The sequence below is a fragment of the Grampus griseus genome, assembly GCF_964374135.1.
Source record: "Grampus griseus genome assembly, chromosome: 14".
Lineage (NCBI taxonomy): Eukaryota > Metazoa > Chordata > Mammalia > Artiodactyla > Delphinidae > Grampus > Grampus griseus.
The window spans coordinates 26,632,894-26,921,251 of record NC_139008.1 but is presented as its reverse complement, the minus strand read 5'-3'; the positions used below and the strand labels follow the sequence as shown (position 1 = coordinate 26,921,251).

The 288,358-nt window shown below is 42.5% G+C and overlaps 5 protein-coding genes and 1 long non-coding RNA gene across 16 annotated transcripts; 4 read left to right on the top strand and 2 right to left on the bottom strand.

Moving 5' to 3' along the window:
• Positions 1-6,665: 6,665 nt before the first annotated feature.
• LOC309832821 lies at positions 6,666-23,165 on the bottom strand. 3 transcript variants are annotated; one of them, XR_014297715.1, is made up of 4 exons: positions 22,768-23,165; positions 9,985-10,066; positions 8,581-8,666; positions 6,666-6,931 (listed from the first exon to the last, which is right to left on the bottom strand). It is a non-coding gene; the product is annotated as an uncharacterized lncRNA (long non-coding RNA). The 3 variants fall into 3 exon arrangements; XR_014297716.1 differs by having other exon boundaries at positions 22,851-23,165; XR_014297717.1 differs by having other exon boundaries at positions 22,946-23,165.
• A 106-nt stretch (positions 23,166-23,271) lies between these two features.
• Positions 23,272-51,622, top strand: RRN3 (RRN3 homolog, RNA polymerase I transcription factor). 2 transcript variants are annotated; one of them, XM_082670412.1, is made up of 18 exons: positions 23,272-23,379; positions 24,929-24,983; positions 26,132-26,188; positions 31,393-31,482; positions 31,595-31,724; positions 32,118-32,177; positions 32,529-32,592; positions 33,349-33,418; positions 35,905-36,003; positions 37,995-38,087; positions 39,090-39,228; positions 40,431-40,561; positions 42,349-42,479; positions 43,434-43,618; positions 44,760-44,868; positions 47,414-47,566; positions 48,546-48,633; positions 49,531-51,622. In XM_082670412.1, exons 1-18 carry the CDS (start codon positions 23,291-23,293, stop codon positions 49,690-49,692), a joined length of 1,905 nt encoding a protein of 634 aa, XP_082526538.1. In that variant the 5' UTR covers positions 23,272-23,290; the 3' UTR covers positions 49,693-51,622. The 2 variants fall into 2 exon arrangements, with proteins under 2 accessions (XP_082526538.1, XP_082526537.1); XM_082670411.1 differs by having other exon boundaries at positions 24,878-24,983.
• A 1,520-nt stretch (positions 51,623-53,142) lies between these two features.
• NTAN1 (N-terminal asparagine amidase) lies at positions 53,143-67,033 on the top strand. 4 transcript variants are annotated; one of them, XM_082669759.1, is made up of 10 exons: positions 53,143-53,347; positions 58,850-58,871; positions 59,029-59,094; positions 59,379-59,487; positions 61,367-61,440; positions 63,033-63,086; positions 63,633-63,686; positions 64,731-64,828; positions 66,159-66,272; positions 66,690-67,033. In XM_082669759.1, exons 1-10 carry the CDS (start codon positions 53,267-53,269, stop codon positions 66,867-66,869), a joined length of 852 nt encoding a protein of 283 aa, XP_082525885.1. In that variant the 5' UTR covers positions 53,143-53,266; the 3' UTR covers positions 66,870-67,033. The 4 variants fall into 4 exon arrangements, with proteins under 4 accessions (XP_082525885.1, XP_082525884.1, XP_082525887.1 ...); XM_082669758.1 differs by having other exon boundaries at positions 58,850-58,952; XM_082669761.1 differs by lacking the exon at positions 58,850-58,871.
• PDXDC1 (pyridoxal dependent decarboxylase domain containing 1) lies at positions 66,267-116,280 on the bottom strand (the record flags this gene model as incomplete). 5 transcript variants are annotated; one of them, XM_082669757.1, is made up of 24 exons in its annotated part: positions 116,107-116,280; positions 102,569-102,642; positions 101,545-101,610; positions 98,891-98,971; positions 97,019-97,165; positions 95,662-95,851; positions 93,932-94,000; positions 92,809-92,887; positions 89,850-89,934; positions 88,918-88,966; positions 88,664-88,765; positions 87,666-87,791; positions 83,360-83,410; positions 78,116-78,179; positions 76,306-76,394; positions 74,738-74,843; positions 73,099-73,270; positions 72,379-72,497; positions 71,988-72,109; positions 70,917-71,009; positions 70,732-70,828; positions 69,747-69,851; positions 69,003-69,229; positions 66,267-66,326 (listed from the first exon to the last, which is right to left on the bottom strand). In XM_082669757.1, exons 1-24 carry the CDS (start codon positions 116,125-116,127, stop codon positions 66,267-66,269), a joined length of 2,394 nt encoding a protein of 797 aa, XP_082525883.1. In that variant the 5' UTR covers positions 116,128-116,280. The 5 variants fall into 5 exon arrangements, with proteins under 5 accessions (XP_082525883.1, XP_082525879.1, XP_082525880.1 ...); XM_082669753.1 differs by lacking the exon at positions 66,267-66,326 and having other exon boundaries at positions 67,290-69,229; positions 89,850-89,961; XM_082669754.1 differs by lacking the exon at positions 66,267-66,326 and having other exon boundaries at positions 67,290-69,229.
• An 18,455-nt stretch (positions 116,281-134,735) lies between these two features.
• On the top strand, positions 134,736-142,489 carry MPV17L (MPV17 mitochondrial inner membrane protein like; the record flags this gene model as incomplete). Its single annotated transcript, XM_082669718.1, has 4 exons — positions 134,736-135,045; positions 137,675-137,745; positions 142,198-142,227; positions 142,310-142,489. The coding sequence occupies 4 exons, from the start codon at positions 134,736-134,738 to the stop codon at positions 142,487-142,489; spliced, it is 591 nt and encodes a 196-aa protein (XP_082525844.1).
• A 27,357-nt stretch (positions 142,490-169,846) lies between these two features.
• BMERB1 (bMERB domain containing 1) lies at positions 169,847-288,056 on the top strand (the record flags this gene model as incomplete). The annotated part of the gene is made up of 6 exons (XM_082669717.1): positions 169,847-169,952; positions 242,948-243,071; positions 278,185-278,258; positions 284,002-284,116; positions 285,405-285,487; positions 287,944-288,056. 6 exons carry the CDS (start codon positions 169,847-169,849, stop codon positions 288,054-288,056), a joined length of 615 nt encoding a protein of 204 aa, XP_082525843.1.
• Positions 288,057-288,358: the final 302 nt, after the last annotated feature.

The following is a 288,358-nucleotide window of genomic DNA, read 5'->3' as shown; positions in this document are numbered from 1 at the left end:
ATCATGTTGGTTACTGGACAAGTAATTGCTCATGTTTCCTCTGGTTAATGAATTCCTTCTTAGCCAATAAATGAATAATTAAGTTCATTAAGTTATTGACTTAAGAAAAAATACTAATCTGAGGTGTGAAAACATCTTCCTCTGAGAAACTATATTCTTATAATGACCCAGTCAAGACCCTACCTCATATCAAAGAGCAGCCACACTTGCTGGTTGTGCTGAAAGGCTTTGATCTGTGTTCCTGTATAAGAACTACTTTTTACTATCAGGTAAGTAAAGCAAACATTCCTTTCATAAAAAGAATAACTTTTAAAAAATTATATACTCAGAAACATCCTGTGGTTTGGGAATTCCCTGGTTGTCCAGTGGTTAGGACTCGGCGCTTTCACTGTTGGGGCCGGTTTGATACCTGGTGGGGGAACTAAGATCCCACAAGCCCTGAGGTGCAGCCAAAAAAAAAAAAAAAAAAGTTAAAGACAATTACTGGCTCATGAAAAATTGTAAAAAAAGACAATCTCCATTGAAAATGAGATATACTAATAAGTATATTTTAATAGTATTATTGATGTTTGCTTCCATTAAGACCAGGAATATAAAATTGTAATAAATTCTGGTTTTGGTATAAATACTTAAAATACTGTTGTGAAGTTTTTTTTTAAAAATAGAATGTAATAACTGAGCATGACTTTTTAATATTAATATTTATTTGATTGCACTGGGTCTTAGCTGCAGCATGCAGGCTCCTCAATTGTGGCATACAGACCCTTAGTTGCAGCATGCACGTGGGATCTAGTTCCCTGACCAGGGAGTGAAACTGTGCCCCTTGCAGTGGGAGCCTGGAGTCTTAACCACTGCACCATCAGAGAAGTCCCAATATTCTGAGTTTTGTGGGGGGTTTTAAAGTAATTTTTATTTAATTAATTTATTTATTTATGTCTCTGTTGGGTCTTCCTTGTTGCTTGTGGGCTTTCTCTCTAGTTGCAGCGAGCAGGGACTACTCTTCCTTGCGGTGCGCAGGCTTCTCATTGGGGTGGCATCTCTTGCTGCAGAGCACAGGCTCTAGGCGCCAGGGCTTCAGTAGTTGTGGCTCACAGGCTCTAGAGTGCAGGCTCAGTAGCTGTGGTGCAGGGGTTTAGTTGCTCCGCAGCATGTGAGATCTTCCTGGACCAGGGCTCGAACCCGTGCCCCCTGCATTGGAAGGCGGATTTTTAACCACTGCGTCACCAGGGAAGTCCTCCAATGTTATGAGTTTTAATACGCCAATTTTTCAATATTTTTTCAACTACTTTAACACTGTAAGGAAAATAGAATTCCCTGGCGGTCCAGTGGTTATGATTCCGTGCTTCCACTGCAGGGGGCACGGATTCGATCCCGCATGCCACAGGGAGCATCAAAAAAACTTTGTAAGGGGGCTTCCCTGGTGGCGCAGTGGTTGGGAGTCCGCCTGCCAATGCAGGGGACACAGGTTCGTGCCCGGGTCCGGGAAGATCCCACATGCCGCGGAGCGGCTGGGCCCGTGAGCCATGGCCGCTGGGCCTGCGCGTCCGAGGCCTGTGCTCCGCGGCGGGAGAGGCCACTGCAGTGAGAGGCCCGCATACCGCCAAAAAAAAACAACAACAAAAAAAAACAACTTTGTAAGGAAAACTAAAAGGGAAGAAACTGAAGACATGGGGATGGGTAGGGGAATTCACCTCTAGGCCAGCTATTAACCAGTAGAAGTATGTAATAGTTCAGTCACTAGGAGGCAAACAGATAAGATCGGAATTAAGATATCTATCAACAGACCCTAATCTAGCCAATTCTTCACCAAAACAAAGAAAAGCCTTTAACTCTGAAGGTGGCAATACCTGAGATCAAGCTGTACTCCTAGCTGAGGAGGGGAAATTCCTAGAAGAGGGTCCTTGCCTTTTGCTCTCCTTCAGGATGTCGCCCTCGTTCTGGAAGGTGGGAGCGAGGGGAAAGGAATGTAGATACGTCCCCCCTCCCTACGGCGGGGACAACAGACGACGGTCAAGAGAGGTAAACTCTCTACTCTCCGAGGATCCCCGAGCGAACGAACACGCGAGGGTAGCACAGGGAGGGAGCACTGCGCATGCGGAGAAGCCGGCCCCGCGGGCGACGGGGCGTACCGCGCATGCGCCAGGATCTGGGGACGCGCCCGTTTTTTTTTCCCTCAGAACAGGTGAGCGGCGGCTTCTCTTTCCCGCCCTCTCGCCCCGCCTCCTGCTTGGCTCGCCCCCAAGGCGTTGCCATGGGGACCAAGCGGCCACAGCTGGCCTGTGGCGGTGCCGCCTGCCTGGTCGCTTTTGCGGACCTGGTGGCGGCGACAGTGGGAGCTCATGGAGCTTTCGGTTAACGACGTCGACAGGACCAAGAAGCGGTGTGGTCTGGGCCGTTGCAAGCATTTCTTTTGGTTGGGCGTCGCCTTCGACACGGTGGGCGCGACCGTGATGTTCACCGGGGTCTTCGCCGATCTGCTCTTCTACGACCTGTTGCTTTACCTGGGTTCCATCATCATCTTCCTCAGCCTCCTCTGGTGGGTTTTCTGGTACAGCGGTAACATCGAACTGTCTTCTGAAGAACCCTTGAACAGGCCCTACCACCTGCCTTCCGCCACCACGCTGGAAGTCCTGAGCCAGACCATCAGCAACCGTTTCTCTTTCAACATGGGCAGCGTTTCCAACACCTTTATGCGGATGCGGCCGCGGCGGCGGCACCGCCAGAGGTTCCTGCAAGGGAGTGCTCTGGATATGACCGTCACGGGCCAGGTCGAAAACCAGCTAGACCAGGACAAAGACGGGATGGAAGGTGCCAAGGAGAGCGGCGACGCTCAGGACTTTGGCAGCGAGGATCTCCCCAAACCTGAAGCTGTCAAAAGTTTAAAGGGAGGTTGCTCCTTGGGCCCCAATGCGGGTCCCCTAGGCACTGAGGCTAGTCTCCCAAGGTTTGTTAAAGGACCATGGACCCATCTGGTGCAGCCATTCACTCCATCTCCTCTGGACCAGCCTCTCACTCCAGCCATCCTGGCTTTTAAGAGCCTGCCCATAGTCCCCGAGGCCTCTGCTAGCCAGCCTCTGCCTATTCTGAACTCTAAGAGCCAGCCTGTAGTTTCCTTGGCCTCTACGAGCCAGCCCCCTGCAGTTACTCTTGCCTCTGTGAGCCAGCCTGCTGCCCCCTTGGCCTCTGCTAGCCAGCCTCTACCTATTCTGACTTCTAAGAGCCAGCCTGTAGCTTCCTTGGCTTCTACTACTCAGCCTCCGGTCCTCTTTGCCTCTGAGAGCCTGCCTGCTGTCCCTTTGTCCTCTACAAGTCAGCCTCTGACCATCCTTACCTCTCAGAGCCACCTCCTGGTGCCTGTGGCTTCACAGAGCCACCCCCGGGTACCTGTGGCTTCACAGAGCCACCTCCTGGTGCCTGTGGCTTCACAGAGCCAGCTCCAGAATCTTGCTCAGGCCTGTCAAACTCAGCCACCACCTCTTCAGGCTTCCCAATCCCAGGGTCTGGCCACCCAGGTCTCTCTGCTCCAGCTGCTGCCCACCCAGTCTTTTCAGACCCAACCTGTGGACCTTCAGGTGGCCCAGGCTATCCAGGACTTTCAGGCCATGTATCACACCCAACAGACCTCCCAGAGCAGCTCTTTAGTCCAGAGGATTGGACCAAGCCAGTCTCCATCTGCCCAGGAGTTTCACAGAGAGCCAGTTGCTTTTGAGACCCCACCACCAGCGGGCCAGGAGCTAAGTCAGAACCCCCCTGACACTGCATCCCTGCTCCCTGAGTCCCCAGCTGCTCAAGCCCAGCAGTCAGTGCCCCCCGGCAGGGCGCCCACCCCCGTCCCGGAGAGGAGGAGTCGCTCTCTCTAGCACAGAACCAGACCCCAGCCCTCCGAGTGGCCCTAAGGCCTCCACCAAGTAAGTGACTTTGGAGGAATACCTGCAGTATTCCTTAACTGTTGCCGGGTCCATGTTCTGGTGGTTTCCTCAACCCCCTCTCTTCAAAAACATTAAGTTACTGGAGGTGAAGTGGCCTCTTCCTTCAGGGATTAGATCATTTGAACTTTGGTAGATTTTTGAAACCTAGTGCTCTGAGTGGATGAGTTGCTGTTAAGGTTTTATGGCTCTCCCAGCCTGATGCTTTATTTCGACTTGGTGTGGAGAGGGTGTTAATTACCTTCCTTCAGGGCCTATAAGGTGGGGGGACTCTGCAGTGTTTCTGAAACAAGATGATTTTAGGTGGTACAGGGACACAGCACAAATAGCAGTGAGCCTTCCAGTGGGAAAGTTATTATTCCCTTTTCAATTCTTTTTTCAATCTTTCTGATTATATCAAGGAGAATGCCCTTAGTTTGGGGTTAGTGATCTCTAACACCTCTGTAACACTTTGGTAGGCAACACCTGCACCCACCTAGAATTTAATACCATTTGTGTTAACAAAGTTATTTCAGTGGATAACTTCTATTCATGCCCAGTAATACTGGTTTCTCTATTTATTGATACAATAGTGATGGTTCTTTTTTGAAATCCACTTATTTAAGTAAAAAATACTTTACATGAGTCAATGTAAAGGTAAAAATTAATTGTAGAGTGAAACTTGGAAAGATTCTGAAATTTGGAAAACATTTGGTTATTTGTACTAAATCGTATGCACTTTCTATTAAATCCCAAGACCCTTTATTCTGACCTATTGGATGAATTTTGTGGTTAAAGTTATTGAGGAGGAAGTTCACTTAACTCCCAAACCCTTGGCAATTGGAATGGTAGAAAAGATCATGTGAAGGTCAAAATTGGTGACCCTGCTTCTCAGGGGGTTAAGTGCTGAGTGTCAATATCCTGGTCTTTCTCTCTAATCCTGTTGATAAGTTATTTGGGGGGGCAGGGAGGAAGAGTATGGGGGGCAGAGCAATACTTTGAAATTATGTTAATGCTCCTTGTTTAAATGCTACCAACATATTCAAGAAGGTGTTTATCCTAATTTCATATTGGTTGGTTTCATTTCCAGCGTGAGATACAACTGAATATTAGGTGGAAGTCAAACTCTTTATTTCCTTATGATTTTCTCCAATTCGCCTTTAAGAGAATGTGTAACACTCTCTAGGTATATAAACACATATATATTCTATAGATAATCATAGGGGCAAAGTATTTTAGCTCTTGATTTTGTACAATTTGGACACGTGGATTCTAAAATGAAATACATTCAGTGTTTTATGTTTATCTCTTTAAAAATTTTTTAAGAGCAAAACACTGACAAACCATAATAATTCCAGAAGTTAAAGATTTAGTATTATTGAAAAAGATCATTTTTTCCCATTAATTCTTTCAAGTAATTCATATGATCGAAATAATTCTCCATGTAATTCTTAAAGGAGCACTTACTAAGTGCCAGGAATAATGGTAAATGCATATAAACATGAAAGGATGCAGACCTTGCCATCAGAAAGTTTAGAGACCCTGTTCTCTAAAGAGGAGAAAATTTTAGACAAGGAAGGAGAAGGGGTAGGCTGGTGTCTACCTGATAATTTTTAGTGGAATAATTATTTTTGACAGGAAGAGCCATGCAGTGCCTTTCAAATAATTAATTCACTGACCCAGCATTTACTGAATTTCTAGCAAGTGCCAGGCATTCCATTAGGCATTGGGGATTCAGAGAGAAGGTGCCCCTGCTCTCCAAGTGCTCACTGTTCATCAAGGCAGACAGATCTAGGAATAACTAACACAGTGAGCTGTAACATGAGTCTACTCACAGTCTTCCAGAATACAGGGTGAGGAATTTTTCAATTGGATCCTAAAGTAGGTGTCTATTGGTTGAGGAAGATGAGAAGAACATTCCATGCATGGGGGAAAATCATCAATAGAAAGGCTCAGAGGTTTAACAGTCAGTCCATGGCTTGCTGGCAACACATTTGGGAAAGGATAATCCGATGCTGGAGTCAAGAGTGCTTGGGGTTGGGTGTGAGGAAGTGGGAAACCTTTGAAGGCTTTTTAAGAAGGGTACTTGTGTTCATAATTCTACCTGTGGGCTCTGTTCTAAAGTAATGGCAGGTGGCCAATAATTAGAGAATAATTGCTAAGTTCTCTGCCAGTTAGTTCTAAGGGGAAAACAGTCCTCGTAGATGTTACAACAGTTTCTAATTAAAGTGTAGGGGACTTCCCTGGTGACGCAGTAATTAAGAATCCACCTGCCAATGCAGGGGACATGGGTTCGAGCCTTGGTCCGGGAAGATCCCACATGCCACGGAGCAACTAAGCCCGTGCGCCTGTGCTCTAGAGCCCGTGAGCCACAACTACTGAGCCCGCATGCCACAACTACTGAAGCCTGCACGCCACAACTACTGAAGCCCACACGCCTAGAGCCTGTGCTCCACAAGAGAAGCCACCGCAATGAGAAGCCCACGCACTGCAACAAAGAGTAGCCCCCGCTCGCCGCAAGTAGAGAAAGGCCGCCTGAAGCAACGAAGACCCAGCACAGCCATAAATAAATAAATTAATTAATTAATTAAAAAATAAAGTGTAGGCTCCATGGGTATTCATCCTGGAAAACACTGTCAGGTGTTTATTTACTTGTACATAACATTTTTTTTGCTACAAAGATTGTTTCCAGGCCCTTTCCGGATTCTTGGATGTTACCACCATAGAAATGATATTGTTTCCACAAGACCCTTAGGCAAGCAGAGGTTTTTATTCAAAGAGGTAGCATGTGCACAAAGGAGAGGGCGGAAAACTACAACAGCAAGAAAACAAAGCAAAACAAAACTTCCAGCTCCTAGAGTAGAAGGGGCGAGTTGCTTTTATAACAAAAGGGAGGGTTTGTCTCATGGATCACTGATAATTTCCAGAAATCATCCAACTTCTTTGATCATCAGCAGGTGGCCCCATGATGGCTATAAGGAACAGGGAGTTGTTTCTGTGAGGGTGTAGAAATGCATGAGAATTTTCTGCAAAAACGCACAGGAACAGATAAGGTTAGTCTCTGGGACTCAGACCCCCGGGGCCTTTGTTCTTTAGCTTACAAGGCCTGTTTTGCCCAAGGCCGTTACCCTGGTCCTTTTCCGAAATGGCTATGCTCCTCTCTTCCTGTCTCAAGATGACGTCAGGTAGAATGACACCATTTTGTTGCATTTCTCTGTACTGATGGTAGGATAAGTACCTATCTAAAATGGAGGTTGACAAATTTTTTTCTATAAAGGCCCAGATGGTAAATATTTTAGGCTCTGTGGGCCAAAAGGCAAGATCCAGACTATTACGTGGCTGCTTATATAACAAGAGAGTAACTACTCCCGCCCCACCCCACCCCCTTTTGCTGGGGGGTGGGCTGTATAGCGGCTTTGACTCCAGTTGCACGGCTGGAGTCATCCACCTGACCAAGAGCAACTGGCCCGAGGCAGAGGGAGACCAGCCTGCCTGGCCAGGTTCGCAGCCAACACAGTGTATTTTACTCTGCCCCAGTGACACCCAGGCCCGAGGCCGTCATCCTCTCCTCTCAGAGAACCTGGCTGTCTCATCTTTGTCTGCTGGCCTGAGGAGAGCTGATTTGCCCAGTCCCTGACTCCCAGGTTGAGATTCCACCGTTGGATGCCTGCCATCTGCCGTAACGTTCAGGCCCTGAGGAGACGGCAGGCCAGACAGGCAGGCACAGGGAGCTCTGGGGAGAGCAGGAGTGGAAACCGATCCCTGGGGTTTAGTCTTGGAGGCTCCCAGCCATAGACCACAGCAATGTAAAAGCATGGAGTGGGGAGAGGTGCTGCTGGCATCTAGTGGGTGGAGGCCAGAGGGGCCGCCAAACACCCTATAGTGCTCAGGCCAGCCCCTCACAGCACAGAATTATCCCGCCCCAAACATCGTCAGTGTGAAGTTGAGAAACCCTGATCTAGACTAATAAAAATTTGCGCTATAGTTCATTAGGCACTTAAAAAAAAACCACTTTATTTTGATCCTCAGATGACGCATTACCTCTTAAATAGTAATGGTATCTTCTCCACTAGACCATGAGGATCTCATTCATCTTTGTTTTGTTCGTCTTTGTATTCCCATTTTGTATAATTCTGAATCAACACACACATATGGGGCATTTATTAATAATAATAGCTAACATTTATTGGGTGTTCATAATACACTACCCACTGTGCTTAAGTAACTTACAGGCTTTATCTCATTCGTCACAACCATCAGAGATAAGGCACCATTATTATCTCCACTTCAAGGAAGGGAGATTTGTTATTGGAAGGTTATGTAATTCTTTTCAATGTCACATAAATGGAGGAGCTGGAATTGATGTGTAATTGATGTATAATTTGTTATAAGCTGTATATTATAAGCTTTCCTTCCAAGCGATAGTTATTAAAGAACTTTTTTCTTAAGCCTATTAGTCATAACTTGGGCTGTAATACCCCAGATCAGTCTAGGGTTATTTCTCTGTTGAAAGCTTTATTTCCAGAGAGAGAATGCAAATCAACAACTCTTTCATTTTTTGGTTCCTCTCTATGTTTGTAAGTCTCATCTCAAATAAAATTGCTTTTTTCTTTCCAGAGCTCACCAATGTTCCTACAGATTTAAGTGCCAAGTTTATAAAAGCACAAATACTTACCTTAATCTCGATTTGGAAACCTCCATCTGGAGCCCTGGCCTGTCTCAGCACTGCAGACTTGACCAGCTGCCTCCACCAAGTCTGTGCTGCAGAGTGGGGAGAATTTTCCAGCCCCAGACAGTAAAGATGTTTATTGCCAGAATTTGAAGCCATAATAAACTATGCTGTTCCAAATGAACTTCATTTTAAAAGAAGTTGGTTTTTAAAATAGACTTCTCTTGTGAAAACATTCCAGCATTCTAAGCGGAAAATCATGTCTCACATACTCTGGGTGAATGCGTCAGTACAAATCCCACAGAAACGGACATTGAAAATTGCAGCTCCGTGTATTTAAGGATGCTTTGTGACCTCGTTAAGCTATCAGAAAGGTTAATACAATCAGGGTATTATAACATGTTACAGTTTATTTATATGTTCATTTGATTTAAGCAATATGAGTTTCCCTTTTTCCCAAGGATTTAAAACCTGCTGATTTGATTGCATATTTTAATGATAATCAAATAAAATTCATTTGGGACTGCTCTCCTCTTATGTTCTTTCTTTGTATCAGTGAATTGTTTATGCAAGAATGGTCTAATATAGGGATAGTTTGCTTTTAAATTTTCCAATTATAGGCAAAAGTACATTTTTAGGTGGTATGGTACTTTGGATCAAAACTTCCAAAAATTTAGTTGCTTTTATATTTCTTCCCCTTTTCTGCCCTATGCTTCATTATTTCTATGTTTATAATTTTTAAAAATTAACTCAAGTTGGAAGACTTCATGCATTGCAGATACTTGGAAAAAAGAATAAGGGAAGGACATTATGCTAAGTGAAATAAGCCAGTTTCAACAAGATATATACTGTATGAGTCCACCTATATGAGATTTCTCATATCAGAGAACCAAATTCAAAGAAACAGAAAGTAGAATGGTGGTTGCCAGCAGCTGGGGAGAGTGGGGAACCAGTAGTTGTTTAATGGGTACAGAGTTTCAGATGAAAAGAGTTCTGGAGGTTGGCTGTACAACAATGTCAATGTACTTAACTCTACTGAACTGTACACTTAAAAATGGTTAAGGTGGTAAATTTTATGTGTATTTTACCACAATTTTTAAAAAAGAATAATTGGATTAAACCAGCAATTTATAAACTATATGACATTTATCAATTTATTTTTAAGTAATAATATATGCAACAGTTGAGCTTCTGTATATAAAATGAACCAGGTAAGCACAGCTGTTTTAATAACACAAGAACTATAGTTAGGAACTCAGAGAAAAATCAACTTTAACGTAGTACAGAACAAGCGACCAGGTAAGTGCAAAGGACATTGTTGGGGGTGTGCCCACACGCACGTTTCAGGAACCTACAGAAGAGCCTTTTATCTTGCAGTAGCTAATCAATATTTGTATGGTTGGATTTTACCTTGGGTAAATAGAGGTGGTTCTCAAGAACTGTGATTAGTGAACCTCAGGTGCTACCACAATGCCAGGAAGCAGACAGTCACCTTGAAAGAAAGATAGAAACAACTTTAATCATCTTAGTAAATATAGATGTTTATGTATTTTAAAAATACAAGGTCCCCAAATGACCGGCTGCCTGGAGCAGAGCTGCCCACCAGCCTGGACTCCACACGGGCCTCGACATGAAGGAGAAAGAAATCTCATTATTCTTAAAAAATAAATACATAAATCAACCAATAAATATAAAATAAAAACACTGTCTGGTTTATTTTCCCCCCATTTCAAAAGAAATGTTTTTATACTACTCAACCATAAGAAAGAATGAAATTTTGCCATTTGCAACAACATGGATGGACTTGGAGGGTATTGTGCTAAGTGAAATAAGTCAGACAAAGACAATACTGTATGATATCACTTATATGTGGAATCTAAAACATGTAACGAACTAGTGAATATAACAAAAAAGAAACAGACCCACAGATACAGAAAACAAATTAGTGGTTACCAGAGGGGAGAAGGAAGGAGGGAGGAGCAAGATGGGAGTAGGGGATTAAGAGGTACAAACTATTATGTATAAAATAATCTACAGGGGACTTCCCTAGTGGCACAGCAGATGGGACTCCATGCTCCCAATGCAGGGGGTCTGGGTTCGATCCCTGGTCAGGGAACTAGATCCCACATGCATAGCGCAACTAAGAGTTCACATGCCACAACTAAGGAGCCCTGGAGCCGCAACTAAGGAGACTGCCTGCTGCAGCTAAGACCCAGTGCAACCAAATAAATAAATAATTGTTTAATAAAATAAATAAAATAAGCTACAAGGAAATATACAACACAGGGAATATAGCCAATATTTTATAACAACTTTAAATGAATTATAACCTTTAAAAATTGTGAATCACTATATTGTACACCTGTAACTTATATAGTATTGTACATCAACTATACTTCAATTAAAAACGTGATATAAAAAAATAAATATATAGGATGAACACATTTTTAAAGTTTAAATCTTTGGGTAATATATTTCCATATTACAAAATCCAACAAGCATAAAACAGCACAGAGTAAAGTCTCTCTATAATCCTCAGCCCATTGCTACTGATAGACATTAAAAATGTTATTAGGACTTCCCTGATGGTGCAGTGGTTAAGAATCCACCTGCAAATGCAGGGGACATGGGTCGAGCCCTGGTCTGGGAAGATCCCACATGTCGTGGAGCAACGAAGCCCGTGTGCCACAACAACTGACCCTGCGCTCTAAAGCCCACGAGCCACAACTACTGAGCCCATGTGCCACAACTACTGAAGCCCATATGTTTAGAGCCTGTGCTCCACAACGAGAAGCCACTGCAGTGAGAAGTCCGCGCACTGCAACAAAGAGTAGGCCCCACTAGCCGCAATTAGAGAAAGCCCACGTGCAGCAACAAAGACCCAACACAGCAAAAAAGTAATAAATAAATAAATATATATATTTTAAAAAATGTTATTGGTTTCTTGTAAATCCATTCATTCAAATACATATATACAATACATTCATTATATAACATTCATTTATATATATAACGTGCTTATACTGTACCTTCTAGTGTTTTTTTTCAAAAAATTTTTTTAACATCTTTATTGGAGTATGATTGCTTTACAATGGTGTGTTAGTTTCTGCTTCATAACAAAATGAATCAGTTTTATATATACATATATTCCCATATCTCTTCTTGCTTGCGTCTCCCTCCTTCCAACCCTCCCTATCCCACCCCTCCAGACGGTCACAAAGCACCAAGCTGATCTCCCTGTGCTATGTGGCTGCTTCCCACTAGCTATCTACCTTACGTTTGGTAGTGTATATATGTCCATGCCTCTCTCTCGCTTTGTCACAGTTTACCCTTCCCCCTCCCCATATCCTCAAGTCCATTCTCCAGTGTGTGACTTTATTCCTGTTTTACCCCTAGGTTCTTCATGACATTTTTTTTTCTTAAATTCCATGTATATGTGTTAGCATACGGTATTTGTCTCTCTCTTTCTGACTTACTTCACTCTGTATGACAGACTCTAAAATAGCTCAATTTCGTTTCTTTTTATGGCTGAGTAATATTCCATTGTATACATGTGCCACATCTTCTTTATCCATTCATCCGATGATGGACACTTAGGTTGTTTCCATTTCCGGGCTATTGTAAATAGAGCTGCAATGAACAGTTTGGTACATGACTCTTTTTGAATTATGGTTTTCTCAGGGTATATGCCCAGTAGTGGGATTGCTGGGTCATATGGTAGTTCTATTTGTAGTTTTTTAAGGAACCTCCATACTGTTCTCCATAGTGGCTGTACCAATTTACATTCCCACCAACAATGCAAGAGGGTTCCCTTTTCTCCACACCCTCTCCAGCATTTATTGTTTGTAGATTTTTTGATGATGGCCATTCTGACTGGTGTGAGGTGATACTTCATTGTAGTTCTGATTTGCATTTCTCTAATGATCAGTGATGTTGAGCATCCTTTCATGTGTTTGTTGGCAATCTGTATATCTTCTTTGGAGAAATGTCTATTTAGGTCTTCTGCCCATATTTGGATTGGGTTGTTGGTTTTTTGATATTGAGCTGCATGAGCTACTTGTAAATTTTGGAGATTAAACCTTTGTCAGTTGCTTCGTTTGCAAATATTTTCTCCCATTCTGTCTGAGGGTTGTCTATTCGTTTTATTTATGGTTTCCTTTGCTGTGCAAAAGCTTTTTAGTTTCATTAGGTCTCATTTGTTTATTTTTGTTTTTATTTCCATTTCTCTAGGAGGTGGGGCAAAAAGGATCTTGCTGTGATTTATGTCATAGAGTGATCTGTCTATGTTTTCCTCTAAGAGTTTTATAGTGTTTGGCCTTACATTTAGGTCTTTAATCCATTTTGAGTTTATTTTTTTGTATAGTGTTAGGGAGTGCTCTAATTTCGTTCTATTTTTGTGTATGGTGTTAGGGAGTGCTCTAATTTCATTCTTTTACATGTAGCTGTCCAGTTTTCCCAGCACCACTTATTGAAGAGGCTGTCCTTTCTCCATTGTGTATTCTTGCCTCCTTTATCAAAAATAAGGTGACCATATATGTGTGGGTTTATCTCTGGGCTTTCTATCCTTTTCCATTGATCTATATTTCTGTTCTTGTGCCAGTACCATACTGTCTTGATTACTGTAGCTTTGTAGTATAGTCTGAAGTCAGGGAGCCTGATTCCTCCAGCTCCGTTTTTCTTTCTCAAGATTTCTTTGGCTATTCAGGGTCTTTTGTGTTTCCATACAAATTGTGAAATTTTTTGCTCTAGTTCAGTGAAAAATGCCGTTGGTACCTTGATTGGGATTGCACTGCATCTGTAGATTGCTTTGGATAGTATAATCATTTTCACAATGTTGATTCTTCCAATCCAAGAACATGGTATATCTCTCCATCTATTTGTATCATCTTTAATTTCTTTCATCAGTGTCTTTAGTTTTCTGCATACAGGTCTTTTGTCTCCTTAGGTAGGTTTATTCCTAGGTATTTTATTCTTTTTGTTGCAATGGTAAATGGGAGTGTTTCCTTAATTTCTCTTTCAGACTTTTCATCATTAGGGTATAGGAATGCAAGAGATTTCTGTGCATTAATTTTGTATCCTGCTACTTTACCAGATTCATTGATTAGCACTAGCAGTTTTCTGGTAGCATCTTTAGGATTCTCTATGTATAGTATCATGTCATCTGCAAACACTGACAGCTTTACTTCTTCTTTTCTGATTTGGATTCCTTTTATTTCTTTTTCTTCTCTGATTGCTGTGGCTAAAACTTCCAAAACTATGTTGAATAATAGTGGTGAGAGTGGACAACCTTGTCTTGTTTTTGATCTTAGTGGAAATGGTTTCAGTTTTTCACCATTAAGGACGATTTTGGCTGTGGGTTTCTCATATATGGCCTGTATTATGTTGAGGTAAGTTCCCTCTATGCCTACTTTCTGGAGAGTTTTTATCATAAATGGGTGTTGAATCTTGTCAAAAGTTTTTTCTGCATCTATTGAGATGATCATATGGTTTTTCTCCTTCAATTTGTTAATATGGTTTATCACAATGATTGAACTGCGTATATTGAAGAATCCTTGCATTCCTGGGATAAACCCCACTTGATCATGGTGTGTGATCCTTTTAATGTGCTGTTGGATTCTGTTTGCTAGTATTTTGTTGAGGATTTTTGCATCTATGTTCATCAGTGATATTGGTCTGTAGTTTTCTTTCTTTGTGACATCTTTGTCTGGTTTTGGTATCAGGGTGATGGTGGCCTCGTAGAATGAGTTTGGGAGTGTTCCTCCCTCTGCTATATTTTGGAAGAGTTTGAGAAGGATAGGTGTTAGCTCTTCTCTAAATGTTTGATAGAATTCGCCTGTGAAGCCATCTGGTACTGGGCTTTTGTTTGTTGGAAGATTTTTAATCACAGTCTCAATTTCAGTGCTTGTGATTGGTCTGTTCATATTTTCTATTTCTTCCTGGTTCAGTCTCGGAAGGTTGTGCTTTTCTAAGAATGTGTCCCTTTCTTCCAGGTTGTCCATTTTATTGGCATAGAGTTGCTTATAGTAGTCTCTCATGATCCTTTGTATTTCTTCAGTGTCAGTTGTTACTCTCCTTTTTCATTTCTAATTCTATTGATTTGAGTCTTCTCCCTTTTTTTCTGGATGAGTCTGGCTAATAGTTTATCAATTTTGTTTATCTTCTCAAAGAACCAGCTTTTAGTTTTATTGATCTTTGCTACTGTTTCCTTCATTTCTTTTTCATTTATTTCTTATCTGATATTTATGATTTCTTTCCTTCTGCTAACTTTGGGGTTTTTTGTTCTTCTTTCTCTAATTGCTTTAGGTGTAAGGTTAGGTTTTTTATTTGAGATGTTTCTTGTTTCTTGAGGTAGGATTGTGTTCCTATAAACTTCCCTCTTAGAACTGCTTTTGCTGCATCCCACTGGTTTGGGGTCATCGTGTTTTCATTGTCATATGTCCCCCTCCCCCTTTTAAAGTTTCTCTTAAGATGCAAGAGGGAAAAGATATGGGAACATATGTATATGTATAACTGATTCACTTTGTTATAAAGCAGAAACTAACACACCATTGTAAAGCAATTATACTCCAGTAAAGATGTAAAAATAAATAAATAAAGTTTCTCTTAAGTTGTTAATATGCAAGTTAAATCTGACTTTACAGGTTTGTAAACTCCTTGATGGCTAAAATCCTCTCTCTCTTTTGTTTCTCCCACAGGTCATATAATATACACTGAAGTATTTTGGACTTAGTTTTATTCTTCTAATAATTAAGGTCATACTTGACATCATCCTGAAAAAGAATCAATGTGTGTTCTATTCAACACCATTCTAAGCATTTCATTTAATGTCTCTGGCATAGTCAAAACTCAGTTGTGAGAAGGCTAGAGATAGTGACAGTGAAAAACAAAATAGCATTGTTCAAAGAGTCTTATTTTTACCTTTGGTCTTACCCAAGACTTCTAAAACTGGAGTTACTAAAAAGTGATTAAATTGTTTTATTTTTTATTTAGTACATACTAAGTGCCAGATACTATACGAGGCACAAGGATGATTCAGTCTCTGCAGAAGTCATTTCCTTTCTCTCTGTTTTCAATGTTGTACAGCAAGAAATTAAGGGCTGAGTAGTCCATAACTAGATAATCAAGCCCAAAATAATCAGGCATTGGCTGCGGTTTTTAGTTTAAAAAGCCATAAGAAACAAACTATAAGTAATAGGATGCAAAATATTTAAGGTGTTACTGCTGGGCAATTTATGAATTATTTTCTTCTTTTCTACAATAAATCCATCTCTCTATCTCACAGGTCAGTTTTCAGCTGACTGCAACTACATTTCTCATGTTTACATGAAAATAAATGGGCAAATACTACTGTCATTTAATTAAAACCCACTCTGTAGTGCTCACTGTGCCATACTCTGTGGTTTGTGCTTTACACGCTCTAATCTGATCCTTACAATAGCCCTAAAATAACTGAAAAAAATTGTTATCCCCATTTTATAGATAAGGTAACTGAAGTTCTGAGAACATTTAGGCAGTTGCCCAAAGTAATAGAGTAAATGACAAATCTGGGGTTTGATTCCTATTCTTTGTGACTCAGCTCTAAAGGGTGAAACTCCATCAGTAAAACTCATGAAACAGTTTTTTAATTTTAAAATTAATATTGTTAATGTGATTATTTACCCATCCCCCATGTTCTATGAGTTAATATACTTCATTAAATTAAATAAGCATGGAAGACTATATGCCTTTTAGTCACCTGCACAAAAATAAGGAAAGAAAACTGCATTTTGACAAGTGCCAAATACCATAAATTATATTAGAGTATAATTATAGACTGTATGTAGTATAAGGCTTCCAATATTACAGTCTGCAAAACTAATGTGAATTCCCCACCATGTTAAGATCTCTCATAGTTTGACTCTGCTAGACAAAATGGCACAAGGGTCATTACTTATGATTAACAAAGTGATGCAGAACTTTGTTGTAAAAGTCGAAAGGGGCTGTAATTAGGAGATTAACTCATTATTTATGCAGTAATCTGGTTTGATCAGCCTGAGAAAGGGTACTTTTCTAGTTCTTGTTTCTGAACGGAGTGAGCTGAAAGTTTAACCCTGTGAGCTAGGTCAAGGTGTACAGCTCTAGAGCCTGATGCTCTTTCTGCGGTGCCACTCTTTCTCCTCAACGTGCTTTTATATCACACAGTATGTATTTACCACACGAGTTTAATAAACAGGGAATGGATCATACAGCAAAATATAGTTCTAAGTCTTTCTTTATCCTCTGTTATATAAGTAAATTTTTAGTTAAATGATTTAGTGTAACTGAGCAGGACCCTGTGGAACCTTCCCGGGACAGATGACCCCGCCACAACCTCCATCCTCCACCTGCCTCATGTTTGTAGAAAAACTTTAGCCTCCTAGGCCTTCCCCCAGTTCCAAAGAATAAATTTAATCTGAGAAATGAGAAAATGCAGAGGAAAATAGGCAAGCAAGACAAAATAATAGTTTTGCTATTAAACAAAGTCAAGGACATTTAGTACCTCCTCAAGGACTATAGATAATATCCTGAGCCATATCCTTTGAACTGTTTTGCAGATACTGGAACCCCCACAAGGTAGAAGAAGTTAACTGTATACTGCCCACAAGCACATAGACCCCAGGCCAGTTGGAACCAGAAGGCCTAGCTGACCAACGATTTATGGCTCAGATAATGTTCCAACCACAAGTGAGACATGATGGCTACTTCTGTGTGATCAAGACAATCATCTCTGAAAATAGAAGACTGCCCCCTCCCCAGAATGTAGCCCTTTCCTCTTTTCCCTGTGTAATCGCCAAGCAAAACCTGGGGAGTAGGGATTTGGTTCTTTGGGACATGACTCCACCTTCTCCCCAGGATTGCTGGCTTCCTCAATAAAGCCATCTTTCCTTTTCACCCAACACTTGCCTCTCGGTATTGGATTCCTGAGTGATGATCAGGTGAACCTGAGTTCAGTAACATTAGTATGGAGAAATTTTTCCAGTACCATTATCAGATTATATCATGGTGAATTGCTGTTAAATAATATATTACTTCTTCTGAAATTTAACATCCACTTAGCTTAGATCTCTGTACTTTGTGTCTTGCTTTGCAAAAGGCTAATATAATTTGAATATAAAGAAGGAAAAGGAATGAGTATTTGTATTACAAAAGGATCCCTGGACAATTATTCATTTATTTCAGGATTCCAATTTTGGCTGTTTTCTCAGTGGATTCTCTTCTCTTCTCACCCACCACCACCCTCCTCCAAATAACTGTTACCTCAACCCTGAACTGATTGAAATCCTAAATGATATCCCATTTTCTATTCTTGCCATGGGGTCTTGCACACACTTTTCTTCCTACCTTCAAAGCACTGTCCCCTCACAGTCTCCTGACCCCTTCACCCTTAGTGATTATTTTTTTTGGCCACGCCACATGCGAGATCTTAGTTTCCCAACAGGGGACTGAACCCGTGCTCCCTGCAGTGGAAGCGTAAAGTCTTAACCACTGGATCATCAGGGAATACCCGCTTAGTGCTTTTTAAATTTCAACTCAATAATCACTTTCTCAAGGAAACTTCCCAGAACTCCCTAAAGATATAAATTATGCACATTATAGAACCCCACAGCACTATGTATTCTCCTGTAAAGGAATTAATAGGTTTGTAAGTGTGATCAATGATACATTTGATCAATGTCTGTTTCTCTCACTAGTTGGCAAACCCCATGAGGCAAGGACCATTACTGCTGTTGTTGTTGTTAGCTGACCACAGACTTCCAGTGCCTAGCACAGGGCCTGGTACCTAGGTGTTCAATAAATATTTGTTGAATAGATGAATATAGATATTAACTACTATTAGACTGAAAGTCTGTCAGAAAAGATAAAGTTGAGGTTTGGTAGTTCCTTCCAACCAAAGATCAATTAGAAAGACAGATAAAACAAAGTTCTGAAATTATGCAAATAAAACAATAGAAAATGTTATTGATTCATAACTTAAGTCAGATGCAGTTGTCTTCTAAGGAATTTAGGGAAGAAATTAAGGCACTTTTCTCTGTAGCATCCTTCTGGTAAAACTCTGAAAAACATTCCAACTAGGCGTTAAATAGCATGAAGCTCTTGCGCATTACCACCATTTCCCAACAGAATAAAATGGTAATATTTTTTAATATCCTCCAAGAATATTAAAGGCAAAATTGAAAATTTTATGACTGTTTACAATATAATTTTGTATACTGTTTTACCTTTTTTTCTCTAGTTGTTTCTTATATATTTTGTGTCTTCAACTGGACTAAAAGTTCACTAAGGCCCTGCTTCATACCAGTGGTTCTTAATTTTGGCAATATTGTCTCCCAGGGGCATTTGACATGTCTGGAGACTTTTGCTTTTCATAATGGGGAGGAGGGGAATGCTACTATCACCTAGTGGGTGGAGACCAGAGATACTGCTAAACATCCTACAATGCGCAGGACAGTCTCCTCCCCTCATAAAGCATTATCTGGACCAAAATATCAATAGTGCCAAGGTTGACAAACTCTGCTTTATACTTCTCTGGGAAAAGGAAGGCTCTAAATTAATGGTCTTGGGATATATTTATACTATTATTTAATAATGTATTAAATACATTATATTGTATGTAATTATCTATTATAATTAGATAGCAATACAATTTATATGTATTTTTATTATATATAATTACATATACTGTGTGTAAATATACTTTAATTAGTAAACATATATACATTATTAATTAATATACATTAACTATATGTATTAAAGATACACAGGGACTTCCCTGGTGGGCCAGTGGCAAAGAATCCGCCTTACAATGCAAGGGATGCAGGTTTGATCCCTGGTCAGGGAACTAAGATCCCACATGCTGCGGGGCAACTAAGCCCATGCGCCACAACTACTGAGCTCACGTGCCTTAACTAGAGAGCCCGCTTGCTGCAAACTACAGAGCCCATGTGCCCTGGAGCCCGCGCCACAACTAGAGAAGAGAAACCCCACATGCCACAACTAGAGAGAAGCCCACACGCTGCATTAAAAGATCTCTCATGCCTCAACGAAGATCCTGCGTGCTGCAACTAAGACCCGACGCAGCCAAAATAAATAAAATAAATAAATAAGTAATAAAGATATATAGTTGAGATCTTGCATTAAGGAATGGCGTTTTTGTAAAGATAAGTGACATAAAATAATTGTTGACTGTTTTTGGAAAGGGAAAAGGGACAAATGTGATATCTATTATTGGCTTTGCTATTTAGAAATTGTTCATTTGAATCATCCCTGCCATATAGTGATTTGAAAAACATTTCTGGAGCATTAATAGTGACATTTTCATCTACAGCAAAGGTACAATATGACCTCACCTCTCAAGATTGGGTTAGAGGAGGGCGCCTGACTCAAATTTGGCCAGTGAAAAATTATTTTCCGGTGCTTTAAGATATCCTGTATCCTTAGAACAAATTCTCCTTTTTTGCTTAAACTAGCTTGAGAAAGTTTCTGTTACTTTCAAGCCAAGAGGCTTTAACCAAGAGAACTACTCTAGGGATGACTGTAAAATTCATCTCTAGGGGAACACTGCTCTTTTGAAAAACAGTTTAATGGGTCTTCTGGGTATATGAAAGTAAAATTTCATTCTGGAGTGAAGAAGCTCAGAAAAATTATGAACAGCTGTAATGCACAGTAATGTAAAGGGATGACTTCTTTGTGAGCAAGGCTGCATCTTTTCAGGAGCATGTTAATTCTTGTTTGCTTGTTGTTGTTGAAGGAGAGGTCTTTATTATTATTATTTTTTTTATTAGAGTTGGAGACAAAAAGAGATCAGAGTCTGGGAAAGGCAAGATTGGATAAAGGAGGCTTTTCCCTGGCCAGCTGAGTTGGCCCATGGAACAGAGTGAGTAGAGGATCCCCAATGAAGAAACATGACCAAGGAACTCCAATAGTAGATTATACTATCTAGTTTTAGGATTTTTCTTGCACTGTGCTCAGGTTTCACTGAAAAAACATTTTAACTTAGAAGTCTTGTCTTAACTGTGCTTTGTGGGAATAAGGAAGGAGTTGTGCTCAAGCTTAAGGACAAGGTATTGCTGGCAGTGTGTAGTGGCACAACCACTTTGGAAAGCTCTTTTTTCCTTTTATTTTTTACTGAAGTATACTTGATTTACAACGTTGTGTTACTGCTGTACAGCAAAGTGACTCAGTTATATTGATACATATATATACATTCTTTTTTTAAAGAGTATTTTTTAAAAATACTTATTTATTTATTATTTATTTATTTTGGCTGTGCCGGGTCTTAGTTGCGGCATGTGGGATCTTTAGTTGCGGCATGCGGTCTTCTTAGTTGCAACATGTGGACTCTTAGGTGCGGCATGCATGCAGGATCTAGTTCCCCGACCAGGAGTCAAACCTGGGGCCCCTGCATTGGGAGTGCCGAGTCCTACCCACTGGACCACGAGGGAAGTCCCTATATACGTTCTTTTTCATATTCTTTTCCATTATTTATTTTTAAATTTATTAAATTTATTTATTTTTGGCTGCACTGGGTTTTTGTTGCTGCGCGTGGTCTTTCTCTAGTTGCGGCGAGCGGGGTCTACTCTTCGTTGTGGTGCACGGGCTTCTCATTGCGGTGGCTTCTCTTGTTGCAGAGCACCAGCTCTAGGTAAGCGGGCTCAGTAGTTGTGGCTCTGGGGCTCTAGAGCGCAGGCTCAGTAGTTGTGGCGCATGGACTTAGCTGCTCCACATCATGTGGGATCTTCCCAGACCCGGACTTGAACCTGTCCCCTGCATTGGCAGGAGGATTCTTAACCACTGCGCCACCAGGGAAGCCCTCCATTATGTTTTATCAGAGGATACTGAATACAGTTCCCTGTGCTATAAAGTAGGACCTTGTTGTTTACCCATTCTATATATACCAGTTTGCATCTGCTAATCCCAAACTCCCATGGAAAGCTCTTTGACTGTGTCTTGTATACCCCCCAAGCCAGCAATTCTACCCTAGAAAAATTCTTGCACATGTGAATCAGGAGACTATTATAAGAATATTCATAGCAATGTACATAACAGTGGGAGGGAGTGCGGAAAGAAAAAATCTAAATGTTGGAGATAAGAAAATGGATTTATAAATCATGGTATGTTCATATAATAGAACACTACAAAGCAGGGAAAACACAATTACATACAACAGGGATGGATTCTAGAAGCATAATGTTGATTGAAAAGAAGCAGCAGCATAATACAGCATGGAAGTAATTTTATCATTGAAAGATAAGTGAAAATAAACAGTATATTGTCTGGGAATATATATGGTAATTACAAAAAGAAAAGTTGAAATGATTTTTAAAAAATCAGGATAGTGATTACCTTGAGAGGAAGCAGGGAGAAGGTGGGATATGGAAGGAGCACACAGGAAGAATCAATAATACAGGTTGTTTCATAAGTTGGGTGTACATTCACAGGTGTTCACTTTACTATGTTTGATAACTTACATTAATATATATTCTTTTTTACATATCAGACTTTCTAAAAATGAAAGAATAAAGTAATTGTCAAATTGCTTGACAGTACAGAGTTAAACTTCTACTGGCTGAGAGTGCAAAGAATTGTTTTGTTTTGTTTTTTAAGCTCTGGAGGTGGAGGGGTAAAGATTCCCACTTAAACAGCTGTCTTGAACATCTTTGTGAGCTAGGGCGTAATTTCCTCTGTTTTGGGGACATGAATGATTTCTGCCCAGCATTCCGCAGGAACTCTAAAGCAGTGAGCGAAGAAATGGTGAGACCATATGGAGACAGCAGAAGGACAGTTACACTGTTGCAAAAACAGAACAGTGCTTTATATTCAACAAGTTGCTGTAGCTGGTTTACGTCCTTTTTATATAGTTCTATACAGTTTCCAAAGGTTGCAACATTTTCCCTTCTTAGAAACTGAGGGGAGGGACACTCCCTTTTTCCCTCTGCCTCCTTCCCACCCACCCTGCTTTGGCATCTGTTGTTCCCTATGCTTGGAAGACCCTTCCCTGCTTTGTTGGTCGGCCGACTCGGTACCTCCTTTAAAATTTTAAGTTTAAGGGCTAATGCCTTTTGGAAACTGTCTTCTCTCACTCTCTGATTTCTCATCCTAGCATCATCACAGCTCTGAGATTTCTGGGTAACTCTCTTCATGAAACCTGCTTCCGGGAAGGTAAGATTAGCTTACCCAAGCTAATCTGCGAGGATAGCGCAGTGGGGACGGAGAAGCGGGTTCCTGGGTCAAGCCGACTTGTTCAAACCCCGACCCACCTATGTCTCTGCGGGTTTGGATTAATCACAGGGCTTCGGGTTCTTCAGTTTGATTGAGGAAGGCTTTGACTCCAAAAAGTTAATACTCGACATACCCAGCCATCGCTTAGCACCTCCCGGTGTCCTCGCCCTTTCTCCCGGAGCCTCAGAGCTGGACCGAATCATCCTACAAACGTCTCCAGTCTTAATACTGGAGGTGGCCTCATCGCCGCACCTCGCTGGGCGGAGAAAGTCCTCCAAGCGGAATGAGGGGCCTGATGCAGGGGGCCGAAGAGACCGCCTTGGCGGCACTCTAGCCCGCCGAGGTCACTCAGCTCTCCCCACGTGGGGTTCCTGATTGGCTGAAGGCCGTCGCTCGCACACTCGTTTTCCGGGATGGAGGCGGTCCTAGAAGGAGCACGACTTCCGGCGTAAGGTGTAGTCGTCGCGTGTCCGGTCAGATGGCGGCACCGTTGCTTCACACGCGGTTGCCCGGAGATGCCGCCGCCTCGGCAGCTGCAGTCAAGACGCTGGCCGCGTCGAGGACCGGGTAAGAACCAAGGACGCTTCCTTCTGCGCGTCTGGGACCAAAGCCCAGGACCGGGATTAGGGGAGAGGAGCTGAAGAGTCTGGGACAGAGCTAACGGAGTGGGGTGGGAGCAGAGGGAAGAGGGTCACTTCATGTCCTCAAGAGTGAGTCCATGCCCCTTAGATGGGTAATAAAAGTGGGAGAGGGGATGGAAAAATGAACCTATTCGCTGTTCCATAGTCCCTCCTTTCTCCCCACTGGTTCCCTTATAGCATCCCAGGCCTGGGTACTGCATTCTGTTCCTTTACTCTTTCCTCCTGCTTCTTCGACTAGCTTTGGAAAGAGGTCCCTGGGCTATTTGGGTTATTAGCCAAATGCTGCCACTGACGGAAAATTGCGTCTTACGTTTTGCTTGTTTTTTTAAAATTTGTTTTGACACACGTTTGTTTAACAGTGTTTATATGTAGCTCAGCTTTTAAAGCCCCTAACGCCCGTAAAACACTTCGGGGTTTAACTTTGAGAGTCCTTAGCAGGATGCTATGTTTTTTCACTAATCTCTGTTTAAAAGAAGCAAACTTTGCGGAACACTTGGCATAATATCACTCATTTTATATATATATATATATGCATATATATGCATATATATGCATATATATATGCATATATATATGCATATATATATATGCATATATATATGCAGGCTCAGCGGCCATGGCTCACGGGCCCAGCCGCTCCACGGTATGTGGGATCTTCCCCTACCAGGGCACGAACCCGTGTCCCCTGCATCAGCAGGCGGACTCTCAACCACTGCGCCACCAGGGAAGCCCGTATAATATATATTTTTTAAGTGCCTACTTTTGGCGTTAGGCATGGGGGACAGTATATCAAAAGAGACAGTGTCCCTGGTCTCAACAGACCTTCAGTCTAAGGAGGGAAAGACAGTAGATAAGTAAACGATGATTTCAGATAGCGGTAACTGCTGTGAAGAAATAAAACAGTGTGATGGTAGGGGAGAGGGGGAGGATGGGTACTTTTGATTTCTGATGGGGAAGGTCTCTGACATTTGAGCTTCAACTTGAATGAAGACAAGGGTCCAACCACATACACATCTGGAGAGTGTTTCTGACAGAGGGAATAATAAGTAAAATGGGAATCTGCTTGGCAGGTTTGAAGAACAGAAAGGACCCTGGCTGCAGTACAGTAAGTGGTTAGAGGTGAGGTCAGAGAGGTAGGCAGGGGCCAGATTAATGTAGGACCTTGAAGACGATAAAGAGTAGGAAACCTTTGGAGAATTTAAGCAAGAGAGTAGAGTAGCATGATCTGTCTTAAGTTTTTGAAAGATCATTAGATCACTGAATGAAGAGTGGATTGCTGGGGGACTCAAGTGGAAGGAGGGAGGCCAATTAGGAGACTTTAGCAGTAGTCCCACTGAATGATGTTGTTTCAATAAGTGTTGGCTGTTATAGCTTTTATTTTTCCCTGTCATGCACTTAATGGCTTGATAATCTTGGTTCTATAGGCTTTCAGATATGCTTGCACTAGAAAATGATTTCTTCAATTCTCCCCCAAGAAAAACTGTTCGGTTTGGTGGAACTGTGACAGAAGTGTTGCTGAAGTACAGAAAGGTAAGAGGTGATAATGTGAGGTTGGTGGGTTTTCTTCCCAGCTTTATTGAAATATAATTGATATATTGAGGTTTGATTTTTGCTAGTCAGAATACAATTATAGCTGTTATACTAAAAACCAGTAGATAAATAAAATGGATTTTAGATATCAATATTGAAATCAAATAAATTTAACAACAGCACGGTGCTGTCAGTTCAAAATTAGAGTAGTAACCCCTTTACTGAGGTTTCACATCTTCAAGTGCTTTATTTACCTAGTGTCTTTTAAAATCTTTAGCAAGTAGTAGAATAAAAAACCATTAGATCAAAGCATTTTATTTCTTTTTTTAAAAATAAATTTATTTATTTTTGACTGTGTCAGGTCTTTGTTGCTGTGCATGGGTTTTCTCTAGTTGCGGCGAGCGGGGGCTATTCTTCATTGCAGTATGTGGGCTTCTCATTGTGGTGGCTTCTCGTTGCAGAGCACGGCTCTAGGTGCGCGAGCTTCAGTAGTTGTGGCACGTGGGCTCAGTAGTTGTGGCTCGCGGGCTCTAGAGTGCAGGCTCAGTAGTTGTGGCACACAACTATGTTGTGGCTTAGTTGCTCCTCTGCATGTGGGATCTTCCCAGACCAGGGATTGAACCTGTGTCCCCTGCATTGGCAGGCGGATGCCTAACCACTGCGCCACCAGGGAAGTCCCACATTTTATTTCTTAAGGAATTACCAAAGCATTGCTTTGGGACAATAAACCAGCTCTATTAATGGGGATTTTTTTTTTTTTGGCTTTGTTTTTGTGTTAGTTTAGAAGTGATTCTGCTGTATCTCAGCAATGGTGGGAAAATATGCATTACTGTCTATTTTTATATGTAACCTGCATTTATATCCATATATATGATTGGATAGTATCATGGAATATTGACTATCATATTCAAATGTCAGTACACAAGTATAGCTAAATATGAATGGCCTGTTGTCATTTTCTTATTTCTAAACCCCCTAGCTACACTAACATGAGTTTTAAAATTTTCGTAGTCAGGATTTTATAATCCGCAACTGATATGTGTATGTTACAATGTTCTTTTTGTAAAAGTTAAAAATCCTGCTGTTGGTCTTTAACTGGAAACCCAAGCAAGGAAAAATTCATTTTTTTTTCCCCCCTTCCTGTTAAGGGGGAAACAAATGACTTTGAGTTGTTGAAGAACCAGCTGTCAGATCCAGAGATAAAGGTAATTAATTTTGTGTTTGATTATTAGCAAAGTTGTTGCCACTTTGTAGAGACATTGGTTTGCACTTTTGGTCCTATTCCATTCTCTAGAACTTGCTCTATGATCCTTCTTTAATGGTTCTCAACCAGGGGCACTTTTGCCCCTGAGGTAATTTGGTGATGAACTGGAGACTTTTTTTGTTTTTTTTTTTTTTTTTGCGGTACGCGGGCCTCTCACTATTGTGGCCTCTCCCGTTGCGGAGCACAGGCTCCGGACGCGCAGGCCCAGCAGCCATGGCCCACGGGCCCAGCCGCTCCGCGGCACGTGGGATTCTCCCGGACCGGGGCACGAACCCGCGTCCCCTGCATCAGCAGGCGGACTCTCAACCACTGCGCCACCAGGGAAGCCCATGGAGACAGTTTTGATTGCCACGACTGGGAGAAGTTGGAAGAGTGCTACTGGCATCTAGTGAGTGGATGATAGGGATGCTGCTAAACATCCTACAATACACGTGGCAGCCCTTCACAGCAGTGAATGATCTGGCCCCAAATGCCAGTTGTCCTGAGGTTGAGAAACCCTGCTTTAATTTTTCCTTTTTAGAACCTTTCCTCTATGCTGCATGCAACTCTCATGTCTCTCCAGTTCTAAAACAACAAAACAAAACAAAGAAACAACAAAAAATGACTTGTCTTTCAAACTACTACTCTTTCAGTGTTTTTGGAAATGGTTCAAGGTATATATACCTGTCATGTAGTAACAACTCAGTAAATGTTATTTCCCTTTTCTTCCTTTATTGCCCAGTTTTGGAAAGAATAGTCTGTTACTGTGGGCAGTGGTAGTTAAATTGCCTGGCATTAAAATCCCAACTCCATTGTTTCCCAGTGTATGATATTGGGCATGTTGTTTAACCTCTTTGCCTCTGTTTTCCTCCTTGTAAAACCAGAGAAATGAGAGAAGTACTTTAAATGTAGCTGTTTTAAGAGGATCCAATGAGTTAATATACAAGAAGCATTTAGAACAGCCTCTGACTCAGAGGACTTTGTAATTGTTAGTTGTTGTTCCTGTTGACAGTCTGCATTTTCTCATTTCTCATTCATGTTTAAATCCACTGTTAAGTCCACTGCTGTATTTACTATGACAGAAGTTACCAGTGATTTCTTATGTGTTGATTTCAGTGGACTTCTTTTTTATTTTTTAAAGCCCCATAGTAATTCCTTGTAGCAGTTTATACAATTGACTACCCATTTCTTAAAACCTTTTCTTCAAGACTTCCCTGGCGGTCCAGTGGTTAAGACTTAGCGCTTCCACTGCAGAGGGTGCAGGTTTGATCCCTGGTTGGGGAACTGAGATCCCGCATGCTGCGTGGCGTGGCCAAAAAATAGAATAAAATGAAAAAACAAAAAACCCCTTTCCTTTGGTTTCTTTGATCTTCCTGTCTTCTTATCACTTATCTCTAATCATATTCTTGACAGGTTCTTCTTAAATTTGGCATTGATTGGATTTCCAATCTTAACCCTTTCCTCACTTTACAGATTCATCCTGTGTGTTTTCCTTATGCCCTCATGGCTTTGAAATTTATCTGTGTCCTGATAACTTCCAGATTTGCATCTATAGCTCAGATTGCTCTTGTGGACTCCAGACCTGTTTCTTTCTTTCTTTTTTTTTAAATCTTAAAATTTTTATTTAATTTAATTTATTTTTTATCGAAGTATAGTTGAATTACAATGCTGTACAGATGTCTTAACTGCCAGCCCACAGGTGTTACAAGTGCCCTGAACTTAGCATTCTCTCTCTCCCAAACCCATGTCTGCAGCTTTCTTTATGTGCTTAAATGATTTATTGCTTATCTCTGTCTCAGCCTAAGTCAGCTCTAAAGCACATTCTAAACATGTCATTGCCCTACTTCATGCCCACTGAAGAATAAAGGACCAGCTTCTTAGCATGGTCTGCAACAAATTTTCAGTGTTCAGTCCCACTAGATACTTTATTTCTTAAATTTGCCATTTCTGTTCATCTTTAGGGCTTTGCATGTGCCTTTTTTTTTCTGGCTGTAAGAGGTCCTCTGTATCTACTTTGTTTGCTACCTATTTGAGCATGGGCTCTGGTTACATAGCCTCCCTCCCTTACTGGCTTTATGACTGAGGGCAAGTTACTGCATTTCAGTGCCTCAGTATCCCCAGCTATAAAATGGGAACCAATGGTAGTACCTATCTCATGGAGCGGTTGTAAGGATTAAACGAGTTAATATATGTTAAAGTCTTAGAATAATGCCTTGCACATAGTTAGTCTTATATTAGTGTTTATTATTATTATTACTGTAATTATAAAACTCCTACTCTTTGAGACCCAACTGCAATATCATCTTCGCCAATGAACTTTCTCAGGTTCTGTCTAAGCACATGGTTGTTCATTCAGTACATACCCTACACTGCCAGCAGATCTTTCTAATTGTAAATTTGGCTTACAAGGACTTCACTGATTTGTCTGGCCCCTCTTTGCTCCCCAGATTTATCTGTTGGCATGCTTGCTCACGGTATAGTCCAGCCATACTGAACTACTTTTGGTTTTCTGAAGACATGCTTTTACCTCTGTAAAGTATAGAGCCCCCAAGAATACTGACTCTGTTTAAAGACAATGGAAGCATCACTTCTTTAGAGCTTTCTTTAAAGACCTGTGCATTCTTCCACAGGTACGAAGAACCACATTCTTTGTGTTCTGCTGTATTTTATATCAGCACATCTCCTTGGGATTTTGACAGACCAAGAATCACATCATTTGTGGCCACATTAGTTCAGAGGAGTGTTAAAATAATTTGTTTCTAATAATAGTTCAGTACTAAAGCACCAAAGTCTCTGACTGGTTTACTTTAAAAAGTGGAGCAGTTTAAATGTTGTCCTTATAATTTTGTTGTACTTGTTTTAGTGGGAAAGTGACAGGATAGAGCCAACTTATTTTTATTTGTGTGTAACTTAGCTTGTCTTCTCTGTTTCAGGCCTTGTTATCCTTAATGACCGTGGACATTATGAAGTTACTGTAGTGCAAATGAGTTGCGACTTACTTTATTTTATTACCAGGTTACTTAGGGTTCATCGGTAAATAGTCAGTGTCATTGAGGTTTGTCACATAGATAATGCATAGGAAGCACTCACTGGTGAACCAGTGGGGAAAACGTGGGGAGCTTCTTCATGTGGGGCAAGGCATTGTGGGAAAGTGGGCAGAGCGTTGATCTAGGCGGACAGGTTTTTTTTTTTTAAACATCCTATTGGAGTATAATTGCTTTACAATGGTGTGTTAGTTTCTGCTTTATAGCAAAGTGAATCAACTATACATATACATACATCCCCATATCTCCTCCCTCTTGCATCTCCCTCCCATCCTCCCTATCCCACCTCTCTAGGTGATCACAAAGCACTGAGCTGATCTCCTTGTGCTGTATGGCTGCTTCCCACTAGCTATCTGTTTTATATTTGATAGTGTATATATGTCCATGCCACTCTCTCACTTTGTCCCAGCTTATCCTTTCCCCCTCCCCGTGTCCTCAAGTCCATTCTCTACGTCTGTGTCTTTATTCCTGTAGGCGGTCAGGTTTGAACCTAGTTTTTTACTGGTTTGGTTGGGCAAATTGCTTATTAATCTTTCTTAGGCTCAGTTGCCTCAACTGTAAAATGGGAATAACAGTAATCCATTTGCAGCATTGTTAGGATTCGGAAAAGGTATATACGTGCGGTGTTGAGCACTGTGCCTGGCACATGGTGTGTTCTCACTAAATGACACTCCCTATAAGTAGTCTGTTGCTGTAGGTCCAGCCCTGTCTGCTAATAGTTTATCACTGCAGGTTCAACACTGTCTGTTTGTAGTCTGTTGCTAAAGGTACAACACCGTATGTCTCTTTCCCCTACTGAGTCTTAGTCAGCATTAACCATTTTCTTTCAAAAATTAGGGCCTTTTTTTTTTTTCTTTTTCTTTTTTGGCTGTGCTGCCCAGCTTGCGGGGTCTTAGTTTCCCAACCAGGGATTGAATCCGCACCCTCAGCAGTGAAAGCCACTGGACCACCAGGGAATTCCCCAAAATTAGGGGCTTTAATTTTTTTCTTGTGTATGCTGTATATATGCATGAATACAAACAGTATCTTTATTAAATATAACTGATATCTTATTCTCTACATGGCTTTTTTTTTTTTTTTTTTTTTTGCGGTACGCGGGCCTCCCACTGCTGCGGCCTCTCCCGTTGCGGAGCACAGGCTCCGGACGCGCAGGCTCAGCGGCCATGGCTCACGGGCCCAGCCGCTCCGCGGCACGTGGGATCCTTCCGGACCAGGGCACGAACCCGTGTCCCCTGCATCGGCAGGCGGACTCTGAACCACTGCGCCACCAGGGAAGCCCTACATGGCTTTTTTGTATTGCTATTTAGATTTTCCCATGTCACTAAAAGTATTATGAATAGTAATTTTATTGTCTGAAAAATATTTAATGGAGTAGTGGAACCATCATTTATATAGAACACATTTTAATTCATTTAAACCCATTTGAAGGTTGGGTTAAGAAAAAGTTACATTTATTGATGACTCTAGTTAATCAGCTTAGATGAATGTTGTCAACATGCTTGCAGGTCAGCATGAGTATAGAGGAAGTAGAGGTACCTGTTGGTCCTTGTGATCTTAGAATATTTGAATCTGTTACAATTCTTTAGTTTAAAGAAGTCCCAGGTGTCAGCATTTGAGGTGTTCTCACTTTTCTAGGGCAAACAAGTGATTAGAATTAAGTATTGCATTTGATTCTTTTTCCTGTATATCAGTTATTATATTACTTTAAAAAAAAGGAAAATTTATTGTAACATCTTTTTCCATTTTGATACAAACTAAGAAGTTTTCACCCCAACTTTGGCTTAAGTCCAAGTTTGTGACATTTTTTTCCCTCAATTTAAATTTTTTTTTTTTTTTTTGATGTGGACGGTTTTTTCTTTAAGTCTTTATTGAATTTGTTACAATGTTGCTTCTGTTTTATGTTTTGGTTTTTTGGCCACGAGCAATGTGGGATCTTAGCTCCCTGACTAGGGATCGAACCCGAACCCACACGCCCTGCATCGTAAGGTAAAGTCTTAACTACTGGACCACCAGGAAAGTCCCTAAATATTGTTGATAGATGATCAATGCCAGATAGATATCATTTCTCTGTTATTTGAGAGAATTTGTGATTTTGAACGTACTTTTCTTTGTTTAACTTAAGGATGACCAGATCATTAACTGGCTGCTGGAATTCCGTTCCTCCATCATGTACTTGACAAAAGACTTTGAGCAGCTTATTAATATTCTGTTGGTAAGTTCGCCATTTATTTCATCAACTATTATGTGTAATTCAGTACTTCGAAAATAGTATATATTGTATCAGTAAAATGTTCCTTTTGTCTTTCTCTCTCTCCCACCTCTAGAGGTTGCGGTGGTTAAATAGAAGTCAGACAGTGGTGGAGGAATATTTAGCTTTCCTTGGTAATCTTGTATCAGCACAGACTGTCTTCCTTAGACCATGTCTCAGCATGATTGCTTCTCATTTTGTACCTCGTAAGTGACTGCTCTTTGCTTGTTTTGATTTTTATTTTTTTAAATATCTCTATTAAAAAGTTACCTTCCCACTATATTTTGGAGATTATGCCACCATGGAAGATTCCAGGATGCTTATTGGCAGCAGTTCTGGTACATGTCTGTCCCCTATAATGACCTCTGTGGAAGTGTCTAGATTCATTTGTTGCTATGATTTTTATGGATTGTAATTTGCTTTAGTGAGCTTCTGACGAAGTCTTGGAACTCAGGGATTTTTAGCTACTTAAACCTCCTGCCCCCATCGTAAATTTTATTGTATTAAGTTTGGACAATGGAAAAATCACTCTTTTATGTAGCTGTTGATTGTTTAGATCAATATTAGAAGAATAACATATTTCCTTTTTTCTTCAAAAGCCCGAGTGGTCACTAAGGAAGGTGACATAGATGTTTCGGATTCTGATGACGAAGATGATAGTAAGTATAAAGAGGATTAAAGCAAAGACTGCCTCCCGTGTCTTAGTGAATGCATGCTGAATGCTGAAGTATCCTGGCACCTCCAGGACTTAATCTAATACGTAGACTGCAACAAAAGGCAACCTTCGATGGAATCGTTTTGTTATATTTAATGTTAATGTGCAATCAGTTGCCCTTAATGGCATTATTTATAGTCTTCGTTGATAGTCGGTCATGGAGAAAACTCTTGAAATTATTATTTTGCTGACACATGATTCAGTTTTGGTTAGCAGGCATTTTTAGACTTAGGTAGATAATTGTTCAGTTTTCAGTTTTATCTTCATGCTCATACTCTCCCTTTTCACCTTGTAGATCTTCCTGCAAATTTTGACACATGTCACAGAGCCTTACAAATAATAGCAAGATATGTCCCATCGTGAGTATACTTTGGTTACTTATTTTGAATTGTGGTGTTTAAGTCTCAAGAAAATTATGATTGGTTAGTAGAAAATTGTAAAATGTTCATAGCATCAAAACTGAAGTTATATGCTGCATATTTTTTGTATCCTGTTGATATCAGATCACATTCTACAAAAAATGGCATTTCAGTTCTCTATTCATTGTCTTTAACTATTTTTCAAAACTTGTATGCAAATTCTCCCCTCCAGCTTTTTATGGTGGTTAGAATTTTGCTTTTATCTTCAACAGACACGATATCCAAAACTTTTCAGTGAGAAGCCCCTGCGTTTGTGCCATGCCATATGAATAAAAATTAGTTCTAAGAATATCTTTTAAGGTGTGTAGGTTTCTTTTGGAGGGGTGAACTTCAAATTCCCCCAGTAAGTTTAGCAAATAAGCTAACTTTAAAAAGTCCAAGTTGATAATTTTTTCTCCTTTTTAAAATAATATATATGTGCAGTGATTTTAAACTGAAGCTCTTCATTAAACTTTTGTGGAAAAAAGGATCCCCCCTTTAATTTGCTGTTGATATCAAACTTAATAGAAGCTTATTTTTCCCCAAGTTGTTACCGATTTTCTCTGAAGCCATGCATTTATTTTCAGTTCCAATTCCTTGAAATAGGAGCTACTGTTTGCCTCCTGTATCTATATTTGCTCTTATAATGGAAATGTTAGCCTTCTAAGGAAGTCCAGTTAACATGGATTGGTTGCATGTTTTTTCTTTTTAAAATAGAACACCATGGTTTCTTATGCCGATACTGGTGGAAAAATTTCCGTTTGTTCGAAAATCAGAGAGAACATTGGTAAGAAATCTTTTCATGGGGGAAACTAATGGAAAAGTTGTTTTTTGTTATGTAGTTTTAGCTGAGTTTACGTCTTTTTCTTAAAAGTTGTTTTGTCTGCTGAATTTTAAACTCAAGGCTAAGAATTTGACTCAGATTCCTTTCTTAGCAACCAACTGACTGAGGGTTCTCAGTGCCTTTTCTCTTATTCCTATGTGCAAGTCAAAGGCAGAGTCCATTTCAGAAATATCTAAATAGGCTTAATGCTTACACAGATGGGAATTACTAGAAGATAATAGTTCATTTAATACCAATTATAAACATGCTTTATTTGAACATGAAGGTAGAGCCTTCTATAGATGAAGTCTTATGTTTTTTGTGTAATATTTAGATCATCTGCCTAACTTTCAATAGTGGTTCCCTTTTAAGCATAGATTATTTTTTCCTAAATAATGTATTACAGGTATTAAATAAGGAGTTAATAACTTTTGCTGCTATTTGTGATGGTGTGCTTCAAGTGGAGTATTACAAATTCTGTATCTCTTATGAACATAGTTGCAAAAATTCCCAACAAAATACTAGAAAATTGAACCTAACAACATATGAAAGGAATTATGCACCATGATCAAATGAAATTTATCCTAGGAATGCAAGGTTGATTTAATACCTCAAAACCAATTAGTATACTGTATCAGAATAAATGATAAATACCACATGGTCATCTCAATGGATGGAAAAACACCAAAACCCTTTTATGACAAAAATAGAAGGGAACTTTCTCAACCTGATAAAAGGCATCTATGAAAAATTCACAGCTAACTTTATACTCAATAGTGAAAGACTGAAGGCTCTCCCCTAAGATAAGGAACAAAACAAGGATGTCCACCTTTGCCATTTCTGGTCAGTATTAGCCAGGTGAGTTAAGCAACAAAAAGAAAAAGGCATCCAGATTGGAAAGGAAGAAGTAAAACTATCTCTATTTGCAGATGACATGATCTTACATATAGAAAAATCCTAAGGAATCCACAAAAACAGTAGAGGTAATAAATGAGTTCAGTATAGTCACAGAATATAAGATTAATGTATAAAAACTTGTTGTACAGGACAGTGGGGAAAAGAATAGTCTTTTCAACAGTTGGTCTGGGACCAGAGTATGTTCACATGCAAAGAATGAAACAGGATTTATTACACCATATACAAAATTGAACTCAAAGTGGATAAAACTCTTAGAAAATAGATGAAAATATTTGTGACCTTGGATTAGACAACCATTTCTAGATATACCACAAGCAGCCGTAGAAGTAGTTAAATTGGATTTCATCAAAATTAAAAACTGTTGTGCTTCATAGTACACCTTTAAGAAAATGAAAAGACGACTTAAAATGGGGAAATACTTGCAAATGGTGTATCGGATAAAGGCCTTGTATCTAGAGTATATAAATAACTCTTACTGACTCAATAATGAAAAGTCATATAACCCAATTTAAAAATGGACAAAGGGTCTGAATAGGTGTTTCTCCAAAATAGTTATACAAATGGCTAATGAGCACATGAGAAACTCAACATCATTAGCCATTAGGGAAATGCAAGTCAAAACCATGAGATATTGTTTCTTACCAACTAGGATGGCTGTACTCAAAAAGATAGATAACAGCACGTGTTGGCAAGGATGTGGAGAAACCAGAACCCCCCTACCCTGCTGGTGGGAATGTAAAATGGTAAATGGTGCAGCTACTTTGGAAAACAGTCTTACAGTTCCTCAAAAACGTTAAATGTAGAATTGCCATATGACTTAGCATTTCCACTGCTAAGTATATACCCAAGAGAAGTAAAAATATATGTCCACCTGAAAACTTTTACATGAATATTCAAGGCAGCATTATTCATAGTAGCCAAAATATGGAAACCAAATGTTTAGCAGCTTATGAATAAACAGAATGTGCTATGTTTATACATTGTAATATTATTCAGCAATAAAAAAAGAATAGTTTACTTGCTACAACATGAATGGACCTTGAAAACATTATGCTAAAACACCACATGTTGTAAGATTCCACTTATATGGAATGTCTATACTAGGCAAATTCATAGAGAGAGAAAGTAGACCAGTGGTTACCTAGGGCTGAGAGGAGGTACATTATTAGAAGATACAAGGTTTTTTTTTAGGGTGATGAAAATGTTCTAAAATTGATTATGGTGATGGTTACACAACTCTGTGAATATACTAAAAACTATTGAATTGTACACTTTATAAATAGGTGAATTTTATATGAATTATATCTCAACAAACCTGCTTTAAAAACACTGTGGAAGTATACAAATCACAAACTCAATTTACTGGGGGTAATTAAATTATACTAGTATTGTGTATATAAACAGTGTTGTTTCTATGTTGCTTGATAGTCTTTTCTGTTTGAATAGTTGAAACTAAAGATTGTGTAATGTTTTGGTTGCATAATTATGAAACATTTATTCTCTGTTGAAATGTTCATCTTTTTATGTTTTAGGAGTGTTATGTTCATAACTTACTAAGGATTAGTGTGTATTTTCCGACCTTGAGACATGAAATTCTGGAGCTTGTTATTGAAAAGCTGCTCAAGTTGGACGTAAGTATTGGGTAATCTGTTTTTCTCTTTGATTTTTATTTATTAAATAGTGTTATAGTATTTGTTACAATCATAATATTTGAAACAGTAGTAGCAACAATGGAAAAAAATCCACAGTTCCACCTTTGATTCATTTCTTTGAACATTTCTTGAACATTTCTTTGAGCATTGATGTGCTGGTGTTTATAGACAGTCCCATCTCTCATGGTTGGGGAACAAGGCATTAATTAAATAGTCACATAAATGGAAAAGTACAGTTGTGGTAAATGCTGTGAATGGAACACATGCGTTATGAGCTAGAAAACCTGATGTAGTCAGAAGAAGTTGGAAATGCATACCTAAGGAAGTTATTTTGGGATTCTTTATACTTTTTTTAGAGGCTTGCAATAAGCTGCAGTGGGAATGAGAAAGTGATGGATTCTGGTGACATGGGGAGGAAAGGTCCTTGAGACTGTATTGGAAGTAGGGGAGCAGAAGGTAAGGGAAAGGAACCTTCAAAGGTAGCTCCCTGTGGAATGAAAGTTTGGTGTTGCGGTAACAGTAATAAGAAACGTTAGGAGGAAGTTGCAGGATGATGAGTTCCATTTTGGATGGATTGAGGTGCAGGTGGGGAGCTAGATGGAGAATATTCACCAAGCAGTTGTAGCTGCAGGTAGGGGACTGAGAATGAGGCCAACAGGAGAGAGGAAGTGAGATCGGAAATGAGAGGAAAACCAAGAGTCTGGATACCCAGGGAGGATCTGGAGGGAGGAAGGCTTTAGTAGGCAGCATGAGACTTTAAAAAAAAATATTTTATTTATTTATTTATTTATTTATCATTATTTATTTATTTTTGCCTGCGTCGCGTCTTAGTTGGCAGCATGCGGGATCTTTGTTGCGGCATGCGGTATCTTTTGTTGCGACGCATGGACTTCTCTCTAGTTGTGGTGTGCGGGTTTTCTCTCTCTAGGGATGTACGGGTGTTCTCTATATAGTTGTGGCGCGCAGTTCCAGAGTGCGTGGGCTCTGTAGTTTGCAGAATGCAGGCTCTCTAGTTGTGGCACACAGGCTCAGTTGCCCCGTGGCATGTGGGATCTTAGTTCCCTGACCAGGGATCGAACCCACGTCCCCTGCATTGGAAGGCGGATTCTTTACCATTGGACCACCAGGGAAGTGCCCTATTGCTGAGCGTTTTAAGGAGGATGAGAAAAGCAAAGTCCTTGGGTTTGGTGTTTAGGATGTAGTCTATTGCTGGAAGGAGCATGGATGGTTAGGAAGTGGGGCTGCTAGAGACCTGGTGAGGGTTTGTGGTGTAAAGAGGGGATGAGGCGGGGTGAGAGACATATTTCAGGGTTGGGGAGACTTGAGGTTTGTGGACTAAGGAAATAGGAGTTGATGGGAAGAACATTGATTCTGTAGGAGGTCTAGGAAGGGCTGGAGGTTGGGTGGGCTGGCACATTGCTCACTTGGAGTTAAACCTCTCTGGTCAACTGCATAAATATATTCTTATGGAACATTTTAGAGTATACTTAGGAAGAAGGTCATTTATAGACAGTTGAAAAGGCATGATTTGAGTGGTATGTTAAACAAGATATCTGAAGGGTTATATAGCCAAATAAATATTCATTAATTCAAATTGATTGCATTTAATAATTTTCTCCTCAGTTGATTGATGATATGCTTCTTATACACCATGCGTGTGTCTTGTGCATAGAGTTGGAATAAACGTTGAGTTTGTTGAAGCTATCTGTTTTAGACCAACATAGCACAGTTCATATTAATTTTATGTACATATGTAGTACAGGGAGCTTAATTTATAATCTTGTAAATTTCTCCATGACCCAGACCCATTTATAGGTTTGCATTGTGATTGTTTATTGAGTTACAGTGCTATATAGGGTGCTAATATGGACATCTTTAAAGCATGTGTATCAGATGAATTTCAAGTCCCTGAATAATGTAGTTATATTTTAAATGCTTTTATTCTTTTTTTTTTCTTTGTTGTAATGTAGGTGAATGCATCCCGGCAGGATATTGAAGATGCTGAGGAAACAGCAACTCAGACTAGTAGTGGAACAGATGCCACAGAAGGGCTCTTTAATATGGTCAGCGTTTATTAATGAAATCAGACATACGCAGTTCACAGTCCCAGAGGGTGGGAAGAAACAGCTAATGGCTTCTCACCTTTTTCAAGGCTTTGAATTAAAACAGTAGTTCAGCAAACTTGAAAATGATTTTTTAAATGAGTAGTTTGCTTTTTTGTTGCTTATTGACTAGTAGAGCTTATTTCCAAGGCTTTGAATTTGGGTTTGGTGAAGTATGTTTCATTTTTATTCTTCTGTTTGTTCTTTGTTTTTTGTAAACCACATATTGTTTGTGAAAGAGTGATAAATGGAAAAGCATACCAATGTAACTTCTGTGTTTTACAAATTGTATACCTTAATGCAGTGCTTCTCTACCTGGGGCAGTGTCTTCAGTTGGGTTCACCGGGAGGAAAGCCTGAGGTGGGGATTCAGGTGCCCTTGGGACAAAGGGTGTGAGGAAGCTGGAAAAGGCAGGGGAAGGAACTAAGTGAGAGTTCGGTCTCAGCTGGAAAGCAGCTCCAGCCTGATCCCCCGCAGAAGCTCTGGAGCGTGAGTTGCAGGATAGAGTTAGTCCTACCTTGAGACCAGAGAGATGGCCTCCTGTGACCTCATGTCAGTCAGTTCTGATGGGGCGGGAATGGGAGCAGCAAGGGCATTTCTCTGGAGAAGGGGGGCAGCTGTGAGCTGTCAGCAGCCAATACTCATAGCAACTCGGGGATGGGCGCCCTGTCCTGGGAAAGGAAACCTGGCACCAACAGTGGGTGCCAGGAGCTGGGGGAAATCTGTGATGTTTGCATGGCCACACTGTAAATGGGTGTCTAAATGAGAATCAGAGGCTGAATCTGTGCTTTCATTTTGAATTCCACGGGTGGTTCTGATTCACACCTCTGTTTGAGAGCCCCTGCCTGGAAAGGTCTTTGTGTATTTTCTTTTATCTTTTAAAGGAAACGATTACCTCAGAATGTTCTCACTAAACTACTTTTACTGAGGCATTTCATGTTAGTTTTTACTTTACTTTCAAAGGACGAAGATGAAGAAACTGACCATGAAACAAAGGCCGATCCAGGAATGCTTGATCAGATGGTCCATCCTGTAGCTGAACGCCTGGACATCCTGCTGTCTTTACTTTTGTCCTACATTAAGGATGTCTGCTATGTAGATGGTAACAACCTGTAGTAGTCACAGTAACCGCTGCTTTGTTGAACACCTACAATGCACTGTGCTGGGTATTTTTCATACTTTAGTACTGATAGAAATCCTGTCAAAAAATCACTGTTTTGAGTATGAGGAAGAGAAGGTTTAGAGAGATTGTTACTTGCCAACGTGACATAGCTTGAGAATAGTGGGACTGGGATTCAGGCTTAGTTATGTTTGTCTTCAAAGCCCTTGATGATATTTTCACCGATTACTGTATTGAAAGCTTATATATGGAGTTTGGACAGTTTTAGGTGGACCTCAAGTTCAAGATATTTAAGAAATGGTATAGTAGACGTTGATACATGGTACTTGGTGTTGCGTATTGAATTTAGAGAGTCTAGGTACTTTGGTTTTGCCAGGTGTTGGTACTGTAGTGAACAAATTGATATGCTTCTTGCCCTTACAGAATTTTTAGTCTAGAGGCTTTGCCTCATAATAGGACTGCCATTCAGTCCTATTATTAGGACTTGAATCTGAATTAATATGTTACTACTCTAACTTTTTTGCTGTTATAAAAATAATACATATTGATTAGAGAAAATTTGGAGAATACAGGAAAGGATTTACAAAGTTTATACAGCCACATTCTTACTATTTGGAGAACCATTATTAGCATTTTTTTTTTCTTTTCTGTTTGTATGGGTATATGTGTTTTTCTCGGTGAATTTGGGGATCACACTATATGTAGTATTTTATAATCTTCCCTTTTCACCTCTTGTGAACATTTTCTCATACCATTCACTGTTCTTCTAAAACAGTTATATGGATTTAACTGGTTTCTTATTTTTTTTCTCCCCCTGCTTTTTTTGCCATTATAAATAACAGTATAATGAACATCCTTGTATATATATTGTCAATTATTTGCTTGTGATAAATTTCTAGCAGTAGAATTACTGGATCAGAGGGCTTCTGCTTCTAAATGGCAGTTTTACAATGTGTGGCATCACAGTAGTGTGTATGAGATGAGAGCCTGCTTCCTTGCTAGTGCTGGGTTATTGTAATTAAAAAGGGAACTCTGTACAAAATAAAGATGGCATTCCCCACCCCCCGTAGTTTAATAGATGATGTATGTCTTAATGGTGTTTGCTTTTTACAAATTTGGTAAATGAAACTGGTAGCTTGAAAATAATGTCTTTATAAAACTGAAATGCCAAATTTTCTTCGTAGGTAAGCTTGATAACAACAAAACAAAGGATTTATATCGAGATCTCATAACCATCTTTGACAAACTCCTGTTGCCCACCCATGCCTCTTGCCATGTGCAGTTTTTCATGTTTTACCTCTGTAGCTTTAAATTGGTGAGTATGTCATTCACATTATTGTAGCTTATTTTATTCTTTCCCAGAATTTCTCCTTAAAAAGTGGGGGGTGGAGGGAGGTGTGGAATAGAGACCATGAGGTATTTCTTTGTCTTGAGCTCATTTTACTTAGTGCCCCTGATGAAATAACAAGCCCTTTTTCAACCCGTGGAAAGAGCAGAGGGCATTGCTGCTGCCTGTCAGCTTAAGCTGAGTGCTCTGAAAATGTCATCCTGCATTTGGTCCACTAGGTGGTGCCCTTCCCTTTAATTCAAGCTTTTATTAAAATCTCATAAGAGATATTTAACTGTTTATTTTCTTTATTCTCTTTCAGTTGATCTTAACTAGCCCAAACTAAATTTTTAATCTAGGATTTAAAAACTTTGTTTTTCTATTTTGAGAACAAAGCAAAACAAAAGAACACAGGACTCTTCTTTGCAACTGTTTTGTAGCTTCCTAGAATAGTCCAGGAGAGTTGGTCATGGATAGAAAGGTTAAACTCAATCTGCCCCAAAGCATGTGTTAGTGGCTTTTGAAAAGAGCTATTTGGGAGAAGTTGGAGGTTGCATCCTTTGTTGAAAAGAAGCAAATTGGTCTGTTTTTTTCCTACCATTAGCATAATTAGTCAAATGCCAACTATACTTTATTTATTTTAAAATATTTATTTATTTATTTTGGCTGCACCAGGTCTTCATTGCAGCATGCAGGATCCTTTAGTTGCGGCATGTGGTCTCATATTTGGGGCATGTGTGTGGGATCTGGTTCTCTGACCAGGGATTGAACTCGGGCCGCCTGCATTGGGAGCTCAGGGTCTTACCTACTGGACCACTAGGGAAGTCCCACCGACTATACTTTAGTCTCTATTTCTGGTTAAGTTTGATATGTGCAGTCTGAAAGGTACTGCAGAAGGGGTTCCCACGTGAGCGTGGTTAATCATTGGTTTCCAATTATGGCTAAATATCAGAATCACTTACATAGCTTTATTTATTTGTTTTTTTTTTTGGCTGCGCCACTTAGCTTTTGGGATCTTAGCTCCCTGACCAGGGATAGAACCTGGGCCCTGGCAGTGATAGCACCGAATCCTAACTACTGGACCACCAGAGAATTTCCTAACAGAGCTAACAGAGTTTTGGTGGATCCCAAAGCCCTGTCACAAATTTGTAGGGTTCCAAAGCCCTGAAACTGTAGGGTTGATTTTTTTTTTTGGCTGTGTTGGGTCTTGGTTGCTGGGCGTGGGCTTTCTCTAGTTGCAGTGAGCGGGGGCTACTCTTTGTTGCGGTGCATGGGCTTCTGATTGCGATGGCTTCTCTTGTTGCAGAGTACAGGCTCTAAGCGTGCAGGCTTCAGTAGTTGTGGCACACAGGCTCAGTAGTTGTGACTTACGAGCTCTAGAGCTCAGGCTCAGTAGTTGTGGCGCACAGGCTTAGTTGCTCTGCGGCATGTGGGATCTTCTTGGACCAGGGCTCGAACCTGTGTCCCCTGCATTGGCAGGTGGATTCTTAACCCCTGCTCCACCAGGGAAGCCCCTATAGGGTTGATTTTGATGCTTAGCTAGTTTTGGGATCCATTGAATTATTTAATGCTGTGGAACACCTTTTGTTTTTAATAGTATTATCTCAAGATGTTTTAAAAATAAGAACCATGATAACGTATTCATTATTTATCTAGCAGTATAACTGAGATACTAGAACTTTACCATATTGGTGAGTTAAAAATCTTAGGATTCGGATCGCCAGAATATCTTAAGCGTTAAAAAAAGATGAGACCAACACCTTCTCTTTTTATAGGGATTTGCAGAAGCATTTTTGGAACATCTGTGGAAAAAATTGCAGGATCCAAATAATCCTGCTATCATCAGGCAAGCTGCTGCAAATTATATTGGAAGCTTTTTGGCAAGAGCTAAATTTGTTCCTCTTATGTAAGTAACCTAATTTTCCAAGTGCTTTTCATATCATCCTTTAAAAAGTATAGTATTGTCTCAAGTCAGAGAAATATCTGCCTTATTTTTTTGGTCTGTCTTTAAAGTGAAAAAATCTGTTCTCCCACTCTATTCAAGAAGTTTATATTTCTGAGAGGCAATTTCAGAATAAAATGTCTCCTTTCAAAATGTAAAACCTCACATGAAAAGCTTTTGTAATCTGTTCTGTATGGTTGCACTTGAATATGAAGATCCATTTGTCTTCATGGATGGTGTACAGTGTTGTATACTGTTTTGATTCTTTTTATAGGTTTGTCATTTTTCATTTGCATTCCGAATCAATTGTATCTGTTAAAGCTGAAGAAAAAAAATCCTTTTAAAGGTAATAAATCTATTTAGGAGGCCAGCTCTGGGCCTGTTTCTTCTACTTATCCATGAAGATATCTTTGGACAAGGATGCTATTTAAAAACCCTTTCCTGATAGCTAAAAGCTATCTGGCTGTTCTGTCCTAAATTGTTGACCATGGGATTTCATCAGAACCCCTTAGGGAATGGTGAGGTCAACTGGACTGTCTTTCTCTTGTAAGATGTGGGTAAACATGCCCTGCTCTTTGGCCATATTCCCCCAAGAGGGCTGGGAGGCCATTGGAGAAGCCCTTCTGAGTTGATGAGGAGAAACTGTTCTCCAGCTCTTGGGACTTCAGGCATTCTTAGGGGCCTGCCTGTTGTTCCTAGGAGGTCCATGTGCTTGAGCTTGTAACCGGAAGGCTGTCTTTCCACCTGCCTACCATTTTCTTTCCTTTCTTTGCTTCTCCTCTGTGCCCATGGGTGATAGATACAGAAGCCAATGGACAGACTTTTCTTAGTTTGTAAGGAGAGGCAATTGTGTGTTCTTATGTCATTCTAGTGTTTTATGAAGCAAGTGAAGTTGACTTGAATTTTTCTTTTCTCTAGTACTGTAAAATCATGCCTCGATCTTTTGGTTAAGTGGCTGCACGTATACCTTAATAACCAGGATTCAGGAACAAAGGCATTTTGTGACGTTGCTCTCCACGGACCATTTTATTCAGCCTGCCAAGCTGTGTTCTACACTTTTGTTTTTAGACACAGGCAGCTTTTAAGTGGAAACCTGAAGGAAGGTCAGTGATGTGGGGTTGATGGATATGAACTGGAATTTCCTTTTAAGCCCCACTTCTAAAAAGATGTGGGGCTTAAAAATAGTTGTATGAACTCTAGTAGGACAGGGTTTTATCACAAGATAAGTAAAATCACTGCTTTTCTTTGTATAAATAAATGGTAAGCGTCTTGGTTAAAGAGGACCTATTTTATATGGGAACATATGTATAACTGATTCACTTTGTTATAAAGCAGAAACTAACACACCATTGTAAAGCAATTATACTCCAATAAAGATATTAAAAAAAAGAGGACCTATTTCTTGTAAGCCATTACATTATGCCATTTTTAGTAATTTTTATCAAAATATACATCAAAGAATCTCCTAACAAAAGACACTTAGGCACAAGTTGGTTTGCTTGCCTCTTAGAATAAGTGTGGTGTCTTTCTTTTTAACATAGGAGAGAAGTATATTTATTGGTTCCAAGACAGTAGTATCTACCTAATTTTTCCTTCTACCTCCATAGTTTTTTGTAAACAAACAAACAAAACCCTGAAATACAAACAACTAATGCACACTTGAAAAACATGCTCAACTTTACTGATAACTTAAGACATGTAAGTCTCTCTTGGTTTTGTTGGCTGTCACATTTGACAGATTTTGTGTGTGTGTGTGTGTGTGTGTGTGTGTGTGTGTACATATGGAATTCAAGAAGGAGAAATTCCATATTGTATAATCATTACCTCTAAGGAATGGAGAATCACTGTGTTGTCTCAGCTTTTTAATGATTCCATGATTGTTAGCAGAAATCATCACACAGTCTTTGTTTCCCTCTATACGCTCAGCATGTGCTGAGGTTGCTTATATCTGAGTTCCAAATTGTCATGTAAGGTTATTGCCCACTGGAAATGTATGTTTACTTCCTGAATCTTTAAAAGAATAAACTCTTTTCTTTAGAAAAGTTGGTTTGGTCATAAATACATATGGTTGAGCCTAGTGATATTCTTTGGGCTCTACACTGTGTGACTGTCTACATGGACCTTTAAAGCATTTGTGCAAATACCTCTTTTAAATTTGTTTTTTTTACTGTATAAAATAATAAGTGCTGCTTGGACTATTGTGTTTGTATCTTTTTAAAAAAATATTTTGTTTTTTAATCAAAGGTTTGAGGTACCTTCAAAGTCTAAATTTTGAACGGATAGTGATGAGTCAGCTAAATCCTCTGAAGATTTGCCTGCCCTCGGTAGTTAACTTTTTTGCTGCAATCACAAAGTAAGTTATTTATGCTCTATTTGTGGAAGTTATTTCAAAGTGAATTTATGTTAGTATTATAAAATTCCATTAAATTTCTGTGGAATTATTTAACAAAATTAATAGCAAAAAACATTTAAAAACCAATAACCCAGTACTTGTGGAAAGCACTGCATTGAAGGTATTGTTTTTATACTTTGGTTGCACTGGAAATTGCTACTACTTTTTAATCTGAGGACGATAATTCAGCAGAAGCTTAGGCACTTTGAAATAAGTAAGGCAGCTAGCAAGCTGAGAGGTACAAACCACAGATGTTTATTAGAGTGACTCTCATAATGGTAATAAAAATAGACTGGACATGAGATAAACATCCAACAATAGGAAATTGGTTCATTGAGGGCCTTGTGGCTACAGCTGATGTGCGTAGCATTTATTGTGTGCCCAGCACAGTTCTGATAAGCACTCTGCATAGAACTCACTTAATCCTCACACAATCCTATGACTGTATTATTAATCCCTATTTATAAATGGCGAGAAGGGGGACACAGAGAGATTGAATGACTTGTGTGGAGTCATGGCTAGACTGTGGCAGAGCTAAGGTTTGAATGCCGGCAGGCCGGCTCCTTCTTAAGCATTCACTGAATTATTTTGCTTCACGTAGCAAGTGAATTGGAGACCTTGGGTATCTTATCCTGATATTGAGGGCAGGATCATAGCTTAAAATCTTTAACAGATTGAGCTATTAGGAGATAAGAATAATTTCTGCATCCCTCAGTCCCCTTTAGACATCTTGTTGCTCTCATTCAGCAGGCTTATTTTTCCTTTGCTGGCCATCTAGTTCTCAAGGTATTCTCTCTCCCTCAGATCTCAAAAATGGTAGTAAAGAATTAAGATAAGAAACCAATAAGCAACAGTGTCCAGTGGGTGGACGTTTCCAGCACATCGCGGGAAGATAGGAAGCAGCTGGAAGAGTAGAACGGATGGAGCAAAGCAGAGGCAGCTGCCCGTAGAATATTCATGGGGTGGGAGTAGAGGGCTGCAGTTGAGGAGCAGACTGGCCAGAGAGGCTCTAGATCTGGGGTTTGGGGTTAGCATGGACGTTAGGAGTAAGACGTGAGGCTGAGAGCAAGAGGTCGAAATAAAGGTCTGTGTCAAGGAATTTATGTATCATTCTGTAGCTACTGCTTCTGCTATATTGACTCATATAGCTGTATTTTGATTTCGACTGCTGCGTAATGTTCTCATAATTTTAAAACATCGATTCTTTGTTGGGATTTAAGCTGTCTTCCTTTTTCAGTGTGGGTGCATGGTTGTGTGTGTGTCCTGGTACACAGGCACATACTTCTTGTCACCCAGAAGTGCAGTTGCTGGGTTGTAGGAGGTGCACATCTTCACTTCTACCGAATATTGCGAAGTACTCCAGTGTGGTTTGGCCATTTAACACCAAGAGTCAAATGTGATCCTTGGCTAATGGAACAGAAATGAACATATGGTGCTTAAAATAGCAGTAGTGACCTAAGAGCCTGAGAACAGATACCTGAATGAATACCGTGGGAGGGAGGGTGGGAGGGGGAGCGTTGGCAAAGGTGAGCTAAATCTTCCTCTCAAAGAAGTGGCCCAGTGAGTGATTTTTGAAGTTCCTAAGTCATAACCACCAGGGAGTTTGACAACATATGGTCCTGTTGGGCTTTGTTGTTGTTGTTTTTAAAATTAATTAATTAATTAATTTTTGGCTACGCTGGGTCTTCGTTGCTGTGCATGGGCTTTCTCTAGTTGCGGCAAGCGGGGGCTACTCTTCGCTGCAGTGCGAGGGCTTGTCATTGCAGCGGCTTCTCCTGTTGCGGAGCACGGGCTCTAGGCGCATGGGCTTCAGTAGTTGTGGCTCACGGGCTTAGTTGCTCCGCGGCATGTGGGATCTTCCCGGACCAGGGCTCGAACCCATGTCCCCTGCATTGGTAGGTGGATTCTTAACCACTGCGCCACCAGGGAAGTCCTGGTCCTATTGGTTCTTATCGCAAGTTTTTCTGTCCATTTAACTGTGTTCACTCACTATGCCTTTTCTTTTCTTTAGCATTTTCTGAGGTTGTGATTCAGTAAACCCCATGGCTCTCCCTTAGTACCCTCCTTAATATCTTCAACAGCCAAGTGTCTCCACCAACAACCCATATCTCCTCTCAGTGAATCCTGAATCCCTTTTTCACCAACCCACTAATTCTTACAAACAGTAAAAAATAAGTAAATACAGCTACATAATTCTGTAAACTAAAAGAATTACCGTGAATGCATTAATTTTTAGTGAGTTCTGCCTAATTAGTAATCTAAGCCCACTCTCATATTCTTAAAGTGATAGCACATATTCTTTCTCCTTCGCTAACTTGTAAATAGTAGGCCCAGAGGACTGTACCCTAAAAGCATTACTTTCTACTTTATGTTATTTTTTTTCTTGTAGTTGTTATGTTCAATAAGATCTATATAGTCGGGGTAGTTGTCACACATGAACGGGCGTGTCCATGCAGAGTAATTCCAGCACATTAATGCCTCTGTCTGTGTTGGTTTTATTCCACAGCAAATACCAGCTTGTTTTCTGCTACACCCTCATTGAGAGGAACAACCGCCAGATGCTGCCAGTTATCAGAAACACTGCTGGGGGGGACTCAGTGCAAACCTGCACGAACCCACTTGACACTTTCTTCCCCTTCGATCCTTGTGTACTGAAGAGGTAGGTACACTTAGACAGTCGACCTTTTGATGGTGAATTTAAATGCGGTGTGTACGTGCCTTTACCAGGATCGGGATTTGGGATTTCTTTGTGGTGAGTGACCCTTCTGGTCGTTGATAGGGTCTCGTGGTCTCCTTGCGTGTTTTCCAGGCCCAGTGTGGAGAAGCCTGTTCAAGGCTGCTGAGGGTCGTGGCACACGAGGGCTTGCAGGTCTCTCCTTCAGTAGGAGCCCAGATTGACACCAAGAGGTTTTTGTTTTTCTTGAAACCTGTTGGTTTAAAAATACAAGAGGCTGGGGATAGAGGTACCTGGATAGGGAGGATGCTGCCTTTTCTTGGCTCATAAATTTCTGCCAAATGACTTGTTCCTTCTTCTAGAGACCACATCCCATGCTGTTGCACAGGATAAGCAAATGCCAAGTGATTTATCTGGATGGGTAGTTCTGGAAAACCCCCAGGCCAGTCTTAACTTCAAATGTATATATATATATATATATATAAGGAAGCAGGATTTCTGCTTATGACAGTTTGTAACTAACAACACAATGATTTGGGATTATCTGGTCCCCCAAGTCTTGGTTGACTGAAACCAGATTGGTCTTTTTACCCAGATTTATTTTTAGTAAATGACTATAGGAATATTAAAAAGGAATTTCCAGAATAATATAATTTCACCTTCATTTGGACATATTATAACTCACTGTTAATCTTTGCAAAGTTGAGAAGTAATTTCACTTGAAAATGAAAAGTTGAGAAACAGTAGGTGTAATACTCCATCTACGTGAGTGGATGAACTCTTACAAAGAAGGAGCCCCGTTAGTTACAGAACCTACATAGGATATTTTTGGACACTATTATTATTTGAGCGATAGTTTTTACTTCTTCATTTTGGGTAATGAGTCTTGTGAGAAAAGAGTTAAATATGTGGTGACCTTTGCTGTAGTATTTAATTTGAGTTTGAAACCTGATCTTCTTGACAGGTCCAAGAAATTCATTGATCCTCTTTATCAGGTATGGGAAGACATGAGTGCAGAAGAGCTTCAGGAGTTTAAGAAACCCATTAAAAAGGTAACTTTATGATTCAACATACTTTCTGGGACTCTCCTATGTGGTTACAGAGCACAGTCAAATAGTTAATAGCAATGTTACACTTGAAAAATACTACATTTGTTCATTCTGCCTTTACAGAATTCCAAGCCCAGGTTGTGTTCTTACGAGAATAGTGTTTGTTTTTTAATGAATTGTTCAAACCAGACACTTCACATGCTGACTTTGGGAAGTGAAGGGTAAATAAAAGTCGGCTTAACACATTTAGATCTCTACCACTTGATCGTTACTACCAAGTAACAGTCTCAGATTTGCTTACTGTTGAAATGTTCCCAGAAGTTAACATTAATTTTGTAGGTTTTCATGAATAGGTGGTGAAGATGCAGGTCTGCAGCATGTCCTCCAGTGCGTGGCCATGGGGCTGAGGCAGCTATTGCCAAAGGAGAAAATTAGAATCCAATAATAAAAAATGTCACCATTTGTTTCTTTGTGGTGCATTCATTTATGTATTAAAAGTCAGCTTTAATGTGCCTGTCTTCTTTTTTATAAGTAATCATTGGAAAGCTCTTTTTAGTTTTATTCTTTCTTTAAATTTTGCGTTTGAGGAGGATGGTCATTCATTCATTCATTCACATTATGTTAGATTGAGCAAGAATGACATATCATGTTACCTGCCCTCGTTGAGCTTAAAATCTGTTCAAAAACAAAAAATCAGACTTTAAACAAACACAACGTGTGATGAGCAGTTGTGCGGACGGTTCATAATAAAGAAGTGTGCATTGGGAAGCGTTCGAAATTAAGATTCTTTTCCTTCACGTTTGTCTTTCCAGAAGTAGCACATTCCTGAGGAAAGGGATTCTTGAAAGCATTTCAAACTGCCACTTGAGATCTTGTTGATAATCTCTGTTCTTTGTGCAGGAGATGGTGGAAGATGAAGAAGATGATTTTTTGAAAGGTGAAGCTGGGATTACACCGAGCTCCTTTGATGCGCATTTCCGCAGTCCTTCAAGCAGTGTGGGCTCCCCACCTGTCTTATACCTGCCAGACCAGTCCCCCATGATCACAAGGATTTGTGATTGAGACTGACATTCCTCCTGTCGTGCCCTTCAGTACCAAGGTTCATACTGTTTGAGCATCGCGTTGAACTAGAGCGAGTACGTGCTTCAGGCATCTCACTTTCAAGTTAGACTTACTCTAATGTCTGAACAGACGTGGTTGGGTTTTTTGTTTTGTTTTTGTTTTTTCTGTTTTGCTCCTGTACAGACAAAAGGAAAAGACAGGGGCTTCCCTGGTGGCGCAGTGGTTGAGAGTCCGCCTGCCGATGCAGGGGACACAGGTTCATGCCCCGGTCCGGGAAGATCCCACATGCCGCGGAGCGGCTGGGCCCGTGAGCCATGGCCGCTGAGCCTGCACGTCCGGAGCCTGTGCTCCGCAGCGGGAGAGGCCACAGCAGTGAGAGGCCCGCGTACTGCCAAAAAAAAAAAAGAAAAAAAAGGAAAAGACAGAATATCATGTGCAATATTTTACAGTGGAGTTGATGATAAGTGTTGAAAGCTTGGCTCATTTGTTTAATGTATACATTTTTTTGTTACAGCTTTTTGACATAATTATTGTGAAATTTCTAATATCAGCAACAGCCTATTTTAACAGATTGCATTTCTAACGAGGTTTTTGTCAGAGCCATACTTACAGGACTTTGTTGATATGATATCTTTTCACTGAAAAATCCTCAAGGACACTCTTTGAAGTCTTCAGAATGAGTTTCTTTTGGATACGCTGTTTCCCCTCTGCTGTAACTGTATTTGTGTTCCGCGGTTTCAGTGGGGTGCAGAGAAGATAGCAGCAAAGTGTGGGGAGGGGGCCAGGGCTGGTCCTGGATGCTGCAAGTTGGAGCTGGCACTGAAGGAGATCTCCAGGGACTTCAGAAACTAATAAAAGCCTAGAGGGACGAGAGAGGATTTAGAGAAACAGAATCAGACACATCGTACATTTGTGAGTGTAAAAATGGGTTTAAAAGAAAAAAGGAGTTCCAGGTAAATGTAATTCACATTGACTGAAGTAGGGTTGGACTTTTATAAAACACAGCTCACAGTGTTTTACCCTGACGCTCCCAGAAGTGCTGTCAGGACTGGAACTACTTGTAGTGGAATGTAGTATTGATCATTGAGAATTTCTTTGTCCAAAAGTAGGGGAAGAGAGGGGATTTTAGGTTATTTGGTGGAATGGTTTTGCTAGCAACAGTAGGTCAGGGTTACAGCTACAGTCCCTGTCTACTGACTGTTCGTACCATGGATGCCAGCTCAGTGAAATCCTCTGGCGAGGCTCTTTTTGTATTTTTATAACTAAACACTGGGAGAGAGGAGTCTAAACAACCTCGCTGTATGATAAATTTGTGCAAGCGCTGCTAGTCATTTTGAAGCTCCTGCATATTTTAGCTTCATTCCTTATTTGTGTACTTGTTATTTGTGAAAACGGACACCTTTAAATATATTTATTTTTCTGCCACTTTCCTATTCTTTATTTAAAGGCAAGTGATATTTTCTTGATCACAAATATTTTATAATGAAATACTTTCTCTTTCCTAGGGCTTTGTATGCTCTCATATATTTACATTGATGGCAATGTAGAGTTTGAATTTCAGTCTGTAAATATGTTTTTGGAAAATAGAAATTTTTATTGTTTTAAAAAGTTTTGGGTATTGGTGATTTTCTTTTGGTGACTTGGTGGAAAGTTGTTTGAGAGCCTTTAGGTTCTCTGTTTTTTTAACTGCTGACAAAAAGGTAGGATTTTTGTATAGTGGATAAAATGAGTAATTGAAAATGTGTCTGTAGAAATTAACAGTAAGTGGGGTCTTTGTGAGTTGAGAAGTAGTTTTAATGTAGAAGTATTTAGACAAATAAGTCAAAAATTTCAAAGGAGTTTGAGAAAAAAAAATACTGTGAAAATAAAACAATGACATGGTTAATCTGGAACTTTTGTCCTTATGCCAATACAGGGAGGTACCCCAATAAAGAAGCTTCTCATGTAAATGTTCTTTTGACTCCTGTGTTTTTTCTATTTTATATTTATTGATCTACTGTATTAAAGCACCGTTTTGCCATAGAAAACTGCAACTGAGACTTTACTTAATTGATACTATATTAAAGAGGCAAAAGTAATGCCAGTGTGATTGCAAGTACTCAAAAATAATTGCATACTGGTGATGAGAATGGCTTCCAGGTGCATCTGAAGTGTCACTGACTCCTTGATCACACCCAACGGGTCCAAGGAAAACAAACACTTCCAAAAAGTTACATGCTTTTAAGGAACATCTGTGCAAAAAAAAAGTTGTTTAATCTCCTTGGGAATTATATATGAAAACAGGATTTTCCTATCCCTCTTACTCAAAAGCAGGTTTTCAACTTGGGTAGGAGTTCCAGGGTCCATGATTTTGTTTGTCTGCTATGGGCAGGTCTTCTTTAATGAGAAGTGGCCAATTCATACAAGTGTGAAAGGACCAGTGTCATGAGTGTCAGACCTGTCTTCTCTTTCTAATCAGCTGTGTGACCTTGAGCAAGTTACCTAGCCTCTCTCTGAGCTCCACTTTGAAAATAAAAGTGGAAATTACTAATACCTACTTTATGGTTGTGAGGATTTGATGAAAATGCACGTAAAGTCAGCTGTTTGGTTACCTTGTGAGAAAGTCTAGTTAAGCTGGAAGCATTTTCATGGAAAGGTCTTTACAAGGCAAAGATAACTTCCGTTTCACCTGTATTACCTACTTAGTACCAACTTAATCTCAACTGGAGGGGAAGGGCCAGAGGGCTCCACCTGCCAGGCAGTGCTTATTACAGCATCCTGTAGACATTCTAATAGTTTTTGCTCTGTGTGAAGTGGGGCCTCTTTTTCGTCCCACCAGTCTTTTGTAAAATTATTTTTGTTAATGTGGAGTTGGATCTATTTGGGTAATATTTCCAAGTTTTAGAATAGCTAAAACTATTTTAAACTCAAATAAGGTGAGAAGTCTCACGCCAGGGTACCTGTCCTCAGTAGGGTCTGTAGGGTATCTTGCTGATCTTTACTCTCAGGGTTCTTAGCCCATCTATGAGTGTCAAGCACCAGGTGTTATTAATGATTTCTGAATGTGTGGAGCTAGCAAACTTTAGGCTCCATTTTCCCAGTTTAAGACAGGTTGTGTTTACTATTAAATACAATCCTATGGCGCAGAACGGCAGGTTCGGAAACTCGGAAAACTTGCTCAAGGTCACTATGGGAAGTGGCACAGCCGGGATATGAACCTAGGCAGGCGGCGACCCCAGAGCCCGCACTCAGGCCAGGTTGGCTGAAATGTGAGCCACGCTTTCAGAACTACATTTCCCAGCGCCCCTAGCGGAGGCGGGGCACTCCCTCCCGTTTGGACTACGTTTCCCATGGGGCCATGCGCCACCCCCCCCCCCCACCACCATAGATTTCCTCAGCCTCTTGGGGCTGCACCGCTTCCGTCGGACTCCACTTCCCGGTGGCACCCGCGGCTGGGCGCGGCGGCGGAGCGGCCCGAGAGAGAGGGCGAGGGCGAGGGCGAAGGCGAAGGCGAGGGCGGGGGCAGGGGCGGCGGGCGGCCCGCGGCTGAGGAGGCCACCGCCTCCCTGGGCCTGCCGGGGCGGCCGCCTTCGCGATGCCGCTGCTCGTGGAGGGGCGGCGAGTGAGGCTGCCGCAGTCCGCTGGGGACCTCGTCCGAGCCCACCCGCTTCTGGAGGTGAGCAGGGCCCGGGCGGGGGGCTTCGAGGCTGGCCCGAGGGAATCCGCAGGCGGTCCAGAGCCCTCCTCACCCCGCCGCCACCACCCGCTCTCCCCGAATCAGGCTCGAAACTTGGCGCAGCGTAGGTGTTATCGGCACATCCGGAGCCCAGGCCGCCGGCAGCAGAGTTTCTGCCCTCGCTTGAGGCATCTGTGGAGCTTTTACCTTCTTTGGACCTTAGAGGGCATCTGCTGAGGCCCCTCTTTTCCAAAGGAGGGAACGGGGGCCCAGAGAGGTTAGGTGACTTGTCCAGGGTCGCCCAGCACCGCGGCTTGAGGACACCCCGGGACCCCCTTTTTCCAGACAGGGCGGTCCCAATCTCCAATCCGGACTTGGCCCGTTTAGGCAAATCTGGGCAGCGCCCTTGCTCTTTCCCTCGCCGGGGATCCCCACCCGTGGTGAGCGCGGCATCGTCCTTGGGTCCTCAGGAAGCAGGAGGTTTTCTGGGGTGGGCAGGGGCATCCTGGCGGGTCGCCTAGTCTTCTAGACCCGGGATCTGGGGCTCCCGGTTAGTTTCAGTCGGAAGAAAGGGCCCTATTTTCACCCAGCTGGGGCGTGTTGAGGAACCACACCCTATGGAAGGGTTTTTTGTTTTGTTTCCTGCTTTTGTCCTTAGATGGACCTCTGAACCCTTAGTCCAAGCTTATGCAGAGACTGTTTAGAAAAGGGTTCTTACTGTAAAAAAAAAAAAAAAAAAAAAATCCGAACCAAACCTCCCACTTGCCCCAGATCCAGTTAAGGGGAAATCAACCATTTCATTGATTTAAGAGATTCATGTTGAGCCTCTAATGTACGTTGCCTATGGTGTTTGCCTCTTTCCCCACAATCAGGACATTTATAGGGTGGGGATGTTTTTTAATCACAGGGTGGCTCAAATACCATGACTGTTAATTAAGTGCCATAAAGGGAAAAAAAAATGCCCCTTTTCACTCTGCAGAGTGAAGCCGGGGAACCAGATTGAGTCTGTAGGCTTAGGGAAGGTATTTTTGGGTTTTCTTTTGTAACAGTTGCAGGGTGATTTTGTCTGCATGCTTGTTTTGTTTATTTTCCTTTGGTCTGGCCCCCAGAATGTAAGCTTCCTGAAGGCAGACAGTGTGTCTTTGTATCCTCAGAGCCTAGGGCAGTCCCTGTCAGTGAATCTGTGCTTTGTAAATATTTGTTACACAAATGTCTGAGCAGAATGACCCCTGAAAATGACCCAAAAGATGGGGGGGGGGTGTTACTGACAGGGAAAAGAGGACAACTCTGTGTGGTTCTCAACTTGCATTTCAAGAAAACAGTAGTGATATTAGCCAACACATATGGGGCACCTAGCAGACACTAGGTTAAGTGTTAAATACTTTCCTTGTACTGTGTCACTGCCACACCATGAACTGGTGTAGTTGGGAGTACGACTCACCAAGGGAGAAAAATTGCAGCTGCCTAAAGAATATAGGTGGCACCCTATTTTTACGTCTGCTTGAAATTTTCTATGATAAAAAGTTAGATCAGTGTCCAAGGCAGCCCCCTAAGTGTGTAGAGAGGGGGGAATGAGATGAGATACCAGGGCGGCTGGACCCCTAGAAGGGAGGTTTGGCCTCTCTGGGGAGACGTGGCCTAGAAATGCTGTGTAGTGGGGACCAGTTTGCCTTACAGGAACGGGGGGGCGGGGGTGGGGGCACTTCCATCTCAGCAGCCTAAGGGAAGAGGGGGAGGGCATTCTAGCTGAGCAAGCTGGACTGTGCCCCGTGGCCCCTGGGCGGGAGGGGAAGGGCCCCGAAGGCGGGTGGACTGGCCCGTTTCCCTGGCAGAGAGGGCAGGAGGGGCAGAGTGGAAGATAAGCTGGGAGGGGTAGGTCGTACCTACGTGGCAGGGGTTTAGATGGATCTTTCAGCTGACATGCAGTGTGGAGAAATGAAAGGTTTAATTATTTTTTTAAATAACAAGTAGTGTTCCCTTGGTAAGAAAATAGAAATTATAAATCTCAAAAAGAAGAAAAAAGAATCTGTGACCACAGCCATGCTTCACGTTTTGCTATACTTTTTTACATGATAGCATTACTATATATTCTGTTCTATAATGTGTCTTTTTCATGTGACAGTAGGTTGTGAGTATGCAGTAGCAGCACTTACAAGCCTGTCCATAGCTATGCTTAGCATAGGATAAAAGTAACAACAGCAACAATGATAGCAATGCCGTGGAACTTGCTGAGCATCCCAGCCCTAGGAAGCAGGTACTGCTCCTGTTCCCATTTTACAGATGGGGACTCTGAGGCACAGAGGGTGGAGTAAATTGCCCAAGATCCCACATCCTGTGAGTGGTGAAGCCTGAATCACAACCCAGGTGGTCCGCCTTTGCCTCTAGAGCAGCAGTGCTCAATATGTTAGCCACTGGCTGCATGTGGCGATTTACATTTAAGTTAATTAAAATTTAATAAAATTTAAAAATCAGCTCCTCAGTCACAGTAGCCGCGTTTCAAGTGCTCGACAGCCACGTGTGGCCAGTGGCTGCTGTATGAGACAGGGCAGGTACAGATCCTTGCCATCGCTGCAGCAAGCGCCTTTGGGCGGTGCTGTGTAGAGCCTTTGTTCTTAACCAGTCACTGGATGCTCAGGAACTGGTCCTGCGGCCTCTTGAGAAACAGTCCCATGGAATTCCACGTAACTTCGTTCCTGCCTTTAAGCATGCGCAATATTTATGCTCTTTCCCCATTAGGAACGTTCACAGAGCTAAATCTCTATAAACCCCTGTAATTATTCCTCAGAAGGGTTTTTTTGAGCAGAAAAGCGGGGTCAGGACAGGGGACCAGAGGTGGGGAATGGTGACAGCCACCCCCTACAGACCTGCTGTCAGTTAATCCTCCCGCAGCCTAAGGAGTGGCCGTCATCAGCCCCGTTTCCCAGAGGAGGGGACAGAGCACCGAAGCTCAGCCTAATGCCCAGGTCACTGGCTCAGGGAGAGGCCCCCGGGCACTATATTGTAGGAATTTAGGTGTAAGGGAAGAAAGGACTGAAATGAGGTAGCGCCCAAGGGGTGGGAGGAAGGCTCAGTTCTGAGGGCTGCGCCTGGCGGCACTCTCATACTTGCTCTCCCGTTTTCTTCAAATTTCAGTGTCACTCATAAGTAGCTTTCTGGGGACACAGCCACGGCCACTTGTCATGTGTCATCTATGCTGCTTTCACGCTGAGGAGCTGAGACCGCACGGTCTGCAAAGCCCAGGATACTTATTGTCTGGCCCTTTCCTGAAACAAGTGTACTGACCCCTGCGTTAAGAGAACAGTGCCATCCGATAGGGATTGGGAAATGAGGATGAGCCGTAGCAGGGAGAGACTGAGGGAAAAGATATTTTTTCGTGAATCTGAGCGTCCAGCGAATAAAAAAAGTTCAGAAAAAGTTCAGAAAACGACTGCTTTTATTTCAGAAAGGATGCGAGTTTATAAAGTAGGACTGTGTGTTTTTCCACAGAGGAGAACTTTGGCTAACCTTTTTTCATTTTTTAAAGTGAAAGACGAAAGCAACGTTGCTGTTTTCACTTTCTGGCCATTCTCTCTCCTGATAATTTGTGCTTCTGTTTCTCTGGGAAATAGTAGGAGCTGTGTCGATGAGAGACATTGTGATTTTTGGTCTTGGGCACGCAAGTGATAATTCATTTCTCAGAAATAGCTTTGCTTTTGGGTGGTGACCAAGTTGTGAAAATAAGTGGTAAAAATTTGCCGTGACTTCTCCCTCCCCCTCCCCGAAAAGAACAAAAAGAGGTAAGTATTAAAGGAATAATAAAAAGGAAATTCTGCATTCTCCTTTATCGTATCTTGAATTAAGGTGAGAAATGGCGTGAAAATGAAAAGTGCTTACTGCTATGAGGTGTTGTGAGTTTTTGCACAATTGGCTGCATCTCTTTCTCCCAGACTCAGCCGTCCGATCACACACTGCACTTCACTCAGTCCTTAGTTCCTTTCTTCTTTAAAAAATTTTTTTTATTGAAGTATAGTTGATTTATACTGTTAATTTCTGCTGTACAGCAAAGTGATTCAGTTATATATATACTCTTTCATATTCTTTTACGTTATGGTTTATTACAGGATATTGAATATAGTTCCTTGTGCTGTACTGTAGGACCTTGTTGTTTATCTATCCTATATATAATAGTTTGCATCTGCTAATCCCAACTTAGTTCCTTTCTTAAGTGGAGGGGCCAGTCTCACTATAACTGCTGCCTTGCTTCCAATTAATGAAAGTTTATTAAAAGAGAACCCTCTAGAACTCGTCAAGTGTATTGTCATGTTTTTTTACATCTCTTGTATTTTGTTAAGTAAGCAAGTACTAACCTAAATTAGCACCAACAGTGAGGAATGGCCAGAAGCCAGTATAAGACCATAAAAATATTCCCTGGTCTAGACAGTACACAAGCTCTGTATTTGCACACGTGGTTAGGAAATTGTTTATTGAGGAGTTTATTTGTTGCAAGTAAGAAGAAAATTATGAAACATTTTAGTGATGCCTCAATTTGATGTTTTTGAAGAAAAAAAAGTTTAGTTCTCATGAAAGAATTAACCACCTGAGTTTTTTCCCCCCAGGCTTACTAATAGTTTATACAAATATTCAATTAGTCAGAATTTTCACACCTAATATTAACCTGTCTTTTCATAAATTTGCTTATTTATGAGGGCTCCTTTTTGGTTTTCTACTTTAATAACATAATTACATCATAAGACATTTGGAGAATAGAGCGACAGTTTAATGACTTGTGTTTGCCCTGTTCTAACACAATCATGGTTATATTGGTGAATTTCCTTCCAGTATTTTTCCCTATATGTGGTGACATTTTTAGCATTGTTGTATTAACAGCATATTTGCAGCTTAAATTTTTTTACTTGAATCTTGCTCTTCAGTTTATATTTCTAAGCTCTTTTCCCATAGTCTTCATTTTTTCATGTCTGTGCAGTTAGCAGTTGTGAGTTGGTTCTGCATAATTTACTTGCCTTTTCTGTGGTTGTCCCCAGCTTTGTGCCATTCTCGATAACACAGGGATTGAGTGCATTTTAGGTTATTTCCACAGTACAGATTTCCAGAGGTGGGAATTACTAGATTAGGAGACAGGTAAGGTCTGGATCCCTCCTCCTCTTTAAAGAAAGTGAAGGTCTGTGATTTCTGAGCCACCCAATCCACTAGTCCATATGATCTGATTCTCTTTACAATTGTAAAGAATGGGGAAAGATTTTTGCATCTTATTTCATAGGTACTAGGGTCTTGTTCTATAGGGTGAAAAAAGAACAGAACTTCCTTGTTTCCTTCACATTGTTCCACATGGTAGTTACTGCTGCTGCCTTTTTATTTTAGCTTTTCTGTCAGATAATACACACACCTCAGACCTCACAAGTGTGTGTTTCCCACGTAGGGCACACTTTGGCTCTCTCCACCTCTCTAGTCACTCAATCCTCACTAATTTCCATCACTATTTTATTTTTTTTTTTAATTAAACAGGAAAGAGCCAGACTTCTCAGAGGTCAGTCTGTTCAACAAGTGGGACCCCAGGGCCTTCTGTATGTTCAGCAAAGAGAGCTTGCAGTGACCTCCCCAAAGGATGGTAGGTTAGGAAGCAGTGAATTGGGCGTTATCCCCAAAGGCTATTGGATATTTTATTTTATTTCTTTTTTAAACAGGCTCCATCTCCATTCTGGGTTCTGATGATGCCACCACTTGTCACATTGTGGTCCTGAGGCACACAGGTATGATGAGAGAGATGAAGGAAACCGTTAACTTAAACGGACCCGACACGTGGGACCATGAATTTCTCGATTTGCGTTTCCTGGCTCCGCTTACCTCTTCTCCATCTGCATGGCCCCTCCCTGTGGCCCTGGTCAGATGGGTTGGCTGGGCAGCCCAGACGTCTCTATTTTTCCTTTTACAGGCTGTTCAAAGATGAGGCGGTCCGAATGGACAGGCGTAGACCTGGCCTGCTGCCCGAGTTCTCATCGGGAATAACATGAGTCGTTTCACCCTTGTTCTTCAGGTAATGGGGCTACCTGCTTGACACATTGTGACGGAACTGACACCAAAGCTGAGGTCCCCTTGATCATGAACTCCATAAAATCCTTTTCCGACCACACTCAATGTGGAAGGTGAGCTCCACGCTACTCTGTTTTGTGATATTGGGAACTTGACACCATCACATAGAGGGAACAGCCGTGGCAGCTGTTCCAGCAACGTGGCCTGTCACCAGCACAGTGGCCGCCTGGTCCCCCTGGAGCAGAGCGTGGCCCAGCGTCGGCCCCTCGTCAGTAGTTGCTGAGGGAGTGAATGGGTGGCGGGTACGAGGGGAGGTTTGACTTTGAATCTGTAGTTCTGTTCTCAGTAATGTCCTCTTAGATGTCCGTTTTGCGGACATTGCCTTGTTACACCCCAGCGGTGGAATCTCTTCATTCTTTCAGCAGTTGTTTGTTGAACGTTTCCTGTGAACTAGAACTTGTTTTAGGGACATAGCAGTGAATGGAGTAGACAAACCCTGCCCCCGCGGGGCTCATATTCCATAGCAAGGAGATGTCAGCAAAACAGGATTTTAACGGTGGACAGGGCTCTGAGGAAAACAGGGCTGGGGAGGAACCGGAGATGGCCGGGAGGAAGGGGGTGCAGTTCTCAGTGTCATGGATTCTGTATGACAGCTGACGCCTGCCCTGGGTGTCCACCACAGCGCCCAACCCTCTCACCGGTGACAGAAAGCATGACCACCTGTTTCACATGTGCGGCCCCGAGATTCAGCTTCCCAGAGTCACAGGGTTAGTTAAACGGGAGGCCCATGACCCCAGCCTGGCTGTCTGGCTGGTACTCACGCCTGTCCTCTCCCCTTTCTCTCTCGTTGGCGGGCCTGGCAGGCATCTCATCTTATTTGAAGTCTAAGGCAGCAGTTCATTTGAATGAACTAGTCATATGCAAGTTCTTAGAATTCCAGGGCTTTAAAAGACCAGCCTCTCTGTTCTGAGTTTCACTAATGTAACACAGAGCAGTTTTAAAATTTAACTCTTCTCCTGCCAGGTCTGCGACAGGCTGGGCTAGCCTCATGGCTTTGTGGCTTGTGCAGTCGCCAGACTGCTGGGCCCTCCAGGTTACGTAGCCGGACTGGGCCATGGGCCCAACTCCGTGATTCTCAGCACACAGTTGTGAGATAGAAGATGTCATGAGGCGACTTGATGCTTTGCCCTGTGCTGCTGATGCAGAAGATTCTGGTTCATTCCTCAGGAGGATTTCGTCTGTCAGTAGAAGGGATGTGAAATACGGCCACACTTTCCCAAGCTCTGGTTGCCAGGTTGTCATAGGCTGAGGACCAGGGGTTAGCAGAGAAGTGTGCATGGGGCACTCAGGGTTAACAAAGTTAGTGTGGTCTTTCCAGCTGTAGGGCTTCCTACCTGGAGCTTTGCTGTGCATGGTGACTCCCTTAGGGAGTAGGCAAGGCTTCCCAAACTTATTTAACCCCAAGAACACTTTTTTCTGTTTCATGAGGCCAGTGTTCAGGGGAACACACTTTGGGAAAAGCTGGTGTTGTAGATAAGCATGTGCTTTAGACACAGACGCAGTTTCCTTCTCTGTGAAACGGAGATGCAAACCCATCTCTCCACGACGCTGGGTGGTAGAGAAGACGGCGTCTGTGCAGGGAAGGTGTCAGTCCCGCCCTTCCCAGTTCTGCACCCCAGGTCCTCTTAGGCTGAGACTTTTAAGAGGTTTTGGAAGCATCCCGCTCGGGGCAGGTCCATTGTGTGACATGGTTGTCTTCTTCCAGAGCAGCCTTTTTCACCCTGTGCCTCGAGGTGGCATCATGTTGGTGTTAAGACACAGCTCCGCTCGGCCCCCAGGCACCCGGGCAGGGTCCCAGTGTGCCACATGGGTTCTTGTGCATGTGCTGAGGTGTAAACGGGGCCCGGGAGCCGAGAGCTAAAGTTCACAGCAGACCCAGCACACGCTGTCCCGTGCTGTTCGGCCTCTGACCACCTCCTGTCTCTTTGCCAGGCTGGAAGTGCACCTCGTGGGCGGCTTCAGTGATGACAGGCAGTTGTCACAAAAACTGACTCATCAGCTTCTTAGTAAGTTCACTTTCTTCCTCAAATTTGATAAAAATATGTATCTATTTTTGCTTAGATAAAAATCCCCATTAGTACAGAACCCAATTAGTATCTATTTTTGCTTAGATAAAAATCCCAATTAGTACAAAATCCCAATTATTAGTACAGTACAAAGGGGTGCACCTGCTTGGAGCCACACAAACTGCTCAGCTTGGAATCTTCCATAAAGACAGGATAGCAAAGAGCTAAATGCTTAGAGGTAATGGGATGGGGACAAGATTTTCTTTCAAAATAGCAGGTGATGCATCCCAAAATAGCAAGTGCTGTGAATTGTTTGAAAACAAGAACCACCTTCTGGGCAGAAATGTCCATTTTAATCTGAAAAGAATTAAAACCCCGATAAAAGCCAATTTTTCCCCTGTTAAATTAGCAAATATTAAAAAAAAAAAAAAGATGTTCTTTGATTAACCATGAGGCAGCGAGGTGGGTGTATTCCTGCAGCACTGGAACATACTTTGGTGTAACCTGTCAGGAAAGCCATTTGGCATCATGGTCCATCATGGACCCAGTAATTCCCCTTCTGGGAATGTATTATAAGAAAATAATCTGAAATGTACACAGAGATTTATGCCCAAAGATGGGCAGTAGAATGTTATTTACAATTGGAAATAATCTAGTGTCCATTAGTAGAGGAACAGTTATATAGCCATTAAAAAATAATACTTATGAAGAGGTTTGAATTACATGAGAAAATACATATGTACAAAACAATCAGGATATAAAATTGTCTACATCTGAGCTCAGCTGTGCATGGACAAATATGGCAGGAAACATACTGAATGTTAACTGCTAGGATTATGGGCATTAAAAGCCCATACACTTATATCTTTAAAAACCCACATATTCTTTCCACTCTGCTGTATTTTCCAAATTTTTCATAATGATCAATTTTTTTATGACTGATAATCAGGAAAAAAAAGTTATTTAGGAAAAGGGTAAAAATCTTATGAATTTGTCCTCCCAGCCTCTCAGAATGGAGAGAAGAATGGAAAGCCTTGGTCGAAGTTTCCTTTGAGCTTGAGGCTAGGAGCACATCTGTCCCTTGGCAGGCAGGGTTCTGGGATCTGACCTCTGATAAGAGGCCAGGTTGTGACCGGAAGGCTAGTGGATCCGACTCTCTGTCCCCTTCTTGACTTGTTCAGCATATGCTCTGCTAATTAAAGGAACTTTTTTTTTTTTTAATTGTGTGTCAAATGCCTGAAATCTTTTGAATACTGCACACAGCTCAGAACTGGCTTACATATTGGCAGATGGATTTTGTTTTTTTTGTTTTTGTTTTAGTATTTATTTTTTTTAGGCTGTGCCGGCTTAGTTGCGGCACTCAGGATCTTCCTTGTGGCATGCGGGATCTTTTTAGTTGCAGCAGCATGTGGGATCTTCTTTTAGTTGCAGCGTGAGGACTCTTAGTTGCAGCATGCACGTGGGATCTTGTTTCCAGACCAGGGATCGAACCCAGGCCCCCTGCATTGGGAGCGAGGAGTCTTACCCACTGGACCGCCAGGAAAGTCCCTAAAGGAACTTGTTTGACATCAGTTTTTAAATTCTCATCGTAGGTGAATTTGACAGACAGGAAGATGACATTCACTTGGTGACATTATGTGTGACAGGTAAGTTCTGCCATCTTTCCCAAAGCAAAGCTGTAGATTTCGGGGATGTTTTGCCCTTGCTCTTAAAGCAGGACCCAGCATCCGTGCCTCAGTCGCAGACGGCACTGTTTGTCAAATGCTTTGATGCCTTCTGGCTTTTCCCATATCTTCTGGGATGGCCTTCCCCGCCCTTCCCACTCCAAATCCTGCTCAACCTCAGTTGAGATCCTGACCCACCCCCTTGTGTGCAACTCCTCTGTCCTTCCTTGGGATTCTCAGCAGTCTGCTCTGTACTCCTGGGAAGGTGGAGGGGCCAGATCCCGGAGAGGAGCTGCCGCCACGCGTGTAGGCGGCTGGGAGGCCCAGACTCTGGAGAGGCGGTTTGTTCGCTATAACCTTACTGCTCTGGGGCTCAGCAGGGAAACAGGGACACAGTCCCTTTCATGTTCTGATTTCCCCCCCCTTTTGCAGTGGGGACTCCTCCTTGGCCTTTATTTATGGAAAATAAAAGCGATTGTTGGTATTTATTAAAAATTGATCTTAAAATTTCTTTTTTTTACGTGTTAGAATTAAATGACCGGGAAGAAAATGAAAACCACTTTCCAGTAATTTATGGCATTGGTAAGTAGCATGTTGATCGGAGGGTTTATTGGTCTCACACTGACAAGACAAGCTCCAGTTAAAGGCCGATTCCACCAGCTAATAAGCCCGTTGCTGTCGGTGTGTCACAGCCTTAGGTTCTGATCCTGACTTCTCGGTGTATTTGCTGGGAAAGAAGCTTACCTTCTCTAACCTTTATCTACAAAATAGAGAAAACATCCACATCCTAAGGCTGTGAAAAGAAACAGGGTAGCAAATATAAAGTGTAGGCATCACCCCCATTAGGAGAAAGCTGAATGTCAGTGGTCTCTGCTCCCCCAAGAGGCCTCTCTGCTTTTTTCCAGCCGGTGCTCTGGGGGCTGGAGCAGGGCATTTGAATTTGAATCTTAGGGATTCAGTCGAATCCCTAAGAAGATTCAATTGAATCTTCTTCCCTTCTTAGGGAACTAATTAAGGTTTTGATTGAGAACAAAGATCCTACAAAGGAAAGTATGCAACCACCAGGCTAAAGAAAACCCAGAACTTTCCTCCCTCCTGTAACAGCCCCGAGGACTCCCAAGGCTGTAATAGGGTGAGCCTGCCTGTCTCTACAGAGGGCTCCTGCCATATCTGTGATATTTATTTGGCTGGGCGTTCACTGCTTTATTCTCTATACTTTGTATGTCTGAAATAGTAAAAACCAACACACAAACACCAGATTTGGCCCCAGTCCCAGGCCATGTTCGCAGCCGTGTTTGGTCACAGGGCTGACCAGCGAGGCTTTGCCACGCACTGCCTGAAGAGATGGTGCGCCTCCTGTGGGGGGGGCCCTTGGTTTGGAACCAGGTCTTACCTAGTCCAGCTCAGGCCTCAGCTCTTCTCAGCGAGATGCTTGGCTAAAGGGTTGCATTATCCCTTTCCAGGAAGGTAGATGCTACAGACACCTAAGAGTAACTTTGTTCAGTTTCCACTCTTTTCTCTCTGAGGGAGACTCATCCATATTCTATTACATGTGGTGGTAGAAGTGTGAGACTGTGCCAGCCCTTGTGGCTTTTGTCAAGGAAGTCATCCTGTTGTCCCTCACAGCTGTCAACATCAAAACCTCGGAGATCTACAGAGCCTCCTTCCAAGACCGAGGTCCAGAGGAGGAGCTACGTGCCGCACGAGCTTTAACAGGAGGACCAGTGAGTTTGATTATCATCTTTGTGTTACAGGGTTAAGGAAAAAAGGGGGGCATCAAACTCCAAAGTCTTAAGTTTTATAGACCTTAGAAATGAAAAGTTTGTCACTTCTTTAAAGTTGTACATGATCAGGAACCATCACGAACACGTCACGTAGAATAATAATGAACGTTTTCAATTATAAGCTCAAGACCCCAGTTCTCTGCCGTGAAGATGTTGGGGAGGTATGTGAACACCCAGCACCCAGATCCAAAGAGAACGAGCCCCTTTTACTTTGTAAGGACTTTACCAGTGAAGCTGCTGCAGAGAAAGGCGAGCTAAGGGGGAAGAAGAGCCTTCTCCCCTCTGCACCTCAGGATCACACTCTCCTCCGGACCAAGTAACTGAAGACCAGTTTGCTGGGATGAATTGATTAACCCCCAAAATAATCAAATCACTTTAAGACTCTGATTGCTTTAGGGTGCTTTTTAATTAAGTAACACCTTCATTTTAAAAGTTAGAAAAATAAAAACCTAAGACTTACACATTGAGGAATGGGTGAAAGAATCCTTTTAAAATGCTTAAAGTGAAAAAAATAGAAATCGCATTCAGAGCACCCAAAAGAAATCTGCTCACTTATGAAATACTGCCACTTTCATTGGAAATGTCTGGATTCAATGGTCTGTTCTGACAACCCTTTGACATTGTTAGGGTTCCTTTTGCAGCCTCTCAAGTAGCATAACAGCCTTGATTTAGCTAAGATTCAGGACATATTTCAGTCTCAGTAACCAAAATTGAACATTGCTGGTGAAGCTGAAAACTACCATTGGCACATTTGAGAATTCAGGGAATTGATCATTTGGCAAATTAACATTTTTACAAATTGGTTTTCCCCTTCTTCTGATGGGGCAATGGCATGTGTACTTTTAAGTTTCAAGGTTACTCGGGGTGTGAATAATGAGGCAGTGTTTCATGTAGCATTGAGGAGTGTGGACTTCAGTCAGACACACCTGGGTCTGGGCCTGGCCCTAACTCTTATGGACATGTGACCATGGGCAACGGGCCCGTCTCTCTGAGCCTCGGGTTTCCAACCAAAATGGGAAAAATGCCATCTTCCTGCAGGACTGTTGTCAGAACTAAACAAAGTAATGTCTGTTTCCCACAAAGTGTAGTACCAGAGAGGTGGAAAGTATTCAGTAAGTAGCAGCTTCTGTTACTTATGAGACAAAAATTGAAAGAAGCTTATCATCCAGACAAATGCCTTAATTTCAAGACTACACTGGAGCTGGCATTAAAGGTAGGGTTTAAGCTGATAACATTCCTTAAATTCTATCCTTGAAACGTTCTTTTTTAGATGATTAGTATTTACGATGCAGAGACAGAACAACTTCGTATAGGACCATATTCCTGGATGCCATTTCCCCATGTGGATTTCTGGTTGCAGCAAGATGATAAGCAAATACTAGAGGTGAGAATTTACAGGTTGGGTAAATCTTAAATCTGTGGACCTTGGTTTCCTCATCTGTAAGAAAAAAAAAAGGGATTAGACTAGATAACAGCAGCTTTTCCTTCAGTGTTTGGAGGATGCCATTGGCAGACCCTGTTTAGCTGCTGTGTCAGTCAGGGGTAAGTGGAGTCCTGGATGGACATCTACACAGGGCAGCAGTAGGCAACCAACTGTTTTGTTCTCATTAACCCAGGACACCTCGTTTCTTATGTAATTTTACAAATTACATATATATATATATATATATATATATATATAGTGATCTGAGAACAGCCTGATTAATGTTTAAGGAGCAGAGAGAGACTCTGACATCTTTATCAAAGTAGGGAACAGAGCAGGGTTCTTCTCTCATGCCCCAAATCTTGTTTGTTTTTCCAGAACCTTTCCACGTCACCTCTGGCTGAGCCCCCCCACTTTGTTAAACATATTAGATCTACCTTGATGTTTTTAAAGAAATACCCTTCTCCGGCTAACACGCTGTTTCTTGGAAATAAGGCTCTACTCTACAAAAAAAATGAAGATGGCTTATGGGAAAAGATCTCTTCTCCAGGAAGCTAAAAATAAATAGGAATTACCAAAGAAAGCAACTTTTTGGCATGACAAAAGACCACTGGTGGAGGTAGGAAAGAATATCCATTCTACATCCATTCAGTCTTAGGTCTCTTTCCTTGCTCCGTGTTTTTCAAATGACTTTAAAATAAAATCTTATTTTGGCAAAGGCATTTGTTTAGGTTTACTTTTTGGTTAGTAATGAGAGGCAGAAGAGAAGCCAGCTTTCTCACTGTGCTATAAGCAGCTATTTCAGATACTTGGGTAAGTCTAATTCTGCTAAATTAGTGAATAAGGGAAAAACTGTCATCTATTTTGTTTAAAAGAACTATTTAAAATGCAGTAAAGTTCGGTGAGAATTTATACATCTCACAGAGATTTTTTTTTTGACCTCAAAATATTTTAGAAGCATCAAATCCAAAACTGATGTTATATTTTTAGAAACCTTTATTTTTCTGAAATTGTTATCCAAAAGGAAGTTACCATGCCCAATTAATGCTAAGATTTATGAAGTGAACTCAGTGGTAACAATTTCAAGAACCTTTATTGAAACCAACATTCAAATAGTATCTCAAGGGTGAAATTCTGTTTCAGCAAAACCAATTTAACAATTTCAAATATATATAAAAACATTTAAAAATTAATCTTGTTAAAGGTGATAATTTCCCCTTCCCCCATTTTATCTGCTATACTTCATTGCACCAAATAAACAGGGAAGACTTTGTTTAATCATTTGCACCAAAAAAAAAAAAGGAAAATTGCATTTTGACAAGTGCCAAATGTCAGAAATCACATCAGATCAGAGTGTAATTACAGGCTTAATGTGGTATAACTAAGGCTTTCAGTACCTACAGTCCACAAACCCAACGTGAATCCCCACCATCTTAAGGTCTCCCGTAGCTTGACTTCACTGGACTAAAAGGCACAGGGGCCCTTACCTATGATAAACGAAGTGATGCAGTACTTTTGGAGAAGTAGAAACAGGCAGTAATCAAGGGTTACTTCCAATTATTTCAGCAGTAGTCTGGCGTGATCAGCCTGAGAAAGATTACATTTCTGGTTCTTGTTTGAGTTGGGCCCAAAAGGGTGAGCTGCTAGTGGAACAGAAGCTACAGAAGCTCCCATGAGAATGGGTCAAAGGTGTACTTAATTTAGAATTTCAACGTAACGAGGTGCTATACAGCATATTAATACGAGGCTTTTAAGAGTAGCATCTATTGAGTTTTCAGATATTAAACATAGAAATAAGTAGTCTGTACTTGTGTGCCAATTTAAAAGCTTTATCAGTATTTAAAAATATACACATATATATATATATATATAATATGGTCAAGAAGAGTCTTTACAGTTACCCTTAATAGATGAGTCCTTTAATTTGTTTACAAATAGTATATAAAGGGAGAAATGGATTTGTGGCAGAGCTAAGTCAGACAGAAGCACTGTCCAGTCTAACTTGCTTGACGACCCTGCCACAGCTTGAGCGGACACGGTCCTTCCTGACGTCTCCGGGGAAGCAGCAATCGGGGGTGGCAGGAGAGGGCTTCTGACACTCTTATTTACAATCCCATTGAAACCCACTCTCCTTCAAGCCAAACGCAATCCAGTTGTATACTGCAACCTGATCAAACTAAACACCAAGCAAAACAGATGGCAAAGAATGCTGTCTGTCTCCTCTGCAGCAGGACAACAGAGAACCCAGAGAGTTCTAAAGAAAGCTGTCTTACCGAAGGGTTATTATGTGCAACCTAGTAACTTCTCACACGTGTGTTTAGAAAGATGAGAGCAAGTGTTTCAAGTGGCAGGCACTTGAAATTCTAAGTTTTCTCTGTGAATAAAAAGTGTTTATGGTAACTGGGGGGAAAAAGGTATTACTACAGTTGGGTAGACAGAAACAGTAGTTGTTGGTTGTTCTATCAATACATACCCACAAAATTACACAAGTCAATTGCCCTCCCAGAAGCTTGGCTTTCAGGCACATTTTTGTGCAAAAATCCCAGTTAAGCACAAATAACAGTAATTTCTCTCATACTAGCATGTGGCACAGTTCACATTTTCAGAATAACTTCATCTTCCCTGAAACAATATTCAGTACAGTCTCCAAGCAAACACTGAATTTTATCTTAAGCTCTCTGGCTCCTCTACCTGTGGGCAGTCATCTTCCAGGCGCTGGGCCCTGTCCTGGAGGGCCCCCGTCTGCTCGGCTTCTGGAGGGGTGGGCACCCCTGGGTGCCGCTCAGGGCTGTTAGCTTCCGAGGCATCTTGCCCACCCGACAGGTGCTCGATCTTCTCTAAGTCCTCGATGTGACTGACTGAGCTGGTCTCGCTCACAGCATCTGAACCTCTTAGGGACCTTTTAAAAGGCTTCTGGCCTAGAAGGAAGATCAATGAACGGCACTGAACGCTTGGAAAAGGACACCCCTGCAACGGAAGCTGTCTGTGCTCTAAGTGATTGCTTTATTTAATCACAGCTGCTTCGGCAGAAACCCCTGGGATCACTGGCTCTGAAGCATTTAAGTGATGAGGTGAGAAATGAGAGCTGATATGACATTAACACGCCCCCAGTGCCGAGGACTTTGAGGGAACCTCAGTCAGGAAAAGCTCAGGGGAGTGAACACCAGGTTAAGCGTGACAGCTATCCAGATCCTGATTTCCCCCGGGGAGTGCTACCCAGGTATTTCCCCAAGGCTTTGAAAAAGCTAAAGGGACAGTGACAGCTGTCCTTAAATGATGAGAAATAGGACTTTGGGTTGAAGAATCAAGAAAACAGAGGAATGCAGGTAATACCAAACGGTTAGGCGTTACATGATGCAAAGGTCTGTTTTACCAGGGGAAATACAACCAGTTTTCTTCAGTGTTAACGAACTCAAACATGGAGACGTGACGTACCTGGAAGTCTCTGTTTAGTGCGAGCGCCTGAGGGGGTCTGAGGCGGTGTTACTCCCGAGCCTTGTACTTTGTACACGTATGTGTGTTCCGTGGACTCCAGGGAGCCTGCAGAAAAGAGGGGGGTGGGGAGGTGTGTGTGTGGGGAGGTCCTGGCGCAGGCGCCCTGGGGGAGGCCCCGGGTCTCCTGACATGTGCCGGGAAGTGACAAAGCCATCTCGCAGCTGTGCCCACGAGTGAGTCCCGGCCCTGCTGGGGTGTTTCAGCCTCGTCTCCCCACGTGTCCTGTGTACATGTGAAAACAACCAGACAGCAGTGTGGCCCAAGTGTGCCTGAGGAGCCAGGCCCCAATGGGAAGTGTCCTTTAGCAACAAGGAATGGATGCCTCTTTGCTAAAGGTTTGGCGGGTTCAGTGTCAGATTATCCCTTGCTGTCATATGACAGTGTAGTCATCATTTCCTGGGGAAGGGGCCCCAGGTTCAGGGAATTATTCCACTGGTAGAACAGGAAAGGAGGGGCCTGCAGCTCAATATCTTCCCCAAATCCCAGCAACTGGTAATACTTGCTAGTTGCCTGGTTTGAAATAAAATGGCTCAGCACTACAGACTATAATCTTTCACTTGCCCCTGGCAAAAGCAGCTCTCTGCTGGGGCAAAACACTAATGAGGACTGCAAAGAATGTGAACACTGAACCAAAACGTCCAAGACACACTGTCTGGAGGACTGAACAGCTGAGTGAACGCGTTCTTGTTGAGGTCAAGAGGAGTCTGCTGTGGGCAACAGGCACCTGCTTTCGTACTATTTCAGCTGTCGGGGCAGGAGAGGGAAGATGACAGAGTCCCAGGGGCAGACAAATCTCGCCTCCTCTCACAAGAGTCCCGGCCCAGTGCTTGGTGTAAAGCCTGGGACACAGACAAGGCCCCTCAGCACGAGTGTGGGATCCCAGGGCATCATCTGGCAAAACTCTCCAGATGAAAGAGAGTCCTACCTGCCGTTAGGTTAAAAGTTCTTCCCTTTTGTGAAGCCTGTACTGGAGAAAACCAATTCAGCACGGATCCTACCACGGGGATTTGCCGTAACACCCCCTGCAAAACATAACCGTTGCTCAAGGCCATCCTGTGGAGGCTGGTGCCCAGCCTGAGGCCAGCTGGGGAGCCCACCCTGGAGCCTCACCTCTTCCAGAAGTCGCTCCTCATTTGCCTTCTGCAGTTGAACCTGAGCTTCCTGAATTCCTTTCCGAACCACTTCTGTCATGTTTTCCAGAAGCTGTGTTAAGACCAAGAAAGGCATTATTTGTCTAAGCTTCTTGCTGAAGGCCTAGAACTATTAACATAGCGCTGGGGACATTTTTCAAAAGTATATTAGTAAATGGCACTTTAAAATGTCAGTGTAAAAATAAAACAGAATGTCAAATAGAAGAGGTCAAAATGTTAAAGGAGGCCTAGGCAGACGTACCTTGGTGACCAGCCTCATTTGCCAGGGAACAGCAATAACTGTCCCTGTGATCTGAATGTCATATCAATAGAAAACAGACATGACTCTCAACATTCATGGAGACAGAGGCAGAAGTAATATAGGCGGGTTTGGAAGAAACTTCAAGAAGTCCACCCAAGAATGAAAAAAGTTGGCTCCTAGGCTTCATTTCAAACTCCCTTCTCTTCCGCACCCCTACTACCAAAAGTGAATCACATGACACAGGTTTCTGCCTCCTCTCAGACCAGTCTTGCTTTGGTCCCTTTTCTCTCCTTTTGAGTAATTTCTAGTGACTCGCATATCTGGTGTGGAGAGCGTCCTGTAAGTCTGACAAGCCTGGTCCTCCGTGCCAACTGGCCAAGAGAAGCACATCTATTACTGGCGGAAAGTTCTGTTATCAGAAGCACCATCCCATCCAGCCTCAGGACCAGCTCCAATCAGGAACTCTTCCCTGGCCTTGTCGGACAGAGGTGGACACAACTTCCTGAATGCATAGCCTCCCCTAACTTCTGTCCACAGCATTTACTACCTCAGTTGCTCACATGCGTCTCTTCCCCACTCTGGCTTGTGAGTTCACTGAAGGCAGTGACCGCATCACATCACCGGCATCCCTGATGCCTGCACAATGCCTGGCTCACAGGAAGCCTTTAAAAACTTGGGGAAAGAACGAATGAACAGACACTGCTAAGGGTAGCTTCTTCCTTTGTGACTCCAGCTAATTGCCCAGGGAAAACCCAGAAAAGGAATGAGACACTGATTAGTCTTACAGACCCTGGAGTTTTCCTCGATTTCTCGGGCTGTGACTGCAATGGTCTCCACTAGTTCAGAAACATCTATGTCGTCACTTGCCATGCCAATGTAAATACAGCTCTTCATGCTTTTATACTCAGGGCCTGCGGGCAGAAACAACAGACTGACTTGGTTCCCAAGTCCTCAGACACGGGCCACTCCCTGTACAGCAGCGCGACCAGGCACAGGAAAGCCTCCCCGAGGGGGTGAGGACGTGGATCTAATGAGGAGATGGGACCCAGAGAGGCTGCAGAAGGGGTGGAGGGCTCTATCACCCTGGGAAGATCTAAATAGCTAAGAGAGACCATTTCCCTTCAAACCAGTTAGAAAACAGCTTTCAAAGTTCAAAGTTGACTTTAGAAGGAGTAATTACCCATTTTAAATGTAAGGTCAGATTCCAGTTCATTTAACTTTTTCAGGAGTCCAGCATGGATTTTTTCCCCTTCTGGATCCGATTTCAAACTGCTCTTATCATCATTAGCGTGTTCATACCTATAAACGATATCACATAACAGTACTTCAGCAATCTACAAGATCAAGTGTCTCTTCAGACACAGGATAACAGGTGGAATAGAAGCTACTGGAAGTTACCAAGGATGTGGAATGAGACAAAGGGCAAAGGAGCCACTCAGAGGGTCTCAAGATCAAACGTTTCCAGAAAGTCCCAAGGGAAGCCCAAGTCTCCAGGGGCATGAAATGTAGAAGGAGGGGCAAGGCTGGGAAGTCCCATCACTTGTAAGAGGAACAGGAGGCTTCCCTGATCCAGAGAGGGGACGAAGGGGCCACAGGAGGGACACACACTGAACCAGAGGAACAGGGAACTGGCTTCTCCTTAGTGGGCTGTAGTTCTCTGTACGCACGTCAGTGGTGCACCCAACGCAGTTCTCCTAGTAACTTTCAAGCTGGCACAGAAAGAACACAGCAACTCCTATTTCACTCAGTGAGCGCTGGGCCGCCTGCCCGCTGTGCTCTTGTAAATGCCCAGCACATCTAGATGAACTTTCATCAGACATGAACACTGTCACTCCACGCAGTCATCTTAGATTTCTAAGCTGGTTCACAAAATGACCCACCCACGGTCTTTGCACCGTACCTGACAACCCCTATTCCAGGCCAGTTTGGGTCATCAACGTATAAGAGACCTGCTGTTCCCATCACCTCCTGCTTGAACTCCTCTCGCAGCTGCAGTGTACAGGTCAGGACTGGCAGCTGGCTCTGGATGCAGGCTACGAGCTGATCCACATCCTCTCCCCGAGTTCCTAAAACTGAACACGTGCACAGAATGTTAGGCAAACGCTTAAGGAATGGCTAAAAATGAGGGGGCAGTGCTCCCACTTCTACTGTCAGAAAGTCAGCAGCTCTAGGTATAGCACATTAGCTGAGCTGAGGAGTTTAAAAAAAGAAAAAACCCCACTAAACCCAGATATGGAAGAATCGTGTTAAAAAATCATATAGCTGGCTGCCCAGGTGTAGACACATTTTTTCCTTACACCGAAGAATTAGCCTATACGATTTAATACACAATGAAATCCTACCATAGAAATCAGATTCTTCTCACAGAAAGACTGCTTAAGTCAGGTTATAAACATCATAGCACAGGTTAGAAACAAGGAGGCGTCCACACAGTTCTCGCTCTATGTTCACATGGAGAGAAAGAGAGGGGTTTCAGGGAGCAAGGGTGGGGGGCAGAAGGGCAGGGTGATGATGGCTTCTGAAGGTCAGAGCCTGAGAGGTCTCCGGGTTCAGGGATGCATGAGTCTTGGCAACATCACTGCACCCTCACTTCTGCTGATTCCAATGCTTATATGATCTAAGCCTCAACGTAGGTGGCCTGGGGTAGCCACAGCTAGCTTTTCCAGTTTCAGAGGCTAAACCTCTGGGGCTAGGCCCCCTGCATAGCAGGAGCAGAGACTCCTGGAAGGTCTGGAGGCCACTGGCTATCTTCACGATGGCTTTTCTGTGCAGGACAGTTGCCTACACTTCACCACTTTGATGTTTTTGAGAAAATATCTTTCCAAAAATGTTGAAAACACCTCATGAAACACCATCAAACATTTTCTGAAAATGTTTAAATCGTCTCAGAAAAAAGCACAATCAGATTTTTAAGGCATCTCTTTTTAGCTTATTTTTAAGTGCCTACTATAAAATACGCCAACCACCATCCAAGCTATTTCATATTCATGATCTCACAGTTTAATCTTCACGTCACCACTATGAGGTGGTGGGGAACAGGTCTGGAGATAAGAAACTTGCTCCAGGTCCTACAGGTATGAAATGGCCGAGGAGGGGACAAGAATCCCCAGGACTTTGTCACAAAAGTCCACGTGCTTTCAGCTCTATAGTTCTCTAAAATGTCTACAACAGTGGTTCTCGACCTTCACTGGCCTATTGTGCCCAGGCTCCACTCCAAGTAAACCCAGTCAGTCAACCAGAATCTCTGCAGGTGGGGCCGAGGCGCTGGGAGTTTTCAGAGCTCCACAGGGATTCTAAAGTCAGTCTGGGCTGAGAACCACTGAACAGAGGGTCACAGGACATCAAAACACAGGAATTCAATTGACTTCAGAGGTCTCTCTTTCTGAGAAGTTACCCCGGAAGGTTAATCTACCTAAACTCAGCCCAAAGGAAAAGGAAAAGCCTCTCCAGGGAGAGAAGAGAATATCACAGCCTGGACTTCGACAGACACAGCACTAGTGCTCCCAGAACAGCGACGGCGACCCACGAAGACTGGTTACCTGCCGCGGTAGTCAGGGGGCTGAACCGCACGCACGTGCCCTCCACCTCCAGATCCATGACCGTGAGGCCACTCGCGGGCACCAGCTGCTTCAGCTGTTCTCCCAGCTGCAGGGAAAGGGGCAGAATGAACACACTCCCGCAAGGAGGGAATCCAGTGTCTCTGGACCTGCCCTCGTCCGCTCAGCCCAGACCCAAGAGGCTACTGGAGGCTAGTTTCCTTTCACCTTTGATTTTCTTTGAATACTTACGGTACCTTGTTTTTTTTCCTTTTTTTTAATTAATTAATTAATTTTTGGCTGTGTTGGGTCTTCGTTTCTGTGCGAGGGCTTTCTCTAGTTGCGGCAAGCGGGGGCCACTCATCATCGCAGTGTGCGGGCCTCTCACTGTCGCGGCCTCTCTTGTTGCGGAGCACAGGCTCCAGAGGCGCAGGCTCAGTAGTTGTGGCTCACGGGCCTAGTTGCTCCGCGGCATGTGGGATCTTCCCAGACCAGGGCTCGAACCAATGTCCCCTGCATTGGCAGGCAGATTCTCAACCACTGCGCCACCAGGGAAGCCCACCACCTTGTTTTTAAAAACCGTAAATTTTACCTTTTTTCTTACTCAAAAATATAAGTTCACTATAGAAAGATCTAGGCAATACACGTAAAGTAAAAAAAAGAAAATTTACCCACAATACACCACTGAGAGACACACACTGTTGACATGTGGTATAACCATCCCCCACCCCCGGATCTTCTGGGTGTGTATGTGTGTGTGTGTGTGTGTATGTATGTGTGTCTTCTGTTGTCATAAAACATGACATTCTACATGCTGTGTAGTAATCTGCATTTTTTCACATAATTTACAATGACCATTTCCCCTCTGCCGTAAACATGCAGCTATGTGGTTTATACTGGCTGTTCTGAATGTCACTGTGTGGATGTACCATAATTTATTCACCAAAACCCCTAGGTTAGGCATGTCCAATGTTTTTTGTTTTGTTTTGTGTCTTTTTAGGCTGAGCCGTGCAGCTTGTAGGACCTTAGTTCCCCGACCACGGATCTAACCCTCGCCCCCTGCAGTGGAAGCGCGGAGTCCTAACCACTGAGGGCTTCTCCAGTGTTTTGCTAGGATTGGTACTGCTCTAGTGAACATCTTTACATCGTTTAGAATATTCTTTATACTCAAATCCAGGAGGTATGATTTCAGTGTCAAAAAGAAGCCAAAGCATAATGCTCTTGATCCATGTCGCCAGACTGCCAGAGGCGTGCAAGGGTCTGGCTCATGTGCTTCTGGTATCACCAGAGCTCCAAAGTGGCTGCACCGCAGGCCACGTCTTGCATGTTGTTGTTCAGCCTTACACAGCAGCAGGGAAACAGTCCCGTGAGGAACCGGCGGGAACAATGTTGACAGGACCTGCTGGAAGTCGTGCAGCACGTGGGGCTGTGGTCTGCTTAAGAAGCCCAGGACGAAGCCCCGCGCCTTCACAAGAGGCTCCCCCTGTGGGTTTCTGATTTCCCAGACAGGACCATGTATTATCCCAACCATCCAGGACGCAGAATAAAGGGCACGTGACAGCTGATCTTACCCAGCGGTTCAGTGAGTCGCAGGAGTGCCTCTCCTGGCTGACTGCTGACGGGGCCATGTTGGGCGCTGGGATGGCATTAAGTCCTGGATCTGACACACAACACAGAGAGGGGATTCGCCTCCCAGAAACACAGCTAACTACACAACACCCCTCCAACCCCGTTTCACTTAGCTCCCAACGTTAACCTGAGAGAAATGTCTCAACCGGAAATCAAATGTGTATCTCACCATGAATGAACAAAATGGCACATACATACAACGGAGTACATACAGCCGTAAGAAGTAAGGGAAGTCTGTCACATGCTCAACATAATGTACCCTGAAGGTGTCATGCTAAATGAAATAAGCCAGCCACAAAAAGACAAGCACTGTATGATTCCACTTACATGAAGTAAAGCTGTCTAATTCAGAGAGACAGAGAGTAGAATAGTGGGTGCCAGGGGCTGGGGGGAAGGGGGAATGGGAGTTAGTGTTTAATGGGTATGAAGTTTCAGTTTTGCAAGACGAAAAAATTCTGGAGAGCTGTTGTCCAATGATGTGAATATATTTAACACTATTGAACTGTACACTTTAAAATGGTTAAGGTGGTAAATTTATGTTTTTTTAACCACAATTAAAATTTTTAAAAAATATATATGTTACAGAGGGTTTAAAGCTTTCACTTTTTTTCTCATGAAAAATACATTTGAATATATTCTCACAAATAGAATTCTTAATTTCATTTAAAAAGTTTTTCTTTCAAGGAATTTTGAGGGAAAATCAAAGCATAAAATTATAAGTTACCAACCAGTCTACCAGCACTGAGCACCGTGCAGGGAAGTCAGAGACCCAGCAGCACACCAGGCCTCAAAACACAACTGGCTTCCTTTTGTTAAACGGTTGAGGTGCCTGCTTGTGCCAGGCACTGTGCTGGGCACGGGGTTATGATATGAGGCAGACAAGGTTTTTGTCAGGGTGGTGCTTACCTTCTATTGAAGAAGTAGCATAAGGAAATGAAATGAAATCACCATACACTGTTGTTAGGGCCTTGAAAGAAGGCGGGAGCTCTGATATAATGTGAGGGAGTCACCTTGGACAGGACAGGCAGGGAGGACCTCCATGAGGAGGTGGACGCTGCAGGGACCTGAATGGTGAGAAGGAGCCAGAAGAGCGAGAGCGAGGGGGACAGCAGTGCAGAGGTCCTGCTCTAGGAGACGGTGGAGTGTTCTAGAGACTCAGAGAAGACCAGTCTGACTGAAGAACAGTGAGCAGGAAGAGGAAGTCGGAGGGGAAGGCGAGGGCTAGGACCCGCAGGCCTTCCATCTGGAACGGAAGGTACGCAGGCTTCTGGGCAGGGAGGTGGCTGGATGTGGAGAGCGGCCCGGAATGGAGCGTGTGGAATGTATGGAAGTGAGAGGTCAGGTGAGAGGGGACCGTGGCTGTCAGGTGAAAGATAACAGAGCCCTGGACTGGGTAGGGGGCACTTGGGACATTCTTTAAAGATAGAGATTCCTAGATCCAGCTTACTGAGTCAAAATGCTCAGGAAGGAGGGCCCCCAGCTCTATTTTCAAGGGACTTTCTCTCATTCATTCCAGCACTAGTCCAGGGACTGGTGTTTGGAAAACACTGGTTTAATCATAGGAAACTGTCAGGAAAATGCTAAGGCAAATAGGTCTGGAGTTCTTGTGAACATTATTCAGTTTTTTTTTGAAATGATGATAAGATTCTAGCAATCAAAATATTTTGGATTATTTAGTTAACTTGAAGTGGTTTAAAATTCAAAGCCCTTAAACACAGAGAGAAAAATAACCCCCTTTTTAAAATCACCTACCTGAGCCTGGTAACTCCTGGAAAAATCTGAACACCACCACTGGCGAACTGAGCTCATCCTCCACCTAAAAGATGGAATCTGATTATTACCAAGTAACAGTAAATTTCAAACACCTACAAAGTCAATCAGTGAGCTTGGAAAATAGGCTACAGACATTGGCACTTAAACACATAAAGGGAATCCCTAGTGGTCCAGTGGTTAGGACTCGGTGCTTCCACTGCCTGGGCCTGGGTTCAACCCCTGGTCGGGGAACTAACTTCCTGCAAGCCGAAAAACACACTCACACACACACACACACACACACCCCACCACCAACAACAAAAAACCACATAAAAAAGTTCAAAGGTTAATTTCATTTGCTAGAGAAACAAAAATCAATGGTTTAGTAAAATTCTTAAGACATAATTATAAGCCAGTCCCGAGAATACATGGCTGAATTATAACATCTGACACTGATACCTTGAAAATGAAAAGTGGGAGGAAATTTTAATAATTATGGATAAACATGGGTCTAACATGAAAGATAAAAAAAGGCAAGGAAAAAGTGGCACTAGAATCACTGTCGAGCGTCCAAGCTTTCAAGAATCCAGAAGTGACGCCACCTCAAGCAGGACTGACTGGAGCTTTTTCTACTCACCCTGTAAAACTCTCTGGGCAGGATGCAAATCCTGCTGGCAATGTGGATAACCACAGTCTAGAACTGAAGCTACATTTTTCTAAATCATTGAAGCGGTACTTATACTCGGGACAGGCATCAGACAACCATCTTCACTAACAGATTTCATAACAGCTGAAGACGTCCACTGCATTAAGATTGCACAGCACTAGGTCCATGTTCTCCACTGAACGAATGTACAGTGCGCCGTCAGCTTTCCCGTGGGGTCAGCACACAAAGGGAGCGGCAATGCCCTTGACAGACTGCGGTATTTGAAGTGGGGGGAGGCGGGAGAAGGGAGAGAGGATCTCTAAGCATTTAACAATTCCAGTACTACAATTCTCGTCTTGAAACCATTTCCCAAGGCTCTGCCAGTGATGGCTCACTCGTAGGCCCACAACAGGATGTGCTAACCGGAGAGACAGGAAGTAGCTGGTGCAAGATCTTCTCTACTAAGCTTTTCAAAGGGACAGTAGATGTGATTCAGATCAAGCAAGAGGTACATTCAAATCTGCCAATTATTTATTGAGCCAATTCCTGTGCTTTCATAGGTACTATCTCCTTTAACTTTCACATAAACAAATAAATCTATTAATACCTTTAAAGTTAGAGGGGTTTAATATTTATATAGAACGGAGTAAGCCCAATAAGTAAAGAGGAACAAAGTGACAAAATTCTACACCCATTCCCCTATTCTCAGGATAAGGCAGAATGACTTGAGTGCCAAGACTTTATAGTCTTTTGTTTATTTCTTTGAGCTCAGTGGTCTCAAATGTCAGCCTGCACAAGAAATCCTGTACAGGGTTATATACATAGAATTCTGGTTCCAGCAACATGGTAGACCAAGCTAATACTTAAGTCATCAATTCTAAATACCTGAAATGCTTGATTAAATGTCACCAATAACCAAAAGAAGTTCAAACCATTGCTAGGCTCACAAAAAAAGGTGAATCCAGAAAGAAGAGAAAACAGAAAGAATAGTATAAGCTGAGCTGCAGGGGCTGGGGGGAGGGGAGCACGGATGGGGCCTGGAACTTCGCTTTAATGTCTAAGGTCATGGGTTTGAAACCCATGTGAGGGATAGTGCTGAGTTTACATAAAGCCAGGACCCTTGAAAAACACTCTTCATGAAAAGAGAGAAAAACTCCACCCACTGATCAGTAAGAAAGCTTAACTCTGCCTGATGCTCTGTAGAGAGAGAAAAAATTCTCTCACGAGAAATCAAAATGTCAGGCGTGCTCTGCACCTGGGTGGGATGTCCTCTGTAGTGTAAGACTCCTAAAGCTGTGAAACCAACATAAATACATGGACCTAGGCCAGTCAAAGAAAAAAAAATCTAGCTCATAACAGAAAAATTACAACACACACAGGGAGCAAGAGTCAGCAGACACAGCTGAGAGGACAATTTGTGGCCCCAAGGACCGAGACACTGAAACAACCATCAGAACAGACGTCGATCACTGCGTTTAAACAGAAATGAAGGACCAGAAATCTTTTTTTTTTTAAAAGATGCTTAAAAAACAGAATAACTTGAAAAAGAACTAAAGAGAATATCCTGAAATGAAAAAGAGGTCACTGAAAGTTAAAACGCAGTGAATAGGTTAAACGGCAGATTAGATGCAGCTCCAGAGCAAATTACTGAACTCCAAGAAGGATCTAAAGGGCTACACCAGAAAGCAGCAAAGAGATGGAGGCATCCAAGAGACTGATGGAAGGTGGGATGACAAGGTTCAATATGCAGCTCACTGGTGTTCCAGAAGAGAAAGGGAAAGAGGTCATAGCTGAAAAAATGAATTTTACAGGATTAAATAAAAGAATCCTCAGGTTCAATTAGCACAAGTCCCAAGCAAGATTAAAAAAAAAATCCTTACTTAGATATACCATGGTGAAAGTGGCAGTACACTAAGGACCAGGAAAATCTTAAAAGCCAGCAGAGACGTAAACACGAAACCATGTTAACTGCCCCCCAGAGGCACTCTGGGATTTTCAGGTGTAAGAGTGACAATATTAGAGTTTCCCCTCACATGCTGACTTTAGAATCTACTCCATGTGCTGGATAAGAGTCCTGTGAAACAACAGCCTTATCAGAATGCAGCTGCAGAGGAGACTGAATTGGGCACTGATAAAGCGGGGCACAAGCACCACCCCGGGCCCTGGAAAAGGCCTTGGTGCTGGAGGCAGTGAGCTGGGGCAGTGGGCCTGTGCTTCTGGGATGGGAGAGGCTCCTGAAGGGCCATCCAGGTGGGAAGGAAGGCGGCCATGGACGCCTGGAGAAGGGAGTGGCTGAGCAGCAGAGAAGCTCTTCTGTGATAACCTGGGGTCAAGTCCTGGCTTTGCCACATACTAGTTCTGGGACTCTGGACACACGACTCATCTGAGCCGAAGAAATGGAGATAACGCTACTCTACCCCAGAGACTTACTGTGAGGATTCCGGAGTCAGTACCTATGAAAGCACTAGACTAATACCGTGGTGAGGAGCAAAAGACACTTAATAATTACTTCTATCTTACGGCGCCTGACAGTCTTCATTTTGCTTTCCCATGCATTATCTGATATACCCCCTCACAACGAGCCTGAGGCAGGAGGAATTCATTCTCCTGTAACTGACCTCAGAGGGATGGTCCACTGACTAAGTTCGCAGGCATTGAGTGTGCATCCCAGCTCTACCACTGCCTCGCTGGGCAGCCTGGGCACGCACTCAACCTATCTGTGCCTTAGTTTCCTCACTAGTAAAAAGGGAATAAACACTGCGTCCAATTCACAGATTCTATATATTTATTCACACTTGCGTGCCTACTGTATGCCAAGTATCATACTTGGCACAGGACGTAAAACCATGAAAAAACAGGCAAAAGTCCTTGCCTTTACAAGGCTTCTTCGGGGAAAAACAGACAACAAACAAATACAGACCACAATTTCAGGTAGTAATAAGTTCAATGAAGGAAAAAACCCAGAGCCCAGAGAGTGATGGAAGGTGGTGGGTGTTACTCTAGGTAGGGTCGGGGCTCAGGGAAGGCCTCTCTCAAGAGGTGATATTTGAACTAAGATCTGATGGATAAGAAATCAGTAATGAGAAGAATTAGGGGGAACAGTGTTTTCAGGTACAGGGAACAGCATGTACAAAGGAGACTTGTGAGGGTTAAATGAAATAGGCATGTAAGGGACTTAGTACCACATATGCTACACAGCAAGCATTTCAGAAACAGCATCTGTGATGATGATGATGATGATAATGATGATGGATTACCGACAGGCCACAATGCCTCATGGTGTTTGCCAGTTACTGTGCCCCCTACTGAGTAAAGCAGCCACTGGAGGGAGGGAGGGAGCAGGGTTATGCCTGGGCCATATGTGGCCTTACAAAGATGTTCTAAACCAACTGGAGATCAATTAGCATCATCAGCTCCTCCCTGCTTGGAGGAGAATGAGGAAGGAGAGGACATGAAGAGGAGCTCCAGAGGGCTCAGCAAGGGTGGGACAGGAAGTACACAGGCCCAGCACTGCCTTCACCCCACCAGCACACTCATTCTAGTCCATAATTTAGGTCTCTGTTTGCAGTCAAGGGCGTCCAACCAACATACCTTCACCGACAGCTGAGCTCACAGGCTTAGGAGGTTAACAGAATGAGTCAGTGTCACAGGGCCCCAGTGGTACTGCTGAAATTGGAACCCAAGTCTCCTGACTTACATTCATCCCTCTGCTTCTCCGGAGGGGCCACTGTCCTCTTCCAGGCTAGGACTTGAGTCACCTCAGGTCAGCTGAGTAGCTCCAAGCTCCTACTCAGAAGGCAATGCGAGCAGCCCCCATTCACGCACTTAAACCGAACTGTGTACTAAAGTGGAAATAAACTGCACTCACCTGAACCCCAAATAAACTCAAACATTCGTTTTAAACTTAACTGTATCCTGCAGAATTGTCAAAGAAACACCAGTGACCCTGTTTAAATTAGAATCTGATCTACATATTTTCTGAAATCCTAAAATACAATGAAGCAAAAGATGAAAACATTCAAACGTGAACTGATACTTGGTTATCAAACCCCCTAAATCCTCATCTACTTGTCTAGTTACCAGCCTTAGGGCACAATCTCTGACAGATGGTGGTACCTTTCAGGAAGATTACCAGGGCAAGAGGAGCAGGGCCGCCCCCTTTTCTCTGCCTTATTCCCCTTCATGCAAATGCCAACTCTGGGGTCAAAGGGTTTCAGAAAGAGTAGCTCAAAGCACTCACAGACAAAATGATTTTTCATTTCAGGAAAATGGGTGTTCTAAAAATCCTTGGGCAGGTGAAATCAATGGTGCTTATTACATCTTTGTGCAATGCTAAATTTTAACAGAATAAAAACTGCAAATGGATTATATGAAAAGCACTGTATGGGTTCAAACAGTATATGGGGCAAATTTCTAGGCTTTCTGCTAACCGCAGAATTAGGTCATCAGTACATGCATGACTCTCTCCCAAAGAATGTAGTTTTACTGGAGCTGCCACAATTCCATGGACATGCATCAAATCTGGAGAAAATCATTCTAACTCTTAAATAAATTAAGAGTTATTTACTTCAAAAAACAGATCAAATTATATACTATACCAAGATTTTGACGTGGTTCACTTTCTTCAAACTTTCTTGCAATCGCTGACTCTGCAAATGACAGAAAAACAGCTTATGTAATTTCATATTAAGAAGCGTTTTTTGTGGGGTTTTTTTTTTGCGGTACGCAGGCCTCTCACTGTTGTGGCCTCTCCTGTTGCGGAGCACAGGCTCCGGATGCGCAGGCTCAGCGGCCATGGCTCATGGGCCTAGCCGCTCCGCGGCATGTGGGATCTTCCCGGACCAGGGCATGAACCCATGTCCCCTGCATCAGCAGGCGGACTCTCAACAACTGCGCCACAAAGGAAGCCCAGAAGCGGTTTTTATGAGAGTCTTTGCAGGTCTGCAAACAAGGATCTCAGGCAGATAAAGCCATCTGCAACTTGATGATTTCTAATTTCAGCTGCCAATTTTTGCATTTAAACATCTGCAAATATTCCCCAATATTTCAGTTAAAAGTTACATTTAGTGGTTCCAGAAAAGCTTTTTCTAATGAGACATATGTGAATTTGTCATATTAGCAATATAGGTCATTCATTGATTCAAAAACTACTGAGTGCAAGGCAACAAAAGCAAAATTAAACAAGCAGACTATGTCAGACTAAAAAGCTTCTGCACAGCAAAGGAAATAATCAACAAAATGAAAAGGGAACCTATGAAATGGGAGAAAATATTTGCAAATCATTTATTTGATAAGGGGTTAATATCCAAAATATACAAATAACTCATACAATTCAACAGCAAAAAACCAAACAATCCAATTAAAAAATGGTCAGAAGATCTGAATAGACATTTTTCCAGACACAGAGATGGACAACAGGCACACGTAAAAATGCTCAACTTCGCTAATCATCAGGGAAATGCAAATCAAAAGTACAATGAGATATCACCTCACACCTGTTAGAATGGCTGTCATCAAAAAGACAAGAAATGACAAGTGTTCACAAGAATGTGGAGAAAAAGGAATGCTTGTGAACTGTTGGTTGGAATGTAAATTGGTGCAGCCACTGTGGAAAACATATGGAGCTTCTGCAAAAAATTAAAAATAGAACAACCATATGATCCAGCAAGTCCACGTGGGTTATCTGAACTGAAGAACATGAAAATGCTAATTCAACAAGATATGTTCACTGCAGCATTATTTATGATCACCAAGATACGGAAACAACTTAAGTGTCCATCAAAGGATGAATGGATAAAGGAGATGGGATATACACACACACACACACACACACACACACAAACACACACACAATGGAAAATAATCAGCCATAAAAAAGAATGAAATCTTGTCATTTGCAACAACATGGGTAGACCTTAAGGGCATTATGCTAAGTGAAATAATTCAGACAAAGACAAATACCATATGATCTCACTTACATGTGAAATCTAAAACAAAACAAAACAAAGCTCATAGCTACAGAGAAGACTGGTGGTTGCTAGAGGCGGGGGCTGGCAGTGGGTGGGTAAAAGGGATCAAAAGGTACAAACAGCAGTTATTAAAAATGAGTCATGGGGAATATACTCAATAATACTGTAGTAACTTTTTTTTTTTGGCCACAACTTGCTGCTTGCAGAATCTTAGTTCCCCGACTGGGGACTGAAACCAGGGCCCAGCAGTAGAAGCACAAAGTCCTAACCACTGGAATACCAGGGAATTCCCAATACTGTAGTAACTTTTTTTTTTTTTTTTTTTTTTTGGCAGTACGCGGGCCTCTCACCGCTGTGGCCTCTCCCGTTGCGCAGCACAGGCTCCGGACGCGCAGGCCCAGCGGCCATGGCCCACAGGCCCAGCCGCTCCACGGCATGTGGCATCCTCCCGGACCGGGGCACAAACCCGTGTCCCCTGCATCAGCAGGTGGACTCTTAACCACTGCGCCACCAGGGAAGCCCCTGTAGTAACTTTAATACTGTATTGCATGTTTGAAAGTTGCTAAGAGAATAAATCTTAAAGGTCTTTATCACAAGAAAAGAAAATTTTTTGTTAACTATGTGTGGTGATGGATGTTAACTAGACGTATTGCGGTGACATTTTAACAATGCATACAAATATCAAATCATTATGATGTACTCCTGAAATGAATATAATGTTATATGTCAATTATACCTCAAAAACAAAAACAAAAAACAAAAAACCAGGGGCTTCCCTGGTGGTCCAGTGGTTAAGACTCTGTGCTTCCAATGCAAGGGGTGTGGGTTCAATCCATGGTCGGGAACTAAGATTCCACATACCACATGGCGTGGCCAAGAAAATGTTAAAAAACAAAAACAAAAACAGAAAAAAAACAAAACCAAACTACCGAGTGCAAATGTGTGCAAGGCACAGTATTGATATTGGGAGGAAGAGCAAAGGTAAATGAGAGTGCATAGCACCGTTAAGAGTTGGTCAGGAGCGTAGGGTCTGGAATAACCACATCTGGGTTCAAAACCTGGCTCTGCCCCTTACAACCTGTGGGACTGTGGGTAAATTACTTATCTGCCACTTACTAGCTATGACCTTGGACAAGTTTCTCAGCCTCTCTGTGCTTCCGTTCCCTCAACTACATAGTGGGGTGACAGTATCTATCCTCCACAAGTTGATATACGTTAGGTGTCTAGAACGTGGCATGCATTACGTAAGTGATGACGACTGTCATCATCGTTAATATCTCAATCCCAGCTCTCTCATCACTAATGTGGGGACAAAATAACATATACTGCATGGCCTGGGGGTCATTAATTCAACAGATGTTTATTTGAGTGTTGGACACAGGAAAACCCCTCATGAAAACTAATTAATATGTTATCAGTGGACCTTATATTCTGGGGAAGCTGTAGGGACCAAGTGAGAGCCTGCATCCACGGTGCTGCGCAGCGCCTGGCACTGAGTAAATGCTCAGGAACTGCTTCCCACGAAGACGAAGATGAGAAGGAGGAAGAAAAGAAGGACACTGATTTTTGCTTTCAGGAAACATGTGACCTAGTGCGGACTACAAAGGCAGGACTGGACACAGGCGACCACACCTGCTAAACCTCCATGCGGTTTTCACATGTGCATTTAGCAGCAGTGAGTCAGCAGCAGAGTCAAGTGCTCAGGAGGGTTTGAGATCCGCCACAGCGTTTGCTGGCAGGAAGATGCCAGAGCTGCAGTGACCTCAAGTGTTTGGTGGCTAATTGTCATCATTATTTTCCTGCGCCCCATTGAATTGAATTGAAAAACACTGAAGGGAATTGAAAAACACTGAAGGGAATTGAAAAACTCTCCCTGGAGCGCCCAAACCTTCCCCAAACTGACTTAGTTACCATGGCGATGAAGGCTTCTCCTTCCAAAGGACCAAACCTCAAGATGTGAGCCAACAGCCCAGTGAGAAAATGTTTTTAAAAATGTGGTGCTTCTGTAAACATAATGAACATAAATCTTAATATTACTTAATATAAAAATGAAACTACTTCATTTAGAATGTTTCTATTTCATTAGAAACTAATGTTAAAATGAACTATCCTAATATTATAAACCAAAGGACTCCTGCTACAGTAATATGAAAATACTAATTTTTCTTAAATATAAAAATGACATGAGGAAGTGTCAATTCCAAGAACATATTTAAAACCAAGATTTATTTTTAAACTATCTGCATACCTTCCTATATGACTAGGTGCTGCCATAAGAGCTTTACATTTACGAACTAAGTCCTCATAACAATCTGCCATCACATCATCACCCCTATTCTACAGGTGAGGAATTGGAGGTACAGAAAGGTGACATCATGCTTTAGACTTAGGTAGAACTCAGCTCTCAAACTGTGTAAATATGGCATTTTTTTTGCTTTCTAAACTACAACATAATTATATATTTTTCACAATTAGAACACCTCAAACAGAGAATTAAAATTGTCCCTAGAGCCTTGCAATTTGGGAGCCCAAGCTGGTGGCTGTTAAAAATATCCATGCCAGCCTTACTCCCCTCAACCATCATATTTCTTTACCCTCAAGAGTCGGTCAGTCAAGTGGAACATTTATCCCAGCTTCTGCATTCTTCTCCACTCCTTCGCTGTCACCTTGGGACTTCTTTTCTCCCCCATGCTGACACCGGCATTCATTTTAATCTGATTTCATATGGACACAAATGCTGGGACAGCCCCAGCAGTCTCTCCCAGAACTTTGAACAAGAAACCTATATATGCAGGGAAATTAGTCTGCTTGCTTATGAGATGGGAAATCCAGACAACAAGGTATTGGGGGGAGGGTAAATCAATGAAGCATTTTTCTGTCTCTGTTTTTGCCATGGAGTATCTGTGACTCATTTGAACTTCAGGTTTCTACTCACCAGCTGACAGGCATGCTTAATCCTCTCCACAATCCCATCAAGTCCCAAGTATTGTAAAGACAACCACAGTGGCAGAGCACGGAGCTTGTCTGTTGGCTTATTTGATGTAAGACCGGCAACTAAAGTCTAAAAAAGCCAATATGGGTTTATTAATCAAAGCCAATGAAATCACATAGCAGAACTAACTAGTTACCATTTACTATGCACTTGGTTTGTGTCAGATGCTATGCAGGCACTTGGCTTGCATTATTCATTTGATCATCAAACAACTCCATGAGGTAAGTATTCCAGGCAACTTAGCTCAGAGACCTTGCTTTGTCTAAGGGTTCACGGCTAAGATGTGGCAAAGCCAAGATGAGAATCCAAATGGGTTCATCCCAGAGCTGGAGCGCTTAGCCATTCAAGCGGCCCCTCCCAAGGCTGTTCTGAGCATCCTCAAACACCTGGCCATTATCACCGGAGCAAGGTATTAACTGTTTAAGAAGAATCAATGAAAGCTTATTTTGCATATGCCTCTCACTAACTGATCCACTAACAAGAACCACCACTATGCTTTTAAAAACTATATCATGTTACAACCTTTTAGACAATGTGGATCAAGAACCTTAAAATACTCTTACTCATTATTAATTCCACTTCTGGGAACCCAGTGTAAGGAATAATTTGAAACACAGAATGATGCTCATTATTTTAGTAACAAAAATTTGAAAACAGCCTAAAAGTTCACAAATGGAGAATTATTAAATAACTGTGGTACTCAAGTGATGGAATATTACACAGTGATAAAAAGTTTTTCATACACATGGGGTAGTATGGGGAGACTAAATAGAAAAATATATATGGCATAGTTTCATTTATGTCAAAAACATTTTTTTCAAAAAAAAAGTCACAGAGGTAACATTAAGGAAAGTGTTCACTTTTTCCTTTTTCTGTATTTTGCCCCCAGACCCAATGATTATTAGCCACTCCCCACTCCCTCCCAGTGAGAGTAAGCTTACCAAGGCAGGATCGTCGTGCTTATAAAGCGTCACAGCAGGAACTGCTGGCAAACCCAGCCATGGGCCTGGAGTCAACGTCATGCTGTCACATTTGGTTGCAGCCTACCACAGAGAGAACAACTTCTTGTTACACTATCAGGATACACTAAACCCAACACCTTTCTCCATTCATAAAAACTGTGAAAAGCCATCAGGGATTAAGTGATGTTAAATTCCTTCTTAAAAACACAGTATTTAGTAAATCAACAACATACCAGCACTGATGAGGAGACATAACCTAGAGCCAATGTTGCCAGATTCACACTGGAAGAAAAAACACAGACCTAAGAACTAATTACTTACTGCTGCTTATTCACTAAGTACACATTTTAAATTAAAAAAAATTTTTTAAAAAGGGCTGTGCTGTTCCACACTGACATTTACATGTCTTTCAGCTGTGTTGGTAGCTTTTATAACAGCAACATAAAGTGTGGTACATATACAACTTTCAGGAAAACATGGAAAATGCATTTTAATCAAAACGTATTTCAGGGGGTGTCATCTACTTACTTAGTGTAATGGGTGTCTTATTTTATATTATTTTATATCTTTGGTAGATACCAGTATTATTTCCCAGTCATCATTCTTTCCCAGAGGGACAATTAAAAAGCAACGCACCGTGTACGTGTATGATGTCCTGGAAACGGACTACTTGGGCTGCCCTGCATCCTCACCCCTCTCTTCTCTTAGCAGCAGTCCAATGGCCTTCTGGGAAGCCACCCCAATCTCCTCTATGAGACCACAGCTTCACAAATCACCTAAACTATTAAGAGTGTTACATTTCCCTCGCCACAGCAACTGGCTCAGTATGAGACTCCTGCTGGGACTTCTGACCCTCTGCACACACCTGGAAAGGCGGATGGAGTTGCTGCAGCAACTCTGCACCAGAACAGGAAAGGCTATCTACAGACGGAGCCACCACCATGGAGGAACTTCAGCCAAGTGACCTGGCTGACGTGGTGCCTAAGGCCAATCCTAACACTTGTCTTCTTAGCTATGGGAGCCAATAAAACTTCTTGCTTAAGCCAATTTGGGTAATTTTGTAATCTGCAAGCCAAAGAGCCCTTAGTGATATATGTGACGACAAAGTGAGCTCCTCCTGGGCACTCTGCCAGCCCACCATGCAGCCAAATTCCCCTCCACTCACCCTTTCACGTGGAGCCATATGCCGTACTGCTCACAGAGCTCTTTCAAACGCCCAATCTTATCTGTGTGCCCTACTGCTGCAGTTCCTAGGATAAAACACACAAGAAAGGATACTAAAACAAATATTTTCTGAGTCTTTGCAGCATGATAAAAGCTTCTATATACATTATCTCCCTATGAGAGAAGTAACACTGTAGCTCTGTTTTATTGAGATTTTCTTTGTGGACTGGCTTAAAATCAACTTTTGCAAACTGGTTATTCAAGTTTTGAAGAGTGTGTATTGTTCACTATATGTATCTATAAAATCAAACTTGTTAACTGTGTTATTTAAATCCTCTATATACTTATTTTCTATTTACTTGATCTGATGTTTCATGAGAAATATATTCAAGTCTCCCACCAAGATTGTGGTTTTGTCAATTTACACTTGTATTCTATCAACTTTTCCTTTATATATTTCAAAGTTATATTCATAAGCATTCATACCTGTTATATCTCTGAGTAGATGCCATGAATCATTATTAATATGAAGTCTATTTTATCTCACAGCAACCTTGCTACAGTACTTGTGTTTCGTTAGCATTTGCCCAAGATATCCCTTTTCCACACTTACTTTTTATCACTTTCTGGGTAATTTTTATTTAGGTGTGCTCTCTATAAAAAAATACATAGATGAATTTGTTTTGTTTGTTTTAACCAAATTTGAGAGGTCCTTTTTGGTTTTTTTGTTTGTTTTCTTTTTTGTTTTTTGCTGCACTGCACGGCTTGCAGGATCTCAGTTCCCTGACCAGGAATTGAACCCAGGCCATGGCAGTGAACGCGCAGAATCCTAACCACTAGACCACCAGGGAATTCCCGAGAGGTATTTTGTTTTAGTATAGAAAGCATTCTGAAGTCAGTTGAAACATATTACACACTTTAACCCATTCCCTAGGTGATCTGTTTACACTGCAGGCTTTGCTGGGCAGATCCTCCTCACAGAGCCTTTAGTAAAAGGCACAGTCACACATTCTCCCAACTGTCCTAAATTTCCAGTTAGCAGAACCCACCTAACAAGATTTCTAACGCTCTTCAACAAACACAACTAATACAAGTGCTTCTTTTGCAGGGGTTATGCCAGGAAAAGGGCTGACAACTCCACACCTCCCCCCATCTAAATTTGTCTCAAATTTTAAAAAAAAATCTAAAATGACACATTTAGTTTAGTTGAAACAAGATCAAAGGCCAACGCATGGGTTGTGTCACATGAGCCATCAAAACATAAAGCATTGTGCCGTGTTTAAGTGACTGGACCACATTCGGGCTCTCTTCCTTTTGTGGCAACGCCCGCTTGCTAACCACTGGGACGTGCACTCTGGTGACAATGTAGTCACACTGGTAAACCACTCAATCACGTGTAAACTGCAGCCTCTCCCATCTATTAAGTGATTGATAGTAGACTGGTTATGTTTCTTTCTTTTTTTTTTTTTTGCGGTACGCAGGCCTCTCACTGTTGTGGCCTCTCCTGTTGCGGAGCACAGGCTCCGGACGCGCAGGCTTAGCGGCCATGGCTCACGGGCCCAGCTGCCCCGCGGCATGTGGGATCTTCCCGGACCGGGGCATGAACCCATGTCCCCTGAATCTGCAGGCAGACTCTCAACCACTGCGCCACCAGGGAAGCCCAATCTCACACTCTTTTATTTGTAGCTGTACAGTAAGTCTAAAAGTCAGATAGGATAAGTCTTCCAGTGTTGTTCTTTTTCACAATTATTTTGTCTCTTCTTAGATCCTTTTATGTCCATATAAATTTTAAAATCAGCTCATCAATTTCTATAAGAAATGGGAAGTCTGCTGAGATTTTGATAAGGATTGAGTTGAATCTGTAGATTAATTTGGGGAGATATGACTTAATAATATTGTGTCTTTCAACCCATGCACATGCCATATTGTTCCATTTATCTGGGTCTTCTTGAATTTCTCTCAGCAACATTCTGTAGTTTTCAGTGTACATATCTTGCCTTATTTTGTTAAATTTATCCATAAAGGTTTTTTTCTTGATGCTATTATGAATGGCATTTAAATTTCAATTGTTCATTGCAAGCTTGATAGATCTGCTTATTAGTTCCAATGGCTGTTCTTTGTGGTTTCCTTAGGACTTTCTACCTATACAATCATGCCATCTGCAAATAAAGACAGTTTATTCTTCCTTTCCAAACTGTATGTCATTTAATTATTTTTCTTGCTTTACTCCACTATCTAGAGCTTCAAGTACAATGCTGAATACAATGTGGTGAGCACAGCAGAAAGTGGTAGCTAACCGGCTGTCTCAAAGGTGGACATTTAAATGTGACATTTAAGAATTTAATTTAGGGCTTCCCTGGTGGCACAGTGGTTAAGAATCCACCTGCCAATGCAGGGAACACGGGTTTGAGCCCTGGGCCAGGAAGATCCCATATGCCACGGAGCAACTAAGCCCGTGCGCCACAACTACTGAGCCTGCGCTCTAGAGCCTGCGAGCCACAACTACTGAGCCCACATGCCACAACTACTGAAGCCTGTGCACCTAGAGCCCGTGCTCTGCAACAAGAGAAGCCACCACAATGAGAAGCCCACACATGCAACAAAGAATAGCCCCTGCTCGCTGCAACTAGAGAAAAACCTGCGTGCAGCAACGAAGACCCAACACAGCCAAAAAAAAAAAAAAAAAATTCAATTTAGAAAGGAAGCATATGAAGGAATAGAGAAGCACAACCTAAATGAAAAAGTATATACACACAAACAAGAACTCCCAAAACAAACCAACAATTAAGGGAATCTAATGAGCTAAAACTTTAGTACTGTAATTCTCACCACAGTGCTGATACCGACCTTCCTTAAACATGTGGCACACAAACATTCTTAAGACTTGATCTCTTTTAGGCTAACTATCTAGCCTCTTTCTTGTATGTCCAAAATGGAAGATTCAGGTTCATGATACCTACCAGCATTTGCAACAAGCAACAGGGGCAGTTTTCCTCGTTCTATGTCATCTTTAATCAGTTTCTCCAGGAAGGCAACGTCCTGGGATTGAAAGACAAACCACAAAAACATGAGACAACCAGCACAAAAGCGTATACACTGAAAAATTCTAACTTCTAAAAGAAGATGACTCTCAAAATTTATCAGAGCAATTCTTTTCTTGACAATTTTCCTTTTTTCTCCAATCACAGTTGTGAAAATAAAATCGTTTTCCTTGAAGACTAACTAGAAAAATCAGTTAAATGAGATTCAAGTTAGAAACTGGACATACAGAACCAACATTTCTCTAGTTTTAAACATTTACAATAAAAAAGAATGTTCTCTCAAACCCCCACCCCCCCACCAAAAACAACCAAAAATGTATCTCTGATATTACTCATTGACGTATCTGAACCAGAAAATCTAACTACCTTGAAAAAGAAATGCAGAGGGCTTCCCTGGTGGCACAGTTGTTGGGAGTCCACCTGCCGACGCAGGGGACACGGGTTCGTGCCCCGGTCCGGGAAGATCCCACATGCCGCAGAGCGGCTGGGCCCGTGAGCCATGGCTGCTGAGCCTGAGCGTCCGGAGCCTGTGCTCCGCAATGGGAGAGGCCACAACAGTGAGAGGCCCGCGTATGGCAAAAAAAAAAAAAAGAAACGCAGAACCCTAAAACCTATCCCTTTTGCTTCTGACTTCAGTATGGAAAGGCTTATCACTTGCATGTCTAAAAATAAGCAGAATCCAATGCCAAGGATTACAATAATCAAAATCTGCCCATTCACAAATCCAGGCAACAGTGATAACCATTTGAAAGAATGAGCTTTAGAAGGAATTTCTGAGGCTTAACTGGACTCCATGTTTCTACTTAAAACAGGTGACACAGTGATTACAAGATTCCTTAAGAGCCAGGTGCTCCTCACCTTTATGCCAGCCAATCTTCCTGGACATTCGAACCTGGCAGCATGTATTATGCAACAGGAAGATCTAAGCAATCCATGAATAAGCTAATAATTATCTGGAGGCCAGCAAACAGAACTGCAGTTTAAAGGAAGGTACGGTTTCAAAACACAATTCTTTATTATTTTATAAACCTAAAGAACTCACCATCTGATGCTGGGATCCAAACATAGTGTTACAGGGTACACGACACAAGCAGGGGAAGGGCAAGCCAAGCTGCAAGAAGAAACATGCAATTTTACAAGAAAGATCTTTGTCACCATTCCCTTATGTCCCCAAAAGATTGTGGCTCTAAGTCACAATTATTCTTTTTAAATATTCTCTCTCCTTAGGAACTCGCAATATGAGCATTTGGGGGGATAATTCAGAATCCTTCCTCCAAGGATAAGTGGTAAATAACACCGGCTAAAGGCATTCAAAGTACAATATTTATGGGTCCACCCATTCCTAAAAAGCAATAGATATGGACTAGCAGATGTACATCTCTTGAGAGAAATGAAGTCAGCGTTATGGAGACAGTAATTGTCGAATAAATTTTATATTCCTCATTTTTAGCTTCCAAATCCTTAAGGAGTATATGTTTTAGGAATTTTTTTAACATTTGCAGCATATTGCTCTGTATAACTAAAACTTGGAAGCATTTAAAGACCAAAAATTTAACAAGCACTTTATTCACACTTTATCCCCTTAAAGAATTTTTCTTTTAAATTATGAAAGTGAAACCCAAGTAAAACACACAATAAAAAATTATAGAAATTAAAAGTGAAAATCCCCCCCCATAAGCAGATAATTGCTAGGCAAAAATATATATATTTTTCTAGGTATAAAAAACATATGCATATAAGCATGTACACACTTTTTAAAACATGAACATGACTATTCTGCCACCTACCTTTCCCACTTAACAGAACACTCTCACACATCTTTCGCAGATTGGACTGCTGTTCCAAGACAGCTCTGGGTCCATAAGAGCCTGGCCTACAGTAGGTACTCAATAAGTAATTTGTTTCATGTTTCTACAGAGATATTATAAAACTCCTTATTTTGTACACCCTCAAGAAGAGGACATAATTTCTTGCCACCAATGACCACAGCTCAGAATCAACTTAAGCCCTGAGTTTCCCCTATGTATCTCCCTGGACTCCTCCATCTTACAAAAGACAACCCCTCCAATCCTATGGGTTTTACTTTAAAACATTCTTGGCCAAGAGGCTTAACAAGTTCTTGACTCAAGGTAGCCCTGTAATCAGGCTACCATGAACTTTAAAAAATGGTAATGCAAAAAAAAAAAAAAAAAAAAAAGGTAATGCTCTTTGATCTAATAATTCTAGACTGGCTCTGAAAATCCATCTGAGGAATACAACCCAAAGTATAGAAAAGCTTCATGCACAAAGATGTCCATAAAAGCACTATACGAAGAGCACTTCCTCAAAATGGTCATAAAAAGCAAAAGAATGTGAACACTCTAATTACCCAAAAGGGAAACAGTTAAAATACTATATACTCACTTGAAGGAATATTATGAAGATATTAAAAACATACTTTACTTTGGAGAACTGGTAAAACATGATATGAACCTGTATAACAGTAAGTGAAAAAAGCCAGCTATAGCTATGTAAAAACACACATACACTCTGATTAAGCCAAGTCTGAAAGGAAATAAAGTAACGTGTTGACTGTGGTTGCCTTTGAGCAACTAAAAAAAAATACATATATATATCTAAATTTATTAATACACATTTATACATAATAATGACAAAACAAGCTTATAAGAAAATCACCTTTCTTTTCACTTGAAAAAAACAGCAGCTAAAGAAAAACTTCCAGGACAGAACAAAACATCGTTTCTTTAAAATATCCACCTTATGCCGCATTACCTGATTACAGAGGTACTGGCCCAGGCCAGGCCTAGCAGCAGCACTTAGATATATAACAGGCGTCTTGTTATATAACACATTGAACCCATCCACCACAAAATCTTCATAACGGGAATGAATGGCAAGCCTACAGATCTTTGCAAGTCCTTCTCTTTCTTCTTCGTGGAAATAAGCACAGCCATTTTCATACCTGTTAAGAGACACCCATATGTCAGTATGTTCTTATCTCTGATATTATATCCCAGTCTTATAACCATGGAAGTAATTCTTTTCTCAATTCCTATCTCAGTGAAAGGAGATCGGAATCACCCTCATCTCAGTGGGCTGACACCTCACTGCAGCTGGAGGTTATAAAGAACAGAGGCAATGACCCCTCATCCACACCCAGCTCCAGAAAGAGCAGAAACTATGAAAACCAGTAGAGAATGGGAATCCCTCAGATATAAAAAGGCTGAAGATCATGCACTGGCTTACTTTACAATAAAGCCAGCACTGGATAATGCAGGCATGGTTCTTAGTAGTTTCAGCCCTAAAACATCCAAAGTTAAGTGAAACTATCAAAAATGCTAGTCAGCCTAACTTTTGCTTTCACTAATATCTGCCTGGGACATTTTATTCTTCTCATTCTCCAAAAAGAAGGACAGAGAGATTTTCAGTTACAGGTATTGGATTTTTATTAGAACAGAAGAAAATTTCTCCTTTGCCATACAGTTAGGCAAATTCATACTCTCGCCAGGTCAAGCTCTTTCCCAGCATCTGAAAATAAGTCTCCTAAGTTAAATGTTCCAACGTTAGGTAAACATTCCTTTTCCATAAACGTAATAGCATAAATAAACACAAAATACCATTGGTCCCATTTCTTCTACTGACTCCTTAGTCTGCTAGAATTCCTTAATAATGCCAATATTATCACAGTATAAAGCAAATTTCAATTTCATAACACATACTCATCTTCCTTACAACAGCATTTCCTTTTTACTAAAGCACAGCTAATACTTTGATTAAAAATACTTGAACCTATTCCACTGCTGTACCTTCTATCAACATGTGCCAATTAGGAATCTTAAGAACAAGTAACTGTGGACATTATCCAACATGTATGTGCTCATGTTCTCAGCTCTTTACATGTATTAATTCATTAGTTCATGTAATCCTCACAACAATGTCATCAAATAGATATTAAGGCTATCCCCATTTCATAGATAAGGAAACTGAGGCATGGAGTGGTTAAGCAACGCTTCCAAGAGGAAAGGGAAGAGGCAGAGCTGAACCCAGGTAGCATAGCTCCAGAAAATAGATCTCTCACAGTCTATAACCAACGCATAAATGTCTTTACCAGAAACTAAAAACTTATTACCTGAAAATTCTGCATAGCCATAAGGTAGTGTCTGAAAGTATCCTAGTTGTAAGTTTTCTCAGCTTCTCTTTGTCCAGAGTTGAAATGTAAGCTCCCAGACTGTGCCCCAACAAAGCTATATGACCTTGTTCTCCAATATTCTGGATTCTGTTAATCAAAATTTATTAGATTAAAAAAAAAGTATTAGTCAAAGCATAAATATATAAAACACAGAGACACATTATTCCACAGAAATTTCTGTCAGACTTGAAATGCATTTAATGGCCTAGAAGGCAGACACTGAGATACATTTAGAAAATTCAATGCATAAGGTATTAATAGTTTGGGGGGAAATTTTTTTTTTAAATTCAAGTCCTAGGAGATAAATATCCTTTTTATTGAATACCAACTAAATACACAAACTGTTTTTTGAATAATTTTCTCCAAAAAAGTTTTTTAAATTAAATACCAGTTGAAGAACTATGGAGAGTAGAGCTAAAATGTGCAGAAAATTTAATAATCAACAGATGAAGATCAATTCCCTGCATTAAATAGCTATTTATAACAACACAGCACATTCAAGGGGAACTAGGTATTGTTTTACATATTATTAAAGTGGATGGACTAATTTCCCTTATAAAGAATAAATGTAAAAAGAAAAAAACAAAAAATTGACAGGATACTGGGCAAAGGAGACAGTTCATAGAATAGGGAATATAAATGTGTCTTAAAACATACAAAAAGACACTTAATCTGGTTCATAAGAAAAATGCAAACTAAAACTATGCTGAAATATCATTTCTCACCTATCAGACTGGCAACGATCCTTAAGTCTGCTAATACCCTTTCAGGCAAAGGTGTGGGGAAAGATGTACTCTCACACATTATGGGTGGGAATGTGAATTGGCACAATTCCACGAAGGGAAATTTGGCAATATCTGTCAAATTTACAAATGCACAAACTTATCTGGCCCAGCAATCCCACTTCTAGGACTTTAATCTACAGAAACACTTCTTCTATGAGAAATGACACATGTACAGAGTTACTGGCTGTAGGAATGTTCGTAAGAGTAAAACATGAAAAGGAGACTAGTTAAATAAAATATGGCTCATCCATTTAGAGTAACACTAAACAGCTCTTAAAGGAGAAAGCTCCTTGTATACTGCTATGCCAGGAACTCCAAGACATAAATGAAAATAGCAAGTCACAGAACAACATGCATAGTATTTAGGTACTGGAGGGGGTGAGCACAGACATTTTGCTTGGGTGTACATACACATGAAATATCTCTGACGAATACACAAGAAACTGGCAACTTATCTCTAGGAAGGAGAACAAGGTAGGGAGGCAGAGGTAAGAAGGAAAATTGCCTTTGTGTATACACCCTTTCTATCTTTTGAAATTTGAACTGGAAGAATGAATTACTTACTCCAAAAAAATTAAATTTAAAACTATTAAACAGAAAATGAAACTAAATAAATTGCTTGATAGATGCATAAACAGAAATAAAATAAACAGATGATTCACAAAGTGGCCTGCCACCAATGAATTCAGCTGCAGCATTTCTCAGCAATCAGAGGCGGAAGCACAGGAGCAGAAGCAGTCAGAAACAGAAAAGCACACAGCAGCTATGCTCTGGCCCCTGTGCCAGCCCCTCCCGAAGACACAAGACCATAAAAACGACAAGATTTTAGTAAATGACTTCCTTTTACAAAATATATTATCTAAAATATGTCAATGTCTCTCTGAAGAAACTGAACATCATTTTAATATCACATGTAACTAGGAATTAAATATAGCTTATTACTGCAGCAACTTGTGAGAATGCAATCATTATCAAAATCAAGAACACATATACTTTCAAACAGAAGCTGCCAACTGTTCTCCATTACCGGGTACTCTGGGGCTCCTCATCTTCATCTCCGTGCATCAGATTCTGAACTAACTGGAGGATGCTCACCATGTCCTGTCCACTGCAGAACAGAAAAACAGCTGACAAACAGGTGGAAACAGCACACATCCCTCACCAGTCTCTCACTATTTTCTCTCATCTAAATTAGCTTGACATGTTTTCTTTTTTAACTGAGGAGCTACGAAAGAAATAATGTGTTTTGAGATACAGTATACATCATTTTTAAAACAAACCTCAAATTATCAACTGAATTCTGAATATAACCTTACTTGTGATTAATCTTCTGCCTAAATATTAATTTGATTTTTAAAAATTTCACCTGCTTTAGCAATATTTCTCTACCTGTTCATTTGAATCTTGGAGACTATTTAATAAGCATGTAATAAGGGCCGAAGTAGTCCTTATAAGCTGTTGGAAGGTCACAAAAGCAGCAAGAATACTCCAGTGCCACTGGTGTATCTAGCTTCTCTCCATGTGGGAGTCTTGTCTGTTTGTTCTAACAGAGCTAAACATGAAATGCAAGCATGATTTATTATTACCTCTTCCCCAAGCTGGGGAAACTGCAGATTCACTTGCAGTGTAAACACTTACTTCTATCCAAGATATGTTTTTAAACGCTCATCACATGAGGAGGTGGAAACTTATGAGAAGAATGTGAAAGGTGAAGTTCTAAGCAATGGCAAGGCAACTTGTAAAACATGTGATGTCAAAATACTATCACTTTATTAATGAGAATGTGACTAATAAAAAGTTCTCTCTTTCGGGCTTCCCTGGTGGCACAGTGGTTCAGAATCTGCCTGCCAATGCAGGGGACATGTGTTCGAGCTCTGGTCCAGGAAGATCCCACATGCCGTAGAGCCACTAAGCCCGTGTGCCACAACTACTGAGCCTGTGCTCTAGAGCCCGTGAGCCACAACTACTGAAGCCCGTGCACCTAGAGCTTGTGCTCTGCAACAAGAGAAGCCACTGCAATGAGAAGCCTGCGCACTGCAACAAAGAGTAGCCCCCACTTGCCGCAACTAGAGAAAGCCCATGCGCAGCAATGAAGACCCAATGCAGCACCCCCCCCAAAAAAGTTATCTCTTTTCAAAAAGCACCATCAAAACAATGTCCCCAAACCTATCTTCCTCAAGGTGCTGACCTTCACGTGTGAGGGACTCTGATCCTTGGACATTGTGTAGAGATGAGGCCACATGACCTCGAGCAAGCTACTGAAACTCACGAAGCCCTACATTATACAACTGTGAGGATGCTGTTAGTCCATGAAAAGCACCGAATGCCACGCCTGGGGAACTGCTATCTCAGGCGCTGGCTATTAGCATTATTAGTGTGAGTACTCCTGACCGGTGACATTAATGCCCTCCCACTCTGAGAATTACGGATGTTCTTGGTAGTATGTCTTCTAGGGAAACTTCTGTGGGATGAGTGGAACGCTTTAATTCCCTTCAGTAGGCCTGGGATGAGGAGACTTACAAGATTTGGTTCCTGTTCTCAGCTGGAGAATGAACTTCACCCGTAGAGGACTTCAAGTCAGCACCCTTCATCTACAAGCAGGAGTGCTTATTTTAAAACGTTAGTACCTGGGGACTTCCCTGGTGGCACAGTGGTTAAGAATCCACCTGCCACTGCAGGGGACACGGGTTCGAGTCCTGGTCTGGGAAGATCCCACATGCCGCAGAGCAACTAAGCCCGTGCGCCACAACTACTGAGCCTGCGCTCTAGAGCCAGTGAGCCAAAACTACTGAGGCCCGCGTGCCTAGAGCCCGTACTCTGCAACAAGAGAAGCCACTGCAATGAGAAGCCAGCACACTGCAGCGAAGAGTAGCCCCTGCTTGCTGCAACTAGAGAAAGCCTGTGCACAGCAACGAAGACCCAACACAGCCAAAAAAAAAATTAGTATCTGGGTGTGTTAGATGTGACATTTATTGGCACACTGGGATCCTTCCTCTATACTACTCTTTTGCAACATACTTATTGTACATATTTATATTCAAGTCAAAGGACAACTTAAGGGAGTTGTACTATTTACCTACGTACAGTTTCCTGGTTATAAAAAAAATAATAAGTTTGTCTGAGGGAAACTGGGCCGGGACTTTAACTCCAGATAACTCCAGATTGAGTGCTAACATCCTGTGAAAATGTTAGTTGGATAACTACTTATTTTTCTGACTTCTTCCCTGATAGCTTCAAGTCACAAACACTTGACAGATTTGCTTTAGTTGCCAAAAAATAAACCACTCTGCTAATAAATTAGAGTTGACATTTTCCTTTCATTTACTATATAATAAAATGATAAATCTTATCAAGTTAAAATAACTCTCACAATAAAGCTCAGTCTACCAAACAGATTACTGGTTTCAAGGATGAATCAAGTGTGATAGCTGAGTTATGAGTTTGTGTATCACTTCTGAGTTACAAGGTTGTGTTAAACTCTGAACGGGAAAGGGGGAGAAACAGTAGGTTTAGCGTTATCACCAACCAACCAATGGCATTTCAGTTTTCTGTTACACTACATATAACTCTCAATTTGCTTTGTGCTCATTAAAACTAAAATTGTAAGTCAGTGATGGTAAAATCTTGGTTTAAAGAAAGTGTACACCCTAAGTAAAGGTACTTATCTTCATTGCCACCTACCTGCCTTGCAGTGGCCCTGGAATATCCCCTGATAGGAGCTTCTTTCCATTTTCCTCCTCTGTTCTTCTAATTTAAACGAAATAAAAAACTGTTAACCTTCTAACATTTGAGCATGAACATGTGATAATGCTGCTCACAACCTCTTAGTAACTGATATGAGATTTGAAACACACATCTCGCCTTCCCGTCCCAGCCCCCAGGCTGGGGTAGGGTTTAGTTTCAGGAAAATAATATTAAAAATATAATAATACTTCAAGCCACTTCTTGGTTAGTTGATGCCCTATATGACCTGAATATACAGTAAGAAGTATTTATAGATTCAAGTCAATATATTAAATAAATGAAACTCTTAGTAGGCAGGACTGAAAATTATAAGTCCTGTCCCTTAATTTCAAAATCCTTTAATTACAAAGCACCTTATACCCAAGACAAATACCAATTTTAAATTCAGCTGAAGCTAAGTGTGACGTTCTGAAACCAAGAGGTGTCTTTTTTTTTTCATCTTTATTGGAGTACAATTGCTTTACAATGGTGTTAGTTTCTGCTTTATAACAAAGTGAATCAGTTATACATACACATATGTTCCCATATCTCTTCCCTCTTGCGTCTCCCTCACTCCCACCCTCCCTATCCCACCCCTTTAGGTGGTGACAAAGCACCGAGCTGATCTCCCTGTGCTATGCAGCTGCTTCCCACTAGCTATCTACCTTACATTTGGTAGTGTATATATGTCCATGCCTCTCTCTCGCTTTGTCACAGCTTACCCTTCCCCCTCCCCATATCCAAGTCCATTCTCTAGTAGGTCTGTGTCTTTATTCCCATCTTACCCCTAGGTTCTTCATGACATTTTTTTTTCTTAGATTCCATATATATGTGTTAGCATACGGTATTTGTCTTTCTCTTTCTGACTTACTTCACTCTGTATGACAGACCAAGAGGTGTCTTTAACAGAAGGAAACTAGTGCTGTCAGTTTCACAGCAAGTTGAACACATTTAATGGGTCACTTCTGTTCCACAGGCTCACCTCTGACTGTCCTCTAGCATCTTCATGGCCTCCTTCAAGTTTTTTCCCATTTCAGCTAGTGTAGGGTCTGCTATCTGGGAAACAAATTTTCAAAAGGTTAAATTTTAACAACCCTCTATTACTTCTGCAACATAATTCATCCAGAAAAACTAAATGCAAGTCCATTTTCTTCTGGATTTATTATAAAATACCTGCATTATTAAAGAACATGTTTGATTTTAAAATTCCAACAGTACAAAGGTATAACATAAAAAAGTCCCACTCCCCAGGGGAGGCCACTTTTAAGTTTGACGTATATCTCTCCAAAATTTCACTTTGCTCATATGCACCTCTCCAAATTGCTTTTTTCTGCTTTATAGTGACTATGGTTCCATGTCAGCAGGTCCACTTCATTCCTCTTAGTGGTTACACCTTTTTGCATCTGATGGATGTATTATAATTTACTGAACCAGTCCTGAATTAATGGACCCTTAGGTTATTTCAGTTGTTCACTATTAGAAGCAAGGTCCAGAAAAGTATGTATAGTATACTATTCATTTTACTGTTGTAGTAGGCTGAAAAATAGCCCCCCAAAGGATATTCACATCCTAATCCCTGGAAATTTGTGAACATTACCTTATATGACAAAGTCTTTGCAGATGTGATTAAGGATCTTGAGATGGCACGATTACCCTGAATCATCCAGGTGAGCCCTAAATTCAATCACATGTATCCACATGAGAGAATCGGAGGGAGACCACACAGAGAGAGAAGACTATGTGACGACAGAGCAGAGAGAGATTTGAAGATGCTGGCCTTGAAACTGGAGTGATGGAGCCACCAAACAGGGAAGGATGGCTGGCAAGCAACATCAGCTGGAACAAGAAAGGAAGGGACACTCCCCCCGAGCCTCTGGAGGGAGCGCAGCCCTGCCAGCCCTTGATTTCAGCCCCGCGACAGTGATTTCAAACTTCTGGCCTCCAGGACTGAGAGAGAATGTATTTCTGTTGTTCTAAGCCACCCAGTTTGTGCTCATTTGTTACAGCAGCCCCAGGAGACTAATACGCTCAAACATCTGCAAGTGCTTCTAAAAACTTTGGGACACTTACACAAGCTAGCCATAGTGATTGCCTCCAAAGAATGGCTACAGGGGTCAAAGAGAGTCTTTTTAGTTCATATCCTTTTGTTCCTTTTGGATTTTAGTACCATGTGTACATCTATCTCCCATTCAAAACATAAACAAAACAAATTTTTAAACATTCTTGCAGAATTGAAACACTCATTTTCCTTTCTTCTTACATCTCCGTAAAAATTTTTAGAGAGACAATCTTGTTGCCCTGAATCTCTGTATAGTATGAATTGGGTTATAAACAATCACAGAAGCTCTCTCTTGTTCCCCCCTTACTCTTCAAATACACTTCAAGTGTATTTATCTGCTTTTCTCTTCATATTGTCTCTTGTACCTCGTAATAGTTTACACAATGTAGATGTGCAATGAGTGTATATTACCTTTAGTACTGTGTTACCTCCTCAAAATTGTTTATTTTTTTAAAGAAATTCTACTGTTTATCAATGTAAGTATCAGAAAATATTAATTCTAGAAGGGACCTTAGGGGTCTAGCCCAGGGATTTCCCACCTGTGTTCTTCTCAGCCTTAAGACTCCTGGAAAGAACTTTGGGGAGAAGGGGTTGGGTAGCCAGTTGGAGCTGCTACCTCTCTGCCCCCGCCTTAAGGAGATCAGCTGTTTTTAACAATAGGGTTTTGAGTAAAGTTTCACTTGTAAAAAGTTTCATTAAAAAGAAGAAAAGAAAAAGTATAAGCATGAAAACCTCTGATTCTCGTATAACATTTTAGAGGAGAGGAAACTAAGACTTAGAGAGGTACACTGACTTGCCTAGGCTCATGGAAGTAATAAATGACAGAGAGGTGCCAGAACCCTGGTTTCCTGATGTGTTTCTGCCTGTTTCTATTACATCGCACTGATTCTACAAGAGATTAGAAAATAATCACATAGCCACATCCGATCTAATTTTTACATGAGAAAAAAAAAATCATTAAAAAAACAGGTGTTTCCAATAAAAATCACGATTTAAATGTAAGCACCAGATGGGTTAGAGAGTAATCTAAAAGGGTCTCCATGCTCTCCATTAACAGTTGTGAGTAGGATGAGGAACAGATAATGGTCAAGAGAATTGATCTTGCTCCTCAGTCTGCTGGTCACGGTCCTTACTACCCTCATCTCCTGTGACACATCAATCCCTGATCATCTGGCCAAATGAAAAGATAAACAGTTTGCTTGATCAATTACACCTCCGTGTTTCATGCTTATAACATCTGCCCCATCTGAAATGTCCTTGTACCTTTTATCCACCTCTAACTACCTATTAAATCACAATTCACTACTTCCAAGAAACCCCTATGGATAAAACCATTTTCACATATTCACATCCCCTCTAATGATATCGATACCATTTTTTCCTAAACCAAAAATCTGGACTCACTGCCTGACAAATGATTGTATTTATGGGGACAACAGGACGGAAGGCTTGAAACTGGGGCCATTCTAATATGCAACTGCCATTTTTCCTCACGATTCTTTACATCCTTTACTATGAATGGTTTTATAGATGATCTTTCCACTATAGGTATTCTCCCCAATTAGATTATATGCTTTTTGAAAGCAGCCATTCAGACTCCTACTAATTTTGACTTCTCTTATAAGACCAAGAATCTAAAGTCAGCTTGATTCTTGGGTTGTCATATTACCTCTGAAACCCCTTAGGAAGGCATGGCATATTGGATATCAACATGCTGGCTCTAAGTTCAACACGGCTAACTTCTCCTATAAAATTGAACAGATTTTTCAGTTAAGAATAGACAAAATAGTTGACTTAGTTTAGAAGCCACTTCATATGACAATACTTATTTTTAAACACCAGAATCACATGTGATGACAAGATGTTTACACTGAGAGAGGCAAGAGAGAAGTGCGGCTTCACATTTCTCCATCTGAGTCTCTCGAGAGAGCAAGCACACACTCATTGAATGGAAAGGCTGACATTTAAATTGCTCTTGATCCTACTCAGAGTGAAGTGGGGACAGCGGGGAGTGGGTAACGGGTGCGTAGGGAAAATAGCACTTTTAGTTAAATTTGACTCAATTAAATGGGAATATGATGTAGACCCTCACGTGCTTGTGTTAACGGGATAATCCAAAATATAAAATGTTATCCAGTTGCAGGATATTAGGCCTTAAGTCAAGAAATGCTCGAAGAAAAATATTTATAAATTGGTTCCTTAAACCATGCCTCCATAAGCTTCTACTAAGGGCAGCAACTACTTTCTTATTTGCATTTCGTATCCTCAGTACCTGTTACAGTGCCAGAGTACTTGTGTGATAAATGTTAATAAATAATAGCAGGGTAACAGCCAGACACAAAACGAGAGAAAATTAAGTTGAATAAAGATGTCCATCATTTGGTATTTAGAAGGAGGCTGTTTTACAATATTGAGGAAAGAAAAAAAATAGTATTCTATGCCAGGTTCCCAGAAGAATGTCATATTTTTTCAACCCTTAGCATCTAACACAGGATCTGGCACAGAAAAAGGGCTCAATAAGATTTGTGATCCTTAATAATTACTAACACTTACTGAGTTGCTTGCTATATTCAAGCATCATCTAATTAACACCTTTACATGCATTACTGCCTGGCTAACCCAAAGGCACAGAGTTAGTATGTTTTGAAGCCAGAATTTAAAACAAGGTCTGTACTACTCTAGAACCAGTGCTCTTGACCACTAGGCAATACTGCTCCTCAATTTCATCAAAAAAGTAAACAAAGCAACTCACATTTTGAAAAAGCTCTTGTCTCAAGAACCATAATTAGAGCTAAGTAAGGTCTCATTTTAAAGATAATCCTTGGGACTTCCCTGGTGGTGCAGTGGTTAAGAATCTGCCTGCCAATGCAGGGGACTCGGGTTCAAGCCCTGGTCTGGGAAGATCCCACATGCCACGGAGCAACTGGGCCCGTGCGCCACAACTACTGAGCCTGTACTCTACAGCCCACGAACCACAACTACGGAGCCCATGTGCCGCAACTACTGAAGCCTGTGCACCTATGGAGTGTGTATATCCACAGATTCACTTTCTAATTACAAAACTACCACGTGTTCACTACTGAAGATTCAGAAACCATTATTAGACTGTTAGTCATTAGATCGCAAATTTGTAACTTATATTTCAGCTATGTTGATTCTGTGTAATGAAGTGGATTCGGTATTTTTGCTTCAATTACGTCTAACATTGATGCATGGCATGGCTTAAAGCAAGTTCAAAACTCCTAAGGAGAACCATTCAACTGTTCATATGATAACTGTCACAGAACTAGACAGCTCATTTTGTAAAACAAGCCCCGCCATTCATCCTTTGATAAGCATCTTTTCAACAATCATTTTTATACTAGTTGATTTCCATCACTTTCAGTCAGTGTGGGATATTAAGTATTAAATATTAAAATATCCTGCCACTATCAGAAGAAGAAATAGTATATATGTAATGGTAAAATATCATTAAAATTCTCACAATTTAAATGTTGGAGGAAAAAAGTTGAAAGTCAAATGCAAGATAAAATAGTAAAGGAGGTCAGGAAGTAATTCTCTATTTTTCAAGCCAGGAGGAAATTATACATTTATTTGGAATAAGGCAACATGGGTTAATGAAAAAAATCACTTATTTTTTGCTTTTGGCTAGAATTATATCAACTTAGTTATGAGGTAACACTGGTACTATTCCTACCCGTATTATTCGGAATACATTATATTTATCATTTTATTCTACTTCATTAAAAAAAAAACTGCTGGCCATGACCTGCTAAATTGATTTGACATCTCATAAAAAGGATGTAACCTGCAGTTTGGGGGGGAAAAAACCCACACTATTTTAATGGATGTTATTGAAAATTAACATCCAGTTATTAGTAATGGAGTGAACAATCATTTGTTAATAAAGTTTATTAACTGAGAAGTTGTTTATAATAACCTTTCAAAAGTGGAAACTACATGGGCTTCCCGGGTGGCGCAGTGGTTGAGAGTCCGCCTGCCGATGCAGGGGACACGGGTTTGTGCCCCGGGCCAGGAAGATCCCACATGCCGCGGAGCGGCTGGGCCCGTGAGCCATGGCCACTGGGCCTGTGCGTCCGGAGCCTGTGCTCGCAACGGGATAGGCCACAACAGTGAGAGGCCCGCGTACCGCAAAAAAAAAAAAAAAAAAAAGTGGAAACTACAGCAGAAGAATAATAAAATCTTAGGGCCTAAGATCTGGGAACTACTGCTCTCCAGTCACTTAAAATTTTCTCAGCTTTCAAATGCTTAATCAAGCTCTTGTATACATTTTCTTCAGTTAAACCAGCCTACCAAAGTGTGACCAAAAACTATATGATTTACTTTCATATGAATTAAGGAAAAAATAATACCTCAAGCCCTGAATTCATAAACATTACTGTTTAGCACAAATCTAAGTTTAAAAAAAAAAGGGCTGTAGTGACAGAAAGCAGATCTGGGATCCACTTGCAAAGGGGCACAAGGGAACTTTTTAGGGAGATGGAAATGTTCCATATCTTAATTATGCTGGTGGTTATATGACTATACACAACTGCCAAAACTCAAACTGTATAATTAAAGTGCATATTTTTATTGTATATAAATTGTTCCTCAATTTTAAAGAAGGAGGTTGAATTGATTTAGTCGATTGAAAAGCAATATTAAGCAAATAACCGTACAAGTGGTAACTGATGTGACAAAATTTGCAAAGATTGTATATGAATAACTGCTGTTTGAAAAATGCAGAGTTATACATTTAAAAAGAAGCAACGTCCAGAAAAGGGGAAGTTTAAAGAGTAATTTTAAAATATATAAATCACAACATTCATTAATAATAGAAGTATACAATACCATGTTTCAATAAACTTTTTTCAGGGGAGGAATGTTCATTTTGGGGGGTTCTAGGACTATTGACAGAAGAAAAAGAAAGCATGTGAGAATACTAGCTGATCGTACCAGATAGAAGGCCTTGATGTTAACAAATGCTAGTTTCCAACATTTGCATTAGACTTACAAAAAAAAAAAATCACTACACAGAAATTACCACAACACTATAAATCAACTATACTTCAATAAAAAACAAATCACTACCTTTCTTCAATTGATCGACGTTATCAGATAAAGCTCTGAATTGATGTTTCTAACATTTCACCTACTCTTTTGCCTTCCACAGCTTTCTAAGCAAGGTTAATCCTGGATAGTGATAAGCATGCAAGTATCAACTTTCCAAAAACCATATATTTTCCTCCCAGGTGAAAACACAAAGGATGCCTGCTGTCTAGCACTAAACAAGTGCCCCAAATACTACACATCTCAGAGAAGCAATAAGAACAGCAGCAGCTGCTTCAGGAACACAGCTGTTCCTTATGGGTCAACAATGAGAGAAAATGTAGGGATTCTCCAAGGTAATAATAGCACCTTGCAAACCTGACTTACTCATTGGAGCCTCAATTTCTACATCTATAAATACTTTTGTGTAGTTCCAACAGAAAAGTATTTAATTAAGAACAAGGCACTTTCGTCTATGTTTGTCTTTTAAGGATTGGATACTCTTGGAAAATCTTATTTTTAACTATGCTTGAGTGTGGACTTTATGCTTGAGTGTGTGAGAGCATGAAGACATACTGTACTTATATGGCTCATTAAGCAAAATATTTTAGTTGAAAAGGGATTTGCAAATATTGCATGAGGTGTTAGTATTTAAACTTACAAATCCCTCATGAAAAGAGGCAAAAAAGAACATATAGGGGAAAAAAAGGGGCAAAAATATACAAAAGAGTGGGGAAAATCTGGTAGCAATAAGGAGGCAGCAAAGTTAGTAACACCAGATCAAACCTGGCATCAGTAGAAGTACACAGGGACTTCCTTGGTGGCGCAGTGGTTAAGAATCCGCCTGCCAATGCAGGGGACACGGGTTCGAGCTCCATTCCAGGAAAATCCCACATGCTGCAGAGCAACTAAGCCCGTGTGCCACAACTACTGAGCCTGCGTGCCACAACTACTGAAGCCCTCGCGCCTAGGGCCTGTGCTCTGCTACAAGAGAAGCCACCGCAATGAGAAGCCCATGCACCGCAACAAAGAGTAGCCCCTCCTCACCACAACTAAAGAAAGCCTGCGTGCAGCAATGAAGACCCAACACAGCCATAAATAAATAAAACGGTTTAAAAAAAAAAAAGAAGTACACAGAAGGAAAAAAGGGGCATTCAATTTACTTGCCTTAAGATACATGATGGGAAGGCCAGGGATCGAAATCTAAATTTCAGAAAATGTATTCCAAGAGAATCAATTCACTTAGACATTTTATTTTATTTTTTATTTTTAAAATTTTTATTGGAGTATAGTTGATTTAAAATGTTGTATTAGTTTCAGGTGTATAGCAAAGTGAATCAGCTATACATATACATATATCCACTCTTTTTTAAATTCTTTTCCTATATAGGCCATTACAGAGTATTGAGTAGAGTTCCCTGTGCTATACAGTAAAGTCCTTATTAGTTATCTATTTTACATATAGTTCATTTAGACATTTTATTATGAGTGTTTGCCAATAACTACACGGATGGAAAAATACCACAACAGGCAAGCTCTATTTCTAAGAAGTTTACTAGTTTATCTGGAATCACATACTTATTCTGGAACAAAAAGAAAATTGCTTAAAGCAAAACATGCTATAGTCACTGGAAAAAATAAGTCATTAAGATATGCTTCTTAAAGAAGGTGTTTCCTAGGACTTATTGGGGGATCAATTCAGAAAGATAAAGATATCTATTACCCTTATCAATATCATTATTTCCAAAACTGAATTAGAATTATGCAGGTTTAATGTTGCCAACCTTATCTTAAAAATAATAATTCTAAGGAAAGGAACCCATCAATTCCTTCCTTCTATGTATCTTCAGAACTTTACTGTTGTAAAACTGTAAACTGTGTGAAACTGCCAATATTCAGATATTTCTAGGGGACAAAAACAGCAATTTCATATGACTGCACCAATACAATGTCCAGTCTAATAAGTAATTCAGTCTCACTAGGCTCCTGAAAATCTCACTGTAGCAAAATGTTCAATGTCCCTGAGTTGCACCTTCAAATTGAAGGCTTTACTTTGCTGTTTCTGTTTTTCTGCTCATAGGAAAAAGATCTCAGAAAGGTTTACTTTGCCCTCAGAATGCCTTTTCCACAGGCACTGGGGGAAAAAAAAGTGGACAGGGCCCCAGGCTGGGCCTCAAGGACTAACTAACCTTAAGGCAGCTAAACACTTAGCATTCGCCACAAAAAACAAAAACTACTGCAATAGTAACAGAAATTAAATAAACAAAATATTAAACTCAAAATAGTTTTATGGCCCTTGACTATTGTTTGGAGGGAATGGATTTAATTTAAGCTAGATAAGTTTCTGAAAGGAATTTTTAAACATTTTCAAAGTGACTGGAGGCATATTTTTTATATCTAACTTTAAAAGGTAAAATGGCTTCCTTTCTCTTATGTTCTACCAGCAATAACATTAGGCACAAACATAAAGTAAAAATCTACATTATATTTACATTTAAAACAAACCTAGAAAAGCCATGATTCTGAACTAAATATTCTACCTAAAGAATCTCTTCCACATACTCTTTCCTGGTCACTCACTCGATGCCCTTTGTTTCTTAATTCCTGTGATTCTTCTTACCCCTCTTTGCTATACAAGGCTTTGCCTAAACTTGTATGCCCCTTACTATAATGTAACCTCTCCCAGGGATCATGTCTTATTCACCTTGTGCCTTTCTCAGCACTCAGCACTGGGCTTTGACCATAGTTGACCAGCAATAAAAAATTTAAGTCAAAACAGGTTTCTGCTTCAGGTGAAAACATGACTTTAAGCTCAAGCAACTGCTATCTATAATTATAACTCATAATTCTAGATAAGGTGGAACACACAGGACTGGGGACCACCAATAGCTCTGCTAACTACAGCTGAAATTTTGAATAAATCGAGAACCACCAACGCCATAAATTTTTAGGATCAGGAACTTTGTGCCACGCTTTCCCTGACACCCAGCATTTGATAATCATTTACTGCCTTAGGCACCATGCACCTGTATGCAAAACCCTCAATCATGATGATATAGAGATCAGCTTTAAATGAACGGTAACATTATAGGCTATCATATCCTCACAGAAGTCCTTCTATTCTAGGTAAGAGAGGGATCTACAAAGGCTTATCACAGAAACTGGTCATTTCAAGCTTAGCTAATAGGGGTTCTTTACATGAGCTTTTTAGGTAAAGAGCAGGAATAGAAATTCTGGTAGTCCTTATCAGTAATGATCAGCAATGTTCCATCCACGCAGCTCCTATTGCCCCTTATAAACAGTAAGGTGGTAACAGAATTTTCCAAAATCAGGTCCAAGGGGGTAGGGGGGAACTTAGCTCAGGATGAGTACAACAGTAAAAAATGGGTTTGGTTGTAATTATTTAGGTCAGAAACAGGGTCGAGGTTGCCTCTTTTAGAGACAAGAATTAGATATACGGTACAGTAAATAAATTGGCCCCCCTCTATAGCACTACCCAATAGAACTTTCTGTGGTGAACATTTCTATTATCTGTGCTGCCCCAGTACTGCAGCCACAAACCACATTGTGACTGTTGAACACTTGAAATGTGGGTAATGTGACTGAGGAACTAAATATTAAATTTATTTAATTTTAATTAATTACATTTAAATTTAAATAGCCAAATGTGGCTGGTGGGGTTTCCATGGTGGCGCAGTGGTTTAGAATCTGCCTGCCAATGCAGGGGACACGGGTTCGAGCCCTGGTCCAGGAAGATCTCACATGCCACAAAGCAACTAAGCCCGTGCGCCACAACTACTAAGCCCACGCACCACAACTACTGAAGCCTGTGCACCTAGAGCCTGTGCCCTGCAACAAGAGAAGCCACTGCAGTGAGAAGCCCGCGCACCGCAACGAAGAGTAGCCCCACTGGCCGCAACTAGAGAAAGATTGCACGCAGCAACAAAGACCCAACGCCGCCAAAAATAATAAATTAAATAAATTTTAAAAAAATGTGGCTGGTGGACAGTGCAGCTCTAGATTCTCTAAGTCAGTGGTTCTCAACCAGAGGGGATCCTTTCACCCCCAGGGGACAACTGCCTCAACTGGAGATGTTTTTGGTTGTCACACTGTGGGGAGGGGATGCTACTGGCATCTAGTGGGTGGAGGCCAGGGATGCTGCTAAACATTCTACAGTACACAGGACAGCCTCCTACAATAGAGAATTATCCAGCCCAATGTCAGTGGTGCCAAGGCTGAGACATCTGCTCTAAGTTTACTCAAGGTTGGAATTAAAAGTGCAAAACAGGGCTTCCCTGGTGGTGCAGTGGTTGAGAGTCTGCCTACCGATGCAGGGGACACGGGTTCGTGCCCCGGTCCGGGAGGATCCCACATGCCGCGGAGCGGCTAGGCCCGTGAGCCATGGCCGCTGAGCCTGCGCGTCCGGAGCCTGTGCTCCGCAACGGGAGAGGCCACAGCAGTGAGAGGCCCGCGTACCGAAAAAAAAAAAAAAAAAGTGCAAAACAAACTGCTATACACCTTGTCTAAACATAATACCCAGGAAGAATGAGATTTTTCCAAGCAGCAAGAAAAGATCTGGGCTGTTCTACAAGTTTAAAGTAGCAGGTTTTTACTAACAGGTGTTATGTAGGTGTGTTGAGTACCTTATTAAAATCTTCAGCATCAGCGTTATTACTTCCTGTGGCATTTTTAAACTTGGATATTAACATAAGTAAACACTGTGAGATTTGTTCCTTATGAGTTGGACGTACAGTATTGGGGGGGCTGAGGCGCCAACTCTTCTAGTTTGAATTCCTTGTCCCTATAATTAACCTATCTATAGTTTCTCTGGATGTCACTAATTTTGAATACAAAAAGAAAACATATATTGTGAAAGAAAAGCAAATCAAGGCAAGAAAATGGCTCTGTCATCGCAGGTCTGCATGTCTACATATTACTTAAAGAAAAAGCAAGGGTACAAAATTATATTTGGACCAAAGGAAATGTACTGAGTGATTCTATTAAACAATGATAGCACACTACATTATAGAGTGAGAGAGATTACTTGAAATTTTAGAGGATGGGTATCAAATAACATTGTGGTTTCTGTAGCCAGTCTAAATTATGCAAGGATTAGTTTAAATGGCATCATTCAGAACTGCTCAAATAGTTCTTAAATTTATACTAGCAATGTAGAATTTAACCCAGCAGTCTATTCCTCAAAGAAACCAGAATAATGGACACAATTCAATGTTTTACTTTGATTCAAACTGTTTTTCACAACACAAAATTTTCAACATTCATATTACAGCAATGCTTTTTCTTTTCTGCCCACTTAGCACCAAGAGAAATTGTTCATTACAAGTAAAGCCCTGTCTTGCTTCAGGGAATATAAAAATAAGACACAGTACTAGTTCTGAAAAACTTACATTCAGAATTTACACACTGGCCTAAGGCAGAGACTTCCAGCCCACACATTCTGAATTCCTGAAAGATCCCTGCAATTTTTGTGAATGTGCCAGGCTTAAGCATGCTGGAGTTTCAGTACCTCTTCAGATCTTCATTTGAAGAGTTTAAGATCTTTTATCATCAATTAACATTTAGGGAGCAACCACTGTAATCTAGTAATCAAATACCAGAAAAATAATATTTGAAGCAGGATTCCAACCCATTCTGTTTTGCAGATCTGCCTATAACGAACTATTCTTGGAGGAAAGAACACTCCAGTTCTTTAGATTTCTAACTGAAATGCCACAAAGCCCCTCCCATCTTCTTTATGAAATTGGAAAGGAAACAACACTGAAGGGACATTTTTAGCATCATTTTGTATTCAACCACGGGCGTTTGTATTCAACTACTGGTCCACACACAGTGTAGACCAGGGGTTCTCAGCCTCAGCACTACTGATAATTCTCTGGTACAGGGTCTGTCTTGTGCAATGTCGGATGTTAGCAGCATCCCTGGCCTCTACCCACTAGGTACCAGCAGCCCCTTCCTAATGCCTGATTGTGACAATCAAAAGTGTATCCAAACGTTGGCCAAATATCCCCTGGGGAACAAAACAGCCTGGTGGTTGAGAATCACTGATTTAGACTGAAACTCAAAGTACAACAAGGTAGACACTGTGCTCATCAAAAGCCTGGGAAGACTTTATTCCTAGACAGAAAAACATGTAACATTCACCACAGAGGCGGTGTAAGAAAAACATATTATCTTTGTCCTTTCTTGATTCCTTCCACCCAATATATGAGAAACAACGGAGGCGTAGGCTATACCACTGTGTGCACATGAAGACATCTGGCTCAACTTGTACAATTACTCCCTTTAACTCTCCAGTGACAAGTGAACAAATCCACAGCAGCTGCTGCATTGAAAAAATGACAAAATATGTTACTTCTGCCAGTTCAAAATTAAAATAAAGCAGTCTTGAAACACTAGCATTGCTCCTGAATTCCACATATATGAAAAACCGGGTCTGGACAAGCGGACTCCCAAGCTTGTAAAGAAAGAAGGACTTTGAGGGAGGGCAGAAAGTCAGGGTCTGAAAGTAGGTATCCGTGAAGAAATCTAAGCACTGGTTCTCATTTACTAGCTCTAAATCCGGGACAATTAGAATCCATTTCACATGCCAGAGCGGTCAGCCAGGTACATCACGCTGCTGTTTCCCCAAGAGGAAATCAGAGTAAAACCCTGCTACCAGCGGATTTCCGACTGACCTCAGGGTCCCCCCCTCGCCACGGAAAGGGGGAGCCAGAAAGTTGTGGAGCAGCAGCATTCCCAAAGACGAAATTAATTCACAATCTACAGAAGCCCCGCCCCTTTCTGGACCTCAGGGGTCTTTCAAACTACTGCATCAGAATCACGTGAGGACCTCGTTAAACCCACAGATCCCGGTCCCGTCCCCCAAGGTTCCGACCCGAGGGCTGAAAATCTGGATTTTTACCAAGGGCCCCAGGTGATTCCTAGGCTCGCTGAAGATGGCAAATTACCGCTTGCACATCTCCCTTCCTAACTTGGAGCCCACAGACAACCTACAGGTTTCCAACTGGCTCCGAAACAACTGGGGCTTCATTCCAGGAGCTTCTGCGGCCGCAAGTTGTTAGCTCTGTCATCCGAGAGGGTGAGCCGAGCTCTCGCAGGCCCCAAGGTCGGCCCCACGGCCCCCGACTGGGCTCCGGGTCGTTCGCGGCCCCGGGCAGAACCCGGCCCAGCCTCTCCCGGCCCACGGGGACCCCAGAGACCCCCGGCCCCGTGACGTGACCAGGCCCCAGCCTCGAGCGACGGGCCGGACGCCCTCGCGACCAGGCCTCCTCAGGCGGGCCCGTTAGCCCCCGGCCCCCTCCCCGGTCACAATGGCAGCTCGCGACCGGGAAACAGGCGCCCCGCAGGCGGGGGCCTCGGGCCGCCGCTCCGCATCCACCCCCGGTACGGACCTTCTCCAGGGGCGCGTCCATGGCTAAGGCGGCCGGTGGAGCCCGATGGAGGCCCGGCGATCCCGGGCACTACTTCCGCCTCCCGAGCTCCGCCGCCGTTTCCACGCTGGCAGCGATGACGTCCCGCTCGCCCGCGGCCGGCGGGGCGGAGAAGAGAAGGAACTTCCTGGCTGCGCAGCGGGGAGTGGAAAGCGGGGCTCGGGAAGGCGGGGGAGGCGGGGCCCACGGGGAGGCGGGGCCCATGGGGTGGGCGGGGCCGTGGGTGGGCGGGGCCCTCCAGGCTTCCGTACAAGGCCGTCACGCCGGCCAGCCCAAATGTTTCCAGATGAGAGGGGGAGAATGGATGGTGGAGCCGTTCCAAACTCTCTTCAGAAGCCTGTCCTGGTGTCAGAGTAGAAGTATAATAATTACAAGGGGTCACTCATGTAGCAAAATGCTGGAAATACTGGTAACGCACCTCTACTTCCGGGCCTAGTGTTCCAAGTTCTCCCCGCTATCGCCATTCCTCAGGAATGGAACAGGCCATTCACCACGGAGAGGCGGGGCGACCGAGCGCCTCCGCGCACGCGCAGCTTTGGTGGTTTCCTAGGTGCTCAGGGCTTCGCGGGTTTCAGCTATTGGACTCCTGACCAGTGACCGCTACTCTGAAAAGGCGCTGATCAGAGCTGAGGTATTTGTCTCAGACCTTACCGCAGAATTCTAGACGGAAACGACTTTGAGACAACTGGCTCAGCCACTTTCTTCGTGTCAGGCCACAATTATGACTTGTTAGGTAATAATGATAATAATAGATCAGTTGCTGCTATTCCATTTTATGGTACAACAGCCTTGTGATGTAGAGATCATTATTATCTCCATTTCACAGTGCCAATCTAGGTTGGATCCAAGCACCCTGACCCCAGCGTCTGTACATTACACATACTGCCTCTATAACCGCTTCCACCCCTCCTGTATAATCATAAGGTGTTTCCAGGGAATAAGAGAAGACATAAATTTCCTTATTCTTCCCTCTAAATGAGGAAAACTGAAATGAACTAGTCTATCACGGTTACAGTCCGTAAAACAATTCACCACTAGTACACCGATGACGTTACAACCGCAAAACCATACCTCTTCTCTCCTGTTCTGGGCGCCTCTCTTCCGAAATCTGTGTAAATGACTGGGTTGCATTTTCAGTGTAGTAATTATATTTTTTGAGCTCTCTAAATTGTGTTAGATAAATTGCCCAGTTATGTTAATAAAATTATTTTCTACCAAAAGAAGCTTTGTGTACAGTGGGAACTATTCAGATTCTCCACAGAGCTCTGCAAACAGAAAAGGATGATAGATTTATGTCTTCCAAGATCTAAAAGTGGAATGTACCTCTCCGAGCTAAACAAGTCACCTTTTCCAACGTGTTGTTATCAAGCATTTAGAAAAGTTGTTATACCATGAACACCCATATGCCTATCCTACAATGAACATCTACCTGTATTTGCTTTACAAATATGATATTTACATAAGTATCCATCTATCTATCCATCAATACGTCTTATGTTTTGATACATTCCAAAATTGCAGACATCAATACGTTTCACCCCTTAACACCTCAGCCTGGGTATCATTAAAAACTCCTAATTTTTAAAACCACCTCCAAGTATCTGGATTATATTAAAAAGTAGATTCTACAAAACAAATACTAGAGAGATGAAACTTACATTTTCTATTTTAAAAGTAGACTTTAAAAGCCAACATGAAGAAAGTGGGAATAATTGGTTCATTCAATATTTATCCAAATGTTTATCGACTGCCATCTTGGACAGTTAGGGGCTAGAAATACAAGATCCTGCCCTTAAGAAAATGCTGTTTAGGGCAGAGGTTTTTACTTTGGACCCAGGGGGAGGTCTGTGAAACTCCTGAAACTATGCTCTAAATTTTGCATGAGTGCATTTTTCTGGGGAGCATTGCATAGCTTTCAAGATCAAGTTGGACACACACACACACACACACACACACACACACACACACTCCTGTCAAAAGAAATTAAAACCACTTGGCTTGTAGACAGACAGATATGTAAGCTGATAAATTATAATGCGGCATTCTATGGGCTAGAACAGAGAGATGAGAAAAATATTGTTGGAAGCCAGAAGATGAAACCACTCATTGTGGGAACAATTTGGCTTATATGTTCTGATATAGACCTTTCCTGATTAATAGGCAAAAAGCAAACCAAATAAAGGAAGTTTGTGGTTATTTTTCCTTTTGGGTCCATTCACATGATTTTTGTTGTATCCTGAATAATATTTACATACCCATATTGTAGATGTTGTTTTTAAGTCTTTAAGTTTTAGAATCAACCAAATTACACATATGGAAGATATAGTTATTATTCACTATGGTAATGTAAAAATGATAAATTACCAAAAAGTGGGCAGGAAGAGGCGAGGTGAAGAGGAACATAAGGGGAATCACTAATGTCCTCAACTTCATTCCAGGAAGTAAGTAGATATTCTCTAAAAGGGCTAAATCAAGGACTTCCCTGGTGGCGCAGTGGTTAAGAATCCACCTGCCAATGCAGGGGACATGGGTTCGAGCCCTGGTCCGGGAAAATCCCACACGCTGCAGAGCAACTAAGCCCATGCACTACAGCTACTGAGCCCACATACCACAACTACTGAAGCCCGTGCACCTAGAGCCCGTGCTCCGCAACAAGAGAAGCTACCACAATGAGAAGTCCAAGCACCACAAGGAAGAGTAGCCCCGACTCACCGCAACTAGAGAAAGCCTGCGCGCAGGGATGAAGACCCAACGCGGGCATAAATAAACAAAAGCATTTAAAACAGTGAATAAAAGAGCTAAATCAAGATTCAAAGTTTTAACTACAATATTTAAAGACATAAATGAAACCTCGGAAGAAATAAAATTAACAAAAATCAGGAGTTGGAGAAGATAGGAAAGCTGATGCAAATGGCAATAAATTTCTCATTTTTATAGTAAGGAGTCAATATATTTTTTCTGAATTAAGAAACAGATATAAGGATATTTTTTACAAAGTAGAAGGTAAAGGCTTTGGAGGAATGGGACTAGGAGTTTGGAGATGAAAGAAAAGAAATGGCAATATTCCATTTTATATTCTTCTGCACTATTTGAATTTTTATCATTTGCATGCATTTTCTCTTATGAATTAAAAAATTTAAATTAAATTGCCTGTAAAAACTAGATTTCAATCATTTTTTAATATTTTAAAATTTTGAGAGAGAAGTCTGCAGTCCCTAAATGCGACTTGAGGTGGCAACCCTGAGACCATTTGTATCCTACCTTACTTCATTAGTTACACCAAGTTCACTAACAAATTTTTTTTAATCTTTCTATTGTTAAAATATAGAAAACAACTTAAAAGAAATGAATTGTCATTGACTAACACCCTATAATCACTAACACCCTATAATCACCATCCCCCCCATGAAAGGAACCTTCTCAGATATTCCATAAGCCCCAAAACAATCCCAGTCCCCTCCCAAGAAAAAATAACCACTCCCCCACATTTATAGTAATCATGCACTTACGTTTTCTTTGTAGTTTTATCACCCAAAGATGCATCCCTAAACACAACAGCTTAGCTTCATCTTTAAAAACAAAAACAAAAACTGAAACAAAGCCCCATCTGTATCTATATCTGTATCTATATCTATATATCTTTTTAGTCTCTTTTAATCTATAGGTTTTCCTATACCTTTTTCCTCATTTGCAACTTATTTGTTGAAGACACCAGATTATTGTTCTAGAATTTCCCTTAGTCTGGGTTTTCCTCTGTTCTCTATATTTCCTGCAGATTGGCAGTTGGACTTAGGCTTAATCAGATTCAGATTTGAAGTTTGGGGAAAAGTAGTCAAAGATGGTGTTGTTCTCTTCACCAAGAGGCACAGAGTACCTGGTTTTCTCTCTTTTTGTGTTGTTAGCAGGCACTAATATTCTTTAACTTACATTAATTCTGACCTGAATGGGAAGGACTGTGGATTTTCTTATACCATACACATTTTTATATCTGAGGGAGGTTCTTCGAGAGTGTAAGTCCGAGATATGATTTCATATCACACTACTTTCATTTTTGGGTTTTTTTTGATGTAATTTCAAACTTGTAGGAAAGTTGTCAGAAGAGTACAAAGAAATTTTTAAAACTCTTCACTCAAATTCCCCAAATGTTAATATTTTACCATACTTGCTTCATTGTTCTCTCTCTAAATAAATATGTATATACACATATTACTTTTTTTGTGAATCATTTCATAGTCAGTTGCAGATGATGCCCTTTGATTTCTAAATAAATTAGTGTATATTTCCCCCCAAAGAAGGACATCCTCCTTCACAACCACAATACAAGTAATAAAATCAGGAAATTAACATTGATACTATTTCCTCTTTAAAAAAATTTTTATCGAAGTATAGTTGATTTACAATGTTGTGTTTAATTTCTGCTGTACAGCAAAGTGACTCAGTTATACATATATATATATTCTTTTTCATATTCTTTTCCATTACAGTTTATCACAGGATATTGAATATAGTTCCCTGTGCTATACAGTAGGATCTTGTTGTTTATCCATCCTATATATATAAAAAAATAGTTTGCATCTGCTAATCCCCAACTCCCAATCCTTCCCTCCCTCCCCCTCCCTCTCCCTTGGCAACCACAAACGTGTTCTCTATATCTATGAGTCTGTTTTTGTTTCGTAGCTAGGTTCATTTGTGTCGTATTTTAGACTCCACATATAAGTGTTATCACTTGCTGTTTGTCTTTCTCTATCTGACTGACTTTGCTTAGTATGATAATCTCTAGGTCCATCCATGTTGCTGCAAATGGCAATATTTCATTCTTTTTAATGGCAGAGTAATATTCCATTGTACCTATATACCACATCTTCTTTATCCATTCATCTGTCGATGGACACTTATGTTGCTTCCGTGTCTTGGCTATTGTGAATGGTGCTGCTATGAACATTGGGGTGCATGCATCTTTTTGAATTACACCTTTTTGAATATATTCTCTGGATATATGCCCAGGAGTGGTATTGCTGGATCATATGACAATTCTGTATTTTTAGTTTTTTGAGGAAACTCCATACTGTTCTCCATAGTGGCTGCCCCAATTTACATTCCCACCAGCAGTGTAAGAGGGTTCACTTTTCTCCATACACTCTCCAGCATTTATTTGAAGACCTTTTTTCTTTTGTAGTAGTAGCTTTTGTTTTTATTTTTATTTATGTATATTATTTATTTATTTATTTTGGCCGCATCGGGTCTTAGTTGCAGCATGCAGTCTCTTCGTTGCAGCGCTTGGGCTTCTCTCTCTCGTTGCGGCCCTCGGGCTTCTCTCTAGTTGTGGCATGCGGGTTTTCTCTCTAGTTGTGGTGTTCAGGGTCCAGCGCGTGTGGGCTCTGTAGTTGTGGTGCACGAGCTTTCTCATTGAGGTGCACGAGCTCCGTAGTTGTGGCACATGGGCATAGTTGCCCCGTGGCATGTAGGATCTTAGTTCCCCGACCAGGGATCAAACCCGCATCCCCTGCATTGGAAGGCAGATTCTTTACCACTGGACCACCAGGGAGGCCCCTATTTGAAGACTTTTTAATGATGGCCATTCTGACTGGTGTGAGGTGGTACCTCATTGTTGTTTGATACTATTTTCTAATCAATATACTCTATTCAGATCTTGACAATTATCCAAGTAAAGTCTGGGAGAGTAAAAGTCTGGAATAGTGTGTTCTGGAGTAGCTCCTCCAACTACCAACATACAGTTGTTGGATTTCCTCAGCACTCAGCCCTAAAGCCCCTTTCTTTCCTTATTCTACACACTCTCATCCTCCATTATTCAAGTAACATCTATACCTGGGCTCTTAAACTGAGAGTCACTTCATTAATGCATTGTGAAATGAGTTTACTGGGTCATGTTTAGCAATTTTTAACAAATCAAATGGAATAGAAAACACCAGAGCACATGACATATGGAATAAGAATAATTAGGAAAAACTCCAAATGTCCATCAACAGGTGAAGACATAAATTGTGATCTGCCCATGCAATGGAATGGAATATTACGCAGCAATGAAAGAGAACAAACCGCTGATATACAGAATACCATAGAGCAGGGATCAGCAAACTTTTTCTGTCAGGCGCCAGGTAGAAAATACTTTAGGCTTTGCAGACCATTTGGGCCCTGTTGCAACTACTCAGCTCTGTGTAGCATGAACATAGCCATAGATAATACATAAGGAAGTGAATCATGACCAAGTCTCAATAAAACTTTATTTATAGGCACTGAATTTTGAATTTAATATAATTTTCACATCATGAAATATTCTTCTGATTTTTTAAAAGTTGTTTGAAAACATAAAGCCATTCTTAGCTCTTGAGCCTTTAAATAAACAAGGAGTGGGCCAGATTTGGCCCACAGCCTGTAGTTTGCTGATCCCTGTTACAGATGAATCTCAAAAACATTATGCTGAGTGAAAGAAGCCAAATACAAATTGACACAGATACTGTATGTATACTGTGTGATTCCATTTATATGAAATTCTATACCATGCAAACTCATCTATAATGACAGAAAGCCTAGGGCCAGGGGTCAAAGGGAATTGAGTGCATAGGGGTGCTAGGGAACTTTTGCAGGTGATAGAAATGTTCTGTATTTTAATTGTGGTGGAGGTTCAGAGGTATATACATTTGTCAAAACCCACTGAACTGTACAAGTAATATGAATGTATTTGATTGCAGGTAAAACATACTTCAATAAAGTTGATAAAACATATCAGAGTGAATCAACTGTAGTAAGGGTAATCATTGTTTCTGAAACTTCTCTTCCAGTTATGTATATATAGATACGTGCAGTGACTGAATTGAACTCATCCTCTTCCACCCCAAATTCCTCAACATTCCTCGTCCCAGTAAAGGCACCATCATCCACCCAGTAGTTCAAGCCAGGAACCCTGGTATCTCTCTCTCACACACACAAACTTTCTCTTCCCTAGCCACTTTCAATCACTGTTGCCACCTATACCTCCTAAATATCTTCTAAAGCTGTCTACAAACCGATCTCTGTTGCCACACCTTGAGTACTGCCATTATATAAGTGATCTCTGTAGCCACACAGAACCCAGAGTGTAACTCAGCCTATGGGGCCTTCCCAGGATAGACCGTTACCCTATATCCTCTGCTGTAGCTCCTCTCTGAAGTACCCAGATAATAGTATCTCATGCACATCTCCAGAGTTTTTCAGATGTTAAAAACCACCACCTTGGGACTTCCCTGGCAGTCCAGTGGTTAAGACTCCATGCTCCCAATGCAGGGGGCACAGGTTCCTCCTTGGATGGGGAACTAAGATCCCGTATGCTGAGTGGCATGGCCAAAAACAAAAACCAAAAAACTCACCACCAAATGGAAGAAATTAACTACTTGTTGATCATGAGCACATAGCCCCCAGACCTACTGATGCCTCAGGATAGATATAGATAATTTTAACCCCTGTGACACCTCCCTGCTACCTCACCATCAACGGATCAGAGAACTGTGCACAAGCTGATCACATACCCTGGGATGCCCCTCCTCACTTTGCCTTTAAAAAGCTTTGCTGAAACCCTGCAAGGAATTCAGGGGCGGGGCAGGGGGGGAGGGGGGAGGGCATGAGCCACCCGTTCTCCTTGCATGGGCCTGCAATAAACCTTTCTTTGCTCCAAACTCTGATGTTGAGGTTTTTTGGCCTCACTGTGCGTCGGGCACCTGAACTTGCATTCAGTAACAAGAGTAGTCTGTTAAACAGAGAAACTGGATCCTCTGTTTATAAGCCTTCCGTTGCTCATAGAATAAAGCGTGCATCCTTCACATGGCCCACAAGTGTGGTATGACCCCTTTCTACCTCTTCGGTCTTGGTTGTCATTCTTTGGGAAATGTCTTATGTACATATAGGCACCTATAGGCCCCTATGTCTCTCTTTTAATGTACTTAGCATAACTGTAATTAATTAGTTATTTAATGTCTTCCCCCCAAAAGACTATATAAATGCCATTTCTGCAGAGATGGAGTCTGTCTTTAATGTTATTTTGTCCCCAGTGACTAGCAGGTAGGCTCTAAAAATTATTTGTGGAATGAATGGATGAATGAATGAATGATGAATCTACATACTGGCACGATGTGCAGATTTTATTCCTAAACATTTCCATTATTTTCAATCTGGTTTTAATGGGTATCACATCTTAAAAAACTCCACAGTCCAAGTGGAGATTTTACTTCCCAAGTCTAGCCAGGTCAGTGTCTAGGATGCAGTGGGGGTTCAATGAATGAATACTGAATGCAATGATTCAACAAATACTTTCTGAGAGTCCACTATACGCCAGGCAGTATTCTAGGAATTGGGGATACCATGATTAAGAGATTGTCTCTGCATTTGCAGATCTTACATTCTTTTGGAACGGGGTGATAAAAAATGGCTCTATAATATATTAATTTGTTGTAAGTATCATAAGCAAAATTAAGCAGGATAAAAGAATGGAGAGTAAATTATAAATGAATCCATGCCTCAGGACGTAAACTTGAAATCTTTGTTCTAAAACATTGAAAATATTTGTTCAGTGATAACTAGCTGGAAATAGAAGAAAATTAAGCAAAACCAACTTACTACCATCAACAATTTACTAATTTTCAAGACCTTGAGGAAGGCATTTCTGTTGATTTCTGTTACTTAAAGGACTTTTCTTTGATGTTTGAGCACCTCTGGTAATTTACACTCTACCATCATCTAATTATCCCTGGAGCAGGATTGGGCGTGATGTCTTGGAAAATCTGAAGCAGATATGTTAACATTGATACAGCAATATGAAAAAAAATTTTGCTAACATTTTAAACTATGATTTAATTTATGTTTAAGACTTTCTTCTAGGGACTTCCCTGGTGGTCCAGTGGGAAGACTCTGTGCTCCCAATGCAGGGGGCCTGGGTTTGATCCCTCTCGGGAAACTAGATCCTGCATGCATGCTGCAACTAAGAGTTCACATGCTGCAGCTAAAAAAAGATCCTGTATGCTGCAACTAAAGATCCCACATGGGCTTCCCTGGTGGCGCAGTGGTTGAGAGTCCGCCTGCCGATGCAGGGGACACGGGTTCGTGCCCTGGCCCGGGAGGATCCCGCATGCCGTGGAGCGGCTGGGCCCGTGAGCAATGGCGGCTGAGCCTGCGCGTCCGGAGCCTGTGCTCCGCAACGGGATAGGCCACAACAGTGAGAGGCCCGCGTACCACAAAAACAAACAAACAAACAAAAAAAGATCCCACATGCCGCAACGAAGATCCTGCAACTAAGACCCAGCACAGCCAAAATTTTAAAAATAAATAAATAAAATACTTTCTTCTAAGTAGGATTTTAGAGTATACTTAAATTTTAGGTGACGCTGTAAAAAGGTGAAATAGTATAAAAAGGTGATTTCACCTTTCATTTGTTTCAGATTTATTTATATTTTATGAAAGAATTCAGCCTTCTCTAAAACTGTGTACCCGAAAAGAATGAGCAAAGGCATTAACAGACGATATAAGAAAAGAAAAACATGTGCAGATGCTCAATTAACATGAAAAAGCACCAACATTACTAGTGATTAAAAAAATGCAAAATTCAAGTGAGTTTTTGCCTATTAAATTAACAATTTTTTTTTTGCTTTTAATAATAACATCTACAGTTTATTAGAGTAGGAGAGAAGAAATACTCTCATGCATTACTGGTTGAATTTCAAATTGTTATAAACCTTTTATAGGTTTCAATTATATTCAACTGAATGCAATTTGGCATTCAGTAATAACAACCAAAAAAGCCTAAAATATACATATCTTTTGTCCGCAAAATTCTGCTCCCAGAAATTTAAACTAAAGACATCAAGTTAAAGACTTTACTATAAGAATGTCATATCAGATTGTTTATATTGGTGAAACATTTTAAACAATCTGTATATTCAATAATATAATAAAAAATTGGTTAAGTTATGGTAAATTTGGTCAAAACACACCTTCACAAACAATGATGTAGATAACCTACTTATTGACATGGAAAGATGATATATAGTTAACTCAAAAAGATATCTAACTCAAAAAGATATCTAAGAAAATAGCATGTATAACATTAAATAGTACTTGTGCTAGTTATTAATTTGTAATCTCCTGGCTCCAAATCCATTCTTTTTGCCTGCTCTGTAAAAATGGATCTGGGCCCTTTAAATGTTTCTCCTTTGCCAGCTGGCACAATGTTAAGTTTTATCAGTAGAGGGCGCGGGAGAGACATTGCAGGAGGAAAGGGGTTTGCTTCCAGGTTCTTGCTACTGGGCTTCTCCCTTGCCCTGCGAAGCTTCCCCCATGCAAGGAAAAACTTACTCCTCCTGTGTCTCCTCTACTCTCGACACTCTACTACAATCCTACTTCACTCCTACCAGATGTGCGGGTTTTCCACTCATCAAGCAGTTCTGTAACATCAGCTGGGTGTCCTAAGTTTAACCCAATTCTGACACTATCTACGTGGGGAGAGTCTGATCTCATAGGTTAGGGTCTCACTCCCACAAGACTTCCTCCCACTTTACACGCCAATCACAAGTCCAGGTTGTTACCTGTGTTTCTGACCAACTGGATATAAATCAGAGGTTCCCACAGCCTCCTCACTGGGTTTGATTAATTTGCTAGAGTGGCTTACAGAAATCAGAGAAACAGGTTTCTCGCTAGATCACCAGTTCATTATAAAAGGATATAACTCAGGAACAACCAGATGGAAGAGATGCACAGGGCAGGGTATGTGGGCAGGGATTCGGAGTTTCCATGTCCTCTCTGGGGACCACTCTTCCCCAAATCTCCACACGTTCACCAACCTGGAAGCTCTCTGAACCCCATCATCTTGGGGTTTTATGGAAGCTTCTTTACAAAGGCGCAGTTGATTAAATCCTTGTCCACTGGTGATTGCTTCAATCTCCAGTCCCCAGCCTGCATCCCCAGATGTGGGTGTGGGACTAAAAGTTCCAACCCTCTAATGATGAGATCGGTTTTCCCTGGCAACAAGCCCACTCTTAGAAGCTTCCCAAAAGTCACCGCAATAGGGGCTTCCCTGGTGGCGCAGTGGTTGGGAGTCTGCCTGCCGATGCGGGGGGCGCGGGTTCGGGCCCTGGTCTGGGGGGGTCCCACGTGCCGCGGAGCGGCTGGACCCGTGAGCCACGGCCACTGAGCCTGCGCGTCTGGAGCCTGTGCTCCGCAGCGGGAGGGACCGCGGCGGTGGGGGGCCTGCGCACCGCGATGAGGAGTGGCCCCCGCTCGCCGCAACTGGAGAAAGCCCTCAAAAAAAAAAAAAAAGTCACCGCAATAACATAAGCTCAGGTGTGGTTGAAAGGGGCTTGTTATGAACAACAAGACACTCCTTTTATATCGAGGACTCAGAAGCTATTTCAGGCAGAGTACAAAACTGTAGACCAAATACTACAACAAAATGATGCTCCCATTGCTCTTATTACTCAGGAAATTCCAAGCATTTTAGGAACTCTGTACCAGAAACAGGACACAGACCAAATAAATATTTCTTATTATAAATCACTGTATTAAACCCTGGTACCCACTCTGGTGGTTTTGTGGCCGAGTACCTCCAATGAGTTCCCACAACAGTTTACCCTAGAGAGCAGATCTCCAGCAAATTCCACCGGCTGTCAGGGCATTAGAGCAACTGACTTCTTTGTCATTCGGTGAGACAGGGCTGTACCCTCCCAATAAGATCAGGATTTCAGCGCTAGAGGGTAGGGAGGGTTCTTCTTGGGCGTTTTATCTCAGTCCTAGTGGTAGTGGCTGGTCCTTATGTTTGCTATTTCTATACTCTTTAGGGTTCTCTTATTATTCAATCCCTCATCATTCCAATTCCCTGTTAATAATTCTTTATACAGTCAATAATCATTATTTGGTGATTCCATATTTGCAAATTCCCCTACTTGCTAAATTTTCTTTGGAACCCCGAAGTCAATACTCTTGATGCTTTTGCTGTCATTTGAAGACATTCACACACTCAGAGCAGCAAAAAATTTGAATCACCCAGCTTGCACTTTCCCAGCTACAGTCAAACAGGTGATGCTTGGCCTTTTTGTTGTGTCTCTCATACTGCAAGCAAGTGTCCTTTTCACAGTCTATTCCCACATTTTTTGAGCTTTCTGTCAGGACTTTCACTGTTTTAAATGGCCCTCGAGTTTAGTTCTGCAGTGCTCATAGTAACTTTATAGAATGTACCTACTTCAAGTAATAAGAATCGACTGTATTAAACTTTCCCTGTTCCAATTACAATGTGATTTCTCCCTCCTGATTGGATCGTACAGAGTACTAAAATCATCTCTAAACCGTTATTCCACTAATTAGTTATTTCTTCCACATGTTAGTAGAGTCACACATTTCTATAGTAATTGAAGTTTCAGAGGTTCAAAAAAGCATAACTGGAGAAGAAAACTCTCTGAAATTAATTCCACCTTTTATGTGGGAATTCTTAATCATTTGCATATTTGAATATGCAAGATCTTTAAAGCTACCTCTAATGTTGGGTTTTTCATAATTTCAGATTTTCTATTTTATCTCTTCTTTATGTATTTTAGAACTTAAAAAGGTATTTCTTTTCCCAAAACTTAACAATGAAAAAATTAATGAAATAAATTTAATTGGCTGCTCTATTATCCCACACCAATGTGGGCAGAATAGTTTCTTAAAATAAAGCTGGTGAAAACAGAGTTCCTGAACACTCTACTTTGAATATTTCTTCCAAATGGCACATTTTCAAAGCACCAAGTCAAAGGTGGAATCTCTGATGGCCGCCATCCCTCTTAAGAAATCTGTTATCACATTTTCGTACTCTATTGGGGGCAGGATAGAAGGATGGGGAAGTGTTCCAAACTTCTAACCAAGAGCAAAGGACAGGTACAATTCTCACCTTAGTACTTTGTTTTAGTTCCAATGTTAAGATGGTCTGAAAATGACCATATGGAACCAAGCACCTTTCACATAATTGGTGCCAATGTCAAGGGCATAAGAGTTGCCTAGGTCATAGAGACAATTCTTAGGGATGGTTTTTCCACAGCAGAGCTGAAATGCAATGATATCATGAAGGAATTGTTTAATATCATTTCTGTTAACAGGAAAAATTAAGGCTCTGGTGGGAACCAGGCTTGTATCTTCTTTCTAACAACCTCCCCTCCTGAACTTTTCCAGCTGAGTACCCTTTCTTTCTCTCCCGTGAACATTCATATAGGGAGTCAGCAGTGGTGGTGCCTCCTACTCCCACCTCCATCATTTCAATCCTACCCACTGGAACTCATCCAAATAAAAATAATTTTTGAAAAAGAAAATCATATTTACATTTGCATAAAGCATAGCTCTTTTTATTCATCTGTAGCCACACTAAACAAAAACCTTGTGTTTACTGGGCACGCCCAGCTTCAAATCAAAGTACCCTCTTCCATTCAGGTCAAAGCTGGAGAAATTCCACTAAGAGTGAAGGGTTCTGGAATGAAGGGGTGGGTGGGTGAGAAAATCTTGAAAGAAGGAGAATTAGATAAGGGTTTTTATTGCCAACCTCACTTCAGGTGACAAGGAGGAAGACAGTTGCTTCAGTTTCTGGCTCTGTACTCACACCCTCAGAGACAATTGATATCTCAGAGGTGATATTGAAGGGGCTGGAGGAACTTCATGACCTTTTCTGAAGGTCATGACTGTTTTGGAAGCTGATTGCTTCCTCTGTTCATTGGAAAACAGACCTGTTGGTCTTGGAGCCTGTTAAGAGTAGTAGTCTTGTGTTTGTCAGTAGAAATTTCCAGATTAGCAAGAGAAGGTAGAAGATTTTAGACACTGCAGCCCACTTGGTGGTTCTTATTAAGCCCCCATTCATTTAAATAAAATGAAATAATAATGGTTACAAATAAGCTTCATTGTAATCATCTTAATGTATGTTTAATGTGACGCTTAGTTGTTAATTGAAGCTCAGTTCCCACATCAGTACTTTATTCCCTGCTGAAAAAGCTCTTAACAAAACACCTCTTTTCCATTTTAACACAGCACTATGTTCTCTGGTTATCCCCCAGTGTTCAGAGATATTTATGTCACATAAATGTGTTGTCTCATTATTGCCAGAGGGCTCTCAATTACAACTTGCACAGATGATGAAGCATCAATGTAATGACTTAATCTTAGAGCATCTCTTCCCTTTGAAGGCCAAGCAGGTTCTTTAGCATCTTTACTGAATGAGATTGTCTTTAAGTACTGCATTTTTTGCTGCTTTTAAGAAGAGACAAATATACAGCAATAGTCGTAAAACCATCTCAGCCTTCGAAGTATTCATTCCTCTTTCTTTCAATTCCCATTAAGTAAATACATTGAGCTGCTTGATAAAGATCACCATAGATTTTGGAGGATATTTGCCTCTACAGATTGTTACCAATCCCCAGCCTCACTGGCTTTCTGTGAAGAGAAAATTAATTCGTGTAGTAAAGTGCTTAGTAGAAAATCGACACCTGAAGTGGGCTCTCCGTAAATGTCAGTCCCATCCCTTTGGGGTTGCCAAATTTAGCAAAATAAATTTTAAAAATAGAGGATGCCCTTGGGACTCCCCTGGCGGTCCAGTGGTTAGGATTCGAAGCTTTCACTGCAGGGGACACGGGTTTGCTCCCTGGTCAGGGAACTAAGATCCTGCAAGCTGTGAGGCCAAAAAAAGAAAAATATAGGATGCCTATTTCACTTCGAATTTCAGATGAACAGTGAAAATTTTTTTAGTGTGCCCCAAATATTGCACTGGGACATACTTACACCAAGAAGTTATTCTTTGTTCATAGGAAATTCCAAGTTAAGTTGGCACCCTATATTTTACCTGGAAACCCTAATCTATCCCCCCACCCTACTTTCCTGCAATTTTCTCCAATTTTGCTCTATTTTTCTCTCTAAAAAGTTTGGTTAAGGGAATTGTGTAGGAATCATTAGGGAGATTTTCTTTTTTTTTTTTTTTTTTGCGGTACGCGGGCCTCTCACCGTTGTGGCCTCTCCTGTTGCGGAGCACAGGCTCCGGACGCGCAGGCTCAGCGGCCATGGCTCACGGGCCTAGCCGCTCTGCGGCATGTGGGATCTTCCCGGACTGGGGCACGAACCCTTGTACCCTGCATCGGCAGGCGGACTCTCAACCACTGCGCCACCAGGGAAGCCCAGATTTTCTTTTTTTCATAATGAAGACCACAATTTTCTTTAATTTAGGCAGGAACTCGTTTTTGGGGTTTTTTTTTTTTAAGCACTGCCAATACAAATCCTTCCCACAAAGCCCATAGTTTAGTGCCTGGCACATAACTGTGCTCAATGAATATTGATCAACTGAATGAATGAATGAAAGATTGCCTGGAAAAACCGATGGTCCTGATCTCAGTGTGCTGAGAAATGGGTAGTTTGATTTCAGCTAATGTGATCAATTGCTGTGAGAGGAGATCAAAAGGATTACAGAGAAGAAAGGCACGAATAATGGCCCTCCAAAGATGTCCATGTCTTAATCCACAAGACCTGTGAATATGCTATTTTACACGGCAAAAGGAACTTTATAGATGACTCTTAAGATAAGGATCTTGAGATGTGGAGATCACCCTGCATTATCCAGGTAGGCTGAATGTAATCATAAGGGTCCTTCTAAGAGAGAGGGCAGGTGGATCAGAGTCAGAAAAGACTATGTGACAATGGAATGACAGAGAGAGAGATTGGAAGATGCTATGCTGCTGACTTTGAAGGAAGGGGCCATCCAGGAATGCAAGGGGGCCTCTAGAAGCTGGAAAAGGCAAGGACATGGATTCTCTTCTAGGGCCTCTGGAGGGAATGCAGCCCATGGACCCGTTTTTTTTTTCCTTTGGCTGTGCTGCGTGGCATGTAGGATCTTAGTTCCCCAACCAGGGATCCCTGCAGTGGAAGCATGGAGTCTTAACCACTGGACTGCCAGGGAAGTCCCCATGGACCCATTTTAGACTTCTGACCTCCAAACCTCTGAGGACAACAAATTTGTGGCAACTTGTCACAGCAACAATGGGAAAATAATACAAGGGGAATGTAAGTAATAAACAAAGAAAGGTGCGTGCTAGGAGCCTGCTTAGCTGGGACAAGTCTGACAGAAAGATTTACTTGGGACCAGTAATAAGCACAAGGAGAGGGGAGGGATGAGAATCAGCATACGGGCGGATAGAAAGGGTCAAAGAACACAGAAATTGGCAGATTCCCAAGAACTGAAGAGAATGGGTGTATTAATCTGCCCTAGGGCTGTCAGAACAAAATACCACAGACAAAGTGTGTTTAAAAATATATTTTCTCCAGTTCTCTGGACTAGAAGTCCAAGGTCAAGGTGTCAGCTGGTTTGGTTTCTTCTGAGGCCTCTCCCCTTGGCTTGCATGTGGCCTCCCTCTCACCATGTCCTCACATGATCTTTCCTCTGTGCATGCACTGCCCTCGTGTCTCTTTGTGTGTCCAAATTTCCTCTTCTTATTAGGACGCCAGTCAGATTGGATTAGGGCCCATCCTAAGGGCCTCATTTAAAAAATTTTTTTAAATTAATTAATTAATTAATTTTTGGCTGTGTTGGGTCTTCGTTGCTGTGCGCAGGCTTTCTCTAGTTGCGGTGAGCGGGGGCTACTCTTCTTTGCAGTGTGCAGGCTTCTCATTGCAGTGGCTTCTCTTGTTGTGGAACATGGGCTCTAGGCGCGCGGGCTTCAGTAGTTGTGGCACGTGGGCTCAGTAGTTGTGGCTTGCGGGCTCTAGAGCACAGGCTCAGTAGTTGTGGCGCAGGGGATTAGTTGCTCCACGGCATGTGGGATCTTCCCGGACCAGGGCTTGAAACGGTGTCCCCTGCATCACCAGGTGGACTCTTAACCACTGTGCCACCAGGGAAGTCCCAGGGCCTCATTTTTAACTTAATCACCTCTTTAAAGGTCTTATCTCCAAATACAGTCATATTCTGAGGTACCGGGTGTTAGGGCTTCAACATATGAATTTTGGGGGGACACAATGCAGCCCATAACAGTAGGGTTGACAAACTGAGGAACAATCTACGATATAACTGATTAGTGCCCCAGATTGGAGACTAAGGTGATCTATGACAATTCAATACAAGGCAAAGTGATCCAGAATTGAAAGCCAGTCCTTGACAAAGGACTTTAGTGGGACAATTGGCAATAGTTTGAATACGGTCTGTAGATTGGGTAATAGTATTACATCAGTCGTTCTGAAAATTGTACTATGGTTATGTAAGATGTCAATATTGGGGGAAGCTTGGTTGAAGAATATATGGGAACTCTGTACTATTTTTGCAAGTTTTCAGAAAGTCTGGAATTATTTCAAAATAAAAAGTTAAAAATCAAAAAATTAATAATTAACTAAAATAGGGTAAACAAATAGAAGAGAGAGGGAGAAAATGAGAATGGAATTGGGTGTGACAATGAAGGAAGGAAAAATAGAGGAAAAGAAGCAAAGAGGAACTGATTTCCATGAGATCAGAGGTTACATCTGCTGTTTGGGTTTCCAATGACCCCCTGCTTTTGGGACCTCAGCATATGATTTGGGAGGTAATATTCATTGAGGCACAGACTCTGAAAAGAAGGCAGTAGCCCCATTGAATCCCACCTCACATTCATGAAAGGCCTCAAAGTTTAACTTCTGACATTGTCTCTAAAGACTGTTACATAGTCAGTGTGTGTGTCGAAAGTGTGAATTCCTTGTATGTTAAGACATTTAAAATACACTGCCATCTTGGTAACTGAGTTTTGGTATTCTGCCCACACCACTTTTTTTCCCCAATTTTCCCCTTCTTCTTTAACCTTTTTTGGTTCGTTTTGAGATATAATTCACATACCATACAATTCATCATTTTAAGGTGTAATTAGGGACTTCCCTGTTGGCGCAGTGGTTAAGAATCCGCCTGCCAGTGCAGGGGACACGGGTTCCAGCTCTGGTCTGCAGAGCAACTAAGGCCGTGGGCCACAACTACTGAGCCCATGCGTCACAACTACCGAAGCCCGTGCGCCTAGAGCCAGTGCTCCCCAACAAGAGAAGCCACTGCAAGGAGAAGCCCGCGCGCCACAACGAAGAGTAGCCCCGCTCACCGCAACTAGAGAAAGCCTGCGCGCAGCAACGAAGACCCAACGCAGCCAAAAATAAATAAATAAAAATTTTTAAAAGGGTCTTTAATGGTTTTCCGTGCAACTGTTACCACTATCTAATTATACAATAGTTCATCACCCCAAAAAAGAATCCCACACCCGGTTAGCAGTCACTTCGCATCCCCCCCATCGCCCAGCCCCTTAAGTCTGTAAGGATTTGCCTGTTCTGGACATGACTTGTAAGGGGTTAATGCATATGCGGACCAGCAGTATTTCAAAAGCTCAGCCTCCAGGATCGCCAGTGGCCACGGGATTGGTCGGTGCAGTTGGGTGTACGCGGGGCGCCCAATCGCCTTCGAGCGTGGAGAGGAGGCAGGTGCAGGTGGCGGGAGACGGTGCGCCGGTGGCTGGGGGCAGAGGGCGGAGGCCGGGGGGTAGGGGGTAGGGGGGCAGGGGGCGGTGGGCGTGGCCCGGAGCTGGCGACGGTCCCTGGCCGGCGCCCAGGGCACGGGCATGGCGGGCTGGTGGCGGGAGCTCCTGCGCACCGTCCGGCGCTACCCTTGGCCCACGAACGTGCTGCTCTACGCCGCGCTCTTCTCAGCCGGCGACGCGCTGCAGCAGCGGCTGCGGGGCGGCCCTGCTGACTGGCGGCAGACGCGGCACGTGGCCACCGTGGCCGTGGCCTTCCACGCGAATTTCAACTACGTGTGGCTGCGCCTGCTGGAGCGCGCGCTGCCGGGGCGCGCGCCGCGCGCCGTCCTGGCCAAGGTGCTGTGCGACCAGGCGTTCGGCGGGCCGGTGTACGTCTCTGCCTTCTACTTCGGTGAGTAGCCGGGCCAGGCACCTGGGGGCCGGAACTGGGGGACTGAGGCGGATCCGGAATTGGGGGACGAGAGGCAGGGGTCGGGGTTTCAGGGGCTGGGACCAGGCAGGAGGCTGGGGCTCTGGGGGCCGGGGACCGGGGCTGGAATCCTGGGGTGGGGGCCAGGGTTCAGGGGACTGGGAGGGTCTGGATGAGGGCCGGAGGTCGAGGTGCGAGGGTCGAGAAGTTTGGGGACCGTGGATTAACAGGATTGAGGGGAAAGAAATTGAGGGAAGGTTGCCGGAGAGGCCAGGAATTAGGGGGCCAGGTCGCAGTTCGGACGCTGGGTTGCCCGTAGTCTGGGGCTGGAGGTTTCAGGGGTCCTGGGGCGTACGTAGGCCGGAAGTGAGGAGGCAGGGCTGGGGATCCGTTTTCCCCTGATAAAGGTCCACGGGAACGTCGAGGAGACCCCAGCTTGCTACCATGTCAGCTGTGAGCCCCGTGACCATGTTGTGGGGCGGGGTCTCCTTTCCACTGGCGGGATACTCCTTTTCAACATACAAACAAAAGGTGAGGGGATTCAGGATGGTGCGGGCAGAGCCGGTGGAATCTGAGGTGCGGCCCGGTTCCCCTCAAAATGTGTGCTCAGGGCGGTAGTGCTGCTTTTGTAACAAGATTTCCCTGAAGGGGGTCCCATCCCCATATCAAAACCCACAGAAAATGTCAGGAGACCTCGGACCCCTGCCATGAGAGGACTGTGTACCTGTGAGGGTCTGGGGAGCCCCCTCCTCAAAAAGTCCACCCTGGAGCCTGAGGGCCTGACTTTGGGAACCTTTCTTAGCGCCCTAAATTCTAAAAACAATGGCAAGGGCTCTGTGGCCTTCATCTTCATAGCGTTTTCTATTGCTTGGAAGGGAGTGGGCAGGGGAGGGGCACCCGATCCCCTAAGAAAATTCAAGGGTCCTGGGCCTGGCCTTGGCCTTGGAGATCACAGATCCCCCAAGGGGTCTTGTCAGTGGCTGTTGGTGCTTTCTTCTAAACTGTGTTGAAGTGGTCAAGTCACCACTTTGAAGGAACCTACACTGCCCCTTGGATCTTATTTTGGGGGCCAGAGTCACTCACAAACTCCATAGGAAACATGCCTGATGCAGTGCCAACCACATGGCCCATGGGGTCAGTGAGGTCAGGGGATAGAGGACCTGAGACCAGGAGCTGCCTGATTTATCAGAAGATCTGTCTCTGATCCCAGCGCGTGACTTCCAGGCCAGATTGGCAAACAGGTTCCTCATGCCTGTTACTGCAGTGCCTTGTACTCTGGTGATGGGATGGAGGGTTGGGGGCTGCTGGCATTTGGGAGTCAGATTCCTATCTAATCCTCAAACAACCCAGTGAGGCAGGTATTGTTATTCCCATGTTACAGACAAGGAAACTGAGGCTCAAAGGGATAAACGACTTGCCCGAAAGCAACACAATCCATGTCATGGTCTTCATCTCCCTGGGGAATGTCAGTGTTCCTGAAACCAGAAAGATGCTGCAGTCACAGGGCTGCTGGGGCCTGTGGTTCAAGCCCGAGGCCCCTGAAACCGATTCCTGCCCACATTGCTTCTTTGTTTTGCATTTCAGATTTCTGGGCCCTGTTTCCCTCTCCTCATGTTAAACTGAAGGGGGAATGGTGGGAAGGGGGTGGGTTGGATGTTTGTTCAAGGCACTTCAGACTTGGAAATTGCCTGTATCAGATGTTCCTTTGTGCTGGGGCTGCCTTGGGAGGTAGAATAGTTGTGATTGAAAGGTCTGGCTCGGAATCCACACCTGGGTTGGACTTGGATCACTATCAACCTCTCTGAGCTCTTTTCCTCCTCTGCAACTCCATCATCCTTAGCTGAGGGTTAGGAGGATCAGATGAAAGAAAACACATCAAGTGCTTAGCCCTTAATTAGTGCTGGGTAAGTGGAATACTATTACCAATATTGGGCTCCGTTTTCTTACCGGTCCTGTTCTAAGAATCCCCTGCAATTGACTAAAAAGATTTTATTTCCCCTTCTTCCTAATCAGAGTTGGAGGAGACTTTTTAAAGCACTGTCATTTTCCTAAAATAGGAGGGTTTTGTCCTTGTTCCCTGACTTCCTTTTCAGGGTTGTTGAACGTCAAAGTTTTCCGGATGTTTTTAGGAAGTGTGAACTGGTGTTCTGCTTTCAAATTCCATTTAGAAAGCCTCTTAGATGGGAAATCTGCAGTTGCTAGAATACCCAGAGTCCAGCAGCCTTTTTGTAAAAGAAGGAAATTAAATTTTTAAAATTTTAAACATTTCACAACATGTTTTGAAGGGAGAGAAGAAAAGTCACCAATAGTCCCACCATGCTAACACTGAGGTTTTTGTGAATTCTCTAACAGATTTTAAAAAAATAATCATTCTGCTATAACTCGGTACCGTGCTATTCTCAGTTCATATTTATCATCACCTTAAAATTTACCTAACTTTAGAATGGAGATTATCTTTTGTTTTCACTGTTGGGTCAGACGGAACATACTGAGTTAGTGATAGTGGTGGTTACCTTGCATATTGGAATAGAAAACTTGAACATGAGCTGTTATACAGTATTCTTCGTATTAAATCTTTTAAAATTCTTTTGGTGTGTGTTTTTTCAAATAGGTATGAGTATTCTCCAGGAAAAGGATGACATATTTTTGGACCTGAGACAGAAATTCTGGAATACATATAAGGTAAGACAGACTTTTGAAAATACGACCAGGATCTTTTTGTATCTTTTTAACATTAAATACATTTAAATAAAAATATTCTTGGGTTTCCCTGGTGGCGCAGTGGTTGAGAGTCTGCCTGCCGATGTAAGGGACGCAGGTTTGTGCCCCGGTCTGGGAAGATCCCACATGCCGCGGAGTGGCTGGGCCCGTGAGCCATGGCCGCTGAGCCTGCGCGTCTGGAGCCTGTGCTCCGCAACGGGAGAGGCCACAACAGTGAGAGGCCCGCGTACCACCAAAAAAAAAAAAAAAATTCTTAAATTAGGGCTCCAGTTGGTTGGCACAGGGTACTATATTTTGACAGATCTTAAATTTGTTTTGATAGTTGAATGAGAAGCTTTAAGAGTGTCTATATGTGTCTCTGAATTTTAGTCAATGTTCACAACGATTTCTGACATTCTTATATTTATTCTTGTTAGTGATCACGGTGATTTTTTTGGAGCCAAAGAAGTTATTGCAAAATAGGAATAGTAGAATGTGAGTGGCTTAATGGAATCATTCTCACATTTAGAGCTGATGTTTCCAAGTGTGTATTCTGCTGAGTCCCTATGAAAGGAACCTTCTTGACATCACAGAGGTATTTACAGAAAAAGAAGGTGTTTCCCAGGGTTATGCTGAGGCTGGAATCAAGTCACCTCTTGCCCTGTTTGCTCAGTACAAATATATATATGATCCAATCCCACAAATATCTATTCATTTATTCAATGAAGATTTATTGAGCAGTGTCCTCAAGACCTGGCAGAGTCAGGGATGCTTTCCATCTCTGGCCTAGTGTGATTCTATTAATGACAATGTTTGATTCTATTTGATTCTATTAATGACAATGAGGTGAATTTTCAGGATTCCAGAATATACACAGCCTTGTCTAGGGCTCCACATCTACTTAATTCCTGATCAAAAGCAGTGCCAAGCCAGCCCCAGCCATCCCGCCACCCTCACCCACACCCCCAGCATCTTCTGTTGAACTATTCTGAGCACGAGAACCATTATCACCCACTTGGTGGTTGAAGGCAGATGACAGGGAGGGTGGAAGCCACATGCTGCTGAGCCCCTCCGGGGGGAAAAGCATTCAGAACTCTTGTTACTTCTCTTGAGGCAAAAATTATGGGCCCATGGTGACATCCAAATATGATTTTCTTCTGCTTTACTTTGGGAAAGGAACATTTATACATTTATACGAAGAGCAAGCCAAGCAGAGTTGTAAAAGAAAGGGGCTTTGACCAAGGATTTGCAGATATTTCAGATTCTCCTTCTTTAATGAAGACATACAGGCTATCTTCATTGGGTAGAAACGTGGCGACTTTTACACACCTTTTTAAAAACAGTGGTTCTGGGATTTCCCTGGTGGTCTAGCGGTTAAGACTCTTCACTCCCAATGCAGGGGGCCCAGGTTCGATCCCTGGTCAGGGAACTAGATTCCACATGCCGCAACTAAAGATCCCGCACGCGGCAACGAAGATCCTGGGTGCTGCAACTAAGACCTGGTACGGCCAAATAAATAAATAAATATTTTAAAAAAGAAAAAACCAAAAGCAAAACACAACAAAAACAGTGGTTCCAAATGAGTCAGTTGTATCTATGCCCTTGAGAAGAAAGAGGGTATCGGCAGTCTGATGCCCAGCACCATTTGGGGACTTTCCTGAAGATCTCCCATAACAAGAAACTATCTGCTAGGCATTGCACTAGGTGTTAGCAGAAGATAACACAAAACATATATATATATATATATATAGAGAGAGAGAGAGAGAGAGAGAGAGAGAGAGAGAGAGAGAGAGATACACGCACACACATTGCTACTGTCTTTAAGGAACTTACAATGTAGTGGGGTAGATAGACAAGTAAATAGACAAACATTAACCTCAATGCCAGGAGCAGTGCTCAGAGCATGCAAACGGGTACTTAGCACAGCATGGAGATGTAAGGGTGCGGCTCAAGGAAAGCTTCCGGGGGCAGGTTATGCCTGAGCGGAGTCTTAAAGAACTCAGGGGAGTTAGGCGGATACCTGGGGCCTTTCCAGGGGCAGAAGGAGCCGAGGAAGGAATGCGTAAAACACTGTGGTGTACCTGTAAGGGAGAAACTACAAGAGATGCTATTCATAGAACATAAAATATGAATTGAGGAACAACTGCAAATGACTTTGGATCTCGGAAGGTGTTGAAGGCCATGCCAAGGATCTTGAACTTAAGTGATTACTGGCAAGGGAGACCAGTTAGAGGGTTACTGTGACCAAGTTCACGTAAGAAATCATGAAGCAGTGGGCAGAGGAAGGATTTCAAAAATACTTAGGAGATAGAATTGGTAGGTCTTGATGATGAATTGGAAGTAGGGTTGATGGGCAAGGACACATCTACGGTGACCCATCCGCATTTACTAGGTAGCGCGCAGCATTCTGTAAGCAAGAGCCCCCTTTTCTCTCCCAGTTATTTGCTTATTTCTCTGTTATCAGTAGGGACTCAGGGATTCCCATTTTTTCGATGGTTTGTAACTCATTGCTGTGTTTAATTATTTTTGTTTTGCAAATGTCCCAGACTTGGCCAGTGAGAGTCGCTTCAAGCTGGCTCCTATTTCCTTGTGAGAGTCCCCCCATCTTTTTTTTTTTTTTAAGCCACTTCCTTACTTTATATCATAAAGATAGATGTTCTAGGCTCATCTTGTACCTTGTACCTGCCCTACTCTGGCCCTGGAATCAACCATTTCTTTGAGGAGTCCTTTTTCCTTTTTGTGGGGAATGGCATGGGAGACCAAGATCTGCACACTGAGTGAGGCTACATTCTGAAGAAAAAAAATTGCCATAAGAAGTGAAGCCATGTTTGGATGGGTTTTTCCTAAAGTAGTAAATTCTTTTTTTTTAAAATAAATTTATTTATTTATTCATTTATTTAATTTTTGGCTGTATTGGGTCTTCGCTGCTACACGCGGGTTTTCTCTAGTTGCTGAGAGCAGGGGCTACTCTTTGTTGCGGTGCATGGGCTTCACGTTGCGGTGGCTTCTCTTGTTGCAGAGCGCGGGCTCTAGGCACATGGGCTTCAGTAGTTGTGGCCCGTGGACTCTAGAGCACAGGCTCAATAGTTGTGGTGCACAGGCTTAGTTGCTCCACGGCATGTGGGATCTTCCCGGACCAGGGCTCGAACCCGTGTCTCCTGCGTTGGCACGCGGATTCTTAACCACTGCATCACCAGGGAAGCCCCTAAAGTAGTAAATTCTTAAATGAGTATACACTTTAAACTTTAAATAGCTTTTATTGCAACAGTTTATTATAGAAACTTTAGAAAATAAAAATTAGTAAAAACAAAAAAAGAAAAAATAATACCACCTTTATATTACTAGTGTAATACCACTTGTAAGGACTATTTTAAAAACCTCTAGCTTTTTTTTTTTAAGATATAATTTACATACCAAGATCTCTATCTTTAAAAAAAAATCCATAATGATGACTCTTTTGTCAGAATGAACAGGTTAAAGCCTATTAAAATAAATCCATCTTTTTTTTTGGCCACACCACGCGACTTGCAGGATCTTAGTTCCCTGACCAGGGATCAAACCTGGGCCCCACCAGTGAAAGCCCCGAGTCCTCACCCCTGGACCACCAGGGAATTCCCACAAATAAATACATCTTAAAAGCTAAACTTATTCTGTAGCATGAAGTAGTTAGAATATATTATTATCAAATCACCATAAAGAACAGTTTAGTCTAGAGTTTTAAAAATTGATTGATGATCCTGTATTTTATCAATATTTCCCTTGCATCATTTGCATGGGCCAACAGGAAAATTGCAATATATAAATATGTGTTGTGGACTTCCCTGGTGGCTCAGTGGTTAAGAACCTGCCTGCCAATGCAGGGGACACGGGTTCGAGCCCTAGTCCGGGAAGATCCCACATGCCGCGGAGCAACTAAGTCCGTGAGCCACAACTACTGAGCCTGCGTGCCACAACTACTGAAGTCTGCGCGCCTAGAGCCCATGCTCCACAACAAGAGAAGCCACCGCAATGAGAAGCCCGCATACCACAACAAAGAGTAGCCCCCCCTCACCGCAACTAGAGAAAGCCCGCACGCAGCAACGAAGGCCCAACGCAGCCAAAAGTAAAATATGAATAAATTTAAATAAATAAATATGTGTTGTTATTTTGAAAGCAGTTGTCTCCCAGAATTGGTACTGATTCAGGTAGACTTTTTATTGTAAATTTGTGAATATAATAAAAATCTTTATTCTTGTGCCTAACGGCTGTTTGTACAACTCCTTACCCTCTTCCACTCAAGAGACCATAAGTAGCCTAATTTAATCTGCTTAGTCTGAAATGTAATACCGCGTCCACATTCCACCTGCCTGGTGTTTCTTAATGCTTTATAGAACGAACTGTGTGATCGTTTTGTGCGATTAAAAAGCATCCTAATAAAGTTTCTCTTTATTCCAGGGTGGTCTGATGTACTGGCCTTTTGTACAGGTGAGTTTCAAACTGCTTAGAATGCCAGCTCATGGGTCTGGTTTATATGAGCCCTAAAAGACTCTTTCTCTCTCTGTTATAGCTGACCAACTTCAGCCTCGTTCCTGTTCACTGGAGAACAGCTTACACTGGGCTCTGTGGTTTTCTGTGGGCCACTTTCCTCTGCTTTTCACAACAGGGTGGTGATGGTACCTTGAAGTCAGCTTTTACTTTCCTTTATATAAAGGGAACAAATGAAGTTGAAAGACCCCCAAAGAAATGACAAGTCAAGAACTCCCTGAAATTGCCTAATTTTTTCCCCTTAAATGCAGAGGATTGCCTGCAGATGAAGTACCCTGCTTACCAGTTATGTGCTCCATTTTGAAGAATTACTATTCTGTAGACCCAATTGTTTTGTTTTGTTTTGTTTTTTTATTGCGGTACGCAGGCCTCTCACTGTTGTGGCCTCTCCCGTTGCGGAGCACAGGCTCCGGACTCGCAGGCTCAGCGGCCATGGCTCATGGGCCTAGCCTCTCCGCGGCATATGGGATCTTCCCAGACTGGGGCACGAACCCGTGTCTCCTGCATCGGCAGGCGGACTCTCAACCACTGCGCCACCAGGGAAGCCCGACCTAATTGTTTTTTAATTAGCAATGATAACTTTCAATTCTATTCAAATCTCCTTTTTTTTCATTCTAATCCGAAAGTATTATTGATACTTCTCTAGTATTTTCTCTTCCCTAATACTTTGGTTAATATCAATAACAGTGGCAGAATGGCAGTTTATAATCATTACTATTTCTGGTCTAATATTTTATTGCCAGTTGATTTAAGGAGCTTCCATTTTGATTGTACACATCTCTCTTCTAAAATCTCAGGTTATCTCTTAAACACTTTTGGCTTGGATTACCTTTGATACCAAAAATAGTCCTTATAGTTAATTTCTGTTTACACAGAATTCAATCAGGAATATGGAATAACCAGATTTTCCCCTAAAATGCTGTATAATAATTTATTGTTATGCTAATACTAAAGTTCTGCAAGTACGTTTTATGTAAGAAGAAATGTGCACAGTGTATGATTAGTGTTCTGTATAGAGTGTATTTTACTGATGTCTTCTACTTTTATAGTTTTTAATTATTTTTTTAGTTAATGTTTTTTAGTTTTCAGCATAGTCACTTGGCTAAATATCCCATTTCCTAGATATACGAAATATATAAAATATTTCACTTTTAAAAGAAATATATTGAGTGAAGTTTCTAAAAAAAATTAATAAGTTTTCTTCTGGAAGGGAGAACTCTATTCCATAAAGTTCCAGGGAAAATGGTTACCCCAAATTCACACTGATATTATCTTTTTTAAAATTAGTGCTTTAACATAAATCTTTATAGGTAATCTTTAAGGTGTACATGAGAAACTTGATCCAGTTTTTCAGATTTACTCAGTTTTTCTAACTTCAAAACCAGTGGGTTTAACAATTACTTGACTATTTCAAGAAGTTTTAGCAATTTTCACCCGAGAATTGCATCACTATTCTGTTGCTTCCCATGGAGTGTTTCACAGATTTAAAGATGTGAAGCACTGAGATGTTAATATATTTATCTTGAGAATTTATATTTAAGATTAATTTAAGAATGTATGCCTAAATATTTTAAGCATATAATTTATATAACTTGTAATATAAATTGATATGTCATAAGTAAATAACTTTTAAGATTTAAGTAAATAACTTTTAATGTCATAAGTAAATAACTTTTAAGATTTATTTGAATTTAACAGATATGAATATATTTTACATTATTGGGGCAAGAGTAAGGAAATTTCTAGATAGTTTAATTCTAAAATAATTTTTTTTCAGTAGTTTTAAAAGTAGTTCGTACAACAGAAGAGCTATTTCACAACATATAAGACACGTTTTGTCATTTGAAAAGAATATCCAGAGTAACTATAGAAAAAACTACCTGGCAATCTTTTAGATGAGCTTCAATATTACTTATGGTGGAAGAATAGTGTTTGGGAAAATATTTCAGAAAACGAACCTTGTTTATACTGTCGAGGGGGAAAAGCTTATTATTCATAAAAGTATGATAATCTTTACTCAATAATGTGTTACTCTGTACTGTAGAGAGAATATGTAGCATGTATTCTCTGAATTTTTGCAAATAATACCCTTTTAATTTTTATGCAGGACTACTTTTTTTTTTAGCGTGAGAAATGGAACTCATTCGAAATAATGCAGTGTTTGTTTTAAAATGCTGCTGTCCTTGGTAAAACACGCTCTCAACCTTCCAGTGTTTAGAACAGAGCAGGTGGCTCTTATTCTTCTTCCAGGTTTTCCCATTCATAAGGTTTCTTTAACTTGCTTGTGTGTTGCCACCTGGCCCCTTTTCTGGCCCCCTGGTTGCTCAGGCAAAGGCAAAACCTTTCATTGATTTCCCTTGACAGAGTTGAGGTAGACTGAATTTTCAAAACAACTTGACCTAATACGTGTAGAAAACAAAAGGGAAATTTAGAGGATTTTGAAGCATTTTTTTGAAAAAAGTTTACAGAATATTGCTTTTTGATCCTGGGTCCTGGCATTTGAGGTATTTACCTTGTAACTCTAATGGCATCTACCCAGCTTTCCTACTTTTCTGATGCCCTGGTGGTCATTGTATGGTTATGCCATTGGCCACCACTACCAGGGAGTTGTCTCCTTGGCCCTGCTACCAGTAAAATCAAGCGTGCCCAGTCCCACTTTTTTGGACTCATGGTTTCCATTTCCAGTCTCAGATATAGGCCTTTTACCCAGATAACTGAAAAATGATTTCTCAGTTCAGGGGAGATCTTTTCCTTCTATACAAGTGGATGCAACCATCCTTATAGTGCACCAGGATAACCATAGTAGATAAAATTTCATAACCCTTATGTAAATAATAAATGTTATTAAAGGGCCACTGTAGGGATGTGAAGAGGGTAAACAACAAGGCGATAACTGTTAAAAGAAGTCCGTGGTCTAGTTGGGAGTATAAGTGAAGAAATTGATAATCAGGTTCTCAGGACATCTAATCCGATTCATCATTCATTGCTTGAACAACATCCGTGACAAGTGGTCAATAGAAAGCTTGAATATTACTCAAGTAATGCTTCCCACCTGTAGGTTAGTGACATAAGCAGTAGGTACTTTGAAATCATGGTGCCTGAGGCAACCTGGGAAGGCTCCATGGAGGAGATGCCTGAGCTGGGTCTTGAAGGATGGAAAGTCACAAGACTGAAGGTCTGTGAACTGGAGTGGTGATGATAGGATCAGATGAGATGAGATCTTGAAAGAGAAGAAAAAGAAAAGGCATTTAAGTTCTAAATTAGAGGGAAATTTCCATTGGCTGTTCCTCAACTTTGAATAAAGTAGATGTTTCTGTCCAGCTTACTTGTAATTAAAAATCATGCATAATTTGTAACCTATCAGTCTTTTTCATTTGTAGGAAAATTAATGAAAGTTATTCCCTTTTAGCTATATCATAGTGGGTTTGGTGAGGAAAAATTAGACAATGTGAGAGTTTGCAAGTTTGCAATTTTTTTTGCATAACAATTTCTGATAACAAGTTTGAGAGTGGCACGTAAAAATATTTTCCTCAAAATCTGTCAGTAAGGTGATTCAGCAGACAAAGTAATTATCTGCCCACTACACAGTCAGTGAAATTTTGCATTTAGGGGTTCATGAGATTTTGCATTTAGGGGTTCATTTAGGGGTTCATGAAGGGTGCTTTAGGAAAACTTTATCTTATTTGTATGATGTTTTGGGGGGCCAGAATAAGAAAAGTGTTTAATGAATCAGAGAAATTACAGCTACTAAAAGATAATTCAAAGAGAAAAACAGTTTCACATTCTAGTACTTCATTAATAATTGCAATTTTGGTTTTTAATACTTTGAAGAAAATTTTGTTTCATTTCTTTCACTGTAAAACACATAGATATAGAGATTTAACTTTGGTATTTCAGGTTGTGTCTAAATAAGGCCTCCAAGTCAACTGTGTTAACCACAACCAAATTAAACATAGATAGTCTCTCTAATTGAGGTAGATGACCCAGAATTACAATTTCTAACTCACCCATACTTTATTTCTCTCCAAGAATTGTCATCCTTTAGGATTCATTTGAAGCTATTGAAAAATATCTTTTGCTAGGTGGGCAATTTACTTTTAGTTCAGTGAAATTTTATGTGAATTTCTATAGTGTTTGCCAAAACAAATTATACCCAGAACACGCTTAACCATATATTCTGGAGGCAGCTTTCATTTGAAATTAGGTTCATTAAATTAGAAATTTAATGGATTTTTTGTGCCTGAAGATCTTGACCTTGCATTGACTACACTTAACCTAGTTTTACCCACAATGTTTAGAATCTAAAGGAACAGAAAATGCAATTAAACAACTATTGCAAATTTTTCTTTTAATAATGGGGAATAAGTGAAAGGGGAAATCTGGAGATTAACAATAAAAGATGTACTTGGAATTTCAAGCTACTGTGAGCAGTAGCCAACCAAGTGAATAAAATGGAATAGTTAGTAACTGAGTAACATTATTGGCATATATCAGTTAGAAGCATATCTTTTTTTTAGTTCTCTTCCCCCTTGTGTCTTCCTTTCCTTAAATCTTTATTTATCCATACCTTCCTTACTTTCTCTGTCGAATGGCCATAACAAGCCCCCTTCTCCTGTCCTTCATCCCTCCCTAACCCTGACCACCCAAGACAATCCAAGGGAACAGAATAACTGTGATGAAGTTAGGGATCAGACTACTTAAGTGACATAACAGCCATGATGTAGAGAGATGGTAGCAGAGCCTCCTCTTTGGATCTTTTCTTCCCTCTGGGGGAAGAAAATGTGGAAGGATCAATCAGCCCTAGGGAGAATTTTGAAGTGAGTGAACATTCTGGAGGCAGCTTCCATTAGAAATTAGGTTCATTTTCTGAAAGTATTAGAAAGTTAGTGGGTCCTTGTACTTGAAGATTTTGACCTTGAAGTGTCCCCTTTCTTTTCAGAGATCCTCTCCTTCCTCTGGATGCCCGTTCCCTGCATTCTCTTACTTAGTGCGATATCTTCCAAATCGTTCTCATGTCTTTTCCTCACCTCTCAAAACTCCCATTCTCTCTATCTGACTGATTTCAGCTACATTTAGAAAAGTAGGTTTATTAAGCTAATTTACTGAGATGTGGATGACAGCCTTTGTAGTTGGGTTTTGTTTTTTTGTGTTTTAATTGCTAACACAAATGAATCTCTGGATGGAATTTTAGTAACTATTGCTGTGGTGGGAGGGGGTGGAGATAAGAGGGTATTTTGTGGCAAGAAGACCTCTGAGACACTTTACATTATGCTATCATTGCAATGTATTGTGAGCCTTCCACAATGGATAATCATTATCTGTTTGCATATTTGTATTCCCTTCTAGACTGAGCTTCTGGAGGGAAGAATATATTTCTTATGCATACTTGTATCTGAAATGTCTAGCACAGTGTTGGGCATGTAGCAGAGGCCCTGTAATACTGCTGAATGAATGAATGTAATTTGGATTTCGCATCTTTGTTTTTTGCCTCTGGACTGCTGCTGAGCAGTCTGGACTGATGGCCCTTTCATTTTCATCCCCATGTGCAGGCAGCTGTTTCTGTCTTAAGCTGGGCACAGTCCAGACCTTCACCTACTTTGGCCTCAGGCCCATAAAATTGTCTTTTCTTGGAGATGGCTATGACTTGTAGGCTTTGATGCCCCTGGCCCAACTTGCACATACCCTCTGAAAACCATCTCGTCACACCTCTCCCCAGCTCTACAAAGACTGGATTGTTTGTCTTTAATAATTGGGTGGAGGGGGCTTCCCTGGTGGCACAGTGGTTAACAATCTGCCTGCTAATGCAGGGGACATGTGTTTGAGCCCTGGTCCGGGAAGATCCCACATGTCGCGGAGCAACTAAGCCCGTGCCCCACAACTACTGAGCCTGCGCTCTAGAGCCTGCGAGCCACAACTACTGAGCCCACGCGCCACAACTACTGAACCCCGTGCGCCTAGAGCCTGTGCTCCACAACAAGAGAAGCCACCGCAATGAGAAGCCCATGCACCGCAATGAAGGGTAGCCCCCGCTCGCCGCGACTAGAGAAAGCCCGCGCGCAGCAACCAAGACCCAACACAGCCAAAAATAAAAAAAATTTTAAAAAATTTAAAAAGGGTGGAGGGAATTCCCTGCAGTCCAGTGGTTAGAACTCCATGCTTCCACTGCAGGGGCCCTGGGTTTGATCCCTGGTCAGGGAACTAAGATCCCACAAGCCATGTGGCATGGCCAAAACAAAAAAGGGGGAATTGGGTGGAATCTTGATAGTTGGGCCTTCTCCAAACCACTAAATTACCCTTTGTGATGGTTAGTTTTATGTGTCCACTTGACTGGGCCACGGGGTGCCCAGATACTTGGTCAGTCATTATTCTGGGTGTTTCTCTGAAGGTGTTTTTGGATGAGAGTAACATTTGTATTGGTAGACTAAGTCAAGCAGATTGCCTTCCCTAATGTGGGTGGGCCTTGTCCAATCAGCTGAAGGTCTGAATAGAACAAAAAGGCTGGCCTCATCCCAAGTAACAGAATTCTTACTGCCTGACTGCCTTCAAACTGGGTCATTGGCTTTTCTTCTACTGTTGGACTCGAACCATTGTATATATATATATACCACATCTTCTTTATCGATTCATCTATTTATGGACATTTAGGTTGCTTCCATGTCTTGGCTATTGTAAATAGTGCTGCTATGAGCATTGGAGTGCATGTATCTTTTCGAATTAGAGTTTACTCCAGATATATGTCCAGGAGTGGGATTGTAGGATCATATGGTAGCTCTATTTTTAGTTTTTTAAGGAACCTCCATACTATTCTCTGTAGTGGCTGCACTCATTTAACATTCCCATCAGGTCCCCTTCTGTTGTTTCAATATTATAATTGAACTGTTGTGGATATAATGGAAATAGTAAGTGGCTGTCAGGAAGTTAACTTGGAGGGTGGGAGATGGAATTCCTTTCCTTGTACCCATCTGTTAGCTTTTAGTTCTAGAATTTGAAGGGAGATAGAACAAATGAAATAAAGTAACATGTAGAGTTCAGGTTTGTTAAAGTTTCATGGGTCATTCTTTCTGAATGTCTTCTGCATAAGGGTTGTAAATTGGAAAGTTGAAACAGAAACTGCTAAACCAAAGTGAAAATATTCCCTGTCCACTTGATTTCTTCAATAGCAGGCCTCTAAATTGAAGATTAAGAGAATGTTCTTAGGGGGGAAAAAGTATGTCAGTAAAGTTGTACATTTGACCAGTTTAACTTTTTTCTATGAAAGGAAAATGGGAAAAAGTCAGTTTATGCATGGGTTGAATGCCAGAGAAAACAATATTTAGAGGACTTAATAAAGGGACATGAAGTATTAAATTAATATACTGAACAGTAACATACAGACCGACCACACAAAAATTATAATTTGCCAAGTTTTTGCAGTCTGTTTTTGCTCCATAATGATAAGTATTACTAAAGTGAACCACAATTTCCAGGCTTTTGGCCAATAATGAATTTGTGAGAACAGTATTAGAGAATCTTCTGCAGGTGATGTGTGAATTTTTTTTTTAAGGGTGATAGGTAAGTTGCTTGTAATATGTTATTTATTTACCTCTTTATCTATTTATTTATGGCTGCGTTGGGTTTTTGTTGCTGCGCCCGGGTCTCTAGTTGTGGCGAGCAGGGGCTACTCTTTGTTGCGGTGCGCGGGCTTCTCATTGCGGTGGCTTCTCTTGTTGTGGAAACAAGACCCATATATATGCTGTCTACAAGAGACCCACTTCAGACCTAGGGACACATACAGACTGAAAGTAAGGGGATGGAAAAAGATATTTCATGCAAATGGAAACTGAAAGAAAGCTGGAGTAGCAATTCTCATATCAGACAAAATAGACTTTAAAACAAAGACTATTACAAGAGACAAAGAAGGACACTACATAATGATCAAGGGATCAATCCAAGAAGAAGATATAACAATTGTAAATATTTATGCACCCAACATAGGAGGACCTCAATACATAAGGCAAATACTAACAGCCATGAAAGGGGAAATCGACAGTAACACAATCATAGTAGGGGACTTTAACACCCCACTTTCACCAATGGACAGATCATCCAAAATGAAAATAAATAAGGAAACACAAGCTTTAAATGATACATTACACTAGATGGACTTAATTTATAGGACATTCCATCCAAACACAACAGAATACACTTTCTTCTCAAGTGCTCATGGAACATTCTCCAGGGTAGATCATATCTTGGGTCACAAGTCAAGCCTTGGTAAATTTAATAAAATTGAAATTGTATCAAGTATCTTTTCTGACCACAACGCTATGAGACTAGAAATCAATTACAGGAAAAAGTCTATTAGAAATACAAACACATGGAGGCTAAACAACGCACTGATTAACCAAGAGATCACTGAAGAAATCAAGGAGGAAATAAAAAAAGACCTAGAAACAAATGACAGTGAAAACTTGATGACCGAAAACCTATGGGATGCAGCAAAAGCAGTTCTAAGAGGGAAGTTTATAGCAATACAATCCTACCTTAAGAAACAAGAAATATCTCAAATAAACAACCTAACCTTACACCTAAAGCAATTAGAGAAAGAACAAAAAACCCCTAAAGTTAGCAGAAGGAAAGAAATCATAAAGATCAGATTAGAAATAAATGAAAAAGAAATGAAGAAAACGGTAGCAAAGATCAATAAAACTAAAAGCTGGTTCTTTGAGAAGATAAACAAAATTGATAAACCATTAGCCAGACTCATCAAGAAAAAGAGGGAGAGGACTCAAATCAATAGAATTAGAAATGAAAAAGGAGAAGTTACAACTGACACTGCAGAAATACAAAGCATCCTGAGAGACTGCTGCAAGCAACTCTATGCCAATAAAATGGACAACCTGGAAGAAATTGACAAATTCTTAGAAAGGTATAACCTTCCAAGACTGAACCAGGAAGAAATAGAAAATATGAACAGACCAATCATAAGTAATGAAATTGAAACTGTGATTAAAAATCTTCCAACAAACAAAAGTCCAGGACCAGATGGCTTCACAGCCGAATTCTATCAAACATTTAGAGAAGAGCTAACACCCATCCTTCCCAAAGTCTTCAAAAAAATTGCAGAGGAAGGAGCAGTCCCAAAGTCATTCTATGAGGCCACCATCACCCTGATACCAAAACCAGACAAAGATGTCACAAAGAAAGAAAATTACAGACCAATATCACTGATGAATATAGATGCAAAAATCCTCAACAAAATACTAGCAAACAGAATCCAACAGCACATTAAAAGGATCATACACCATGATCAAGTAGGATTTATCCCAGGGATGCAAGGATTCTTCAATATATGCAAATCAATCAGTGTGGTACAACATATTAACAAATTGAAGGAGAAAAACCATATGATCATCTCAATAGATGCAGAGAAAGCTTTTGACAAAATTCAACACCGATTTATGATAAAAACTCTCCAGAAAGTAGGCATAGAGGGAACCTACCTCAACATAATAAAGGCCATATACGACAAACCCACAGCAAACATCATTCTCAATGGTGAAAAACTGAAAGCATTTCCTCTAAGATCAGGAACAAGACAAGGATGTCCACTGTCACCACTGTTATTCACCATAGTTTTGGAAGTCCTAGCCATGGCAATCAGAGAAGAAAAACAAATAAAAAGAATACAAATTGGAAAAGAAGAAGTTTGCAGATGACATGATACTATACATAGAGAATCCTAAAGATGCCACCAGAAAACTACTAGAGCTAATCAATGAATTTGGGAAAGCTGCAGGATACAAAATTAATGCACAGAAATCTCTTGCATTCCTATATACTAATGATGAAAAATCTGAAAGAGAAATTAAGGAAACAATCCTATTTACCATTGCATCAAAAAGAATAAAATACCTAGGAATAAACCTCCTTAGGGGGACAAAAGACCTGTATGCAGAAAAGTATAAGACACTGATGAAAGAAATTAAAGATGATACAAATAGATGGAGAGATATACCACGTTCTTGGATTGGAAGAATCAATATTGTGAAAATGACTATACTACCCAAAGCAATCTACAGATTCAATGCAATCCCTATCAAACTACCACTGGCATTTTTTACAGAACTAGAACAAAAAATCTTAAAATTTGTATGGAGACACAAAAGACCCCGAATAGCCAAAGCAGTCTTGAGGGGAAAAAGCGGAGCTGGAGGAATCAGACTCCCTGACTTCAGACTATACTACAAAGCTACAGTAATCAAGGCAATATGGTACTGACACAAAAACAGAAACATAGATCAATGGAACAAGATAGAAAGCCCAGAGATGAACCCACGCATCTGTGGTCAACTAATCTATGACAAAGGAGGCAAGGATACACAATGGAGAAAAGACAGTCTCTTCAATAAGTGGTGCTGGGAAAACTGGATAGCTACATGTAAAAGAATGAAATTAGAACACTTCCTAACACCATACACAAAAATAAACTCAAAATGGATTAAAGACCTAAATGTAAGACCGGACTTCATAAAACTCTTAGAGGAAAATATAGGAAGAACACTCTTTGACATAAATCACAGCAAGATATTTTTTGATCCACCTCCTAGAGTAATGGAAATAAAAACAAAAACAAACAAATGGGACCTAATGAAACTTCAAAGCTTTTGCACAGCAAAGGAAACCATAAACAAGACAAAAAGACAACCCTCAGAAAGGGAGAAAATATTTGCAAATGAATCAATGGACAAAGGATTAATCTCCAAAATATATAAACAGCTCATGCAGCTTAATGATAAAAAAAAACCCAACCCAATCCAAAAGTGGGCAGAAGAGCTAAACAGACATTTCTTCAAAGAAGACATACAGATAGCCAAGAAGCACATGAGAAGTTGCTCAACATCACTAATTATTAGAGAAATGCAAATCAAAACTACAATGAGGTATCACCTCACACCAGTTAGAATGGGCATCATCAGGAAATCTACAAAAAACAAATGCTGGAGAGGGTGTGGAAAAAAGGGAACCCTCTTGCACTGTTGGTGGGAATGTAAATTGATACAGCCACTATGGAGAACAGTATGGAGGTTCCTTAAAAAGCTAAAAATAGAATTACCATATGATCCAGCAATCCCACTACTGGGCATATACCCAGAGAAAACCATAATTCAAAAAGACACATTCACCCCAATGTTCATTGCAACACTATTTACAATAGCCAGGTCATGGAAGCAACCTAAATGCCCATCGACAGACGAATGGATAAAGAAGTTGTGGTACATATATACAATGGAATATTACTCAGCCATAAAAAAGGAATGAAATTGGGTCATTTGTTGTGATGTGGATGGATCTAGAGACTGTCATACAGAGTGAAGTAAGTCAGAAAGAGAAAAACAAATATCGTATATTAACGCATGTATGTGGAACCTAGAAAAATGGTACAGATGGACCGGTTTGCAGGGCAGAAATTGAGACACAGATGTAGAGCACAAACGTATGGACACCAAAGGGGGAAGGCGGCGGGTGGGTGGGGGGGTGTGGTGTGATGAATTGGGTGATTGGGATTGACATGTATACACTGATGTGTATAAAATTGATGACTAATAAGAGCCTGCTGTATAAAAAAAATTAAACAACAACAACAACAACAAAATCCAAATGTTTATTGAACTGAGTACCTACTCTAGTTTTAAAGTTGTTTTTCAAAGCCCAGTCCCCGACACCTTGCTACAAAGCCATCTCTGCCTGTTCTGGCTTTTGTTACACTTCTTTTCTCCTGACTCTGAGAGCATTTATAGTCTGTACCAGATAATTTAGCACTTTATTTTGTTTTATTCTCTATTATAAGCTATTTTGTATGTATTATATTTTCTCCCAATGAAATTGGAGCTCTTCCAAGTTAAGGGTTATATTTTATATTTCTTCTGTATCCCTGTAGCCCAATGCTTTGCCCAAAGGAGTTCAAGAAATACTGGTTGGTTGACTTCTGTGTAAATGAGTACTGACAATGGCACTAATTGCATTCATGCATAGAAACCCCCTGAAGTTGAAGAAAGTAGATTTCTTTGACTTTACTAACCAGTGTAATAAGTAATATACCATTAAAGCTCAAGCAAAGAGAGAAGGGAAGGCGGAGGCGGGAATTAAGATCGAGGGCAATGGTTCTCATCTGGGGATAATTTTTCTCTCCAGGTAGGGTTGCCAGATTTAGCAAATGAAAGTATAGGACACCCGGCTAAATTTGAATTTCAGACAAACATTGAACACTTTTTTTAGTATAATTATGTCCCAAATGTTGCACTTGGGGCATATGAATAAAAGTGATTTGTTGTTTATCTGAAACTTATATTTAAGTGGAAGTTCTGTATTCTATCTGGCAACCCTACACCCAGGGGATATTTGGCAATGTCTGGAGACATTTTTGGTTGTCACAGTGGGGTGGAGGGGAGAGGGTGTGCTACAGGCATCTGGTGGGTAGAGTCCATGGATGATTCTAAACGTCCTACGATGCACAGGACAGCTCCCACAAGAGAAAATAATCTGACTCCAGATGTCAATTGTACTAAGTTGAGAAACTCTGTTCTACAGGATATAAGGAAACTAGTTCCAGGTTATCTTACCTTTTGGGCACTGTAAGCACAGCGATTAGGGTCTTTGACCTTTAAAGGTTTATAAAGATGTTTAAAACTTGAAGTGTGTGTGTGTGTGTATACACATATACATACATGCATATATACATAAATGTCTACACATACATAGGTATGGCTTCAAAATACAAAAAAAAACTCACAAAATTAAAATCAGTAAGTTTAAATCTCTTAAAAGAGAATATAATGTTGGCCAGTAATCTGCAACTCAATTCACATAATTATATCATCTATATTAAATGTGGGATGTGGGTGCATTTCAATATGTTTGATACAATGTAGCGTAATCCTCTAAAACAAAGAGTAGAGTGTCTGGATTTTACAAAGGTTTAAAAGTAGTTCTGCTGAAGTCAGGCAGCATCCAAAATATTGTTTCTGGATGGGTTCCTGAAGGGAGAAGGACGAGGTTTTGAGATATGGAAGATGCTAGAATGTAAGGTCCACATGGAATATCCAAGGAAGACTTGAGTGAAAACCCAAGGCTGACAGGATAATCAAGGACAGAAATTAGAGGCAAGGGAGAAAAAAAGAAAAAGCTTTTCTGAATCATCATGAGTATGAAATAATTTGTTATATAGTGCTAAAGAAATCCTACCTTCTCATTCAGTTGTCACACCAGTAAGTCATCTCATGTCACTCTTCTGAGAATGAACCCTGGCAGTGGCTCTCCATCTCACTCTGAGGAACAACCAGGATTCTTATAGAAGCCTGGAGATCCTACCACACCTTCACCTTGACCCTCTGTTCTCAGTTCCTACCACTTCCCTCTCTGCCTCACATTCTCCAGGCACAGTCTTATTTAGGGTCTGTATTATTTATCTGTTGCTGTGTAACAAATTACCCCAAAGTGTAATTAAAAGAAAAAGCATACATTATCTCACAGAGTTTCTGTGGGTCAGGAATCTGGGAGTGGCTTAGCAGGGTGGTTGGAGCTCAGGATCTTCCATGAGGTTACAGTCAAGATGGCAGCTGGGGCTGCCGTCTGTGAAGACTTGACTGGGGCTGGAGGACCCGCTTCCAAACTCACTCACCTGGCTGTTGGCTGGACACCTCAGTTCCTCACCACATGAACTTCTCCATTGGGCAGCTCCCAACACACCTTTCTGTAGAGTGAGATCCAAGAGAAAGAACACTCGAGAAAACACCAACACATGCCTTTTATGACTTAGTTTTCAAGTCACACACTTTCACTTCTGCCACACTCTCTTCTCCTCTCTTCTAAATTCAGCCCTCAAGGGCATGAACACCAGGAGGCAAGGGGTCACTGGGGGCCCTAATGGAGGCTGGATACTGTAGGATCCTTGCACTGGCTCTTCCCTATGATAATCTCATGGCCAACTTCCTCAACTCCTTCAATTCTTTGCTTAAATGTATCTTCTCAATAGGTCTGCCCCTACCACCCTGGTTAAAATTGTCATTGGCCCCCCTTTCCGCTATACTCTCCCAATCCTCCTTACTCAGCTCTACTTTATTTTTCCATAGCTGTAACGTCTTCTTCTACTATCCTATATAGTTTATGTATTTATTATGTTTATTGTTTATTGCATGTTTCCACCCTTCTCTTCCCCCAAGCTCCAGGGAGGCAGGATTCTTTGTCTCTTTTGCTGACTGATGTATCCCAAGCTCCCAGAAAAACACCTGACCTACAATAGGTACTCAAGAGACATTTTTGATTGAATAAATGAAGACCATAAAGCAGAAACAGTTTATTTTTAAATTGCACTATTAGGAAATCCCTGGTGGTCCAGTGGCTAGGACTCCACACTTTCACTGCTGAGGGCCTGGGTTCAGTCCCTGGTCGGAGAACTAAGACCCTGCAAGTGTGCGGTGCGGCCAAAAAACAAAATTGCGTTATTTAGGATAGCCAAGATATGGAAGCTACCTAAGTGTCTATCAAGAGATGGATGGATAAAGAAGATGTGGTATGTTTATGGTGTGTATGGCAGTAGAATACTACTCAGCCATAAAAAGAGAATGAAATTTTGCCATTTGCAGCAACATGGATGGACTTGGAAGGCATCATTATGCTAAGTGAAATAAGTCAGATAGAGAAACACAAATACCGTATATCACTTATATGTGGAATCTAAACACCACTACAAACTAGTGAATATAACAGAAAAGAAGCAGACTCACAGATACAGAGAACAAACTAGTGGTTACCAGTTGGGGGTGTGCAATATAGGAGTGGGGGAGAGGGAGGTACAAACTATTGGGCGTAAGATAGGCTACAAGGATGAATTGTACAACATAGGGAATATAGTCAATATTTTGTAATAACTGTAAATGGAGTGTAACCTTTAACAATTGTATAAAAAATAAAAAAAATTTTAAAATTGATTTAATTTCTCAATGTCTCAAATAGACAACTACAGCATGTATCAGAAACTCTTATCTCAAAAAGAAAACTGGAACCCAAGCAAGTTCAGACTTCCATAGGATAGAAGAAGACAGAAATGAGAGATGAACTAGGAGTCTTTTAACAGAGGCATGCAGGGGAGAATGGACAGATCTGGCCCACAAGAGTGCTTTATGGCAATCACAGTTTGAAGATGGGAAATTTCATATTAAAAACCTGGGTTTCTGGCATCTCCTGAAAAATCTACTTCCATCGGAGAGTTCACTGTAGACTTCACTCCCTACGTCTGACAACCTGCCCAATGTGTTCATTTCCATTACCCACCTGGCATTGAGTTTGCAATCCCCTTTTTGGATTGTACACTACACTGGTGTCATTGGCCAGATAACCACACACTAATTATAAGCTTAGTTGATAGAAACATAATACAACGTAGGGACATAGTACCGTGACATTTCTTGGATCTGTCCACTGGTAGAATGACGAACCTGTTGGTCAGAGATGGTCTGATTCCATCTTGCTCACTATTCAGCACGTTATATTAATAGTGTTAACATCTGATGTGGTACAGTGTGATTCAGCTTTTCTCTTGCACTTCTCCTGGCAACAACAAATGTTTCCCTTCTGAGTCAGCATTACCTAGATGCTACTGCTGACCAAAATTAGACCGTGTATTTTCAACCACATAAATAAGAGCAATTCAAAGTGTTCTTAATATTGAGTATGTAGGTCATGTAATCAGCCTATGTTCATAGTTCCTGTGATCTGAGCCAGAGGCAGAAATACAGCAGCATGCTCTGCTATGCAAGCATCATTATATTATAATGAATAGGTAATATTAAATTGGGCTAATGAGTCATATTACCGTAATCCAATATTTCCCTTGTAAAGTCCCTGAGGTTTATACAAGGAAATCTTTTCTAGTAACAAGAAGAGTGGTTCTGAGGCATGTGCCTCTCAGCACCTGGGTCTTTATTTATTAGTTGTGTGATTCTGGGTAAGGAGCTTAACCTTTCACAGCCTCAATTTACTCAGGATTAAAAGAGATCACATTTGTGAAAGCTTGAAGGACAGCGCCTGGCACATAGTGGGATTAATCGATGTTAGTGTCTTTTTAATTGACATTGATTCTTAAGATCCACAAAATAATAGACTAGATCAGCCGTCCTCTTGAAACTTATTTTCCTATATAATATGGGATCATGTAGCGCATGCTCAAGCAATACTTCTTGAATAGATTTAAGGGGGAAAGAAAGAGGTTGATTTTCTTCTCTTCTACTCCCAAGCCAGGCAAAGCAGATAAAGACACTTCACTTAGTATTTCTTTTCTGAATTGACCCAAAATTAGAGCAAACCCCTAAAAATATATACTGAAATTTATTCCAATTTTAACCCCAGTCTGTAATTCAACTATATCCAGCTTGGTTATCTTATCAGTGTCGTGGACCAGCAACAGTGTATGTTTTCATATTCCCTTAAGTCATACGATCCTCTCTTTTTTCTTGTAATAATTTCTATAACTCTATCACATTGTATTTCCCATTCCAACTGTTAACATTAATTCAACAAATATTTACGCTATGTCCCAGGTGCTGTGCTAGGCATGAGGGACGCCTGAGCTGAGAAGGACCCCATTCTCTGTTTGCTTCTGGTCTAGTAGATAGACTTATAAGCAAATTACAGCTACCACTTACTGTGCGCCCACAAACTGCAGACAAGATTCTGTGCCACGCCCTTTGTATAATGTACTAATAGGTGTGGTGTAGTGAATAGTTGTCAGCTGTCTCTCCAGCATCCATTTTCCACCCTCCTTCCCTACAGCTCCCAGTTCCTGTTTGTAGATCCTCAGGGAGGGTGATTCCACTCCTGGCTCAAAGGATGGAGCACCTGACCAAGGTGAAGCCAATCAGTGCATTTCCTGCCTGTGGTTACAGTGATTGGTTCAGGGATGGCCATGTGACCTGCAGTGGTAGGCATTAGGAGAGAGATACTCCTAACTTTAGCTGGGAACACCAAACAAAGGCATTCTTATTTTCAGGTTGGGGTATTAATACAGATGTGAGTGCTAGAACTGATGTAACCTTTTTTTTTTTTTTTTTGCGGTACGCGGGCCTCTCACTGTTGTGACCTCTCCCGTTGCGGAGCACAGGCTCCGGACGTACAGGCTCAGCAGCCATGGCTCACTGGCCCAGCCGCTCCGCGGCACGTGGGATCTTCCCGGACCGGGGCACGAACCCGTGTCCCCTGCATCCGCAGGCGGACTCGCATCCGCAGGCGGACTCTCAACTACTGCGCCACCAGGGAAGCCCACTGTAACCATTTTTATTAGCATGAAGGGCACAGGAAGAGGAGTGTATCACTGAAAGAATCTCAGAGAAACCCTGATGATTTCTTAATCTCTACACTAGCCTATTTCAAAGCTTGCTTTACCTCTGGGCTTTTCTGTTTCAGTAGCTGATAGATTCTCTTCCTTGTTTAAACCACTGTGAATTAGGTTTCCTATTACTTGAAGGAAAGCATCTTGAAGGCTACACATGACCTCACAGTAGATGGCGCCTCCATTTTTATAACTGAGGAAGCAAAGGTACTTGTCTTCATCATCAACCCAATACATGGCAGAGCTATGATTTGAACTGAAGTTCGATTGGCTCCAAAACCCACACTTTCTATGATTGTAGAATTGCTTTCAGCATTTCCAGTGCAGTGTGATAAGTATATTAAAGATGTGGCAGTGACACAAAGGAAGAGATTGTTAATTCGTGTGTGTGTGTGTGTGTGTGTGTGTGTGTGAGTGATGTGGGCATGGAGATATTCAAGGAGAAGGAATAACATATGCAGAGGCATGGAGTGACTGGCTCATGGTATATGCTGAGTAAATGTTTTCTATTTCTTCTGACTTTATGCTTTTGAAAAGGTTATATTGCCAGAGAATCTTAACTGGAGGGTACCAGTATCTCCATGGATCCTTCAAGATAACATAAAGGACTGAGAGTTACTTCCAAAAAGCTATCATTCTAAAGCAAAGTTGCACAGATTAATTCAAACATCCCTTCTGTACCATTCGCAGGAGCTGTGTCAACTCAGTGTGGCTACCTCATGCTCAGGTAACCTCAGGTAGCTCAGGTCAACAAGTCATGTCTCTTTAATATCTGGTTAGTCCATGCCCTCCTTTTGATTCCACTGTCATTTTTTGTTTCAAGACTTCATTGTTTCTTGTGTAAAGTCTTGCTACTCAAAGTGCAGTCCATGGACCAGCAGCCTTGACACCACTTGAGAACATCTAAGAATCTCAGACCCTCACCCCAGACCATCTGGATCAGAGGGTCCATTTTAACATGTTAAACTTTGGGAAGGGGCTTCCTGGTGGCACAGTGGTTAAGAATCCGCCTGCCAATGCAGGGGACAGAGGTTCAATCTCTGGTCCGGGAAGATCCTACATGCCGCGGAGCAACTAAGCCCGTGTGCCACAACTACTGAACCTGCGCTCTAGAGCCTGTGAGCCACAACTACTGAAGCCTGCACGCCTACAGCCCATGCTCTGCAACAAGAGAAGCCACCGCAATGAGAAGCCCGTGCACTGCAATGAAGAGTAGCCCCTGCTCACTGCAACTAAAGAAAGCCCACGCACAGCAATGAAGACCCAACACAGCCAAAAATAAATAAATAAAAATAAAATAAATTTATTAAAAATAAAAAACTTTGGGAAGTACTTATGTATTTTACCACTAGAGTCTCTCAATTGATATCCCTACCTCTAGTTTTATGCCACCTCCACTCCTCCATCCCATTCTCCTTAGGACCATCAAATGACCTTTCAGGAGTAACACTGAATATATCTCTAGCGTGCTAAAAATCAGTGATGAAAATTATTGTCAGGGGTAGCGATCATTTGAGCGCAAATTAGTTCAATGGGAGTAGAAGTAGGGAGGAAGGGATAGTCTAGGTTGATGAATTCAGATGTACCTAGGCAATATCAGTAAGATTTATAGGACAAAATACACATTTTCTGCCTTGACTAACTGGCTGGAAGGAAACTTACCACCTGTGGAAGGTTTTGGAAGGAAGAGATTTAAACTGAGGTGCTTTGGTGACATTTATTCTAGCAGAGCTATACAACAGATAGATGCATATGCAGTCGTCCCTTGGTATCCCTGGGCTTTTGGTCCCAGGACCCCCTGGATACAACAGCCACAGATGCTCAAGTCCCTTACATAGAATGGTGCAGGTTTTGCTTATAATCTACACTCATCCTCCCGTATACTTTATTTTATTTATTTATTTAAAAAATAAATTTATTTATATATTTATTTTTGGCTGCATGGGGTCTTCATTGCTGCACGCAGGCTTTCTCTAGTTGTGGTGAGCGGGGGCTACTCTTCGTGGTGGCTTCTCTTGTTGCAGAGCACAGGCTCTAGGCGCGCGGGCTTCAGTAGTTGTGGTGCGCAGGCTCAGTAGTTGTGGCTCACAGGCTCTAGAGTGCAGTCTCAGTAGTTGTGGCGTACGGGCTTTAGTTGCTCCGCGGCATGTGGGATCTTCCCGGACCAGGGCTTGAACCCGTGTCTCCTGCGTTGGCAGGCGGATTCTTAAGTACTGTGCCACCAGGGAAGCCCCATCCTGTATACTTTAAATCATCTCTAAAGTACTTATAATACCTAATACAAGGTAAATGCTATGTAAATAGTTATAAATATAATGTAAACGCTATGTAAATAGTTGCCAATGAGCAGCAAATACAAGTTTTGCTTTTTGGAACTTTTTGGAATTATTTTCCCCCAAACATTTTTACTCTGTTGTTGGTTGAATCTGCAGATGTGAAACGCACAGATACAGAGGGCCGAGTGTACACATCCGGAAATATAGATTTGTGAAATTTTAGCACCCTTTTACTCATTTTACTATTTAGGTTAACTCCTTTCCAGATAACCTCTAACCTGCATAGGTGATGATGGAAAATTGAAGAAATTACAATAAGATTGGGTCTGTACATGTGTAGTGAATATGGATAGGAAGCGAAGATTTTGTTCCCGGGATGGAGCACTGTTGTGGAGCATCCCATAAATATCGATCCCATGTGCAAAAGGATGCTACTGGATTAATTCTACATGAAACAGTCAGATTTAGACAACATCTAGAAGTTGTGTTACGATATGCTTATGTTAAGTTATACACAAGTCGGGGAGCTTTTCACAAATGGACATTTCTTCTGTTTATTCAGTTCTTCATTCATTCAGCAATCATTTGCTGAGTACCATGTGCCGTTCAGTAGTCCAGCTCTGATTATTTGAAAATGAATAGAACACATTTCCACTCCGTGGGTATACCCATGAAAACATGTGAATTCTAGTAAGTTGTAGTACACACTTCTGGTGAGTGTAAGTTAAGTACGGCATTTCTGGAGAACGGTTTAATAATAGTCATCAAATGCCTTTGACAATGTGCATATCCTTTGATTTAGCAATTTCACTTTAAGGAATTCATCCTAAGGAAATAAAGGACATCTACAAAGCTTTAACTGCAAGACTCTCCTCATGGTTTTCTTGATAATCTCAGGAAGTTGGGAATAACCTGATGGTCCTCAAAACGAAGGAGATTGCTTATGTAAATTACTCTGCAGGCAGCAGGAATCCAGTGGAAGCTTTTAAGCATAAGAGTGGCATTGCATGTGTATATGTGTGTGTGTATTTGTATGTGTGTTTTAAAGATAATTTTAGGGGACTTCCCTGGTTGCACAGTGGATTAAGCTCCATGGTCTCAGTGCACGGGACCCAGGTTCGATCCCTGGTCAGGGAACTAGATCCCACATGCATGCTGCAGCTAAGGAGGCCACGTGCTACAACTAAGGAGCCAGGGAGCCACAACTAAGGAGCCCGCCTGCCTCAACTAAGACCTGGTGCAACCAAATAAATAAATAAATATTTTTAAAAAAGATATTTTTAGAAGCAATGTGGAGAATAGTCTCTAGTAGGGAAAAAACCCAGAAAAGATGTTTTTTTGCAATAGTCTGGGGAAAAGGTGTTGCAGCATTGAGCTAGAGCAGGGCAGTGGGAATGAAGAGGACAATTGGATTTTGGAGAGATTTCCAAGGTAGAATCAACAGGATTTGTTGACTGACTATGTGTAAAAAGAGTGTGGAATGTTTGAGAGTAAGGTACAGAGGCTAAATCTGAGATTTCTAATTGAGGTGGAGCAGGTTTGGGGGGAAATATAAGGAGTCTGATTTTGAACATGTTCAGGTTGAGGTTATAAATCCCTCTTCCTGGCTGTTGCCATGGTGATTCCTGGAGGAGAAAGGAAAGCTTTGAGAGGGGATGTGGGATTGTGGTTAAGTGTTTGGACTCTGAGACTGGCCGACTGAGACTGAGTGCAGGTGCTGCCACTTACTGGCAAACTACAACCTCTCTGTAGCTACAAACCCTGATCTCACAGGACAGAGATACAGAGTTAAGAAGGGTAAGTCTTGTAAAGTGCTTGGTACCAGTAACCACTCAATAAACATTGAAAAACAGAAAGCACCATAATAGAGTCCCCACATGCCCTGGGGACTTTTTTTCAGATTCCCCCCACCACCACCCTCTTACAGGCATGTAGCATTGACCTCACTCCTAATAACTTCATGCCCCAGCACAGCCAAAACACATGATCCCACTCCTTGAGCACTTTGGGCAGAAGTACCAGCTCCCTGCTCTCCAACGGATGCAGGATTTCAGGTCCGAAGTCTTCGGCATGTTTCCTCAGCTTCTTTTCTCTCTTCTAAACCTCCTTTAAGAGGAATATACAGTGTGCTTTCTGGAACTCTCTTTAACTCTATTTTCTCTTCCAAACCCATTTTCCTCTTTTTATCAATTTCCCCAAGACTGCTGGATGTTTCTAAGAGGAGAGAAGGACGGGGGCTGGAGATGGAGATTGAACAGAAGATGGGTTTAACTAGGAAGAGGTGAAGAATGAGAAGAGGAGAAGATGAAAGGGATAAACACTGGGAACCTTAACTGAAGGGGGTGAGTGATGGAGAAAGAGCTTGTGAAGGAGACGAGAAGGGAGGACTGGAACAGCAGGAGTGGGAACCAAGAGGACAGGAGAGAGCATGTCCTGGAAACTGGGTAGAGAGGGAGTTTGGAGTAGGGTCTGGTCCACAGCGTTATATATTTTTGGAGAGATTAAATAGGTTGATGACTGGAAAGAAGCTATTGGATGTGACAAAAAATAGGCCATTACGGATCTTTAGAGCATTTTCAGGAGAATAGAGAGGAAGTGACTTGCCCAAGGTCATACCGCTAGTAAGTGGTGGAGCCAGGATGACAGAGCCCAAGTTTTTTTTATCACTCTGCTCTACAGGTAATATTCTTTACATGCCTACTAACATGTCCCAAGTGTGTCTTGTGTTTATGTGGGTTGGAAACTGATGATATGTTATTTTATTATAGAAATGAAACACTAAAACCCCAGATCTGCTTTATGAAAGTGATGCCTTCTTAAGACATTGATCACTGACTTTACAAATGGAACACACCAAAAAAAACACATAAAATAAAAATAAAAAATAAACAAATGAAACAAACCAACAAAACACCCCAGTTTTGATGAGAGAAGAGAGCTGTACTAATCCCAACTCTGCCTGATGAAAGTGTACGGTTCTGCTTTGGAGTCTGCCTTGCAAGCATAAGTGACAACTTCTTTGCAGAGCAGTTGACATGGGGTAGGCTCCTGGACTGTGCAGGAGGCATGCAACCTGGTCCAGTTTTTGCATTTTCCAGTTCTTCTCTGTGAATCTCTTTCACTGCTTCCTGAAACTCCTCATCTGTGGAACTCCAAGATATCTGCTAACGATCAATTTAGGAACGTGTTAATACTGGATAACACTGATCTCCCTGTAAGAGTCTGTAAAATTAGGAATATTATTATGACAAATGTAATGACTTCATAGAGTTGCATATTCTGGGATTTATGTAAGGATGACCTTGATAACTTGATGACTACAGCACAGCACGGAAGCCAACTTTTAACTTCAAGTATTGGCAGCAGTGATGAAATTAACAGAATAAATGACATTTATTGAATATTTATTCTGTGCCATGTGCTGTACTAAGCATGTTTCATAATTAACCCCATTTTACAGGAAAGGAAACTATTTCTTGGACAGCTTCCATAGTTGGTTTAAGGTAAATAGCTTCCAATCATGGAGTCATGATCTCACTCAAGCATCCTGACTTCCATCTATGGCCCTAACCTCTAGAACTTTTTCTTCTGAATCTTAAAATTAATGTTTCTTCTCATGCAAATCATAGTTTCTGGAATTCCCACGTTCTAGAAGCAACACTTCTTATATTTCTTTGAGACAAGGGGAGATTTTTTTTTTCCCTCTGCATTAGGCTTTTCATTGAAACACAGATAAATTCTTTTTCTTTTCCCAGTTTTTTTTTTGAACTTCTGAATTTTATTTTATTTATTTTTTATACAGCAGGTTCTTATTAGTTATCCATTTTATACATATTAGTGTATGTATGTCAGTCCCAATTCATCCCCCGCCCCCCCACTTTCCCCCCTTGGTGTCCATACGTTTGTTCTCTACAGACACAGATCAATTCTTCTCTGGCTATTCCACTGTTTCTATAATCAGAGTGTGTGACTGACAGGATGTGATTCAGTTGGAATACAAGGTATAATGCCATACTGATTATGGGGGGCATTCCACTTAAATGGCTAGTAACGTCTTTCCCTGAAATATTCAAAGAATGTTTTCCAGGAATCAAAGAGAGACAAGGCTGATAAATGATATGCTTTAATAAAAAATGATCTATTAGGAGAAATTGGGGCCATTAGGGGAGGGACCCATTTTGTGAGAGTAAAAATAGCTTGAACAATATCAGTGCATCTCCACACCCACATTTTCCCCCTTTCTCCATGATTTAAACTGGAATGAAAGACATATCATGGGAATGGGAAATGATCCTTCTGATGTTCTTTCATGAATATGTTTGCATTGCAGTTGAAACTTTTACTATCTCTCCAGATACAGAAGCATCACTGTAGTCCTACTAACATATAGCCTATATACTAGTAGCAAAATGGCTAATTCACTAAAACCCCAGGATAATGCTGGCCAAGGTACATATTAAGTGGGAGACAGAAGGGTTGGCGGGGGTGGGCTGATGAGTGGGGAGGTGTTTGCCTAGCCTAATTTTTCTGAATCGGGCCGTGTAATTGAGCCACTAACTGGGGAATCACTGTCCTGGAATCACTGTCATTGTTTTGGAAATTCCAGTTGCCACAGGACCTCAAGTGACATCCATCAACACACAAGCTGATGGGGGAAGAATGGATCGGGGGTATGGGATTAGCAGATGCAAACGATTACATATGGAATGCATAAACAACAAGGTCTTTATGTTTAGCACAGGAAACTATATTCAATATCCTGTAATAAACCATAATGGAAAAGAATATGAAAAACACACACACACACAAGCTAGAATGGACAGCCACCATCAGGTAATGCCAAACCCCAGGTAGGACCAGGACAGATTTGGATTGTGTGGCCAGACCCCTGGAATTCCCTGCTGGCTGGCTGCACAGGCTGGCCTTAGTCTCCATTAACCTTATGATAATGTGTTGCGATTTAAATGGTTAAATTCCATTCAATTTAATTTTTTTTGTTAATAGCTTTATTGAGATATAATTCATATACTATTCAAATCACCCTTTTAAAGGTACATATTCAAAGGTTTTTAGTATATTACTAGAGTTATGCAACCATCATCACAATTTTAGAACATTTTCACCAAAAGGAAACCCTGTAATCTTTAGCAGTCCCTGCCTTCGCCTATTTTCCTCCACCCCCAGCCCTAAGCAACCACTAACCTACTTTCTTTCTCTGTTGATTTGCTATAATGTTTTCTCTGTAGATAAAGAATCTAGACAGTTTATATAAATGGGATCATATAACTTATGGTCTATTGTGACTGGTGTCTTTCACTTAGCATAGCGTTTTCAAGATTTAACTGTGTTGCAACATGTATCAGTACTTCATCCCTCATTATTACCAAGTAACATTCCCCTGTAGGAATATACCACATTTTATTTATTCATTCATCAGTTGATGGACATTTGGGTTGTTTTCACTTTTTTGGCTATTGTGAATAATGCTGCTGTGAGCATTTGTTCAAACAAGTTTTTGTGTGGATGTATCTTTCATTTCTTGTGGGTCTATACCGAGGAGTAGAATTGCTGGGTCATGTGATAACTGTGTTTACCCTTTTGAGAAAATGCCAGACTGTCTTCCAAAGTGGCTGCACCATTGTACATTTCCACCAGTAATGTATGAGGGTTCCAGTTTCTCCACTCAGTGTTGTTGTTGTTGTTGTTTTAATTTATTTATTTTTGGCTGTGTTGGGTCTTCGTTGCTGTGCGCAGGCTTTCTCTAGTTGTGGCGAGCAGGGTCTACTCATCATTGCAGTGTGCGGGCTTCTCATTGCGGTGGCTTCTCTTGTTGCAGAGCATGGGCTCTAGGTACGCGGGCTTCAGTAGTTGCGGCATGTGGGCTTAGTAGCTGTGGCTCACAGGCTCTAGAGCGCTGGCTCAGTAGTTGTGGTGCATGGGCTTAGTTGCTCCGCGGCATGTGGGATCTTCCCGGACCAGGGTTTGAATCCGTGTCCCCTGCTCTGGCAGGCGGATTCTTAACCATTGTGCCACCAGGGAAGTCCCTATTACCTTAATTTATGCTCTTATTATTATTTTTCTACTTCACTTAGGTTTTATCTCTTCTTTTCTCTTGTAGTCTTTTCACTTGAATACAATGATTTTTTTTTAACCAGTTCAACTAGTTTTAAGTGTATAGCTCAGTGGTATTAAATACATTCACATTGTTGTGCATCCATTACCCCCATCCACCCCCAAAACTCTTTTCATCTTGAAATACTGCAAATCTATACCCATTAAACAAAAACTCCGCATTCTTCCCTCCCCTTAGCCCTCAGCAACCACCATTCTACTTTCTGTTCCTGTGATTTTCACTACTCTAGGCACATCACATAAGTGGAATTGTACAGTGTTTGTCTTTTTGTGACTAGTTTATTTCACTTAGCATTATGTCCTCAAGTTTCATCCATGTTGTAGCATATTGCAGAATCCCCTTCCTTTTTAAAGGCTGAATAGTATTCCACTGTATGGAAAGACCACATTTTGCTTACCTATTCATCCTAACCCATTTATTTTTAGACTTACATTTTTAAATGCATGCATTTAAGGCTATGCATTTACTTACATCAAAACTTACAAGTTTTGATATGTGATACTCTCATGACTATCGAGGTCTAAATATTTAAAATTTTTCATTGTTATCTCCTTTTTCTCTCATGAGCTATTTAGAAGTACTTTCCTGATCATAAATTTTTGAAGCCTCTTGCTGCTGGTTGATAAATCATTTTCTTAAAGCCTTTTCATACCTCCACAAGCTGTGTGGATACTTGCCCCAGATGATGTCTTAAGAATAACAACAAACAACAAATGAACAACACATGTCCTATAGAGCTTCTCCCCCAGCCCAGTACAAAACTACATACCTGTGCAGTCAAGAAGGTCAGTACAATAAAGAGGCTAAGTCTGGATTCAAGTGCTGACCAGACCACTTGGTAAGTGTGGGAATTTGGGCAAATAACTTAATCTTGCTGCACCTCAGTTTCATCTTCTATAAAACAAAGCTAACAAAACAGTATCTGTTTCACAGAGTTATTGGGGAGTGTTTAGCACCTAGCCATCATTCAATAAATAGTACTATTTTAAAAATCAGTCTAGCTGCTGATTTTACCTGTACTTTTAATGCTGCTGTGCTTTGTTGGTTAAGATAAACCTCTGGGTTTCTGGAAAGTAAAGACCCATGTTCCAAATAGCTTTGTTATACTTGTGTCCAAAATAGTTTCATGTCTCTCTGAAGTTCATGCAAACACATACAGAGTGGACACAGGCACCGGCAGACAAGACTGTCCCATTTTATATTCAAATTCAAATTCAAAATACACACAGATGCAAACGACAGAGATTGTCACAAAAACGCACTCAGCCAAGCCCAGAACCCACAGATCCAGGTCCACACTCACGCTTCTGTAACACTCGCCACAAAGATGGATCCATTGCCCCCAGATAGAGATGCTCTCACAAATCCCACTCAAAACCTAGCAGCACGCTGATGTCACAAGCCCCAGTATGGGCTGCTGCCTTGTTTTTACTTCCTTTGTGATGGTTCTGTTTTAGTTGTTTTGTTGTTCTTCGTAGAGTTATCACCTACCCTCTTTTCTGTCTACCCAGCCCCCAAGCTCCCCGCCCCAAGCCTCCATTACGCATGCGTCCTCATCCTTTTTTTTTCCTCTCTCTCTCTCTCTCTCTCTCCCCCTCCTCCCCCCCCCCCCCCAACACTCCTGTACCAGTCGGCTGTCCCCGGCCCTGGCGGCGGAAGAGATGGAGCAACGTCACGAGCGCCCGGCCCCTTAAGACGCTGCTGGCTGGAGCCGCCTCCCTCCCTGCAACCCGCAGCGGGGATGGAGTAAAGGGAGACCCGTCGACCTGCCCGCGGAGATCAGCGATGGAGTTAAAGCAATCTTTGTCCATCCATCTGGAAGCTGAGAAGCCTTTGAGGCGCTATGGGGCGGTGGAGGAGACGGCGTGGAAAGCGGAGGGACTGGGGAGAAGTGAGTATTCGGGCGGGGGGTGGGACAGTTGGGGATCCGTGCGCTGGAGCGGGTGGTCGCGGGAGCGCGGGGTTGGTAGGGAGCGGACCGAGGGAGGCGCCCCCGCAGCGGGGCTTTCAGCGCTGCGGGGATGCGCTGCGCTGCGACGCTCTCTCCCTCGAACAAAAGCCTCCGGGTTGGGCTTCACCGGGAGGCTCGGGAATCTCCAGGCAGCTGAGCCGGGAGTCTGGGGTGGACTCGGGAGTCCCGGATCCAAGCTCGCAGCCGGTCTTGGAAAGTAGGGTCTTTCCCGCAGCCGAGGGAGGAGGGTCTTTTCTCCACCGGGATGCACTAGGACGCTGGAGCCTTTGGACCATCCTGGAAAGCGCCCACGTCTCTGGAGAGGGGGGAGTGTCCGCTGGGTTTCTGCTTTTGCTTCTCCCCCGGCGTGAGGTTCAGGGCACACCTGAAATTCCCAGCGTTTCTTCTCCTGCCTTCTCCAGGGTCGCGAGTGGGAGGGAAAGGATTAGGGGAAGGTTAACCCTGTGCACGCCCTTCTTTCTCTCTTGACTCAAAGTCTCTGGTTTGGGTACAATCCTAGAAGGCAGTTCTGAAATGGACAGACTGTATTTGCTACTTCTCTCTACGGTATTTTGGGGTCAACAACATTAACAAATAAACTAAGGATTGTTTGTTTTTAATGAATAGGATGCAGTAGTTGAAACTCCTGCTCTCAAAGTATAGAGGCAGCTGCAGGGGTCCCAGCGTCACCAGCCCTCCCTGCAAACCCCGAGCGCTTAGCAGTCCCCTGCCCTTGCACTGCTTGCTTTAGCTCCGTACCTCCATCCGGGCTGGGAAGGGCCGTCTCGCCCTTCACAAGGACCCTCAGCTTCCTGCCTTGGCGCTGAGCTATGTTGGACCGAAGTATTGTGAATATGCTCTTTTCCTGTCTTCACCTGGTAGAAGATTGTGTGTGTGTGTGCTTTCTCCATACCTGTAATTACAAATTAAGAAGATCTTTTTAGAATGGCTCAACTGTACTCTGGTTTTCATGGGTTCAAGTAGAAATCACAGTCAAATGTCTTAGTTCTGCACCTGGAAACCAGAGTGTGTCCAGCCTCTCTCCTTTTCTTTTCTTTCTCCTTTTAAAATATGGGTCCTTCCTCCCGTTTCATCCTTTCAAAACCCTTTGGCTTTGGTACTTTAACATGACATGAGGGCTGAGGGTCTCTGGTCTTCCTGCAAGCTCAAAATAATACCCACAATGGCTGCCTTTTGTTGATAGATTGCCATGTATTAGGTCTTGCCTGTGCTAAGAACTTTAAATGCATCCTCTCATTCAATCCCTGGAACAGCCTCCTTGAGGGGAATATTATGACTTATGACTCCCCTTACATAGATGGAAAAATTGGGGCTTGCTAGGTGAGGTGATTTAAGTGGCAGAGTCAGGATTTGAACTCAGGTTTGTTGGGCCCCTGCGCCCCTCTCTGCTTTTAACCTGAAGGTGTATTGCTTTCACATTTTCAGGAAGCTTTCTAAATCTGTTGAGAGTCCCAGAACACATTCAGTGATTTTAAGTATGTGGCAGCCTGTTGGTCTCTGGAGTTCACGGTGGCCTTGAAAGACTACTGGGTCTGTGCAGAATAGAAGCCCTGGGTTTGAATCCTGGCTCTGCCGCCTTGCTGACATGTGACTGAATTTATAACTAGTCACATTTTTTTTAAGCCTCACTCTGCCTCTGTTCTCTGAAAGGGAGATGATAATAATACATACCTTATGACTTAATTGTGAACATTCAATAAGATGATGTAGGTAGAGCTCAAGGTAAGTGCTGAATATATTGGCTGCTTCCATTATTTTGTTACTACATCTGTAGAAAGAACCTGTTTTTATCCTTTGCAAAGAATTACATAAATCAACACTATGGACTAAAGCTGCAATGTTGGCCAGGTCCCTAGTAATTCTGTTATGTTTTTTTATGTTCTCACCACTTTATTAGGAAAAATTTCAAGCATACAGAAAAATTACAGTGAAAACTTGATTTATAGCATTTTTGCTCCTGAAATTTTTGTACTTCTAAGTCTTAGGCTGCAAACTGTTAAAAGGTTGGCGGAAAGGCTTTCTTATCCTCTCTCTTCCAAACCAACAAAGATTCTCACTCTTGCTTCCCATTCAGATGCAAGACCACAGTTTCTGATCTGCTTTTGGTGTGGATCCCCAAATCTTTTTTTTTCTTTCATTTTTACCTATTCAAATTCAAAATCTTCTTAAAGCACTGATCCAGAGTTTCACTTTTTTTTTTTTTTCAGAGTTTCACTTTTGAATCTAGACTTTTGATCTCTAGACTCTTGTCTGCAGCCTAACTTTTTTTTTTTTTTTTAAGTGGACTTTTTTTTCTTTTTGGACTCTCTCTCAACTCCCAGGGGATCTGTGGATCCATCCCATAACATCTGGGGCCTCCACTTGTTTATTAATGAAGTGTGAAAATTAATACTATTGATTCTGTGGCATAATAATTGTCAAGCCAATGTCGCTATGCAGGAAATGCTGGAGAAAAAGAGAGGCCCATTAAAAAGAAGACACTCTCTGTTTAACTTTTACACATATTTAAATATTTTATGTTAAACACTGAGTAGGTGTTACTTAAAAAGACTTGAAAAGGGGAAAAAGATTGCAAAACTGGTCATTTTCAGTTAAGGTTGTATTAACCATTCTCTTTAATGTTAGCTAGAGTTTCTAGGTAGAAGATATAAATAGTATAGTAGCTAAGAATGAGAGTTTTGAAATCAGGTGACATGGATCCAAACCAGCTCTAACACCTTGTTGCTTTGTCACCCTGGGAAAATTGCTGAACCGTTCTGTAAGTTAGCTGTCTCATCTATAAAATGGGGATATGTTGGTTTGAACCCTTGGGAACTTGCCAGCTGAAATCTGAAACTGGCCCCGTACTCAGAGGGCAAGAAGAGGCCAAAGAAAGAGACAGCCACTCCAGATTGGTAGGTGGCAGGTTTAGCAACAAGGGAACTTACATACGAGGCTTGTCTTGGGCGCCACAAGATCTCTGCACCGGCCCGCCAGAATCTCAACAGTTTACATAGAGGCCTTAATGGGGTTCAGTGGTGTATCCCATCCTGATGGTCTCAACAACATCCTACTCTCTCAAAGCCGCATCCTTGAACTGGCTCCTAGTGCAAGAAGAATGGGTGGAATATACATTTCAAGGACGGGAGGGGTGAGGAGCCTCCGATGACCCCAGTCCTGCTCAAGAGTCAGCTGGCAGTTCCATCCTCTCAGTGACATCTTCCAACAGGATAGTAAGGACCACTTCAGGCTGTTGGGAGGATTAAATAAGATAATGTATATAATGCATTTAGCACAGTGCTTGACATACAGTAAGCACTCAATCCATGCTGAATGGTTGTCACAATAGGGCAGGGGTCCCCAACCCCGGGCCATGGACCGGTATCAGCCTGTGGCCTGTTAGGAACCAGGCCATACAGGAGGAGGTGAGCAGCAGGCAGGTGAGCGAAGCATCATCGGTATTTACAGACTCTCCCTATCATTGCACTACCGCCTGAGCTCCGCCTCCTGTCAGGTCAGCTGCGGCATTAGATTCTCATAGGAGCTGGAACCCTACCGTGAACTGCGCATGCGAGGGATCTAGGTTGTGCGCTCCTTATGAGAATCTAATGCCTGATGATCTGAGGTGGAGCTGAGGTGGTGATGCCAGCGCTGGGGAGCGGCTGCAAATACAGATTATCATTAGCAGAGAGGTTTGCCTGCACAGAGACCATAACAAATCAATTGCTTGCAGACTCATATCAAAACCTTATCAGTGAGTGGCAAGTGAAAACAAGCTCAGGGCTCCCACTGATTCTGTATTATGGTGAGTTGTATAATTATTTCATTATATATTACAATGTAATAATAATAGAAGTAAAGTGCACAGTAAATGTAATGCCCATGAATCATCCTGAAACCATCCCCCCACCCCCGGTCCGTGGAAAAATTGTCTTCCACGAAACCGGTCCCTGGTGCCAAAAAACGTTGGGGACCACAGCAATAGGACATAAGAGGATGGTGCCCAATAGCATTGGAGGAGATTATTCCAGCCTGCCAGTTTTTCCTTGCGTGCATTTCTTTGTAAGTTCCAGGTAATGATTGTGTAGATACCACCTTCTTCCTTATGGGAAGGTGTAGGAAACGGCTTTTGCACCCTTGGAAACCACCTAGTATTTTCTCCTTTGAGAAAGAGTCTAAGGAATTGATCCCATCCACTTATTCTTTTTTTTTTTTTTAATACGTTTATTTATTTATTTTTGGCTGCGTTGGGTCTTCATTGCTGTGCATGGGCTTTCTCTAGTTGCGGTGATCAGGGGGGCTACTCTTTGTTGTGGTGCACGGGCTTCTCATTGCGGTGGCTTCTCCTTGCGGAGCACGGGCTCTAGGCATGCGGGCTTCAGTAGTTGTGGCACACGGGCTTCAGTAGTTGTGGCTCGCGGGCTCTAGAGCACAGGCTCAGTAGTTGCGGCGCACGGGCTCAGTTGCTCCGTGTCATGTGGGATCTTCCCGGACCAGGGCTCGAACCCGTGTCCCCTGCATTGGCAGGTGGATTCTTAACCACTGCGCCACCAGGAAAGCCCTCCCATCCACTTCTGACAACATTTTTCCACTAGAAGTGAGTAGGTTTTTTGTTTTTTTTTACTCAGTTGGAAAATGCATAGTGACATTTCAGTGTGGTTAGATATATAAAAGTATTGCTTTCAACCAACTGTAATTAATTAGGGGAGACACAAAGACAAGGTGCCTTTTGACAAAGCACAGAGCTTTTTAAAAGCACAGTTGTCGGTGGTCTTGGCCGTTTCTTGAAAGATTTGAGTGTGCCTTAAAGGATGATCAAGATTTTGGACAGGGGAGGTGGGGGATGGTGGCACAGCGGGTAGGAGATGCCAGGAGAGATAACAGCATTGGCAAAAGCGTAGAGGTGGAAATAAATGTGCTTATGAGTAGGAGATTGGAATAAAGTGGAAAGCTCAAACGATAATCTTTCTATAAGCCCAGGAGAGATGACAATTATTTAAAAATCCAAGGGTGTGTGCCGACTGGCAAACAGATCATTAAACTGGCCAATGTTTCAGGTTTAATAAACAGTGTGGAGACTGAAAAATATGAATTGCCGGCAATGTATATTATAGATACTTGGGAAAGAATTTGTGTTACTTTCATCTATTTGATTAAATATGCTAATTTTATTATTTCAGTTTTGTTTTAGTCTTATTTCTCTTTTCTTATTACAGAAGTAGTACATGCACTTTATAAAGAATTCAAACTCATCTGAAATATAAAAATAAAAAGTGAAAAATTACCATAATCTGCTCCCCCTTCCCCATTTATTCATTCAATAAATAGGTATTAACTGCTTTATAAGTGCCAGGCAGTGTTCTAGGGGCTCAGACACAGTGTGGGGCAAGACAAGCAAGGTTCCTGCCTGCATGGAGCTTCTATTCAAGGGGAAAGCAGGAAGTGGGCTGGGAGTGAAGGTGACAGACAATACATAAGCAAATAAATAATGTCGTTCAGATGATGATGTGTTATATGGGAATTAATAGGGGAGGGATATTTCCCGTCCAGTGGTCAGGAAATGCTTTCCTAAGGAGGTGACACTTTGCCATGTAAATGTCAAGGATCCAAGAAGCAAATGCAAAGGGCCTTGGTATGTTAGAGGAAGAGACAGAAGGCCAGGGTGGCTGGAACCGGGAGGGTCAGGGTAGAGAGAGGAGATAAATCAGCAAGGAGCCAGACTGGGTAGGACCTTGTAGGTTGTGATTAAAAAAAAGAAAGTACAGATTTTATTCTTGTTGTAGAAGCTGCTGCTGATTGTCTAGCTTAACTAACATGAGCTGGTTTTTGTTTTTAAAAGGTCACATCGGCTACTAGATGAAGAATCAGACCATGGGGCAAGTGGTGATCGATGTAATCACTGTTCGCTGTAGTCTCAGGGTCCTTCCTAATCAATCCCATTTTGGATAAGTGGTAGGAATTTCCTTAGTGGGAAAGGAGTGACAAGGGTAAAGGCAACATGGACCACCTTTTGGGAGACTGAGAATCGGGTTAATGTTTAGGAGGTGTGCTAGTCTCTGCAGTCTCCCTGGAGAGGCAGCTGACTGTGTAACTTTATTGCAGGAACCATAATAGCAGGAAGGCAAAGATGATGAATATGATATTATCTTGTATGTCCTTTGAACAAAACCAATTATTTACATAGCTCTGTTTATTCGGTATTCTAAGTTTCATTTTTGCAAGCGTTTCCTTCTTATATGTCCATTGAAGGAAAAATCAGTTATGCCTATTCTTGGTCTTGGATTAATTATTAAACACTTATTAATAATAATAGTAGTTAGTGAGCCTTAGCTATGAACTGGAGCTTATTAAATTCTAACAACTCTATTAGGTCAGCAGATAATTATGCCCCTTTCATAGATGGGGAAACTGAGGCTTAAGGAGGTTAAGAAAGCTGAAGGCCACGAAGCTAGTGAATGGTAGAGCTGGAGCCTGATTCTAGCTCTCTTTGACTCTAGATATTCCTAGTCAGTGTCTGTTATTCGTGGCACCGCGCTAGATGTTGCAGAGATTAGAGATGAAATAAGACACAGCCCCTACTCTGAGGAAGCTTACAGATTTGAGGAAGGGGAGCACAGATGTGAAGAACATCATGATATATATTATAAACCGGTATAAACAGTATGAAATAGATGCTAAATGAAGGTACAAGTGGGAAATGAGCAGAAGAAGAGATTGGCTCTTCCTGGGGGCTCCAGGATGACAGTAGGAGGAGTGTTTGCACTGGACCTGAAGGCTGAGCAGTGTTTCAGTGGGTGAAGAGAGGGGAGAAGGGCATTTCAGGTGAGCTGCCAGCCTCAGGCAAGGAGGTGGAGATCCCAAAGGCCATGCACCACTTTTTTTTTTTTTTTTTCTGTTTCTTTCCCCTTGGAAAGAAACCTTGGGGTCTGTTTCACTCATGTGAATCACCTGTTACCTGGATGATCCTGAGGGCTGGAGACAAGCACAGGTGGAGGCTTTTTATGTGTAGCGCTTCAGAACATCACTCACAAAGCTTCCCCAAGGATGTTTACCATACAATCCACTCATTCCCTAACTATTCACTTACCCGATGGGCTTGAGCCCCTACTATGCGTTAGCTAATGAAGAAGACCCAGACTTCACCATTAAGGAGTTCTCTGGCTGGCTGTGTTCCAATCCTCCCTCTGCTGCTTCCCAACACTGTGATCTTGGACAAGTTGCCTAACTTCCCTGGACCCCACTCTCTTCATCTGTGAAATGGGAATGTACTTAATACCATGGAACTGTACACTTAGAAATGGTTAAGATGGGAATTCCCTGGCGGTCCAGTGGTTAGGACTCAGTGCTCTCATTGCCAGGCGCCCAGGTTCGATCCCTGTTCAGGGAACTAAGATCCCACAAGCCGTGTGGCACACCCAAAAAATAAAAAATAAATAAATACAGGTATAATTTATATAATATAATAACAAATATATTGTAGGTCCAAGTGGTCACACCGAGGGATGGTCCTGGGGTCTGGAAGAGAAAAGGACTCTTGAAGTAGGCTGAAAAGGTGAACAACATTTCATCACTGAATGAGGGGAACAGCATTCCAGGCAGAGGGAATGGCACACGTGCACATTTTACCCAGGAACTACAGCTGGATCAGTCATGCTTGCTAGGCTCTTAAAAAGTGAGGGAGACAAGACGGGCAGGAGGTGAGTGCATTTTGGAGTCCAGATAAGTTTGTAGGAGGCTAGACAGGAGAAGGCTCAGCTCCACATTTCCTGCAGGGTCCACGTGGGGTGACCAAGGACCAGACTGCTAGAATTAAGTTTGGGGATTTTTGTTTGTTTGAATGAGTCAGAGTCTGACTTACTGATAGTTATTTTTTAGTTAAAATGCCTTGACATTAAAGGAGCAAAACTAGTGATTTTAAGAGAAGTAGAAGAGAATGATGGTAAGAAATATCATACACTGAACACTTACTATGTGCCTGCTCCAAGCACGTGTTTACGTGCATGCTCTAATTTACTCCTTCCAACACACCCTATGATGTGAGGTGCAATGGAGCCATTTATTGCTCTATTTTACAGATGAGGAAACTGAGACTCAAAGAGATTAAGCAACTTGCCCGATGCCAGTCTGCTAGTAAGTGGCAGAGCTGGAACTTGAACCCAGCACGGGTGACTTCATCCTACTGCCTTTCTTATTTCCTGGGATTAGTAAAACCGCTCTTAATACAGATACAGATAAGGTCGGTTAGACACTTCTCTGGGTTTCTTAGTACTGATTCTGTTCTCTGGCTCATTAATTTCCTTTTCCATTACAAACGCATCCCTTGTAAACTTGAGGACTACGTCTCACTGCTTCAGAGTGCCTTCAGGGTAAAACTGCGGTGGGAGCTTAAAGACATTTACAGAAATGCAGCAGAAGAATTTTCCTGTTTTGAAAACTTGTAGCTTCCCAGAGAGAGGCCTCCCTGGGGGTGACCAAGAAAGATTTCATGGACAGTCTAGTGTTTGAGAGTGGGAATTCTGCCTGCATTTGAATCATGACTTTAACACTTATTAGCTCTGTGACCTTGGGTTAGTTACTTAACCTCTCTGAATTTCATCTTCTCAGCTATACATAGCTTTTTTTTTTTGGTGGGGGGGGGGCCCGCACTGTGCAGCATACAGGATCTTTGTTCCCCAGCCAGGGATTGAACCTGCATTGGGAGCGTAGAGTCTTAACAACTGGACCGCCAGGGAAGTCCCTCGTCTTCTCATCTATAAAATGGAGATAGTAAGAAGACCTGCCTCATAGGGTAATGAGGAAGATTCAGTGAGATAATGTGGAAAGCCCTTGCAGAGAATGTGGAAAGCCACAGTCTCCCTAAATGATGGTGATGGTGTTGATGATGATGATACTGACAGAACAGGATATAAAGTGGACCTTAACTGGGTAGTATTTAAACAATTGGAAAGAAGGAAAAGAGGAAAGTTAAAGTGGGCGGTCTGGCCTCAGGAAAAGTGTGGAGGTGATGATGTGTAAGGAGATTGTTGGAGGCATGCATGAACTTGGCTGCACTGGTGGATTGGGGAAGTCCAGGGTTGGTTGATCAGGGCCCCTAGACTTGAGCAGATTAAAAATGACAGGCTGCATGGAGCCACTGCAGGACAAGGGGCAGAGGTAAAGAAAGTAGCATCTTAGGAAGACTTGTCTGGCAGTGGTTGCAGACGGGATGGAAGGGCAGGGACTCCGGGGCGGTGGAGGACCAACCAGGCGTGTTTTGGAATCATCTGATCGTGAGTTCACAGGGACTGGCGTCTAAAGCAGTGGCAGTGGGTTGGGAGGAAGGGACTAACCAGACAGACATCTGGAAGGGAAAAAGCATTGGTGGTTGATTACGGAGAGGAAAGAAAGAGGGTCTTCTAAACATAGGCAATGTGACAGGTGGGAAATAACTGTTGTTAGCCTGAGGTCTTCGGAATTTAAATACATCAGCACCAGTGCTGCTTATTCTCACTTTCAGTAGGTTTTAAAGAGGTGCATGGATTATGGGTGTCGGCAGAAGTAATAGTAATGGCCTCTTACCTTTATAGCACTTTCCAGTTTATACTTTTCCTGTGTTTTCTAATTTACTCTTTACAAAAAAGGGCAAAGGGCAGAAGTCATCATGGCCCTTTGTTAGTGGGGACACAGGTTAAGGGCTCACCCCAGGGAAGGGGTGCAGCCAGTATGGACTGAGCAAGGACACAACAGCCCAGGCTGTTTGCACTAGACTAGGGTTTCCAGGGACATATTTATTTGGATAAATCACGAACAACAACTGCATTACAAGATGGTGACAAGTATGTCTAGATTTCATAAAATGCAAATTGGAAAATAACTATAATGCATGACACTAATTATTCAGTTTATTTAAAATTCCCAAACAGGTAAGTCATTCATTCATGTATTTGTCCATTCATCCATTCATTTCCTCATCCATTGAATACATATTTAATGATAGCCTCTTATATGCCAGATATTATGCTAAGCTCTTTAGAATACAGTAGCCCTTTGAGTAGGACATCTATAGTCCCTGCCTTCAGGTGACTTAAGGTCTTTTGGAAAAAACAGAACTACTATATGATCCAGCAATCTCACTTCTGGGAATATATCTGAAGGAAATGGAAACAGGATATCAAAGAGCCCTCTACACCCCCATGCTCACTGCAGCATTATTCACAATAGCCAAGACATGGAAACAACCTAAGTGTCCATCAGCCGATGAATGGATAAAAAAGATGTGCTGTATATATACAATGGAATATCATTCAGCCATGAGAAAGAAGGAAATCCTGCCATTTGTGACAAAATGGATGGAACTTGAAGGCATTTTGCTTAGTGACATAAGTTAGAGAGAAAGACAAATAGTGCACGATATCACACATGTGGAATCTAAAAAAAAAATCAGTCTCATAGAAACAGTAGAAAAGTGGTTGCTAGGGGCTGAGGGAGGGGGGAAATGGGAAGAGGTTGGTAAAAGGGTACCTACCAGCTTTCAGGTATAAGATGAAGGAGGTCTGATAAGAACTTGCTGTATAGCACAGGGAACTCTACTCAATACTCTGTAATGGCCTATATGGGAAAAGTATCTTAAAAGAAAAAAAAAAAAGAGTGGATCTATGTATATGTTTAACTGATTCACTTTTCTGTACCCCTGAAACAAACACAACATTGTAAATCAACTATACTCCAATAAAATTTTTTTTAAAAAGATGAGTTCTGAGGATCTAGTATAAAACATGATGACTGTAGTTGATAATACTGAATTATATCATTGAAATTTGCAAAGAGAGTAGAACTTAAATGTCCTCACCAAAAAAATAAACAAATATATAAACGTGTGGTGATAAATGTTTTAGCTAACTACATGGTGAGAATCTTTTCACAATGTTTACCTATATCAAATCACCACAATGTACACTTTATTTTTTTTAACATCTTTATTGGAGTATAATTGCTTTACAATGGTGTGTTAGTTTCTGCTTTATAACAAAGTGAATCAGTTATACATATACATATGTTCCCATATCTCTTCCCTCTTGCATCTTCCTCCCTCCCACCCTCCCTATCCCACCCCTCTAGGTGGTCACAAAGCACCGAGCTGATCTCCCTGTGCTATGAGGCTGCTTCCCACTAGATATCTGCCCTACGTTTGGTAGTGTATATATGTCCATGCCTAACTCTGGCTTTGTCACAGCTTACCCTTCCCCCTCCCCATATCCTCAAGTCCATTCCCTAGTAGGTCTGTGTCTTTATTCCTGTCTTACCCCTAGGTTCTTCATGACATTTTTTTCCCTTAAATTCCATATATATGTGTTAGCATACGGTATTTGTCTTTCTCTTTCTGACTTACTTCACTCTATATGACAGACTCTAGGTTTATCCACCTCAATACAAATAGCTCAATTTCGTTTCTTTTTATGGCTGAGTAATATTCCATTGTATATATGTGCCACATCTTCTTTACCCATTCATCCGAACATGGGCACTTAGGTTGTTTCCATCTCCGAGCTATTGTAAATAGAGCTGCAATGAACATTTTGGTACATGACTCTTTTTGAATTATGGTTTTCTCAGGGTATATGCCCAGTAGTGGGATTGCTGGGTCATATGGTAGTTCTATTTGTAGGTTTTTAAGGAACCTCCATACTGTTCTCCACAGTGGCTCTATCAATTTACATTCCCACCAACAGTGCAAGAGGGTTCCCTTTTCTCCACACCCTCTCCAGCATTTATTGTTTCTAGATTTTTTGATGATGGCCATTCTGACTGGTGGGAGATGATATCTCATTGTAGTTTTGATTTGCATTTCTCTAATGATTAATGATGTTGAGCATTCTTTCATGTGTTTGTTGGCAGTCTGTATATCTTCTTTGGAGAAATGTCTTTTTAGGTCTTCTGCCCATTTTTGTATTGGGTTGTTTGTTTTTTTGTTATTCAGCTGCATGAGCTGCTTATAAATTTTGGAGATTAATCCTTTGTCAGTTGCTTCATTTGCAAATATTTTCTCCCATTCTGAGGGCTGTCTTTTGGTCTTGTTTATGGTTTCCTTTGCTGTGCAAAAGCTTTGAAGTTTCATTAGGTCCCATTTGTTTATTTTTGTTTTTATTTCCATTTCTCTGGGAGGTGGGTCAGAAAGGACCTTGCTGTGATTTATGTCATAGAGTGTTCTGCCTATGTTTTCCTCTAAGAGTTTGATAGTTTCTGGCCTTACATTTAGGTCTTTAATCCATTTTGAGCTTATTTTTGTGTATGGTGTTAGGGAGTGATCTAATCTCATACTTTTACATGTACCTGTCCAGTTTTCCCACCACCACTTATTGAAGGGGCTGTCCTTTCTCCACTGTACATTCCTGCCTCCTTTATCAAAGATAAGGTGACCATATGTACGTGGGTTTATCTCTGGGCTTTCTATCCTGTTCCATTGATCTATCTTTCTGTTTTTGTGTCAGTACCATACTATCTTGATTACTGTAGCTTTGTAGTATAGTCTGAAGTCAGGGAGCCTGATTCCTCCAGCTCCATTTTTCGTTCTCAAGATTGCTTTGGCTATTCGGGGTCTTTTGTGTTTCCATACAAATTGCAAAATTTTTTGTTCTAGTTCTGTGAAAAATGCCATTGGTAGTTTGATAGGGATTGCATTGAATCTGTAGATTGCTTTGGGTAGTAGAGTCATTTTCACAATGTTGATTTTTCCAATCCAAGAACATGGTATATCTCTCCATCTATTTGTATCATCTTTAATTTCTTTCATCAGTGTCTTTAGTTTTCTGCATACAGGTCTTTTGTCTCCTTAGGTAGGTTTATTCCTAGATATTTTATTCTTTTTGTTGCAGTGGTAAATGGGAGTGTTTTCTTGATTTCACTTTCAGATTTTTCATCATTAGTGTATAGGAATGCCAGAGATTTCTGTGCATTAATTTTGTATCCTGCTACTTTACCAAATTCATTGATTAGCTCTAGTAGTTTTCTGGTAGCATCTTTAGGATTCTCTATGTATAGTATCATGTCATCTGCAAACAGTGACAGCTTTACTTCTTCTTTTCCAATTTGGATTCCTTTTATTTCCTTTTCTTCTCTGATTGCTGTGGCTAAAACTTCCAAAACTATTATGAATAAGAGTGGTGAGAGTGGGCAACCTTGTCTTGTTCCTGATCTTAGTGGAAATGCTTTCAGTTTTTCACCATTGAGGACGATGTTGGCTGTGGGTTTGTCATATATGGCCTTTATTGTGTTGAGGAAAGTTCCCTCTATGCCTACTTTCTGCAGGGTTTTTATTATAAATAGGTGTTGAATTTTGTCGAAAGCTTTCTCTGCATCTATTGAGATGATCATATGGTTTTTCTCCTTCCATCTGTTAATATGGTTTATCACATTGATTGTTTTGCGTATATTGAAGAATCCTTGCATTCCTGGAATAAACCCCACTTGATCATGGTGTATGATCCTTTTAATGTGCTGTTGGATTCTGTTTGCTAGTATTTTGTTGAGGATTTTTGCATCTATGTTCATCAGTGGTATTGGCCTGTAGTTTTCTTTCTTTGTGACATCCTTGTCTGGTTTTGGTACCAAGGTGATGGTGGCCTCGTAGAATGAGTTTGACAGTGTTCCTCCCTCTGCTATATTTTGGAAGAGTTTGAGAAGGATACGTGTTAGCTCTTCTCTAAATGTTTGATAGAATTCGCTTGTAAAGCCATCTGGTCCTGGGCTTTTGTTTGTTGGCAGATTTTTAATCACAGTTTCAATTTCAGTGCTTGTGATTGGTCTGTTCATATTTTCTATTTCTTCCTGATTCAGTCTTGGCAGGTTGTGCATTTCTAAGAATTTGTCCATTTCTTCCAGGTTGTCCATTTTATTGGCATAGAGTTGCTTGTAGTAATCTCTCATGATCTTTTGTATTTCTGCAGTGTCAGTTGTTACTTCTCCTTTTTCATTTCTAATTCTATTGATTTGAGTCTTCTCCCTTTTTTTCTTGATGAGTCTGGCTAATGGTTTATAAATTTTGTTTATCTTCTCAAAGAACCAGCTTTTAGTTTTATTGATCTTTGCTATCGTTTCCTTCATTTCTTTTTCATTTATTTCTGATATGATTTTCATGATTTCTTTCCTTCTGCTAACTTTGGGTTGTTTTTATTCTTCTTTCTCTAATTGCTTTAGGTGCAAGGTTAGGTTGTTTATTCGAGATGTTTCCTGTTTCTTAAGGTGGGCTTGTACTGCTATAAACTTCCCTCTTAGAACTGCTTTTGCTGCATCCCGTAGATTTTGGGTCGTCATGTCTCCATTGTCATTTGTTTCTAGGTAATTTTTGATTTCCTCTTTGATTTCTTCAGTGATCACTTCGTTATTAAGTAGTGTATTGTTTAGCCTCCATGTGTTTGTATTTTTTACAGATCTTTTCCTGTAATTGATATCTAGTCTCATAGCGTTGTGGTCGGAAAAGATACTTGATACGATTTCAATTTTATTAAATTTACCAAGGCTTGACTTGTGACCCAAGATATGATCTACCCTGGAGAATGTTCCATGAGCACTTGAGAAAAATGTGTATTCTGTTGTTTTTGGATGGAATGTCCTATAAATATCAATTAAGTCCATCTTGTTTAATGTATCATTTAAAGCTTGTGTTTCCTTATTTATTTTCATTTTGGATGATCTGTCCATTGGTGAAAGTGGGGTGTTAAAGTCCCATACTATGAATGTGTTACTGTCGATTTCCCCTTTTATGGCTGTTAGTATTTGCCTTATGTACTGAGGTGCTTCTATGTTGGGTGCATATTTACAATTGTTATATCTTCTTCTTGGATCGATCCCTTGATCATTATGTAGTGTCCTTCTTTGTCTCTTCTAATAGTTTTTATTTTAAAGTCTATTTTGTCTGATATGAGAATTGCTACTCCAGCTTTCTTTTGGTTTCCATTTGCATGAAATATCTTTTTCCATCCCCTTACTTTCAGTCTGTATGTGTCTCTAGGTCTGAAGTGGGTCTCTTGTAGACAGCAAATAAATGGGTCTTGTTTTTGTATCCATTCAGCCAATCTGTGTCTTTTGGTGGGAGCATTTAGTCTATTTACGTGTAAGGTAATTATCGATATGTATGTTCCTATTCCCATTTTCTTAATTGTTTTGGGTTCGTTGTTGTAGGTCTTTTCCTTCTCTTGTGTTTCTTGCCTAGAGAAGTTCCTTTAGCAGTTGTTGTAAAGCTGGTTTGGTGGTGCTGAACTCTCTCAGCTTTTGCTTGTCTGTAAGGTTTTAATTTCTCCATCAAATCTGAATGAGATCCTTGCTGGGTAGAGTAATCTTGGTTGCAGGTTTTTCTCCTTCATCACTTTAAATATGTCCTGCCAGTCCCTTCTGGCTTGCAGCTTCTGCTGAAGGATCAGCTGTTAACCTTATGGGGATTCCCTTGTGTGTTATTTGTTGTTTTTCCCTTGCTGCTTTTAATATGTTTTCTTTGTATTTAATTTTTGACAGTTTGATTAATATGTGTCTTGGCATATTTCTTCTTGGATTTATCCTGTATGGGACTCTCTGTGCTTCCTGGACTTGGTTAACTATTTCCTTTCCCATATTAGGGAAGTTTTCAACTATAGTCTCTTCAAATATTTTTTCAGTCCCTTTCTTTTCCTCTTCTTCTTCTGGAACCCCTATAATTCGAATGTTGTTGCATTTAGTGTTGTCCCAGAGGTCTCTGAGACTGCCCTCAGTTCTTTTCATTCTTTTTTCTTTATTCTGCTCTGCAGTAGTTATTTCCACTATTTTATCTTCCAGGTCACTTATCTGTTCTTCTGCCTCAGTTATTCTGCTATTGATCTCATCTAGAGTAGTTTTAATTTCATTTATTGTGTTGTTCATCGTTGTTTGTTTCATCTTTAGTTCTTCTAGGTCCTTGTTAAATGTTTCTTGCATTTTGTCCATTCTACTTCCAAGATTTTGGATCATCTTTACTATCATTATTCTGAATTCTTTTTCAGGTAGACTGTCTATTTCCTCTTCATTCGTTAGGTCTGGTGGATTTTTATCTTGCTCCTTCATCTGCTGTGTGTTTTTCTGTCTTCTCAGTTTGCTTATCTTACTGTGTTTGGGGTCTCCTTTTTGCAGGCTGCAGGTTCGTAGTTCCCGTTGTTTTTGGTGTCTGTCCCCAGTGGCTAAGGTTGGTTCAGTGGGTTGTGTAGGCTTCCTGGTGGAGGGGACTAGTGCCTGTGTTCTGGTGGATGAGGCTGGATCTTGTCTCTCTGGTGGGCAGGTCCGTGTCTGGTGGTGTGTTTTGGTGTGTCTGTGGACTTACTATGATTTTAGGCAGCCTCTCTGCTAATGTGTGGGGTTGTGTTCCTGTCTTGCTAGTTGTTTGGCACAGGATATCCAGCACTGTAGCTTGCTGGTCGTTGAGTGAAGCTGGGTGCTGGTGTTGAGATGGAGATCTCTGGGAGATTTTCGCCGTTTGATATTATGTGGAGCTGGGAGGTCTCTTGTGGACCAGTGTCCTAAAGTTGGCTCTCCCACCTCAGAGGCACAGCACTGACTCCTGACTGCAGCACCAAGAGCCTTTCATCCACACGGCTCAGAATAAAAGGGAGCAAAAGTAGAAAGAAAGAATTAGAAGAAAGAAAGAAAGAAAGAAAGAAAGAAAGAAAGAAAGAAAGAACGGAGGGAGGGAGGAAGGGAAGGAGGGAGGGAGGAAGGGAAGGAGGTAGGGAGGAAGGAAGGAGGGAAGGAAGGAAAAAAGAAAGAAAGATAAAGTAAAATAAAATAAAGTAAGATAAAGTATAATAAAGTTATTAAAATAAAAAAGTAATTATTAAGAAAACAAAACAAAACAAGAAAAAAACGGACGGATAGAACCCTAGGACAAATGGTGGAAGCAAAGCTATACAGACAAAATCTCACACAGAGGCATACACATACACACTCACAAAAAGAGGAAAAGGGGAAAAAATCATAAATCTTGCTCTCAAAGTCCACCTCCTCAATTTGGGATGATTCGTTGTCTATTCATGTATTCCACAGATGCAGGGTACATCAAGTTGATTGTGGAGCTTTAATCCGCTGCTTCTGAGGCTGCTGGGAGAGATTTCCCTTTCTCTTCTTTTTTCTCACAGCTCCCAGGGGCTCAGCTTTGGATTTGGCCCCACCTCTGCGTGTAGGTCGCAGGAGGGCGTCTGTTCTTCGCTCAGACAGGACAGGGTTAAAGGAGCCGCTGATTGGGAGCTCTGGCTCACTCAGGCCGGGGGGGAGGGAGGGGCACTGAGTGCGGGGCGGGCCTACGGCGTCAGAGGCTGGCGTGACGTTGCACTAGCCTGAGGCGCGCCGCGTGACGTTGCACCTGCCTGAGGCGCGCCGCGTGACGTTACACCAGCCTGAGGCGCGCCGCGTGACGTTACACCAGCCTGAGGCGCGCCGTGCGTTCTCCCAGGGGAGTTGTCCCTGGGTCGCGGGACTCTGGCAGTGGCGGGCTGCACAGGCTCCCCGGAAGGGAGGTGTGGATAGTGACCTGTGCTCGCACACGGGCCTCTTGGCGGCGGCAGCAACAGCCTTAGCGTCTTATGCCCGTCTCTGGGGTCCGCGCTTTTAGCCGCGGCTCGCGCCAGTCTCTGGAGCTCCTTCAAGCAGCGCTCTTAATCCCCTCTCCTCGCGCACCAGGAAACAAAGAGGGAAGAAAAAGTCTCTTGCCTCTTCGGCAGCTCCAGACTTTTCCCCGGACTCCCTCCCGGCTAGCCGCGGTGCACTAACCCGCTGCAGGCTGTGTTCACGCCGCCAACCCCAGTCATCTCCCGGCGCTCCGACCGAAGCCCGAGCCTCAACTCCCTGCCCCGCCCGCCCCGGCAGTGAGCGGACAAGCCTCTCGAGCTGGTGAGTGCCGGTCGGCCCTGATCCTCTGTGCGGGAATCTCTCCGCTTTGCCCTCCGCACCCCGTTGCTGTGCTCTCTTCTGCGGCTCCGAAGCTTTCCCCCTTCACCACCCGCAGTCTCCGCCCGCGAAGGGGCTTCCTAGTGTGTGGAAACTTTTCCTCCTTCACAGCCCCCTCCCACTGGTGCAGGTCCCGTTCCTATTCTTTTGTCTATGTTTATTTTTTTTTTCTTTTGCCCTACCCAGGTACGTGGGAGGTTTATTGCCTTTTGGGAGGTCTGAGGTCTTCTGCCAGCGTTCAGTAGGTGTTCTGTAGGAGTTGTTGCACGTGTAGATGTATTTCTGGTGTATCTGTGGGGAGGAAGGTGATCTCCGCGTCTTACTCTTCTGCCATCTTCCCGGAAGCTCAATGTACACTTTAAATATCACATTTTTGTCAATTATACCTCAGTAAAGTTGAGAAAACTTCTTTGCAAAACCAAAGGACTAAGAGATGTTGCTGTGTCTCCCAGTCCTTCAGAAACAGAATTCAGTCAGCTTGCTGACCCGATGCCCTCATAGCTAAATGTTTTCAAGAGATTAATTCAGTTGTTTGGCCACAGGTGTGTTTTTGCAGGCCCTTGAGAAAGTGAGTCCTAATAGGGTCAAACCAAGTTTTCTGGGCTAACCTGGAGTGCAATTACTTGATTCTGTTTTCCTGTGAGTGCCATGACCACAGAAACTCTGCGTGTTACATTCACTGCTGAATGCTGAATGCTCGGTGTCTATCACATCACCCAGCACTCAGAAGCTTCACGTTCAAAAAAATCACCAGTTGCTGAATTGGGCCACTGTTAATCCACAAAGATTGATATGCAAATGATTTAACTGTGTTTTGCAAACCTTCAAAATCATCAAACTAAAAAGAAATAAAGTTAGCTGGAGTCTTGGTCGAAATCACCTGCCCATCTCCTGCTTTAGAAAGTTTGTTCCTGCTCCTGTGGGTAGATGAGCTTTCTTGCTTTCCTGCTTTGAGGGAAGGTTGCAAGATTTTCAGATCAGATACAAAACAACAGGAATAGCTACTATTATTGTGAACTGGCAGTGCACCATGAATGCTATGATGGGTGTAGGCTGGGCAAGGTGCTTGACATATATACCATATCTCCTTGATTCTTAGATGTCAGCAAATGTGGGATGCACCATTCATAGTCAATCACATCTTTTTGGAACAACAAGAACAAAAAACAGCATGGCAGCATTAAATGTACTGGTCCATTAAAAGTCCTTTTAATTTCATGCGGAGAGCAGAGTCATCTTAGATGCTGCTGGTGAAATCGTTGAGTGTTCCAGCCTTTGGGGAAAGCAGTCAGATAACATCTATTAAAGTTTAAAATACTCATATGCTTTGACCCAGCAGTCTGACTCTGGGACTCTACCCAACAGAAATAGAAGCACCAGTGTACAAGGGAGTATGTGCAAAAAACAGAAAACCGAAACACTGAACACAGTGAAGGCCCAAGAGTAGAAGAATGGTTGAATAAATTATTGTTCATCCACTGTGAAAGGTAGGGAGCTGTTACAAAGGAATAAATTAGAGTAGTAATAGTTGTCTTAGAGGTATTATTGAGGGAGAAAAATGAGATCAAGGAAAATGTATATAACAGGATCTCATTTTTATAAAACAAAATGTCTTTCTCTGTATATATCACATATAATATATATGCATCCATGGATATGTGTGCGTGTTTGTATGTGTGTGATTTTATTAGTACGGAGAAAAACATGGAAAATGCATAACAAGTTGTTGCTATAGGCTACCTGGGGGAAGGTGGGGAGTGAGCGGGGGAGACGGGGCTGATGTGAGGGCCAGAGTGAGGTGGGGGCAATGGAGAGTCAAGCAAAAAAGAAAATTAAAAGGAAAACTTCACTAAAAAAATCTACTTAATATTATCACATGTATACATTTATGTTAAATTATGCATTTGTGGGATGGGGAAGGGGCATCCTAACTTCAGAAATGCTACAATGTGGGAGAAGAAAGTGGTCTCAAAATTGAAGAGATACAGTTTTATCTGATTTACTCCCCTCTACCACCCTATAAGTTAAAGCATTGTGTGTGTGTGTGTATTAATATATATATGGAAATCCAGGAACAGAGAGATGAAAATCTTGCCCCATTAATCAACGGAGAAAGGATTTGAATCTAGGACTATCAAAAAGTCCATAACTTCCCCTTTAGTTACTTGTAAGCTTCCAACTATATTAAATTCCATTGGCTTTCCATATTTTTAAAGGGAAAGGCACCGAAATAGTGTGTGGAAACCAATTTTAAAGATTCTGGGTTGTCACCATGCTGACCCTTCCCACTTAGACCTTCTCCCATTGCAGTTTCCACGTGCCAGATTTCTTTGTTTTTTTTTTTAATTAATAATTTTATTTTTGGCTGCGTTGGGTCTTTGTTGTTGTGCATGGGCTTTCTCTAGTTGCAGCAGTGGGGCTACTCTTCATTGCAGTGCGTGGGCTTCTCATTACGGTGGTTTCTCTTGTTGCGGAGCACAGGCTCTAGGCGTGCAGGCTTCAGTAGTTGTGGCACTCAGGCTCAATAGTTGTGGCTCATGGGCTGTAGAGTTCAGGTTCAGTAGTTGTGACGCAAGGGCTTAGTTTCTCCGTGGCATGTGGGATCTTCCTGGACCAGGGCTCAAACCCATGTCCCTTGCATTGGCAGGCAGATTCTTAACCACTGCACCACCAGGGAAGTCAGTCCACATGCCAATTTCTCCTGGTGATCCCAGGGCAGAAGAAAGAAACAACTCTCTCCATAATCCTGGTCCCAGAGATAAATTTGGGAAATAGACAATAATGAGCAGAGGAAGGAACAAACCAGTCTTTCCTTACTTCGTGTTTTTCTTCCTGTGTTTATACCCCTTTGTCTTGGTCCATTCGGGCTGCTGTGACAGAAGACCATAGACTGGGGGGCTTTCAAACAACAGCAGTTTCACTCTCGCAATTCTGGAGGCTGAGAAGTCCAAGATGAAGACACTGGCAAATCCAGTGCCTGGTAGGGGCTTCCTGGTTCATAGATGACTGTCTTTTAGCTGTGTTCTCATGTGGAGGAAGGGGGTGGGGAGACTTTCTGGGGTCTCTGTTATAAGGGCATTAATTCCACTCATGAGGGCTCCACCCTCATGACCTAATCACCTCCCAAAGGCCCCACCTCCTAATACCATCACATGGGGGATTAGATTTTAATATATGAATTGGGGCGGGACATAAACATTCAGTCTATAGCACCCTCCTCAGTCCAGGAAGGAATTAAAACAGCTGAAAGCTGGAAATTTGTCCAGGCCCTACTCCAGGGATGAAATGCAGGTGGCTCTTAAAAGTAGCTATCATTGTGACAAGGAACAAAAGTGCTTAAATTATTTCCATTTTGGTTCCATTTGGTTCTTTCACACCCAGCACTTCTGGTGAGACCATTTCACCCACTCCGTGTTTGCGGTGCACTGTTAGTGCTGGAGACCTGCCGTCCACCACTGCACAATCCATCCGTCTTCATCTGTTTAAATAGATGTAGGGAAGGTGTCCCCGGAGCACATCTAAAACAAGTGCAAATGACATCCAGAAGAGCAGCCCAGCAGGGGCGCAGGCGGCCGGGCTGGGATCCAGGAGCTAAGAGGTCCGCTTTTGTAAGGGTCAGCTCTGCCTTGTAGCAGGGCTTTCTTTCTCAAATGCTTATCCAAAGCCAGGACTAGGTTGGCTTTATATGTCTTTCTTCTCTACTGAGATCAAGATTTTATTTATTAAGGTCAATTTCACATACCATAAAATTAACCCTTAACCGTTTTAAAGTGTACAATCCAGTGGCACTTAGTACTTTCACAGTGTTGTGCAACCATCACCTCTATCTAGTTTCAAAACATTTCTTTGCCCCAAAAGGAGACCCTGTATCATTAAACAGTCCCTCCCCCTGTACCCCTTCCCCTACTGCTTTCTGTCTCTTTGGATTTACCTATTCTGTATGTTTCATATACATGGAATCATACAATTTGTGACCTTTTGTGCTGGGCTTCTTTCACTTAGCATCACGTTTTCAAGGTTCATCCATGGTGTAGCAGGTATCAGTGCTTCATTCCTTTTTATGAATAATATTTCATTTATGAATACACCACATTTTGTTTATTCATTCATCAGTTGATGGGTATTTGGGTCATTTCTACCTTTTGGCTACTGGGAATAATGCTGCTATAATCATTTGTGAACGAGTGTTTGAGCACCTGTTTTAAATTCTTTGGGGGTGTATACCTAGGAGTGGAGTTGCTGGGTCATTGGTAATTTTATACTTGACTTTTTGAAGAAGATACGGAGATTTTTGATTTCCACATTCTTTGGCAATTTCACCCTCCTCTGGCCCTTTTCTGTATCCTGCCTTCCCTTGAAGTTTATAAGTTTAAGTAGATAAGACAGTCAATTAGGGAAAGTGACATCTTATGGTAATTAAATACATGAATTCTTAACCAGGGCTCAGGCTGTTTAGGTTCATAGCTCATCTCTCCCATTTACTAACTGGTTGATCTTAGGCTAGTTTTTATAACCTCTCTGAGCCTTCATTTATTCTTCTGTAGGGATAATAATAATTCCAACCTCACAGGGGGGATGTTGAGAAGTAAGAGTGATAAGGTATGTATAATGCTTAGCACAGGGCCTAGCATATAGTAAAAATCTAAGAATATATTAACAGTGACAGTTACTATAAATAGCTGTATGAGTTTGTTCAGGCTCCCATAACAAAATACCACAGACTGGTGGTTTAAACAACAGAAATTTGTTTCTCAGAGTTCTCGAGGTAGGGATCAAGATCAAGGTACTGAAAAGGCAAAGTTTCATTCTGAGGCCTCTTGTCTTGTAGGAGGCCACCTTCTCACTGTGTGCTCACATGGCCTTTTCTGTTTGCAAGTGCAAGGGGACAGAGAGAGAGGGAGAGAGCGAGAATTATCTCTTTTTTTGATGGACACTAATTCTATCTGATCAGGGCCCTATCCTGATGACCTCATTTAACCTTAATTACCTCCTTATAGACCCTATCTCCAAATACAGTCAAATTAGAGGTTAGCGCTTCAACATGGATTTTGGGGGACACAATAGTAACAGATTTCTTATTTGGGACTAGAAATTATGTTTTAGCATCATGATGTCTTGGGGCTAGAAGGAAATTTGGAATCCATTTGTCCAGGATTTCTCAATCGTGGCACTACTTTTTAAAAAAATTATTGAAGTATAATTGACTTACAGTATTATATTAGTTTAGGGTGCACAGCATAGTGATTCGATATTGTTATACATTATGAAGTGATCACCATGACAAGTCTAGTTACCCCCTGTCACCGTGCAAAGTTACTACAACATTATTGACTATAATACCTATGTTGTACATTACATCCGCTTGATTTATTTATTTTTAACTGGAAGTTTGTACCTCTTAATCCCCTTCACCTATTTTACCTATTCCCCTAACCCTCTCTGGCAACCACCAGTTTGTTCTCTGTATCTGCGCCCGTTTCTGTTTTGTTATGTTTGTTCTGTTGTTTAAATTCTACATATAAGTGAAATCATGTGGTATTTGTCTTTTCCCTGTCTGACTTATTTCACTTAGCATAATACCCTCTAGGTCCATCCATGTTGTTGCAAATGGCAAGATCTCACTCTTTTTATGGTTGAGTAATGTCCCATTGTATAGATATACTACATCTTCTTTATCGTTTCACCTATTGATGGGCACTTCTGTTGCTTACATCTTGGCTATTGTGAATAATGCTGCAGTGAACATAAGGATGCATATATCTTTTTAAACTAGTGTTTTTGTTTTCTTTGGATAAATCTTCAGAAGTAGAATTCTTAGATCATAAAGTGGTCCTATTTTTAATTTCTTGAGGAACTTCCATTCTGTTTTCATAATGGCTTCACCAACGTACATTCCCACCAACAATGCACTAGGGTTCCCTTTTCTCCACACTCTCTCCAACACTTATTATTATTCATCTTTTCAACAATAGCTGTCCCGACAGGTGTGAGAGAACCTCAGCGCTGACATTGACGTTTGGGGTAATAATTCCGTGTTGAGGGGACTTTCCTGTGCATTGTAGGATGTTTAGCAGCATTCTGGCCTCTACCCACTAGACACCAATGGCACGTCTCCCACCCATCCCCAGCTATGACAACAAAAGTGTCTCCAGACATTGACAAATGTCCCCTAGAGAGGCAAAATTGTCCCCAGTTGAGAATCACTGATCAGGTCTAATTCTTTCTTGATGCAGATGGCCTAGTTTCATGATGCAGAAGAGTTTAAAGACTTTTCGTGTTCCATCTCTTCATCTTGGCCCCTAGGTTTCTGCCCTCTTTTCCTTCAGATGTCTCACAGTTCACACACACAAAGCGCTGGCAATAAAAACTTGCATGTGCTCAGGATTAAGCCAAGAGAAACACTGTTATGAACTTCCTGAAGCATCAAGAGCTCTCCCCATGCAAAATGGGTTTGATTTTCCTCAGGCATTCCTGCCCTGGAAGATTTATACTTCCTACAAATTGAAGCGAAGAAGAAATTGTCACTTTCATTTACAAAAGAAAATGCTTCAGGTAGATGACTAGAAATACCGTTCAAACAATAGCTGTTAATTCTGCTACCAAAAGGAGAGGTGTTTATGTCAGCCCAGAGAACAGTGACTTCCATTTCTCTGGAACATTATCTGTGTCCAGGGACTGACCATTTCTTCTTTATTACCACCCCAAAGAGTGCCCAGACAGTTATGAAAGGACCAAGAAGGTAGAACATACCAGGTGACAGGTGACATCTCAGTTTTTGTAAACAGAAATGAGCACTTCTATGGGTGGGGTGGGGGGAGAAAAAGAATGCCTAGTTCTTTTTTTTTTTTTTTAACATTTATTTTATTGAAGTTTACTTGATTGACTATATATATACATCCTTTTTCATATTCCTTTCCATTATGGTTTATCCCAGGATATTGAATATAGTTCCCCATGCTATACAGTAGGACCTTGTTGTTTATCCGTTCTATAAATACTAGTTTGCATCTGCTAACCCCAAACTCCCAATCCTTCCCTCCCCCACTCCCTTCCCCCTTGCAACCACAAGTCTGTTCTCTATGTCTGTGAGTCTGTTTCTGCTTCATAGATAAGTTTATTTGTGTCATATTTTAGATTGCACATATAAGTGATATCCAGACGAAGTTCTTAGTGTAGAGGTGTACTCAGAAATCAGGTATTCCTGGTGATTCAGGTGTCTCTTCCTCCTCTTAAGAGAGACAGTGTGTGTACACGTCTCAGTTCATGTTCAGTTGCTTCTACGGTGTCTGTAGGGGCACAGAATAAAAATTGTTATTACCGGGGATAGGCTAGTTCCTATGTGATCCCCAATTCTGGCTGTAGATTAGAAACCATCCCCCCCAGTAGCTTTTAATAGAATTAGCCCATGCCCCCCACCTCCTTTGAGAGTGGGTTAGAAACCCCTTGCCCAGAAGGCAGATGATTTTCGCAAGTGCTCAAGCTAGGCAGTAGCAGAAATAGAGCTTGAACCCATTTATCCTGTATAATCAAATGCAGCTAAGTAAACAAGAGTTCCCTCCCTTTCTCTACTAGACCATGATGGCCAAACCTGAAAGCTCTCAGTAAAATAAATTATTAAATCTTAAATTGTAAATCTGTCATCACTCTTGGGAAACCAATTCATCCCCTCTGTCCTGTTGCCCTAGATCAGTCATCAATTTCCGAACACAAAAGATAATATTGGTATTATTATTAGCAACCATTATTCAAAAATTTGTCATGGATGGAGAGATACATAACCTGTGTTTGGTGGACTCATCACTCCATTAATTTAGCTCCTTTTCTGAAGAAAGAAAACACAATACACTGCATTTAGAAAAGATAATTATCCATTAGCTAATGCATTTCCCAAAGAAACAGCCTACTATCCTACAATACAACAGGTCAGATGCAGTGGAAATTCACCCGTAGTTCTAATGGGGCAGGGGCAGGAGACAAAGGCATGTTTCAGGGAATACAGAAAAAAAATTAATGTTACTGTTAAAAGGTAATTTTCAGAAAGAGGTAAAATCACAACTCTCACGAAGATATAAAAATGAACACATGTTAAAGACCTTATTCTACTCAATCAATGAGGGAAACCAGGTAGATGTTATAACCAATTCAAAAGAATCTGAAGAATGGACTCATTTATGCATCAGAAATAATGAAATGAAGGCACAAAGGAAAGTAAAACTGAGTTTTCCATGAAGGAGAGAGAAGTCATTTGGACCCCTCTAGACAAGAGAGGATTTGCATGTGTATGAGAATTATGTTTGCGTTGTTACCAGTTACCTACTACTCACAGTGTTGTAAAATAGCTCAGAGACAATGAAAGACTAGAATCAGACAACCTGGCCGAGGTGGCCCGGAGACCACGTGTGGTTTTTCACTGAAGCACTTCCAGCCCCCCCTCCCCCCCACATTATCTACATGCTTTCCTGCAGAGGGAGCGATGAGAATTCAGGTTCTTCATTAACCACCGTTTACAAGCACAATGAAAGCTACTAGTTTTTAAGAGTTACAGTTATGAAAATATCCTTTATTGCAGAAAATGATTTCAAATGAAATCTGATCCAGTGAGAGCCTGGGCTTGAAAACATGGAGTCCAGAGGGGCACTGAAAAATGCCTGAAAATTCGGTCTATTAATTACGCAGCCGTTCATCTCTTGATGCCAAATGGGGGATATTGTATTGACTTTTTAAAGCATCATCCAGATGTTCAGCTTGATTGAAGTTGAGAGTGGGTAAATCCAGCCCTTGCTGGTTACCCATTTAGCTGCTCTGCGAACTAAAATTATCTACTACATATCTATACACACATACGTATATATTTAATAAACACACACATTATATATGTATGTAGCAGATATATATTACACACATATATATATATGTAGTGAACATATATATAAAGCAGACACATATATACATATATATATATAATTTATTTTTTTATCTTTAGAGTTCAGGGTCATTACCATATCATCCCGTGACTGATAACTACCAACTCTGCCTGGTTAACAGACCTGCCTTTCAAAGAAGAGGCTGTTAACACAGGGACTGGCACATAATGGAAATTCAATGCATTGAGGTGTGTGATTCCTTAGCAACTGAGGAAAGGTGCTTCACTTCTTAGGGAGGAAAGGATCCTGGGCAAGCAGCTAACCAGCTTCTAAAAATGGCATTGAAAGAGAAATTACTTTGTCTTCTGTGGCACTGGGATCAGGTATCTAGATTTACAGTATTTACTCAGCTGCCATTTCTATTATTATTTATTTATTTTTGGGCTGCGTTGCTGCGCGGGTTTTCTCTAGTTGTGGCGAGCTGGGGCTACTCTTCATTGCAGTGCGCGGACTTCTCATTGTGGTGGCTTCTCTTGTTGCGGAGCATGGGCTCTAGGCGCATGGGCTTCAGTAGTTGTGGCACACGGGCTTAGTTGCTCCGTGGCATGTGGGATCTTCCCGGACCAGAGCTCAAACCCGTGTCCCCTGCATTGGCAGGTGGATTCTTGACCACTGCGCCACCAGGGAAGACCTCAATTATCTAAAAATAAAGCAAAGCAGTTTGAAGTTGGCCAGTGAGTCTAAACCCCGTGGTGTTTGATGGCTTACCAGCTCGGCACACACTGCTGCTCCAAGTATAAAGATCCGGCACCTCCAGTAAGCAGTTTATCAGCAGTGAGATCTAAAGATAGAAATCCATGTCTCCATTCGTCTTCTCGCCACATTTATAAAATCAGCCCTCTGGATGCCCACTGGCCAATACAGTGATGTCTCGTATGACTGTAGGCCTTTTCTCGAAGGCAGCATTTTCTAAGCCGTGTTCTGAGGAATAACAGCTGTTGATAGGTTTTCTAAGAAAAAGGGAGGCCGATGGTCAATAAGTTTGGAAACTGCTGGGTGAAAGGTAGTTCTGTAGATTTCTTGACTGTAGGAATCCTTACTGGGCTGACGCATGGAGCAAATCTCCGTGGGTGCATGAAACCTGCCTTGGCCTTAGTTTCCTGCCTCAGTTCTGCCTGCTCTGCTGTTCACCAGTGTTTTCATCACTCCCTCAGCCCACCTCTCCCTTTCCCAAAACTTCCCATTGCCTCAGATGCCAATTACAAACTCCTCTACCGTGTTTGGTTGGTTGTTTGTTTTCACTTTTTAATCGGATATAAAACACTCTGCCTGATCTTCCCCACTCTCCATAGTGCCCTGCTACACTCCCTCCCAACCAAGCCTTATTCCCACTCTGCTCTAAAATACACCCCTACTTTAAATGCTCCGGTTAGACTGATCTCCTTTCCATCCTCACCTGTAAAATGGGGATCATCTGTCCCTACCTCTTACACTTACGGCGAGCCTTCGCGCTTTGAACACAGTGCCCAGCGCAGGATAAGGGCCGGATCATGGGAGCTGCTGTTATCATCATCGTCATTATGGTACTTATTCCCTTCTTTTGCCACTCCGCCCTCCTTCTTTCTTCCTTTCTGCTTAAACTTAATCCTACCTTTCCTCAAGGAAGATCCATTCTTCTCCCTGCTTCGCCCAAGCCCTTCATCTGATTTACACAATTGATTTGCACATTTTCTTCTGTAAGGAAAATGCATATGTAGCTTCAAGCCCCAGATTACTGTCTCCAAGCCCTTCCTACGTAGAAATTCAGGAATTGCCAAAGGTTCCAGCTTCACCTCCTCCAGAAGCCCCCAGTCCTTCCACCGCACCTGTTCTTTTGAAGAATTCCTTCCATTTGACCTCCTGTTATGCTTTCTCAGTTCTGTGCAATATCATGCTTAGTTGTCCTTGATTTGTGTCAGTCGCATGGGGACTATCTCACCTTTAGAGCAGGAACCAAGCCTTAACTTCATTCTCAATCTCCCCGTAGTGTTTAGATCAGGTGTTGGCAAACTTTTTCTGTACAAAGGTAGATAGTAAATATTTTAGGCTTTGTGGGTTGTATGGTGTCTCTCTACTGCTGTAGCCCCAAAGCTACCGTAGATGAATGCCTCAGTGAATGGGTATGAATGTGCTCCTTATAATGTTTATTTATGGTCACTGAAATTTGAATTTCACATAATTTTTCCATGTCATGAAATACTATTTTTTTGATTTTTTCCCCCCAGTCATTTAAATATGTGGGGGCCATTCTTAGCTCAAGTCCAGATTTGGCCTCTGCAGGCTTGTGGCTCCTGTCTTAGACAATCAGCAGGCACCGTAACACAACAGGTCAGATCACAACTGACTTCTGATTGCTGCCGGAGAAGAAAGTTCTGGCTGTGATTGGCTTTGTTCTTCCCAACCAGCCACTTGCTGGCTTTCTGCTCCCAGAGCTTGTCCTGTAGCTAGAGAGAGTTCACTGCCTGAGAGAAAAGTTTGTATGGTTCAATGTTCCTTTTAAGGTGCTCATTTTGGTTTTTCTCACGCACAAGGGATAGGATTATTTGCAAGCAAGAGAAATGGACACTGGATAATTCTGAGGCTTTCCAAGTGTGGGAGTAACCCATTGGTCAGTTTAAGAGGTTGCAACTGGAATTTTTTTAATGAAATAGAGGAGAATAGAAAATATAAGAATGCCTGTAAGGTACTAAGAGTAAATATTATTTTGTGCAGGTTTTATTTCACTTATGCCTATGTGTGATTGTAGACACTGGGCCGCTCTGTATGTCTTACTGTGGATCACATTAAATAAATTTGCAAAGCATAGGAACTAAAGGAGAAAAAGGGAATTTAGAAGCATGTCAAAATCCTTCCCGAATCAAAAAAGAGCTAAATAGCCAGGCCTTAAAAAGACAGGGGCTTCCCTGGTGGCGCAGTGGTTGAGAGTCCACCTGCTGATGCAGGGGACACCGGTTCGTGCCCCGGTCCGGGAAGATCCCACATGCCATGGAGCGGCTAGGCCCGTGAGCCATGGCCGCTTGGCTTGCGCGTCCAGAGCCTGTGCTCAGCAACGGGAGAGGCCACAACAGTGAGAGGCCCGCGTACCACAAAAAAAAAAAAAGAAGAAGAGGAACCGTGACAACTATTAAGTTTCAGGTGGCAGAAAATTCAGGGCACTGTCATCGGGCTGAATCAGACCCATTGTTTTGCATCCCTGGGACATTGTGCTCAAGATTCAAATACCCAGGAAAGGACACAGAAAATTTCTTAGTTAACCAGAGTCAATTCTGTTGCTTGAAAATAATCATACCTCCTGTTTGTGAAAACCCTCCAAATGAGAACCTATAAAAGGCATGCTGAACCCTACAAGCTTTTCCCACATCCTAGTGCCTTCTGCCAGTATTGACCTTTGCAACTACTGCTCTCAGGACAGTGGACCCTCTCTATCAGAGGACAAGCTCTGGGACCAAAATGTGGCTGAATGTCAGTTGGAAGAGCCAAGTTAAGATCAAAGCCAAACATAGCCAGAACATAGCATGTGTATATTGGCCCAGTTAGATCAGGACCCAGCCCTTGGCTGCGAAGGGCACCATCTTGATTGCCAGTCCCACCAGACAGCATTCCACGGGTGAGGTGTGTTCTCCTATGGAAATACAGTGGAAATGCTATGACCAGAGAAAGACAATGCATGCTTGCAGACCAAAATCCCTCTGGAGGTAAATCCTTCTCCAACAAAAATAACTGGTGGTTTTATTCTGATAATAAGAGGGATAATGGTCATAATGGTGATAATGATAATAGTCATTTAATTTTTTTAATTAAAAAATACTGAAGATTATAAAAGAGAGCAAATGTCCTTTAAAATAATCCTGCCAACCCCAGATAAACACTGAGAACATCCTTTCAGATGCTCCTTTGTCCTTCCTCTTCTCTCTCCTTCCCTTTTCCCCTCTGTCCTTCTCCTTCTCCTCTGAATCATGCTTCTCGAAGAGAGACAAGTCACGTTTTGGAACCTGGTCCCTCTTCTCACACATCTCTATTGTCTTGGGGTATACCTCCTTCCCTGTGGAGGAAGAGAGTTCTTTTCCTTTTAGTGTTTGAATGGAGGATGTCTTCAGGCAGAGCTGTGTGCAGCTCAGAGCAGTGGAAGTTTAAGAGAAAATAATACTTGACAAATTAGATATAACTTGTACAATTTGGAGTGAAAGTTATGAAAGTAGGATGGAATAGAAAGTCTAATCTGATCCAACAGACACACTTTTTGATGCTTTTTGTGCAAATGGCTCTGCTTGGCTCTGAGGATGGGAAGGAAATGGAGATGAATAAGGCAGAGCTTCTTTCAAGGAGCTTCCTGCTAGTGGAGGAGAGAAGAACAGAGATGATGGCACGAACCAGTCCGTGGTAAAGCATGAACCACGTGCTATAGGGACACAGAGGAAAAGGCAATAAGCATGCAATTGTCAATTACAATCTTCATTTCATAAATAACAGGGCACCCCGTCTGTCTTCCATCCCAGCCTCACCTGAGTCGTCTCCTGCGTGCTTTGCTTTCAGTTCCCAGGATGGGGAAGCTGTTTTTCCCCTGGTGCCTTTGCCTGGATTCTCTTTTTTCTCCCCTGGTGAACTTTTCCTTCTCACACTTTTAGGTAGCAAATATCAACACCTCAAGAAGGCTTTCCCTGACCTCATCCCCCAGCTCAACACCCTTCTCTCTTAGCACACTGTTTGCTTTCCCATCACATCATTACTGTCTGCTTTCCCTCAATTCTGTTAGCGGAGGGATCACACCTGTTTTATTTGCGCAGCACTTGGCAAGTGCTCCATTAATATCTGTTGAATGAATAAAGAATAAGTGAACGTGTTCAATGCGAGAATATACTCATTAAAAAACAAGATTCAGCTGAGGAAATTTAAAGGTCTTATTAGTTTTATTCAACGATTCGTGAATTGGGCAACATCCGATCTAGCAGATAGAAAGGAGCTCCAAAGAACAGTCCAAGGCAAGAGATTTTGTGGGCAGAAGTGAACAGGAACAAGGAAGTCGCACTGGACAAAAGAGCGGATTGGTTATTTCAAGGTTACTTTTCTTATGGAGATGGCAGGGGTCTATCAGGAAGATTACTGACAAATGCTGATTAGGGGATTCCTGGTTGACTGGTTTAAGATTCCATTTCTGGGAGAGCCAAAATTGTAGTTAAGTCAAGTCTCGGTGATGTGGGGCTCAGCAAAAGCAACTCCATTTGGATTTTACCTAAAATATGTAAAATCTGGCATCTTGGATCAAAGAATTTTCTCTCATAGAAGAGAGTCTTTTTGTGATCTCAAGAGTGTTTTTAAAGTCTCAAAAGAAAATGAGCTTGCAAAATGAATTTCCATTCCTTTATGTGGAAATAATAAATACATGTAGTATAATACATTTAAACATATTTTGCAAAGTCAAGCTATACTAAAATCAGGCCACTGGATCAAAATTTAGGATCATTCTGCTAATACCTAACTGATTTTTACCTTCTGTTTTCTAACTTGTAATCATGAGAAGCCTAGCCATGGACTACGATTAAATAGTAACTGCTTTGGTGCAGAGCACCGAAGCCTGAATGTGCTAACAAGGCCTTCTCAAACTAGCCATGAGCAAGAACCAAGAAGTGTCAAGTTTCCAGCCCTACCTGTCTTCCGCTGGGTCATTTTCTCTCCCCCTGGCACATAATAAAATCACCTATGCCTGGACACCATTCCCATCCAATGAGAGATTCTAATCTCTGGAGATATGCGTTGGGCTTATGGCTATAAATGACTTTGCGTTAAGCTACAAGATCAAGATCGCTACTGTATGATACTGTGAACTTGCTGAAGGACTGAACAGGAAGAATGGAGAGTAACACTCAGGAAACCCCATTTGAAGGGCTGTCTTTGAACAGAGCAACGGTTCAGTTGTTGGAATTTGGTTATAATGAGTATTTCATGAGAAATCACCGACATGGGCTCTGTAGCATCAACAATCTCTTGCAACAAAGAAGTCTTGAGTAGGGGAAGAGTAGAAAAATGCCATCTGAAAAAATACCCAGCAATGGCCACTACGAGGGTATTCAACATCCTTGTTTGCCTGGGACTGTCATGATTTTAGGGCTGAAGAGTTCTGCATCCTGGGAAACCATCATTCCCAAGTAAATCAGCGTGGTTGGTTACCCTAGTACTACTGCTTGTTTCATGGAGATTTCAAGGATTTGGAAGGCATTTGCTGCCCAATGGTGAACAAGAAAACTGGTCGTCCCCTCCTTATCCATAGCATTACAAGCCAGATACTGTGACACTGAAAGTGACTGTTGCAAGAACATGGCCCCAGAAGAGAAAAATATAGAATGAAGCTGGTGTATTGGATGCAAACAAAGCAAGCAGTGCTAATGTTTACTAGATATTAAGACAGGAAACAAATTTGTTTTAAGAAACATACCTTTGGAACTGTATTCACCAACAAGACATTTAACCTGTATACTGAAGCCAGGATGCCTCTGGCCAGACTTTGCCACAGTGTTCTCTGAAAGGGCCGTAGTTGAATGTCTGACTATTCTTTATAGCAATTTCTGGCTAATCAAGTTGACATTTTCCTTTCTCTTCAGGTGGCTGAGATTTAAGAGAATGAAGTGATTTAGTGGCCGTTTATGGCAGGGGTTGCATAGATACTGTCAGTGGGCTTTTAAAAAGTCTTTTTAAAGGCATATCTGCTCATTATGAAAATTCAAACAAGACAGAAGTGTACAAAGTAGAAAGTAAAACCCATTTCCCACCCTCAAACTACCATCAGATTTGGTGTCTAGCTTTTCAGTCTTTTATTGGACATGTATTAACATACGTATTTTTGTAATAAAGGGAATCATATTATGTATATTATACATAACATAGTTTTTTCACTCAAACAATATGTCATGGCCATCTTCCTATGTCAATAATATAGAACTGTCTCATCCTTTTTGATGAGTGCATAATTTTCCAATGTCTGTGTATACCCAGCCGTTCCCTGTTGATGGACATTTAGGCTATTTCACATGTTTACTCTTATAAATAATACTACAATAAATATTTTCATTTTTACACATGGATAAATTTTTTAAAGTGGCATTGCTGAGTTAAAGCATTCAATTTTTTTTTGAGACCTTAAAAACAGTCTTGAAATCACAAAAAGACCCTCTACTATGAGACTGAAAATTCTTTGATTTGAGACGCCAGATTTTACGTATTTTAGGTTACCTCCACTGCTGTTTGAACAATACCACATACTCAGTATGTCCTGAATAAATATCCTAGATTGAATTGAAGTGCTCTAAAGAGTGTTGGAGAAACAGTCATTATTCAAGTAATATCAAGTCAGGCTTTAGGAGATAGGAAATTTCATATTTCTGTTTTAAAATTATGATTAAAAATGGAGGGACCTAATATTTCTCCTGAAAATACAAAATATGAGTGAGTTTAATCAGGTCATAGAACTTAGCATGTGGGAAGAAAAACTCTTTTAGTATTTTTCCTCTCATTTTTGAATGTGGTTAACTTGTGTGAGCAATACATAAGTCTGAATTCATCTTATGGGGTTCATTTTGAGACTAAATTAAAACTTCTTAACTTGAGGCAGAAAGGAAATATCCTTATTTGAAGGCAACATGATGTAGTGGAAAAAGCGGCAGTCTGGGAATCAGATTACCTTGGTTTTAGTTTTTGTTCACCCCTAAACTAACTATTTGCTTGTCAACAATCCCCTAACCTTTCTGATTCTTGCCTCCAGATGTATCTTGTCTCATTGGTCTTCCAAATAATTGACAGTCGTTTTCCACAATGCAAATATGACCCCTTGCTTAAATCCATCTGGAGTTCACCACTGCCTTTAGGATGAAGCTAAATTCCTTAGCTGATGGTGTAGCAGTCTGTCTTTCTAGCTTTTTCTCGCTTCACATGCCCAGCTAGGACCTTTGATCTAGCTGCCCTCACCTCCTTGCATTACTTTCAAGGCTCACAGTCTGTCATGCCTCCAGGCTTTGGTTCAGTTTATTCCCTCCTTCTGGAAGACCTGGTTCCCACCTGTCTGACCCGCTAACTCCTACTCATTCTTCAATATATAGCTCAGGCTTCTTGCTTTCTTGGAAGCATTTTCTGACCCCTACAGGTTGAATGGACTTGTCTCCTTTTGGTTCTTGTGGACATAACCTATTACCCCATGCATCCCCTGTAATGTCGCACTAATCACACTGCATCATTACAGCTGACTTTCTTGTCTTCCCTCTTTTGAGAGCAGAAGCCTTGACCTGTTCATCTCTGAGTCACCAGTGTCTACCACAGGGTCTGACACATGTAGATGTTTGATAAATCTTTGTGGAATAAAACAATTTATCTGTCAAATAAGTGATGAAATTCAGTGATACAAAATTCTAGGATTCTTATGAGAATTAAAAGTTGAAAGGAACTCCAGAGCAACCTCTAAGGATATAACTCAAAATAATACAGTAAAAATAAATAAAGAAATAAAAATAATTAAAATTGTTAACTAGAAAATATCTATTTAACATAAAAGAAGTCAATAAAGGAGGAACAGAGGAACAAAAAAGACATGGGACGTAGAGAAAACAAATAGCCAAATGGCAGATGTAAATGCAACAACATCAGCAATTACATTAAATGTAAATTAAACACTCCATTCAAAAAGCAGAGATTGTCAGACTGGATTGAAAAAAAAAAGGATCCAACTATATGCTGCCCACAAGAGACACATTTTATATTCAAAGGCACAAACAGGTCGAAAATAAAAGGACAGAAAAATATATACCATGCAAACATAGAGAGCAGGAGTGGCTATACTAATGTTGAACAAAATAGATTTTAAGACAAAAATGTTACTAGAGACAAAGAGGGACATCTTATAATGATGAAAGGGTCAATACAGCAGGAAGCTACGACAATTATACATATATGCTCCTAACAACAAAAGCAGAAGGGAAGAATAGAATGAGAGTGTGTGTTTTCAGAAGCATTCCTTGAAAGCACTCCATGTTCTTTACCTGGTGGCCTCCTCTCTACTCCATTCTAAGGTATCATCATGCCCCATAGTGGCAGCCTTAATACAGAAAATAAATCACAACAGCACTAGCAGGAACCAGCCTAAGGGAGGAGGCACCATCATTTTTAGGTAAAGGGGAGATGTTTAAGAACTTATTCTAAACCAGGACTTTTTAGTCTTCAGAATTGCATCTTCTCAAGTCTCCTTCCTCTCCATTGGTTTCCCTTTTGCCACATCTCATTTCTCAGTAGTTCTGGTCTTGACACTAGGAATCTTTCATTCTGTGCATTCAATCGGTATGATTTTCTATTTTAATCTCAATCCTACTCTGTGATTGAAAGTGCCATCTTCTGGTGTGACAGGAAGCCATAATTAAATTACCAATTTAAAATTCCCTATCCTTCTCCAACTTCTAAGGAAGTTGACTCCCAAGAAGAATTCTCTGAGTGGGCTGAGGATTTCCTCAATGGGATGCAAACTGGAGAAGTCCAGAGAGGACTAAACAGCCCTACCTAAGAGAAAGAACCCACAAATTACAGGTGATGGGGTGGGGTAGGTGCGTGGGGACCCTGGAGGCAACGTAGTCAGACAGGGGTGGGAGAAGAAATAAAGAGGAGATTCAGAGAGGTGTAAAGGGTATATAGAGAGAAGAGATGTAAGTCCAGAGAACATTTAGAAATTTACAAATCTGGGATGAGCAAAATAACCATCTCGCAATAAAACCTTCAACTAAAAAAAAAAGACATTACTGACTACTGGGGACAGGTTTGTTGTTTTTGTTTTTCATTTTCTTCTTGTTAATTTGTTTTTGATGTGATGATGTACCATGACCAGCCTGAAGGTGGCCAAGGGGGTAGAAGCAGCAGTTGTTACTCATGGGCTACATTGAGACTAGGCAGTCAGCTTGATATCTCAACACACCAACGAACACTGGCTGAATATTTACCAGCTCTGCCTAGTTACACAGTTTCCAAGATGAATGAGACATCATGCCTGCCCTCAAGGAATTTATCGGCTGGTAAGAGAGACAGATACATTAGTAGATAATTACATAATATGGTAAGTGCTTCATCAGAGAGAAGATCTGCATACACTGGGATCTCAGAGGCTTCTGACCCAGCCTGAGGACCCCAAGAAGTCATTCAGACCCCTGGGATCATTAACCAGCTGAGGAAGGGAACAGGCAAAGTTGCAGAAGTACAAAGCCGTGTGGTGCTTCCCAAGACCTAAAAGTAGTTCATTATCCACAGAACATACCCTGCGAGGCTTCCATTCCTACCTAGCTTTCCTTCTTTTCTCTCTTTTTCCCTCCTTCCTTCTCATGCTTATCCATTCACCTATCAGAGTTCATTTCATGCCCTCTGTACCCAAAGCTTGCTCCTCGGAGCCAGAAATAAAACGGGAGAAACAAACTTATTCATTGCCCTCATGGAGCTAATCACACAAAGAAAAATATAATTTCCACCTGTGGTAAGTGCTCTGAAGGAGAAGTCCAGGTAGGGTTTCCAGATAAAAATGCCAGATAACTTTGAATTTCAGATAAATGACAACTTTTTAAAGTATAAGTATGTCCCGTGCAATATTTGGGACATGCTTATACTAAAATTTTTGCTTGTTTGTCTAAAATTAGAGTTACCTGGGCACCATGTATTTTTATTCACTAAACCTGGCAACCCTAAGTTCAAGATGCTATGAAATCACACAGCCGGACGGCTTGGAAGAGGAACTGGGGAGAGGGGGGTGTTTCCGGAGGAGGAAACAGCATGGATAGAAGTAGAAGCAGCCTGGATGGAGTATTTGAGAGAAGGTCCCTGGGTCTTGAGCACAGATAGTTAATCCACTGGGATATGGAGAGAGGAGAAGCAATTGGAAAATGAATAAATATATCACGTTTTAAAGGAGGGTGCTGTACAAGTAAATGTCAGGTACAGGGACTCAGTATCTTAATTCTAAAAGATTAGTCAGGAGTGATGTGCACTGGACTCTCTCAGCCCTCCTGTTGCCAGATGTCAAATAATTCAGATGTGAAGGCCAGTCCCCGGGCAACACAAGATTCTTAAACCATGCAGTGTCATCCTCAAATGAGTTGGGTTTTGCCTGTAAACATGCAACCACAGAGAGTTTCAAAAACTAGAAAGAGTTCTGGAAGGCCAGTGTATTTCCGTTTAAATATAAGGTGCAGCATAACGGACCCATCAGAGAGAAACCACCTGGAAAACCTTTCAGTAAACTAGGCAGGCTTTGTTTGCCATGTGGATGGAAAGCCACGGTGAAGAGGATGCCTGAGTGTCTGGCCCACGACCAGGCTAGCTGGACTGGAACCCCAGTGACTATGCATCAGGCCAGTCACGGGAGCAGTGGTTCTCAACCAGGGGCGATTTGGTCTCCCATGGGACATCTGGCAACGTCCAGAGACATTCTTAACTGTCACAAGTGGGGTCGGGGGGATGCGGCTGGCATCTAGTGGGTAGAGGCCAGGGCCGCTGCTAAACCTCCTATGATGCACAAGACAGCCCCCCTTCTCCCCAACAAAGATTAATTTGGCCCCAAATGTCAACAGTGCTCAAGGCAAGAAATCCTGGCATCAAGGCACTTATGTGGAGAGGAGGGGAAATGTCATTCTGACTCCAATGACAAGAATGATGTCCTGTGCTTCCAAGAGTACAGCTCTCCCTCCGTATCATGGGGGATTGGTTCCAGGAGCCCCATGAATACCCAAATTCACGGTGTTCAAGTCCTTACTCCAGCCTTCACATATCTGTGGATGTGGAACCTGCGGACAGCAAAGGCGACCCTATTATGGGTGGCAGGGCCTCTGAAATACCCTAAAAGCCATCCTTTGAGCAGCTGTTACAGCAGAAGTGTAGCTAGGTCCTAACACAAAGGGTGAACAGCCTGGAAACCCTGCAGGAGGATGAAAAAGGGCTTCTCTTTAACCACCTTCTCCTGCCTTATCGTTGAACCACTGGACGGCCTGACCTGTGCTTTCCCTCAGCCTTCTCGAATATATGTCATCACAGCCTTAACAACGATTATAGTAACTTCTCACCCTAAATATTCTTGAGAAGATGCTGCTTAAGGAGAATATAAGCAGGGAAAGCCACCCCCTTCCCCTCCCCCCACCCCACTCCTGCTCCTCGTCGTGATGCAGCTGCCTTAGCAGTGAGGCTGATTCATCCTAGAGCCGGGTCTTCCAAATGTGGGTGTGCCCCAGCATCACGGAGCAAACTTGGGTTCTTTCTGTGTGTGCTTTAATTCCAGGCATAAGACTAGCACAGAATAAAACCTAACACTTTTGTATCCACCTTCCAGAATTGATCAACACTAAGATCTTTACTTCAAATCAATTTTTAAGCAAAGAAACAAACGAACAAACCTTAAAGATTCAGCTGAATATCCCTCTTTCGTTCTCTTCCTTCCAGGAGTGACCTGATTGTGAAATAACACGTATCTTATCCACGTGTTTGTGTTTTTACTTTATTACATATGTATCCACACACAATATGCTGTACATGTCCATTTATCTCTTATTTTTACCACTAAACATTATGTTTTCAGGACTTATGCATGTCGATACATGTAGGCCAATTCTTTTATTTTTTGAACTGTTCAAAGTATTTGTAATATAGGAACATACCACAAATGCTTCAACCAGTGTCCTATTGATAATATATAGGTTGTTTTCAATTTTTCACTATTACCAAACACTGCTCTCATGGCCACCCTGGTATATATGTCTTTTTGAGCTCAGGAGCAAGCATTTACGCAGGGTATTTATCTAGACGTGGAAGTGCTAAACAAACAGTATGCACGCTTTTTTTTTTTTTGCGGTACGCAGGCCTCTCACTGTTGTGGCCTCTCCCGTTGCGGAGCACAGGCTCCGGACGCGCAGGCTCAGCGGCCATGGCTCATGGGCCTAGCCTCTCCGCGGCATGTGGGATCTTCCCAGACCGGGGCACAAACCCGTGTCCCCTGCATCGGCAGGCGGACTCTCAACCACTGCGCCACCAGGGAAGCCCTGCACGCTTTTATTTTTAATAAACATTGTCAAATTGTTGTCCAACTGTGATTGTATAAATTTACACCCTTCTCAGCAGGTTATGAGTTGCCATTTCCTTACATCCAAACAACCATAACCTATCAAGATTGTTAGAAGTTTGCAAATCTGATGAGTGTGAAATGGTTTTTGTTATTTTATTTTTGCATTTTCTTGATTACCAATGAAGTTAAACATCTTTTCATCTGTTTATTGATATTTGAGTTTCCTTTCTGTGAATCCTTAGTTCATATCCTTTTGCTGTTTTCTTTTCCTATTGCGTTGTCATTTTCATAGTCATTCTTTATATTTGATTCCTCATCTTTTGTATATTCTTGTATGATAAACATCTTATCTCAGTCTGTGGCCTGTCTTCTTTTTTAACATTTTATTTTGAGATAATTGAAGTTTGCCTACAGTTGCAAGAAATAATAGAGAGCTCTCTACCTTTCACCCATTTCCCCCCAGTGGTAACATTTTGCATAGTACAATATGACAAGCAGAAAATTGATATTGATACAACCCATTGACATTATTCAGATTTCCCCAGATTTATGTGCACTTGTGTGTGTGTATTTAGTTCTATATCATTTTATAGATTTATATCATATGTATAGATTTGTATGGCCACACCATAGTTGAGATACAGAATAGTTCCATCACAGGGATCCCTTATGCTACTTTAATAACCGCAGTTACCTTCCCCCGCTCAATCCCTGGCACCTACTAATCATTTTCTATTTCTATAATTTTGTCATTTCAAGAATGTTATATAAATGGAATCATACAGTATATAAGCTTCTGAGATTATCTTTTTTCAGTCATCATAATTCTCTTGAGATCTATCCAAGTCGTTGCATGTATCAACAGTTCATTCCTTTTGATTGCTGAGTAATATTCCATAGATGGATGTACCATAGTTTGTTTCATCCATTGAAGGATGTCTGCATGGTTTCCAGCTTGGGGCTATTATGAATAAAGCTGCTGTGAACACTTGTACAATTTTTTAGTGTGAACATAAGTTTTCATTTCTCTGGGATAAATACCCAAGAGTATAATTGCCAAGTCACATGAGAGCACATGTTTAGCTTTGTAAGAAACTGCCAAACTATTTTATGCTTCTTCTAAGTTGTCAAATTTCTGAGTGCAAAGTTGTTTGTAGTATTCCTTTATTATTCTTTTAATGGCTACAGAGTGTGTAGAGCTATCCCATTTCATTCGATACTGGTGACTTGTGTCTTCTCTCATTTTTTTTTTTTGTTGTTGTTGTTTTTTGGGTTTTTTTTGGCGATACGCGGGCCTCTCACTGTTGTGGCCTCTCCCGTTGCGGAGCACAGGCTCCGGACGCGCAGGCTCAGCAGCCATGGCTCAGGGGCCCAGCTGCTCAGCGGCATGTGGGATCTTCCCAGATCGGGGCACGAACCCGTGTCCCCTGCATCGGCAGGTGGACTCTCAACCACTGCGCCACCAGGGAAGCCCTTTTCTCTCATTTTATCTTTGTCAGTCTCTTAGAAGTTTTATCAATTTTGTTGATTTTGGGGGGTAAGAATTTGAGTTTTGTTTCATTGATTGTTCACTATCATTTTTGCTGGTTTTGATTTCACTGATTTCTGCTCTTATCTTTATTATTTCCTTCCTTCTGCATTCTTTGGGTTTATTTTACTATTCTTTTAGTTTCTTGACGTGGGAACTTCGGTTATTGATTTGAGACCTTTCCTCTTTTCTAATGTAAGTGTTTAGTACTATAAATTTCCCTCTCAGTAGTACTTAAGCTGCATTTCATTTATTTCAATATGTCGTATTTTCATTTTCATTTGATCCTTTAAAAAAATTTTCCTAATACAAAAATTTTTCCTTTGAGACTTCTTTGACTCACAGACGTTTTAGAAGTATGTTGTTTAATCTCCAAGTGTTGGGAGATTTTTGCTATATTTCTGTCACTGATTTCTGGTTGGATTACATTATGGTCAGAGAACATAATTTGTATGATTTCAATTCTTTTAAATTTGTTAAGATTTGTTTGAGGGGCCAAGATATGTTCTGTCTTGATTAATATTGCATGGGCATGTGAAAAAAATGTGTTTTACTGTTGTTCAGTGGAGTGTTTCATAGATATCAGTTGAGTCAGTTAATAGTGCTATTCACTTATTTTATATGCTTGCTGATTTTCTGTCTAGCAGTTCTATCAGTTGCTGGCAGTGGAGTGTTGAAGTACCCAATTATAATTATGGATTTGTCTATTTATCCTTTCAGTTCTATCAGTCTGTTTCTGTTTGGTGCATAAACAGGATTGCTGTCTCTTCTTGGTGGACCAGTCCTTTTATAATTATATAACTGTCCCTCTTAGAATGTTCTTTGTTCTGAAGTCTACTTTATCTGATATTAGTATAGCCACTCCTTCTTTCTTTTGGTTGATATTTGTATATCTTTTTCTATCATCTTACCTTCAGTCCGCCAATGTTGTTATATTTGAAGTGAATTTCTTGTAGATAACATACTATTGGATCATGTTTTTCTATCCACTCTGCCAGTCTTTGTCCTTTAGTTGATATTTTTAAACAATTTACATTTAAGATAATTATGGATGTTTAGGGCTTAAATCTGCACTCAGTTCTACTGGTAATCATTATATTCTTCACTATCATGCACTGATAGTTAAAAACAAACACCAGTTTCACTTATGTTTTGATGAAGCAATAAGAATTATTAATTTTATCAACTCTTGACCCTTGAGTCAATAGTCAAGAAAATTTTTGTTTTTTATTTTTATTTTGTTTATTAGTTATTTAAAATATTCATGTGTTTACAAAGTCAAAACCTCAATCAAGGTATAGCAGAAAAGTCTAGCTTTCATTCCTGTCTCTGCTCTGTTTCCTCCCCCATCAGTAAATGTTTAAAATTAGATCTTGATTTATTCTTCTTTTTTAAAAAACTATAAGCAAGGGCTTCCCTGGTGGCGCAGTGGTTGAGAGTCTGCCTGCCGATGCAGGGGACACGGGTTCGTGCCCCGGTCCGGGAAGATCCCACATGCTGCAACAGTCAGAGGCCCGCGTACCAAAAAAAAAAAAAATATATATATATATATATATATATAAGCAAATATGTATATTCTAGTATTTCCCACTCTAAAAAATAATATTCTGGATGATGGAATGGGAAGTACATATAAATCTTTTTTTTTGTCTTTCCCTGTAGAACACCATTTTTCCTGGAAAGAATAACTGACAAACTATGATTTTTCAGGCTTGAGCGTATGTCAGTTTCTCAAAAATGAGTGAAGTGAGCCTGTCACTTCAAGGAAAACAACTGACAGTATTTGTTGCCAGTGATACAACTTGAGCTTTCAGTAGATGATTAGGATTTTGGAAGACTTGCATCTGTTACCATGAACTTGACAACTTCCCAATACAAGACTTTTCTGGTGAGATTGGTAATAAAGTGAATTAACGTGATTTTTGTGATAAAGCATGTCTACATTTGGAAGATTGGCCTAACCAATATTTTGGACCAATATTTTCTTTTTTGTTTTGTTTTTTCATCTTTATTGGAATGTAATTGCTTTACAATGTTAAACAAATATTTTCTAAATGACCAATATATGATACTACAAAATCATATTTGGTTAAAAGATCTTTTCAAAGTGTAAGATAGACCAATGGATTTTTAATGTAACAGAGTATAAAAAGTTCATTGATAAAGTTTCAGATTCCACATTGCAACTAACCTTGAAGAAACTACTCCATCTTGAGTTTTGGTGTAGTAGAAAATAAGAGTATCCACAATAATAATCTGAAAAGGCTATTAAAATACTCCTCCTTTTGCTAACCATGCATCTGTGTGAGGCTGGATTTTCTTTATATACTCCAACCAAAACAATATATCACAACACACTGAATGTCAAAACAGATATGAGAATCCAGCCAGAAATTAAAGAGATTTGCAAAAATGTAAAACAATGGCACTCATTGATGGTTTTTTTTAAAAATAGTTTTTTAAAATTAAAAATATGCTATTTATGTTAACATGTAATGAATTTATAACAATTACTTTTAAATGAATTAGTAAATATTTCTAAAATTTCTCAGTTTTAATTTATTATATAGTAAATATTGATAGGTATAGTATAAGCAAAAGCTCTTGGAGTCCCCAATAATTTTTAGAAAATTGTCAAGAACTGTTGATATATTGCATGAAATAGCTATCTTATTTTATTTTTCCCACATGAATAACCAGTTTCCCCAGTACTAGGGAATAGTCTGCCCTGTCTCTACTGATTTGTAATGTAACCTCCTGCCTTCAGCATGTTTCCATGTGCATGTGGGTCTGTGCCTAGACTTCCTTTTTCTGTTACAATTTTCTATTTGTCCATCCATATGTCAATTCCACCAGTAATTAATAGTCTTAATTACTATTGCACAATATTATTTTACTATCTGGGGAGAATTGACATTTATGATACAAGTCTTCCCATCCATGGCCATGGTATGTATTTCAGTTTATTTGGGTCTTCTCTTTATGTCCTTCAGTAAAGTTTTATCATTTTCTCTGCAACAATTTTATATATTTTATTAAATTCATTCCTATAACTTTGTTTTATTTGCTATTATGATTTTTAATTAAAATTTTAAATTAATATTGTAGTATAGGAATCTTACTGATTTGGGGTGTTAATCTTATAACCAGAAACTTTATTAAAGTCTCTTATTAACTTTAGTAGTTTATAGATACTCTTTTTTATTTTTAACATCTTTATTGGAGTATAATTGCTTTACAATGGTGTGTTAGTTTCTGCTTTATAACAAAGTGAATCAGCTATACATATACATATATCCCCATATATCCTCCCTCTTGTGTCTACCTCCTACCCTCCCTATCCCACCCCTCTAGGTGGTCACAAAGCACCGAGCTGATCTCCCTGTGCTATGTAGCTGCTTCCCACTAGCTATCTATTTTCCATTTGGTAGTATATATAAGTCCATGCCACTCTCTCACTTCATTCCAGCTTACCCTTCCCCCCCCCCCATGTCCTCAAGTCCATTTTCTACATCTGCATCTTTGTTCCTGTCCTGCCCGTAGGTTCTTCAGAACCTTTTTTTTTTTTTTTTAGATTCCATATATATGTATGTTAGCATACGGTATTTGTTCTTCTCTTTCTGACTTACTTCACTCTGTATGACAGACTCTGGGTCCGTCCACCTCACTACAAATAACTCAATTTCGTTTCTTTTTATGGCTGAGTAATATTCCATTGTATATATGTGCCACATCTTCTTTATCCATTCATCTGTCGATGGACACTTAGGTTGCTTCCATGTCCTGGCTATTGTAAATAGAGCTGCAATGAACATTGTGGTACATGACTCTTTTTGAATGATGGTTTTCTCAGGGTATATGCCCAGTAGTGATTGCTGGGTTGTATGGTAGTTATAGATACTCTTGAATTTTCTGTGTGGACAATCACAGAATCTGCAAATTAACACTATTTTGTTTCTATGTCTTATACTTACTTTATCTTGTCTTATTGCACTGGCTCACCCCTCAGGTATACTGGTAATAGTGGTGATGTTGCATTATGTCAAGCGCCATGACCTACTGAATTAGGATTTCTGATGATGGAGAAGGGTGCCTGTTACAGGTTGAAGATCTAATATGGTGGATAAGTAGTCTGTATGTGGCTAAGAGCATGGGTTTTAGAGTAGGATGATCTGAGTTCACATTGCTGTTCTTTTTCTAACTCTGTGACCTTGGCAATCACTTAACTTCTTACAGTCTTAGTTACTTCATCTGTAAAATCAGAATAAAAATAGTCAGGAACTTACCATGTTGCTGTGCAGGTTATGTGAAACAAACATTAGCTTTTGCTTTGAGACCATCTGCCTTGAAGAGAGCAATTGTACCATGACCTGCTTCTCACTTGGGCGGTGATGTATTTTGTCAGTGCTTCCCAGTGCATTTCACTGCTCTTTCCCTCAGGTCAACTGTGCAGTTATCTCTTCTATCTTATGTTGAAGTTCAAGATAGAGAGTGTACCTACTCTATAAATATTAATCTCTTTGTAGAGGTCCCTTGAAAGGAAGAAAAATATTGGGATTAAAGCAAACTTAAAATACCTTTTCCCAAACACTTACTACAGTTATTTGTTAAATCTTAAGAAGTCAGCCTCAACGTGAAAGGCTGAACTTGGACATTCATTTGGCCTTTTGGAAAGGCACTTTGGCATACTTAACAACAGCTTAAATGAACCATCCTTTGACCTGGGTGTTTCACTTTTAGGAATCTGTGTTATACAAATATCTGCACAAATGCATGAAGCTCTCTGCATTCTAACAGAATTTCATTAGAGCATTGTGTCTAGTAATGAAAATTTGTATCCATAAATGGGAAAGTGGTTAAGCTATGGTAGAGCCTTAGAGCAAAATACTCTGAAGCTATTTGGAAAAGAATGCAGTAGAACTGTCTAGAAAATCACGGAAGGGTCTTCAAGACACATCATTAAGTGAAAAAATGAGTGACAGAATAAGTAGTGTATGTTCCCATTTCCATAAAAAATTGAAAAGATACCCTGCACATGTACATATAGATATGCATACCCAACTATTACCAGTGGTTGGTTACCTCTGGGGAAAGGGGTGGGGCTGAAGGAGAGGTGTCAAGGGAACTTTTTCCTTTTTTAACATAGTTCTAGATTGTTTGAATTTTCTACAATGAGAATTAATTCACATATTGCTTGTGTAATTCTAAAATATCGTTAGTACCCCAAACCAGACCTTCTGTGAAAGTCAGAGATATTTCTTTGCAGGATAGAATCCATCATCATTAATACTGGCAAGATGCCTGCAGTTCCCCAGCCTGCCCCAAGGGCAGAGTGACCTTGAGTAAGAACCAGTCTTGAGAGAAGGGGAAAAGAAGGTCAGGCCCTAATCATGGGGACCACCCAGAGGTGTGGAACGGTGCTGAGGCAGCACCTTCTCTGTCTCTAAGGGAAAAAGTCTCTGCCCAGCCTGTGGACCAAATTGGGTGCCTTGATATGAACAGGACCCCATGAGGTGAGCAGAGATGCCGTCCCTCTACCAGGGCAGGGATTAGGGAGTAAGAAAACAGCTGACGGTCACCAGAACTATCCAGTGGGTGGCTTTGAATCTCGTTACCCTCTATCGATTGGTTGGTGGCTTCTGGAGGGGGAGCCCAGTGGAGAAAGCTGAACCTCATGTGTTAAGAGAAGAAGCTGCATTCAGCCGAGTCCAGCCCACAGTTCAAGGGCAGCTGAGGAAGCAGCCCATGACTCACTGCTCCCTTCAGTTTCACACCTGGAGGAGGATACCACTGACAGGGAGCGAAGGGAGGCAACTTCCAGGGGCTGTGACGTAGGAGTCTCCTATGTTTTGAAAAAACTCAAAAAACAAAAGAGGTTCTACAGGATTTTAAAATAGCGTTTATTGCCTGTGTTCCTAGTTACAAAATAAATACATGTGCATAATAATAATTATAGTTACAATTATTTTGCTGAGCATTTATACTATGTCGGACACTGTGCTTCAAGATTTATATACATTATCTCATTTGGTCTTTATAACAATTTCAAGAGAGAGGTCCTCAAATTATTTTCTCCATTTTACAGTCATGAAAAAAATATATATATACATACATGTAGGAAAAACTCATACATAATTCCACCCTTCAAAGTTGATCAATATCCGGATGCATGTTTTTCTAGTAAATTTGCCATCTGCTTTTTTTCCTATACAAATGATACCCATTTATTTTTCCATATCTGGCTTTTTTAGCATTATAGTGTGATTGCATCCCCAACTCATCAAATAGTCTTCGATAACTTGATTTTAACCAGCCCCTACACAGCGGAACATCTGACGTTTCCAGTATTTCACTGTTGTAAAGAATGCTGTCATGAATATATATCTTAGTGGACTACTCTATGATTATAGTTTTGTGAAGACCATAGAAGGATACATTCTTTTTTTTTAATTGTGATATACTTGACATATTTATTAGATGAGTTTAAGTGTACAACACGATTCGATATTTGTATATATTGATTGCCAAATGATCACCATGAGAAGTCTAGTTAACATCCATCACCACACATAGTTACACATTTTTTTCCTTGTGATGAGAACTTTTAGAATGTACTTTCTTAGCAACTTTCAAGTATGCAGTACAGCGTTATTAGTTACGGTCACCATGTTGTACATTACATCCCCAGGACTTATTTATTTTCTAACTGGAAGTTTGTACTTTTGACCACCTTCACCCATTTTACCCTGCCCCAAGCCCACCCCCAGGATAAATTCTTCTAATTTTTTGAGAGTATATGCTCCTCCCTCTACTAGGAGACAGTTTAGCTGGGTTGAGATCAGATGAACCTAGGTTTGATTTCCAGCTCTCTGCTACTTACCAACTGTGCAACCTTGAACAAGTCGTTTCCTCTTTCTGGGCCTCATTTTCCCATCTATGAAACATGGCTAATACAACATTTTCTACCTGGAAGGGTTGCCCTGACAATTAATGATGCAGTTACTGCTTAGCCCTTCACTAGACCTAGAAAATTTCCTTCACCCTCTTCTGCCTCTCAGCCTCCACAGGACAAAATCCAACCCACCCTTCAAGGTCTAGCTCCAAAACCACCCCTGCTAGAAATATGATACATTTCTGGCTAGAATTATGTCCTTTATTTTTTTTTTAATTAAGGTGAAATTCGCATAACATAAAATTAACCATTTTGTAAATTGAAGTAGAGTTGATTTACAATGTTGTGTTAATTCTGCTGTACAGCGAAGTGATTCAGAACATTGATCATTGTAAAAGTTTATTATTCAGTGGCATTTAGTATATTCGCAATGTCTGCAACCATTGCTTCTAATTAGTTCCAGAACATTTTCGTCACCTAAAACTCATACTCATTAAGCAGTCACTTCCCCCACCCCTACCCCAGACTAATCTTTCTGTCTCTGTGGATTTACCTATTCTGGATATTTCATATGAATGGAACCATACACCATGTGGCCTCTGTGTCTGGCTTCTTTCACCATTTTTACTTTTTTGACATCTAAAATATTTTTTTCTACATACTTTTCCTCTCTTGCCTCATGAATTTCTCCCTCCCCATGGGCTTCAAAGTCCCTCAACCCCGGGACATCCTCTTGTTTATTCTCCAAACGCCCAACATCCAGCAAGTGGCCTTGCCCAAAGGAAGCCCCAAACACAGTTTGGCTGAACTGAATGGAAAGTGCAACCCTGAGCATGTTCTCCTGGCTCAGCTGATAAAGAATTCAAGGAATGGGACTTCCCTGGTCCAGTGGTTAAGACTCTATGCTTCCACTGCAGGGGGCATAGGTTTGATCCCTGGTCGGGGAGCTAAGATCTTGCATGACGCACAGCCAAAAATGAAATGAAAAGAAATAAAAAATAAAATAAAAATTCAAGGAAGACACAGGCAAAGGACAAGTCGTCATTCACTGCAGTTAATCCTGAGCGGCCTGGGTGGCTTTGCCAACACCTGCAGATCCCACTGGGGTACTCTTACCTCAGACTCCACTAGCAGGCTGAACGAACACCCAGAAAATAACTTCAGGGCCCATTTGAGAAATAGTTAAAGATGATCTGCAGGCAAAGTAGAGACCCTCATCCTAAGAGGGCCTGCCCCTTCCCTGCTCATGTCCTTTCTATGGCTCCCTATTGCCCTCACCCTGGTTGCTGCGTGAAGAGTGGATTGTGGGGAGTGAAACCATGACGGCTCTAGAAATTGCTCAGATGACAGGCTAGGAGAGGAGTCATGAGATGGCATGCAGCGGGTGGATTCAGGGTATGCTTTAGTAGTACAGGCACACCTTGGAGATACTGCGGGTTCGGTTCCAGACCACCGCAATAAAGTGAAGTTCGCAATAAAGCAAGTCACACGAATTTTTGGTTTCCCAGTGCACATTAAAGTATGTTAACACTATACCTGTAGTCTGTTAAGTGTGCAACAGCATTATGACTAAAAAGCAATGTATATACCTTAATTAAAAAATAGTTTATTGCTAAAAAAATGCTAACCATCATCTGAGCCTTCAGTGAGTCATAGTGGTAACATCAAAGATCATGGATCACAGATCACCATAACAAATATGATAATAATGAAAAAGTTTGAAATATTGTGAGAATTACCAAAGTGTGACACAGAGACACAAAGTGAGCAAATACTATTGGGAAAAATGGTGCTGATAGACTTGCTCAATGCAGGATTGCCACCAACCTTTGATTTGTAAAAAAATGCAGTATCTGCAAAGCTCAATAAAGTGAAGTGCCATGAAATGAGGTCAGACCTGAAATGAGGTCAGACCTGCTAATGAAAAAAAAGAGAAGGACCTCCAGCATCCTCCCGTGCTAGTTCCTAGCTCAGACATTACACTGCAGCCATCCTGGGCTGTCCTCCTCTCTTGAGGCTTGGTCTTGGCATATGTTTCCTTTCCACCTCGTCCCTTCTTTTTCTCCTCTCCCACTCTCGCTCTGTCCTTCTTGGGTGTCAGCTTAAAGGTCACTTCCTCGAAACACTTTTCTGGCCCCAGACTAGTGAAGGTCTCAATGCTTCTCCTGCCCAAGCACCTATCCACCTTATTGTACTAGCCCATTTGATTGTCTGTCTTTGAGCTCTATGAGGACAGGGGGTGGGTCTGTTTTGTTCACCTCTGTGTCAGCTGCACTGGGCCCAGGGCCTGGCATATAGTAGGCACTCGATAAACAGTGCATGCAAGAATGTCCATTGTCACATTCAGCCTGCTGGTCTGTGCCAAATATTTAGAATGTTCAGGGCAGGTACTGACCACCCCTGCAGGCTACAGGATGACAGCTGCACTACTCAGGGCTCTTGAGTTCAAGCAACAAAGCTAATTCGACTGGCTCAAGCTAAAGAAAGAAGTTATTGGCTTAGGTCCTGGAAGAGATTGGGCTAGCTTCAGGCATGGCTGGATCCAGAGGTTCAACTAAGGATCAGTTCAGTCCTGGATCAGCAGGACTCAGTCTCTCCATCTTCTTTTCTTTATTCTGCGTCTACCAATGTCAGCTTTACTCTCAGACAGGTGCTTTTTGTGGCAATCTCAACAGCTCCAAGCTTACATTAGCCATCAGCTAGCAATCCCAGAAGGGAGAGCATACTCTTCTCCAATAGGTTCATTAAAAGTCCTGGGACTGACACTCATGACTCCAAATTGGGTAATTTGCCCAGACCTGAACCAATTATTGTGGCAGGAGAAAGGGGAAGAGGTTGTGGTGGGATATTTTCATTGACCAGGTTCTGGATCACATGCCCAATCCCCCAAGGGGAAATCAGGACACAGATGCTGGCTGGGGAAGAGAACGGACATCACTCAGAGGCCACTGGGATTGAAGAGCTGGACTCAAGGCCAGAGGCCTAATCCTGACCTTGCCATCGGTTAGCAAATTTCCTGGCCATTCAGGTCCTCATGTTGCCCATCTATAAATGGGACTATCACACCCATTAAAATCACAATTACTACCAACCCTGGGAAGCCATCACTTTCTTTTCCATCCCACTTACTGATTTCTTCAGAGAAGCATTTGGATTGTCTCAGAACCATTTCCACCTTCAGAAATGTGACTTATGAGGAAATTATGCAACTGCATTTTATATCCATTCCGGTCATTTCAGCAACTGGTTCTATGACACTGTTTATCTCCCTCCCTCAGCTCCATCCCAAGTAAAACTGCCATTTCCAGCTGTTTCATTGAAGGGAAATGGAGAAGAATGTTTGCTGCTTTTCAGGGAAAAAGAATAGAAGTACACAACCAATAAGAAAAAGTAAACTGAAGTCTAACACCAATTTCTTGACTCCCTGCATGTCCGATACACCATTTTAGGCATTTTCAACTAGTCCCTCCGCCTACAAACCAGTGATTCCTGGGAGCTGGCCTAGTTAGTGCACAACTAAGGGAATAATTAGAAATCCAGCGAATCCATTATTTGAGCGGCTCATGCTGATGATTCAGAGAATATGAAAACTGGAAGATTGTTTTGCCCTTAATTGGGCTATGTTTGAGGATTCTTTTGGTTGTAGGTAATTGAAACCCATTCGATTTAGCCAAAGGGGATATTATTTAAGGATTCTGGATTGTATTAGGATTCTCCAGAGAAACCCAATAGGAAATTATATATATATATATATATATACATATATATATATATATATATATATATATATATATATATATATACATACATACAGAGAGAGAGAGAGAGAGAGAGAGTTGCTATAAGGAATTGGTTCATGCAATTATGGAGGCTGAGAATTCTCACGATCTGCCATCTGCAAGCTGGAGACTCAGGAAAGCCAATGGAGTAATTCAGTCTGAGTCTGGAGGAAGCCTGAGAACCAGGGAAGCCAATGATACAAATACCAGTCAGAGGGCAGGAGGATGAGATGAGACGTCCCAGCTCAATCAGTGAGGCAGGGAAAAAAGAGAGGAGTTCTTCTTTCTTCTGCCTTTTTTTCTATGCAGGTCCTCCAGGAACGGGATGCTGCCCATCCACATGAGGAGGGCTATCTGCTTTATGGAGTTCACCCATTCAAATGCTAATCTCACCCAGAAACACCCTCACAGACACACCCAGAAATAATGTGTAATCAGGGCATGGTGGCCCACTCAAGTTGACACTAAAATTAACCATCACGGGGGTGCCTCACAAAACCCAGGGCGGAGTTCTGCTGGAAGTCGGGAAGGGACTAGGGCGTGTCGTGAATCAGGGAGCTCCCTTCCTCCACCATTTCTCCATTTCTCATCTGTGTTTTTCTTGTCATGTCTCCTTCATTCTTCTCTCACACTGAAGACTGGCTTTTTCTGGTTTTGGGGACTTGTGGCAAACAGCTACCAGGCTTATGTTTTAAAACAGCAGTTAGATTGAGGCTAGAATCTTTTATTTATTTACTTATTTTTGGCTGCGTTGGGTCTTCATTGCTGCGCGCAGGCTTTCTCTAGGTGTGGCGAGTGGGGGCTTTTCTTGTTGTGGAGCATGGGCTCTAGGTGCGCGGGCTCAGCAGTTGTGGCTCGCGGGCTCCAGAGCGCAGGCCCAATAGTTGTGATGCACAAGCTTAGCTGCTCCGCAGCACGTGGGATCTTCCCGGACCAGGGATCGAACTCGTGTCCCCTGCACTAGCAGGCAGATTCTTAACCACTGTGCCACCAGGGAAGTCCTGAGGCTGGAATCTTAATCTCAGTACCAAAGTCTCAGGGAAGAGCCTATTGGTCCACTTGGGTCAGATGTCCATACCCGGTCCAATCAGATGTGGAGATAGGAGAGGGGTGGGGGTCCGTTGCCTAACATGACTATGTAGAATGTTCAGAGAAAAGACATTTTCCAGAAAAGCTGACGTTCTAAGAAGCTTAAAAAAGAAGTGTGCACTGCATTGTGCTACTAATTAAATTTCAGACTATAGTGTGTTGATGAAAAATTAATCAATAGTGAATCTAAGAAAGAAATGGAAAATTTTATTGGAGCCAACCTGTGGATTGTAACCCAGGAGACAGTCTTTCAGAAAGCTCTGAGGAATATTCTACCCGTTAGAGGTCAAAGCACGGTTACGTAAGTTTTTGAGATAAAGGGTTATACATCAAATTATGTATTATTGACAGTTTACACAATCCAGATCTACACGTACAAAGTGAGTAGTAGGTCATGGGTCACTGTGGTCCCTTACAAGATAAATAAGGAAGGTTATCTCCTAAGGAGGTCTGGTTAATGCAGATATACAGCACACACTAAAGGAGAGGGAGGAGGCCCAAACAGGCAGAGAACAATTTTATGTTTAAATTTTCTTGTCTTGCCATAAAATATGAATTTTGTTTCATCAGGTGAAATCTTGTTGCCCTCATATCTCTCTCTCTCTCTCTCTCTCTCTCTTTTTTTTTTTTTTTGCTGCAGTGGAAGCACAGAGTCTTAACCACTGACTGGACCACCGGGGAAGTTCTCTTTTATTATTTTTATTTTTATTTTTTTGGCTTCATCATGCAGCTTGCAGGATTTTGGTGCCCCAACCAGGGATTGAAGCCGTACCCCTGGCAGTGAAAGTACTGAGTCCTAACCACTGGACCACCAGGGAATCCCCCCCACATCTCTTTTATTTTATTTATTTATTTTTTAAATTTATTTAGTTTATTTATTTTTGACTGTATTGGGTCCTCACTGCTGCATGCGGGCTTTCTCTAGTTGCAGCAAGTGGGGGCTACTCTTCGTTGCGGTGCGCAGCTTCTTACTGTGGTGGCTTCTCTTTTTGTGGAGCATGGACTCTAGGCACACGGGCTTCAGTAGTTGCAGCATGCAGGCTCAGTAGTTGTGGCTCACGGGCTCTAGAGCACAGGCTCAGTAGTTGTGGCGCACAGGTTTAGTTGCTCTGTGGCATGTGGGATCTTCCCGGACCAGGGCTCGAACCTGTGTCCCCTGCATTGGCAGGCGGATTCTTAACCACTGTGCCACCAGGGAAGTCCCCCCACATCTCTTTTAAATAAAGCTGAGATAGTCTTCCCCATAGTGTAGTCCAATTTAGGGGACCAGTTTACAGGGGTTTGAATCCTGGCCCCAGTGTTTTCTGGCTGTATGACTGTAAGCAAATTACTTACCTTGCCTCTGTGCCTTAGTTTTCTCATCTACCAAATGGGTAGAATAATAGTATCTACCCAGTGCAGTGGTTGGGACAATTAAATGTGTGAATATAAGTAAAATGTTCAAATTCTGCCTGCAAATAGTAAAGGCTTAATAAATAATAGGTATTGTTAAAATAAATAAGTAATAGCTATTGTTATTCTTACTGTTAAGTTCATTTCAATTATGGCTTATATTAGTTCTTAGATTATTTAAAAAATAGAAGATACTAGAAATAGAATTTTTGTGGTTATGGGAAAATAAATAACCATTAGTGAAATTGAATACATCCTTGCTGTTGCCTTTGGGATTGTTTTTGAGTTCTGAATAGTACTTCTGGTTTACAACCTTAAAAGCTTAGAACGGAGTTTCTTCTAAACAAGTTTCTATAAATAATTAGCAATTCTCATTTTTACTTGGCAAGAAAAGCCAATCGTTTTAACACGTTTCTGAGCATAAGTTTGGAACCTAAAGCCCTTAGTAGCCTAGTTTATAAAAGGCTACTTACAAAATGTCCTTTGTGTAAAGGATCCTTCAGGACAGAGGTCTGCAAACCTTCTTTTAATGGGCTAACAGTAAATATTTTGTCTTTGAAGTCAGATGGTCTCTATTCCAACCATTCAGCTCTGTTGTAGTGTAAAAGCAGCCATAGATAATACATAAACAAATGGGCATGGCTAGGTTCCAATAAAGCTTTATTTAGGGACACTGAAATGTGAATTTTGTGTAATTTTCACATGTCACAAACTATTTTTCTTTTGATTTTTTTCCCGATATGTAAAAAACGGAAAAACCATTCTTAGCTCACAGGCTGTACAAAAACAGTGGTGGTCTGGATTTGACCTGTGGGCTGTAGTTTGCAATCCATGCTTTAGGAGACGATCATATTTGCATTTTTGACTATGGACAGGGGGAGACACAAGGATTGCCCTGAATCCACAGCCCTGTTACCCCAGAGGCATTTCCACCCTCTGCTGCTCCTCCTTACACATTTCTCTTAGAAGATGTGGAGTATTTATGTGACCATTATATGCAACATATTTCTGTTACATGCAACAGAAAACTCAAACTGCTTAAGCAAAAAGAGAATGCACTGGGTTCTGTTACTCTAGAAGTCGATCCAGGGTTCATTTGCTTCTCTCCATCTCTCCATCGCTTGGCCTTTCTCCCTTCCATGAAGGTTTGCCCTCAGGATCCATGTTCTGAGAGGTCCAAGGCCAGCAGGAAACTGGGCAGGGTTTCTCTCCCTCCAAAGTTCACACAAAAGCTCAGGGCCTGACTGCTTGTCTTTTGTTATGGAGCTTCATGCCCATCTGAACCAGCCCCAGGGGTCTGGGGAAACAGAACGCCACACCCTGGCAGGGTCAGCCCAACAATCCCCAAGACCCAGGAGTGGTGCCTGCATCGGTTCCCCAACTAAAATGGGGGTCCTCTTACCAAGGAAAGGCGAATGGATGCTGGGAGGCAAAAATCAACAAATGTCCACATCATGTCGGGGACATCACCATGTGACATTTAGAATCTAAATGCCTCGAACGAAGTGGGTGGATGAGCTGCCAGGAGCAGGAAATTGCTGTTCACACCCCGTCTTCTCAAAGGGATTGCCTGTCTTCCCTTTGGCAAAGTTCTCTCTGCAGGTTCCATCTTCTCCTGAAGCAGACCTTCTAGGCTTGAGAAACCCGGAGCTACAGAATGGTTTAGATTTCATTTTCTGTGCAGTCAGGTGGTCTAGACTCTCAGCACTCAGTTGATTGAGATTCTGTTCAGGGGAAGCAGTGACTTGAATAGCGAAAAGCCTGGCTCAGCCCCTCACCCGTCTCAGTAAAGGCAGACAGTGCCCCACCCTCTAGCTGGGCTCAAAATAGCTGTTTCTTGACGTGGGCTCTTTGTGACTCATGGTGGAGTTTTCCAGGCTTGGGAGTATTGATGACAATTTCCTCTGCTCGACTCCACACCACAGAGTCTAGCTTTTCCTACCTTTCCCCAGATATTTATCACCTCAAGGTTATCCCTTGGTACGCTTCATTCTGACCTTGTTTTTCTTTTGCTCTCAGTGACCCACTCCAGATTCAGCATTTTTTCCCCCATCCTCCACCAAACAAGAGTGTGGCCCTCAGTTACATGCACCTACTTTAGGAGGTGCCAACCAGATGTGGGGAAGAGAAAAAATTTTGTCCTCTACCCATCTCAGGCTCCCTGGCTAGAGCCCTGTAAATGAGACTGACAAAAGACAGATTCACAAGAGAAAAATAAACAGGAGTTTATTAACATGTGCATCACACATATACCTGGGAGTGATGAGTAACTCATAATAGTGGTTAGAACTTGGGCTGATGTAGCATCTTAACAGAAGAACAATACATTGTTAGAGTACTGGCAAGACAAAGAAAAGGGACTTTGAGTTTCTTATGAGAAGGTCGGTAGTTGGAGGAAACTAATGGACAATAAGGACTTGTTAGTCTAAGTTTGTTGTATAGATTCCTCTGGAGCCACCTCCAGGCTGATGAGGATCTAGAGTTGTTTCCAGTGATTAATTTCTCTCCTTCCTGGTACAGAGGGGAGGGGAGACCTCTTTATTATAAACTGATGTCCTGCTTTTAGGCAGATCAAGAAGGGCGGAGAGCTTTTCTTTTATCTTTTTTTTCCTCTCCATTGCCTTCAGCTGAAAATAATCCTGTGCCAAAGGGGCATGTTTTGGGGTGGCATATTCCGTTATCCTTTATGGAGGACCCTCAGGACATACTCCAGTCCTAACTCTGGGGCCTGGGCCAATGTTTCAGACCCCATCTTGTGTGCCTGTGTGTGTGTGTACCCCCAAAATGCTCAGCCTCCCTGCTACCCATTTGCCACACCCCAGGCCAGACAGCCCTGTCTGTGGGAACAGGACAGCCAGCAACTGCGGGGCTGAATCACCTTCTGCAAAAGTCCACAGAGAGTGGGAGCTACAGAGGTGGCTGTGGCTGAGCTGGAAGAAGCAGGAAGCATCTGCATTACTGCAGTCATACATTTATTGACTGCATGTATTTTATTTCATTTACTGATCACTTTCTATGACCAAGCCCTGGACTAAGCAATTTGCACACATTATGCTGCATTTAATTCTCCAACTGTCTGAGGCAGTTGCAGGAAGCTGGTCTTCCTACCTCGGTGCCTGCTCCCTACCTCTATACCCTCTCTCATGGGAGACAGCGATCTCGTCTCTCCCCCGCTTAGAATCCTTCTGTAGGTCAACCACTGGGAATAAAGTTCCAACTTTCCACCAGGGCTTGCATTATCTGGCCCCTTCCTGTCTCTCCATCGTGTCACACCCTCCCCTGTTCTCATTTTGTTCCGCCCACACTGGCCTTTTCTCTGTTCTTGAGCGAAGCTGGTTCCCCTCTCAGGGCTCCCGCACTTGCTGTTCCATCTGCCGGTAACATTCTTTCCTTCTATCTTCCCAGGCCGGCTCCTCTTGGTCATTTAGTGTCAGCTCAAATGTCACTTTCTTAGAGAGGTCTTCCTCAGCCCCACTGTCTGAAGGATGCCCTGTCAATCGCTTACCAGACCATAACCACATTTTACTCTCTGCATAGTCCTGTCAACTTAAAGGATGTTTATTTTTTTACTTGCTGCCCATCTTCCCCACTAGGATGAATGCTGCATTTCTGTGTGCCTAGTGCCCAGAACATTGCTTGGCCTATGGTAGGTACATTGACTATATGAGAAGCCCCTCAGAACATCTGAGGCCAAGTCATTTGCCCAAGGTCCCACAGAGGAAGGACCCCCTGAGGGGGTAGAGCCCTGAGTATTGAAAAGGGATGCTGGATAGGATAAAAATCACTGCCTATGAAAAGTATCCCAACTGGCTGAAGTTTTGCCTAGTTTTTACGCCCAGCTTTTTGGCATCTTCAGCTTCGTTGAAATCAAGTTGATGTTTGGACTTGAACACAAAGATTTTGCATCTCTTGCAGTGTTGCTGGGAGCTGGCCCTTGCCACACCCCCAGTTCTAGCTGGGACACACAGAAGTTCTGGGGTTTTGATCCACTGGCATGTGACCCTCCTCACCTTCTAATGTGGGAATATTTTTCTATTTATAAAAATAATACCATATGCTGCCCTCAAGGAAGTGCTCATCAGTCCCCACCCTGTCAGCGTGGGCTGTGCTTAGTGACTTCCTTCTAGAGAGTACGGTATGGAAAGGAGTAGGGGGGGAGAAACCTGACAATTATGACCTCGGCCAGGCGATCAAGGTCAACATCAAGAGTGACCTTTACAGTGCCCTTGATAGAAGGCAGTGAGAATGGCACTCTCCCTCTGTGGTCTTCCTCTTGCAAACCCATAACCCCAGTCTAATCAACAGAAAAACAGCAGACAGATTCCAGTGGAGGGACATTCTACAAAAACATCTGATGAGTCCTCCTCAAAACCATCAACATTGCCATCAAAAACAAGGACACTCTGAGAAACTGTCACAGCCAAGAGGAGTCTAAGGAGACATGATGATTAAATGTCATGGGGTGTCCTGGATAGGATCCTGGAACAAAAAAAGGACATTAGGTGAAAACTAAGGAAATCTGAGCAAAGTATGGACTCTAGTTTAGTTTAAATATATATATATATATATATATACATATCCTTGAGTATTTCTAGTCCGATGCTTTTGCCTTTTATCCGACGCTTTTGCTTTCTTTCTGTTTAGGGGCTTATCTTATTTCTCATGCTGGACTTTCAATCCAGCAAGTCCATTTCCACATTTGTGTCCTTTCTTCTTCTGCCATGATCCAACTCTCCCTCTGGCTTCCCAGCTCGCAGCCCATGTTGGTGAACATTGAACTTGGCCCACTCAAGCTTGCACACAGCCCAGGCACAGACTTCCCTGGCTGGTTTTCTCTGACCCTCAAGCATCCCAAATCACACCCAAACCACCCCAGCTCAGATAAGGATTTATCCCAGGCTATTCCTCGGTCTTGAACTTTCTGAAATAAAATAATGTTCTCCAAGCAGTTTATCTCTCCAGTTAAGTTTCTAGCCAGTGAGGGATGAAATGAGCCACATGATTTCCAAGCTAAGCAATTTTTAAAAACTGAAATATTACTTTAGACAGTCCCAATTTATTTTCCTCTAGATTCTAATCATCTTGGCCCCACCAAGCAGGCTTTTAAGCAGCACCATCTGGTTCTCTACCCATCCTTGCGTGACCTGGGCCCTCTGCTTACTTCTGAATTGGTTTGTAAATTGGAAGTGTTAGGGAGTCTTAGTGAAAGATGCATGAATCACAGCTCAGGATAGATTCATAATTGTCTATATTCATGAAGTCTGTCTGAGATTGCAGGGCTGGAGGACATTTTTAAAGAAATGAACCTTGAATAATAGGATGAACCTGCAGAAGTACCAAAAAACAGTTGTCTATGCAATTTTAATTGGACAATTACCTTATTGTTATTACAGGGTTATCGATTTCCATGGTTTTAATTCAACATTCTTACCAACTCCCTCTGAATTAGGGAGAATATTCTCTTGTTGGGTCTTTAAGGACCTCAGAAACCAATCTGAGCCCTTCTGCTTGGGGTTGGAGAAATACAACAGAGTGATTTGATGACTCATTGAAGGTCACTTAGACGTGTTGGGGTGAGGACGCTGAATAATGAAAAAATGACATTACAGATTGTTAGATAAACTGTCAGAACTCATGTGTCATTTCCTTCAAAGCCCCACTTGGAGGTAACACACACATTATTCAAGTGAAAACCTTGCTGGAAACCTCCCTTGGGAACTGCAGTCCCAATCTGTGTTGAAGTCTTGTGAACATCCTCAATGGTGATAAACCTTTGCCTTGGAGAGGGAGTTTGAGGTTTGGAAAGGTCATTCAGAGCCAAATAAAGTGGGTAATCAAATCACGTGAATATAAATGTGTTAAACTGCTTTTCTGGAATGGCTCATAAACTGATTTGAAAGCAATGATCAAAGAAGAGTTTGTTTATTAATACCTCTCCTTATTCCAGGAAGATTTAATCAGCATATTGGAGTCTAAAAAATGTTTTAAAAGGCTTGAGGAATGTTGGTATTATTAGAAGCATAGGGCATTCTGAGGCGATTCCTTGAAGGGTAATATTCTAGAATAGTCATTTAAAGAAAAGAATTGCTTTCCACTACCTTAATATGATCTCCCTCCCCCTTCCCTCCAGACCTAAGACTAGTTTTGTGGATGAGGCAGGTGGGACACACAGCTTTTTAGTGCCTCTCATTCTCCTTAAAAGGCATGGAATGGGATGGTGTAAGAGGTAGGGTATTCCCAGTGAAGGGAGTTCTGGGGAGGGAGGTAAAGTTGGGGCAGGGGCTCCTGGGGCTGATCTCCTCTGTCCTTCCCCACCCCCAGCTCCAGCTGTGGTGTCGGCCTAAGGTTGTCTGATTTCTCTTTTGATGATGGTCGTGATGCTGCTGCTGCTGATGGTGATGGTGGTGATGCTGATGCTGATGATGGTGGTGATGATGATGATGGTGATGGTAGTGATGATGATGATAATGACGCAGAAGATGATAATGATGATGTGATGATGATGGTAATGATGAGGAGGAGGAGGAGGATGCAGCTGCTGATGACGGTGATGGTAGTTGTGATAATTGACACTCACCAAGACCTCACTGTCTTTATGATGTACCAGGTACCACATTAAGAGCGTTACACACAACCTGTCATTCAACCCTCACCACAGCCAATGAGTAACCTTTATTATTATCCCCACTTAACAGATGATGGACCTTGACAGTGGGAAAGGTCACATAACCAGCTTACCAGCCTTGCAGATAGTTATTATGGAATGAACAAATACTGCAAGCTAGGGTTATTAGACACACTTAACAAACGAAAAAGCAAAAACTCAGAGAATGTAAGTAACTTGTCCGAGGGCACAAGCCAGTAAGGGGCAGAGCCAACATTTTAACTTGAGTCATGCTGTCAGCTAAGGGTGTTGTGCCATGGCTGTTGGCACTGAGCTGGGTCGGGTGGACGATACCCAGCGAGCAGGAGGGCAGTCTTACTGCTTGGTTGCCTCACCTCCTTCAGTAAATCTAGGTCCCTTTCTACAGAACACAGATTTTGCCCACGAGGATGTTAATGACCCCATCCTGGGACCCTCCACAGTAGGTTCATTTGGTCTCCTCTGTGATTTACTGAATAAAGGTCCCCAAAAGATGCTTACACCCTAATCCTCAGAACCTATGAATATGTTACCTCATACAGCAAACAGGAATTATTGTTGCAGATGGAAGTAAGGTACAGACTTTGAGATGAGAAGATTATAAGGGATTTCCTGAGTGGACCCAATCTAATCACATGAGCCCTTAAAATGAGAGAGGCTTTCTTGACTGGGTCAGCGAGAGTTGTGAAGGGCGAAGGAGAGTCAGAGAGATGCACCATAAAAGGACTCAACCTGTCATGGCTAGCTTTGAAAATGGAGGAAGTGGCTATAGGCCAAGGAGTGTAGGCGACCACTAGAAGCTAGAAAAGGCAAGGAAACAGATTCTGGGACTTCCCTGGTGGTCCAGTGGTTAAGACTCTGTGCTTCCACTGCAGGGGGTGTGGGTTCGATCCCTGGTTGGGGAACTAGGATCCCATATGCCGTGCAATGCAGCCAAAAAGTAAAAAAAAAAAAAAAGAAAAAGAAAAGAAAAGAAAAGAGAAAAAACAAATTCTTCCCTAGAGCATCAGTCCTGCTGACACCTTGTTTATTGCCCAGTGAGACCCATGTCAAACCTCTGACTCCAGAACTATAAAATAATACATTTGTATTCTTTTAAGCCAATAAATTAGTGATCATTTGTCATGGCATCCATAGACAACTAATACACAGACGGATATTTTTTTTCTTTTTCGCCTCTTGCCTTTTTTTTTTTTCTTGCCTTTTATTAAAGGCACGTTTGTTTTAGCTGGGGAGGCAGTTTAAGCATGAAGTCAATGTGAGCAGTGATTATCTGCAGAGAGGAAAGCCCCTGTGTGGCTGTCATGGTCCCCCTTGTGTCACCTCATTACTAGTCACAGTTCTCAGCTGGTATTTTAGTAGAGCGGTCATTACCAGGGTGTCACCCTCCTGTCCATGGTTTTCCTGTTCTTCCCCCAATTCTGGAGTCCTCCATGTTCCTCTCTGTCCAGACCAGTGCTTCTGGGATGAAAGGAGCTAACGTGTATTGAGGACACCGTGCCAAGGGCTCTATGGATCCCCTCAGTTAATCTTCATAATGAGCCTTTGTGGTGGATTCCATCACTCTCTCCCCATTTCAGGAAACTGAGGCACAAAGAAATGAATGAAGAATCGCCTTAACGAAGTACAGATTTTCGGGTCCCCTCTCGGGGGATTCTGATTCAGTAGACCCTGGAGAAGCCCAGAGAGATGGATTTTTTAGCTACGCTCATGTGGGTCTCATGTCCGTGCTCCCAAAAGCACTGTTGAAAATGTGGGTCTAATAGAGAACAGACTGGTGGTTGCCAAGCGGGAGGGAGAGGGATGGACTGGGAGTTTGGGGTTGGCAGATGCAAACTATTACATGTAAAATGCATAAACAACAGGGTCCTAGTGTATAGTACAGGGAACTATATTCAATATCCTGTGATAAACCATAATGGAAAAGAATAATGTCTATATGTGTATAACTGACTCACCTTGCTGTACAGCAGAGATTGCACAACATTGTAAACCAACTATACTTCAATTTAAAAAAATTGAAAAAAAAAAGAAAAAGTGGATCTACATCACTGGTTTTCAAGGGAGGATGAGTTTGTGCCCTATGGCAATATTCACAAATGTTTGAAGACACTTTGGGTGGGTGGGAGAATGCTGCTGGCTTCTAGTGGGTGGAGGCCAGGGATGCTGCTAAACATCCTACAATGCACAGGCCAGTCCCCCAGCTAAGAATGATCCAGCCCCATACGTCAGTAGTGCTGAGGGTAAGAAACTCAGGTCCCAACAAAGTGCTCAGAGGCTGCCAAGTAGAGGGGAGGTGAAACTCTTGCTTTCCCTTTGGTTCCTGAGCTTTCAGAATGAGCCCTCAGATATTCTCACATTCTACATCATTATTCCCAATTTACAGATAAGGAAAGTGAGGCTTAGAGAGGTGAAGTCATTTGCCCAAGGGCAGCAGTTAGAAGGAGGCAGAGCCAGGACTTAAACCCAAGTCAGCTTGACTCCAGTGCCTGTTTCTTAACCCCACTGCTGACTGGGCCTTCTCCCTCATTACTTTTGTGACCTTGGACAAGGCCGATGTGGCAGAGAAAATAGAAACTCGAGAAAATAGAAACTCGGAGACGCTAAAAAAACATGCCCAAAGTCCCATTAGAGGATAATAACCATGGCCACGATTTGAAGTCAGTTTCCTCAAAACCTTCCTTGGGAGGTGATTGTGATTACAAGGAGACATCACAGATGGGAAGGCTCCGTGCAGCGGGAGGTATAACTCGCAGGACCCAGAGGCATCCTTATTCACAAAGCAGAGGAGGAGGGCACGGAGCATCTGAATTAAAAGCAGTTACTTTAGCTTCTTGGGAAATGGTGACTCACTAAAAGCAACCAGCTGTTTCCCATCAGATTCACTTTATAGCAAGAAGGCGAGATGCTTGATATATCCCATAATAGGATGTTTGGGGGTTGAAATGGGCTTCTTTCCTACATGAATGATTGATGACAATAAAAGCCTGGGGTATCCCCAGGAGCCTTTGAAATGCATCAGGATATCCATTCCCAGTAGTGGGGCCCAGATATTATTTCCCCAGTGTTTAAGACTCTTTGTGGGGTCGATACCAGGAAGACGTGCCTGTGGGTACCCAGGGTGGTGAGAGCTAAGGGCCTGGCCTCTTGACAGAGGGCTGGTGGGGCCACTCTTGGACCCTCTGTTCGGAGCAGGCATGGGTCTAAATGACCGGAAGGCCGTCCTTCTCCAGATCTGATGATCCTGACTTTGTCTCCTCCCCCATGTTAGTCTGACTCTTCCAGGGAAAGGACAGGTGATACTGACCACCCTTTATCACGCCCAGGCACTGCACCAAGCACTTGACATGGTTTCTCACTTCATCTCCATAGCAGCAACTCCATGAGGTAGGAGTTACTGTCCCATTTTACAGAAGAGGAAACTGAGACTTGGGAAGAATCAGTAATGTGTCCAGATCACACAATTACTGGTAGAGCAAGGACTTGAACCGGAGTCTATCCAAACCTACTATCAGGGGTAAGCTGTTGGTGAGCTAATGACTTTTCTCCCCAACATGTAAGCCCTTTCCTACAAGGTCAACTTGATGAGGGCAAGGGTTTTGTCTGTTTTGTTCCATCCCCATTGCTTAGAACAGGATCTGGCACGAAGCAGGTTTTCAATGCATATTTAGTAAATGGGTAATAAGAGCAAATATTACAGAGAACTTTCTATATGCCTGGCACTTATGCAAATTCACTAAAAGATGTGTATGATTGTCCCCACGTTGCAGATGAAGCAACTGAGGCCCAGAGTCAAAAATTGATGGGACCGTGTGGTCAGCCTGAGAGGTGGCTCTGAGACCTGAAAGTCCATGCCCTTAACCGACCCCTTCACATGCCATCTCTGAGGGCTCACATGGCTCCCAGAGCATCTGTACCCAGCACATTTTTCTTTATTTTAAATCTGTTTTGAATAGGTAACACCGGCCATGGTAAGATTTCAAACAACATGGCTAACAGTAAATCACCAATGTCAGTGTCTCAGTGATGTTAACAGTGGTGGGCACTAGGGGAAGCGTAGATGGAAATTCTCTGTGACGTTGGCTTTGCAACTTTTCTATAAATCGAAAATTATTCCAAAATAAAAAGCTAATTTAAAAATTCAAACAATAGAAAATGGTGTGTTAGGTGGAAGATGATTGTCCTCCAACATTGACCCCCAGTCTCCCACATCCTCCAAGGACAACCACTGTGGCCCTTCTCTCATGTGTCCTTCTGAGGATGTTCTAAGGATGCTGGATGCCTAATAAGTGTTTGTAGGATTGAAATGAATAGGTTCACCTTCATTAAATTGCCTCTGTCATACAAGCTGGGATGAAATAATGACTTGAAATGGCTGATTCATCTTTGGGTGAAAAACTTGACATGTGATTGCAAATTTTCCTTCAGCCCTCAGTTCTCATTTGATTTCCAATGAGAACTGAAGAGTTTGGGCCCACTGCTGCTTGTCAAGGGACCATCAGAACCAAATCCTGTTGTGTCATTCCACATCCTGTCAGACACAGAGATGAGGCTGCCTTAAGGACCTCTAAGACTCTCCCAACCCAAAGGGCTGGAATTCAGTTTTACAACAGCTTTCCCAGGAGGTGGGAGATGCCCAGATGCTCTAGCATCAAACCACATTGAATTAGGTTGCACGAAAATTACAGGCATACCTCGTTTTATTGCACTTCCCAGATATTGTGTGTTTTTGTTTATTTGTTTTTTGGCTGCACTGCGTGGCATGCGGGATCTTAGTTCCCGACCAGGGATTGAACCCACGCCCCCTGCAGTGGGAGCGTGGAGTCTTAACCACTGGATGGCCAGGGAAGTCCCCAGATATTGTGTTTTTTACAAATTGAAGATTTATGGCAACTCTGTGTCAAGTCTATCACGCCACCTTTCCAACAGCATTTGCTCACTTCACGTCTCAGTGTCACGTTTTGGTAATTCTCACATTTCAAACCCTCCACCAGCAAAAAGATTATGACTCAGTGAAGGCTCTGATGATGGTTAGCATTTTTTAGCAATCAAGTGTTTTTAAATTAAGGTGCGTATATTGTTGTGTGTTTTTTTAGACATAATGCTATCGCACACTTAATAGACTACATTAAAGTGCAAACCTAACTCTAATATGCCCTGGGAAACCAAAAAATTTGTGTGACTTGCTTTGTTGAGATACTTACTTTATTGCAGTGATCTGGAACTGAGCCCACAGTCTCTCCTACGCTTTTTCCCAATTTTCGATCTTTATGATTACCAAAGAAGAAAGCCTCAGTTTGGTGGTTTGTCTTTAACACCTCTCCAGTACTTGTTAACTTTTAGTACTTGCTAATCTACTTGGTTAAGAAGGAAAAATTAGGCCTTCAATCTGAGCCTTGAGCAGGCTACAATATTTAGCCAGAATTTGATAACACCACTTTGTTTCCATTGGACTTATGGTTATGGCTATTTTCTAATTATGCTAAGTGATGGTGACCTATTATTTATGGATGTGATAATGAAATTTCCTTTAAGGAGTTTATGTGAGTGAAAAAAAGTCCTTTAAGGAGTTTATGTGAGTGAAAAAAAGTCAACATAAAGAAATATCGAGATGGTATAGTTAGTGTTTAGCTCATGCTGCTGTAACAAAATACCATAGACTGGGTGGCTTAAATAACAGTTATTTCTCACAGTTCTGAAGGCTCGGAAGTCCAAGATCAAGGCACTGGCAGATCTGGTGTTTGATGAGGACCCTCTTCCTGGTTTGTAGACGGCTGTCTTCTTGTGTCCTCACATGGTGCAGAGCAGAGAGAGAGGAAGCAAGCTCTGGTGTCTCTTCTTATAATGGCACTAATCCCATTATGGAGCCCCACCCTCATGACCTCAGCTAACCCTAATTACCTCTCAAATGTTCCACCTCCAAATACTATCACATTAAGAGTTAGGATTTCTACATATGACTTTGGGAGGCGGGGTGGGGGTGGGGGAGCCACAAGCATTCAGTCCCTAACAGATAGTACATGATTGTGGTAAATTCTGTATAGTAATTGAGGTTTTGGAAACACTATTCTGTAGCAGCCTGGGCTTTGGAATCAGACAGACCTGGGTCTGTGCCACTCACTGGTTGAGTGACTTTGGCCAATCACTTATGTTCTCTCTGAGCCTCATCTTATTAACCTGTAAAGAGAGGGTGATAATGAGTATACCTACCTGCCAAGGTATTTAGGAGCATGATGAGTTAGTGCTGGACTCCTAGTAATGCTTAATATGAGAGAGCTCTGGGTGTATGAAATTAGGAAGCAGAAGCAAAAGTGGGCATTGTCCAGGGGACCCTGGGCTTAACTTCCTACTGTGACCCATGGCTGGAAAAGACGAACCAGGGAAGACTTCTCTTTGGTCCCCAGAAATTTTCCTTCTCGCGCGTATTTGAATTACGAGTTTCTAGGAGATTGTCAGCCCTCATTTGCCAACCCCACCGCCTCTGCCCTGTACCCGGGTAGCTTTAAATTTTCAAGATAAATGATTAAACCTGCTGGCACATCCCAGTCATGTCCGGTGCTCAGCTCTTGTTTGCTGGTGCTGCTGTGCTCATGAGGCATGAATCTCCCTGGTGTGGCATTTGGGGATAAAAAGATGGATTTAGCTGCCTCATCCCCCAGAAGTGACTCAGCTGCTGGAAGCTGACTGACAGCAATGGCAGTTGGAGCCCTGGGGACTTCTGTGCCTTCGTGCTTCGTTCTCTCTACACAGCCATGCTTTGCTCTCTCTTAGAGCCTTGTTACAACTGTCTTCTCTAGTCGGCCTGAAACGCTTGTCTGTCTCCTTCCAGGATTTGTCCTCCTCTTGGACACCTTCATTGGCAGCTGTTGGATGTCTGCTTTTTAGCTGGAGAATGTTGTCAAGGTTTCCATCATGCTAGTTCTATTACACAAGTTCAGACTGAAAAGAAACCGACCATGCATGATATTCACTTACTCACATCCTGTACCAGCATTTCTCAGAGTCTGCTCTGAAGACCTCCTGTATGAAGGTCCTTGGACACGACCCCCACCCCTCAACCCAGGTGTATCCTAATCCCTGGGGGTAGAGCTCCCCAGATAATCACCGCACCTGCAAACTCTTAAAAACAGCTACTCTCTATGTACCTAGTGCAATAAAATAGACTCAGTTTTCTCTATTGCTAAGGTGATGATGGTACTTCTTAAGTGGGGAGGTAGTTCTTAAATGAATAGAACTGATGACAACAAGGGCTTTGGAGTAGGACAGAGCTGGTTTTAAATCTTGGCCCCATCACTTACTCCTTTTCCTGAGCCTCAATCTGCTCATCTGTGAAATGGATGCTAACAGTATTTACCACCCAGGACTGTTTGGGGAATTAAATAAGGTGATTTGATCCTGGCATGTGATAAATGCTCAATAAATGTTAGCTAGTATCATTACTGGCTAAACCTGTTTTTTTTGTTTTTTTAACCTTTAAACTGGGGAAATGATAGCATCTACCATCTAGAGTAGGGGTGCAGGGGTTGGCAAACTTTTTCTGTAAAGGGCCAGATAGTAAATATTTGATGTTTTGTGGGCCAGTCTCTGTTACAGCTACTCATTCTGCTGTCATAGTTCAAAAGCACCCATAAATAATACATAAATGAACGAGCGTGGCCAATGTTCCGATAAAACTTTATCTACAGAATCAGGGAGGGGGCTGGCTTTGGCCCATGGCTGTAGCTGGCTAACTCCTCAGCTGGGGTGTTGTGAAGATTAAATGAGATAAGGCTTGTAATGAGCCTAGCACAGTGCCTGGCACAGAGCAGTGACTAAGAGAAAGAATTCTAACGTGTTCCATATCTGATTTGAGGGCTAGGCTTTGCTCCTTTCTCCAGGGGAAGGAAAGCATCCATGAGCAAGACTTTTCAACAGAGGTATCAGCTCCATCCTCTGCCCCAAGTCAAAGCTAAACACTCATCTCAGCACCTGGAGCCTGGCAGTGCCACCGCCTCCATCCTCCCCCAAGGATGGAGGTAAAATGCCAATCCATGGGGTGTGATTAATTCTCTCTGTCCCACGCTTTGCCCCAGGGTATGTTGCCATTTTCAGCATGTGTCCCACGGAAATCAGGTTGCCCATCTAAACCATGATGTGTGAGAAATGAGGATACTTATATCTGCGGGGCGGTTAACTGCACGCATTCACATCCGTAAATGCATTTAACCCTCACCTGAGGCTGTATTATGTGGTTAAGGCAGGCAGTTAAGGGGAGAGAGAGAGAGAGAGGGAGAGAGGGAGAGGGAGAGAGAGGCTAGATTTGAATTCTGCCTCTGCAACATTCTGGTTTTGTGATGTTGGCCAAGTCACTTTGCTTCTCTAAGCCTCAGCTACATCTTCTATAACATAGGGATTAAATGAGATGTTACATATAAAGCCTACAGCACAGTGTAGCACATGATAGCTGTTGAATCCCATTTTGCAAAGGAAGAATGTGATGCTAAGAGGTAAAAGGGCTCATTCAAGGTCATGCAGCTGGTGATTGGCCTCAGACCAAGAATCTCTAACTCTGACCCCCAGCTGGTTTTCACCACGTCCCATTGCCCCCGCCCACCGCATCCCACTCATCCCCACCACCCCCAGCTGCTTCCAGGGACTCTTGCTGCTTCCAGCCACGGCTGTGCTCCATGCACAGTGACTAAATCTCTTGGAGACAGTGACATGGCTGTCAGGGAGCTTGTACGCTTGTGACCATTCATCACTGTAGTGGATTAAATAGTGTCCTCCCAAAAGTCGTATCCACCCAGAACCTCGGAATGTGACCTTATTTGGAAATAAGGTCTTTGCAGGGAGAATTAAGATAAAGATTGAAATGAGATCATACTGAATTAGGGTGGGCCCTAAGTGCAATGAGACAGTAAAGGACAGAGGAGGATACACAGAGTCACTGGGAAGAAGGCTATGTGAAAACAGAGGCAGAGGTTGGAGTGATGCTGCCACAAGCCAAGGATTGCCAGGAGCCACCAGGATCTGGAAGAGGCAAGGAGGGAGCCTCCCCTAGAGCCTTTGGAGAAAACACAGACCTGCTTCTGGCCTCCAGAACTGTGAAAGAATGAATTCCTGCTGTCCTAAGCCACCCAGTTTGTGGTGATTTGTTGCGGCGCCCACAGAAAAGTAAGACACCACCTTCAACCCTAAGATGTGAATGGATAGGGGGGTATCAGACTCAGAATGCCTGTGTGAGGAAGGGGCAGCAATGACGGGGCAAAGAGCATGTGTTTTAGAGGCAGACCTTGGCTCAGCCCCTTCCCTTGCCAGCTTTGAGCTATTTCCCTTATTTACTAAGAAAGAGAACATCCTCGTCCTTCTGGCTTGTGGTGAGGATTAAAAGAGATGGCGTGGCACAGTAGGGTAATAACAAAGGTAATCGTAACCGTTCATCAAGAGTGACATGCCTTGGTTAATTCAATCCTCACAACAGCCCAGGGTGGAAGGAGTTAGCTGATGCAGGTGATGTGATGTAGACCTCGGAGTAAAGCAAGAACATTCCTTCCCTACATCTCCTTCTCTACCCATGAAGAGCAGTAGACTACTGCATCCTTCCAAACCCAGCCATTCACTCTGGAAATGTGACCTAAAGGCACCTCTTAGAGGCACGCGGAGATTGATCTCTGAGAATGCTCATCGCAGGGCTGCTTCTTCTAGTGGGGGAAACAGCAAACAACCTAAGTGTCTGGGATTTGGTGAAGTGATTCATGATACAGCCACAAATAGACACCACACAGCCTTTCACACTGCTGCTGGGGAAGAACATCCAAGGACGTGTGGAAATGCTCGTGAAATGTCATTAAGTGAAAAGAGCAGGTAATAAAATGGTGAGATCCTAACTTTATATTACAAAGACCAGACCTCCATGATGGTACATGTGTGTGTATAACATACGTATAAATATACAGCATCTTTTTTATTTTTTTAAATTTAACTTGGTCCTTTTTTTTTTTTTACTTATTTATTTACTTATTTATTTTTTTATTTATTTATGGCTGAGTTGGGTCTTTGTTGCTGTGCGTAGGCTTTCTCTAGTTGCGGCGAGCGGGGGCTACTCTTCGTTGCGGTGCACGAGCTTCTCACTGTGGTGGCTTCTCTTGTTGCGGAGCACAGGCTCTAGGCGCGCGGGCTTCCGTAGTTGTGGCACGCAGGCTCAGTAGTTGTGGCTCTCGGGCTCTAGAGCGCAGGCTCAGTAGTTGTGGTGCACGGGCTTAGTTGCTCCTCAGCATGTGGGATCTTCCCAGACCAGGGCTCGAACCCATGTCCCCTGCATTGGCAGGCTGATTCTTAACCACTGCGCCACCAGGGAAGCCCGATATATAACATCTAGCTACTAACATCTTTGTGTATGTTTTTCCACTCTTTAAAAAAGTATAGATGTGTTTATATATAACATTATATATATAAAACACATGTATAAAACCATATATATTACCCTATATATGCACACTACCTATATAATATATATAATCACATAAATTACCATATGTGTGCACTAGAAGAATGTACACCAAGATGTTAGCGGCAATATATGAGGAATTATGTATATACATATATACGCATGCATATGTACTATTATGGTTTGAGTGTTTATGTCCCCCACGAATTCGTATGTTGGGGCCATAATCCCCAGTGTGGCTGATTTGGAGATGGGAAAATAACTGAGATTAAATGAGGTCATTAAGTGTGGGGCCCTGATCCCATAGGATTAGTGTCCTTATAAGAAGACACACCAGAGAGCTCTCTCTCTGCATGAACACAAAGAGTCCATGTGAGTACAGTGAGAAGGTGGCTGTCTACAAGCCATGAATAGAGCTCTCACCAGAAGCTGACCCTGCCAGACCTTGATCTGGGACTTCCAGCCTCCAGAACTGGGAGAAAATAAATGTCTGTAGTTTAAGCTGTTCAGCTTCTGTTGTTTTGTTATGATAGCCCTAGTGAACTAACATACATGTATATATACATACATACATACAGATATATTTATATATAGGCATATATATAGTGTCTTTCTATATATATGGTAATATATATGGCTATATGTATGTGGTATATATATATGGTTATATATATAGTTTTTTAATATATGGTTTTACTTATATGACAATATATATAACTCTAATTATAAATATAAGATCAGAAGAATGTCCATCAAAATGTGGTTAGTTGTTCCCTCTGGGCAGTGGGGTTATAGGTGACTTTTTACTTTGTTCTCTTTTGCTTATCTGTATTATCTGAATTTTCTACAATAAACCCGTATTATTTCATATTACTATTACATTACTTAGTATTCCTATAATTATTAATGGTATTGCTAAAATAATTACTACAAACTTTTTTGTGCCTAAAGTTGGCGTCGGTCTTTGGCGACTGGGAGAGGGTGAAAAGGCCATGGTCAAAGGGACCAGAGGCTCAGAAGCCGGGCCCAGGCAGGGCTGTCAAGGCCATATGTATAACCTTGAACAAGTTTTGGTGACCCCGCCTGAGCCTCCTCTTGCCTTGTAACAGGGTTCCCATGGAAACGTGCTTTCCAGTTTCCAAAGGGCTGGCTCACAAATACACACTTGCAGCACTGGCAGAGATCTGTGTGCCTTCTTGGGGTATGAAGGTTGCTGGGGCAAAGAGGAGGCTGTCCAGAGGGAATTCTTGAAAACCCATGCAGCCTTGGGGTCCTGATGCCTGTGTTTTGTGTCTCCTGCACAGATCAGCTAGACATCATCTCCATGGCAGAGACAACCATGAGGCCAGAGGAGATCGAGCTGGAGATGGTGAAAATCCAGCGTCTCCGGGAAGTCTTGGTCCGGCGGGAGTCTGAGCTCAGGTTTATGTGAGTGCTGGGGGAAGGGGCGGAGGAAAGGAAGGGGTGTGGAGGGGGAGGACACCAGAGAACCTGACATTTACTGTTTATTGCTGTGTGCCAGGCACCGGGATGAAGGTATTACATACATTCTCACAACCACCTAGAGACGTGGGTATCTATGCCTCTATTTCTTAGTATATAACCATTAGTCAATATATGGCCCTATACAAGATGATTAAATTAGTGCCTGAGTCTTGCTTTCCTGTCTTTTTTCTATTTTTATGCTTCCAATTTTTATTTTTTGTATTCTCAAAGAGCACAGAACTTATATTTTGTTCCAAAACTATAATTAAGCTTCTTACACATTGTTTCTAACATTAAAAACATATCACTAGTGTTTACAATACACTCCCCATGTTTTAAAAGGAAGGGAGACAGAGAGTGTGAGTTCTTTAAAGTACTGAAGAGCTCCCTTCAGCCTGTGGGAGCTCAGGAGGGCCAAGGTTGCTTTTGTGACGATGGCTGTCACTCACTGCGCATTTACTGACCTTTGCATGGTGTGTGTGTATGTACATATTATCCCTGCACCTGGCACATGCACAGCAAGTGCTCAGTGACAAGATTAGCTAACACGTAAGCTCTAGCCCTGGGCCAGGCACTGCACTAAGCTCTTGACTTGTGACGTCACTAAATTTCCCCATGTTGCCCATGAGTCCGACTGCTTAGAGACAAATGTCAACAGTAGACACTTGAATAAATCAAATTATCTAAAACATACAGAAGGATGTCAGTGCAGTCAGGACATATTTTGGGGGTCAGTGACATACTTCAGGGGAGGGGCTGGCTTCTTGGCCCCCGGAAGTCTTGCTAGCAGCCTGCAGACAGAGGTGGATGATAATGAGGGCTCCCCCCAGGCCCTGCCTTTAGAGTATGTAGCCTTGCCTGGAGGTACACCACCTTGTCAATCTCAGAGACGCATGATGGACTCCAGGATGGCCAGGGTAGAGATCATAGCCCATTCAGACCTGGATAAACACCTCATCAGATGACGATCTGTAGCCTCCCGGGCTAACAGGCTGTGTGTGGACCATTGTTGAATTCAGTTTCCTGGCTCTTTCTCAGAGCCAGGCCCTCACCTCCCTGTAGGGCTGATGGTGCAGGTGGGTCCTATTCTTGCCTCCATTTTAGAGAAGAGGGAATTGGAGGTTAAGAAATTTACCCAAGGTTGCATTAGCTAATAAGTAGCCAAGGTAGGATGCAGTCTGACTCCAGAGTTTTTATTAAGTGAGTGAATAAGTGAAGGAAGGATGGAAAGAGGGAGGGAGGGAAGGAATGAAGGAAGGAGGGAAGCTCTGAATATATCTGCCAAGATAATGCCTTAAAGAGTATAAGCTCCTGAGGGCAGGGATCCTACGTCTCATCTTCACTGTTGGATTTTCCCAGCATCTTGAACACTGCCCGGCACTTATTAGGCCAATTAGTATTTGTTGAATGTGCAAAAATTGTTCTTTCACACTCCATCCTGACCCCAATAGTTTCCCTTCACACACACACACACACACACACACACACACACACACACACACACACACACACACACACACACACACACACACACACACACACACACACACACACACACGAGACCCGTTGGAATAGGGTAAGAGGGAAATAGAATTTCAGACCGTACTAAGCATTTACAGGCTCAGGTGGGGAAGCTCGGAGTGACGGGAATGTGACAGCCCTTGACTGAAATAGTCCCAATGACTGTAGCTGTAATAACCAGGGTGAGATTGGTTTTGTCACGCCTGCTGGGAAGTAATCAAGTTAATACCCTCAGCTCCCGTGCAGACTGTATGAGTCAGATCATATTGCATGGCTGAGGGTGTCTTCTCACTTTACCGTCTCCTGCGATGTTGATTCTTTCGAGAATGGGTTTAAAGGCTGCTGTCCCAACACCCCCGACGTTCAGCATTATTCTTTCATGGGTTTCCATTTTCCTGGCCCCTCTCTCTTGCCCTCCCCCTGGGACTCACAGCTTCTGCTTGTTCTGCCTTCCCCTCAGCGTGAACTCATAAGAGTGGGTTCAGGGTCATCCTGGCTCTCTTGCATCCTTGTCTGTGACCCTGGGCACATGACAGGCTTCAAAAGAACTGCTATTTACCACAGGCACTGTTATAATGCACACGTGCTATGTGTGTTATATGCATTTGCTCACTTATTTTAGCTTTTTGAATCCTCATAAGACCCCTGAAGGAGTGGTTCTATTCCTTCTATTTTATGGATAAGGAAACTGAAGTTAGAGAAGTGAAATAACATTTTCAGGGTCAACAGATAGTATGGGTGGAATTGGGACTTGAACCTGAGGTGTCTGCCTCAGAGGCAGAGCCCTGAACCCTAAGTTAGCCTGTTATTTATTCCCAGCAGAAGGATGCCTTTTCTCTTTGCCTTTTGCTCTTCTAGAATGCGAGGACAAACTCCCGGTTGGATGCCCACAATCCCACAGTCCCACGTTGGGTTTGGTCTTGTTCCACGCCATCTTGAATTGAGTCGAGTGGAAACAGAAGTCATTCTATTGAGTCAGGCTTTGGACTTTTTCATACCCTTTCTCTGGAGAGAAGTGATTTATTTGAAGCCTAAAATGATGAGCTCCAACTTAGTCAAGGTTTTCAAGTTCACCTGCTGGGAATTTGACATAGAGCCTTATTCCTCTAAGGGTTCTCAGGGACCTCAAGAGTCAACATTTATAGAACCCTTAGCACAGATCTAGGCCTTGGCTAAGCCCTGTGCACACATTATCACGTAACCTACGAAAAATGCTTGCTAATGGAAGGATGAAGCAGGAGCGCCTCCAGCATACCTGCTATCCCTAAGGCTTACAAGGTCAGGTTCAGAGAAGGGCTATGAGTGACCCTGGGGGGCATGTGTCTCCAGCGCACACCCAATGCATCTGCTCTCAATGTCCTCCCTTCGCTTGTCCCCTAGTTTCCAAGTCGCTAACTGGTGTTTAGAGATCTCCCTCTTGAATCTGGCAGTTTTACAAGCTTCATTTGGATGAGTCAATAAACCCCTTAGTATCACGAAAACACCGCTTTAATTGGCGGCAAATGTCCAGGAGGTAAAACTTGAAGCCTCCTTTGTTCCATCCTCGATCCTCCGTGCCACCCACCTCCCAGTCCCTCCCGCTGCTGCCCCATCTCCATGCCTCTCGCCATCCTGGCCTGTGGAGGCTGTCAACAACCTCAGACTCATTTTCTCACCCTTAATTCCAGCACTGACTCACACCATTAGCTTTTCATAACCCCTCCTGCAGCTCCGCTGGCCTGCCTCAGCCCTCCACACCTTCTCTACAAGGCTGGTCCTGCTGTTTATCTGGGTTTCAGATAATTAAGTATTTTCGGAGGTGGGGGGCGGTTATCTTCATTTTACACCTGCTTGCAGGATTGTCATAAAGGGACAGTGGGCTCTGTCTCTCAGCTTGCTCTGGGCGGCAGCAGCTTGTAATTAATGAGTCAGAGCTGCAGCTGGCAGGGGAGATGGGCTTGTGAAGGACAGATTTCAGGAGCACAGTCCTTGAGTTCCAATATTTCCAGACTCTGGGCTTGGACCCAAGTAACATCATTTTATTAAGAAGGACCAAGTGCGGTGAAGCGGTCATGCCCTAGAACGTGGCAGAGGTTCAGGGTGTGGTGGTAGAGAGTACATGACTTGTAAACTTTTCAAATACTTGCTATGCTGGGCAGTGTTCGAAGTGTTTTACATGCATTGATCATTTAATCTTTACTGCAACTAGACATACAACATCCTCCCTCCCCATTTTATAGATGAGGAAACCAATGCACAGAGAGGTCAAGTGACTTGCCCCAGGTTGCCCAGGGTCTGTGAAACAGCAGATGATGATATAACCCTGGCATTCTGAGTCCAGAGTCCATGATCTCAGCCATGATGCTATAGGGTCTCTCAACTGGTTTTGAACCCCAGTTCTACTTCTTATCGACTCTGGGCCCTGGAGCAAATCTTTTGCCCTGTTGGGAATTCCCTGGTGGTCCAGTGGTTAGGACTCCAGGGTCTCACTGCTGAGGGCCCCAGTTCAATCCCTGGTCAGGGAACTAAAATTCCATAGGTCGTGCCGTGTGGCCAAAAAAAAAAAGTTTCTTTAAGGGACTTCCCTGGCAGTCCAGCGGTTAAAACTCCACGCTCCCAATGCAGGGGCCCTGGGCTCGATCCCTGGTCAGGGAACTAGATCCCACATGCTGCAGCTGAGATCCAGTGCAGCCAAATAAATATTTTTAAAAAAAGAAAATCTTTTGCCCTGTTCCAGCCTCAGTTTTACAATGGGACATTGATATTTCCCTGGCAGCGCTGTCGCAAGGGATGGAAAGAGAGGACACGTGAAAGTGGGTGGCTCTTCCTAGGTAATAAGCACATCAAAATTCCCTTCCCTCCTTTAACTGTTAATAACGTGCTTTGAGGGAGAAGAGAGGAACAGGGCTGCTTCGTTATCTCCAGAGAAGACCGAGAAAACACCCCTCTCCCCGAGAAGCTGGGGAGTGGCTCTCACCCATCAAGTCCAACTCTATTCTGGGGCCCTGACTTTATTATGGTTGTTGTTATTTAAAAAAAATTTTATACACCTGCATTCTTTATCCCTTTAATGAGCTGATAATTCTGAAGCCTGTTAGGAAAAGCTTCAAGCCAAGGGCGAAATGAAGCATGTGCATTTATGTAACTTGACACTTCTCAGCCACGTTTGGCAGTTTCGAGACACTTTGGATGCGCTCTGGGTTTTAAATACCATCTCCTAAGAGCAGGTCAGCGTTGTCAGAGCCACTGTACATATCAGGTGGGAAGAAATGTCTTTAATTGCAAAAGATCTAAAAAGCAATTTGTCTTGGACAAAATATACGAGAATTTGAGGAGTTGGGGAAGAAAGGGAGGAAGGAGACCTCGAGGGAAGAGGAAAGGGATGGAGAGGCTAGAGAGGATGGGGAATGTCCCAGGTGAGACCTCTGAATGGAAGGACCCCCCTGAATTTCTAAGTGTTTGGGGAAATAGGGATGAGGTTGGGGATCTGGGCTGATCAAATGGAGAAAAAATATCCCCCAGTGGATGGGCTTCTGCTGTTCCAAGTTGCTTCTCGAAGTCAGAACAAGCTTCAGGAAAGGAAATTCTTCTCTCAGGGAGCTCTGGCTGTCTTACCATAAAGGATTTCATGCTCTTGGCTGTAAGGATCTCCTCTGGGCCCTGGTGAGCTGGGAAAGGGATCACTGTATTAGACTCTTATGATGGTTACTTTTATGTGTCAATCTGACTGAGCTATGGGGTGCGCAGATATTTGTTTAAACATTTTTTTGGGTGTGTCTGTGAGGGTGTTTCTGGAATAGATTAACATTTGAATCAATAGACTGAACAAAGCAGATTGCCCTCCCCAGTGTGGGTGGACCTCATCCAATCTGTTGAAGACCTGAATAGAACAAAAAGGCTGAGTAAGAGGGAACTTTGCCTGCATGACTGCATGAGCTGGGGCATCGATCTTTTCCTGTCTTTGGACTTGAACTGAAAAATCAACTCCTTTTGGGTCTTGGGCTTGGAGACTATAGATCGTGGGACTTAGCCTCTATAATCCTGTGAATCCTTATAAGAAGTTTATATCTATCTATCTACCTATCTATCTACCTATCTATCTGTCTATCTCTACATATCTATATATCTCTATCCAACAGTTTCTCTCCTGGGTATACCCTAGAGCTGCTCTGTATAGTTGGGTATGCACTAGCCCCATGTGACTATTTCAATTTAAGTTAATTAAAATTAAATAAAACCTAAAATGCAGTCCTTCAGTAGTCCTAGCCACATTACAGGTGCTCTTTAGTCAGTTATGGCTAATGGCTATCCCACTGGAAAGCATACATTTTTGTAGAACATTTCCGTCATCACAGAAGAAACTCCCACACATGAATGACAGGAGGCATATTCCAGAACATTCATATCAGTCTGTTCCCACCTTTTCATCTTCATCCATTGTCCCCCTGCAGCCCCCATCCCTGCTTTCCACGGGCCTCTTTTCAGTCCCTCCCCCTCCAAGGGAGCCTTTTTGTCGGGGCTGTTCCCTCTACCTGGATGCCCCCCTCCCACCTGGTTAACTCTCCCCCTCCCCCCAGGGCTCAGATCCAGGGATACTTCCGAGGGGAAGCCTTCCCAGCACTTCCCAGGCTGTGTCCCATCCTATCACCATAACCAAGATCCTTTGGGTCTTCTAAGGAGAAGCCTTTCCTCCGTTTATAAATCTGTGTTCATCAGTTTGAGTACGTGTTCCCCATCTCTCTTCTGCTCGACGCTGGCCCTGATGAGGACACAGGCTGAGCTGTTTTCACTCTCAGCAATGTCGTTAGCACCCAACACATGGCCAATGTGAGTAGGTGCTCTGTGACTATTTACCTAATAAATGAGCAAGAGCTTGACTTCCCTTCTTTTTTTAGTGCCTGACTCATTTGAAGTGGGTCAGTCCATAGTATTCCTACAGAGTGGTTGTGTGACATAGCAGCTTGCAGTGTAGACACTTTACGAAGTGTATGGGTTTCCTGTGGCTGCTTTAACAAATTAGACAAAGTTGGTGACTTAACATACAGGGACTTCCCTGGTGGTCCAGCAGTTAGGGCTCTGTACTTTCACAGCCAAGGGCCCGGGTTCAATCCCTGGTCGGGGAATTAAAACCCTGCAAGCTGCGCGGCGTGGCCAACAAAAACCAAAAAACAAACAAACAAAAAAAACCCACACACTTATTCTCTTGTCGTTCTGGAGACCAGAAGTCTGAAATGGGGTTCACTGGGCTGCCATCAAAGTGTCGGCAGTGCTAAGCTCCTTCTGGAGGCTACAGGGGAGGATACTTTTCCGAGGCCTTTCCAGCTTCTAGAGCCTTGTTTCTCATGTTCCCTGCTGGTGGTCCCTTCCTCCATCTTCAAAGACCACAGAGTGGGATCGTCCAATCTCTGCTGGCATCAGCCCACCTGTATAACCCAAGATAATCTCCCCATCCCAAGAGCCTTACTTGAATCACACCTGCAAAATCCCATTTGCCATATAGGGTAACATATTCACAGGTTCCAGGGATTAGGATGGGCATATGGAGGGACATTATTCAGCCGATCACGTTAACTGACTACGGCAATTCATTTAAGGGCTAAGCGCAGAGCTGGACTCCCAGTGTGGCAGTGACGGTGACAGGGATGGCCGTGGTGAGGCCGAGCGGAGGGAAAGGCAACATACACTATATGGAGAACCTGCATTGCTCCATCTGATGCTGAGTCTTCATCATTCTTTGAAATCTCCCAAGGAAAAAAAAGCATCTTACGAGACAGAGAGAGAGCATGCTCAGTAATGCATGCACAGTGCCCTGATAATTAAGGGTTTTCCCCTCTCTTTGCTTGTCTCTGGGAAACTGCTGATTTGAGTGGCAGCTGGGGTTGGGAGTTGCTTGTCCGTATCACTTGATCTCAATTGAGGACTCAGTTCTTTGCTCTGCACTTAGCCCAGAATCAGATAATGCTTGGCTGGGCCTCATTTCTCTTCAAATAAGAACCAGCCCTCTCTTGATATTTCCAGAACAGGCTGCTCAAAGAGAAATGGGAGGGGGAAAAATACAGACAACTTAACAGATTTGCCTTCGTGTTTTGGGTCTACACAGCACAGCCACTCATTAAGACAGTATCCGGATTTACATCTTTGACTTCGTTTAATTGGCTGCTAGTCATTGATCAGTTACACAGATCTTTGCTCCTGGAATTCTGGCCCACTCTTGGTCCTTTTGTCCTCTAAACTCCTCAGAGGTTTCAAATGAGATTAGGTCAATCCAAGACATTCCTGGTTTGGGTTCTACCAAAGGAAGGGCAGCCTGTTTTTTTCATTACTAAATGTCCTGGTCTTTGACAGAGTTGCTTTCTGATGAAAAGAGAGGCCTATAACTTTCTCCAGATTATATTACACCTACCTTTGAATTCTAGCTCTGCCATTTGTAGGCTGTGCAATCTCGAACAGATACCTTAACCTCTACGGGACTCAGCTGCCTCATCTGTCGAATGGGATGCAGCCAATATTTCCCAGGGTGGTTTTGAGGAGTAAAAGTGATCATGTTTATTAAGTGCCCGCCCCCATAGTGCCTGCCACAATATAAGTGCTCATTAAATGTTACTTTCCTTTCCTTCAGGAAGAAATTGAGTTTGGAAATGAACAGATGCTTGGTAAGAGCAGACATTGGAACCATGTTCTTGGTTTTTAGTAGTAGGTTACTTATTTTGAAGAGGAGGTACAGGATAAGGGAGGAGATTGGAGGGGCGAGTGAAGGTCTCTTCCATGACATGGAGGTACATACAGACCAGAGACGAAGTGACTCGGGGGCACCTGAAATTTGTCTTGAAACATCTGAAGGACTGTCATGTGGAAGAAGGAGTTGTTTTCTTCTTTGTGGAACTAGAACCACAAATGCTGCAGTGAATCCAGTTACCATCCCAGCATGAAAAAGGCCTTTCCACATATTTGGAGCTCTAAAAGTTGGGACCTTGGGAGGTAATGGGTTTCCATACCTGGAGATATCCAAGCATTTATTTATTTCTTCCTTCATTCAGCAAGCACATGCAATAAGTAATACAGATGAGGACTTGCCCTAATGGAGTCCAGGGGAGGAGACAAAATCTGGATGTCTCCAGAGTGAGAGATGGAAGCTTCAGGTGGGTGGTGGGGTAGGGTAGCAGGTGCTGAGGTGCTATCTATGGTCAATTCTCAGTGTTGTCATTATTAGTAATTTATCTAACGACTCTCGAGCACATACATGTGCCAGGCACAATGCTAGACTTTTTATGTAGATCACCTGGTTTCATCTTCATAGCAACCTGATGAGGCAGGTTTTAATAATACGAGCCACATTTTACAAACGAGGAGACTGAGTTTTGCAGAAGTTAAGCGGCTTGCCCAAGATCACCCAGCTAAGATTGAGCAGGGTTGGGATTCTAGCTCTGCAGCCTGACCCCAGAGCCCCGCTCTGCTGTGTTCACGCAGTGCCAGCGGCTGCCTCCCAGCCCACTGCCCCTCCTTAGAGAACCAGCCCCACATGAGGGGGTTTCCGGCCTCTCCCTGCCCCCCTCCTCCAGGCCAGAGCTCACTGGTCCACATTGGCTTAGCTTGGGCCAATCAGAGTCTCTCTCCTGGGATACAGAGAGACTGGGCCAGTTAGGTGATGGGAGATTTGCAAACCAAAGACTGGGGGTGAGCAGAGAAAGCCATACTTCAGTGGGAAGGACAGCACAACTGCCTTAAGAGCAGCAAACAAGGGAGACTGGGGCCCCCCAAAGCAGAAAATGAACTTGGCCGTGACATTCCCATTCCAGTCCTCAAGCTGCCCCGCTGAAATGGGACTGTAGTAAGATGCCACATCTTCTTATACCCTGGGTGTCTACTCTCCAGACCCTTGGAGAAATACCTCCCACCCATGTTGCCACAGCCTGGAGAAAACCAAAATCCATGGCGATGATGTCTGTGAATATCCAGCGGGTTCCTCTCTGCCCCTAGGCTTGGTTTCCTGGGTCCTGTACCCCCATCGGTGTGGATAGGAAACTCAGATGCTTCACCACTTTCCATAACAACAAAACAAAACAAAGCCCCATGCTACTCCCGTTGGAGGAGTTTTAGAACTAAGGATCACGAAAGGGGTTGCACTGAGCTCTTCACAGCAAACAATTTCAAAATCCACATTTGACATTCCTGGCTGATAAGGTCCTTTTCACCACCCTGTGCAAGGCAGTTCTTTTTCTTGGCCCAGTCTCACCACCCTCCTTGTTCTTCTCCTTTGTCTCAGCTCCCTCCATTCCAAGTAAGACAAATTCCTCTCCCTGTCCTTGCAGAGCTGTTTCACCTTCTTCCAAGAAGCCATGGCACCAAAAGATGCTTGGGTTCATGAGAACACGACCCCAGGTGTTTGTCAAGCTATGATTCGCAGCAAAATTTCCTCCCCAAGGGAATTTGGGTACCAGCTATTAAGGTGTTAGCATTTCCCCAATTTCTTACACCTTTACTAAGCTATCTTTATTTCTATTCTTTCTAGTCTGTGCTGGAACGTTCTATTGAAAACTTAGCTACGCTGAGAACTCTACTTCCCAGAATCCCTTTCCCTACATTGTTCCAAGTAAAAGGTGGGAGATTCTGGGAGGCAGAAAGGAAGCAGCAGTGTTGACCTTTTAAGGGCCACCATGGTTAGACCATGGAGGTAACCAGGTACAGAAGTTCCTGCTCAGCCTCACTCTCTGCTGCTTCCGGTCCGTCTTGTCTTCCTGATCAACGGTGGCCCCATGTCTTCTAGATACTGGGCAGACAAGGCAACAGCCTTGCATGGACCCGTCCACTTGGCCCCCCTGCTGCCCCACCTTGCCAGCTACACGTGCCTGACTTCTCAGGTGGGCTGGCTGGTGTCTCCTTTGGTCCTCACCTCCCCTTCCCTGACCTCCACCTCCCCAGCTCCTCCCACGATTGTGACAGGTCTAATTCCTATAGTGCATCCCTTGCCCTGTAACTCACGCTGGTTCTGCTTCCCTTTCTGAGCCCTGATACACATCAATATACACATCAAAATACGCATCAAGAGCCTTTACAGAAGCCACCAGTGGCTGGAGCTAGTGAAACTTGTCCATCTTGCCCTTGGCTGGCAATTCCCCCCAAATCACTGGTTCAACCTTGACTCACCCAGAGTCAAGGAATCACAATGGAATCACCTGGAGAGCTTTAGAGAAGATGCTGCTTCCTGGGTCTCACTACCAGATTCTGACTTAATTGGTCCAGGGTGTGGCCTGGCCATTGAGAGTTTTAAAAGCAGTTTGGGTGATTCTCCCCTGACCTACCACTGCACAGATGTCCCCTCACCTCTTTCCTGGATGAAATAGAAGAACCCGGATGTCTGTCAGCTGCTTGAAGATGACTCACCTTGCTTTCTTTCCACAATTTTTACTTGATGAAAATGGGCCTCAGACAGAAGGTATAACATCCTACCTTAGCCTGACTCCTTGGCACGGCAATAGGCAATAGGTCTCTCTCCAGTAGCTTAGATCATGATAGGAATCAGAATGAAGTGTATGTTTGTGGTCTCCTGTGGAGCACGAGAATCTCAGTGTCATCTGTTGTCCTCCTGATCACATCCATAGTCGAAATTCATTGATTAAGGCTTTAATTGGAAGCGGTGCTGTGTTTATCAAGAAATTTACATTTCTAAAAGCTCCTAATCAGAAGCTGAATTTATAATCACTCAGCAATGCTCGCTTTCAATTCATTCCATTGCCCACCTGTTTTTGACCCCTAAAAACCAACACGTGGTCTCTTTTTAAATTTTTATTAAAAAAAAATTTTATTGACGTATAGTTAATTTACAATATTGTGTTAGCCTTTTTTTGGCCACACCCTGCGGCTTGCGGAATCTTAGTTCCCCGACCAGGGATTGAACCTGCGTTAGGAGTGTGGAGTCTTAACCACTGGACCGCCAGGGAAGTCCCTAATTTTTATTTTTTAAAGAAATCAAACAAGCAAACCGAGAGTTGGAAGATGTGGAATTTCTGAGTTTCTTCACTGAACGGCAGAGGGATTTGGGGATTAGAGGACAGTAATGGTTTAAGTGGATTCTAGAACTGGACGGTGCAGAAATTCACTCCTCGCTCTACCAGCAAGTAACTGTAAGAACTGTAACACTCAGGTCCTTTTTCTGTAAACCTGGTGCAATAACAGTTCACACTTCATAGAGTTGGATTGAGGATTAAATGAAATAATGCGTGAAAAGCGCTTACTATAGAGCCCCGTCCCTTGTAAGTACCTCTTGTAGCTAAGTACCTCTTGTAGCTAAGTCTTTCTGCAGCCTACGAAAGGAGTTAGAGTTTGAAACAAGACAAAATTTATCTAGATATCAAATGAGATGTACATTTCGCTTTGAAAGCAACACTTTAGAAAATGCCTGAATAAACTGACATTTTGGCTCAATGTAAGCTATATCAGATCATGGCAGGGAACTCTGCACCTTCCTTCCACCTTGAAGATGGTGATTATCTGCTTCTGTTCCACTGTCTCCAGGTGCTAACACTGCCCCTTAGGCCAACCATAACTGGCCTGGAGCTGTCCTGGAGGAAAACTCCACCTGCTCCTAGAACAATTTAGAGTAGGTCTGCACTGCACTCTGGTGATTAAATCCAGGGACCCTTGCCCAGGGCTTCATTAAGTGCTTGGAGGAGTCAGCTCTCAGGCCATCTGTTGTCTGCCATCGCTCTGTTATCTTGAGAAACATCCTCTGCTTGCTCCCCTGACAAAGTTAACCTGTGCCAGGGTGTGGTCGAGGGATCAGCATTGTGGCAGAAAGAGCACTGGATTTGGAGATGGGACCTGGGTTGAGATTTTGGCTGTGTGACATTTTGAGATTCATTTGGTCCAGTTTTTCCTGAAGTAGGGTACACGCTGGAATGATTTTAGGTAGTATTTGGGAAAGCATTAATTAAGAATTTATTTTCAGGAATTCCCTGGCGGTACAGTGGTTAGGGCTCTGCTCTTTCACTGCGCAGCGCACGGATTCAATCCCTGGTTGGGGAACTAAGATCCTACAAGCCACAAGCCGTGGCCAAAGAAAAAAAAAAATTATTTTCATGTCTTTTAAGGGAAAATATTGGTTTTTTCATTTATGGTGCTGTAAAAAGTTTTATATTCAAGATTTTTTAATTTTTAAAATTAAAGTCAGTGTAAGCAGTCAAGTATAAAGGAAACTATTGAATAAATAATAGTGGAGAGGACCAGAGACCTGGCAGACATTGCCATGGCGATATGCAAATGACCGATGTTTAGGAAACAATGACTTAGCCATTGTCTAGCCTTCTTTCTCCAAAGGGACATATGAATGTCACCTGTGGTGGGTGGTGGGAGGTATAGTCAGCACAGGTAGTGATTAAGGTCAAGGGCTTGCTTACCAGCTGTGTGATCTTGGGCAAATCTCTAAACTTCTCTGTAACTCTTTTGTGTGATGTTTTCTGACACCACCATCCAATGACAAAACTAAACAATTAATAATGAGTTTGATGTCCTATATTCAAGAGAAAACAATCCATGGGTTGGGAAAGTACAGAGCCTCACAAGCAGAGAAGCACTCTTCCTGATGGATTTGGGGCAAGAGCATTACAGAGCATTAGAAGAGGCATGAGTGGCTAGAAGGTCAGGATTTCCTTATAAGGCCGGCAGGTCTATTTTCTTTCTTTTTCTTTTTTTTTGGCCACGCGGTTTGTGGGATCTTAGTTTCCTGACCAGAGAACCTGTGCGCCTGGCACCGCGCAGAGTCTTAACCACTGGACCGCCAGGGAAGTCCCCAGTAGGTCCTATTTTCTAAGGTAAGGTGAGCTCGCTAAAGCTGAGTTGGAGGATGTGATTGGTGTGTGTTAGGTTTCCTTGACAGTGGGTTCCCATAAATGCAGACTGACTTAGTGTAGAGGTGTGATGTGGGCCTGGCCCCTGGGCCAGCCTCCATTTTGTGGGTCCTGATATAGTGAAACTGTGCACCTCAGATTGGGACTTGAACTCCACCAAAGCCCTGACTGGGACTCGAACCCACGCAGCTGGGACTTAAACCCAGCCAAAACCCACAGTCTTCCAACTGAGATCACACACCTGGTTTCAGGACTTAATGAAATTCAGATTCTTGAGGTCTCATCACAGAAAGAATCCAGTGAGAGACAAAGTGATAGGTAAGAAGTGGATTTAGAGAGAAACACACTCCACAGACAGTGTGTGGGCCATCTCAGAAGGTGAGAAAAGCACCAGGGTATGGGGTTGTCAGTTTTTATAGCAGAGGGTAATTTCATAGGCTAATGAGTGGGAGGAGTATTCCAGCTATTTTAGGAAGAGGCTGCACATTCCAGGAATTGGGCCACCGCCCACTTTTTGATCCTTACGGTTGGGTTGGAACTGTCATGGCGCCTGTGGGTGTGTCATTTAGCTTGCTGATGTGTTACAGTGAGCGTACACTGAGGCTGAAGGTCTAGTGGAAGTTGACTTGTCCGCCATCTTGGACCCATTTGGTTCCAATCAGTTTATGTCATGCCTTCGGGCTATGTCATTCTTTCAAAGGGTGTGCCCTGCCCCCTTCCCTCCTGTTTCAATAGGAATTAACTTTATCACCCTTTCTGACACCAAATATGTGTCAGTTTTACACATCAATTTTCTGATTCTCCAACACCAACTGGATATCCAATAATCCAATTCAGTGCTGACCTGGAATTGAGATCTGATCCCACTAGTTAAAGGGCTCTATCCCAGAGGGCTGCCCCTGCTTCAGATGTGAGTCTCAGTCCCAGGCCACCCACACTTCGGCCCATACAACTACAAATTTTGGGGTTCCTTTGACCACACACACACACACACACACACACACACACACACGCACGGTTCCATAGTTTGCTAGAATGACTCACAGAACTCAGGAAAGCATTTACTTCCGTTTACAGGTTCATTATAAAGGCTACAATTCTGGAAGAGCCAAATGGAGGAGGTGCATTTGGGCAAGGTGTGAGGGGAGGGTGTGTGTGTGCAGAGCTTCCCTCCCCTTTCAGGGCACAGCATCTTCCCAGCACATCACTGTGCCCCCAACCCAGAAACTCCCCAAATCTCACTGTTCAAGAGTTTTTATAACTCAGTCTCCATCCCATCTCTTTGGGGCTGGAAGTGCCCACCTTTCTAAATCACGTGTTTGGTCTCTTTGGTGTTACCTGAAAAACTGAGTTTGCCTCTTGGTGGGTGTCGAGCCAAAAGACACAACCAAGCCAAAGATGGGGAGAAGGGAGGATTTATTACTACTTGTAAGGAGAGCATTTGGGATTTTCCCAAAGCAGTGCCTCCCCAACAGCAAAATCGGACAAGTTTTAAGCTAAGGGTACATGCATATTCATGAAGGGGCTTGGGCGGGGACAGAGTCCACGCTTTAGTTGATTGAGGTCACAAGGGTCAGAAAAGGTCGCCATCATCATCCTTCAGGTTCCAGTTGATCTGGTGGTTGAGCGCTTCAGGCTAATCTTTACTACTGAAACAGAACTGGGAGGCTTTACAACTGATATATCATCTTTGCTGTCGTTACTTCTCTTGCCTGATAACAGTCCTTTGCTTCTGCATTCTTTTATTCCCTTAAGATCATTAATTATTGAGACCTGTTCAAGGACAAGCACTGTGGCCAGGCTTAGATCACAAAATGGCTTAGGCCCAAAATGGCTTCTTATCTGTCAAGACAGCCATGGTGCCTCGTTCTCTTTCTCCAGGATGCCTCCTACCCTATCTGCTTACATGGTGACTGGCCCCCACCTGAAGCTATCTGGGGGTCCCATCTAAATCACACTGACGTAAACTCAGGTGTTTGTGCCAGAGCAGATTGTTATGAATAACAAAATTTACACTTATCACTCAGGAAATTCCAAGGGTTTTAGGAGTTCTGTGCCAGGAAGCAGGGACAAAGACCAAAGAGATATTTTTTATTACACCACACTTGTTTTCCTCAGAATTAATTACCTCCTAGGGATTTTTTGGTAAAAAGTAGATGAGATAAGCCATATAAATAAGTTACCACAGTAATTATTCAATGAACGTTAGCCATGATGCCACTGCTACATGGGAAATTGCTAGATATGAAGTAGTGGGGAAAAAATGTCAGCTGAATATGTTCCTAAGAAGCCATGAGAGTCTTTTATTATGCTTTTTAAATAAAAATTAACTAAAAATTAGAAGTAAGGGAAGGGGGTGGGGCAAGCATGTTCTTTCCATGTCATACTGGGGCATTGTTCAATGACCTGCCCAAGTATTATTTAATCATCTGGGAGGGTGTCCACATATGTGACTGGGTTATTTACTATTTGATTAGACCACTGACACTATGAAATTACATGTTGACATGTAGATTTTGTCCACTCAGAAAGCTAACCCTAAAGGTTATGGTTTTATTGCCCTAGAGGCTGTTAACCAGCTCTCTGTCTAACCTAGCAATCTTATTCTAAGATTCTTATTAAAGAGTACCCATGAATCTGAAACCGCACAACCCAGACTGGGACTTGAACACACTGCCTTTTAATTGAGATCACACACCTGGTCTCAGGACTTTAATGAAGCTCAGGTTCTTGATGTCTCGTTGCAGAAAGAATTCAGTGAGAGACAAAGTAATAGGTAAGAAGTGGATTTGTTTAGAGAGACACACATTCCATAGACAGAATGTGGTCTGTCTCAGAAACCAAGAGCAGCCCCAGGGCATGGGGTCATCTCAGAAAGTAAGAGCGGCCAAGGCAGAGTGTGGGCCATCTCAGAAGGTGAGAGGCCCCAAAATGTGGCGTGGTTATTGCACATTAAGCTGTACAAGAGCCACAAAAGAGAGGTACTTCAGTCACACTTCCAGCACTGGCTGAGGTTCTCCCAGCTGGATTGGTTCCAAAAAAGGAGACAACATCAGAAAAGAAAGGGGTACAAAACACCTGAACGGCAATCCTATACTGTGACATGGATGCCCCAGGCCACAGAGTTGTCCTTAGCATGCTGCCTGAGGGCACAGGAGAGTCAGGGTGTGCTGTCTGCTTGTGTTTGACACTGGGAGGGAGCCCTAGTCCCTTTCTCCCTCACCTGACAGACCGTGGGTGACACCAGCCGGGAGGCTGACTGAATTCAAACGGCAATTTTGTATTTGTGGCTCATAAATGTCACATGAAAAGCACCTGAATGTTCACACTGATCACATGCAAAGAAGCAATACCACCATTAGCTCACCGCTTGGACAAAAATAAATTTAAAAAATAAATGTATTCCTCCATTCTGGGAAATGTTTCTTTATTCCTTTCTATCATTTCATCAGATTGGGAGGTATTTAAGGACCTGATTCTTATGCAACCCACCTGGAAGTGCTTAACTGCATCTATATGTATATATTACAATAAGTCGACTACCATCGGCATCTACATTGTCTAAGGGAGGAATCGCGGACAAGAACATTCATACTCAGTGCATTCTGTAGCTCAGAATTTGCCAGCAACCAAGAGAGAGACCAGGGCACGTGCCCCTTGACACAGAAATCATGTTACACAACAGCAGTTATTCCTCAAACCTGGCAATCCAGAAAGGTGACATGTCAGTACAGAAGTGAGAGGGAATGTTAACAGTAGAGCTAGAAGCACTTCTTCTAAAAGGCAGACTGCTGGTGTGAACTCCCATGGCCCATGGTGCTAGAGGAGGCCACTTGGTGCCCCATCAGGACATGGCAAGATGAGGCACTGACCCGAGGCCTGGTTTAGGAACTGCCCCATCCCTGCCCAGGAGCTGCATGTCGGAGGAAAGAGGACAAATGGGTGAGGGCTCTTTAAGAACCATCGCTGTAGAGCCAAAGCCCGAAACACACAAGCTAAAACCTGAGACAGTCCTTCTCAGGAAAGATAAAGCTCTTCATTCTCTGGACTCTGGAGGGCTCTTGGGACAGCTGACAACTAAAGCAGGTGCCCACCTCAGAGCTCTGGAGGCAGTGTAAGGGATGGTTAGTTTTTATGGACTGGGTAATTTCATAGGCTAATGAGCGGGAGGATTATTCCAACTATTTCAGGGAAGGGGCAGAAATATCCAGGAACTGGGCCACTGCCCACTTTTTGACCTTTTATTGTCGGCCTCAGAACTGCCATGGCGCCTGTGGGTGTGTCATTTAGCTAATGTATTACAATGAGCATATAATGAGGCTCAAGGTCCACTGGAAGGTGAATCTTCCACCATCTTGGACCTAGTTGGTTCTAACCAGTTTATGTCCTGTCCTCAAGGCTATGTCATTCTTTTAGAGGTTGTGCCCTGCCCCCTTCCCTCCTGTTTCAAATCCAGTTCCTTAAAAGCTCTGGGAATGAGCTTTACCATCTTATTGGTTCCCTCTATAATGGGTTAAATACATTTTTGACAAGTGTTCATTCTCTAGGTGTGTGAGTCACGTGTTTAAATTTTGAAAGTACGCTTCAGCATGGTCCTCATAGAGCCAGGTCCCAAGTTCCCTGGGCCCATAACTGAGTTCAGCCAGCACTCACAGAGAACATTCTGCATGCCAGGCACCTTGCAGAGCAGAGCACTGCGGGGAAGATGAAAGTGGGTGGGACTGGTCCCTAGAGTCAAGGATTTCATACTTTTATAATAAGTATATGTTAGCTCTTCTCTAGGCCAAGGTGTTCTGTTGAACATAAACAATTTTGCAGATTGCCAGTATCAGATGAGGCCATTCTAAGACCGAGACAGATCAAGACCAAGACAAGACAACTTCACAAGTATGTCTGAAAGTGAATAAGTTGTGAACATTGTCCAAACCATAAAAATGACCAAACATCTCCATATCCTGGTTCATCTGAGCGACTGCAGCTGCTTCTTTACCAATCTCAGCTTTAGCCTCACTCTGTTCTTCTCACTTTATGGCTAAGAATTAAGATGCCCTGTCAGAGAATTCCCCCCACTTCCTGATGACATCCAGTCCAGAGTAAATGCCCACTTCCTTTAAACCATCCCCCAAAGCACCTAACACAAGCCCAAATCTTATCCTAAGCCCTTCGTAATACCCTCTTACTGATATCTTTCTGTCCAGAATTGAATTAAGGGGCAAGCTAGCCAGGTGTCCAGGTATCTGCAGACTCACTAAAGTGACATAAGATGGAGAAAGTTGTCCCCATCACCACTTCCCTCAGAGGCAGGAGCTGCTTGGGAGAGAAGCTTGTTTCAGTTAGGGCACTTGGCTTCAAAAAACAGAAATCAACGCTGCCTGACTCAAGCAAAGAAAAAGATTTACGGGAAGGCTAGGGGTGGGGTAGGGTGGGAGGAGAGCTCATAGAACCAAAGGTAGTCTTAAGGGCCAGGCTTGGAAAATGGGTAGGAATCCAGAGAGCTCCAGAGGCTAGCCACAGGACCAGTCTGGCCAGGATGCCACAACCATTGTTGCTGGACATCACAGATCCAGCCTCACCATCCTTCCATCTCTGTGTCATTTGCTCAGTGGTCTTGGGCAGGATCTTCTGGTTAGGTGAGTGTGGGGAAGAGGGAGTGCTCCCTTTTTTAACTTCTCTAATGAGGACTGACATAATGAAAGTTTCCCCCAAAACTAGAGTTTGGGCGTTAAGTAACCAAAAATTCCAACTTTTGTCCATTATAAAAGCGAGACTTCCTCTGTTACCAAACCCAACTTGGGTCTGCTCGCTTGCATGTAGTGAAGCCAATCTACTGACACCAGGTCATGGTGAAGGAAAGTGGAGCATTTACTGCAAACACCAAGCAAGGAGTCCAGGCCAGCTGGTGCTTACAAGACCCGAACTCCCTGATGGCTTTCAGGGAAAGGTTTTTAAAGACAGGGTGAGGGATGGTGGTTGTGGGGTACATGATCAGCTCGTGGACATTCTTCTGATTGGTTGGTGGTGAGGTAATCGGGAGTCAACATCATCAACCTTCTTGTTCCCACCGACCTGGGGTTTACAGGCTTGTGGGCAGCTTACAGTTAACTTCTTCCACCTGGTGGGGGTTCCAGTCTCTGCAAAACAGCTCAAGGACATGGCTCAGGATATTATCTAGAGCCCTTGAGAAGGAACTAAAGGTTCTTGACTTTGTTTAATGACTAAACTATGATTATTTTGTCTTGACTTGTTTTCCTTTGTTTCTGCATTTTCTCACTTCTCTAAGTTTATTCTTTGGAACTTGGGGAAGGCCTAGGAGGCTAAAGTTTTACTACAAACAAGAAGCAGGTGGAGGTCATGGGGTGGGGGAGGGATCCTGTCCTGGGAAGGCCCCATAGGGCCCTGCTCCGTTGCACTCCAAAGAGTCATTCATCAGTATGTAACAGGAGATGGTCTGTAAACAGCCTTCTAAATAGAGTGAGTCGTGCTATCTACAGGATTTTTGTATTTTTGAAGAGGGTTATGCTGAATTGGTGTCAGAGCTGAATTTCTTGGAACAGTAAAGGAGAGACTTCTCACTACTGTAACCTGTGCACTCTGGTGGCACTACTTAGATTAGCATCCTGGCGCCACCAGTTAACTGGCTATGTGATTCTGGTTGAGCCACTTAAACTCTAGAAGCTGCAGGATCTTCATCATATAGTATCCACCTTGAAGGGTTGTTATAACCCATGTAAGAATTAACTGGGATAATCTGTATAAAGCAGTTAATGCCTATCACACAGTAAATTATAAATGAACAGTAGCTAGAATCATCATTAGCATCATATCATCATCATCATCACCATCATCGCCACCAATAATCTTTACCCCATACAGCACTCAGCTTCTCTTTTAAATAAGTGTTGAATTAATATTTAAAGAATGTTAAGGACTTCCCTGGTGGCGCAGTGGATAAAACTCTGCGCTCGCAGTGCAGGGGACCAGGGTTTGATCCCTGGTCAGGGAACTAGATCCCACACGCATGCCACAACTAAGGAGCCTGTGTGCCGCAACTAAGGAGCCAGTGAGCTGCAATGAAGCAGCCTGCCTGCCGCAAGTGAGACCTAGTACAACCAAATAAAAATAAATAAATAAATAAAAACTAAAAAATCGACAAAATACTTTTTTAAAAAATTTTAAAAATAATGTTAAAGAGTCATTCTCCAATTTGCCCACCTGTCGGGTCTAGCCAGTGATATTCAGGAATCTTGCCAAACCTGCCATGGTGGGACTATTTACACCATGGATATTGGCAAATGACACAAACCAAGGCTTCTCCCTCCCTCACCGACTCCCAGCCAGTCATTAAATGTTTGCCAGAAGCACCACTGTTTACACCCCTGCCCTGTCCTGGCTTTGGAGGATCCAGCAGAGAAAACTTGCTGTTTCTTTGTGGTTTGCCAAGCCCTGGGATCCTGCTTCCATACAAAGAAGGCCACTAATCACTGGTGCTGAATAAACATGAGGGTGATTTAAATGTCAGTGTGCTTATCATCAAAAGCAGATCTGCTTTTGATGGTGCAGTGAGTCTAAGGGAAATTGTGGGTGGTGATTGTAGATAATCCAGGGCTTACAGAGGGGTGCTGGGTGTTTTCACAGGAGGAGCAGGGCTAAGCTAAGAGTATGGACAGTGCTGCCAAATCCATAGGCTACCTTTTGGGCGGGGAGCCTTTGCTGGGGCTTGGAGTTTGCAGATTGTGTTTCTAAGATTTTTTCCTTCTGTCGTTAGATGCTCAGATGAAAGGAATAACAACTTTAGAATTCCTATATAGGAGGCGCTTCCAGCCAGCAGTCTGATCACAAGGAGGAATCGGGATTTATCTGAAGGCTGCATTTCCAATAGCAGGCCCATAGTTTTTTATTGATTGTGTGGTAGAGATCAATAAAAATCACCTGATTTTCTCCCAAGATTTTTTTTTTTTAGTTGAACTTTACACAAAACTGGGGAAAATGTCTACTGCCCATCTCAAAAACATTTTGATGTGTATTCATTTTGGTTTATTTTTTCAAAAACACTTTAAAATATTGAGGTAGATTTGACGGCTAATGGAAATTATGGGATGGGGCTAAACCCATCACCAAGAAAGCTCACATTTTGGAATGGCCAGTGGTTGAAAGTATTTTAAAAGGCTCCTGACAGCAAGGACGGGGCAAAGGATGGGGGAACTAGGGTAGAAGGGGACAACCTGGTACATCTGGGTGACATTTCTAGGCAGTTTGTCGTAGTGGTGATTGTCAGGGCTCTGGAGTCAAACTGTCTTCTTTCAAATCTTGCCTTCATCCCTTGCCAGCTGTGTGATCTTGGGTGAGGTACTTAACCTCTCTGAGCCTTCTATAAAGTTGAGAATGATAATACCTGCCCTATAGATAGTGAGGATTTAAAGAGATGGAGCTGGACCCTGTTCCTGACCCCTGGGAACTGCTCAAATGCATGTTAGCTTTTGTTAGTGTCAGCAGGAAAGAAGGATGAACTTGGGAGTGGGAGGGAAGGGTTGGGGGAGAAAACATGGTCGCTCTGGCAGGAACTCAGCAGGGATCAGACAATGGAAGGCACAGGAGGCCCAAATGCTGAGAGAGCTCAGAATAGAAACGGTATTGATAGCAGAATGCAGAGCGGGATCACTTGAAATATGGATGTTTAATTGGATTTCTCTGTGGATGACTCACCGCCTTTGATAGATGCTATTACCCTGGTGGGGTCTCTATCATGGGATTTGAGAATTTTCCATCTGCACTTGTAGTCTTGAGGGCTTGTTTCAATAAATGTCCAGGACAGTGTGTCCTCCTCTGTGCCCGCCCGCCAGCTTGCCTTCCTCTCTTCATCACGTATTTAATGCGATGTGTCAGGCATGTGTGACGTGCTAGAATCACAGAGCGAAGAGGCAAAGCCCCTTAAAGGGTGCAGTCTATTTAGGGAGAAACACAAGTGCCCAGATGATTATCAGGTGGGTGAGGGGCTGTGCAGCTGAAGGAAGAGGACGTGATGCAGCCTGGGAGCATCAGGAAGACTTTGGAAGGAGATGGCTGGGGCCGTCCCGAAGGCTGCATAGGAATTAGACTGAAACAAAGGTGTTCCGCGTGAGGGATGCGTTGAAGGGAGCAAAGGCTTGAAGGGTGCATGTCGGGATCACACAGGCATGCAGGCGGGCTGCTAGCCTGAAATGCAGGCTCTATGGCTAGAAATGAGGTTCGAGAGACAAGGGCACAGAGGGCCTTCTGCTGCAGCTATAGTGACCGGCCACGGAGTGGCCCATGGTAATTTAAAACAAAAAACTTTAAAAATCATCCAGATAATACATGCATGTTGAAAAAAACAAACAAAAATTTAAAATACAGAGAAGCCAATGAAGGAAATAAAATTCCTTCAAGAGAATTCCCTGGCGGTCCAGTGGTTAGGACCCTGCACTTTTACTGTCGAGGGCATGGTTCAATTCCTGGTCAGGGAACTAAGATCCCACAAGCTGCGTGGCGCAGTCAAAAAAAAAAAAGAAATCCCTCAAAATAATCAAATGTAACATTTTGAATGAAGTCTTCCTGTCTTTTTTCTAAGCATCTGTATTTTGCAAAATTGGATCCTAACATTTCTTAACCACTTTTTGATATGGTTTATTCTCTTATATCAATAACATCTCTTTTGAGCATCATTTTTAATACCTGGGTAGAATTTCATTATGCACACATCCCATCCTTTATTTAAGCGGCCCTCTGTTATTGTTGACAATTATGTTGCTTCCAGTGTTTTGCTATTGCAAACAAGGCTCTGTTGCACATAATCATAGCTAAATCTTTATAGTGCCCTTAATTATCTCCCTAGGATGAAATCCTAGAAATGGAATCACTAGGCTAGAGTTTAAATGTTTTCAAGGCCCCTGACATATGTTTTCACATTGTCCCCAGTTTTCTACTCTTATCAGTCCATTGGCCGTATTTGCTATTTCTCCTGTGTCTTCTCAAATTCCCACATCACTTCGAACTTGTCAACGGAGGACCGTCCAGGGAGAATGGAGAGGGATCAGGCTGGGAGATGAGGCCACTGTTCTAACCTTTGTGGCTGAAGGAGATTTTCCTCCTACCCTGCACAGAGCAGGCAGGCCCCCTGGGCTAACGACGGTTTAGGTGATAAGGCTGAAATCCAGAGTCTGGCCTCCCTCTTCTTGTAGGATTGCAGAGAAAACGCAGGACACCTGGTTAGATCTGAATTTCAGATCAATGACAGATTGTTTTTTAGGATAGGCATGTTCCAAAGATCACACGTGATATTCTTTTTTTTTTTTTTTTTTTTGCGGTACGTGGGCCTCTCACTGTTGTGGCCTCTCCCGTTGCGGAGCACAGACTCCAGACGCGCAGGCTCAGCGGCCATGGCTCAGGGGCCTAGGCGCTCCGCGGCATGTGGGATCTTCCTGGACCCTGCATCGGCAGGCGGACTCTCAACCACTGCGCCACCAGGGAAGCCCAGACGTGGCATTCTTATGCTAAAAATGATTCCATATTTATCTGAAATCCGAGTATAACTGGGCATCCTCTGTTTTTGTTTGTTGACTCTGGGAACCCTTCGTGTCTTACCACATCCATTTTGTGTTGGTTGTATTTTCTCCTGGGGTCCTCTTGAGAAAACACTGCAGCCTGGCCAGCAATAACTTTATTTATTTATTTGGTTGCACTGGGTCTTAGTTGCGGCAGGCGGGCTCCTTAGTTGTGGCATGCATGTGGGATCTAGTTCCTTGATCAGGGGTCGAACCCGGGCCCCTGCATTGGAAGTGCGGAGTCTTAACCCCTGCACCACCAGGGAAGTCCCTGTCCAGCAATAACTTTTAAACAGTTGCAGAGTTCTTCCTTGTATCGTTGGAAAGTAATATACGTAACTGATGCCCTATTGTTGGACATTCATGGTGTTTCCTTTTCTCTTCTCTCTTCTCCTCTCTTTTCTCTTTCCTCCCCCTCCTCTCCTCCCCCCTCCTTCCCCTCCCCCCTCCCCGTCCTCCTCCTTTGCCTTTTTCCCTCTCCCTTCATCTCTCTATCTTACCTGTTTGGAGTTTAATCTTTGTGCACATCTTTAATTCTTTGTGGACCGCTCAGCCGAGAGCCTCAGGGCTAGGATTAGGGAAACCCAGGACCAGAACCCTTCACAGCTTGCTGAGCCATCCAAGGGAATGACTTAACGTGTCTCAGTCTAAGCACTCTTCTTGGCAAGAGATTGGGGGACTAAAAGTAGAAAATACATGAAATCACAAAAATTAGTATGTCCTTAGTGAAGGGAAGGATGTGAAGGACAAATGCCGTAGCAGAAACTGCCAGATCACATTAGCAGGTGCTGCAGGAACTCTGTTGGCTGACCTCATATTCACTGCGCACAGCTTAATCCCCCACTGGTGCCCAGAGGAGAAAGCAGGCTGGGCCCTCAGTCAAAGCGTCAGGTGGTTGAGAGCCCCATGGGCCCACCCCGTGGCCAGGAACCTTAGCCAGCTTGATTCCTGATGTCTCTCAGAAGTGAAAATTGAGGCAGGAAGCCCACACATAGTAGGCTGTCAGTAATCATCTAGGTTGTCTAGATGATTGATTTATTGGACAACTCAGCAAATCAATGACTCAATGATCAATATTCCCTTCTCTGGGCATTTACTTCTTCATCCGTATAAGGTGAGAGCTCTTCCAGCTCCAAGAACTCGGTTAGTCTCTGATTACTTTCCAAGTTTTTTCCCCAAAGATTAGGTTCAGGATGAAATTTTTCTATAAAGGGCCAGCTAGTGAAAATTTTAGACTTTGGGCCATATGGTCTCCGTCGTCATTACTCAACTCAGCCATTGTAGGGTGAAATTAGCCACAGACGGTAGGTAAATGAACAGGCACAGCTGTGTTCCAATAAAACATTTTTTATAGACACTGAACTTTGAATTTCATATAATTTTCATGTGTCCAGTAATGTTCTTCTTCTTTTGATTTTTTTCCAACCATTTAAAAATGTGAAAACCATTCTTACTTCATGGATTTCAACAAAGCAGGCAGGGAGTCAGGTTTGGCCCATGGGCCATAGTTTGTTGACCCCACCGGAGATTCAAGAGCAAACACAACTTCCAGGAAGTCCCTTGAGCACCTTAAACAGAAAGTTCAGAGTGAGGATGCTCTTTCTCCTTGCTGTGTACATACCGGTCACCATGTCTGCCAAACTGGCTTTCATAGACACATAGCCCTGCCATGCTCTCACTCTAGAACCTAAGATGGCTCCCATGTCAAGTCCTTCATAACCAAGACCTGTATGTCACCAGTATTTCAGTGGACTCTTCCCTGTCACATAACACTGATATCACACTCCTTTCTACAGTCAGTGTTTGAGCTGCCCCCTCTGCCTGAGTGCCTGGGAGCCTTCTCTGTGACCCTCCAGGCTGTGCCCCTCCCATAAGTGGCACTGAGAAACCTTCCCCCAAAGTACTCTGGTCTCTATCTTCCCTGAACTCCAACCACCATATGAGATGGGACTTTGGTATTCCTGTTGCAGGAGGGGGGACCCCTTCCAGGGCTCGAGAGTGGGCTCTTGTCTAACACTCGGAAATGAATTGTCTGAGGAGACACACGGGCTGACAAAGCAAGAGACTTTATTGGGAAGGGGCGCCCGAGTGGAGAGCAGCAGGTAAGGGAACCCAGGAGAACTGCTCTGCCATGTGGCTCGCAGCCTCGGGTTTTATGGTGATGGGGTTAGTTTCCGGTTGTCTCCGGCCGGTCATCTTGCTTGGCCCATAGTTGGTCTGACTCAGGGTCCTTCCTGGTGACACGCGTCTCTCTCAGCCAAGATGGATTCCAGCACAAAGGACTCTGGGAGGTTGGTCGTCTCCTCCCTCTTTTGGCCCCTCCTGAATTCTCCCGTTAGATTTGGGTGGCAGCACCATGTTCCTTATTGGGACCTCCTGCTGTGAGAAAACTCAGGCAAGCGAGGCCTGGCCAAGGCCGGTGGTTTCGGTCTAGAGTTCTCTAACATTCCCACCTGAGAGGTCAGACTGCCTGGGTTCAAGTTCCTATTACTTACTCTGTGGCCTTGAGCAAGTTCCTAACACCATCCAAGGGATGATAATGATAATACTCACCTGACAGGGTTGCTGTGAGAGTTTATTGAGATGATTTTTATAAAATGCTTAGCCCAGAATCTGGCACCCATAGTATGAAAACATTAATAAATGCCAGCTACGACTATACTTCTGTGTTGTTTGACGTTTTTACAGGGAGGCTGTCTTTAATATGTGTATAATTTTTAAAAGACCAAAAGTACCCTTTTAGGTCTAAAACAAAAGCAAGAAATATTGTTGGTAATTTTTTCAGGGAAACTTGTAATTGACATGCAGCATACACACAGAAAAGGGCACAAACCCCCAGAGTTCAGCTTGATGAGTTTCTCAGTATTAGTAATTTTTCTGAATCCAAATAGAGATGATCTAGAAAAACCGGGGGGAGAGAAGAGTAATCCATGCTTGAGGGGGGTGACATTCTTTTAGGAACAGTGTCCCCTCCCAGATGAGGGTCTGATTACTATCAAGGGAAAAGCCAGTTAACATGCAGACCATAAATGTGCCACGGGGAGAAAACAGGCCTTCTGTGACGTGTCATAAAGGTGTCCCTTTCATGGATGTGTCACCTGAGCCCTGTGGCAGGTATCTCTCTGGTCACTTGGTCCCCAGCATGATGCTGAGAGATGACTGAGCCCAGGGTCTCCCTGGAGATGTCTCAACACTTATTCTCCCCCAGGGACAGCGTTTAAGCTCATTAATCCAAGAACGCCAAACAAACGCACACACTCGTCATCTCAGTGCCATTAGGTTGGAGGAAATTGAAGTAGCACAGAAAGTGAGATTCATTCTTTGATGCACGAATGTTGGCTAAGAGTTTTCAGGAGTGTCTGCCAGCTGGCAGCCTAGCCGCTCACCTCCTCACCCAGGGCTGAAGGGTGGACAGAGTAGCCTTTCCTTTGCACCTACTATGTATGTGCTAAGCATAGGGCTGCCTGCTCTATACAGATAAGGTTATTTCATTCTCATACAACCCCGAGACAAAGGTATGATTCCTTTTCAACAGTGAGAGCACTGAGACCAATGAAAGCAGTGAAAGGACTCACCCAAGTTGTACAGCCAGTCAGCGGCGGAACTGATACCCGCACTCAGGTCTGGCAGGGTCTAAAGCAAGTTAACACCTCTAAATGCTAGCAGAACAGGGCTCCCAGTATCCTTGAAACCCCTCATCCTATATCTGAGGAAACAGAGGTGTGGGGAGGGAAATGATTTGTCGAGCCATTATGGTTTAGTTAGGTTTTTTTTTGGCTGCTCTGAGTGGCTTGTGGCATCTTGGTTCCCCTACCAGGGATCGAACCCACACCCCGTGCGTCAGAAGCACGGAGTCTTAACCACTGTACCACCAGGGAAGTCCCGTCATTATGGCTTAATAAGAAATATATTTGGTATTTGACCCCATTCTTGGCACAGAGCTCCTGAAACTTCTGTAATTTTCTGAGTGATTGGGGTGCTAGGAGCATTTTTTGTTCTACTATTTGCTCCTTGACACAAGAGCTTCTAAGACCCCGGGAATTTCCAGAGTGATGAGTGTCTTTTCGTGTGTGAATGAGATACCTGATGGCTGGAGTCCCTAGGTGGCTTTAGGATGGGGACTGGTCCCCAGAAAGACCAAGACATGATTAGAAGCTTGGAACTTTCAGCTCCACCTCTGCATTCTTTGGGGAGGAGGAGGGGCTGGAGATTGAGTTAATAATTGATCATGCCTACGTGATGAGCCCTCATAAACACCTCTTAAGTATGATGTTCGGAGAGCTTCTGGGTTGGTGAACACATGGAGGTGATGGGAGGGTGGCCCACCTGGGGAGGGCCTGGAAATTCCACACCCTTCCCCATACCTCGCCCTGTGTATCTTTCTTCTAGTTATTCATCTGTACCTTTTTAAATATCCTTTATAATAAGCTACTAAATGTAAGTAAATGTTATTCTGAGTTTTATGAGCAGTTCTGGCAAATTATTGAACCTGGTAGAGGGGGGTCACGGAACCACCAATTCATAGCCAGTTGGTCAGAAGTATAAGTGGTGCAGACTTGCCATTGGCATCTGCATCAGGGGCAGTCTTATGAGACTGAGCCCTTTACCTGTCGGGTCTATGCTACCTCCAGGCAGTGAGTATCAGAATGGAGTTAAATGGCAGGACACCCAGTTGGTGTCCACGAAGAATTGGAGAATTGCCTGGTTTGAGAAAACCCACGCATTTGGTGTCACAAGTGAAGAGTGTATAGGAAAACAGAATTTTCCCTTTAGTCATAGAGGAGGTTTATGGTGAGACTGAGATCCAGGCTGCACATCCCAGACCAGCATTCCACCTCTAAGACCAGATGTTATTTTTTCTCACCCATCCCAAGAAGTCCACCGCATCCACAACTTACAGAAGAAGAAGCTGAATAAATATTTTCTTAAAAAGTCAACCCTTTCCTCCATCAGTTTGCTTCTGCCTTCACATCTTGGTCTCTGCTGGGTTTCCATTAGGCTCCACACTATGTCATTTTCAAAGAAATCTTGTAAAGCAGCAGCGCTGTTATTCTGACAGAGCCTATTCACCTCTCCCCGCCCAAAGCTGGTAAAATGACCAATTTTCTCCATCGTCCCAGCATGAAAGTTTAAGTGCATAATGACACAGACTGACTGTCTTTTCCTTCCTTCATCAGTCAGTTTCTCAGAGATGACATCGCTTTCTCTAGAACCAGCTGGCAGGAGCAGTTTGATTTCCAGGGTTCAGCACTATTCGTGCAGAGAACTGGACTAATGGGGCTTATTGGAAGTTCCAGCCAAGCTTCAAAAGTGCTTTGCATGAACGGTTTAAATGTTTTTTGAATTATATTATTTAATGGCATTGGACAATCATCATGACGTAATGCTCACAGTGAGCAAGGCATATGAATGTTTATTTTGATCCTGTTTTTATTAAAAATGCACATATTGGGACTTCCCTGGTGGTCCACTTGTTAAGACTCCGTGCTTCCACTGCAGGGGGCATGGGTTCAATCCCTAATCGGGGAACTAGGATCCTGCCTAACATGCGGCACTGCCAAAAAAAAAAAAGGTTATCAATAAAAATGTATGATTCCAATATTTTTCAAGAGGCACATATCCACATACATGTATCAGTGAAGCTGTCTTCAGCTGCATGTAACAGAGCATCTGATTGATAGTGTCTTGGACTTTTTTTTTTTGGCCGTACCTCGTGACCTGCAGGATCTCAGTTCCCCCACCAGGCCGTGGCAGTGAAAGCCTGGAATCCTAACCACTAGGCCACCAGGAAACTCCCGATAGTATCTTCAATTAATTAGGTATCAGTGGGGTAGCTCAAGGATGTCATCAAAAGTCTGGCTCTTTCCTCGCTTCCCTATGCCATCCTCATCACAGTGGCTATAGCAGCTTCAGGAGTATGAGGGGATAGCACCCAAGACTCAAATCATCTTCCCCAGAACTGCCCCTCCCACACAAGAAGACTTCCTCTTACCTCTCGTTGCCCCAAAGTGGGTCTCATGTCTACCTCTAGCTGCCAGGAAGCCTGGGAAAGTAGATGTCTGGCAGAGGCAAATGGGACTGCCATGACTGGTGCTACGGGCTAAGTGTGTCCCTCCCCTACCCCCAACAAATTCGTTTGTTGAAGCCCTAATCTCCAATGTGGTGGTCTTTAGAGGTGAAGCCTTTGGGAGGTGATTAAGGTCATGAGGGTGGAGCTTTCATGAATGGGATTAGTGCCCTTATAAAAGAGACCCCAGAGAGAGGATCTCTTTCTCCAACATGTGAGGGTATAGGAAGAAAGCTGTCTGCAAATCAGGAAGAGTCCTCACCAGGAGCAGGACCAGCTGGCAGCTTGATCTTGGACTTCCCAGTCCTTCAGAACTGTGAGAAATCAATGTTTGTTGTTTAAGCCACCCAGTCCATGGTATTTTTGTTATATAGTAGCCTGAACAGACTAAGACAACTGGCTTCTGTTGTTACCGACCTGGGTCCTTGTACTCCTGTAATCAATAGAAATTGATAAGCGGCCAGATGAGGAATTCAGGCAGGGCTTTATTGGGACTCGTGCAGCATGAGGGAAAGAAAACAAGAAACAGGTGCCCGTGCTTGCTCTCCAAGGGCTGGCAAGCTGGTTCTTTAAATAGGGTGAGGGTGGGGGCAGATTGGTGGGTTGGGCTGGAGGGGTGGCTTAGGTGATCTGCCCACCCCCTTGGTGGCGCAGTGTGCAGGGAATCATGCACAGTGCCCTACTTTTGCTCTCCACAAAAGAGAAATGGCAGTTGGAGAAATGGAAGAAATGGAGAAATGGCAGTTGGTTTGTGGCCTTTTTGTACCTTATTGTTCATAATTGCCTCGACTGCTACTGCACAGGCATGCTTGTGCGTGCAGTTATTTTTAGTCCCTTCTAGTTTCTTTGTATCTGTTGCTTGTGGAGACGTGTGTCCAGGTGCAAGCATTGCAGCAAAGGGTCCAGGTCTCAGGTCCCAGCCTGTCTCGCCGAAAGGAGCTGGAGACATTGCCTCCTAAATAGATCAGGGCTATGGGAGGAAGGGGCAGAACGAAGGTCAGTTCAATGTCAGCCTCAACTCCTGCAGCCACTTGGAGAGGAGAGACCATGGTAAAGTGGTCAAGAGCTCCCGCGAGCTTGGGCCGAATCCCAGTGGCCACATACCAGGGTGGTACTTTGGTCACATCGCTTAACTTCCATTTCCTTGTCCGTAAAAATGGAGATAAAAACAACACCTCTCTCAAGACTGCCATGAGGACTTAGATGAGTTTATGCACAGAAAGCAAATGCTCAATAAACGTTGACTTTTTGTTTCCCTTAATGGTGGAGCCCGTCCCTCCCTCTTCCAGCCTGATTTTTGTTTAGGTAAATTCCCTGATAGATTGGGTGGAGGTTGGGGGAAGCAAGCTCCTTTCCTGGGGATGTTCAGGGAACCACCAGGCTTTGGTTTTGCCAACTGGGGTTTGTAAGTTGAAGACCAGAGGTGAATTGCTTGGGATCTGTCCACTGAAACAAACCTAAAAATGCACAACGTGAGAGTTGTGAGTTAAGATTTATTGGGGGCAAAATGAAGACTATAGCCCAGGAGACAGCATCTCGGATAGCTCTGAGAAACTGCTCCAAAGAGGTAGGGGGGAAGGTCAGTATATATGTGATTTTGGTGAAGGGGGAGTGTACATGCAGTCAAGCACATATTTTTTGCAGAAGGTTTCTGCTAGTCTCGTGAAAGTTACTGCTAGTCACGAGGAGCAGACGTCACCATGAGGATTTTAGTGCTTTTCTAGATGTGAGGAGATGCAAGATTGGGCTCATAAAACCATCTCCTGAAAATATCCAACTATCTGAAGACCTGTTCTGCCAGTTTTTCCCAGAGCACAGAGTGCTTCATTTCTGACCTCTACCCTGAACTTTCAGGGGGTGTCGAAGGTCAGCAGCTGCAGTGGCTCATAATTTAATCCTTGTAGAGGTAGATGGCAAGTGCCAATCTGTAGGTGACAGGTCCGAGGACCACGAGGTGTGTGGAAGAGGAAGAGAGAGAAAGAGAAGAGATGGAAAGCTGGCGACAAGAGAAAAATCTGAGGAAAACACAGTGCTATCTACTAGGAATCTTCATGGGGTTCTGACGCATGCCTGTCTGTGAGAGCGTCACAAGAATTTCACCTTGCTCGTTAATGTGGGGTGAATGTGGATGTGCTTGGGAGGACTCAGAACATGCTAAGTGTAGTTTCGAGATGGACAAAGGGTGAAGGCCCCCCAGGGCAAGCCCGCCACACCTGGGTTACATGTAGGAAGAAGACTGGCGTGAAATTCACCCGAACACTCGGAGTGGAACAGTGGCCTCTGGTGCACGTGGATCAAGGTTATGTGTAATCTTAGGTTCCTTCTTCGTACTTGTTTGTATTTTCCAAAATTTCTACAATGATCAGGAATCTGTTCTGCAATCAGATAAGAATTCTATTTTAAAAATTTTATTTAAAAAATTTTATAGAGAGGAATATAATTTTTAAAAGTTGTTTTAAGGTTGAACGTTAGCTCTGTTTGTCAAATACCCTGCTTATCCAGCATCATTTTCTCTTTCTTTTCCCCCTGCCTCTTTCTAACGGCTAATAATAGCAACAGATATGATTTACTGAGCCTTGTACTGTGTATGTCCCAGACACGTGCTCAGTGCCTGACATGCATAATAATCCTAGAAAGCTGTACTATTATAATTCCTATTTCAAAGATGAGGAAAGTTAGACTCAGAGAAGAATTTCTGGCATATGGCCCCTTTGAACTAGAGATGTTTGGTGCCAATACTCTTGCTTCTAACTTTACCTGTTGCTCTTTTGTTCTTTCATCATCTTTCCTTCTCTCATCTTTCAAAAAGTATCTATCAGGTACCCGTGTCAATTCTGTGGTTATAACCCAAGATTTCTCAACTTCATCATGATTGGCATTTTGAACCAGGTAGTTCTCTACTGAGGCGGGCTGCCCTGTGCATTGTAGGATGCTTTGGAACATCCCTGGACTCTACCCACTAGATGCCAGTAGCAATCCCCCCACATACCCAGCAGTAACAACAAATATGTCTCCAGATGTTGCCAGATGCCCCCAGGGGCCAAAATCATCCTCCTTAAGAACCACTGATGGAGCCTCATCTCCACGCTAGATGTGGAAAAGGATTCTGGAGCACCTCCAGTTGAAGGCTCGCAGATAGGAACCCAGGGGAACAGCATGTACCCTTCTGGCAAAGCCCCCAAGCTCATTTGTGGCAGCTGCCACCTGCTACAACATTCCGGGGCAGGGTTTGACAAGCGCTTGGAGTGCCTGCCCCTGGCAACAGGAGCAGGAGATGCAGGCTGAAACGAGACATTACTGCCACTCGTCCTGAAAGCTGGGATGCTGGGGGTCACACGGGCAGGGCAGGGGGCCCCAAGCTGGTCTGTGGATGGCATTTCTGAATGGAGATCAGGTTCTTGGCGAAGACGTCAAGGAAGGAGGCAGAAAGATCAGTGGATTCAGACAAATCGATTTCTGGTCCTGGTCCTGCCCCTACTTGCTGTGCAGACTCAGTTGAGCCTTTTGAGAATATTCCTGCTTTCCTCCATCTCTTCCTGGGACAGAAGGTTGATGTGTCCAAAGTGGTCCACTCCATCCCCTCACCTGCTTCACTCTTCTTCGGAGCATCTGACGTTCTGTTGTATTTGTGTTCACCCTCTGTCTCTCCTGATTAAATTTCAGCTCATGAGGGCAGGGGAGCTGGTGCATCCCTGGAGCCTATGTCATTGGTGAACGTAATAAGTGCTCATTAAAGACATGCAGAATGAAGGCACACACACACCCCATGGGGAAGCTATTTGGAAATATGTCTCAATGGCCATAGACATGTCATACCCTTTGTACTCAGTGGTTTTACTTCTGAAAATCAGTAGCCCCCACCCCAAATAATCCAACACGAAAGAAAAGCCTTTTCTTTCGTGGAAAGGTGAATCCATATTCATCCTAACGTGGCTAAAATAGCACAAACAAACAACTCAAAAAGCCCACCTAAGTAATCAAGATAAAGGCATAGGGAATTCCCTGGGAGTCCAGTAGCACTTGGTGCTCTCACTGCCGGGGCCAGGGTTTCATCCCTGGTGAGGGAACTAAGATCCCACAGCCGTGCAGTGTGGAAAAAAAAAAAAAGGGCATAATTAAAACTGCTCTGATAAATCTACTTGGTGAAATTCCAGGCAGCCATTACAAATGTTGTTTACAGTAAGATGAGTTAATATTGCAACACACACACATGAAATACATAATACAAAATTGTATATGCAACCCAATTGCTGAGATTATAGGGGTGAGCTTCCTTTCACACTGTTGGTGGGAATGTCATGCACGGTCCCTCTGAAGGACAGTTTGGAAATTCCTATTAAAATGTTCATGTCACTTAATCCTCCAATTGCATTTCTGGGAATTGACTTACCAAATAAATAAATTGATTTATTTCTAGGAATCTATCCTAGAATATATCTGGAAATAAGTCTAATACCTATGAATGGGGGGAATGGTTAAATAAATCACTGTATATCGATATAATAGAATATTATATAGTCATTAAAAATGAGATGTGCATATCCTGACATGGAAAGATGCCCAAGACATATCATTAAGTTAAAAAAAGCAAATTGCAAAACGTTTTTTGTGCATGAATGATGGTGTCATCTTTGGTCGTATAAGCATAAACATTTTTTTCAATCTGGAGGAATAGATGACAAACCACTGACAGTGGTTTTCTCTAAAGGATAGAGGGAGATTTTCTGTCTATGCGGTGAATTTCTGTAATGTTTAAAAGCTTTTCACATAGCTGAAAAAGGAAAACACTGAACCCACAGCATGAAGTCTCTCACATATGCCAACAAAAGCCAGGCATGGGAAGACTGGAAGGAACTCTATCAAGGTGTTATTAACTGTGATTGATCATTTCTAAGTCATGGGATAAAGGGCAGTTTGTTTGTTGTTGTTTTTTTTACTTTTGGTGTAAAACTTCTAAAGAGCATGTGTGGGCTTTACAGAGGACAGAACTCCCCCATTAGCCCTCTTTGTTGAAACCAGGGTGGTGCTCAGGGTGTAGAATGTTCTGTTGATGTAACCTGCTGTTGTGCACTGTCCTCTTTCCCCAGGATGGATGACATCCAGCTCTGCAACGACATCATGGACTTGAAGCAGGAGCTGCAGAACTTGGTCGCCATCCCAGGTAACCGTGGGGGACCCCACCTCATGAACCAGCTGCTCAGATCCCCCGTCTGGAAGGCCCTAATGCAGCCTCATTCTTGCAACGCAGTGCTTGCTCCCTGATCACATGGTTCAAACTCTGCATCGGGCAGACCCGGGTTCAAGTCCTAATTCTGACCACCTCCTTGACCTTGGGCAAGTCACATTATCTGAGACTCAACTTCTCTTCCTGTGAAAATGGGGTAGGAATAGTAATAGTACCTAATTCATTGGGTGTAAATCTTACTGCAATAAATGAAACAACACAAGCCACGTGCTTAGCTTGATAGCTGGTCCAAAGAGTCCAGTAAATATTAGCAATGATTACTCTTATTATCCTGTTTGGGAACAGGTAGAGTATGGTGGTTACGAGCTCTGACTTTGGAGTCAAACCTAGATCTGTCATTTATTAATGATGTAACCTTGGGCAAGTTACTTCACTATAACTCGGTTTCTTCGTCTGTAAACTGGGACAATCATGCTATCTACCTCAAAGGATTGTTGTGAGACTGACCGAGGGGTGACACATGTAAAGTACTTAACACAGTTCCCATCTTATAGTGAGTGCGTAATAAATAAGTGCCATTATTATTATTACTATTATTATTATTACTATTATTATTATCATTAACTGAACACATTTCTACTCAGTGGTCAGGACTCAGAGCTTTCACTGCCATGGCCCCAGGTTCAATCCCTGGTCAGGGAACTAAGATGCTGCAAGCCCTGCCATGTGGCCAGAAAAAAATAGAATGAGGAGGGGGAGAAATAGCCAAGTCCAGACACTACCCACTAGAAACTTCCATTTGATTAGCGTGGGGCCCTGGCATTGGTCATGTTTACAAGCTTCTCACACGGTTGTGATGGGCAGTCAGGGCTGAGAGCCACTGGGTCAAGTCTCTCATTTTATACTCCTCTGAGGGATCATTTAGTTGAAAGATACAAAAACCCATTGAAGCTTATGTAAACACAAAAGGGGCAGTTACTGAAGGACTGTGGAGACTCCTGGAGCCTGCAGGCATTATCGTATTAGTTTGCTAGGGCTGCCCTGACAAGTTCCCACAAACTTAGTGTCTTAAAACAACAGAACTTTATTCTTTGAGAGAAGCCAGAAGTCCAAAATCAAAGTGTCAGCAGGACCATGCTCCCTCCAAAGGCTGGAACAGAGAATCCCTCTTTGCCTCTTCCAGCTTCTGGTGGTTCCCATCAGTCCTTGTTCCTTGGCTTGTAGCTGCCTTATTCCAGTCTCTGCCTCTGTCTTTGTGTGGCCTTCCTCTCTTTGTGTTTCTCTGTGTGTCATCTCCTCTTCTTATAAGGACACCAGTCATTGGATTAAGGGCTGACCCAATGAGTATGACCTCATCTTAACTGATGGCATCCACAAAGACCCTATTCCCAAATAGCGTATTTCCAAATGAAATTAGGGGTGGCAAGGACGTACTGTTTACTCTCAAACAGGTAGGAAGCTCAGCCCAACTCACAAAGGTCGAGAACCAAAAACAGGAAAGCTGTGGAATGTTCTTTGGCCCTTGCTCTCTCTTTCTCTCTCTCTCTTTCTCTCTCTGTCTCTTACTCTCCATTTTGGAGCATGTTCTGTTTTCTCTCTCTATAGCACATGAGCCAAGCAAGGCCACTTTTTTATCAAACCCAACTTGGGTCTGCTTGCCCGCAGGCTGTAAAGCCAATGTACTGACACTGGGTCATGGTGAAGGAAAGTGCAGTGTTTATAGCAGGGCCAAACAAGGAGCCCAGGACAGCTAGTGCTCAAAACGCCCAAACTCCTCCATGGGTTTCAGCAAAGCATTTTTAAAGGCCAGGTGAGGGAGAGGCATCCCAGAGTATGTGATCAGCTCATGCACAATTCTCCGACTGGTGGATGGTGAGGCAACAGGGCGGTGTCACACGGGTGTGTGTGTGTGTGTGTTAACATTATGAATCCTCAGGCTCCAAGAGGCCTGGGGGCTATGTGCTCATCAAGTAGTTAACATCTTCCATTTGGTGGGGGTTTTAGCATCTGTTAAACAACTCAGGAAGTGTGCATCAGATACTGTTATCTAGGGACTTCAGAGAAGAGCTACAGCAGAGGATGTGGGGGAGGGGTCTGTCCCAGGAAGGCCCCACAGGGTGCAGCTCGCTTACAACCTCATCTCCCTTCCATGATTTTCCCACACAAGAGCCCAACTCTCGGGCCTCTGTGTCCCAATTTTCAACTTCCCAGGGGACAGTGATGGGCCCAACATAGACTGACGTCTCCCTCTTGAGAGGAAGGATTCCCAGAGCCCACTGTTGGCTCAGCAGGACACTTGGGTGCCACTGAGAAAGGAGACACGAGTGTGTGGCCACCAGGCCAGCCAAGGCCTCCTCAGGCCACAGGGGCTCCACGGGGGGCCGTGGCAGCCTCTAGAGCATGGGTAGGAAATGGGTGGGAAATGGCTGGGGGTGGGGGTCTTTGGCTGACACAGTGTCTGGGCTGCATGACTGACCAGGACTGGGACTAGGGTAGGAGAACAAGGCGCTCAGCTGGAACATGAAAAATTCAGTAATCATATTTTCATGCAATATTTAAAATACCAAAATTCATGCAAAAATATATACCAAAAGTTTAAATAAAGATGAGGTCGGGGGCTTCACTGGTGGCGCAGTGGTTGAGAGTCCGCCTGCCGATGTAGGAGACACCGGTTCGTGCCCCGGTCCGGGAAGATCCCACATGCCGTGGAGCGGCTGCGCCCATGAGCCATGGCCGCTGAGCCTGCGTGTCCGGAGCCTGTGCTCTGCAACAGGAGAGGCCACAACAGCGAGAGGCCCACATACTGCAAAAAAAAAAAAAAAAAAAGATGAGATCGGTACTGACACTCAATGGGCGGAAGCCAGGAACGCTAACCCTGCACGGAGGGGACAGGCCCCCTGAAGAACAAGTTCTACCTGAAATGCCATCAACTGTCCTGCTGGGAAACATACAAGGTCATAGGGCCACTTAGCAACAGAGCCCAGGTCCTCAACGGCAGCTCCATTGATTCTGCTGGAAAACTGCATCTTCCCAATCACTTCTGTGCAGAAATTCAGATATTAAAGTTCCCTTTCCTCTCCTGCCTTTCCTGCTCACCTCTCCCCACCTTCTCCTCTGACTCCTTGTTAAGAGCCTTTCTGTGCATTCCTTGGGCCAGTGCCAGGTTTCTAGATGGGTTTAGCTGAGTTTAGGGGGAAAAAAAATGATGCTCCTGGCAATTTATCAATAAAAATATTGAGTAAAGAGAACACTGAATGGCCAAGAAAATCATGTTTCTCCAGCCAGGGTCAGAAAATAATTTACCAGACTGTGATGAGGGAGGACACCTGGAGCCCTCCCCGCCTTCAGGGCTTCTCAAGAACAAGCCAAGATGCCTCACCTCACCTTCACTGCCACCACGGTCCCCTTAGGGCTGGGGTTGCTTAGACCTGGCTGTAGAGGCCATGATACCCTTCCCTTGGACATAAAAATAGTGTCTCCCTCATAGGGTTGTTGGAAAGAATTAATAGCAGTTCTCAAGCAGGGGTGAGTTGGGCCTCCCAGGAGACATGGGCCATGTCTGGAGACAGGCTTGGTTGTCACAACTAAGAGAGGGGGCTGCTACCAGCATCTAGTGGGTAAAGGCCAGGGATGATGCTCAACATCCTACAGTGCACAGGACAGCCCCCATGACAGAGAATGATCCAGGCTCAAATATCAATAGCACCAAGGCTGAGAAACCAGATTAAATAAAAATGTAAAGCTCACGGTAATACAAATACAAAGATAATTGCTACAATTTATTGAGCACTTACATTTTGCACACTTATGCTATGCGACTTGCTTTCCCTTCATTAAATAAGTGTTTGTTTCTTTTGTACCTCGTTTGGTAAATATTTAACCTAGAGGGCACTTAATCATTAAAGCAACAGTGACTGTATAAAATCATAGCCTATAATAGTAGCAGCTGACTGTTCATGAACTCTTACTATCCACCAGGCTGTGAGCCTAGGGTTTTACTTGATTTCTCTCTCTTAAAACTTGCAACAACTTTATGATTATCTGTGTTGAGAAACTGGATGCTCAGAGAGGTTGAGGAATGTGCCCAGAGTCACACAGCTAGGAAGGGGAGGAGCTGGGGCATTAAGCCACGACTGTCTGATTCTATGCCAAGGGCTCACAGTTGTGATAGGGTCTACAGGCCAGGGAAACCAGTTAGGAGGTCATGGCATGGTCCAGGGAGAGCTGATGGTGGCCTGGGCTAAGGAGATGTGCTGGAGGAGATAGATGAGAAGCAAGTTGGAGGGTCACATCGGCAAGCACGTGAAGATGCTAGGAATCAGGTGTGTGATGCCAGCAGGGGATAAAGTTGGCAAGTAGGTGGGTGATGATGGCCAAAAAAGTGTGTCCCTAGATAGATGGGTGGTGCCTGGAAGCAGGTGAGTGATGCTTGCAGGCAGGTATGTGATACCTGCAGGTAAGTGGGTGATGCCTACAGCTAGGTGGGTGGGGCCTGCAGGTAGATAGGTGGGGCTTAAGGTAGGTAGGTAGTACCTGGAGACGGGTGGTACCTGGAGGCAGGTGAGAGATGGTGGCAGAAAGGGTATGTTACACGCAAAAGCAGGTGAACAGCATTGGCTGGTGGTGTGGAGACTTAGGTCAGTAACTGGTTTGTAAGCTAGCACAGACCCCTTTGAGAAGGTGGCTTCTCCTGTGAGTTGCTGGGAGGGGCTGCATGAGCAGAGGGCTGCAGCTGAGTATCTGGGGAGGCTGGGGGATGCCTGAACTGGCAAGAGATAGAAAACGGGGATGAATAACTTGGGCAGGGAGGTTTGTGAGTTCCTGGGGGCCCTGCCAGTTGCTATGTGACTCTGGCTTAGATCTGGGGCCTTGCGGAGGACAGGGGAATATTGGAGGGCTGTCGCTGGTAACTTGGAGAGAACGGTGACATCACTCCCCAAGTCCAAGGGCGCTGTGGTTAACTCGCCTGCAGAGGGCAGGGAGGCTCTGTGGTACCGACGAGTGACTTGCAGAATCAGACTTCGGGACCCACCTCGAGAGGAATGATGCTGCCATCGTCAACGCAGCGATGAGCAGGAACCCAGGGGCTGCTAGCAATTCCACTCCACTTCCTCATTCCCCTTCTGATTAATGAAAGAAACCGATTTTCTCTCTAATCCAAATATTATATTCTCCTTGCCTCTGGTTCTGCCCCCAGGTCTAGAGGAAATGGTCAGTGCCAGTTCCAGCAGGCAGATGGACAAGCTGCCCCATGATTTTTATCTTCTGAAAAAGTTTCTGCCCTCCTAGTTTTCTCAGTCCTCGTGTCCAGCCCTCGTTCTTTTGTTTCCTCTATGGCGCTCTAGCCCTTGGTATTTGGAACAGGATGGGAAAGCGTGGGCGCTTTCCTTCTGACAGATTGGTTGAGCCTCGCTATAGAGTAATTCCCTCCTGCCCCCGGCCTTCTGCACGACCCCCTTGCAGCAGCAGCATCATTTACCGGGCACACACCACGGACCAGCTCTATGCAAAGTCATTTACTAACACCACAGTCTCGCATTCAAGCCTCACTGTGTATTTTACAGAGGAGGAAACAGAAACTTGAAGAGGTCAAGTTGCTTCTCCAAGTTCATCCAGCAAGTTAAATGGTAGAGCCAGGATTCCAACCCTGACCCCTCGGACTCAACTGCTTTCAACAGCTACACTCAAACTGTCTTTGCTAATGTTGTATTCTTCCCAGAAAAAGAAAAAACCAAGTTGCAGAAGCAGAGAGAGGACGAGCTAATCCAGAAGATCCACAAACTGGTGCAGAAGAGAGACTTCCTGGTGGACGATGCAGAGGTTGAGCGGCTAAGGTAAGTGGGCGGTATGTCCCCTGAGCAGAGGGCTGGGGCTGTTAGAACACAACTCAGTTGCCTTCCAAAACCCGTCACCTGCTCCCAGGACTCACAGCTTTGCAACAGGCATGGCCTGGGCAAACGCTCCCCAAACACTGGATCCAGATGAATCCTGGCCTTCTGGCCTGAGGACCCACTTCACATTCAAGAGAAACTCAAATCCAGCTCCAAAATGTTTTGCAAAGGCCTGTGGATCTTAAGTGAATGTTATTTGAGGAGGTAACCAGGGAGGAATTACATCACATAACACACGGCAGAGCTTCCTGCACATTCTTTTCACTGAGCTTTCTCCCAGCTCATCAAGGCAACTTTTCCAGAAACTTCCATTGGTTTCTACAGAAACTCTGCCCCCTGTACTAACTTGCTTCCTTGCCTGCCCACTTCCCAGCTTTGTTCTTTCCCTTTCCCTCTCCTAGATGGCTCTGATGCCCCTTCCTAGCCTTCAGGGTCTCCTATTTGCAGATGCACCTGCCACCTGGATCTGGACAACCATGGGCCCTGGAGCCATGGTGCACCTGAAGGCTCCCCAGGGAGCCAGGGCACGGGAAAGATGTGAATATTGATTCTTGAATGTTTTTGTGCTGGAGGAAGGCCTTTGGAGTTGTCCACAGGGGAGAGGCTCAGAGGGCCTTTTCCAAACCAGAGGGCAACTTCCTTTTAATTCTCTGTGTCCTCCTGAGTCCTCTGAGGCCCCTAGGATGCGCCTTGCCCAACTCAACCAGGCTTGGATTGTTGACTTTGCTCCTGGTGACCCTTGGAAGAGCTGAGGTGACTTGCCCTCTGAGACCTGCCTCGTACCTTGTCTAGGGTAACATAAAAGTGCAGGGTCAGGAGAGGGGCTGCCCAGCTCACTAAACCTCCATCAGGGAGGCTGGGTCCTGTAACATACCTGCCTCTCCCCTGGGGTCTCACACTAGTGGGAGTAGCCATTTACTCCATCATTGATATGTGTCTCTGCTTCAGAGTAGATTCATCAAACAAAACACACACACACTATACACACATAACAACATATGCACACCACACACACACAACACACATGTACCACCCACATATAACACACAACACACATGTACCACCCACACATCAACATACATGCACCGCCACACATAACACACAGCAATACACATGCACCATCTACAAAGTCTGATACATGATCCCACACTCTTGCCTCATTTCATCAGTTCCTTGATGCTCTCTTAGCTTACTGTACTTTCTTCTTGTCTTTACACATCTGTCTACACAGGGAGCAAGAAGAAGACAAGGAAATGGCCGATTTTCTGAGAATCAAGTTAAAACCTCTAGACAAAGTAACCAAATCTCCAGCCAGTGAGTGCATACGTTATTCCTTCTCCTCCCCCCATCCAAGAGAAAAGGAAATTTAAAAGAGATCTTGAAGCCGAGGGGGGGCACAACAAAATGATTTCTACAGATCAAACTTGAGCCCAGGAAGGCAGCAGGCAGGGCCAGCTTCATGGGTGAGAAACCTGTGCAGTTTCCCAGGGCCTAGAAGGGCACTATGCTTGCTTTAGTGCCCTGCTATTGCTGTCTTGGAATTCTTAAGAATATTCGAACAGGGGGCCCTGCATTTTCATTTTGCGCTGGGTTCTGCAAACTATGCAGCTAATTCTGGCAGCAGCTGTCACTCTCTAATCATATGGTGTGGTGCACTTCATTGAAGGAGTTGGGTGGCCACTGAGGCAAGAAGGTGAGGACTGAGGGCCATGGAGCTCTGGCCTCTGTTGGAGCTGGAGTCGCTGGAGGAATGGAGCCAGAAGTTTACTTCTCAGAGTATTAGCCTCACGAGATACTCAGAGCGAAAAGGGTTCTGTGTGAAATAAGTTGGGAGATGCTGTGTATTTGACCCTCTCTTTGTAGGCTTCCAATGTCCATTAGCATATTAAAGTGATAATGGGTCCTGCTGTCTAGGAACTACCTTCTCTTTGTTGGCCCAATGAGACCACACTTTGAGTTATAAGAAATGGATGCCCAATTCAAACTGGCCCTAGCAAAAAAGAGGATGTGCTGGAAAAAGAGCAATGGGAACCAGGGCTTCAGGGACTGGACACTGTTAGAACCCTTGCTTTCCTTCTATTTATCATCTTTACATCTCTTTGCATGTTAGCTTCATTTTCTCCTACTACACAGGCCTTCTCCCTGGGGCCAGAACTCTAGAACCATAACTTAGTAGCAGCAAGGCAACACCAGTGATTCTCTCCTGGTGTCTAAATATATAAGATTCTGATTGGCCTTTCTTGGATCGTGTTCCCACTTCCTAGGCCCATCACTCTCACCAAGAGGCTCAGAAGTTGTGATTGGCTAGATCTGTATCACATGCCCACTCCTGTAGCCACAGAGACATGAGCTGTTATCAGAAGAAAAGGGACAAAATCTTGCTAGGAAAACACGACCCAAAAGCTGCCACTATCAACTGAAGCAGCAAACCCAGTTTTCCCTGACCATCCATTAACATCCCATGAAAACACTGTAGTACAGTGTGAAGGAATAAAGAAAGAGAAGGGCCCTGGTCCCTTCTGCAGGCCCCTAAAATCATAAGCCACATGGTCCCTGTCTAAATCCAGCATCCTCAATGGACTGTCTCTTCCATGAAAGGTAAACTAGAAAAACTCCACCGAACACTGTGGAGAAGGAGCAAGGAAACCCTTCTATGTAAGATTATGGATAGAAAAAAGAATTCTGGCAAGAAATCAAAACACCAAGCCTGCACCACATGCAAGAGGCCCAGTGTGGGGTCCAAATATACACCACCCATCTGGTGCTGGAATCCCAAGTTGAAACATTAAAATTAATCCAAAACCAGTGAAGTCTCTGGGACCCCAGCAAAGCAAATGCAAAATTGCTCAGTAGAGTCCCTTCAGCTCTCATAATACACAGCCCACACATTAAAAACAACCCCCATGAAGATGATCTCTCAATAAAAATTTTAAAACCAATGAAGAATTGAACCACCATGAGAGGAGTCAGTAGATGCAACAAAGAGGATGTCTGTCCTCCCATGAACCAGAACTAACAGACTATCTAAAGTATAAGAGATATGAGAAGGAATAATACCCAAAATGAAATAGCAAGATGCTATGAAAAAAGAATAGGTAGATTAGCAAACAATTAGCCTTCTAAAAAAAATTATTGTCACTGAAGTAAAAACTCAGTGGGTTAAACACAGAGACATAGCTGAAGGGAGGATTCATATAACTGGAAGACAGAGCTGAGGAAATTACCCAGAATGCAGCACCAAGAGACAAAGAGATAGGAAATATGAAAAAGAAGTTATGAAACATGGAGGTTAGAATAGTAAGGTCCAACTTACATTTAATAGACATTCCAAAAGGAGAGAGAACAGAGAATGACAGGTGAGGGTATCTGAAGAGATAATGTGTATTTTCCAGAATTGAAAGATATGAGCCCTCAGATTAAAGTGACTTAAACAAAATTTCTGTCATCCACTCACCAAATACTTCTTGAATGCCAGACTCTGCTGGGGTTGGCAGATACAATGGTGAGGAGAACAGAATAGGAGAAGGGCTAAAAGCTATAGTTGTGAGCCAAGGACTGAAAGCCAGTGGACCCACAGGGAGGTGGGAACAGTCACCAGGACCATATAAAATGCATGCCAGCTCTCCACACCACCTGATCTGTGACATTGAAGCAAGGCCTGGCAAGGGTTGGGATGGAACTGGGGCTGCAGATGATCAGGGCTCTCCTCACCTCACCTCTCTCTCTCTCCTGTTTCCCCTCTCTGCCTCTGCTCTCCTACCTTGCTGCAGGCTCCCGAGCAGAAAAGAAAGCAGAGCCCCCACCTAGCAAGCCCACGGTAGCCAAGACGGGGCTGGCGCTCATCAAGGATTGCTGCGGGGCCACCCAGTGCAATATCATGTAGCCCCCACATGGGGTGCCCCCGGGGCCACGGGGAACCCCCTCCCACCCTCTTGTCTTCATAGCCCCCATTTCACCGGGGCCCAAGAGCTCTCCAAGGCGGAAGGGATTGAAGGCAAGCCCATGACTGCCATCAGGGGCCGTGGGTGCGGCGGGCGGGCCCGGCCGCCCTGTACAGAATGTAGCAATAGGGAGTCCCTCACCGTCGCATGGCCCTCCCCAGAGCATGCCGAACCCAGGAGTCTGTCTCACTGTTTATCCAACCACCAGGAAAGGTCCTCCCTCGAAAAAGTATATCTCCACTTC

Coding starts and splice junctions, on each gene's coding strand:
- RRN3 (XM_082670411.1), top strand. CDS start 23,291: ATGGCGGCACCGTTGCTTCACACGCGGTTGCCCGGAGATGCCGCCGCC. Junction 24,984..26,131: donor TGTTGCTGAAGTACAGAAAG/GTAAGAGGTGAT, acceptor CTTCCTGTTAAG/GGGGAAACAAATGACTTTGA. Junction 36,004..37,994: donor AAAAGCTGCTCAAGTTGGAC/GTAAGTATTGGG, acceptor GTTGTAATGTAG/GTGAATGCATCCCGGCAGGA.
- NTAN1 (XM_082669758.1), top strand. CDS start 53,267: ATGCCGCTGCTCGTGGAGGGGCGGCGAGTGAGGCTGCCGCAGTCCGCT. Junction 58,953..59,028: donor AGTGACCTCCCCAAAGGATG/GTAGGTTAGGAA, acceptor TTTTTTAAACAG/GCTCCATCTCCATTCTGGGT. Junction 64,829..66,158: donor GAGCTTTAACAGGAGGACCA/GTGAGTTTGATT, acceptor GTTCTTTTTTAG/ATGATTAGTATTTACGATGC.